This window comes from Peromyscus californicus, unplaced genomic scaffold, assembly GCF_007827085.1.
Source record: "Peromyscus californicus insignis strain IS unplaced genomic scaffold, ASM782708v3 Scaffold_15__1_contigs__length_86483966, whole genome shotgun sequence".
Lineage (NCBI taxonomy): Eukaryota > Metazoa > Chordata > Mammalia > Rodentia > Cricetidae > Peromyscus > Peromyscus californicus.
Genome location: NW_026294447.1, coordinates 18,270,795 through 18,536,118, shown reverse-complemented (window position 1 = coordinate 18,536,118; position 265,324 = coordinate 18,270,795). Strand labels below are relative to the sequence as shown.

The window sequence follows — 265,324 nt, the reverse complement described above, 5'->3', positions numbered from 1 at the left end:
AGCACATTGTCTGCATCTATTCCTCTGTTCTGGAAAGTCTAGGTAGGTTCCATTCCCTAGGTTGTGAAAATTCTTCAGCAATAAACTTGAAAGTGCAAGTATCTCTGTGGTACATTGAACTAGAATCTTTGGGTATGTACCTAGGACTGGTATAGTTGGGTCATGAGGCAATTCCGTTTTTGAAGAATCTTCCCAATGATTTAGGTAGTGGCTTTACCACTTTATGTTCCTACCAGAAGTGTATAAGGATTCCTCTTTTCTCCAGAGTCACTAGCACTTGCCCTCACCTGTTTTCTTGAGGATGGCCATTCTCATCAGGAGAGGTACAATCTCAAAGCACTTCTAATTTGCATTCCTCCAATGACTAGAGATGTTGAATCCTTCAAATATTTGCTGGCATTTGCATTTCCTACTTTGAAAATTGTCTATTCTGTTCCCTAGCTCATTATTAATAGGAAAGTTTGGTTGTTTTTTTTTTTTTTTTTGATATTTGAGTTTTACAGTTTTTAAAATGTTTTCTAGATATTTACTCCTATGTCAGGTATAATCAAAATGTTTTTTTTTTTTTCCATTCTGTGGGTTGTCATTTCATTCTTGTCTCCCTGCCTTTTTTTCTGAGATTTTTAAAAGGATCTAATCCTCTTTGTCAATTCTTAACATTATTTTCTGTGCTATTGGGGTCTTTTTAGGAAACCCTCACTTTCTCCTATATCTGGAAGTGTCAAACTTATGTTTGTCTATACCAGTCTCAAAATTTCAGGACTTACATTAAGGTTTCCAGTCCAGTTTGGATAGACTTTTATGCAGGGTGAGAGATACAGTCATTTTCACAATATTAATCACTGACCAAGAACAGTCTTTCCAGATGTTAATGTCCTTTTCAACATCTTTCTTCAACATCCTGTAGTTTCCTGTAGAAGTGTTTCACCACCTCTGTTACATTTATTTCAGTTAGTCTTTTGAAAATGTAGAGAACAGGATTGTTTTTTATTACTTTCACAGTAAGTTGAATATCAATGTATTGAACAACTTCTGACTTTATATCCTGCCAATCTGTTGTTGTTCATGGTGGCTAGTCACAGTTGTCTACTAGACACACCTGGGGAAAGGAAGTCTCCGATGAGGAACTGCCTCTATCAGATTGGCTTGCGGTCATGTCTATAGGGCATTTTCATGATTGGTAATTGATATAGAAGAACCGCCACAGGTAGTTCCATCCTGGGGTGTATGCGACTCTCTACAGGAAATGTAGCTGCATAAATGAGTCAGGGAGTAGACAGTAAGCAACCTTCTTGTCATGGGTTTTGCTTCAAGCTCCTTCCTTGGCCTCCCTGGAGGATGGACTGTAACGTCCAAACTGAAATAATACTTTCCTCCCACAAGTTACTTTTAGTCATGGTGTTTATTGAAGCAACAGAAAGCAAAGTAAAACAATGTTTGTCAAATCTAAAAACTTTCTTATGAAGTCTAACAGTTTTGTAAGTATAGGATTATGTTTTCTAAAATAGTGATAATTCAAATTTTTCCTTTTCTATTTATATCTACTGTCAGTCTTATTGCTCTAGCTAATACTGTGTTGTGCATGGTATTGAACACAAGTGGAAAATATGTCTCATTTGTTATTTTTGAGAAAATAATTTCAGTTTTTCTGTATTTTGAATAATTTGGCTATAGATTTTTTTAATACAAAACCTTTATAATGTTGACGGTATTTCCCTATATTCCTAGTTTCCTTGGAGCTTTTTTGAAAATCATAAACAGATGTTGAACTGTGTCAAGGTCTTTCTTGCATCTAATGAGATGATTATGTGATTTATGTCCAGGAGTTTTTTTGTATAAGGTATTGCATTTACTTATTTGCACATATTGAATCATTATTGTATCCCTGGGCTGAAACCAAGAAAGGCAGTGGCATAGGGTCTTCATGGGTTCCTGAATTCAATTTATCAGTATTTTATTGATAATGAAGGATATTGGTCTATAGTTTCTTTGTTGTTTTTATGTCTTTATCCATTTTTGATAATAGGGCAAACTTGACTTAGTAAAATGACTTTCATTGTGGTGGTCATTCTCGTTCTATTTCATGGAACAGTTTTAGAATTCTCGGTGTTGACTCTTCATTAAAAGTATGACAGACTTTTCAGTGAATCTGAAAAGACTTGGGTCATTGCTGGGTTAATCTTTATTACTGTTTGAATAACATTGCTTTTCATTGTTCTGTTTAAGTTGGTTATGTTTTCTTGGTTGAATTTTGGTAGGTCATATATATTCAGGAATTCATCCCTTTTTTCGAGATTTTGAGATATACATCTTTATTCTGAAAAATAAAGTTCCTCAATATTTGCTACATTTCTTTGGAATCTATTGTAGAATATTCCTTTTCAACTCTAATTTTATTCATTTGAATCTCTTTTGGTTAGTTTGTCTAGAGAATTGTCATCCTTACTTCTTAACAACCAATTGTTTGATTGAGTCTATTTTTTATTTTTTTTGGTCTTTACTTCATTACTTTATGCCCTGACTTTTATTGTTATGTCTTGCTCTCTATTGCTTTTTGTATTGGCCTGTATTTATTTATTTATTTATTATCTTGGGGTTCATCATTAAGTTTATTTTTCACCTGAAATTTCTTTGACCTTTAAATTTAAACTTTCATCCATGTAAATATATTTATTTTTATTTTATATTGTTTTGTATTTATTTCAGTTCTATACATACATACACACAGGTGTTTTGACCAAATATAACCTCTCTTATCCTTCTCCAACTCTGGTTGAAAACGTTTTCTTTCCAAATAGTTTACCTTCTATTTCCTTGACTTTGTTTTTAATGTGTGTGCATCTTGTTTCAGTAACCACAGCTGTGCTGAATTCATGATTGCAATTTCCATGTCATGGCCAGAAGACAGTATTTCAAATTCTCCTTTTCACCCTTTGGCTCTTACGGTTTTTCTGCCCCTACTTCCATGATGTTTCCTGAGCCTTATGTCCCGTTTATTGCTGGAAACTTCAACAGTCACTTATTTTATGCACATTGGTCATCTGTGAATCTTCACATTCACCATCATCCTCTGTACAAAGAAGCTTCTCTAATCAAGATACAGAACAGCACTCATCTTGAATAAATGTACATGTAAGGCAGTTCAACTACATGTCTATTTAGCAAAACAATAGTAGCAAATTCTGCCCTAGAGACTATGACTTCCCTAGCTACAAGCTTTTGATCAAGTTTATTGTACTAGGTTTATATTCTCTCTCATAAAGCAGCCTCTTAGCTGATCAGAAGGTGACTGGTTATCTATTAACAGTTATGCCCCCATTGCATCAGTGAATACAACTTGCTTGGCAGGTTAGTATTGTAGCATACAGAGTCCATAGCTAGTTAAGACTATTGATGTTGTGTAGGTAGAGTTTTCCTGCCTGGCCCACAGTCAGGACAAATCTCTCTCATCCGCCAGTCCCAAGCTGCTCAAACCCGATCAAGTAAACACAGAGACTTATATTGGTTACAAACTGTATGGCCGTGGCAGGCTTCTTGCTAACTGTTCTTACAGCTTAAATTAATCCATTTCTATTAATCTATACCTTGCCACATGGCTCGTGGCTTACCGGTATCTTCACATGCTGTTTCTCATCATGGCAGCTGGCAGTGTCTCTCTGACTCAGCCTTCCACTTCCCAGCTCTATTCTCCTCCTTGTCCCGCCTATACTTCCTGCCTGGCCACGGGCCAATCAGTGATTTATTTATTGACCAATCAGCAACACATTTGACATACAGACCATCCCACAGCACTTCCCCTTTTCTTTTCTTAAAAAGGAAGGTTTTAACCTTTACACATCTCCAAAGTCAGCTTGGTATATTTGGGAATTTGGGCGTAGCTTCTCTTACTACTTCCTGCTGGAGGGGGGCGCTGTATCTTCTGGGGAAACAAAGAAAATTTTAGGATCATGGAGTAGTCTGTGAGGCTGTATCGTCTGAGCCAGTTGCCTTGAAACGGTTCTGGATGTTGGATCATCTGGGCCATGGTGTCATCGGAGACCTTTCAGGTGGTCTTGGCTGGTCAAACCTGATGTATCTTAATCTGGAACAAATCCATAGCCTCTAGCTTTCTGTGGAAACAAAAGCAGAGCCTCCTTTCCAAAGCAACATATCCTTACATCCAAATTTTGAAGTCAAGGTACCTTTAAAATATACATTTTGGCATAACTCAACAGCTTTTGTAATCAAATGTTTTTCTTCAGTTACGAATATCAAAGAGAACATAATCCAGATTCTCTGTGTGGTAGCCATCTTTACGTGGCTTATTTTTTTATATTAGCTTGAGCCTATTGCTTTGAACTGCAGCCTTCTAAGCCTGAAACGGCGCTGGCGCTGTGGCTGCTGGCTCCGCCCACTTCAGCTTCCCAACATGGCGGTGATTCGTTTTCCGCCAGCTCTGGGAGCCTTCAACTCTCAGAAATAGTGGGTCTATGTTTCTATCAAAGCAGCGTGTAGCCAAGAAACCTCTTTTTTTTTTTTTTTTTTGTACTAGAAAAGGCTAAATCCACCACACAGCTTAATGTGCCACTTGCAGAGGCCTCATTCCGCCATACTGCAGGTCGAGCGCACACGCACGCTAGGAACCCGCCAGTAGCTCAAACCGGCAGCTGCCGCTCATTTGAGAGAGACAATTAGGAACTGTTATTAGCTCCGTTTTAGAATCCTTTTTCTCAGTTTTTAGGTGGAAACTCTTGCCCCACGTTGGGCGCCATTTGTAGGTAGAGTTTTCCTGCCTGGCCCACAGTCAGGACAAATCTCTCTCATCCGCCAGTCCCAAGCCGCTCAAACCCGATCAAGTAAACACAGAGACTTATATTGGTTACAAACTGTATGGCCGTGGCAGGCTTCTTGCTAACTGTTCTTACAGCTTAAATTAATCCATTTCTATTAATCTATACCTTGCCACATGGCTCGTGGCTTACCGGTATCTTCACATGCTGTTTCTCATCATGGCGGCTGGCAGTGTCTCTCTGACTCAGCCTTCCACTTCCCAGCTCTATTCTCCTCCTTGTCCCGCCTATACTTCCTGCCTGGCCACAGGCCAATCAGTGATTTATTTATTGACCAATCAGCAACACATTTGACATACAGACCATCCCACAGCAATGTTGCTTATCTCCTAGCATATTTAATAGCACCCTCTGGGTCTAGAAATGCTACCCAGAAGAGAGATAGCTTTCAGTTCAGTTTCAACTAGATTTCCCTTTGTCCTGTATCTAAAGTATCTGGTATCTTCAGCAACAACATACCTTGTTTTGGAGGAATCCTAAGGGATCTCTCTGACCAACAACGGTGATCTCACACATGGAACATGGATTTTCATTTTCAAAATCCTTGTCTTCTGGTAACAGCATTGCCCAGTCATGAAGGGCACCTCTCTTCAAAGTTTGTTTTGTCTTTGTAGTTTTTAAGTAGAATATAAAATAGGTTTCCATTTACATTTTCCTGCATCCTGAGGTTTGTTGAACCTCCTCCCATTCATCACTTTTCCACACCCCTTTGCCTTTATCTTTATTTAAACTTTTCATCCTCTAGAATTAGCTTTTCTACTTTCATTTGACTTCATTTTGATATTCCTCACTGCAGTGGTTTGAATGAGAATGATCCCTTAGACTCATACGTTTGGATACTTAGTCCTCAGATAGTGCTGGATAGAATTCATTTGTGTATTATGAATCACATTTTCATTATACATTTATCATGTGATTGATATATAGGCTGATATATTTCCTGGTTATTGTGAAGAATGTAGCAATGAAAACGGCTGTTCATGTATCTCTACTGTAGGATATGCAGTCTCTTGGTATATGTAGATCATACGTTAGGCATATTTTTAGCTTTTTGAGGAGCCTCCATACTATATAAGTTAATTCTTCCACAAAACAGAAAATAAGCGTTTTGCTTTCTCTGTAACCTTACCATATTATTTATTTCCCTCCCTCTCTCTGCCTCTCTGTCTCTCTGTCTCTGTCTCTCTCTCTGTCTCTCTCTCTCTCCTCCCTCCTTTCTTTATTTCTTTCTAAGTCTTAGCCATTCTGTCTGGACTGAGATTAAATCTCAAAGTAGTTTTAACTCTCATTTATCTGATGGTTACAAATGTTGAACTTGCTTTTGAATGTTAATTAGCCATTTGGGTTTGAGAACTCTCTGTTCAGATTCATAATATGTTTTTGAATTGGGATTTTGGTTTTCTTTCTTTTTTTAATTTTTTTTTAAATTTAAACATTTATTTTATTTCTTTTCTTATTTAATTTAATTAATTAATTAATTAATTAATTAATTTATTATATTTTGCAATATAATTCAGTTCTACATATCAGCCACGGATTCCCTTGTTCTCCCCCCTCCCGTCCCCCTCACCTTCCCCCCAGCCCCCCCCCCCCCCCATTCCCATCTCCTCCAAGGCAAAGCCTTCCCCACAGACTGAGTTCAACCTGGTAGACTCAGTCCAGGTAGGTCCAGTCCCCTCCTCCCAGGCCGAGCCAAGCAATCCTGCATAGGCCCCAGGTTTCAAACAGCCAACTCATGCAATGAGCACAGGACCCGGTCCCACTGCATGGATGCCTCCCAAACAGATCAAGCCAATCAACTGTCTCACCCATTCAGAGGGCCTGATCCAGTGGGGACCCCTCAGCCATTGGTTCATAGTTCATGTGTTTCCATTCATTTGGCTATTTGTCCCTGTGCTTTATCCAACCTTGGTCTCAACAATTCTCACTCATATAAACCCTCCTCATTCTCGCTAATTGGACTCGTAGAGGTCCACCCAGAGCCTAGTCATGGATCTCTGCATCCAGATCCCTCAGTAGTTGGATGAGGTTTCTAGTATGACAATTAGGGTGTTTGGCCATCCCATCACCAGAGTAGGTCAGTTCGGGCTGTCTCTCGACCATTGCCAGCAGTCTGTTGTGGGGGTATCTTTGTGGATTTTTGTGGGCCTTTCTAGCACTTTGCTTCTTCCTATTCTCATGTGGTCTTCATTTACCATGGTTTCCTATTCCTTGTTCTCCCTCTCTGTTCTTGATCCAGCTGGGATCTCCCACTCCCCCAAGCTCTCTTTCCCTGGACCCTCGCCTTTCACTACCCCCACTCATGTCCAGGCTGTTCATGTAGATCTCATTCCATTTCTCTGTCATTGGGTGATCCCCGTGTCTTTCTTGGGGTCCTGTTTTCCAGGTAGCCTCCCAGGTGATGTGAGTAGCAGACAAGTCATCCTTGTTCCACATCTAGTATCCTGCTATGAGTGAGTACATACCATGTTTGTCTTTCTGAGTCTGGGTTACCTCACTCAGGATGATTTTTTCTAGATCCATCCATTTGCCTGCAAACCTCATGATGTCATTGTTTTTCTCTGCTGAGTAGTATTCCATTGTGTATATGTACCACATTTTGTTTATCCATTCTTCAGTTGAAGGGCATCTAGGTTGTTTCCATGTTCTGGCTATTACAAACAATGCTGATATGAACATAGCTGAACAAGTGCTCTTATGGTGTGGTTGAGCATTCCTTGGGTATATGCCCAAGAGTGGTATAGCTGGATCTTGGGGGAGATGGATTCCCAATTTTCTAAGAAAGCGCCATATTGATTTCCAAAGTGGTTGTACAAGCTTGCATTCCCACCAGCATTGGAGGAGAGTTCCTCTAGCTCCACATCCTCTCCAGCATAAGGTGTCTTCATATCAGACACAGATTTCCCTGTCCTCCCCCCTCCCACGACCCTTCCCCACCTTCCCCCCAGCCCACCCCCCATTCCCACCTCCTCCAGGGCAAAGACTCCCCTGGGGATTCAGCTGAACCTGGTAAATTCAGTCCAGGCAGGTCCAGTCCCCTCCTCCCAGGCTGAGCAAAGTGTCCCTGCATAAGCCCCAGGTTCCAAACAGCCAGCTCATACACTAAGGACAGGTCCCGGTCCCACTGCCTGGATGCCTCTCAAACAGTTCAAGCTAATCAACTGTCTCACTTATCCAGAGGTCCTGATCCAGTTGGGGGATCCTCAGCTATTGGTTCATAGTTCATGTGTTTCCATTAGTTTGGCTATTTGTCCCTGTGCTTTTCCCAAGCTTAATCTCAACAATTCTTGCTCATACAATCCCTCCTCTTTCTCGCCAATTGGACTCCTGGAGCTTCACCTGGGGCCTGGTTGTGGATCTTTGCATCTGCTTCCCTCAGTCATTGGATGAGATTTCTAGCATGACAGTTAGGGTGTTTGACCATCCTATCACCAGAGTAGGTCAGTTCGGCTTTCTCTCGACCATTGCCAGTAGTCTATTGTGGAGGTATCTTTGTGGATTTCTGTGGACCTCTCTAGCACTTTGCTTCTTCCTATTCTCATGTGGTCTTCATTTATCATGGTCTCTTATTCCTTGTTCTCCCTCTCTGTTCTTGATCCAGCTGGGATCTCCCGCTCCCCTAAGCTCTCTTTCCCTCGACCCTTGCCCTTCATTACCCCTACTCACGTCCAGGTTGTTCATGTAGATCTCATCCATTTCTCTCTCATTGGGCAATCCCTGTGTCTGAGTTTTGCAGGCAAATGGATGGATCTAGAAAAAATCATCCTGAGTGAGATAACCCAGACTCAGAAAGACAAACATGGTATGTACTCACTCACAGGAGGATACTAGATGTAAAACAAAGATGACTAGACTGCTACTCACAACTCCAGGCAGGCTACCTAGAAAAGAGGACCCTAAGAAAGACACAGGGATTTTGTTTTTCTTAATGTTAAGTGTTTTGAGTTCTTTGTATATTGCAAATATTAATCCTTTCCTAGATGAATATCTGAAAAATATTTTTATGCCATTTTGTATTGTTCTTTTTCACTTAGGGAACAGTGTCCTTTGCTGTACATAAGTGAAGTGTTGGTGTAAATTGTTCCTTGGTCTTCAAAAACTGGTGACTTCTAGTTATGCAGCATGGATATTATTTGAACATTTGGACTCTTGTCTTTCCTATGGCTTCTACTGGCATTGAGTGTATTCTAAGTGTCCAACCCACTAAAAATATTTTTATTTTAGTATTTTTCCTTCTTTGCTTACCAAGGTCTTCTGCTGATCACAGTTAGCTTAGAAGAATGTGTGCTGGGCATATTCTCTTATTTATTTATTTATTTATTTATTTATTTATTTATTTGAGAAGCCCCCAAAATATGCTGCCTGGATGATTAATGTATCTGAGCAGTCTCTCCCAAGTATATTGGGAATATGGAAATAACCACAGCACTGAGAATGCTACAGGTGGAAGACGTCTCTCCATATACCAATATAAATCCTCAGCTGAAGAGATGAGCTGCTGGGTTCTACATTATTGAGCAGAAGACGGGTAGCTGAGTCTTCTGCTGACTGAATCTTTTGGCTTGTCCATATCTTGTTATGCCTCTTATCACAACTGTCTCCTAATGCTATCATTTACCCTGCTGCTTTTGCAGGTTGGATTCTGGCTCCTATAATTGTGTGCATTTCCTTTTCTCAGCCTCCCAGTTTGTGTTTTAAACAATGTGTTTCCTTTCAGGATAGCACCTGGCCTCTGGCACTTGAGCCATATGGAATCTAGGAGTGGATTCCTCTCACTGCTGAGATAACCACCAGAACAATCAGTGTTTCAACAAAACATGCTACTGGATTTGAGGCCCGTGAGGACTGTGGGCTTGTCCAGCTAAAAAGATTTCCAGTCTCCTTTCACTGGGGCTGGTGGGGTTATTTGTTGGTGGAGTCATCCACTTCTGTTGTACTGGCAACTGTGGCTGAGCTGTACTTCTCTTCTGAGTTGCCCTTCTTTTCTCCATTTTCAGGTATTCTATCCCTGACATTCAGAATTTCTGACATTCTTCTTCCTGCCTTTATCTCTTTGGAAATATTTTTAACCCTCGTTATTCTGACTCCTCTGTCACTGTGTCACAGTGAGGTGGCTTTTCATCTGCCATCTTAGCATCATTCATATCTATTTTACTATTTAGTTTTTTAAATTGTATTTGGGGTTCATAGAAGCATACATGCTGTTTTTTACTTGGCTGGATGTGTCTAAGTAATTTCCTGTAAGAAGTTCCTCAAAATAAAGATGAATATTTTCTGGAAGGCCTCCTCTCTTTGGAAGGGAAACAGAGGAGTGGATCTGGGGGAGAAAGGAGGTAGCAGGAGGGGGTACTCAGAGAATTGGAGGCGGGGGAACTGTGGTCAGAATGTAATGTATAAGAAGTATTAAAAAAAAAGAAAGAGACTTTTCTTACCTTCAAATACGGGTGCCACCTTAAACAGAAACGATTGAAAAATGTATTCCAAGAAAATGAGACCAGAAAGCAAATAGGTATTGCTATTCCAGTATGCAACAAAAAAAGACCTCAAACTTAATCAGAAGAAATAAAGAATACTTTTTATTCTCATCAAGGGAACAACTAAGCAAGGAGATACTACGAACATATATATCTAGAAGTAAACAAACACACAAAACACTCTGCTATACCTAATTTTGTAAAAAGCATAATATTGCACTTAAAGACCCAGATTTGCTCTATCTTAGCGATAGTACATGACTTCAATACACTACTTTCTTCAATATACAAAAACACACAGAGAAAAAAATCATAATTGAATGACACCAAACATCAAGTCGATATAACAGAAATCTACAGAATTTCCTACCTAAGCATCAAAGAATATATTCTCTACTCAGTGCACCCTGGAAGCTTCCCTAAAATAGACCACATTCTGAGACACAAAACAAATCTTAACAAGTTCAGAAATAAATTAAAATAATTCAGTGTATCCCATTTGACTGTAAAATACAGTTTAAAATAAAAAGTAAATGAATGCCCAGTAATTACATAAAATAAAAGGAATGAAAACACAACAGAACAAAACCACCCGAACATTTGAAAACCACTCATAAGAGGGAAGTTTATAGTTGTAAGTGCTTACATTAAAAATGAATTAGAAAGAGCATGAATAAATGACTGAATGATGCCACTCAAGATTTTGGAAAAAAAAAGAACAAACTCAAATTCAGTGGACCAAAAGAAATAATAAAAATTAGAGAAGATATTGGTGAAACTAGAAACAAAGAAAACAATAAAAATTATCAATGGTTCTAAGAGCTGGTTCTTTGAGAAGATAAACAAGACTGACAGACACTTAACTAATAGCAATAAGAACAAAAGACAGTGATGACCCAATTAATATAATCAGAAATCGATAAGGAAACTGGACAATAGATACCAGAGAAATTCAGAACATTGCAAATAGTTAAAAGCTGTAAAGTTAAAAAATGTTAAAGAAAATGGTAAAATTCTAGGTTCATACAAACCACAAAAGTTGAACTAAGAAGAGGTCAACAACTTAAAATGACCCTTAACTGATAAATAAAAGTCCTTCAGTAGTGAGTAACACCACCGATGCAATAAGTCATCAGGCCAAATTAATACATCCAGGTTTAATCTGAGTAAAACATTCCCCAGTGGGGGGTCCCAGGAAAAAGGAGAAGACAGAAGGGGAAGTCTGTGGGCCAGACCTTAAATACCCTCCTGGGGTGGAGCCACTGACTGGCAGATTTTCTTTGGGCAGGGTCTGCTGCTGCTTGGCGCACTGAGGGCAGGGTTTGGAATGGGGCCCTGAGCTAGTGATCCTCAACATCCTAACCTTTTTGAGTATATATGGACATTGCTTCTAGTCTGGATACTTTCTGCTGGCAAGGGGCAATGTGGGGAGGGAGAATTGGGAGTCAATGGCGGGCACACTGAGCAGGTATGGGTGAAGATTCATTCAGTTAGCTGCCATCCTGGAGACCTCAGGCATCTGTTCTTTGGGGAGGCAGAGAAGGCAAGTTGCTAGGATAAAAAATAGATTATTAACACCAGCCCTATAAATGGGACTAGCCATAGGAAAAGGAATGGAATGGAGATGTGCCCTGGTTGTACAGAAGAAGCAAGGATGAATGATCCAGATGAAAGAGCAGATATGTCTTTGAGTCTGGAGAGGTGATACCAGCACTGATGTTCCAGCAGCTTGGGGGGGATGGCATGTCAAATCAGGGGATGATGTATTCAGGAGTACCTGACCCATTACATCTGCTGTTTCCCTAGAGGTGAGGAGGTGTATCCATCCTGTAAAGGTGTCAATAAGAGTTAAGAGACAATGGAGCCTTTTTATGAGTAGGCCTTAGGGTTAAGTCAACAGTACTTGCCTGGTTGGTGTCCTCAGAGCTGGTACAGAGGCTGGCTGGTGCAGGGGCTGGTGTGTCTGGAGGAACCCTTTCTGGTGACCTTGGCCCAAGTCTGGCAGGAGGGGTAGACCTGTCTAGGGACTGATATATCATGCCAGATTCCTTGATACAGTAGCAGAACTCTTTCCCCAGGAACCTGCAGGTGTCTGTAAAAACTGGAACAAATTTACATCTTGGTATCACAGCGAAAGGCTCTGGATTTGGGTTAAAAGGTATGAACATTTTTTCTAGGGTCTGGTTTCAGCCCGATGAAACACACCTGTACGTCTATACTTAGAGGACAACTGGAGGAAATTTACTGAACGGAAGATGTTGAGTGAGTGAAGGAGGAGGAGGGAGGGAGGCTAAGGAGTGAGACTGGAACAAAGTTGAACATGCCTGCAGGCTTCCACACCTTCTCTAATGCTAACTTGTCTCTAAAAGCTGGGACCACTAAAATCCACAGAAACTTAAGGACTCCTGAAAATTGTTTGTAGTCAGTGCTACCAAGGAGCCTGTGAATGAGGCATACCTGCCTGTACCTTTAACAGTAAACTTAACTAATGAACTAATTAGCTACCCTGTTGGTTGTAGCCTTGGGGTGGGGGTGGGGGCAGGGGCGAGCTGTTATCCCGGCAAAGCTATCAGTACCCTAGTCATCCAACGATATCGGATCTGAGAAGGGTAAAGAAGCAGAAGTGAGACAGCTTTCCCCCTCCCCAGGCAGTCCCAGTTTTCTCCATGGTTGTTGGGGGACAGAAGTCCCAAAGGCAGTACTAGTCTCTGGCTGCCAAGTCCAGAATATATGACAGACTTTCCTGAGGGGTAGGAATTTGGGAAGAGTGACCTACCTTACCTTGGCAAAGCGGGACCATTAATTAATTCATCAGTGTCCTGTTGTCCAGTCTGGGTAAGGTCGTGGCAGTGGTTTAAAGTGCAAGGCAGTTTTTTGCTGCATGGCTGGCTTTGCCACATTTAAAAAGAGCTTCCAGGTGGAAGGTCTTATGTGGCCTTGGAGGAGGTACAGGATGCTACCAGAAGCTGGCATGTCTCTATAAGCTTTTTTTATTAAAATGCCATATTCTTAGATCTCTGAAACACTTAAGGATCAGGGGGAACAAAATCTGTTACGTATATCTAAACTAGACAAATGTTGTTTAGGCTTAGTTTACTCAATTAGCTACAGCTTAGCAGTGTAGTAAAAGCAATAATAAGAAGGAATATTTCAGTCTCTAGTTTTCTAGCTTTGGTCCTAAGATACAATTATAAGGCAAAACCAAGTTTTAACATTGCAAACCATTTAGTGTTTTTTTAAAATCAACATCAAGGGGTTGACTCTTAGGTGACAAAATCTGACTGCCAGCAAGTTACATCCCTGTACATGAATGTATGGAGGTATAGCTATGAAGGTATAGCTTTGATACTCAGCAAACTAGCATTTTTTAAAATCCTGTCTTTTTTTTTTTTTTTGTTTTTGGACAGGACAGGAATTATCATAAAGAAATCTATCCTAATCCAAAATAACGTGGAGACCTAATGTCTCCTGGTAGACCCATCTCCGCATGGTCAACTTTATCTAAGATGGCAGTGAAATCATATGACCTCCCTCTTCTCTGTCTCTACTCAAAATTGTGTCTGCCCACGTGTTGTAAGGTGATGGCAGACCAAGAAGCTGTTCTTATTGGCGGCTGCCTGTGTGCTTGTTTTCTAGAGCAGTCTAAATTTGGAGTTACCAGTCTTAAGTTAACTGTTGTTATAGATTTTTAAACATACCCAATTTCTTAGCTCTTTTTCTTTAATAAGGTAGAACAGCATGAAATAACTTTTTCTATCACATCACATCAGATTCAGCAAAAGCCCAGAGGCAAATCCTGAGCAAAGCAACTAGTTGTTACCAAGACACTCAGAACACATAAACTCAGGCCTTCAAAACCAGTCAAAACCCAGCATACTGTGGTCACAATGCCATCCATACACATGGAATAGATGGAACTTTTTGACAGAGAGATGAACAGAACATTTCCAGAGAAACTAGAGCCTGTAGGAGAAGGTGCTGTGGGAGGAAGTGAAAAGGAGAGTAGCAGTGTGGGCTGCCCAATTGGGCGAGCTGGAACAGCAAGTTAGAATTTGGAAAAAGAGATTTTTAGGAGAGATGAAGGTGTACAAAGTTGATTGAAGGAGACCGGCAGACCGATGGGAGCAGTTGGTGGAGGGGAACAGAGATGCAGAGAAACAGTAAAAGCATGAGATTGCTGGCGGGCAGAAGCAAGGGAGCAGGGAGCCGCAGAGAAACAGTAAACAGTGTAGGGGGCGGGAATGTAATGCTCATAAACCTGGCTAGGGGAGCTCATGTCTGTGGTGTGAGCTGGATCCGATTTGGATAAATTTCATAACGATTGGAGATTGGACTTAACCTGCGAGCAACCATTCACAAGCTTTTTCTGGGACCCGAAGTCTAAAGCCGGTTGAGATAGGCTTTTAGGTCATGTGGTTAGAGAAAGATCCAAAACCAAAGTGTCCTAGGATCCCAGGCATCAAGGGAGGATCGGATTGAGTGCAAACAGGTCAGGGTACCCCAGGCACAGCTGCGTCTTGGCAAAGGTACCCCAAATCGGGGGAGGGGGGTCCAGACCCCTAAAGGCAGTGACTTGGAAGTGCCAACTCATTGGGTTAAGAGCCGATCTAGTCCGACAGAGAACATATGTAAGTAGTGGAGTGGTTTTCCCGTGTGGCCGGCAGCCAACAGCAAAAGCTCAGCTCCACCTGGCCAATGCACCAGATGAAGTTTCCATACCCCGATATTGGGTTTCTCCAGCAATGCAATAAATCTGATCAGGCCAAATTAATAAGTCCAGGTTTAATGTGAACAGAACATTCTGGAGTGGTCCCAGAGGAAGAGGAGAAACCATGAGGGGAACCGCTAAAGGAAGTCTATGGGCCAGACCTTAAATACCCTCCAGCGGTGGAGCTGCTCCTTGGCAGGAGAGGGCAGCTCTAGAGAGCTGCTGCTTGGAGCACCGAGGGCAGGGTTTGGAATGGAGCCCTGAGGTGAAGATCTCCAACAGTTAACAAATAAGGAAATCAAAATAGAAACAAAAAGCCCTCCAACTGAAAAAAAAAAAGTCTAGGCTTAGATGGATTCACTGCAGAATTGTAACAATATTTCAAAGATTCCCGAGAAATACGTCTCAATTTACTAAAAATAGAAACAGAAGAAACATGTCCAAATTCCTTTTATAAAACCAGTATTTTCCCAATACCCAAATCAGTTAAAGATAACAACAACAAAACTACAGGCCAATAACCATGGTGAACATAGATGCAAAAACACCTAACAAAATATTTGCAAACTGAACACAGGCATACATGAACAAGGTTATCCACCACAACAAAGTCAGCTTAATCTTGGAGATGCAGGAATAGTTCAGCACACATAATTCAATAAATACAATAAATTCAATAAATGGAATTAAACACAAAAATCACATGATCTTCTCAATTGGTGTAGAAAAGCATTTTAAAAAAATCCAACATTCCTTAATTATCAACTTCCTAGAGGGAGTAGGATTCAAGGGAACATACCCCAATATCAGAAAGGTTATATATGACAAACCTACAGCCAGCATCATCCTACACGGAGAGAAATTTGAAGCAATCTCATTAAAAAACAGAAATGAGAAAGTACTCTCAAGAATCCCCACTCCTTCTCAATATAGTTCTTGAAGTACTAGCTAGATCCATATGAGAAGAGAAGGAAATTGAATAAATCATACAGAAAACATTGTCAAATTATCCCTATTTGCAGGTGATATGATTCCAACAGAAAACTTCTAGAAATTATTAATAAGTTAAGCAAAATGGTAGGACACAAAATCAACTTAAAAATTGGTGGCCCTTTAATATACCAATAAGAAATACAATGAGAAGGAGATCATGGAAATACTTCCATGCACAATATCCTCAAAAATACAGAGGAAAAATCCTAAACAAGCAGGGGAAAGAAGACGGAAAGACTACCTGCTGTGGGATGTTCTGTATGGCAAATGTGTTGCTGATTGGTCAATAAATAAAACACTGATTGGCCATTGGCTAGGCAGGAAGTATAGGCGGGACAAGGAGGAGAATAAAGCTGGGAAGAGGAAGGCTGAGTCAGAGACACTGCCAGCCACTGCGATGACAAACAGCATGTGAAGATGCTGGTAAGCCACGAGCCACGTGGCAAGGTATAGATTTATAGAAATGGATTAATTTAAGCTGTAAGAACAGTTAGCAAGAAGCCTGCCATGGCCATACAGTTTGTAACCAATATAAGTCTCTTTGTTTACTTGGTCGGGTCTGAGTGGCTGTGGGACTGGCAGGTGAGAGAGATTTGTCCTGACTGTGGGCCAGGCAGGAAAACTCTAGCTACAACTACCCATGCTCAGAGATAGCTAGAAGGAAAATTGTGAAAATGGCCATTTGACCAAAAGCAATATACAGATTCAATGCAATCCCAATCAAACTCCCAGCAACATTCTTCACAGAAAAAAATTCTTTCCAAAATTCACATGGAAGCACCAAAGACCCAGGATAGCCAAAACAATCCTGATGAGAAAAAAAGCACAATACTACACCTTAAGATAAATTACAGAGATAGAGTAATAAAAATAATATGGTGCTGGTACAAAAACAGACCCATAAGTCAATGGATGGAACAAAACAGAAGGTACAAACATGAGTGCATGTAACTACAGCCATTTGATAGTTGACAAAATCGCTATAAGTAGAGAAGGAGAAGAGACAACATTTTCAAAACATGCTGTCATGAGAACTGGATGTTCAGATGCGGAAGAATGAAATTAGAATAATATCTATTGCCTTGCATGGAAATTGACTCCAAATGAATCAAAGACCTCCATGTGAAAGCTGAAACACTAAAATTTCTAGAAGAAAACACAGACAGTGTTCTCTAAAGTAGAGGTATGTGAGAGGACTTCTGAAGGGAACTCCATTTGCTCAAGAATTAAGGCCTTCAATTGACAAATGAGACTTCATAAGACTAAAAACTTTTGGGACAGCAAAGGAAACAGACAATGGAGCAAAGAGGAAGTCCATAGAGTAGCAAAGAATCTTTTCTAGTATATATCTGTTAAAGCATTAATAATCTGATTATACAACGAATTTTTTAAAAAATGAAGAAAACAAAAGACCTAATGAAAAACTGGCCTGCAGATTGGAACAGAGAAGATATAGAAATGGCCACAAAGTGACTTTAAAAGTGTGTGTCTTATTTACTTTCCAACTTCTTTCAGAAAACATAACTAAAAGCGACTTCAGGAAGAAAGGGTTTATTCTAGCTTACACCTCTCACTGAAGGAAGTCAGGACAGGAACTCAAGTCAGGAACCTGAAGGCAAGAGCGGAACCACTGCTTTAGAAGGTGGTAATATTTGTATTTTTTAATGATTTGTTGGTTGATTCCACATTAGTTCATTGGAGTGATTGTATGATGCATAGATTAAGATCCATTGATATGGAGAAAGATATATGTGTCCTAAAACCATAGTAATACTTATTTGTCCAAATTAATTAAAATAATTTCATTATCCATTTGAGCCATGCTTTTAATACAGGTGTCAACATCTTCATAACTTCAAACAATACGTCAAGCAAAAGTGTTGCTTATGATGATGGCTTTGTGTTAAAGAGACAGGCATGATGATCTGATCACTTAAAATCACACTCTTACCTATATTTTTGAAACTTACCCCTATTTTTAAACAGCACCTTCATCTACCCATGTGTCATTTTTCAAGTTAATCATCATTTTAACTAGTTTCTTTGAGACAGAGACTCCTAAAGCGGAACCAACATAAGAAAAGCATTACAGAGTGAAACACAATTTCTCTTGCAGGTATCAGAGTCAGAGATTTGGGGCACCTGCCTAGCTGGAGCTGAGTTGTCTGTGACAGTAAATAGCCCAGCACAGCAGTGACTACATAGTGCTATCTGGTTCTGCTCTGTATATTGTGTGGGCTGGGATCTTTCATTTTGTACTTCATTTGCACCTGCTGAGTGATACCACACAATGGCAGTCCTTTCACCTCCTCCTACTTAGGAAGCAGCATGGATGCGAAGCAGTGGCCCCCACAGCATTCATCAAGGCCTCTTCCTCATCCCTGTTGTGGACAGTGTAACTGTCTTCTCTTTGTAGCCTGTAGAGTGATAAGAGAAAAATGTGCTGCTACATGATTAACAAAGGAACAAAAAAAGAGGTAATCTGCAATTTCACTTTTCTTTCTTAACTATTTCTGATCACCAAAGCTGTAGCTGTCATTAAATGCATCCTTTTAAAAAATTATGTCTTCTAGATACAGAGAATAATTAACAGGCAATCAGGTATTTAGGATATGGATTATAATTTTTAAATTGGGGGATACGTACATTTGACTTGTATGGTAAATATTTTGAATCTAAGTACTCATCAAACATGTCAACATGGTTTGAAAACAACAGCACATTAATGATCAGGCAGTCTTTCACTTAGAGTTCTTTGACATTCACTTAGGAAAGAAGAATGTCTGGAATGCCAAATGCTGCTGCATATTATCAGCTTGGTGAAAATTATATATCAAACTAAGATTAAGTAATATTTAAAAGATAACAGGAGATGAAAACAAATCAGAAACTCATCCTCAAAGATATCAAAAGACCTATCAAATTTTGGAATAAAATTCAACAATCAAACATGTTGAAGGAAAAAATAGAAAGATGATAAATGGAGGGGAAGAAAGAAGAGAGAAACAAAAAGAAAACAGAATGAAAGGACTTAAAATATTAAGGAAGCACATAAGACACAAATGTCCTGTTTAGAGAGTAAACATAATATTCAACTACATAGGAATCCTTAATCATTAATAACATCAATGATTAATGAAATATTAATCACTTCTAATCCAGAATTAAAAGGAAGTAAACAGTGGATATTCAATTTATGACATGGTAGAAACTATCTTTGACTCTTCCAAAATGGCTTAATCATCTTGCAAATACTTAGAAACATTGGGCCTACAGCTGCAATAGAGAATTATGTTTGTTACCTTCACACTCTAACACTGAGAGTAAATGGAAGCTTGAATCCATTACTGTGGGTTTTTGTGTGTGTGTGTGTGTGTGTGTGTGTGTGTGTGTGTGTGTGTGCCTTCAAGAAATAACAATGATCCATGCATCCTCCTCAAGAGTATTTATGTCAAGAGACAACCATGACCACTTTTGATAAACACCCATTTGTGTTTCAGAACCAACTTGATTAGGGATTTTTTTTTCAACTATAATTAGACATCCCAAATATACTCATAGTGAGTTAATTTATTATAATGTGAAATTGAATTTGCTATTCTAGTGTGTTTCCCTCCATCCTTTTGGATGAGGTTTTTTGTTGTTGTTGTTTCTCTCTCTCTCTCTCTCTCTCTCTCTCTCTCTCTCTCTCTCTCTCTCTCTCTTTCTCTCTCTCTCTCTCTTTTGCTTAGGGATTTGGATCAGTCTGAGAGCAGAGGCTTCTGAGAAAAATATTTCTCACTGCTTCTCAAAATGTCTGAACTCCTCAAGGAGATTATCCCAAATGTACTGGACAGGGAAGGAAGAAAATTCATTCTTCACAGCACAGCAAGAAGCAAAGGAAAGATAGCTCTGAAACTGGAAAGGGTAAGAAAGGTACAGGCCCCTCAAACCTCTGTGAGCTTAGGGAAAACAATAGTTTTGGGATCTGAAAACTCTTAGAGCACCTGCAGTGGGTGTGGCTCACAAGAGTAGCTATTGCTTTTATCTGAAGAGGCTACTGTGCAGACTGCCACTGATGGAAATGCAGAGGTAACTGGTGGGGAGCTATGTCTACAGGAGGGTAGACCAGGCTTCGTGTTCCCCAAAGGCAAGAATTTATAAAGCTTTCTAAAAAAGAGGGATCCTTCTCATATAAAAATGTCTCCACAAAAGAAGATTTGAGTTAGAATTTTTAAGGAGGTAATAAGACACTCCTTTCCACCTGAGTTTGTAGTCTGAGATTTATTCTTTCTTTTTAATTAAAAATAGGATCTTTTCATTTTATATACCAATCCCAGTTCCCCCTCCCTCCCTTTCTCCTGCCTCCTCACCTCGCCCTTCCCACCCATCATCCACTCCTCAGAGAGGGGAAGGCCTCCCTTGGGGAGTCAATAAAGTCTGGCATTAGAATTATAACTCATTCATCCTAGTTAAGATATAAAAGACTTATATATCCCCATATAAGACTCAGTCTTCAGTTACTTTCACTAAGCAATTCACGGACATGACACAAAACTTAAAACAATTTAGTGTTTCCCCTGATTACCCTTATCGTTAATGATTATTGAAAGAAGTCAGTGCGATGTGAAAAGCTCTCTACTGAAATATCTATATATTAGTCACTAGTTATACATCTACTGTATATTTGTTTAATTATAGTTTTACATATACTTATAATATTATTTTTTCTAATTCTCTTTTGAGTGATGATGCTAAGCATCTCAACTCCCACAATACTTTTCCTTTCACAAACCTAGAAATCATGCAATGGCCTACAACTCTGTGGCATTCAACAGGATGGCCCAATAGTAAGCAATTCTGAACAAGGCGTGTTGTTTAATTATCATCTGTTTTAAATAGGTCATGGCAGGTTAGTATGTAAAAATATAATTAACATATTTGGAAACATAACTAGATCATATATCTACTTAAAGACAGTTACAAAAATCATACAGAAATATTACAGGATTGTCAACAGGCCCTCATTGGCTAACTTAATAGAGAATAGGGGCAAATTAATTTTTTAGCTATCTCTAAGATGAAAGTTGTCTACAACTAACTAAATTACATAATAAATAATTTCAAAAGAATTGAGAAGGAATTGCCCATTTTCTTTACTACCATTTAGAGGTAACTTCTAGTACAGCTATCAAAAAGCTACAGTGAGGTTATGATAAGGAGGGTGACAGTACTCAGTGTCCCCCTTAAACCAGCTTAGAAGACAATGGATGGACACAAGCTTGCTCCAGACTTTAGCAATCCAAAATCTCTGCATAAGGATATATGCTGATGGAAACTTCCAACTTAGACTTTGCAATACTAGATAATCAGGAATTATGATTTTTATCCATGTTAAATGAACTCAAAATTCAAAATAAAAAAGGCTTGGACAATGAATGACCAGAGTTGCTTGTATTTAAATGTGAGCTGGCTATCCAAAATGATTGTTAACTTTGAGTCAGGGGAAAAGCATCTGGATGGCCATTGTGTCAGTGACTTTAATCTCTGCAAAAACAAAGTGCAGGAAATTGAGCTCTGCTTTCAGAAATCATGAATGAGAGTCATGGTCAGCCCCAGGGACAAGAAAAATCACTCTGAACAAAGATTTTAAGTATTTCATCAAAATTTCCTGTCATAAGTTACTGAAAATAATTGTAAGAACTATGTATAGCATGCACTTTCAGATTATAGACCTGAGACCAACAGCAAAATTTCCAAATGCCTTCTTCAGTATTCTTAGGATAATTCTTAACATCACTGAACAAGTTGTTATGACCACATTTATGAGTTTTAAAGATAGACCCATTGGGTGAAATAGAAAATCCTAGAGTGAAAAAACCCACAGATTTAAGAGAGGGAAACATAGGTGCAAGGTCTTTCCTCAGTAAAGTCAATGTTTTCTTCATGTTAGTTGACTAATAAAAAGAAACTTAAAAGCATTATCTGACCTTGATATTATTGGTAATATATGAATTAAATCCACTTATACTTATTATGTGATATGTTGAGATTAGAATTTCATCAGTGCATTCTAGTAAGTCACAAGCATATGAACACATGATTGTAATAATTTTAGCTTTCAAACCTTCATGGAAATGAAAAGTTTTGTATAGATACAGAAAGTCACTTGCAAAACAATTAACATGAAACATTCCTTTAAAGTTTTTGAATCTGGATAAAATAATGGATAATAAAAACTTTTGTTAAGCCCTTGCTACACATATAAGAAGAGAAATATACATTAGCAGAAGTTGGATAAATTATTCTTAAGAATATGAAAGCATTTGCTGAGAAAATTGCAGCTTCAGAGCAGAACTAATCTTGAGAAAGGTGTCTAGCTGAATTACAATCAGTTTTATCCTTATAAAAAACAATAAAGATTCTTATGTCTTTGCTTCATGGCTTTTTAAAAAATACACCAAATGTATTTTTAAATCTATATTAGAAGAGGTGCTGAGGAAAAATAATGGATCTAGCATTAAAGAGAAACTAAAAATTTGTAAATTTGAGTGTAGATATTTTTATTCCTAGTAACATGTTCTTATATTAATTTCTTCATATAGTATGTAAAGAGTTAATGGGTTTTTAGTGCATTCCCCCTGAGTATTGCAGGTTGTCTTGTAATAGCTGCTCACAGAGAAACACTAGATACATAGATAAAAATCATTGTATGGCAAAGGGGGAAAGAGAGAGAGAGAATATTAGTAATAAGTTTTTGTATTTGCATAATTTTTTCTTTTATTGAAAATAGTTTTTTTTCATACAGTAAAGTCTGATTATTGTTTCCCTTTCATCTATTCCTCTCAGTTCCTCCCAGGCTCCCATCTACTCCAGATCCACCTCCTTTCTGTTTCTCATTAGAAAACAAACACGCATCTCTTTAGAAAATGAACAGAATTCTAAGGCATCATAATAAAAATAAAATCCATGATAAAACAAAAACAACCACACTGGAATAGGAAAAAACAAACAGACAGAAGAGTCCAAGAAAAGGCACAAGAAACAGATAAGATGCAGAAATCTACTTGTTTGCACACCCAGGAATCCCATAAAACTTACTAAACTGGAATCCATAATATATACACAAAACTTGTTGTAATAAAAATAATAATAAATCCATAAAATAAAAGCTAAAAAAAAGAACTCTGATATGCATTATAAAACAAGACACTATTGAGCTTATTTTCTGTTTAACAGCTGCTGGACATGCAGCCTACCCTTAAGGATTGTGTTTCCCCAGTGAGACTCCCTTGGAGAAAACTAATTTTCATTTGCAAGTGGTTATCAATTGGAGATAGCTTCTGAATTAAGGATGTGTGCATTTGTCCACTTCTCTTTAGCTCTAGGACCCTATCTAGAAAAGATCCATGCAGACCCTTTGCATACTACCACATCTCTGTGAGTTCAAAAGTGCAGCAGTTCTGCTGTGTTTAGTAGGCCTGGTGTCCTCGGTGTCCTCCAACATTTCTGGCTCTTACACTCCTCCCTCATCTTCCCCAGAGTTCCTTGAGAGGAGAGATTTGATGGAGACATTCAATTTATGTTAGAATGCTAATGCTCTGAGGTCTCTCACCATTTGCATGTTTTCTGCCTGTGGATCTCTATTTGTTCCCTACTCTACTGCAGAGGAATCTTCTCTGAGGATGCCTGAGCAAGGCACTTATCTATAACTATAGCAGAATGTCATTAGAAGAAATTGTATTGCTGTGTTCTTTTTACAGAATAATATTTGGTTTTCCTCTAGGTCCCTGAGCTAGAATGTCTGACAAACATTTTTTTTTGTGAAGTGGGACATTTTGAAGGGACTGTCCTACGTTTTCTTGGCAAAGTTTGGCAGCTACCTTCTTTTGTTTCCTGATTGTCCAATTTGGACAGCATACTGTCAGCAGTTGATGCAATGACAGTTTCTTTCCCAAATGGCTAGATTTGCTACACTGAAAGTAAACTTCATATAGAGGTTCTTTGATGCCCATCACCCTTTTTGGAAGTAAATTAGTGCAGCCAGAAACAGATGTATCTCAATGTCATGAAAAGCCTTATGTAATTAAAACATCTTAAATGCCATCTGAAGTGTTTGAGGACCATGTAAATGTCTAAAATGTATCTCTGTTTGACCTTGAAAACATACCTACTTGACTACAAGTTTGATGTTATAGATGACTAATTCCTAACCTACATTTCTTAATTATCCTAAACAGTTTGTAATAACAGCCTTAAAGGACAAGAACTTTACATTACATTTTAAAATGAGATGCATAGGTATAATACTTTAAGCAAGAGTAGAAACATATGTACAATATGTATAACAAATAACTTTAATTTTGTATCAATATACAAAAATCTATACCAATGTAAAGTATTTGAGACTAGTAGTTGTTTTTAGTATAAAAGTAGATTCAATAATCTATCCTTTTATCCTGTCCTTCCCATATCCCCTGTTGTATGATATTTTGTTTGTGTCTCCTGTGCAAATGTTAGATTTGAGAAGAATCAAAGAAGTTATATTGTCATATGGTATGCATTATTTGTGAAGCAGATGTTAAACTTGTAGTCAACTTATAATAGAATTATCCCTCAAGACTGGAGAGATTTGGTTACAGCTGTTCTAGAAGCTGGTACACAGTTACAATGGAGGACCTGGTGGAAAGATGATGGTAAGACTATTGAACAATGATGTAGGGCTAGAGATATGGAAATTTCCTAAGATCAACTTCTTGGAGAAGGCGATTTTGCTGATATACAAAGACAATCTTTATATTAAGACCACACCCTAATTTTATGCCTAATAACAGCCTTGAATGCTTGGGATAGAATTGAAGAAGTAGGAAAGAAAGTTGAGTCATTTACAATAGTTATATATTGACCGAAAGAAACTTTCACTGATTTCTTAAAAAGGCTGTCTTCAGCAGTAGGTAGAGTGATACCAAATTCAGAAGCTAGACAGATAATAATTGAATCTCTGGCTTTTAAAAATGCTAATGCACAATACAAAGAGTAATTAGGTCATTAAAGGCAAGATCAGTATCCTTGGAGGAATGAATTTGAGATACAATTAATATTGAATCTCATGACCATGATGCTTGGATAGGAGAGGTGATTTCCAGAGGTTTGAAAAAAAATAGTAATGTGAGATGTTTCAATTGTGGTAAACAGATCACCTAAAAAAGGGACTGTAAACAGGACATTCCTAGAAATAATAATTTTTTTCAAGGAATAATACCAACAAAATGCCCCTCCCTTCTGTATTATGCAGAAGGTGTGGTAAAATCAAAGATTGACTAACAAATGTAGATTTACAAGGGATAGACAAGGTAATACTTTGCCTTTGCCATTAGGGTACTCCCTGAGGGGCCTCTCACCAGCCCCCATGGCAAATTCAGTTCAGACCTTTCCTGTCATCATAGAAGAAACCCCTTCTCAGAGCAATTAAATAACCAAATGCTATTATAAAAAACCATGCTGCTTGGGGTAATAGAACAGCTATAGCAGAGAGAATAAAAAATTCAGGAGAAACCATAAAGCAAATATTTTGGCAAACTTGTATAAATGAACAAATACCAAAATTAAAAACATGAATAAACAACATTTTTATTGAATGTCTTGTAGATATAGGTGCAGACGTAACAATAATTGTACCAGAATCTTGGCATCCAAATTGGCCTCTTCAAGAGGTACATGTTCAGCTTTTAGGGACTGGAACATTATCTCAAATGAAACAGAGTATGAGATGGGTCAAATGTATAGGGCCAGAAGGACAGAGAGGAAAATTAAAGCCATATGTGGCTATTATAGCTAGGAATGTAAGGGGATATGATTTATTACAACAATGGAAAGTCCAGATTAACATCCCTTCAACCTCAAAAACAAACCATAAACTAACATATGTTTCCGAGAAAAATATTAGAAGGTATTATAAAGAATAATCACTGACCACCCAGATTGTACAAGAACAGGGCACAACAACTGCTGATCTTTCAAAGACACCAACAGTATTACCTTTAAAATGCTAAACAGAGAAGCCTGGATGGGTTCAGCAGTGGCCTTTAACAAAATATAAACTACAAGCCTTAGAACAACTGGTACAAGAGCTGTTAAATACTCAGCATATTGAAGAATCAACCAGTCCTTGGACTTCTCTTGTATTTGTTATTAAAATAAATCTGGGAAGTAGAGAATGGTAACAGATCTAAAAGCAATCAGAATTACATTTGTTATTTATTCAGTTATAAGAAATAATCAGGAATAGAAATCATTCCACATATATCTATATCTATATCATCTATATCTATATCTATATCCATCCATCTATCTATCTATCTATCTATCTATCTATCTATCTATCTATCTATCTAGATCTCACATCTGACCCCATACGGGTCTGCCAGGCCCTAGCCCAAGTTAATGATGAGATTGATAAACTATTGATAGGCAATGTGCTGGATGACTCAGAATTTCATTAATACATAAAAAAATAGTAAGGGTTTAAAAAAGGATCTTTTCATAACCTGACAACAAGCCAAGGAAATTGTAAGGAAATGTCCTACTTGTACTTTTTACAGCCAAACTCCACTACCAGCAGGATGTAACCCAAAGAGTACTCAGAGGAATGAAATCTGGCAGATGGATATATTTTATTTTGTAGAATTTGGAAAACTGAAATATGTATATCACACCACTGATTCCTATTCAGGATTTCCATGGGCAATTGCTCTGGGTTCCAAAAACACTGATTCTGTAATCACAAATTTGCTAGAAGTTGTGACCATTATGGTTATACCTGCACAAATTAAAACTGACAATGCTCCAGCATATGTCTCTGGTAAAATGAAACAGTTTTTTTTGCTTATTACAATATAAAGCATATTATAGGTATACCACACAGTTCTACAGTCTAAGCAATCATAGAAAGATCAAATTGAACTCTAAAGAATATGCTAAATAAACAGAAAGGGGTAACAAAAAATGCCAGAAACAGATTACATAATACTCTATTAACTTTGAATTTTCTCAATGCTAGTGAGAAAGGAACAACAGCTGCACAGAGACATTGGATAATAGAAAAAAATGACAAAAATTAAATCGGCCTATATATTTTAAGGATGTGCTGACCTCAGAATGGAAATCAGGATATGTGTTATGTTGGGGATGAGGTTTTGCTTTTGTTTCTATGGATAATGACAAATGCTTTTCATTTAATCATATATAACTTGCCCCCAAAAAACCTCCCCAAAGTTAAGGTTGGGGAAGAGTTTTCATTTTTGTCTTTCAAAAGAATGAACGCTAAGCGATCTGAAGAACACTGAACAAATGAGACATCTGAAGAAAAAGAACAAATCATCCAGAAAAAAATTGTCCCAGGAAAAAAAGTAAATTGGCTTATTGGTATATCGCATATAGAATTTCATAAGTCTTTCTAAATATTTGTTTCTGCTGTTTTCTACATACACATAATACAAATGGTCTTTATGTAGTCCCAGTTCAACTAAAAATTAAAACTGGTTTTGGAGTTGGAGATTGGCTCTCTCCTCTCTAAACCCAAGTATCCTTATTAAAAGAAAATGCAAGATTTCTGTATCATGTCAGAAGAGCCACCTGATACGGGACAGAAAAAAAATCAAAATTAAAGGACTATTCTATTGCCACTAATCTCATAATTCTTTGGCTCTATTTTGACTCTTTAAAACTTTCCTTAAGGTATAAATTTTATATAAAAATTTATAATATATATATATATATATATTAGACTTTTGTCATGATTTTAATGGTCATATAGAGTACTAACTAATCATAGAAAAAAGGCTTCATCTAGCTCCCTGCACATAATATCTAGTTTGAGTCTCTATCAGTTTTCTGCAGGGAACCAAGACCATGCCTAACAGTGACTTTGAAGTCTCCAAAAAGATGATGGAGCCCCACAACAATGATTTCATCAGGACAGTGATAATACTATTAAGCTGACAAACATCACCCAAAGATCAGCTTTGGACTATAAACTGCTCAGGACAATTTTAAGATGGCTAACTGAGATGACCCAGACTCACAGACTACTCGAGCAAGGACTTGAGACAAGTCCTGTACTTTCCCATTATGCAGAGACTGGATAAATGATACAGCTAACTCTCCAAGGACTTGACAATTAACCCCCAAATTTTCTTTTCGAGATCCCCTGAAGATGCTGTTGCCCCCAGACAGCAGGAAGTAATTTTAAGAACACGATGCTCACATTCCCAAGAGATGGGGCATGGTTTTTGATCATTTAATGGGTTATGGATAATTGTCATTGTTTAGGATGGTTGTTTACAAGTTGTTAATTGATAATGGTGAGGAAAAAAGCTAAACAAAAAAAATAGATTCAGGATTCTTGTTTGAAAAAAAGAGGATATAGATAAGAGGTAGATTATTGAATCTACTCTGAAAAAAAGATATAAAATTATAGAAAAAAGGGTACATTATTGATCAACTCTGAAAAGAAAAAAGAAAGAATAAGGATATGATAAGATAAAAAAAAGTAGAGAATTGAATCTACTTTTAAAAGGCAACTACTAATTTTAAATATTTTTCATTGGTTTGGAATTTTGTATATTATATACAAACTATGTATATTGATACAAATTTGAGATTGATTTTGTTAGAAAATACTGTACATATGTTTCTAATCTTGTTCAAGGTATTGCACCTATGCAGTTCATTTAACAATATAATGCAATTTTCTAGTCCTTGAAAGATATTACCAACTCTTTAGGATAATAAAGAAATGCAGGTTAGTAGTTAGTCATTATAATATAACTTGTAGTCATATTAGGTATGTTCTCTAGGTCAACTAGAAATACATTTTAGATAGACAGGTCATCTTCAAACACTTCAGAGATCTAAAGAATATGGCATTTAAGATGTTTTAATAACATAGATTTTTTTTCTTTTTTTTTATGACAATGAGACACATCTGCTCCTGTCAGCACCAACCTACTTCAGAGAAGATGATAAACAATGAAGAAACTCCATATGGAGTTTACTTTCAATGAGGCAAAAGTTAGCCACTGGCACGAAAGTGCCTTTACATTGACTGCTGACAGTACGCTATCCAAAATAGACAAGCAGGAGACAAAAGAAAGGACTGCTGATCCTTGACAAGATAAGGTAGGAAGGCTCTTTAGAAAATCCTGCTTCACAAATGAGTCTGCCAGATATGCTAGGCCTCACAAATGAGTCTGTCAGATATGCTAGGCCTGTACAGTGAAGATGGATGCCCCAAGGTTGCAGAAGAACCTGGGTGACTATCCAGGCAGCCTGCTGTTTCTGTTATTTCTCACATTTTTTGAAAGTCACTTGTTTGCACTTCCTGCTTACTCAGTTAATATTTCCTTCTCGTGTCTCTGAGCAAGTTGAAGATTAGATAGTTATAGTTATAGTTTTCCTTGTTAACAAATTCAGAACAGAAACTCACTAAAAAGGTATAAAGTATAAAGATTGAAAGACATCAAAAGATAGTTTTGGATTGGTAATACAAGTTAGGATAGAAAGTGAATTAGGTACATTTTAGATTCACCAAAATAGGATAGATAATGGGGTATTTTTGCTGAATTTGTCAAATGCAAATAGACTAGACATTGTTGATGTATTTATTGTCTGTATATATTGTATATAGTTATTATACTTATCGTATATAGTTTTTCTTATATTAGTTATAACCTTCTTTTATTATTTTAGACAAAAAGGGGGAAATATGGTGATATATTGTGTACCCCAATAAAGCTTGCCTAGGGATCAGAGGACAAAGCCAGTTACTATATTAAACATAGAGGTCAGGCACACACCTTTAATCCTAGCATCTGGGAGGCAGGGATCCATCTGGATCTTTGTGAGTTCAAGGCCACACTGGGAACAGAGAGCCAGGCATGGTGGCACATGCCTTTAATCCCAGCACTAGGAAGGAAGGAAGATGGCAGGGCACAGAAATGTATATAAGGCATGAGTAAACAGGAAGTCTCTCTCTTGGGTCTGAGGATTTCATAGAGGCAAGAACATGGCTGGCTTGTTCTGTTTCTCTGATCTTCCAGCTTTCACCCTAATATCTGGCTCCGGGTCTTTTTTTATTATTAATAAGACGTTTTAAGATTCATGTTAAACTTAACAGCACACCTGAAGGCTCTAGAACAAAAAGAAACAGACACACCTAAGAGGAGTAGATGTCAGGAAATAGTCAAACTGAGGGCTGAAATCAATAAAATAGAAACAAAGAGAACAATACAAAGAATCAGTGAAACAGAACTGGTTCTTTGAGAAAATCAACAAAATAGATAATCCCTTATCCAAACTAACTAAAAGGCAGAGACAGCATCCAAATCAACAAAATCAGAAACAAAACCAGAGACAACAACATACACTGAGGAAATCTAGAGAATCATTAGGTCACACTTCAAAAACCTGTACTCCACAAAATTGGAAAATCTAAATGAAACAGACAAATTTCTTGATAGATACCACTTCCCAAAGTTAAATCAAAGTCAGATGTAGCTCTCCAAATTTAACCACTCTACCTTGAGTAAGAGCTAGTAAAATCAATGGTTGGCAACATGAAATATTATAAAGCTGGGTTTGCAGTCAGGAAGACTATAGGATGTAGAGGCCAGGGCATATGTGGATGTACCTGAAAATATGATACTGGAGGAGTAGGTGGTTTGTGAATTAGAATTAATAGGCCTATTTTGAGGCATTGGGATAGGAGATATAGACGAGCTAGTTGTTCTGATGGCATTTGGAGGTGAGGAGGTCTGTGGGGTGAAACAGATCAATATCTACCAAAAGGCTCAGAGAAGTGACATATAAGAGATGAACTACCTATCGAGAGGGAAGTTGTAGAGATGACTTGATGGGCAGATGGGGAAGATCTTAGAGAAGGAGGAGGGCTATGAGATAGGCAGCCTTACAGGAAAGAAAGTCCCAGAGACTTATGGGAAGGAAAAGAGCTGACCAAGCTAGAGGTGTAGGGGAGGAGGAATATCTCAGTGAGAATTTGGGATGAGCGGAAGGGGACCTAGCTGTTGATGCTGAGGAGGGAAGTCTTGAAAAAATAGGTGGGCCCATGGAATGGAAAAGAACAGGCCCACCAGTGATGGGGGGGGGGGGGGCGGGGAGAACTCAGGTGATGTTAAACAAGCCTGTGGATTAGGAAAAAGGCGTACCTGACTGAAAGGTGAGGAGAGTCTTTGGAAAAAAATTTAAAGAAGTTTTGATGATCATTATTAAGCATTTGTTTTGAGTGTTCAAAGGCAGTGGATATTCAGTTGGATATAAAAGTTTCACATTTCCTTAGCCGGGCGGTGGTGGCGCACGCCTTTAATCCCAGCACTCGGGAGGCAGAGCCAGGCGGATCTCTGTGAGTTCGAGGCCAGCCTGGGCTACCAAGTGAGTTCCAGGAGAGGCGCAAAGCTACACAGAGAAACCCTGTCTCGAAAAACCAAAAAAAAAAAAAAAAAAAAAAAAAAAGTTTCACATTTCCTTTGGGAGACATGTATTCAACTTCTCAGTAGTTAGGTTAGGAGAAATTAACAGGTAGAAATTAAGCCTTCTAGCATTAGAAATTAGAAGACAATTGATTTGATAGGTATTAATTCATTAATGAAAAGACACTTTAAGAGTTTCCTGAGTACAGTTTCTAGAGACCTTTGATCTGTAGAGTATTCTTTACTGTTCTTTAAATAGACACATTGGTCTTGTCCTTCTAAATGTGAGCTGGGTTGGTTTTCCTGAGGCCTGCTATTGCCATTCTAGGAGCATCAAATTACTCTTCTATAGATCTATTCTTCATGATTACTTCTTTATTTTTATTTTTATCAAATATTTATTTCATTTTCATCTCTCTCTCTCTCTCTCTCTCTCTCTCTCTCTCTCTCTCTCTCTCTCTCTCTGTGTGTGTGTGTGTGTGTGTGTGTTTATGCACAGCTGTGAACCCCTTGCCATGGGTTTTGGGAACTGAACTGGCATCCTCTGAATGAGCAGTGCACACTCAGCTCTTAGCCACTGAGACATCTCTCCAGTTCCCATGATCATTTCTTAAACACTTGTCCGAAATAGTTGTTTTCTAAATGGATTCCAAAAAGAGCTGTTTCTTTTTTTTAATTAAGAAAATTTTTCATTAATTTTACAGACCAATCAAAGATTCCCCTCTTCTCTCTTCCTGCCCCCCCATCCTCCCCCTCCCAACCCCCCCCACTCCCCCCAACAAGAAGGCGAGGCCTCCCATGGGGAGGCACATCCAGTAGAGGCAAGTCCAAGCCCTTCGCCCTCTTCCACAGTCATTCTTGGATCATTTACAGGGCTTGGTTTTCAATGTTACAGAACAGACATTCACATAGAGTCATGCAGCCTTTCAAAGAGTCTCTAAACTAGCCAGAAGGCAACTGGAAAGAGAAACAGGAAGGATAAAATTGCCTGTCTATGGATAGATTCTGGAATCCTTCCACAGTTCATGACATAATGTACGTCAGAGAACGCATTTATCTGATCAAACAGCTGGTAAATCTAACAAGCACATGGTCTCTGTTCAGGTTGTTCTGCTAGTTGTGAAGTGGTACAGCAAGCAGGATACTTAGAAAGCAGCAGTGCAAGTTAGGCTCTTAAGAAACCTACAAAAGCGCAGAAAACTTAACTGAAAACAGAAACCCGAAGATGTTCAATGAATGAAAGAGCTCTTTGGAAATATCTTGGAGTTTTGCATGAAACGTTATGTCAAAAATATGAGAATTTGAAAGCATGTTTAGATTTTGCTAAAATCTCATCAATTTTTCTCATTTGCTCAAATGTGAATGATTTTGTTACTAGCGTGCAAGTTTTTTGGTGTCAAGCTAGAACCCACTTTTCTCATTTGCAGAGATTCTAAGTGGGAAGAGCCTTACTTCTGATTCTCCACTATGTGGGACAAATCCATCAGCTGCCCTTGTTTGTCCACTATGTGGGACAAATCCATCAGCTGCCCTTGTTTGTTAAACATATGTTTTATTGGAGCAGACCTTTTTCTGTTTCTGTTTATGACCACCTTTGTATACAAAAAATGTTATATCCTCCCCAAAGACACTTATCCAGCCCAGGATACCTCAAAATTTTACTGTGTGGTTTCTAACAAAAAAAAGTAGACCTACATTTATTCAAAATGTAGTGACTTTTGTGCTTTTCATATTACATCATAAGGTATTAAATATATTTTACATCCTCACCAGCATACATGAACATAAATGGAGACTAGATCTAGGAACATGCTTTTCATAATAATTTTAATTCTTTCCCCTCTATTCTTACTGTCAACTTTACAATAATTCTAACTCTAAATTTTTTAACAGCATTACATAGGCAACTATGAAAACATTTTTTGTTTTGAGACAGGGTTTCATGCTTATGCTGTGCTTGAACTGTTATGTATTTCAGGATGACCTTGAACTAATTTCTGATCTTCCTGCCTCCACCTTCTGAATGCTATGATTACAGATGTGCCCTTCTATGCCTGGTGAAAAACATTTTCTGCAAATATCAATGTCATTCACCTGTTTGCAATATTTCTTGTAACAAAACTTTTGGTATTGTTGCTCATATCATCACATAAGCTATAAACAATTATATAAGACACCTGACACACTGCCACAGGGGGAAAGATTAAGAGGGACAAGAGGCAATCTGCAAACATTAGGGGGCTACTAATTAAATGACCTGATTGTTCTCAAGTTTTCCTCAAGTACCTCATTAATTTCAAATGACATCCTACACTCTTGAGACTTTAGCTCAACTCCATTTGCTAGTGTTGATTTTTTTCATTTATAGAACGAGTACAAGCTTAGCACATGACACATAAAACCCCAATCCATAAAACTGATATAAACCAAGTTCTGAGCCAATTCTTTACCTTTTCCACTGTTTTATTCACTGACCTACTGACTATTTGCCTATTGAGATGATTTGTCTTTTTTTTTTTCTGGTCCAAGACTCCAAAAGCAAAGTGTATTAAACATTAAGGACAATATGTATCACAAGAAGTCTACTGTTCAATAAGAGACTGAAATTAATCAAGTAAGCACACAAACCTCTACTGGGATAAAATCTGGGATCCAAGTGCCAGGAAGCAGACAGAAGAGCAATTTGACCAAGTCACAGGGTCAGGTGAGACCTCTAAGAGGAAATAATGACTGAGCTGAATTGAAAAGGAATTCCAGAGCTGAAGCAGGCAGGTGAGTGAACCCTTACAGCATGCACAGTGTCTCCATAGAAACTCACTCTGCCTCTCCCCTTGGGTGCTACTCTTTACCCATTTCTCCAATCCCTTACTTCTGAGGAATTTAAAATTAGTCACATTTTTTTTTCTCTCCATTGCATTTGTCCATAAAATGGAGAGAAAAAAAAATCACCCCATGATACTGCTTTCTAATCATTTGAATATTTCCATGAAGGATGTAGCCACATGTGTGGAAATTGTTCTTGTTCATTTGGAATAAGTCTGAGGCAGTTTCTTTAACTAGCTCGATAAATCATCCTGAAGACATGACCTTGGATTTCAATCAGCCGATATTTACGGTTTGAAAATACTTCCTTGTGAGGCCAGTAGGTTCAGAGTCACTGACCATGGATTTATGGCTGCAGTTATGGTGACAAGCTGGGACTCTGAATGATAGCAAAGTAAATCTGCAGCAAGATTGACTTTGCTTGTTGAGATATAAAACTTTATAGTTTGTTCTACGTCTATAGAGTTTTCCTTTTGTGAAACAATTAAAAAACGACTTATATATTTTATTTGTAGTACATATTTTAAATTTCCCACTTTGATTTCCAATTCTTGATAAACTGATGCAACTAGATTTATTTATTTATTTTGCTATCATGAAGAATAAACCAACAAGTAATTTTCACCCTACACTGCTTTTAGAAGCCTGGTCTTGGGTGAGGAATATGGGCTAAACAAGGGTTTCTGTAGCTGCTGTGCTAGACAGGAAGAGTAGGGTTTTACTGTGGTAAAAATACTAGAAGGGCTAAGTCAGGAGCCTCCTGCCGCAAGCCTGGAGCTGACTGTGCCAGTAGTAAGACAAAAAGCCAAAAATTTGAAAACTTCACCAGTGCTAGTTTTACGAAGAATGTATTCCGATTTTTTTTTTCTGTAGTATGATAAAATTACAATACTTTGGTTTTATAAAGACACTGAATAGCCTAAAACATTTTGAAAGTTTGGGCTTCTGAGGCAGATGACTATCCATTTATATATGGAGGAAGCTCAGCACTCTTAGAGTTTCCTTTTATTTACAGTGCTGAGACTTGAATCCACAGCCTTGCACATGGTAGACAAGCCTTGCACCAAGTCTTCAGCTCCAGTATGCATTTCCTTTCTGTTCCTTTGTTCCGCTGTGACCTAGTCTCCAAAGCAAGCACAGGGAACTGCAGTTAAAAGCAACATCTAAATGGCTGAAGAGATTTACTGTAAGTGCAGTGACCCAGAAATGTGATTTTCCCTGGACCATTGCCCTAATGTGTTACCTGCTCCGAGTGTGATGTGAGTGCTCAGAAAGTTTCCCACCCGCCGGTTGTCTCCCGCCTTAGCTGCTCAGAACACTGCAAAGCATATCAGCCTTTTATTCCTTTTTGAATTACAGGACGACTGGCTGTCATGGAGGCATCTTACCAGCAGATGGCGCTCAGGCTCTGTGTCAAAAAGATGTGAATTCCTCTTTGGTCTCTGTTTACTAGCATTCATTTTAAGAGGTGAAAAGCAGTTTTTAGAGAAAAATCTTTGTTAGCAGAAAGCTTCTGAATTTGTGAGAGACAAAAACCATGTACTTAATTCATTCAACAGTAATTATTAATCTTTGAAAAATTCAAATTAATGTGCAGGAACATTATAAAAATCCCTCTTATGTTTATTGATAAAGCTGGTAGTCTCACTTACACTGATGTTTTATGAGGGAACATAGGAAAGGCAGTCAGGATTTTCATGCATTTTGAAGAGGGAATAAAATGGCTGATTCTTGGCTCTGCTTGTTCACAGATTTTGTAAGCCGAGGAAATGGATACCATGGTTGTTTGTAAAATCAGATTCAAACAAAGGGAGAGAACAAGGATGCTTTCCTGTAGCATGGACACCCGCAGCGAACTGGAGAAAAATGATGAGGTTGCAGAAGAAGGGTGAGGCTTAGCATTTCAATTCTAAAATGGATGGTCCCATTTAATTTTCCACACACAATATCTTTTCTTACCAAAGAATAGATTAATATTACTAATCTCACTCAAAGCAGCCTTAAAAAGCCAAAGCAACAAGGATATTTCTAAAGCAGATTGTAGCCATTTCTGCTGGCATGGAAAATTCTCTACCTACACGGAAAGTAATTGTGTTGGTAATCTCGTGCTATTGCTTCAGTTGGAGTCTGCATCATTCTTTGCTCTGCATGGGCTATAGACAGGCATAATGGATGAAGTCATGAGAAGGTGCAATGATGAATTAATATCCCAGAGGTCCTGAAACTAATCACAACAGCAAGCTTTTCTGTGGCCACTCTGTTCTCACAGTTACGTTCTAAAATATGACTCGGATTCTGTCTGCAGACCGGTAGTTCTATACACAGGCAAGGTGAAGAGACCTCGCAATTGCATGAGGAATAAGAGAGCAAGCAAGAGTAAGAAATACAGCTGCCCTGTATCCTAGTGCAATGAAATCACAATCACAGTCCATAGCAGTTCCTGTGCTTGTAATTGCAAAGTTTGCCTCTTTTTAGGCACTGTACTACACACATATCTACACAGTTATCAAATGCACTTTGATATGTTTGACCTGTTATGTGGAAAGTATCGTCTTTCCAATATATGTAGATCCATGGTGGCCTGCAAAGATGGAGGTATGGTGGAGGCATAATTAGCTGATGTGAATTTTGATTGTATCTTATTCCATTTGGTTTTATATTACCTTTCAAGCTTTTCTTGAGTTCTCCCTCATTTAAGGTTCAATACAGGCAGCAAAGATAACAAAGATATGGGTGCAACTCTTCCTAGCGATAGGACGGTGTGGCGGAAGAAGCCAGAGCTCCTCAAATATGCTTCTTAGTACACAGCTATGAAGTTAGACAATTTGAGTTCAAGACAAGCTCAGTACAAAAATATGTACAATATTTCTTCCTTCAGGTGCAGTATAAGCCAGGGAGAGCCTTCCTTTTTTCTGAACGCTGATTCCTTTCTGCCCAGGACAGGACTTGGGAGGAGCAAGGTGAAGGCACATGGAGAACCTGACAATATTCATCAATTCTCTCACTGTATATCAACAGAATGTGTTTAAAAGTTTACTTTAAATAATTGTGGTCTTCCAGAATGAAAATATAGCCACACAGTATTTTCCTTTAAAGTTTTCGTTCACCGTCATGCATTTAAAGAAAATAATGCAGTCTTCCTCACATTGGACAGAAAATGTCCCTTATTTTTCCCCTTCTACCCAGGTATTGACATATTCTACCATAAATTTTCACTGCTCATGATCTGCAGGATAATCCCATATGTGTAATAAACACATTACAATGGAAATTTGAGTAGTAAGTATATGATATATATATATATATATGTATGTATGTATGTATGCATGTGTATATGTGTGTGTATCTCTGTGCATTTACACATACATTTACATAGATAGATGGTTTGTAGTCTGTGATTTTGTTTGATATTTACTCTGTGGCTTTGCATTTAGTTTTGCATTTGTGTGTAATACTTTCAGTAAGACTTATGTGTAGAACATTCAGAGGTCATTGGTTGAAAAGTGCAGTTGACAGGGAGTGCAGGCGTCAGAGGCTCAAGGGTAAGAGTTATCATAAATTTTATCTTCACTGTCATAAATACAGAGATCATTTTTTCATAATAAAATGGCTATTTATTTTTGCCAGCACATAAACTGATGTTTCAGTAATGAATCCTAGATCAGTAAATACACTTGTTTCAATAATAGCATACATAGTATTCAGGACTTAAGTGTACTTACAGCTTTTCCTATTTCTCATGACTCAAGTAGGAAAGCAGTGATATTGTGAATAACTATTATGTGTATCATCTGCATTTTTAGCAACTTAATTACAGGATATGACGCCTTGAAGGTATGTTTGGGGGTAACAAACGATATTTATTGCAGTATCATCTTTGATGGCACAAATTTCTATTAATTTTTTAAAAGCTAAAAAATTAAATGTCTTCTGAGATGATAGTGAATTTATCAATTGAAGAAACTGGGGTTGTTATTGTTGGGGATATTGTTTCATTAGCTATCCAGGAAGAACAGAATCATTTAAGGGAAAGGTGGAAGTCAATGCAACTTTCCTCAATATTAGCTAGACTTTTCTAATCAGAAGTTCTTTGTGCAGCAGAGAGAAGACACTGCAGGAAGATGATGAAGAATGGCTTACAGATGGCTAACAAGCTGGAAACAAAAGTCAGGTGACTCACAGGTGAGAGCCACTAACAGGCTCTGGGGCAACACTTGCCCTTTTTTAATGGAAGTCTTCAAGAGGACTAGGAGTGATGAAGGGTCATTCAATGAGGTGTCAGTGTCTTGAGTGGTGCTTGGGTAGGTGGAAGGATTGTGTTGAAGGATGGCGCAAGCAATGAACGCGTCGGTCAGCAGGGTGGAAGTCAATTCCCTGGATGGTCTTTTACTGCAGCGGTTCAGAAACTGCACGGACTAGAGGAAATCAGACCATTTGTTTGTTTTGTGGATTCTATGATATATTAACAAGATCTTACATCTATTTACTGTATCAGATTCTCAAAACATATTTGCCACATCAATTCATTGAGAATATTAAAATGTAAGATCGATCACAATATATATTTTTATGTTTGATATAAAAATTCATATATACATGTCACCTGGGGTAGTGCAATAATACAAACTGATATTTTTAAATATAGTGCTTTCTTTTGCAAAGCAACATTTGGACAGAATAAAAGCTATTAAGGTTGTGTATGAAAGATACATTAGAGTTACATTTGTATCATTGATTACACTATTTCTCAGTTATACAGTTTGGGGGAAAAAAAAACACAAGCAATTAATCATGGTAGATTACACTCATTTTGTATTTGGCCAGCAGTGGCAAGGAGCTGAGAAGTCTAGATTCCCATTGTGTCTCTCAGTAATTATTTGTGATATCTTTTGCTTTTGTGATTTCTATAACATGCTTCAGTAAATGTGATTGTTTGTACCTAGAAAAGATTTTCAAATAGCTCTCACTCCTTTCTTTGTAACTGTACTTTAAAATAGTTGTTTTCATACGTTGATATTCTTAATATGCTGCCATTCCTAGCCCTGCCATTTGTCTCATTCAATCTGAAAAGGAATAATTACTAACTACCCCAATTATAACTACTATAGTTACATTATCAACTAGGTAAAAGTTTAGTAGTGGAAAGAATATTAAACATCAAATGAAATGTTTACCCTAGTTTGTGTAAAAAAAAAAAGAGCAAAAGCTAGGAGTTATTATAATTTTATTTCATAGAAGGGTGTTCGCTATTAAATAATATAATTCAACACTGGAAAAGAGCAAAGAATTGTCAGTACTTTTATTTTTTGAAAATTTCTTCAGCAATTGGAAATACTAAAATTAACTTTAGAGGCTGGAGAGATGGCTGAGAGAATAAGAGGCTGGATTCTGTTCCACAGGGCCTGGGTTTGTTCCCTAGAACCCACATTGGGGGATCATAGCCCTCTGTAACCTCAGTCTTAAGGGATCCAGCGCCTTCTTCTGGCCTACTATGGCACTGCATGTATGCAGAGCACTGATGCATATACAGGCAAAACACCAATACCCACAAAACAATAGTTTTAAATAATAAAATATATACAAATATAAAAATAACAAAATATAAATAAAAATAACAAGATATCGGAAAAACCATATAGCATTTGTATGTCTTTTTATTGAAATAGTCCACAGCAAAAGAAATTACTGTATTATGTCTATATATATGGTTATATATCCTGATAACATGAAAACAGATGTGCAAGTGTCTGGGGACAAAGCAGGTAAAAGGAGGAGGAGGCTGAAATTAGATGGAGCATTGAGGGGAGTACTCTCAAAGCACACTATATGCTTGCATAGAAATGGCCTGTGTAGTCCTGCATAGTAAAAACAAGGAAAATTATTTTTCATGTAATTATTATTATTACCCTGTTACAATTCAATGAAAAGCAAGAAACTAAGAAATCATTAGTACACAGTATTTTAGAACAATATGACTTGAAATAAGTAGCTGTTTCTTCTGATCTACAAAATGTGAATAAAAAGATGTTAGACAACTGTATTCATAATGAGATGCTTCTGTTCGTATTAGTCACATTTCTCCATACAGTGTGGCATTGATTATGAGCTCCATTAAGCTGCAGTCCTTCAGCTGGTGTCCTGATTTGTCCAGCTTTCCTTGTTGCTCGAGGGTTTTCATGAAACTGATTGAGTTTATTGTCTCTAAATCACAGGAAATTTCAGCACTTACCTCATTAAATGTATCTCTTATATAGTTAATTGATTAATAAATGCAATTAGGTGTGACAGATGACTCCTGTAGCTAAGATTTGAAGTGATATTCTGTGAGCTCCACACTTCTAGTTTCTACAAGAGTGAAATGTCATCTGTACAAAGATTATCTCCCAAATAATGAACTAGAATTCAGGAATAGGCAGTAGACTGCACTCATCATGGTGATTTGGTTTATCTGTGACTTAATACAGTGTCCACTGCAGTAGTGGGTTTTGACTACATGACCAATGAAATGATTGCGTATAAGTTTATTAAACTAATTCCACTCAAATTTACATAGTCAAAGAACAGTTTGAATGTGAAAATAAATAAGGATGAGGAGCAGGTGGGGAGAAAGAGAGGCAGGAAGAAGAGGACGGAGCCAAAGAAATGAATAAGACTAGGCAACATAGAGCAGATGTTCACATCTTTCATGAATAGATAAAAATTCAGTGTTTTTGAGTTGTGGCCAAAGATCAGGGTGAAAACAGTAAGCTGGAGCATGAGATATTTAAATACATTTAGGGTTTATTCGGTGGGTGTACGTTGTGGCAGAACCTGCCTTGATTAAGTAAAACACTGAGTTTTAACTTATTTTTAGTGTTGCTTATGACTCATCCAACATAGGTAATGTCCTTAGCTTATACCCACCTATATTTTGTGTCCTTCGGCTAAATATACTTATAATCTTTGTAGTTGGAAGTTTTTCTGTGTTCTGCCAGGCTCCCACAATCCTGTAGCCCATTTATAAAATAATCACTCAGAAGCTTATATTATTTATGAACTGTATGGCTATTAGCTCAGACTTATTACTGACTAGCTCTTACACTTAAATTAACCCATAATTCTTATCTATGTTTAGTCACATGGTTTGGTACCTTTTCACAGTTCTGCCTTGTCATCTTGCTTCCTCTATGTCTGGCTAGACTCCTGACTCAGCCCTTCCTCTTCCCAGAATTCTCCTCTCTGCTTGCCCCACCTATACTTCCTGCGTGGCTACTGGCCAATCAGCATTTTATTTATCAATCAAATCAGAGCAGCACATATTCACAGCATACAGAACGATATCTCAGAGCATATCTTCTTATAAGGTAAAACTTTCTGACCATATTTGTAAGTGTCAGATCATGTAAAATGATGACTCATGCTCTCCATGCCAGCACTTGAAAGGTCAACGCTGCAGGTCTTTTCTTTGTGTTCAAGTTAGGCTTTATAAGACAGAGTATGTCTCAAAAAATGAATCAAGCAAACAACCAAACAAAAACAAGTTACATCCCAAAATCTCAGGAAACCTAATAACGACAAACCCTAGAAATTATTACTAGGCATTCTAGGGTGAAAGAAAGGTGATTTTATGTGGTGGATTTTCTCAAGTTTCCAATTGTCATTTCCAGTTGAGGAAGCATGCAGTAGAGAAACCTGGTAAGATGACAATTCAGAACCCTTTCCTTTTCTGCTTGATTTGTTCTTCCTACTGCATAAGTTGGTAATCTTTGGTTCCTTCCCCAAATACCCCTGCTTTCTTCCCTTTTATTCTCTCCTCCCAACTCTAACCATCATCTTCATGTAGCCGATCCAAGTTTGCATTATGATTCCATTCTCCCTATTGCCTCCTTTATTTGTAAAAGCAGTTGTTCTATATTTCCAAACTGATACATGTCAGGGTATAAAATGGAACATTTTGAAGTTCCTTTGGACCCTTTGGCTTGAACCTCATGCACAGGCCTGTAATTAATTTTCTAACCAAAATTTTGCACTGCCAGGTTTTAATTCACATTCAAACCTCTGAGTAATATCTAATTCAGTAAATTCTTTTGATACATACACGTGTATATTAATTTTATTTTCATATGCACTGTGTTGTATTTCAGTTTTTAAAGCAATATTAACTTGTATCCAACTTGCCAAGTGCCATTATTTATATGAAAGACAATTATCTTCTGTTAACTTTCAGAAGGGCATTCAGTGTTATCTTTACTATGTGCCTGACTGAATTTGTTTTAATATTCTCACATATTTTATAATGTTCTTTCCAGACAGAGTGTCTGCTTAAGCAACATATCTTGCTTTCACATCTCTGCCTCTGAGTCATTCTCTCTATATTTTCTATAGTCCAGTACGGTGGTTTGAATGAGAATACCTCCCATAGGCTTAGATGTTTGAATGTACTGTACAGTCATGTAGTGTGTCTGAGGATGCTCAGGAGGTACAGCCATGCTGGAGGAAATCCATCCCTGGAGGGAAGATGTGAGGTTTCAGCAGCCAGGAGCCGTTCCCTGTTCGCTGTCTTGGCTTCCTGCTTATGTTGAAGGATGTGAGCACCTAGCTTGCTGTTCCAGCAACCAAATCTGCCACTTCTGCTTCTCCATAATGGACTTCACCCTCTGGAAATGAGAGCTCAAATAAACTCTTTCTTCTGTAAGTGGCCTTTCCCGTGGTATTTTATTACGGTAATAGAGAAGTAAATAAGACATGTAACTCAAGTTTTCTCTTTCTTTTTAATGTGAAACCTGGTGCTGGTTAAAGAATTGTACATCTTTTGTATTTTGATACTTCTGATATCAAGTAGATTTGTGTACTTACTGTTCTCTGAGTATTATTATGGGATCAGGTGTTCAAATACTACTGCAAGATCTTCTGATTTCTCTACTTTATCTGTCCTCCAATCTACCAACATTTTAAAGTCAGATATGAAGCAATCTAAGCTGTACTGAAGTTATATGACATCAGAAATATGTCTCAATTCTCTTAAGATCACAAGAATTTAGTATAATCTTTGTTATATAAAAGATTTCTACTGAATATTTGTAAAACAAATTCCTAGTAGAACCATCCAGATTACTCTGAGCCACTACTGCTTTTCTGCATTAAACATATTATGTATTTTGACAATTATTTGACTCCTTCAGCTAATGTAACATGTATGACATTTATCATGCTTTCTTCTTCAAATACTAGTTTCTTAAGTAAATTGTAGGATTTTTGAGGACATGAGACATAGTAGAAGTTTTGCTGTTGTTGTTGTTTTGAGACAGGGTCTCTCTGTGTAACTTTGGAGCCTATCTTGGAACCCACTCTGTAGACCTTGAACTCACAGAGATCCACCTGCCTCTGCCACCTGAGTGCTGGGATTAACAGTGTGCACCACCACCACCTGGCCATAGTATAAGTTTTATGTAGAGTAAGTAATAATAACTTTGGAAAATACTTTGCATAGTATCATTCATTTCATATGCTACATACTTTGACTATATTTTAATTTGTATGTATTTATGCACACAAAATATCCAGTATATCCAAAATTTGATAGAAATACTTATCTACTTATACCTTTAAAGCTACCAATTCATAGGAATCATTGGGGTGCACTCAAAACTCACTGGTATACCCACCAGGATAATATTAAAAAATTGGAAGGAAATTAGTTAGGTTTTAAACAGAATAGATATATTATTAGTACTGTAGAATGAACTAATTATTTTTCTTGAGTGCAGGAAAATGTAAAATTAGCTTTAATTCATAAAGTGAGATAAGAAAAAACTAGTAGGTATATGTCTTTATTTGGGTAAAATAACTTTAAAGATAATTTTAACTGATAAGAAAAATGTTTATAGATTGTTGTTAGAGATTATGCTGATTTAGTAAATTAGCTGCTGTAGATTTTCCTCCAAACATCATGACTTCACTAGCACTGAGTAGTTAACCAGGTTTCCAGTACCAAGCATGGATTCCTTCTTGCATGGTTTCCTTCTTGTTGAGCATGTCTTAAGTCCAGTTAGGAAGTTGTTGGTTACTGCTAAGGTATGCATATATACTTAGGGTAATCTTGCCATGCTGGTAGTTGATGTGGTATATAGGTCTAATAGCTTGGTAAGATTTTGATTGTCTCCTTCCTTTGGAAGCTTGGATGAGACTTTCTCCTGCCACGAAAGCTAATTCTCAGGGAAGAACTATTCAGGTTAGTTCTGGTTCAGGGTATCTGGGCCCTGTTTCTCAAGTGCATGATATTTTCAGATATAGGTACTTACCTTCCACCTCTGCAAGGTGGCCAAGGTCAATAGGAATAAGCTCTATGTTTTGGGATTCTCTTGGAAGCCCTGGCCATCAACTCAAAAGGGCTTCTTGGGTCTGTTATTGAGGTTTATGTTAGATGGCCTTTAGCTCTTGGAGGGAGTACTGTCAGCCTAGATACGGCAAGTTCATTGAAGATATATATATATATATATATATATATATATATATATATATATATATATATAATCATACATTGAATTACATGCATTGTGGGCTTTTTTAAAGGCAAATAGTTAACAGTATGATTCCTTGTGTCTTTTCCAGACATTCTTATTGTCATCTGTCCTTATATGAACAGATAAGCATAGTCCTTACCCTTCATCTAGGAAACTTCTCTTTGTAACAGACAGAGACCACTATAGAAAACTACAATGAGTCAAAACTCAGAGTTGTGGAGCCCAGTCAAAATATATACATCTACAAAACCCTCCTGCACCTAGGGCTCAGGGAACATTAAAGAGGAGGTAGTGGAAAGATTCTAAGAGCCAGAAAATCATGAGTATGTTTTGTGTCTCCTAGTAAAACTAGAGGCTATGCCCATGAAGTCTCACTAACATGACTGCGAAAACATGAGGTGAACAAGGACAACACCAATGGACATACTAAAGTGGATAGAAAAAAAGCCCACAAGGCATCTACCTACACAATGACCAAGTGATGGAAGTTGGGAGCAGAAGAGGTGGTCTTGTCCAGGGAAGCACACACCAACTGGTTGTCCAGTGATAAGTGGTAAGTCCTGAAAATACACAATCAGGTAATGTATTATGGACCGAACTGGTTATATTTAGGAACACACACATGCACACAAACACACAACTCACACCCACACATACCCACATACACACATATATACAACTAGTGATAAAAGAGACGACTAAATAGAAGAAGGAGGAGGAGGAGAAGAAGAAGAAGAAGAGGTATATGAGAGAGTTTGGAGAGATGGAAAAATGTTGTAATTATAGTCTAATATCAAAATTTTTAAAAAGATATTTTCACTGATAAAATACAAGTATGCATATTTTTGAGTATTGATTTCTTTTAAAATTTATTGTATTTTTTTGTGGATGAGTGGTTTGCTGCATGTATGTTTGTCTATCATGTTCATGCCTTATGCCCATGGAGGGCAAACGAGGGCAAAAGCAGTCCTGAACCTAGAGCTACAGATGGCTAAAAGCTACCACGTGGTTGCTAGGAATCAAACCCTGGTCCTCTGAAAAAGCAGTCAGTGCACTGAGCAGCCTGTCTAGCCATGAGTACCGATATTTTAAAATCCTTTGATTCATTTAGGTTTTTTTTTTAGTGTATTCTTACCAAAACAAAATGTGTAACATACACAATACCATTTTTAAAATTATAGCCTTTTCATATACTTTCAAAGGAACATTTCACGAGGTAGGCTACAGCAAGAGGAGCAGGCTGGAATGATCTACGTGGTATTGACTTAGAGTTGGACATAAATATGTACACTACTTTGCTCTTTATTGCTATAATAAAATACCATGACCAAAAGCAACTTGGAGACAAAAGGGCTTATTTTGCCTACGTACCCTTATCACAGTCAGTCACTGAGTGCAGTCAGGGTAGGAATTCAGTGCAGGAACTGAAGTCAAAACCATGCCGTGGCACTGTTTACTGACAGTGTTCTGTTTGCTTTCCATAGCTCACTCCGTTTGCTTTCTTGTATAACCCAGAACCACCTACCGTGGGGAGACACCCCATCACCACCAGTTCTGAGCCCTCCCACCTCCCACATTAATCATTAATCAAGAAAATGCCCCACAAACATGTTCACAAGCCAATCTGATGGAGACAGTTCCTCAATTGATATTCCCTCTTCCCAGATGGCACCAGTTTGTATTGAAGTTGAAATAAACAAAATAAACAAAAATCCCATACCAGCACCATGTGAATTGCATGTAAATCAACATGTACACTGGACTGTTTAGTTTGTACAGGAATGCTCTCCTTGTTGCTGAGAGGGTTAAGAAGCAGGCATCCCTAGCAGTAACATATACATTTAAGCTCAAGTTTTAGTTTATTATCCTCCAACATAATAAGTCAAGTCTTCAAGAAGTTCAAAGCATAAGATGGGAAATACCAATCATGGTTGTTTTGTGTCACCAGAATTTGAAGAGGTATTCAGATATGTATACACCTACACACGTGTACTCACAAAGTAGGTGTTTCAAAGGGATAGATGAGTCTTTGACAGATCAAATGGCCAATGCTGAAGTAAGTTGAACAACAGAATAAACAATGGAATTCAGGATAGTTATCCAGAATAGTCAATACATTATTGAATAAGTATGCTAATGCTAGTTGGAAATAGTTTTTTAGTCATTTCAAGTAACTTGTATAGATATTTGGCTGTCAAATGACAGAGATAAAATTTTATATTCTTCACCCACACCCAGCATATTGAATATAGTGTGTAACTGGAGGGGAAAGAGTAGCAAACACTACCTCTGCAAGGCTGCCAATATTATAATATCAATAGCACTAAGTCTTTCCATTGTCTGACCACTTGATAGTGTGATAAGAATGACACATTGCCTCTGCAGTTTTCCTCCCAGAAATCCTAAGTCTAAATATGAGGAAAATATCAGACAATTCCATGCAAGGAACATTCTATAAAAGCTAAACAGCATTCTGTAAAACCTGAACGGCACTTTGTAAAATTACCAAAGTCCTCCCATCAAGGAAAACAAAAGAAATTCTCCAAGCCACATTCAGCCAACAGCTCATGGTGACTGTAGTGTGATATACCGGTAAAATTCTAGGATAGTTACAGTGTGATGTCCTGGCAGAACTCTGGGATGGCTGCAGTGTAATGTTCCGGTGAGACTCTGGAATTTAAGTAGGACATTAGGCAAAAAGCAAGGAACATAAAAACAGTATGTGCTTTGTTCAAATATAGTGCATTCATTGTAAAAATAATTTTGAAGATTATAATATAAGTACATCATCTCCACCTTCCACTTCCTATCTCTAAAGCTTTCTATGTAGTTCCCCTCATTCTCTTTTAAATTAGTAGCCCCCTTTTCTTTAATTGTTGACACACACACACATCCATTCCTACATACATAAATATAATCTACTCAGTCTGTGTAATGTTACCTGTAGGTATGTTTTCAGGGCTGGCCGTTTGGTGTTGGATAACCAGTAGGCATTACTTTTCCCTGGAGAAGGTTATTTCTCCCACCCTCAGCATTCTGTAGTTGCCTGTAGTTTTTCTTCTAGAGTGGAGACCTCATGAACTCCCGTCTGTCCACATATAACTGTCTCTTGGTGTGATCCTTTATGAATGCCAATGTAAAATGTCAGTAATAATGGCAACTGAGGAAAAAGTATTTTGGAGTTCTCAGAATTACATTTGCAGCATTTTCTTAAATCTAAAGCTGTACTAGAGGAAAGAGGTTATTTTAGAAGAAGTCACAAATCTTAAAAGTAAAATTCCTATTTTTAGAGATATGTACAGTCTTATGGGTAAGATTTTGATTAGATTGTTAAACTTACAATCATTTTTTGGTATATTCTTTTGTTTTTTTTATTTATGTAAGTGATAGATTAAAATGTAAAATTTGTATTATGCAATGTCATGATTGTCATGTTTCAATACATGTATATGCTGTATAATGTTTGACATTAAAACATTCATTCATAATTACTTTATTATAGGCTTTGTGATGGGGAACATTGGATATTTATTCACCATCACTGTAACAGACACAAATAGTGCAACTCTTTCTTCATCCATTTGTGCCGCTACATAAAAAAAAAAAAAACCCCACAAAATACTGGGTAGTTTATAAAGTATCCAGATTTGTATACTGTTCCAAATGCTGGAAAGTTGGAGATGGAAATAAAACCAGAATTAGTTTCTGTCTACAAAATGACACTTTAATTCTGGGTCCTCTGGCAGGGCAAATGAATGAATGAAGGGATGGAAGGGGTGAATTTACCCCTTCAAGTGGTCTTTATGATGTTTTAATTCAATAGATGTGGGTGGAGCTCTCACGACCTTCAGAGTTTCGGTGTCTTGATCCTGTTCCTCTCTTGATGTGAGCTTTTGTGGTCACTGGTCTCATCAGCCATCTCCATGTGTTGTGCATATCTCAGAATTCAGTGAATGTTTTACTAAAAATCATTTCCAACTTGAACTCCCTAGGTTTTGGGGCAGAGGATGTGTGTGTGTGTGTGTGTGTGTGTGTGTGTGTGTGTGTGTGTGTGTGTGTGTGTGTATGCACATGAGTCTAAATGCATGTAGCCCTTTTCTTTCTGTTTCAAGGTCCTATCATTGAAGTTGAATGGCTGGCTTGCTTTCTTTCTCTGTATTGTAGTTACTTTCCACAGAATAAAAATGGAATAATTTTAACAAACTGAATAAACTTTGCTGTGTCTAATACGACAATGTTTACACTCTAACTTTAGGATGGTCTCAATACAACTCTCTGGGGGTCTGTATTTTCACGTTTTTCTGAATATGCACTTTGGTGAGAAGATGAACAGATTTTTCTGTGTACTGGTAGCCAGATGCCGATCTGGATTGGATGATTCTACAAAAAGAGTTTTATTGGATTATAGATGCTCTCTCTAAAATCATTCTCAAATAGTTCATGGAGGAAATCAAAATCCAAATTCATTTTCTGCATGCTTGCCAAGTACTTTGAAAACACACAGCCTTTAAATTTTAGCCTATACTGCTCATGCTTGTGAGTTGACCCCACTTTCACATTAATACGTATTCTGCTTGGCATGACTCCCAGGTCTATTTTCTTTTTGCCAGTTTGGCCTGCCATAGATCTTAACTTCCATAATCCAATCCGAGAACCATCCCATCAATCTTTGAAAGTTGCTTGGTCTGCACTTTCCCGAAATCTGTACCATTGCACATTCCCGCTAGTCTGTGCTTTCAGTCTATCAAAGCACATCTAATGAGAAGAAACCTACTGAAATTTGTAGGACATGCCATTTACAAGGATCTGCCTCTCTACAGTGTCCATATGTTCCCTTCTCCATGCTCTCCATGAAAATTAGTGAAAGGTCAGAGATGTGTAAAAATAAAATGAAAATCGCTTTTAATAACAAAAAATACTTAAAAATGAACTTCTATGATGTTCTACTGCTTTCTTTGGCTAATATGTCTCCTTTCTCATGACACTAAAAACTTAAAAGTGATATCTTTTGTTTTAAAAACCATTTTATGAAGGGCTAAGTTTTCATCTCTTTCTGGAGAAAGAACTATTTCAATTAATGTTTCAAAATATAAGAAATGAAAAAGAATGACTTTAACCTACCACAAACTATGGTGTTATCTGCCCCCAAAGAATAATGAATTCTACACACAATGACTTGGGAGTTAGTGTTTTTAATGGAAGGTAAGGTCTCCTAAGAATCATTTCTGAGGTCTCTGCACACACTGATAAAGCTAGACAGCTTAAAAATCGCGTTAGATATATGGAGATTGTAACATCACAAGGAAAGGATAAGCAGACAGGGAGTTGGGAGTGTTGGATAGACTGCTGAAAACCACAGAGCATTAACAGTGATGTATACATGGAAGGGCTTTGGTGAGGAAATTTTTTTGAGGTCACAGGTATGTTATATTCTATCTTAATACACCCCTTTTGCTGTGTAGTAATTAGCTCTGCAACTAAATCTTCAGGAAAGATATATGAAACATTATGCTTTATGTAAGAGGTATTCTGGGGACTTGTGTGAGAAATGACTTTTATAATTAAATCTCATAAAATTTTCATAAATACTACAGAATATTTATTGATAATTTTATTAATAAGTTAATTATTCAGTGATTTCATAAATTTAATTATTAATAAATTTAAAATATTTTATTACTATTTTAACTATCACAAGATAATTCTAAAAATACCTCCAATGGCTAAAAGCAGAATCATTTTTACAATAAAGACTGACTATATTGAATTAAAACACAAATAATATAACTAATCATGACTTCATCCTTAATTAATAAAGAGACAAATAAGATAGAAAAAGAACCCACTGTCTTTGCAAGATTTATTCCAAATAATACGTGTGTATACTAATATCCAGGAAGTAGTGCTTAATTTCACTCCACTCAAATGAGAACTAGACTTAATAAACCACCATAACCCCTAATAACGATCTCAACATTTGTCTTTATACCCACTGATAAGTGTCCTCACCCTTCATCAAGGAAACTTCTCTTTGTAACAGACAGAGATCACCACAGGAAACCACAACCAATCAACATTCAGAGTTGTGGAGCTCAGCCTCAATGGATGCATTTACAAAACACTCCTGCACCCGAGACTTGGGGAAGATTGAGGAATGGGGGTGGAACGATTGTAAGAGCCAGAAGGTCAGAGAGTTTGCTGTAAAAGCATGTCTTTTAGTAACACCAGAAGCTACACTCATAAATGCTCACCAACACAATTGTGCAGACATGAGGTGAACAAGGATGACACCAATGGACATTCCAAAGTGGATGGGAGAGTCCATGAGGCGTCAACTCTAGACAAAGTGCTGTAGGCAACTGAGGAAATCTGGGAGCAAGAGAGGTGGTCTTCTCCAGGGAAGTACACACCAACTGATTGTCCTGTGCCAAATGGTCACCCCTGAAAACAATACATCCAGGTAATGTTATTTGGACTGAACAGGTTATATTTAGGAATAAATATGCATGCAAGAACAATTAGCAATTAAAGAGCCATGATTTGAAAGAGAGCAAGGAGGGGTATGTGGGAGCATTTGGAGGTAAAAAAGAGAGGAAGAAACAATGTGATTATAATACGAAAAATAAAAGAAAAAAATTTAAAAGCAATTTACCCAGAAAAAATGTAAAATACTATTAAAAGTATAGATTATTGTAGAAATGTCTTTACAGTGAAGACAGCTGTTGACATTATCTTAACCCATTTCACTGTTAAGGATGCTTGTTATGAAACATGTTGATGTCATGCATCAGTTCAGATGAGCTGCATGAAAAGAGGAGAACCTCACGTAGATGAGCTTCTTGCACAAAAACCATTCACTTCAGTCTAATCAGGTGAAATCACTAGACAATCTCAACTTGGGTGACATACCACAAAACTGTTTTTAATCTTTTTTACTTATTTTTTTAAAATACCATACACAATAGCTTGATTATCTATAACCCCCATTTCTCTCCATCTAACTTACTCCAGGAGTGCCCCATCATCATCTCTCTCTCCCAACTTCATGTACCCCTTTTATTTGTTTATTCAGCCCACTGAGTCCAATTAGTACTACTCATAAGTATCTGGTCATTAATATTTAGAAATCAGTCTGGCAATGGGAACCATTCAGCAAAGCATCAAGAGTATCTGCTCTGTGGCTTATGACTTCTCAGCCGTATTCTTTTAAACCATGTTTACAGTATCAGGCTTTCATGCCCTCCTGTGGAGCAAGTCTAAAATCCAATCCAGAAAGCTGTTGCTTCTGCATATAGACCAGTCTTGCCACTACTGTATCTGTCAGTAGGCCCATCTTGAAAAATGTCAATGTTAGGAAAGACTGAGCAGCTGATTGAGACTATAAGCTGTGTGATAACAGGATGATGTCTAGATATACATTGGTTTTCTGTATGAGGTCTTTGAACAAAGGTCACTACTGCAAAAGCCTGAAAGGATGAATCAACTCTATTACTGGTGGCATTGAGTCAATCAATGTTGATAATAGGCATGGCAAAACATGGAAGATGTCATCACTAAAAAAGGTAGGTAAAGCAGATGTGAGACTCTTCATATTAAAATGAAATAATCTGAAATTACTCACAATTAAACAATCTACTAAAAATATTAAGGAATATGTTACTTAATAGATATAATTCATAGCTTCTTCAGGTAATGCCATAATTCTTACTAAATTTAACTATTGAACTAAGACAGAAAAATCATTTTTTTTGTAAATGGAATTCAAAAATCAATCCTGGTACATAATATTAACCATGAAATAAGATCTCACAATTATTTTATATGTTCAGAAATTAGCACAAAATAACCTTTTGTTTCTTTTCTTTGGGTGTTTCAGTAAATTTGTAGTTTACAGAATGCAACTTTGTCTTGTTTACTTTTATAAAATAATTAAGGATTATATTGTGTAACAAACATTTTAGATAAAGGCTCTAAATTAAATCATGGTTTTCTCATTTCCTTTACATTAGGAGTGGGTTTCAAGCTCATTGCCTAGGCATTAAGAAAAAAAATTACATATTAATGATAAGTTATCTCCCAACCAAGGATATTATGCATGGGACAGCCAGTATAGTTGTGACATCATTATTAAACTATATGTCATCATGTATCATGTAGTGATGAGACATGAATTAACTGAAAGTTAACTTTGAACATACAGTATTGTAGAAACATATATGCTTATTATTTACTCTTTGATAGGAATTTGTTAACAAAATAAATATGAGTTGCTGCTTAAATTATTGTGAGTGGACAGAATTTTCAGTTACAGGATGTGTTGGAAAAGCAAATCCTGTATTTTAGTTTAAATATAATACATCAAAATAACAGAAGCTATGACAGAAAAAGACCATCTTGTTCAACTGCTGTCAGCATCAGTTCACTCTTTCATTTGTTGGGAAGCTTGAGGAATGTTTAGTAAAACGCTGACAAGTGGGCTTTAGAGAAATCTAATTAATGCTTTTTTTTCTCCCTGGGTGAGTGGAGACAGAAAGGTAATTATAGCACCTCAAAGTGTAGCCCTCAAATTGAAGCACAACTTAAACATATTTAAAATCCCTCCCTTTAAGCTCACCTTTCTTGCTGCTTTTTGATTTTGTGGTGGTTCATCCATATTAATGCATCTAATGACAGACACCCTGAAAAGGTGAGAGTGAATCCTTTTCCTTTGACATATCAGCAGAGGACGGTGCTACAAAGCCTGTCTTTCAATGTGTATCTGCACGGACTCCAGGTCTGTGAGAATGATATATACTTCCACTTTATGCCTGCAAGATTCAAAAGGCCTTTTCAAATATTCATGTCTTTTTCCTTTTATTCTCTCCTGGTATGTGTTATGTGCTGAGAAGAATGTCATAGTCTCAGGAGTTTTATTTTAAGTTTTATTCTTGCCCGAGGGGAGAAATATATTGAAAATTTGCTGGTCAAAGCTGTTCACATTTTCTCATAACATGTCTAATAATTGCAAAGCAGTTTGTTCAAATGCTTAAGGCAGGCTGCGCATAGTTACCATGACAGACTGAGGGCAGTTATTGGGAAATGCCTAACAATGAGTCGGGGGCACTGGATATAACCATACCTTACATTGCTTTCTACAGCACAGTGAAATTAAAGGAGATATCAACATGAAAGGCCGATTTTAATTCTTGGCTGAATTTTGATTATTTTTCTCTGATCTGACTTCAGCTAGGGTCATAACTTCCTCACATATGTTACATGAAGCTAACAGGATTCATATTGCCCAGATACTATTGCCATTCCAAGCTATGGCAAACAAGTGCAGTGGCCAATAAGAAACCCCACAACATCCCACCTCTCCCCCAAAATTTGGGTCAAAGGTAACTGTTTGTAATATTTGCAGTCTTTCTACTTTTATTATTTTTATGTGTTTGAGAACTTGAAACATATTTTCATGGAGTATGATACTCACTCTTTATCTGTCTGATTTCCGAACCCATTTAAACATAGGTTGCTTTTAAATTTCATCAGCTTCTGAGACTCACCTTTCTCTGTACCAATCAGAAGAAAAAGTGGAGGAAAATCACCAGATGGTGGGAAAGTCATTTAGAGAATGTTAGCCAATTAACCTTTACATTATAATTATGAATTCATAACTTTTTCCCTTCAATAAAATCTATGTGTTTAGATAGCTTCAGGGAAAATGGAAGAGGAAAGAGAAATAAAGTTGCAATATAGTGATTCATCATATTATAATAAAATAGAATTGTGGCTTCACGCACTTATTTTTATCAATCACTGGACATGAAAGGGAAGAGGGAGTTAAAACTATAATTTCCCAAGTATTAAAAATATAAGCTTCATTCTGAGTGAAATAAATAACATGACAACCCTTCCTTTTCATGAGAAAAATCAAAGCTGAATATAACATGCATTAGAAAAAGTCATTAAAAACAATTTAACCGGTGCACTGAATACCTAAGCAAGCTATCTCTGTTAACACAACCTAAGCAAGCTATCTCTGTTAACACAACAAAGCGTTCATTGGGAATAGCAATATTATCCACTTATGTAAAAACATCTTTGGACATGCACTGGAAGTATAACCTCTGCATACACATTCTCTCTTTTAGATTTTCAAAGGGAATTGTGGCTAAGTGATTAGGGTAGGATTTGGTCCAACAAACAAGCTGAAAATTTTGTAACAAGTGGTAGAGTAATACATATTAATTCTGAACAGATTGACACCATAATTTGGGATAAAAACAATAATGATTACAGAACACAGTGTTAGTCAGGTCTGATGAACTGGAACAGATGTGTCCACCTGTCTCTGGCCAGCTTTGTGTCACTTGGGATGCACATGTGACTGAGGCCCATCACACTCACTGTCTGGAAAGGTATACAGCCTATGAAATAGGAGAAGCTTGAAATCAGGATCATTTTTTGTTCTCTTCTGTGGCAATCAAGGGCAAACATACAAATGAGAAAATTAAGACTGAATAAAAAAGAAGGTCCAGACTGTATCTGTGGTGAGAGAAAACTAGGGATACTTCATATAGTGCATCTCTAGGTCAGAAACGTATACTGCATTCTCAAACTTTAATTTTCCTACGATCATCAGATTCTGAATGAATCAACTCAAGGTGAAGTACTTTCTTAGTGCAAAATGAATGCAGAAAAAAGGAAATAGATTCTAATATCATAATATGTATGTTGAAGAGGCATTCTGTGTAACCAATTCAAAGTAAAATACAGCTTTGTGAGTATATTTATTTTGAAATCACAGGGAAAGGGTTTTTTGTTTTTACAAGATATTCCCCATGCCTAAAGCTCATACTGTGCCTATGTGCATAACTTAAAATTTAAAGGTAGAATGAATGTCTCTACTTTCATATCTGTAGAATATCTAGGTGTCTGTAGAATATTTACAGATAATAAGTTTGTTCCTTTGTTACACAGTAATCTTAGTGAGTGGTCATAGACTATGATCTTTAAAGACTGGTTATTTTATATGCTACTATTTAAAATGCCCACCCTGTCTGTTTCCTTCAAACTTTCTTATGTAAATTCATTTAAAATCAAGTAAACGTTTATTATTCCTCCTTCTTTCTCATCTCAACCATGTCCTAGAAGCAAAAAGTGACAACAACACCCCTAAACAAAGAAAGAAAGAAAAAACCCTGTGCCCTAGTGCTGTGGCTTGTAAGAGAGAGGGTCAGCTCCTTTTCCCACCACAAGTGGTAGAAGCAAGTGGGGGGGTATCTTTTCCTCATCCTAACCACCACATGGCAAACAAGGTGGCCAGCTATCTCACCCTCACAACCTCAGGACCAGGTCACTTTTGCCTCTGTCAATAGGGTCAACTCTACTGTGCTGCCAAGGAGAGGTGTGGGCCCAGCTTTCCTGAGTGCTACAGCTGGTCAAGGCAACAAGAGGTGAGGGGTAAGGGAAGGCAACTCTCCTCTGCCCACATATCCACACGACAGATGAGTAATGAGGACAGCTCTCTCACTCTTACAACTTCAGGTCTGGCTCACCACACCTCTGCCAATGGGGTGGAAGGGCATCTCTCCTAGGACCATCACCATGGTCCTGGGTGGCAACCAAGCCACCCATGTCAGATCTCTCCTCACTCTTTAGGAGAAAAAAAAAGGAAAAAAATCAATGGAAGCTGTAGTGTGACCCAGTGAGTCACGCAGTAAACCCTTTTATCCATACATCTTTACTTGCAAGTGTGCATTGCAAAGAGTCCTTGGTCTGGTTCGAGGGTTCCGGTTTCAGTTCCACGGTGGATGCTGCATTTTAACTGGGACTCCTCTTTGATATCCTGTTGCGGCCCTGTGTTTTGGAGATCCTGCAGCTTTGGGTCTTCAGGACCAGCCCCTTCACATGCTCTAGCAGATCACGGATGGCATGGGCCAACTCACAACCCTGACTCTGGGCCTGGGTAGTTGCATGGCTGCTCAGCCCTGCTCTCCCTTTCGTCACCACCAGGGTGCGCTCCCCAGCATTGCCCTAGCCAGTTCACTCTTTGCAGCAATGAGCAAGGGACAGGCCTGTTCTAATATGGGGAGTTAACAAGGCAACTCCACGTAGTTTAAAAAGAGGTTTATTTTGGGGTAACTTACAGCCAGTAAGGGGGTTGGTTACAGGATCTGGGAGAGGTGAGGTGCAGTCCAGCGGGGTTCTCTGGAGAACTCTGACTCAGTCTGCCTTCTAGCATCTAGGATCAAGAGGAACCAAGAGGCCTGGCACATCCACATCTCAGGTCTTAAGGACTCCCGTCAGGGCCCCACCCCAGGGGCAGGTCATAGGTAGGCACGGCAGTTACCAGAAGCCTCACTAGGGGTAGTACTTCCAGGTCAAAGCTGGAACAACTACCCACTACACAGCTCTCCTGCTTTCAGGCCCTCAGGATGGGCTCTCCCATACCTACACCATCAGGGACAGCTCAACTGCGCTGCCCAAGCAAGGTGCAGGAGCCACTTTCCAGAGTGCTGCAGCTGGTGAGAGGCAGGGCCATTTCTCCCACTATTATGACCCCAAGGCCAACTCTCCCTCCTGCAACAGGTGGCAAGGGACGGGGGAGGGTGTCTCTTCCTCACCTCCACCATCATATGGCAGATTAGGAGTGGGGACTGCTCTTCCACGCTCAGATTCTTGGGTCGGTACACCTGCATCTCAGTCAGTAGGGTCAGTCCTGTTTTATTCCCTGTGCCCTACCCAGGGAGCACAATACAGCTGACCCCATAGGACACATGAAATATAAATGAGACATAGGCAAAGGTTTCATCTGAAAGACACAGAATGGTTGATTACAGGGTAGTAAACCACTTGCAAGAGATCTTTGCTTTCAGGATAAAAAATGAGATGTGATGTATTTGTTACATAGTAAATTGTGTGTGTGTGTGTGTGTGTGTGTGTGTGTGTGTGTGTGTGTGTGTGTGTGTTTACATTTGTTGTTAGATAACATTCAAATATTAATTGTACAGACATAATGCTAAGAATCATAATCTAAAGACTATAGTATCATGAAATAACATAGCCAGTAGATTATATTAGAGAATTGCTGTTCTTTATTTTTTTTAAATCAGTAGTTTTCAATTCTCTCTACGTATTAGCTGGGGGTGTTTTAATAAATGGTGATATCTTGGACCTCAGTTTTTGGCTGTTATTCCCCTAGGACTGTGATCTTTTTACCTGAGATAGGTCCAGGTACTGAATTTTTATGATTTCTTCCAGCCATAACATTGTGAAATCAGAGTTGAAAAGCCAAATCTTGATTTATTTGTTTCCAAATTAGGCTAAATAGAGTCACCTTCTATACAAATGTGTTTGTATGAGACAAAATTATTAAATAAAAAAAATCTTCACAAATAGGGTGAAATACGTTATGATTGTTCAAGAGTGTGTTCTTCATTATGTGATGTAATAGTAGTTAGGAAGAGTTCACAGGGGCCACCTAATTGAATCCATGGGATTTCAAGAAATGTTTCTTAGGGAAATTAAGTTAAAACTTTTGGAATGAAATATGAGACTTCAAGGTTAACTTCTATAGTATATTGTATACATATATCAGTACTCTTTTTTTCTTGCAGACAAAATTAGTCTATCATATAGCCATACTGAAATTATCATATTACATATACTACATGGCCCAATTGGTAAGAAATTTCCCAAACAGGCCAAGACTTAGAGGTAAAAGGCTAAATTATTGTGGTACAGACTAGGTTTAGGAGTAATGAGAAAAATGGGTAAGAGCCAAATAGTTTGCTCTATGGTGATAAAGGTATGTCAAGTTGTCTGTGTTGATAGTTGAATCTATCTATGAATGCACTTAACTATATAGTTCACATGACTGAATTATATGACATATGAACTTTATCTCAGTAATGTTCTGGAAAAAAAGTAGGATTCCATGATCAGATTATATTCGATGGAGATGTGTAAATGTATGGCAAGTTTGGCAAATAGAGAAGCTGAGGACAGCTGACACCTGAGCTTTGGGGAGTGATCCCGAATGGTAGAAAATAAACTAAAATGAGATAGGTGCAGTCATGAAAGATGTGTTGGCTTTTAAATTACTTCTAATTTTGTACAATATGCATGTAATACCATAAATTTACCATTGCAAAAATTTTTAATAATTTTTGAAAATTTAATTTTGATCATATCCCTCCTTTTGTCACTTAAACTCTTCATGATCCATCCCACTTCTCTACACCCTTTGCAACTTTCTGTCCGTGTGTGTGTGTGTGTGTGTGTGTGTGTGCTTTCTTTAAATCACCCATCAACTCAGTTTTGTGCTGCCCATATACTTCTGAGTGTGAGGCTATCCATTGGAACATTGTTGCTTGAGTTTTCCTGCCTGGCCCACAGTCAGGGCAAATCTCTCTCACCCGCCAGTCCCAAGCCGCTCAAACCTGATCAAGTAAACACAGAGACTTATATTGGTTACAAACTGTATGGCCGTGGCAGGCTTCTTGCTAACTGTTCTTACAGCTTAAATTAATCCATTTCTATTAATCTATACCTTGCCACGTGGCTTGTGGCTTACCGGTACTTTACATCTTCCTTGTCCTGATGGCGGCTGGCAGTGTCTCCTCCCTCAGCCTTCCACTTCCCAGCTCTATTCTCCTCCTTGTCCCGCCTATACTTCCTGCCTGGCCACGGGCCAATCAGTGATTTATTTATTGACCAATCAGCAACACATTTGACATACAGACCATCCCACAGCAGAACATGATTGAACTACCGGGGCCAAAAGCTTAAATTAAACTGATTCTCCCTCTCCTAACCACCATGAGCTGTCCATATCTTGTCAGTTAGGGTTTAGGGCTTAGGAACCCCTTCCCAGTCTGTGCTGGAATGTTGACTCCCTTAACTTGTACAGGATTTGTGTAGGCAATCTCAGCTGCTGTGAATTCAGGAGTGCAGTATAACACTTATACTGTCTTATAAAGAGTTCATAAGATACTCTTTTACCCTCCTCCATCCTGACCTCTGGATCTAACAATTTTTCCACCATCTCTTCTATGGTATCCCTGAACCTTGGGGATAGGATGTGATACAAAATCCCCATTTGTGGCTAAGTGCTTCATAGACTCTCATTCTCTGCATTTAGACCATTTGTAAGTTCCTGAATTAATCATTGTCCGCTGAACAAAAAAAACTTCTCTGATGATGTCAGAGATCTGCATTAATCTATTGGTAGAGAAATGTAAATTTAGACAGCAGTTTGATAGTGATTTCTTTTCACTTAGCAAGTGATAATAGTAATAGGCCCACCTTTGAGGCTGTGAGCTCACCAGTGATGGGTTCTTGGTCAGAGTTACAGTATCAAGAATGTATTTGCTCCTGTGGAGCAGGTCTTAATTCCAATGAGAAAGAGGTTTGTAACCATCACAACGTTCATGCCATTACTGTGCCCATATCTTGCCATGGTGGTCATTATTGTAGTTCACAGACAGCAAAACGGTTGATGTTTTCCTCGTGCAGCCTGAATAGCACTTTATAGGACTATGAGAGATAGCCAGCAGGAATGAAGATTCCTGGCCAATGCCAACTTGATTTCTTTGTGTTCTATGACCACAATATGTATATTTTTCATCACTAGAGTTCTATGATGTTAAGTTCTTGTGGGTAACCAAAAGCAACATCAATGGCCTGTATTATTCTGAGGTTATTTAGGATGTATCTGACCAACAACAACTTGTCGGACATTCTCATATTCAACACTGGGCTTTTTATTTGGTAACCCACCATTTTTTAGATGTACATATCATATTTAAGGGGAATAACATTTTAAAAATTATTTTAGACCAATTTATCAAGTGTGTGTGTGTGTGTGTGTGTGTGTGTGTGTGTGTGTGTGTGTGTGTGTGTGTGATGTATGTGCATATATGTGTATTACTGTGGGTGAAGGCCAGAAGACAACCTTGAATGTTGTCCTTCCACCTTGTTTAAGAGAGACTCTCTTTGTTGTTCATTATATGGACAAGTTTTAGTGGTCTGGGAAGGTCCAAGGATTTTTCTGCCTCATCTTCCTCCTGTCTCTCTGTTGGAGCATGGTGATGACAGAGTCTGTTACCACGGCTGGATTTCCATGGTTTCTGGTTGTGGGAACTTAGGCTCTCATGGTTGCTTTAGTACTGTTTTGTCCTCTCAGCCCTCCTCCAGTCTCCAGATCATGTTTTATCTTGCAAGAGAGAAACTTTACATATGTCAAAAGACAGCTCATAATTTTTCCCACCTGTTTAACCTTGGACATACCAATGCAATATATTCTGAGCTAAAAGATATCAACAGGAAGTAGAGATTATAAAAATAATTAAATGAAAAATTTGGAATTTGAAAAGAATATTATCACTGACAAATCATATGACTTCAGTAGTAAATATGAGTTAGCAAGAAGAGAGTAAATGATGTTATAGGTCAATACTTGGAGATTAGGAACTGTGCAGAGAGAGGAGAAAAAAAAATGAACAATTAAGAAATCAGAGAAGTGTAGTTGCCACAGACTGGATCAGATCATTATATGCAACCACATATGTATACTGTGAGTAAGAAAAAGGAATGAGAAAGAGACCAAATAATGTTTAAAGAGATGATGACTAAAAGCTTCTCTCAATAAAGGAATTCCACTTAGAATAATATTTGCACAAAACACCTCATGCTCACACTTTGATATTAATGTATTGAAAACCAAAGGGTGTGCTAATATTTTTAAAGCTACAAGAGAAAAAAACCTATTGTAGACTATAAAAATCACAGTTAGATTGATTGCTAATTTCCAGTCAAAACAATGGAGGCCATAAAAAATCTATAAGCCAAAACCTAGAAGTCTTATATGAAAGAAGCCATCTTTCAAATGTGAAATGAAGCTGTAAGAAGAAAAGAAAAGGAAAAAGAAAGCAAGAAGAAAGAAAGAAAGGAAGGAAGGAAGGGAGGGAGGGAGGGAGGGAGTAAGGAAGGATGGAAGAGCAAACTGAGTTTGTTTCTGAAAGGCACACTTTACAGAAATACATAGTTCATCTGAATGAAATCAATAAACACAAGTTTGAATCCACATACAACCTTTGTTGACTTATTAAAAAAGTAATTATTTGGAGACCTTTAAAAGACAGTGTAATTGCATACTTCTTGCTCTTACTTGAAAACTATGAAGAGTGCTAAAACATGCAAAACAATAAAATAATGATCTAAAACTGCTCATAAGGAAGGTCTTAGACAGACCTAGGTAATGTCACTAATGAACTCCATCAGTCAGACAAGAATTAACACCATGTTTACATTGAGGCTTCCAAAAACATACAAGAGGAAGAAATGTTTTGTTTATTATCTTATGATGCTGTTTTTATGCTGATCAAAATCCACACAAAGTTAAGGGGAAAAGCATACAGAAATGCATCCCAGTATTATAATATGCACCCAAAATACTCAAATACAATTGAACTAAATCTCATGAAGTAGGAAGAGTTATGTATCACAGCCAGGTTGAATATATCTCAGGAATGAAATACATTTGGTTGGATCTTAAATCAATAGTTAACACTATTTGATAGTAACACTAAAAGAATATATTTATAACATATTTCAACATATTCATTGAACATTTTAAAATGCCGTATTATACCATGAGTTAAAAAAAAAACAAATTATATATGAAAGATATTTTATTCACATGTTATATGGCAACTAAATGAAATCTACAGTTAATATGATTATTGGTACAAGGTTGAATCTTGTACTTATGATCAGGCACATGCTAAAGATGTCTGCTATTCCCACTTCTATTTAATTTCGTATAGGATATAATGAATAAGGAATTTAATGAAGGGAACAGAAGACATCTGGATTGTAAAGAATGATAGAAACAACTATTGTTTGAATATATAATGCCTTGCATATGTTCTTGATCTTTAAAAATGTTTATTATTATTATTATTATTATTATTATTATTATTATTATTAAATTTTACAGGCAGATTGCAGTTTCCCATCCCTCTACTCCTCCCAGTCTATCCCACCAACCTTCCCCACCATCCACTCCTCTGTTTCTATTCAGAAAATGTCAGATGTCCCAGGTTTATCAACCAAATGTGGCATATCAAGTTGCAGTAAGACTAGGAAGCGCTCTTCCTATTAAGGCTAGATAAGGGGATGCACTGTGTGGAATAGGGTCCCAAAAGCTGGAAAAAAGAGTAAGAGACAGCCCCTGCTCTCACTGTTAGGAGTCACACAAAAAGACCAAGCTACACAACTTTAACATATATGCAGAGGACCTAGGTCAGATCTATGAAGGCTTTCTAGCTGTCAGTTCAGTCTCTGTGAGCTCCTAGGAGCACAGGTTAGTTGATTCTGTGGTTTTTCTTGTGGTGTCCTTGACACCTCTGGCTCCTACAATCCTTTCTCCCCTTCTTCGACAAGATTTTCCAAACTCCGCCAAATGTTTGGCTGTGGGTCTGCATCTGTTTCCATCAGTTGCTGCATAAAGCCTCTGATGACAATTGGGCTAGGTACCAATCTGGTCACAGGAGATGGCCAGTTCAGGCTACAAATCACGTATTGCTAGAGTCAGTCACTCATGTTATTTCCTGGGAGTTTCCACTGTACTAGGTTTCTACTTTACTCTGAAATGCTCCCCTCTGCCCCCATTTCTAGTCATCTCTCCCATTACCCTCCCTTACCATCCCCCACAACCTGATCTCTCCTGTTCCCATTTCCACCCACCCCAAGTTCACTCCTAAAATCTATTATATTTCCCCTTTCGAGGAAGATCCCAGCATTCCCCCTTGAGCACTCCTTGTTACTTGGCCTTCCTGGGTCTGTGGATTACAGCATGATTAATCTTATACTTCACAGCTAATATCTAATTATAAGTGAGTACATACCATGTTTAACTTTCTGGGTCTGGGTTACCTCACTCAGGATGATTTTTTCTAGTTCCATAAATTTGCCTGCAAATTCTATGGTTTCTTTATTTTAAACAGCCAAGTGGTACTCCATTATGTAAATGTACCACATTTTCTTTATCAATTCTTTGGATGAGGGACATCTAGATTGTTTCCAATTTCTCGATATTATGAATAAAACTGCTGTGAACATTGTTTAGCAAGTGTCCTGGTAGTAGAACAGGGTATCCTTTGTGTATATGCCCAAGAGTGATATAGATGGGTCTTGTAGATTGATTCCCAGTTTTCCAAGAAACTGCCATATTGATTTCCAAAATGGCTATAAAAGTTTACTTTACCATCAGCAATGCAGGAGTGTTCCTTTTGCTCCACATCCTTGCCAGGATCTGTTTTTTCTTGTTTTATTTATCTTAGCCATTCTGAAAAGTATAAAATGGAACTCAAATTGGTATTGATTTGCATTTTTCTGATAGTTAAGAATATTGAGCATTTCTTCAGGTGTTTCTTGGCCACTTGAGATTCTACTGTTGAGAATTCAGTTAAGATTTGTACCTCATTTTTGTTTTGTGTTTTGGTTTTTTGAGACAGGGCTTCTCTGTATAGTTTTGGTGCCTGTCCTGGAATTTGCTCTGTAGACCAGGCTGGCCTCAAACTCACAGAGATCCACCTGGCTCTGCTTCCCCAGTGCTGGGATTAAAGGCATGCACCACCACCGCCCGGTTGTACCTCATTTTTTAATTTGATTAATTAGTTTTTTGAGATCTAGTTTCTTGAGTTCTATATATATATTGTGGAAATTAGCCTTCAGTCAGCTGTGGGGTTAGTGAAGATACTTTCCCCTCCTATAGGCTTCTGTTCTGTCTTATTGACACTTTGCCTTACAGAAGCTTTTCAGTTTCATGAGATCCCATTTATTAATTGTCCATCTTCGTGCCTACTCTATTGATATTCTGTTCTGGAAGTTGATCTCCTTCAGTTATGTTATTGCTCTAGCTAAAACTTCAAGTTCTATACTGAATACATTTGGATAGAGTGGGCAGCCTTGTTTTGTTCCTGACTTCAGTTGAACTGCTTTGAGTTTCCATCCATTTAATTTGATGTTGGTTTTGGCTTGCTGTATATTACCTTTATTATGTTTAGGTATGTCACTTGTATCCCTAATCTCTTCAGGTCTTTTATCACGAAAGGGTACAGATTTTCATTAATGGAACCATTCCTGTATCTCTGGGATGAAGCTTACTTGATCATGGTGGATGATTTTTTTTTTTTTTAATCTGCTCTTGGATTTGGTTTTCATGTATCTTATTGACTATGTTTGCATCAAAGTTCATGAGGGATATTGCTGTGTAGTTCTCTTTCTTTGTTGAATCTTTGTGTGGTTTGTGTATCAGGGTGACTGTAGACTCATAAAATTAATTTTGAGTGTTCTGTTTACACTTTGTGGAAAATTTTGAGGAGTATTGGTATTAGCTCTTCTTTGAAAGTCTGGTAAAATTCTGCATTAAGACTGTCTGGACCTGGGCTATTTTTAGTTGGGAGACTTTTAATGACTGCTTCTATTTCCCTGGGGGTTATAGATCTATTTAAATTGCTTATCTGATCTTGATTTAACTTTGGTAAGTGGTATCTATCAAGACATTTGTTCATTCCTTTTAGATTTCCAATTTTGTGGAGTACAGTTTTTGAAGTATGACCTAAAGATAGATAGTTTGGATTTCCTCAGTGTCTGATGTTTATGTCCCTCTTTTCATTTCTAGTTTTGTTAATTTGTATATTATCTCTTTGCCCTTTAGGTAGTTTGGGTAAGGGTTTGTCTATCTTGTTGATTTTCTTAAAGAACCAAGTCTTTTTTGATTAATTCAAATATTCTCTTTCTATTTTATTGATTTCAACTTTTAGTTTATTTCCTGCTGCCTACTCCTCTTGGGTGCCTTTGCCATTATTTATTTATTTATTTATTTATTTTAATCCAGACCACTGTTTCCCCTCCCTCCTCTCTTCCCTGTCCCTCCACTCCCCTTCTGCCTACCCCTGTTGCAGAACATTTGTTTGCACTGTGAAGATGTGCCTTTGCCAAGGTAACTTCTGATTGGTTTAATAAAGAGCTGAATGGCCAGTAGCTAGACAGTAGGAGGTTAGGTGGGACTTCCAGGAACAGAGAGTACTCTGAGAAGAAGAAAGACAGAGATGCCAAGAGTTGCAGAAGCAGGGTGTGCAAGAGGAGAGGTAACAGTCATGAGCCATGTGGCATAATGTAGATTAATAGATATGAGTTAATTTAATATATAAGAACTAGATAGCAAGAAGCCTGAGCCATTAGGCCAAACAGTTTAAATCTAAGCATCTGTGTGTTGATTTTATACGTGGGCTGAGGGACTACAGGGCCTTCGCGGGACCCGGAGAGAAACTCTCAAGCTACAAGTGGCAGAGCAGACCAGTGGGGCAGCAGGAAGGAGCGGTGCCATGGGTGGCACAGAAGGGAAAGCTGGTGAGTAAAATTCTCGCCAACAACATGGAGGAGGGAAGGTAGAGGCAGGAAGAAGGTTGGTCAGAAGGGTGGATGGGCTGTGTTGTGCGTGGTGGTTTGGGAGGCATCAGGCTGGCAAAGCTGCTCTGCCTCTTCCTCATTTGAGGAGGGTGGGGCCTCTGCCAAAGAAAGAGCTGAAGTGATAGAAAAGTTTACACTAGCCTGGTCCTGACAATGTTTGTTATGGGTGGCAACTACTTCCTCTAGAGAGGAAGACTCAAGACTGCCAATAATGGCAAGCAGAATGGGAACAAAAGAAAGGGGAGGAGGGCTTATCCCCAAGCTGACCTCATACTTCTGGGTAAGAAAAGAAAGATCTGGCTCTCATATGTTCTCCAGAGAGATCCAGGGAGCTAGAACAGCAGCCTCATTCCAGAAATCCTCTAGATCAGTGGTGTTAACTTTGAGGCCCCTAGTTATGAGGAGGGATTTTAACACCCTCACTTGAGATTCCTCACGATGAGCAGGCAAATTGCCCATCCTCTCAGGGATAAGGAGAGCAGAGTGGATTTATCTAGCAGAGATGGGGTCTGGGTGAAACAGGGATACAACCAGAGACAGGCACTGCATGGACAAAGACAGGAAGTGTGTCAGATTTAGATGTCTTGAGCTTAATGGGGGACTTCTGTGGTTTGTTAGGCCATGGCTGTATGCCCATATGGTATCTTCCGACAAGAAGAGGCAGTTGGAGGAAACTCCTGGGTTCTGCCTCCTGGGGAGTCAATCCTTATGTGGAGACCCTGGGCTAATCAGAAGCAAAATGTGTACCTCCCTAATTGATGGACAGACAGGAGAAAGAAAAGAGGAAGAGAAGAGGTCCTCCCACTCACCTCCGAGAGGACTGAAGATATCAAATAAGGAGCCAACTCACTGGGAATGTCTTTCTGTATGCTGGGAATATGTGTTGCTCTGATTGGTTGATAAATAAAGCTGTTTGGCCTATGGCAAGGCAGCTTAGAGGCAGGTAGGAAATTCAAAGAGAGACAGGAAGAAGGAGGAGGAAGATGCCAGTGAGCCGCCCAAGGAGCAACATGTAATGGGAGGCAGGTAAAACCATGGAACATGTGGCGATACATAGATTAATAGTTATGGGCTAATTTAAGATATAAGAGCTAGCTAGCAAAAAGCTTGATCCATGGTCATGCAGTTATAATTAATATAAGCCTCTGTGTGTTTATTTGAGGGATGTGAATGGGAGAGATTTGTCCCAACTGCTGGCAAGCCAGGAAACCAAAAAACTTCCAACTACATCAAATAATAATGAGCCATCTCACTGAACAAACACCAAACAGGGGGTGCCCGATCATGCTGTGAAAGTGAAGGGACATCCAAGAAGATGCTCATGGAGAGATCCAAACCCAAGTGAAGTCAAAGTCCATGCCAGCATGAGAACCCCACTTCGGACACCAGATGTTGTGAGTAACCCTATGCAGACACCCCTTGGGGAGTGAATGAGAAGGCTTGTAGTCAATGACACAGGCTCCAGGAGTTAGGTGAGTAGCAGTGTGCTGCAGACTCATTTGTTATGTAAATCAAGCTTGACTTTATATCCCCCTCCTAGCATCCCATTGGTTCTCTAGGCCTATAGAGATGTGTTATTCTTTCTCCATTTATTTTGTTGATCATATGCCTCCATGTCAGCATTCTCTAGCCATCATGGCAGACTCCAAGTTGTCCCAAGGGGAAAGTTACTATAGCACATGCTCAATTGAGCTTGAGTAGCTGGGGCCCAGTTGGGCCTATTGGCCATCTTCCTTATGCAACAGAACACCAAATAGACTGGACCAGAAAAGAAAGATCAAAACACTAAACATATAAAACAAAGAAACAATATTAAAAGCTGCAAGAGAAAAAAGGCCAAGTAACATAAAGACAGACCTATTAGAATTTTACCAGACTTCTTGATGAAGACTCTAAAAGCAGAAGGACCTGAACAGATATGCTGCAGACTCTATGAGACTATAGATGCCAGCCCAGACTACGATACCCAGGAAAACTTTCAATCATCATAGATTGAGAAAATGATATATTCCTTTAAAAAGTCAAATTTAAATAATATCTATCTACAAATCCAACGCTACATGAGATACTAGAAAGAAAACTACAACACAAGGATGTTAACTACACCCATAAAAACATAGAAAAATAAATAGTCTGACACCAGCAAAAACAAAGGAAGAGAAGCACACATACCACTACTACTGTCAACACCACCACCACTAGAACCACTATGAAGGCCTACACTTAACTTTACAGACTTCATCTTAGGGGAGGGCCACCACCTTAGACCATCTGGGGACCAGGGGCTGAGCTCAATTCCAGGAAGACCCTCAGGGATGTGCTGTAACAATAAAATTCAGTTACCCTAGAACCAGCCAATTAAGAAACAAGGCAGTAAAATTTAATGAGGTCTAGATGTTTCTGCCAATATCCTGTCAGTGGCTTATGGCCCTTGCAGATATCCAGATATCCTGTCAGCAGGTTGTGGTTTTGTGCTGAAAGTTTCACCAATAGTTTCAAAAAATCACCTTGCCCCATATCCTTTTACCCAGTCCTGAAACACCAAGACAGGTAACGCCGACTTGTGGTTTTTCCTTTAAAAAACTCTCCTACCTTGAGCTCGAGGCCACTGCATTCCCTCCATCTGCTGTGTGGAAGCATAGGGAGACAGTTTGGGTTTGAACCTGTCAATAAAGACCCTTGTGAGCTTGCATCAAAAACTGGCTCCTTGGTGGTCTCTGGGGGTTTCATGACATGGGTACAACACCATCACCACCACAACTACCACCACCATGACCAACAGCAAAATAACAGGCGTTACCAATCATTTGTCATTGATATCGATCAATATTAATGGACTCAGTTCCATAACAAAAGACACAGACTAACAGAATAGATTAAAAAAACAAGACCCATTCTTTTGTTGCATAGAAGAAGCACACCTCATCATCAAAGATAGACATTACCTCAAAGTAAAGGGTCGGGGGCTGGAGAGAATGCTCAGTGGTTAAGAGCACTGGCTGCTCTTCCTGAGAACCCAGGTTCAATTCCCAGCACCCACATGTTCCAGGGGATGCTCCTACAAACATATATTCAGGCAAAACACCAATGCACATAAAATACAAATAAATAAATTATTGAAAAAAATAGGGGTCTGGAGAGATGGCTCAGGGGTTAAGAACAGTGGCTGCTCTTCCAGAGGACCCAGGTTCAATTCCCAGTATCCACATGGCAGCTCACAACTGTCTGTAACTTCAATTCCTTGGGATCTGACACCCTCATACTGATATACATGCAGGCAAAACACCAATGCACATAAAATTAAAAAAAAAGTAAAGGGTAGGAAAAAAATTTTCCAAGCAAATGAACCTAAGAAGCAAACTGGTGTAGTCATTCTAATGTCTAACAAAATAGACTTAAAACCAAGTTAATCAAAAGAGATGGGGAAGGATATTCTATACAAAGGTAAAATCCACCAAGATGACATTTCAGTTCTCAACATGTATGACCCCAATGCAAGGGCACCTATATTTGTAAACAAAACAATAGTGAAGCTTAAACCACACATTGACTCCCACATATTAATAGTATGAATCTTCAATACTGCACTCTCAGCAATGGCCAGGTCATCCAGACAAAAACTAAACAGAGAAATACTGGAGCTAAGAGCAGTTATAAACCAAATGGACCTAAGAGGTATCTGCAGAACATATTGCCCACACACAATAGAATAAGCATTCTTCTCAGCACCTAACAGAACTTTCTCCAAAATTGACCACATACCATCACAAAGCCACTCTCAACAAATGTAGGAAAATTAGAATAACCCTTTGCATGCTATCAGACCTTCACGGATTAAGGCTGGACTTGAACAGTAACAGCAAAAAACCCACAAATTCCTGGAAACTGAACAATTCTCTACTCAATGGATGTCACTGGGAAGGGAAAATAGAAAAGATTTTGTGGGTGGCCTGGAGATTGTTGGAGATGTGAACAGGAGGGATCCAGTGGGGGAGGGAAGAATGGAGGGAGAGAGTATGGGTAGAGATGAGTGAAATAGATGGGCATTTAGGGGGCAATATGAAAACATAGTACAGTGGAAACTTCCTAAAAATTATAAAATTGACCCTAGCAAAGACTCCTAGTATTGGAGGATATGGAGCCTATCTTTTACAACCAAGCCTGGCTACCAGTGGTGGAACTGGGACAGCAACTCACCAAACCTGTTCTGCCAGCCTGATGCACTGGCACAATGGTTGCTCAGAGCTTGTGGGAGTGGCCATCCAGTGACTGGTTTAACCTAAGGCGAACATCATGAGAGCAAGCCCATGCCCAGCACTGCCTAGATGTCCAGGATCTGGAAACCGCTGTCACACACACACAAAAAAGTCAATGAAATGATTCCTAATGATATTCTGCTGTGTTCATAGGATTGGTGACTAGCCCAATCATCATCAGAGTGGCTGCCTCCAGCAGTGATAGTAGCAGATAGCCAAACATTAGGTGGATCTCTGGGAGCTGAACAGAAGAGGGAGAGGCAAGGTCGCAGAGTCAGGGGTGTTGAGGACACCAGGAGAACACATCACATGGAATCAGCTAAGCAGGGCTCATAGAGAATGAAGAAAGAACCATAGAGCCTGCATGGGTCAGCCCCAGACCCTCTGCATACATGTGTGGTTTTGTAGGGTGGTGGGGTGGTAGGTGGAGTAGGGGGGTTTGTGGGTCTCCTTACAATGGGAGTGAGAGTGTGTCTTACTCTTCTGCCTGCTGGTAGGGCCTTTTCCCTCTTCCTAGGTTGCCTCGTTCAGCCTTGATATTAAGGTTCATGCCCAGTAGTCCTCCCATCAACTGGGAGGACTATGCTTTTCTGAAGAGAAATGGAGGAGGAGTGGATCTGGGGGAGAAGGAAGGTAAGGGGAAGACTTGGAGGAATGGAGATAGGGAGGGGAGGCTGTGGTCAAGATGTGTTATGTGAGAGAAGAATTAATTAATTAATTAATAAGTAGTTGTCAAATATTTTGACATAAATATGGCAAAATTCAAGTTCATGCACCACAGACAAAAAAAAAAAAAAGGCTCCAAATGGATCACAGACTAAAAAACAATTCCAAATCCTATAAAAACAGGCTTAAAAAAAGAGTAAATAAATCTTTGTGACCTTGTGCAAGGTCAAATTTATGAAGTAGCACAGTTAGAAAAAAATTAATTAAATCCTAGAGAAGACTGGTTATTTCTCTCTCAATGGCCATTAACTGGCTGTGTATATAATCTTAAGTGGCTGGTCAAGCACATACACATAGCAGCAACATCAAATGGTGTGTGTGTGTGTGTGTGTGTGTGTGTGTGTGTAAAACAATAATAATTAAATAAGAGTTCATGAGCTTGAGTGGGGAGACAGGCAGAGTTAGATGGGGGACAGTCACGAAAATAATGTGACTGTAGTATGCATATAGGAAATTCTCAAAGTATTGGTTAAAAAACACAGTAATAGACCTATAATATGTTTGTCCACATTCTCTTTTTTGGTATGTTTACCTGTGTCTCATGGTAAATGGTTAGATGGAAAGAAAAAGTTTAAAGTTTATTTAAGTTATAAAGGCCCAATAACGTGTTTAAGATACATAAATTCAAGTTGTATGGATCTGAACATGCAAAAGCTTAAGTTGTGTGGATGCAAGGTGTTTTAAGTATATAACTAAAAATTGTAAAGGGCTAAGAAAGTGATTTAAGGTATATATAAAAATGAAAAATTCTTCAGATTTCTTTTACTCACTTTGGATTGTTATACTAAAACTTCAAAGGTTCCAAGTTTTAACATTAATCAATGGAGCTCTGATAACTTATTAATCTAGCTGTGGTAAGCATTAACTACTATTTTCATAGTCAAAAGCTCAAGATTTTAAATTTCCTTTGCTTGTCTTCTAAGAATAGACTCAAAAGTTCTTCTTAACTGTGCTTAAAAACATTGCTGTCCAATATATATAGCCAAGGCTCTGGAAAGAGTATTAATGTTTTTAAACCAAAATCATTTTGGGTCCCCAAGTTTCCACTATGACTCAAAGGTGTGGGTCTACTGCCTTCTCTACAATGTGCATTTCAGTACAGATTACAAACAGTGGTGTCTTCGTTAAGGTTTTTTTTTTTTGTTTTTTTTTTTTTTTTTTGCTGTGAGGAGACCTTATGACCATGGCAACTCATAAAAAAATACTTAGTTTGTGTGGTTTGCTTGTGGTTTCAGAGGGTCAGTTCACTATCATCAAGATGTGTAGCATGAATCTTTGGTCCTATTAATAAAAACAAACTTGGAGCCAGGTACTGGGGTCAATGCTGGAAGATCAGAGAAGCAGAAAAAGCCACAGCTTCCTCACCTTGCCAGTTCCTCAGCTGATCCTGTTTCCTCAGACTGGAAGGAAGCCTCTGAGTCCTCATCCAAATGGATCTCAGCTGAACTGCTGCTAAAAGCCAAAAAGCTTAACCAGCCTAGTTCCTCATTTTCACGCCTTATGTACCTTTCTGCTTTCTGCCCTCACTTCCTGGGATGAAAGGCGTGAGTCACCATGCCTGGCTGTTTCCAGTGTGGCTTTAAACTCACAGAAATCTGGATGGATTTCTGCCTCCCAAGTGATAGAATTAAAGGCGTGTGTGCCACCATTTTCTGGCCTCTATATCTAGTAGCTGTTCTGTTCTCTGACCCCAGATAAGTTTATTAGGGTGTACAATATTTTGGGGAACAAATATCACCACAAAGATGGGAAGTATGGTGACATGCAGGCCGACAAGGTGCTGAGAGTAGCTGAGAGTCCTACATCTTGCAGGCAACAGGAAGTTGACTGACAGTCACACTGACAAAAGCATGAGAAAAAGAGCCCTCAAAGACCACCCCCACAGTGGCACACTTCCTCCCGCAAGGCCTCACCTCCTAATACTGTCATTTTTGTTCAAACCACCACATTGCACTCTCTGCACCCTAAAGGCTTATAGCCATATCATAATGCAAGAAATACATTTAGTCCAACTTCAAAAGTCCCCATAGTCTATCACAGTTTCAACAATGTTTTTTTTTTTTTATTTTTATTATTTTTTTATTTTGCAATACCATTCAGTTCTACATATCAGCCACGGATTCCCTTGTTCTCCCCCCTCCTACTTCCCCTCCCCTTCCCCCCAGCCCCCCCCCCTCCATTCCCATCTCCTCCAGGGCAAAGCCTTCCCCACAGACTGAGGTCAACCTGGTAGACTCAGTCCAGGTAGGTCCAGTCCCCTCCTCCCAGGCCAAGCCAAACAATCCTGCATAGGCCCCAGGTTTCAAACAGCCAACTCATGCAATGAGCACAGGACCTGGTCCCACTGCCTGGATGCCTCCCAAACAGATCAAGCCAATCAACTGTCTCACCCATTCGGAGGGCCTGATCCAGTGGGGACCCCTCAGCCATTGGTTCACAGTTCATGTGTTTCCATTCATTTGGCTATTTGTCCCTGTGCTTTATCCAACCTTGGTCTCAACAATTCTCGCTCATATAAACCCTCCTCATTCTCGCTAATTGGACTCCCAGAGATCCACCCAGGGCCTAGTCATGGATCTCTGCATCCAGATCCCTCAGTAGTTGGATGAGGTTTCTAGCACAACAATTAGGGTGTTTGGCCATCCCATCACCAGAGTAGGTCAGTTCGGGCTGTCTCTCGACCATTGCCAGCAGTCTGTTGTGTGGGTATCTTTGTGGATTTCTGTGGGCCTCTCTAGCACTTTGCTTCTTCCTATTCTCATGTGGTCTTCATTTACCATGGTCTCCTATTCCTTGTTCTCCCTCTCTGTTGTTGATCCAGCTGGGATCTCCCACTCCCCCAAGCTCTCTTTCCCTCGACCCTCGCCTTTCACTACCCCCACTCATGTCCAGGCTGTTCATGTAGATCTCATTCCATTTCTCTGTCATTGGGTGATCCCTGTGTCTTTCTTGGGGTCCTGTTTTCCAGGTAGCCTCCCTGGTGATGTGAGTAGCAGACAAGTCATCCTTGTTCCATATCTAGTATCCTGCTATGAGTGAGTACATACCATGTTTGTCTTTCTGAGTCTGGGTTACCTCACTCAGGATGATTTTTTCTAGATCCATCCATTTGTCTGCAAACCTCATGATGTCATTGTTTTTCTCTGCTGAGTAGTATTCCATTGTGTATATGTACCACATTTTGTTTATCCATTCTTCAGTTGAAGGGCATCTAGGTTGTTTCCATGTTCTGGCTATTACAAACAATGCTGATATGAACATAGCTGAACAAGTGCTCTTATGGTGTGGTTGAGCATTCCTTGGGTATATGCCCAAGAGTGGTATAGCTGGATCTTGGGGGAGATGGATTCCCAATTTTCTAAGAAAGCGCCATATTGATTTCCAAAGTGGTTGTACAAGCTTGCATTCCCACCAGCAGTGGAGGAGAGTTCCCCTAGCTCCACATCCTCTCCAGCATGAGGTGTCTTCAGTGTTTTTGATCTTAGCCATTCTGACAGGCGTAAGGTGGTATCTCAGAGTTGTTTTGATTTGCATTTCCCTGATGATTAGGGATGTTGAGCAATTCCTTAAATTTCTTTCGGCCATTTGAGTTTCCTCTGTTGAGAATTCTCTGTTTAGTTCTATAGCCCATTTCTTAATTGGACTGTTGGGCATTTTGATGTCTAATTTCTTGAGTTCTTTATATATTCTGGATATCAGTCCTCTGTCAGATGTGGGGTTGGTGAAGATCTTTTCCCATTCTGTAGGCTGTTGCTTTGCCTTGTTGACCGTATCCTTTGCTCTACAAAAGCTTCTCAGTTTCAAGAGGTCCCATTGATTGATTGTTTCTCTCAGAGTCTGTGCTACTGGTGTTCTATTTAGGAAGTGGTCTCCTATGCCAATGTGTTCAAGACTACTTCCTACAATGTTTTAAAGTCCAAAGTTCAAAGTCCCTTCTGAGATTCATGCAATTTCTTAACTGTAATCACCTATAAGAATCACATCCAACATATAATTGCATAGGATATACATTACCTTTCCAAAATATAAGGAAGGGTGTATAGCAAGGAAATACTGGACCAAAGCAAGACCAAAAACCAGCTGGGCAAAACCCAAACTCTGCATCTTTATGTATGATGTCAAAATATTCTTCAGATTTCCAACTCTATTCAGCTTTGTTGACTGCATGACACTTCTTTCTCTTGGCCTGGTTTGTCTCCCTCTCCTCAGCTCTCCTCAAGTAGGTATTCCATGATTCTGGCATCCTGAACATCTTGGGATCACAAGGCAATCCATGTTTTTCCTTCACATCTTCAGGCAATGGCCTTTCTACTAGGCCTCCATTCAAGTACACCCTTGATACATGCCTGGCTCCAGTGGTTTTATTCCATAACTCCTTTCTTCTATCCTTACTGTAAACCCAGAACCACATGGCTGAAGCTGCCAAGTTCTGCTGCTGCTTCCTGGGGCTGGAACATGGCCCCTCATTCAATTGCATCTTCACCAGTTTTCTATCTTTCACTTTCTAAGCTTGGCTGCCCTGGAATTTTCTCTTTAGATCAGACTGGCCTCAAACTCAGAGATCTGCCAGCCTCTTTCTTCTCAGTGCTGGGATTAAAGGTGTACCCCACCACACCCAGCTCTAAGTTTTTCTTTAGTTCCTTTTCACAAATTGTAAACTTAGCTAGGCAGGATCTTGCCCTGAGGTCACCACTCCCTTTATTCCTTTTCTTAATTTGTAATATAGGATTTAGTTCCATTTCACTTCCTGGTGCTCTTTTTCTCCTCAAAATTTTCATTTTGTAATTTATCCTACTCAGCTTGCTCCTTTTCATTATAAATCTTCCTTTGAGTAACCACGAAAAACTCCAGGACAGAGTCCATATTAAGCTGTTTTGAAATTTCTTCTGGCAAAGCAATTAATAAAAAAATTCTTCACATTAGCCCCAGGCAGACTCTTTAGCAAGGGCAAAAAGCAGCTACTTTCTTTACCAAAATATCACAAGAATGATCTGTAGGCAACATACTAAAATTCTCTGAAACTCCTTGAATGAGCCCCCAACAGTTCAAATAATTTTTAGCATCTCTATCTTCCATGCTCATTTTAGTATGGCCCATTAATCAATGTTTAAAGCATTCCACTGCTTTCATAACACAAAATACCAAAGTCCAAATTCCTCCTAACAAACAAATGGTCAGGCCCATAACAATACTACATTCCCTGCTACCAACTTCTGTCTTCGTTGAGATTTTTATTGCTGTGAAGAGATACCATGACCATGGCAACTCTTATAGAGAAAAGATTTAACTGGGGTGGTTTGCTTGCAGTTAAACAGGTTCAGTCCATTATCATCATAACAAGAAGCACAATGGCATGCAGGCAGACATGGTGCTGGAGCTGAGAGTGCTACATCTTGTAGGCAACAGGAAATTGACTGACTACCACACTGAGGGAAGCTTGAGCAAAAGAGACCTCAAAGCCTACTCCCACAGTGACACACTTCCTCCAACAAGGTCAAACTCCTAATAGTGCTGCTCCTGTTGGGGGCCATTTTCTTTCAAACCACCACAAGTGGTAATGCTAACATATCTAAAACTTTTATATTGTTGTGTCAACTAAACAAGATAATTGTCAGCTTCAGGGAATTGACTTGAATCTACCTCTCACAGGTCAAATGGAATCCAGGTAAGTATTTCCATAAACCAACAGCCTAAATTTACCCACCTACTGCCTATTCTTGAGGAAGGAATCTCTCCATCTTGCCCTGGTTTTAGGACTCTCCTTCCCCAATTACTTAAAACTTTGGGCCTAGAAGTTCCAAATATATACTCAAGACAAGAATTTTCCCCTAAATTCCTTTAGTTTAGTTCTGTCCCTATATATCTCTTCCATCATATTTCCAATAAATTAAAGACTTCAAACTGTTCCAATGCAGCCTGTACTGCTCTAGCTCCAGATGGCCCTGCAGAGCCTGATAGGTAAGTAAAACAGTCTGCTCTTCCCAGCCTTCTTGGGTCCCCAAAGACATCAATGCCCCCAGATAGCAGGAAGCAGTCTGAAGAGCATGGTACCCTCACTCCTACTTCATCAGTCACCTCTTCCTATTTCATAACCTTTATAATAAACAAAATGGCAGAATGTTAGTCAACAAAGAATGGCCCACATTTCAGAAACAATTGTTCCTTCATCCCCTACCCCACCTTGAATAGTGATCATCTCTAAAAGTTAATGTGATATGACATCACTAAAGGCTAATGAGACATGTTTTCACCATTACTACTGCTGCATATTTTCCCTATGTGAAAGCTCCACAATCCCCTTAAAAGCCTACACCATTGTGTCCTGATCTCTCTCTCTCTCTCTCTCTCTCTCCCTCTCTGTTATCCAGCCCTGCTGCCAATACTCCACACTAATAAATATCTTGTATGATGTCTGTTTTATGGTGTGATTTTTGCAGCATTCCTTGACCTGAATCACAAATCACCTGAATACACTCTTGATGCAAAACATTTTCAATGGGTCCTTTTGGGTTCTTGACTTCTTGATGGTTTAATTTTGGTGGTTTGGAAATTTTAAAAATCTAGGAATTCATTCATATCCTTTAGGTTTTCTAAAACAACCTAAGTGGAGTAAAGGTTTAGAAAGTATTCCCTTGTAGTATTCTGAATTTCTTTGGTGTCTTTTATAACGTTTCCTCATTTATTTCTGATTCTGTTCATTTAAGTCCTTTCTTACTTTCTTTTGGATAGTTGTGAAAAAAATCTTTAGATTTTGTTTATCTTTTCAAAGAAGCAGCTCTTAGATTCTTTGCAATGCTTTCTATGTTTCTGTTTTATTATTTTTTACTTAGTTTTTTTATTTTTTACCATATACTTGTTACATGAATCTTAAATGGTCTTATAATAATAATAAAAAAAACAGAGCCAGATATTGGGGTAAATGCTGAAAGATCAGAGAGACAAAGGAACAAGTCTCTAGAGAAACTTCTCACCACTACAGAATCCTCAGGCAGAATGGAAGATGAGATCCTATCTCCATGAATCCTCTGACTGAAAACCTCTGAGTCCTCAGCTAAAAAGGCCTAGTTCCTCTCTCCTCACACCTTATATGCCTTTCTCTGCCCTGCCATTCTACTTCCTTCCTAGTGCTGGGATTAATGTTGTGTGACTTCCCAAATACTGGTAGCAAAGGCATGAGATTTCAAGTGCTATGATTAAAGGCACGTGAATCCCAATTACTGGGATTAAACATGTGTGTAACCACTGCCTGGCTGTTTCTCTCCAAGACTGAATCAATCTCATGTAGTCCAGGGTGGCTTTGAACTCACAGAGACCCAAATGGATCTCTGCCTCTCAAGTGCTACGATTAAAGGTGTGCGCCACCACTGCCTGGCCTCTATGTTTAATCTATTGGCTAGCTCTGTCCTCTGATACTCAAGAAAGCTTTATTTGATACACAATATATCACCATATATACTAGGTTTGGTTTTGGTTTCTTGTTTTTCTAAATTTTTGAATTATATCATTGTCATTTATTTTTGTTCTTTCTGATTATTGTAATGTAGGCACTGAGAATTATTCATTTCCCTCATAGGACTACATTCAATTTGTCTCAGAATTTTTGTTGTGTTGCGTTTTCATTTTCATTTAGTTCCAGAGAAAATTTCTCATTTTATTTCTTCTTTTTCCCTTTATCATTCAGTAATAAGTTGTTTAATATTTATGAGTTTGTATATTTATTAGACTTTTGTTTTCTGTCAATTTTAAGTTTTATTGTATTGTGGTTAAATATGATACAATGAGTTATTTCAACTTTTTCATGTTTTCAAAGGTTTGGTTCATATCCCAGTATCTATTTTAGAGAAACTGCCTTGTACTGTTGAGTAGAATATCCATTCTTTGGTGTTTGGGAGAAATTTTTTGTAGGTATCTATTAAGTACATTTTATGTATGATGGCATTTAATTAGGATGTTTCCCTGTTTATTATCTTTTACAGATGGTTCATCTAATGGAGAAAGTAGGGTATTGAAATCACTGTTTTCTACCTCCCCAATTTCTCTACTGCTCTTCAATTCCTCCTGTTTGTAATCATCATGACTATTGATGTAGCCTTTCAGACATTTTCACACATGATGACCTTTGTGTTTAATTTCTTTAACAAGTGTTAGGATGCATAAATAATATCCTTAACATTACTTTCTCTTCTTAGTACAATGCAGAAGAATCTTACATTTTGTTGTAATTTTAATCAAAGAGAACTTGATAACTTTATAACTATGTGTCTTCTCTGGATGCCATAATCCTGTGCTTTGACTTAACTATCAAAAGAAATACAATTCATATGTAGATAATATGTGTGACAAATGGTTACTTTAATTGAATATACTGACTGAAAAGTGTACTTTATTATCTTAATTGGAAACATGTTCTTAAATATCTAAATGAACCCTTTTTGTGTCTAAGACTTTTCAGGTAGAGTTAGAATAATGATCAATTTTATGAAGGGGTCAGATATATTTAGCAAAATATTATATAAAGTGTGACTAATTCATATGAAACTTGTGACCAGTAACTCAATTTTACTGACAACTAAGATTTCAGCAATTTTCATGTATTGAGAGTTGGTAAGCTGGGTGCAGATGGTAGTTTTGGCCTTTAACGTGTCTCAATTTATGCAGCAATTGATATGAGAATGAAAAACTACATACTAGATAATTTGAAACTAGTTTTGAATCAGCAAAACAGCTATTCTTAACTTACAATATCAGCTGTTATAATTTATGAGATATCCTTTATATTATTTGTAAAAAGTGATAAGCTATAAAAAATACAGTTATTCCTATCTTGCCCTGGTGAACTCTCAGGATTCATTTGTTCGCAAAGAATAACACGAGCAAGATGGTTTTATCATCCTGGCACTAGAGCAATAGGATATATAATTAGCTTGAGATATAGCAAATGGCTTTGCTTGTTCCATAAAGCCAACATTATCCCAAAATAACAATGAGTATTAGGAGCATTTCTAAGTCATTCCATTTTCTTTTTAGTTTTATAATATTTACTTGGAAATTAAATTTTGCTTCTTAAATGAAATAGTTTTCTAAATGAAGAGAAAGCACCACCTGTGGTTCTTTCTAATTTCAGTTTCTGCTAACATAGCTGCTGGCACTAGAATTGCAGAGCAATTTTCAGAGTATTGTCAACCATGTAATTTTTTGGCAAATATATGACAATTACTTTCTATGTAATTATAGTGTCATTTCATGAGATCTTACAGAGGAGAGTTAGCAGATCACCCCATGGTTATTATGCTGTGGTTGTTTTCTTGAGTCAATAACCTGGTCACAACACAAATAGTGACTCCAATTAATACAGCAATCAGGCCAAAGCCAGAGAACCCACTAACATGCAACTCATTTTCTTATGCTATCATATAATTCCTTTGGGTTTAGACCAAAGCACTCTTTTTGGTTTAGTGTTATTGTTTTTTTAAAACTCACAGAGAAAGAATCTAGAATCAAAGAATCAAATTCAAATAATCAAGTAAAAGTGTTCAAAGAAGTGAATCAATAATGAAAGTGTTCAAAGGAGTGAATCAATTATGAAAGAAAAAAATCTAGGAGAATGATTATTTCTAGCTAACATGTTTTCCAAAGATTTCTTCCAAATTTAGAGTGATTTTCCTGCATATTCTCTGTAAGTATCATTAAAATATTATAATCCAACTTTTCAAAATTACATACAAAAGGAAACCATGGAGTCTCTTCTGCTCCTAGTCATGAAGGAATTTTATATACCATAATGGAAAAACATGAAAGATTGTTGATTTATCCAGTTTTATAATTTTTTTTGCTTTAGTTTTGGATAAAGACAATGTTGAAATTCCTGAGCAGAAAAATATTTTTCAAAAAATGTCATGGGATCTAATGAAATGCTGTTTAATTTTTAGATGCTTTTCTTATAAAAGCAGAATTTGCACTGATGTTGACAATTTGTTAGTTCCTGGGAGTAAGGAGTTAGCTTTATAATCTAGTTCTTGTTGTTGTGTTGTTTTAGATTTTGCTTATTTTTATTTTTTGTGTTTGAGTGTTGCTGAACATATGACTTTGATATAGTGACAGCAGAAGTCAGAAGAGAGTGTTGGATCCCCTGGGACCTAAGTTACACATGATTGTGAGACTCCCTGTGGGTGATGGGATTGAAGGAGTCCTATGAAAGAGCAGCCAAAATGCTCTTCACCACTGAACCATCTCTTCCATTTTCTATAGGTAACTGAATTAACTGACATGATTTAAAATTAGAAGAAGGCTGCTGTTAATTTTGATAATGAAATGACTGCAGAGTTTTACTTGATGCAGATACACTGGCAAAATATCCATAATCCCCCCAAAAAGATGAAGGAGGAAAAAATAAGCTATTATGTGCATCTTTTCAGTAAATATTTATTGAACTACCTAATTGTGAAAATTTCCATTTAATTTTGCATATGTACATAAACTGAGGAGGGAAAACTTCAATATTTTTAAAATAATAAGTACTTAGAAAAATGATACTCTTACTAAATTTTAAAATGTTTATTTGTTTAAAGTGTGAAGTGATTAACAGATATTTCACTTTTGAAATTAAGAAATGTCAAAATATGGGTCATTTTATTATATTAAAGTTGCTTGTGTATAATCACATTCTTGTGAATTTGTCTGTATACATAGATCTACTCATTTTGTCAAAAGTGTTTTTGAGTCCCTCCCTACTGCCAGGCCCAGCACAGGTCCAGAAGAAGCCCACTCACAAATTTGACGAAGTGAGAAGCACAGAGATAAAAGCCACAGTGTGCTGGTACACTGTGAGCATGCTAGCTTTCTGAGAGCATCTCCTCCGTGTCCTTGTCTTCTGCTCCTTCCTTTCTTCCCCCCCACCCCCATCTGAGACAGTCTTGCTCTGTATACCAAGGTGGCCTTGAATTTAGAATTCCCTGGGATGCTATAATCACAGGTGTGCACCATTATATTTGACGATTTTCCATCTCTTATTTTCCATTATATGCTGCAAAAAAACTACTTGGAAAGGGGAGAAATTAAAACCCTTAACTGTAGTCCCTGCTGTGAGAAGCCTGTTTTCATGGCATCCCAGCCCTTTTCACTGACCTGTGTTTGTACATGAAGTGCCACTACCTAGTGAGGAAAACATCAGTTCCAGCTTAAATTTTGGAGTCAGAATTACCTTTGGGTGACATATGGCCCCCGGATTTACACTGTACAAGCAAGAGACTTGCATTGATATAAACAAATGAACCAGTAAGGGAATTAGATTTACAGCCAAAAGAAAAATCACTTTAATTTCACACTGTGAAAACTTTCCAAAGTAAAATCAAGGATATTCGACAGCAGCTAAGACAATAAAAGTAATTTGTCAAAATCAAACACATCGGTAGCTACAAAGAAAGCTCATCTGGATCTGACCCTTAGGACCTGTTATTACCTTGAGAGGCTGTAGAACAGTTTGGAGAGAAGATATTAAAGGAATAGAGGTTGATAAGGTAGAAATCACCACGAAGTTATAAAAGTAAATCTTCCTAAATCAGAACCGACTGAAAAAGGGCAAGGTTTCCTGCTGGCTGGCTTTCTTTGCTGCTGGAATAGGCACTCTTAGCTATGCCCAGAGAGCAGCCGCTCGGCAAGTTCGGCGACATTACTTTGAAGATTGACTCAGGAATTCTCAGGATTGTTCTACAGTCTTTAAAAAAGTTTTGTGAAATAAGCAGACAAGTCAGATAGAGCTTTTTCAATCTGGATAATCTTTTGAGGTCCATAGGTAGGGTTGAATATCCATTCTGTCTATACTTGGGTGTTTTTTTTTTTTTCTTTTTCTTTTAAAGATTATTGTTTATTTATTTTTTTTTTTATTATCAGCTGGATACAATACCAATTCTTATCCTAATAGTGAAATGTTTCACTGAAGCTTGCCCAGTGATTGAGTATAACCAAAACTTATTATAAGCCACAGTCATCCTAGGGTCCCCCCTGCTGTGTAGCCTCCCTGGTTCTATGGATTACAATCTGACTGTTCTTTGCTTTATATCTAGAATCGACTTATGAGTGAGTACATACCATGTTTGTTCTTTTGGGTTTGGGTTACCTCACTCAGGATGATATTTTCCAGTTCCATCCATTTGCCTGCAAACTTCATGCTGTCATTGTTTTTCTCTGCTGAGTAGTACTCCATTGTGTATATGTACCACATTTTCTTAATCCATTCTTCTGTTGATAGGCATCTAGGTTGTTTCCAGGTTCTGGCTATTACAAATAGTGCTGTTATGAACATAGTTGAGCATGTATCTTTGTGGTAAGATTGAGCATTCCTTGGGTATATGCCCAAGAGTGGTTTGGCTGGGTCTTGAGGTAGATCAATTCCCAATTTTCTGAGAAACTACCATACTGATTTCCACAGTGGTTGTACAAGTTTGCACTCCCACCAACAGTGGTGGAGTGTTCCCTTTGCTCTGCATCCTCTCCAACATAAGCTGTCTTCAGTGATTTTGATCATAGCCATTCTGACAGGTACAAGGTGGTATCTCAGAGTCGTTTTGATTTGCTCTGATGACTATGGATGTTGAGCATTTCCTTAAATGTCTTTCAGCCATTTGAGATTCCTCTTTTGAGAATTCTCTGTTTAGCTCTTTAGCCCATTTTTTGATTGGATTGTTCTATACTGGGTGTTTTGAGGAAAGGACCTATACTAAGTAGTTCAACTTCAAAACAGAAAATGACAGTGATGATGATGATAGCAAACATTTACATGATTGTGATGAAGAAAATGTGTTGTGTAGTATCCAAACATTTTTATGAATGTGCTTGGCATATATTTATAGTTCAGTGTGACTTGCCATAGCCTAGGACCTACTGCCAAATATGAAGCCAACTGATGACTTCTTGGGAAGGAAGACTCAGTTTTCTTCAGAGTCATGGTCCCTGAGAGTCTGTCCATGCTCTAGGAGATGGTCCTAGACCCATAAACATGTGGACAACACTAAATGGATTCTGTGGATTTAAAAATAAAGCTCATAAAGTGGGGAGGGAAAAATGGTAGGGATAAAGGAGGGGTTGGAGGAGAGACAATACAGGGTGGATTAGGTCAAAACATTTTATACATGTATGAAATTTTAAAACAATAAAAAAGATATTGAAAGAAACAAAAAATTAGTAGGTGGGCTTCTAGTGCTGACTATATTAAATATTAAATGACTGTTCTATAAACTGACATCATTTTAAAGGTATTCAAAGTAAGTTGTATGTAGGTTAGTATACATATGAATGGGAAAATATAATATAAAAGTTATTTAGCTTTTTATGGTATGTAAAAAGAATCTTCCAAAGATCAATATAGTGAATTATCAAGAGGCATCTTTCAATAAGTAGAATAAAACAGAAATGTAGACTTTTAAATTTATTTTAATTTTGAGACAGAGTCTCATGTAGCCTTTGTGGCCTTGAACTCATTGTACATTCAGCCAAGAATGACCTTTAACTTCTAATCTTCATGCCTCTACTTAAGTATTAGGGTTACAGGTGAGTTCCACCACAGCTACTTTATGCAGAGCTAAAATGGAACCAGACTTCTGTGCATTTTAGACAAGCACTGTGCCAGCTAAGCTACATCTCCAGGCCCTTCAAATGAAGTTTTGATCAAGGAAGAAATATCCAAAAGGGGAGGTGTACAAGTTGGAAACAAAGAAATAGGAACAATATTGAAACCAAAAATCATTTACTCCACAGACAAAAGTAAGACTGCACCAGTGTGAGTCAGGCTCCTGTTGGAAAGGACAGGATTGAAGTACCCAGTTACCTTAGGGTTTCTATTGCTGTGAAAAGATACCATGACCACAGCAAGTCTTATAAAGGAAAACATTTAACTGGGGTGGCTTAGGCTTACAGTTTCAGAGGTTTAGTCTATTATCATCATGGAGGACATGTTATCACACAGGCAGACATGGTGCTGGTGAAGGAGCTGAGAGTTCTACATCTTGTTCCACAGGCAACAAGAAGTAAACTGTGTCACTGAGTGTAGCTTGAACATCGGAGACCTCAAAGCCTACCCTTAGAGTGACACGCCCTCCAACAAGGTCATAGTTACTCCAAAAAAGCCACACCTGCTAATAGTGCCACTCCTTTGGGGAGCCATTTTCTTTCAAACCACCGCACCAGCTCATTTCGTTTGCACAATACTATCGTGAAGGGGCAGTTATTCTTCATTTTATTAACAGGAAAAAAAAAAGCTTAGGATGTTCAAATACTAATGTCTTAAAGATTAATGGTACTTAATAGGTTTATGGACATGATTTACCTCAATATCAGAAAAACAGTCCAATATTGGTTGAAAGTGGTTTTCCAGAAGAGATCTGTTTATACATAATTGCTTTGCTTTCAGGAATATCCAAATCTGATGATCCCTTTTGCTTTAGGGCTCAGATATAACTCTGAGGAGAGGCAAGCCACTCAGTTGTAAGAACATATATTATAAAATATCACTTTATATAATGTCTGCTGACTGTCATAAGTAGCCAGCATGACATACACATGCATGTGAGTGATGGGGAGGAAGAGGTGAGGGATTGGGGAACACTTTTCTACTCATGGCATTTGTGTCTGTCTTCATCATCCAAACATTTTGTGACATTTCTCATAAGGCAGTCTTCCTGTCTGTCATGCCCTGATGCTTCATTTCCTGTTATCTTCCACATGGGCTTGCAGGGGTCATCTGTGTTGCACCCCACTCCTATGCCGGAGTACTGCTTAGAACCTTGGACTGGGTAAATGGATTTCTTATACCATGAAATATTTCCTAACCAGTAGATAAAATATTTTTGTCTTGCTTAAGCAGAAATGTAAGTATTAATTTGCATTTTCTTATGATTCAACCCTTGACACTTCACAAAAAGGAATATACAGAGTATTAGAGCTTATTCTCAGTGTAAAAATAAAAAAAAATAGCATCTTGAATCACAAGCACATAACTTTCAAAAATTAACATGAAATATATTTAAATAGTAAATCAGTTTACTTAGTTGGTATATTCTTTTTTATTTTATTGAAAATAGATTATTTTCTCATTCAACATAGCCTGACTATGGTTTCCCCTCCCTCTACTCTTCTCACTTCTTCCCTACCTCTCCTTTCCTTCAGATCCACTCCCTTTCTTTCTATCATTTGAAACGAACAGGCTTCTAAGAGATAACAACAAAATGTGTTAAAATAAAATATAAGATATAGCAAAAATGACCATATTGAACTTAGAAAAAGCAACTCAATAGAAGAAAAAGAGTCCTAAGAGCATGCACAAGAATCAAAGACCCACTCATTCATACTCTGGGGTCCCATAAAAGAACTAAGATAATAGCTATAATGTATACACACTGTACCTGGTATATACTGATGTTGGCCCTGTACTTTCTGCTTCAGTCTCTTTGAGGTCATATGTGCCTTGCTTAGTTGATTCTGAAAGCCTTGTGATCCTGGTGTCCTCCATCTCCTCTGGCTCTTGCATTCATTTTTCTCCTCTTCTGTGGCATTCCCTATATTCTGAGGGGAGATATTTGATGGAAATATCCCATTTAGACTCTCTCCCTGTAATATCTGGCTGAGGGTCTCTGCATGTGTTTCAGTCTGCTTCCAGAGGAAGATTATCTGATGATGATGGAAGAAGCCACTGATCTATGAGTACAGAAGACTATCATTAAGAATCATTTTATTGATATTTCTTTTTTTAGACTAGTAGTGTTTGGTGTTACCTTAGGTCTCTAGTATATTTAATTTATGTTTCTTGATTATTTAAGCCATGTCAGGTGTGGATTTTGCAACATGGAGTGGGCCTTAATTCAAATCTGACACTGGTTGATTTAATCCCCCAAGCTGGGTGCCACCATTGCCCTACTATATATTTCAGGCATGACAGATTGTAGGTCAAAGGGTTTTTGGCTTGGTTGGTATTTACGTTTCTCTTTTGATAGCCTGCACAGTCTTCCACAACAAAGACACTAGATTGTAGGAGGGAAGGCTCCATGGAGGCACCAACACAACCTCTTACTGTTCAGTGAATTGTGTTGGTATTGTTCTGAGCCATGGGGCCCTGCTGTGAGTTTGTAGGGAGCAACCCATTGTCTTAGCAATAACCTACATTGTTTGGGGGTTTTCATGTGAATTCCTTGGCCAATAACTCAATTGAATGAAATCCAGGAGCCTAGTTTGGTAGCAAGAGATGGCCAGTTGAGACTCTGTGACCCCATTATTAGAAGACATCATTAGAATCACCTTTGTACATTTTAAGATGTTTCACACTAGGGTTCCATATCATCCCTCAAATGCCACTCAATTCCAGTTGTCTCTCCTGCATTCTTTCCCTCTATTAAGTCTCCCTTCTCCATCCATACCTGATTCTCTAGTCCCATCCTCATTTGTCCCCAGTCCACTTGTAAAATAAACTCTATTTCTCCTTCTGAGAGAGATCCATGTGTCCACACTAGATCCCTTCTCTATTTCTAACTTTTGTAGCTCTACAGATTGTGTTATGAGATATTTTGAATGTATTCTGACAAATAAAGCTTGGTTGGAGTCAGAGAACAGGAAGCAGTTGCTTGTTGCTTGCTATCTTTCTTATTCCACAGTCCAAAAGGGCCAAGATCCTGTCTCAGCCCCACCTTACCACTGCCTGTCCCTCTCTATATAGTCCTCCAAACCTCTATGGTTAGCTAGTGGCTAACTCTACCCTCTGACTCCAAGCAAACTTTATTTGTTGGAACACAATCAAAATATCACACAAGATTATAGCTTGATTATCATTCATTTAACAGCCAATATCCACTTATAAGTGAAAACATACTATTTATGTTTCTGGGTCTGAGTTAACTCACTCAAGATGATTTTTTTCTAGTTCTATCCATTTTCCTGAAAATGTCATGGTGTAATTTTTTAAATATTTGTATAATATTCCATTGTGTAAATGTATATTTTCTTTACTCATTGATCTGTTGAGGGACTTCTAGTTTGCTCAATTCCCAGTATTGTGAGGAACTTCCATATTGTTTTCCAAAGTGGCTGTACAATTTTACACTGCCATAACCAAAGGAGGAGTGTCCCATTGCTCCACATCCTCACCAGCATAAGCTGTCACTTGAGATATTGATCTTAGCCATTCTGACAGGAATAATATCAAATCTCAAAGCAGTTTTGACTTCCATTTCCCTGAGGCTAAGGATGTTGAACATCTCTTTATGAGTTTTTCAGCCATTTGAAATTCCTCTATTGAGAATTCTCTGTTTAGATCTGTACCCAATTTTAAAATGGGTTATTTGGTTTGGTGTTGTCTAGTTTTTTGAGGTCTTTATATAATTTGGATAGTAGTCCTATATTGAATGTGGAGCTGTTAATTCAGTAGGCTCCTGCCTTGTCCAATTGATGGAGTCCTTCGTGTTTTGAAAGTGTTTCTGTTTAATGAAGTCCCACTTACTAATTGTTGATCTTAGTGACTGTGCTAATGCTGCTTTGTTCAGAAAGTAATCTCTTGTGCCAAAGCATTCAGTGCTGTTCTTCACTTTCTCCTCTCTCAGGTTCAGTATATCTGGTTTTATGTTGAGGTATTTGATCCACTGGATGTGAGTTTTGTACAGGGTGATATGTATGGATCTGTGTGCATTCTTCTACATACAGACATCCAGTTTGACCAGTACCATTTTTTTAAGATGCTGTGTTTTTTTCCAGGGTGTATTCCTGGCTTATTTAAATTAAAAGTCAGGTATCCATATGCATCTTTGGTTCAATTCCATTGATCAACATGTCTGTATTTATTCCAATACCATGTGATTGTTATTGCTATAGCTCTGTGATACAACTTGAACTCAGGGATGGTGAAACCTTCAGCAGTTCTTTAATTGTTCAGGATTGTTTTAGCTGTCACATTTTTATTTTTGTTGTTTATTTTTCATATGAAGTTGAGAATTTTCCTCTTAAAAAACTGTGAAAAAGCCGGGCAGTGGTGGCACACGCCTTTAATCCCAGCACTCGGGAGGCAGAGGCAGGCGGATCTCTGTGAGTTCGAGGCCAGCCTGGGCTACCAAGTGAGTTCCAGGAAAGGCGTAAAGCTACACAGAGAAACCCTGTCTCGGAAGAAAAAAAGGAAAAAAAAAAACTGTGAAAAATTTTGTGTTGTGAAAAAAATTGTGTTGATATTTTGATGGGAATTGCATTGAATCTGTAGATTGCTTTTGATAACATGGCCATTTTGATATGACCATGATACTTCTACCTATCCAGGAGAATGGGAGATCATTTCATCTTCTGTTAGCTACTTCAATTTCTTTCATAAAAACTTGAAGTTTTTAACATACAAGTCTTTCACTTGTTTGTTTAGAGTTGCCCCAAGATAGTTTATATTATTTGAGACTATTGTGAAAGGTGTTGTTTCCCTGATTTCATCTTCAGTCCATTTGTCATTTGTATATAGGTGAACTACTTATTTTTGTGAGTTAATTTTTTTGTCCATCTACTTTGTTGAAGTGTTTATTTGCTGCAGGAGTTCTCCAGTGGAATATTTGGGTTCTCATTTATATATGATCATATCATTTGTAAATAATGGTACTTCTTTGACTCTTTCTTCCAATTTGTATCCCCTTCAGTTGTCTTCTTGCTTTAAAATAACAAGTACTATATTGTGGACAATCTTGTCTTGATTTTAGTGGAATTGCTTTGATTTTTTTCTCCATTTAAATTAATTTAGCTTTCATCTTGCTGTAAATTGTGTCTATTACGGTGAGGTATGTCCCTTTTATGCCTAAATTCTCCATAATTTGTAGGGATGTTGGATTTTGGCAAAGGCATTTTGTGCATCTAATAAGATGACTGGGTGTTTTTTGTCTTTCAGTTGGTTTATGTGGTGGATAACATAGATTGATTTTCATATTTTCAATCAGCACTGTAGCTCAGAGATGAATTTATGTGATCATGATGGATGACTGTTTTGATGTGTTCTTAGAATTGGTTTGCAAGTATTTCATTGTCTATTTTTGCATCTATATTCATAAGGGAAATTGGTCTGTATTTCTCTTTCTTTGTTGGATCTTTATATGGTTTGTGCATCAGGTAATTGTAGCCTCCTAAAATGAATTAGGCAATGTTTCTTCAATTACAATTTTCCAGAATAATTTCAGAATTATTGGCATTAACTCTCTTTGAAAATCCTGTAAAATTCTATGCTCAAACTACATGGTCCTGGACTTTTTTTTTGTAATGACTGCTTATATTTCACTAGGATTTATAGGTGTAATTAAACTGTTTATTTGATCTTGACTTAACTTTGGTAGGTGATATTTATAAAGATAAATTTTCATTTTTTCCCTTTTTCAATTTGGTAGAGTACAGCTTTTTAAAGTATGTCTTTATAATTCTCCAGATTTTCTTGGTGTCTCTTGTTATGTCCTCCTTTTCATTTCTGATTTTGTTAATTTGTATATTTTCTTTCTGATTTTTAGTTAGGTTTTCATATAAAATAATACCTTGTTTATTTTCTGAAGGAACAAAGTCTTTGTATCATCAATTCTTTGTGTTTTTTTCTATTTCTATTTTACTGATTTCAGCCCTCAGTTTGATTATTTCTTGCTATCTACTGCTATGTGATGTGATTTAATTCATTTTGTTCTAGAACTTTCAAGTGTGCTGTTATGTTGCTAGATCCATTTTGTTTTTGTCTTCTTCATTGTTGTTGTTGTTTATGGTCACTTAGTACTATGAACTTTCCTCTACCAACCACTTTCATAGTATCTCATAAGTTTGGGTATGTTGTGTATTCATTTTCATCCAATTCTAAAAAATCTTTAATTTCTTTCTTTATTCCTGTCCTAACACATTTTTTTTCCATTCAGTGGAGAGTTGTTCAGTTTTCATGAGTTTGTAAGCTTTCTGTTGTTTCTATTGTGGTTGAAATATAGTCTTAATCCATGGTGGTCTGATAGGATGCATGGAGTTATTTCAATTTTCTTGCATCTGTTGAGACTTGCTTTGTAGAAAAAGTGCATGGTCAACTTCAGAGAAAGTTCCTTGAGGTGCAAAGAAAAATGCTTATTCTTTTGTTGTTGGTTGCAATGTTCTATAAATACCTTTTAGGTCTCTTTGATTTAAAATGTCTGTTAACTTCAACACATTTCAGTTTGGCTTCTGTCTGGATGACCTGTCTATTGTTTACAGTTGGGTATTAAAGTCTCCCACTATCGGTGTATGAAGATTCATATGTGATTTAAGACATAGTAGTGTTTTTTTTTTTTTTTTCAAACTTGGATGCCATTGTGTTTGGGACATAGATGCAATAATTGCAAGGTCTTTGTGGCAGATCTTTTCTTTGATGAGAATGTAGTGTCCTTACCTAAGTCTTTTCATAAATTTTGGTTTGAAGTCTATTATGTGTAGATATTAAAATATCTATACCAGATTGCTTTTTAGGTCCATTAGCTTAGAAAATATTTTTCTAACTCTTTACCTTGAGGTAAAGTCTGTCCTTGATGTTGAGGTGTGTTTCTTGAATGCAGCAGAAGGATTTATCCTCTTTTTGCATTCTTTTTCAGTCTGTGTCTTCACATTGTGGAATTGAGACCATTGATGTTGAGATATATCTGTCACCAAGGACTGTTGATTCTTATTATTTTGTTGTTGATGATGGTGGTGGTGATATGTGTAATCTGTATCTGTGCTGCTGTTATTTTGATTTTGTTGTTCTGGGATTATTTATTTTCTATATTTGATGGGTATAGTTAACCTCCTCAGGTTGGAGGTTCTACCAACTTCTACAGGGCTGAATTTGTAGACAGGTATTGCTTAAAATTTTCTTTATCTTGGAATATGTTATTTTCTCCATCTATGATGACTGAAAGTTTTCCTGGTATGGCAGCCTGGACTAGTGTCTGTGGTCCATTAGAGTCTGCAGGACAACTATCCAGGCCCTTCTGGCTTTTAGAGTCTCCACCCAGAAGAAAGGTGTAGTTCTACTAGGTCTGCCTTTAATATGTTACATGTTTTCTTTTTTCCTTTCAACTTTTAAATTTCTTTCTTTGTTCTGTATGTTCAGTGTTTTGATTATTAGGTACCAAAAGGACTTTGTTTTCTGGTCCAATCTATTTCTTGTTCTTTATGTGTCTTCACAGCTATCCTCTTCTTCAGATTTGGAAAATTGTCTTCTCTGGTTTTATTGAAAATGTGTTCTTAGCCCTTGAGCTTATTTTTTCTCCTTCCTTTTTTCCTCCTATTCTTAGGTTTTGTCTTTTCATAATGTCTCAGATTATTGGATGTTTTGTATCAGTTTTTTTGTTTGTATGTTTGCTTTGTTTAGATTTAACATGTTCTCTGACTGATACACTCATTTCTTCTATCTTATCTTCAACATCTGAGATTCTTCTGTTTCTGGTATTCTGTTGCTGAAGCTCACTTCTATGATTCATGCTCAAACTCCTAAATTTTTCATTTCCAGAATATATCAGTTTGTGTTCCCTTCATTAATTATATTCCCATTTTGAAGTGTTGAACAATTTCATTCATTTCCTCCCACTATTTGTTGTCTTTTCATGGATTTCTGAAGCATAAATCTAATTAATCTTATCAATAAAAAATTGGGAGTCAGATATCAGGGTAAAAACCTGAAAGAAGAGGAAAGTAGGGGACCAGCCATAGTCACTTCCAAACTCTCCAGTTCCTCTGACCAAAAGGGCCAAGATCCTCTTTCAGTCCTGCCTTACTACTTCCTGTATGTTATCTGTCCTCAGTCCTCCAAAACTCTATGGTCAAATAGTGGCTAGCTCTACCCTCTGACTCCAGGCAAGCTTTATTTGTCAGAACACAATCAAAATATCACACAACATTTCCCCCTTTTAACTAACATAATAAAACTATATACATTAAGTACAATAACTATGTAGAAATATATGTAGGCAAGAAATACATTAACAACATCCAGTAATTTTCTTTACTTCTTCAAACATTTTCTCTAAGGTATCTACATTTAAATCATCTAGTAAGATGTCATCCATATAATGGTAAATTATAGATTGAGGAAACTGATTTTGTATTATTTCCAGTGGCTGTTATACAAAATATTGGCACAGGGTGGAGCTGTTTAATATTACTTGTGGGGAATTTTCCACTTATATCTTTTAATGAGCTAAGAATCATAAGTAGGCACAATAAAGGCAAATTTTTTTGTAACCTGTTCTTGCAAAGATACAGTAAACAACAAAAAACACTCTTTTAATTCAATCACTATAATAGACCATGCTTTAGGTAATACAGAAGGCAAGGGAATTTCAGGCTGTAAAGAGCTAATTGGATGAATCTTATTAATAGTTCTTAGATCTGTTATCATTTCCCATTTTCCAGATTTCTTTTGAATAACAAATACAGTAGAATTCCAAGGACTAGTAAGTTCCTCAATATGTTGGGAATTTAGCTGATCCTGTACCAGCTGGTCTAAGACCTGTAATTTTTCTGATATCAAAGGCCATTGTTCCACCCAGACAGGTTTGTCAGTTAACCATTTTGAAGGTATGGCTGTTGGTGCCTTTGAAAGTTTAGTAGCTGTTGTGCCTTGTTTTTGTACAACATGAGTGGTTGGTGACTGTTCTTTATATTACCTTTTATTATTTTTCCCAGAAACATACATTAGTTTATAGTTTGTTTCTGAGTTTGGAGGAATGTTAATCTATGTATTTCATTTCTATAACAAATCACATCCTCATAAACTCGTTGCTATGTTAGCCACATATGGCTTTAACTTTCCTCTCTGTCCTTCTGGCTCTATGCATTTGACCCACCTCTCACTTTGTTTTACCTGAGATAAAGTCCCAGACCTTAAAAGCTGAAAAATTACCTCCTGAAGAGATCAATTTGGTTGTCAAGATTCTGGTGCAATTATTATTACATCTGCCCCTATGTCTATAAGACCCTCAATTATAATGTTATTTATTTATATTTTTAACTTTGGTCTTTGATTATTTATAGAAGTTTGCCAAAATATTTGCTTTGTGGTTTCTCCTCATTTATTTGTTTTATCTTATAAATCTGTAAAAGAGGTCCCTCTATATGCAAAGGGCACATAGAACACCAAATAAACAGAATGGTAAAAGAAATTTCTCTCATTATACCATAATTATAAAGCCAAATATTCACAACAGTGGAAATGTATTGAAAGATTCTAGAGAATAACATCAACTGAATATAAAGGCAAGTCCATCAAAATAAAAGATGCTGATTCAAAAGAAAATTTAAAAGCAAGACTATCTTGGGACATCATATTTTATATTCAGAAGGGCCATAACTATCAACTCAGACTAACATACCAGGCAAAACTTTTAATGTCAAGGAAGAAAGAAAAGCTTCACATGGTTAAAGCAGGATAATAAATGCTAGTTATATTTAATTTCTTGGGGAAACTAAACAGAACTATCCACAGTGCCTGCTTTAACTCACAGTCCCATCATCTGCTATCATTTTCATTTTGGTGATGGCTCATTGTAGTTTCAATTTGCTTCTCTCTTATTATCAGGGATGCTGGTACCTTGCTTATTCTTCTTGGAAAATTTTCTGCTCTCAATTTTTGAGAAATATCTATTCATGTCATTTTGGCAGCTCAATTTTAAAACCAGATTTATTTTGTTATTCATTTCTTTCTATTGTATCCTAGGTCCTTATATCTTTTGAACATACATTGAACATGGAATTTGCCAATAAATCATTTGGTATGTTGTTTTCATCTATGAAACTTATTTACTGCTGAATGAATTTCTTTCATAATCATAGGACAATTCAGATAGCTATTTTATTATGTGTGGATTTTACTAGGATTTTTCTTTCAAATATTTGTATGATTTAATTTAAATTATTACATCTGTGAAAACAGAGTTGTTCATAACTTTTCTCCATTACCCCTTTATTTTCCATGAGCCCAATAGCAATAACCATACTTTCATTTCATGTCTCATAATAAAGTTTTGTTCTTCCAAAACCCACAAAATAGTGCAACCACTGTGAAGATCAGTATGTAGGTTCATCAAAATACTCAAAATAGATCTGTCACATAATCTACTGTACCACTATTGGTGAAAAACCCAAAGAATTTTATATCTTACTATAGAGATACCTGTTCACCCATGTTCTTTGCTACACTTTTTACAATAGCCAGTAAATGGAAATAGCCCAAATGTCCATCAACTCATGAATGGATAATGAAATGAAAATGCAAAACATTTACACAATGTAGCATTATTCAGCTGTTATGAAAAAATGAGATGAAATTTTCAGCTAAATGGATGAATCTATAAACAAGCATCCCAAGGGAAGTAACACAGACACAGAAAAATAAACCACATTTTCTTTTTCTTATTTCTGGATGTTAGCTTTTCATATATATATATATATATATATATATATATATATATATATATATGAAATATATATATATATGTATATTTAATTACATTTGGAATATACTCAGATATCAGGAACTTAGCTAGGGGACATAGGGAGGAGGGGTTTAAGGGAACTTAAGTTATATAAGGTTTAAGGGACACAAAGGGATAAATTGAGGTGGGAGATGGGAAGGGCGTATAGAGGAGTGTAGTAGGAAGTTTTTCTGTGTCCCACATAGCCCACAGTTGGGACAAATCTCTCACCCACAGTCCCGGTGCACAAAAGCTTTATCCCACAGCAGAGGAGAGTATAGAGAGGGACAACTAATAGTAACTACCATTTGGAAAAGCCATATGGAAACCTATTATTATAGAAGCTTCATAAAATATATATGTATTAAATGTATTAAAAGGAGGTATAATGGACTTACCCTATAATGGATGAACAATATCTCAACTAGTCACCCCATTCTAGTGGATAATAAAAACTCAATACCAGCTGGGTGGTGGTGGCACATACCTTTAATTCCAGCACTAGGGAGGCAGAGTCAGGCAGATCTCTATGAGTTTGAGGCCAGCCTGGTCTACAGAGCAAGATCCAGGGCAGGCACCAAAACAATACAAAGAACCCTGTCTCAAAAAAACAACAAACAACAAAAAACAAATAAACAAACAAATCCCTCATGACCAGTTAATAATTTGATTGTGGTAAGGTATTAAACTTAAAATTAAATGATGAAAAAAAATCTATTTTACCTTTTTCAATTTCAGAAGATTTTCTTCCAGATGAAAAGTTTTGTTCCTAGCCTGTAATGTATAACCTTAAAACTGCTTGTTGGATATAAAATGAATGAACTTCTTATTTCTCCTCAGAAATTACAGTCATTTTTAAGTATTGTTTTGTCTGTGATCTGATTTTACTCCATGGTTATACCCCATAATATAGGAATTTGGATGAATGAACAATCGTGCCAAGAATCGCAAAAAAAAATCATGAGTGTGTCTGAAGAAGGGAGAGAAAGAAAAATCAGATGTCATTGCTCCTCTGCTATTTACTGTACAGATAGTGAGCTTCTAGAATGTCATTGTTAAAACTGCTTAGCTCACTCCATTCACAATAGAGCATTATTGGTATATGTATTAGAGGGAAAGCTAGTTGTTCCCATAAGTTTCACACAATGCCTGGGATTTAAATGATACAGTATATGAGAAATGAGTTACAGTAACTCCAGTCCAGCCCAGAAGCTTGACTTTGCTGTGACTAGGCACACTAAAGCCCCGAGTCTCTGGAAGTCAGAGACATTAATGTAGAGAAACTGCAAATAAGTTTTTACTGAAATTTAGGCAACATTCTTCTCTGCTGCTTGACTTTGGTTGTGAAATTGAAATTTTCATATTAGATGAGACCATAGACAAAAATCTGTTCTTAACCTGACTTAAATTTAACCTCCAATCTTCAGCTCTAGTTTTATCTTCCTTAAGTTTTATGTGTTGGTCAGATGATTTCAGCAAGTGATTTTGGTTGACATAACCTGCTTGTTCATGATTTTGTTTAATGAAAGGATACCACTTTGCAATTTCATACACTTGAGGTTATCTTGATGCTGGCCTTACAACTGCATCATTGCCTTGCTGCTATGTTTGAATTCTATTCTTATCCTAGAACTCAGAGACATTGTTTATTGCTTTTTGGAATTAACCATGTTCTAAAAGAGTCTCAGGATAATATGGTGTTACTCCTGTCCTGTCTTCCTGGTGATTGACTTAATTACTAAAAGGCTCACGTGTAGGTGGAAACTCACTGTGCTGGAGCATGTTAGTGGTTATTTTGTAGTATTTTTTCTATCAAAATGTTTATTTCCATTATCAAGAAGTGAACTTAGGTCATTGTTTCAGGAATATTTTCTCTCATTTTATAATACTTTCCTCTTATATTTGTTTCGTTTCTTTTTTAGCATTAGCTACTTATTTAGTCATATTTTTCATGTCAATTTTCTTTACAGATTCAGTTGTGTGACTTATTTCATTCTGTCTTGTTTAATTTTGTAGATTATTTATGATTTATTCAATTTTTGCTTTTATTTATTTTTATTTAATTGTACATCTATTTATTTAATTTATTTATATGTTCTTAGGTCTGAAAGTTGTGCTTACTCAGTAGGTGCCTGCTAAATATTGCTGATTGAAACTAATTAGGATGCATCCAAGAATGGAACATGTGAAAGACGGGTTGGATTGCTTTGTGAAAGAACGATGACTAAGTCTCTGTTCTTCCATGTGGAGAGACAAACCAGGGCTCCTGTGGGTCTGTGTTCACAGGAAAGAACAAATTCTTCATGTTTTCAAGTCTCTATTCCTTCCTTATTTTGTGATATTGATATTTATTCAATGTGGATTAAAGATTTACAATAAGCATCAAAATGTGATCAAGTTATGGAGACTGTAAACTGTTTTAAAAGCACATTTAAACTCTTGCCCACCCACCCCCATGTATAAACTTGGTGTTTCACCCTCAAATATATTTTCCCTTTATTGAAAACAGAGTTTTTTTTTCTCACATAATGTATGCTGATCATAGTTTCTCCTCCCTCTACTCCTCCCAGTTCTTCCCCACATCCCCTCCCATCTATATCCACACCCTTTCTGTCTGTCATTAGAAAACAAACAAGATACTAAGGGATTATAATATAGCGGAATATAATATAATACATTAAATACAACAAGATAAAACAAAAAATAGCACACAAGAGTTGGACAAGGCAAACAAACAGAAGAAAAAAGAGCTTAAGAGAAGGCACAAGAATCAGAGATTCACGTGTTCACACACTCCAAAATCCCATAGAAACAAAAAACTGGAAACCATAATATAAACACAGAGGACCTGTTTGCACACTTGTTCAGGCTCTTTGCATGCTGCTTCAGTCTCTGTCAGTTCACAGGAACTTTAATCATTGATTTAGGGGGCTTGTTTTCTTAGTGTCCTCCATCCCCTCTGGCTCTTGTAACTCTTTCTGCCTCCTCTTCCACAGGGTTCTCTGAGATGTGGCAGGAGGGATTTGCTGGAGGCATCTCATTTAGGGTTGAATGTTCCAATGTCTCTTACTTTGCATAATGTCTGATTGTATCTGTATTTGTTTTTATCTCCTGCAGATAGAAGATTCTCTGGTAACATCTAAGCAAGGCACTGATCTATGAGTATAACAGAATGTCATTAGAAATTGTTTTATTGCTTTTTAAAAAAATGAACAGTAATATTTGGTTTTACTCTAGTTCTCTGGGCTATCTAATCTCAGGTTGTGGGTCACCCATGCAGTATTAGGTATGATATGTGTTCCATCTCATGGAGTGGGCCTTAAGTCAAATCAGATATTGATTGGTTGCTCCCACAAGCTTTGTGTATTTTGCCCTAGTGTATTTTGAAGGCAGGACACCATTGCAATTCAAAGGTTCTTTAGCTGGCTTGGTGGTTACATTTATCTTTTGGTAACACAGAGTGTCTACTGTACCAAATATGTTGGAATGTAAGGGTGAAGGCTCTATGTAGGCACCAGCTGGACTTCTTCATGTCAATGAGTTGTATAGGTTTTGCCTTCGGCAATGGGGATTTGCTAGCCAACAATGTGTGGGAGCAGCCTATTGTCTTGGCCACAGCCTGGGTTATTTGGGTGTATTTGTTTATGTACAGTGGTTGTGACAGCACAAACAAGACCTGTGCAAGCTCTGGACAATTATAGCACAGACAGGGGTGATGAGCACAAAGTTCCACCACTAGTTTAGTAGCTTTGGCAACTGGGAGAGGGAGAGTCAGTTCTCTTTAAGGATGTGGCCTCTGGTAGGTTGACCATCCTCTGGTGGAGGCCATATAATCAAGAGTTTATGGGCAGCACAGATTGAACACAAGAAATTTAAAAGCAATAACAGCAAAAGAAGAATGTGCAAATTTGGGCAGGTGTGGAAGAGGCCATGGATCTAAAGAAGAGTTGGGAGGAGTGATGAATATGAGCTAATACATTAAAAAAAGAAATAATTTGTCAAAGACATAATTTTAAAAAGGAAACATTTATGCAACTTTAATAAGAAATTTTATATTTTATTTACTTTTAATTTGCTTTTACACATCCTTTTTCTATATTGTCTATCGCAGAAACTCATGAGAAATGTACTTTTTATGATTATAATTATTCCACTTTGCATACATAATGTTGCATACCATTGCTACCTCTTTATACACACACAGTTCTATTATTGTTGTGTTATCACAGTGGGATTATTCTTCATTATGTTATTTTTCTCAACAATAATCTCATTGAGAATTCTCCAAATCAGTTTGTTATAAATCATTCTTTAAATGGCTTCATAATATGGAATCCTCTTGTGGCGATGAAAGCAGTAATTTGGTAACTCCCTATGGCTAGTGTTTACATATAATTAATTGTTTATGATACTATCAGAAAGTTGCATCATTGTATATCTATCCTAATTTATCCTCTTTATTAATATGGAATATATTCTCAAGGGAAAATATGCTATGTCCAAACATCTTTGAATTTCCTTTTTGTTTTTGCTTGGTTTTGTTTTTCGAGACAGGGTTTCTCTGTTTAGTTTTGGTGCCTGTCCTGGATCTCACTCTGTAGACCAGGCTGGCCTTGAACTCACAGAGATCCATCTGGCTCTGTCTCCCGAGTGCTGGGATTAAAGGCATGTACCACCACCACATGGCAAATTTTCTTATTTTTAAACATTAGAAATTATTTATTATTATTGTATAAGTGTGTATACAGTAGTTGTGTCTTATATAACAGTGTCCTAGGAACCTAACTCAGGTGGTTGGGTTTGCACTGCTAACACCTTTAATCTACTTGGCCATCTGGCCTGCTTTGAATACTTTATTGTAATAAGTGTCTCAATATTAATTTTGATAGGCTAAAGCAAGTCTTTTGTTCTTTAAATATATGATGTCAGAATCTTTTCACATCTCACACAATATATCCTATCACATTTTTGCACCTTGCTTAGGTTGATGGATGCAAATTTTGTTTTTGTTACTAAATTTGTGCTTAAATAATTAATATAATGTTTATGCATTTCTTTTCTTTTCATTCCCTACGATTTTAGCCACTTGAATATGCTCTTGTATCTTGCCTTAACATGATGTTTGCCTATTTGTCTAGTTTCTTTTTGCTTTTGAAAACAATTTGATTGTAAAAAAAGTAACAGTATAAATAATAACATTTCTACTATAGATATAAATTTTGTCATTTCAGTAAGTTGTATTATATCTTTCTGAAACTGTCTTTTACCACAATGATATTATCTTGAATTCTCAATATGAATGACATTTGAAAAGTAACTATTTTTTAGTACCTTTTTGGCTCATGTTCAATGTACATACAATTAAGTTCACAAAGACACTTTCATGCAAGTACTTTGAATATGTCCAGCCAGGAACCCAGCTTATTTTTAAAATAAATTTTTGAATATTCTGTTTTGGTTGGATTTTGTCCTATAGCCTTATATTTTCTAGGCATTTATGTTTTTATTTAAAATATTTTACTACTTTATTTATATTTTAATTTAAAATTATAGCTTTAGAAATAGGTTTTCATTAAAGGGAAATGCAAAATATATGTAATTAAGTTCACTCCTGATGATCTAGTAGAAGTTGAGTAAAAAATGAGGGGAAATAATAATTCATGTAAAAAGAACACATATGTGTGCATGCGTACACACACATACTTGTATGTAAGCACACATACACCTTTAATAAAAACAAATGTAAGACCACATATAGTGGTTAATGTCTTTTTGTTTTGTTTTGTTTTTGTTTTTTGAGACAGGGTTTCTCTGTGTAGTTTTGGTGCCTGTCCTGGTTCTCACTCTGTAGACCAGGCTGGCCTCGAACTCACAGAGATCCGCCTGGCTCTGCCTCCTGAGTGCTGGGATTAAAGGCATGCACCACCTCTGACCCTGGCAGTTCATGTCTTTAATCCTAGCACTTAGAAGGCAGAGACTGGCAGACTCTGTGATTTTGAGGCCAGCCTGGTCTACAGAGCAAGTTCTAGGACAGCCAGGGCTATAGAGAGAAGCCCTGTCTTGAAAAATGAAAAAAATAAAACAACAACAACAAAACCCAAATGCATTTGTAGAGAAATGTGCAAGGGCAAAAGTATATAGGTAGAGTCTTACCTTGATATGAGTATTGTGAGACCAACAAAAAGTTATACAAGAGATGGAGAGTGAGTTATTTGGACTTCAAGTAGATCACTGGCAGCAGTGTCCAGAATGGAGTGGATAAGCAATAGCTAATTAATGTAGATAGGGAGTGAGAGAGGATGGTAGCTTGGCCTAGAGTGTTGATCACTGAGAGGAGAAAATGAGATTTTGAGTGTTGTATTAATACATTTTTGCTTATCAGCTGAGTATGGAAAGTTGGACAGGAGAAGCAGAAAAGCCATCTACTGGTATGTTACTCTTCTGCTTGTCCATTTGCATTTCTGATGACTAATTTGATAACATTTTCTTACATGAAAGTTTTTAGCATTGATTAGTTTCTTAAATATACATATTTGGAAAATGTGACAAGTATTGCCAGTCAGGTTGTTTTTGGTGAATTGTATGTGATGATGAGGCGATAGCGAGACTGAGACAATAGAGACTATTGTTTTATTTTTAAAACACAAAGCTTGCATTTACAGCTGGTTAAACAAAAGAGAAGGAGGAGAAGCCAGAAGCTTGGAATGATGTTTCTGGTTTCTGCCTTCTGGGAGTTTACTGTATGCTTTTGCATTTTGTCTTTAATCCCTCTTATCAAATCCCATCCTCCTAGGATGATAGTTGGGGCATTTTCCCCCTAAACATTTGCTGTGGTGAGGCTAGGAAGGCCTGGTGAATGTAATGAGTGAAAGGAGTCCTGAATGAATGTGTCCTGATGAGGAACAATACCTCAGCCCCACCAGCACTGGCAAAGCCTCCCTCTGGTCTGGGCCAATTTTAAAAGGGTGTGAATTCTAGCTGCTTCCTCCTCAAAAATGTTCACAGCCTGAGACTGCTGCCCTACTGAGACCTCCTTTTAAGACTAACTCCCTGTACCTGAGCTGAGCACAGCTTTGAGGTTCTTGGTTGTTGTGCAGTGAGATTCCTTCAGAGTGAACATGACCCATCCAATCCCAGCTTTCCTGTACATGTGTCTGTATGTCTGTCTGTCATTTCTTCATTCTTTCATCACCCTGTCAAGTTTCCAGGATCTAGCCAAGTTTGATTTGACAATTTGTTTAATTATCCCTTTTACTTTTGAATTTGGACATTGTTTCAACTGTCTCCTCCATAGATTTTTATTCAGTAGATGTAAGATAGTACTCAGTTTCTTTAGCACGTGATCTTTTAAGGTTCAATCTACTTCAGTCCTGTGACAATTTCAAGGTTGCTCTGTTTAAATAGAGAAGCTGACAGGGGGAAAGCATTGACATTTCTAGATGCAAAGGGGGAAAAGGAGAGTCATGGTGGTGGAAAAGGAGAGTCATGGTGATGGTATTCTGTTTCCTTGCACAAAGGCATCCTTTCTCCAGTGGAAAGGACCATGAGTACACTGGAACACTCTTCAGGTAATTTTATGAGAAAAAAAAAAAAAGTCTTCTGAAGTACAAAGATGGAAGATGACTCTTGAAGGGCTCTAGCAGGCCCAAGTGTGAAAGACAGGGCTCTGGCTGGCTTTGCCCTTCCCCTATTTCCTCTGTCATGCCAAAAACCTAAAGCTAACCCCCTAGGTTCGTCCCCTAATTTGGTCACTTCCTCCCCCTCCCCGTGATGGTTACCTCCAAAGTTCACCTATTCAAAGTATTGAAGTTTAGCAATCAAAAGCCCACTTTTGGTTACCCTAATTAACACGCCCAATCAAAACAAACCAACTCATCCTAGTGGGCTTCCCTTTGTCCCTTAATGAAATGCCTTGCCTAAGGGCCACTTTTGTCTGTCTCCTCTCTATCCAAAGGAAGTTCTTTGTCCCTCTGGGGCCAATAAATCTCCTTTGTGATGAGAACTTGGTCTTGGGTTGTCCTGTGCAGACTCAGATACTGTCAACATTGAACCTACCTAATAGGGTTGTTTTCTGTTATAGAAAACACAATGAAGAAAGGTTCTGGCTATTGATTACCTTCCTTACAACTTTGATGTGACAGATGTTTATTTTTCATGAATTTTCTACTTGCTTCCTAGTTGAATCAGTTCAACATTTAACATAGCACTTTTCAAAACTTCTGGTCAGCAATGGCATAAACATGATTTTAGATCTCATGCAGTTAATGGTTGATATCTAAATATGCAACAAATATATTTAATTTAATCAGGAAACCTCAGAAAAATTGGACAACCAAGATTGAATTTCTCTCTCTTTTTTTTTTTTTTGAATTTCTCAAAGGGAATAGAATTTGAAATATTTTCTAGAAAGGCAGTGAGGATCTGGCTATAGCTCTGAGGAGGGTGGAGTCTGGCATTTTGGCAATCACTGTAGAGTGCTTCTGAGATTATCAATTTTCCAGGGAAAGTTTATGGGAGAAATTGCTACTGTATTGTCTTTTCAAGGAACCAGGTTCTTCATTTTAGGCTTCTTTCTATTTCAAAGGTGATTTTTCTGGTGGTTAGTTCTGAAATAAAAAGTTACATTTATATCAACATGTTTTTATGGTGTTATAATGATTTAAACTTTATTTACAAATTAAATAACTTTAAAAAATTAAAAAATATATATGCTTAATTTCTCCTGTTGCATCTCTACCATGTATACTTCATATAATGAGTCTAGATCTTTTACTTGCAAAATAGCTAGAGAAAAGGTTGTCTTGTTATGGATAAAAACAAACAATATGGCTAATATGACTTCCTGCTACAAACACACCAGATGATAGAATATTTCTTTATGTGTCATGAATTGTAAAGCCACACAATTTTAACATTCCATGAAATACCTAATCGTTAGATTTAAGCTGAAATCACAGTATTGGTTTAATTAAAATCTACGAAATCTACACAAAACCACAAAGCTGGTAGAATGTCAAGTTATAAAAGCTCCTTTGCATGGAAGAGTTTAGGCTCAATAGTTCTTGCATGAACTATGGCAGAATAATTTTGCAGTACAAGAATATAACAATGTTAGAATATTGTGTAAAGAATTTGTCATCTATAGATCATCTATCTATCTATTTATCTATCTATCATCTATCTCTCTATCTAGTCTATCATTTTTCTATCATCATCTATCTATCTCTTTCAAAAAAAGATTCAATATCTCCTTAATATTTACATTATTACATATTCTTCCTAAAATATGTTCATTAATCAGGTTAGAAGAGGAAAGTGCCTGCTAAAAGTTTCTTCATGCTTTCAAATATTAATTTTGCTCTGGATTCAGAAGTTTCTTAAAAAAATGTAATGTTCCTGAGTGAAGCATTATTATTTTTGTTAGGCATCTCAAAAATTTTAATCTGTGCCAGATATTAAGAATTAATTCATCCAACTAGATTTTTATGCAGAGAATATTAGAGAAAATAATATTAATTAATTAGCATTTACTGTCTCACTCCTCTGTTCAATTCACTCCTAATTTTTGGCCTCATCAAGGAAATTCTGTAGGGTTTAGCTCTTGAACATTAACTGCTGCAGAATCATCAATAAAACAAATGCAGTATTTCAATATCTCACTCTAAAACATCAATATTTCCTCTCAATAAAAAAAGTTGTGCATTGATATACAATATTCAGAAAGATGGAGAAGAAAAAGAGTAGTTTAGAAGAAAAAAGAAAAACTGTTATTAAGCCCCGGGTCTGATTTAAGTGTATGGGTAAAATTTAACTCTCAACTCACTTCAAGACCCTGCTAGAGAACTGTAAAATAAGTTGTTGAAGGTAGGTAGTTAAAATTATGAGGTCATTACAATTCATTTCAGCAGTGCTCTGGAATGTAGGTAATTTCCCCCACTCTGAAATGTTGTTGTGCCCCATTGTCAGCTGGGAAACAGGTGTGGTGAGGTGAGGCATTTACTATACTGTGTCACCCCGTGGAAGGTTGCTTCTTCCCACCTAGGGGAATAGAGAATTGGATGTCTCAGAGTTAACTGTCTAAAGACTATTTCTTTTCCTTTTCATAAACAGTTGATTGTATACCAGCTGTTTATTCAGGACCAGGGGTCCACTGAGTGCAATGTCAAGCAGTTTAAACTCACAGTTGTCTTGCTTTAGTGGGAAACCTGGGTGTGTAACAATATGCTGTTTGTACATTGAGACAATCAATGAGTGGCAACAATTACTCTTTGTCAGGAAGGCCAACTAACCATTCATTTTGAAAATTATGTATCTCTACATCTTTCCTATTTTGGGTATTTTTTTCATATGTATTACCCTTACAATGTTTGGTCAAGGATAGCCTTTTCATTAAAATTCTTGAATTTTTTTTCAGATATCAATTTAGACACTTGGAGAGCATAAAGCATTCAATGCCGTACAAAGTTTCTAGCAGATGGTTAAATAACCTTTCTTGGCAAAGATCCCTCAACACTATGCTCATTATGTTACCATAGCCTTTAGATTAAAATACTTGTTTGCTTTCTTTTCACTAGAAAACAAGTAGGATTTCTGCAATTTGGGATTTAATTTTTAGTCTAGGAAAAAGGCAGTGAGCATCTTGATATAGGTCATTGAGGTTGTGACAAAGAAAAAATTTCAGGTCTCTTCATTCTGTATCAGTGGCTGGAGCCTTCCTGCAGATTTTAGGTGGTGAAATAGTCTAATTGGAAACTAGTAGCAGTGCTTGGTATAAAGTTTCATGGTAAAAACAAATTCTTCAAATAACTATGTTTTCTATGATGCTTGAGTCTAAATAAGATCAGTGAGAATGGGGGTTATGTAACAAGGGAGACTTTAGGAGCTGGTAAGTATCATCTCTATTAATCTGAATGATCTTTCCTCAATTATGTGAAATAAATTTCCTTTACATATTTTAAATTAAAGGAAAGCAGTGGTTTTCTTTGTTAGCATCTCTCATATTTATGAATTTGGTGGAGCATAGTTCAATAAAATTCAAAATAAAAATTTACAGCTTCTTTAATTGGAGACATTATTATCGTGTTTTCAGTTCTTCAATCAGTTATCTGTTGCTGGAGAATTTCTCTCTAGCTCCCGCTGCCAAGTCCCGCCAGTCTCAGAGCCCACTTATAAAATAAACACATAGACTCTTACATTATTTAAATTGCTTGGCCATTAGCTCAGGCCTATCATTGTCTAGCTCTTACTCTTATATTTAGCCCATTTCTATTAATCTTTACTTTGCCACGTGGCTCGTGGCTTACCGGTACTTTATATCTATCTATCTATCTATCTATCTATCTATCTATCTATCTATCTATCTATATATATATATATATATATGAGAGAGAGGGAGAAAATTGTCCTGAGGACTATACTGGCCTCTAGTGGAAAGACAAATTTTAAAGATCCTGACTAGATATTTATGCTTCAGAGAAATTTTGCACTTGGCCTAATTACAAAATACTAAACATTCTGACTTAAGAATTAGGTCAGAAAGGTGAATTACCTTTTTAAAAATAGAAATGAAAGATATTGTGGCTTACAAAAGCCATCATATTAATACACTTTATTAATGATTAATGCTTATGGCAGAAATAGCTGACTTACTGGTTAGACTGCCATACCTTAGGCTGTTAAAAAGGCAATTATTGATGATTCTTGCAATAGTACTACTGGTAAAAAAAATTCAGGGACTAACAAACATTCATTGCTTATTTGACAGTGTATTAAGGAGAGACACAGGAGTCATTGTACACCAACAGAAAAAATTGATTATCTGTCCATAGCTTCCCGTCTCAGTTGTCTCTTATAATGTATATCATCTTGGCTGATAGCACATGTTCTGAGGGCTCCCTTTCTACAGTGATATCCATTTTATCATTTGCTTCCAATGAACCTGCTTGATATATAGATTTCTGTGGTCAAAATCAATCTTATACTACATGTTTGCCATACCTAAGTTTCCAACTGTTTTAAAGATATTGATCAACAGCATTAAAGAACTTACTAACTTTTATAGCAAGATCACATGTTTATTAAGAAGTTCAAATAGCCCTTTGTATCAGTTACAAGAACAGACATCTTAATACTTCCATTTCTGTGATGAAAGTCAGACTAGTGTCCATTTAGATGCACTCAAGCCCTATTATGTTTATCTGCTTCAAGACACGAGTCCAATCTAGCATGCCACTCCTTTCCCTGTGCCCATCTCTTAAACATTCTATGTACCTCTCATGCGTGCACAAATTCAACTATGCTGAATCTGACTAGATTGCTATCAAACTACATATAAGTTTGGATTTCATACAGTATTTTACATTTGCAGATCTGGAAATTTGTAATTATAACTTTGCAAACATTGCTTTTGGCTATCCTGACAATAGTAAAAAACAAAAAAGATTAAGACAAATTGCCTGAAGCATTATGACTGGCCTATCATTATATTTTCAAAGAAGTCTCCAGGTATAGCTTGGAAAAATTAGTCATTTATTTCTATAGAAATTTTATTTTACACTTTCACTGCAGGTGCCATGAAAATGCTGATAAGAAACAAACATGTCATCATAAAGTAGCATTGTGAATAGGATTTGAAGAAGTTATTTCAAGGCTGTAATTTAAACAACACTGTCTAGAGTATTATGTTATCCCATGACAAAACTACACAGAGAGACTAGTTTTTACAACGTGACTTATAGATACAATAACATTTAAAATTTGCTTGATAGAAGGGCAGCAAGTTCAGTAACTCTGAATGTTTATTAGCTATAAAATGTGGTGCTTTTACATTTTTTTGGCTTTTTTCATCTTGTTTTTATTTTTTTAATTTTTCTTTATTAAGAAATTTTCTACTCACTGCACATACTATCCACAGATTCCCCCCTCCTCCCTAAATTTTATTTTTATTTTCCCATAATTTTGTTCTCATTTTATTGGTTTCTTGAGAATACTGCACAGTATATTTTGGTCATGTCCACCCCTCCCTCTACATCCATCCACCCTTCTTAACTCATCCAAATTTGTATTCATTCTTTCTCTCATTTTAAAATGTTTTTCTAAAGGAATATATTGATAGAATGATACCTAATGACATTTTGTTATACCCATAGACAGGTATCTAGCTCCATCAGCATCAGAGAAGCTTCCTCTGCCATTAGATCAGAACTAATACAGAGACCCACAACTGGACAGTGTACATAGAATGAGAGACTATGGAACTCTCAGTCCTAAATGTAATGATTTTATTAAACCTCCTCAGGGTTCAGGGAGCTTTGAAGAAGAGGAGATAGAAAGCCTGTAAGAGCCAAAGTGGATGGGTGATACCAAGGAAATTTTCTTTTCCAGGCACAACAGGACTGACACACATTTGAACTCACATCACAGACTCTGACGGCATGCACAGAACCTGCACAGGTCCAAGTCATATGGCATCCCAACACTGAGAATGGGAAGTGGAGATGAGCTTCCATCCTTAACCAAGAAGCCATCTCTAATTGACAACCATGTGCAAAAAAAACTAGCTTTTTCCAATGGAGTTTCACTGGGTATATTAATCACACTTTAGAGTAAGCTCTATGCCCAGCAAGAGACAGCCAATACAAAAATGAACTCAGTGATATTTTTATAGACTTTTTGTCTTATATGATTTTGTTTGGGCATTTTTGTCTTATTGGCCGTTTTTGTATATTATGTTTTTTTTTTTAATTTTGTGTTTTTTAAGGGTTTTGTTTTTGAGAGCTCTCTCAAAAAATTCTGACTTTTTTTTCTTTGTTTTCTAAAGAAATGAAAGGCATTGAATTGGGTGGGTTGGGAGGTCAGGAAGTTCTGGGAGGGGTTAGGGAATGGGAGACCATGTTCAGAATATATTGTATGAAAAAAAAATCCTTAAAAAAATAAAGCCATCAAGTATAGTTTGTGCTACTCATATACTCTTGGTTGTGTGGCCTTTTCTAGAAGGTGACCAATGTGGTAGGAGCCATACCTTTAAAAAGATGGATTCTACCTAAAACTTCCCAGTATCTCCTCAGTCAGGGGTGAGACTTTGTGCCAACTTCCCCTCTTCATCCTGGGGTTTGGTCTGGCTGAGCTTGTGCATGCTCTCTCAACTGGCTATGAATTCATAAGTGCAAATGCCCTGCTGTGTCCAGAAAACCATTTCCTTGTAGTTAACCACTGCCTCTGGCTTTCATAGTCTTTCTGTCCCCTTTTACATGGCTGGAGGAGGGGTTTGTGGTATAGATGTCCTGTTTACAGCTTTGCACACTGCAGTCTCTCTTTCTTCTCCATTACTGGACATATTTAACAAAAAAATGCTTCTCTGATAAGGATTGATAGATGCGCTAATCTATGAATATAGCAATAGATCATTAGATTTATTATATTGGTGTCATACTATGCCTATATAGCAGATTTTAAAAAATGATTGACAAACTTTTTTTGTAGGAGTGGCTTTCAGAATACCCTTGTTATCCACTGCCCTGTCTCATTTGGAATCGTAACACAAAGGTAAAAGTCTGGAGGTCATCTCTTAATGCAAAGGTATGTTACAGAGGTAGCATCATTTGTGGATAATGGAGAAGCAGAAAGGTTTGAACCGTGCAGTCAGACGCTAGTTTTGGTTTTAAGCTTCCATGCAGTCTGTAATACTGTAAGCAAATGGCCAGTTTTTCACTGGTGACAAGTGAAAAAACAGGCCTCCTCTTATTGGGTACATAATTGGTACTATGGCATATATAATTATCAGCGCTCCAATTTGCCTATTCTGGTTTAAAAAAAATCTTTAACTGTAATTCATTAGGATAATTTAACTAGAAGAAGCAGAAAGAGATTTGTATTATAAACTGAAAATAATTTGCATTTACAGCTTTACAGTGTATGCATTCTAAATATAAATCAATAATAAATATTGAAAACTAAAAAATACTTCTTAATGACAGTGAGAAAATAAGTTCATGTAAAGAAGCAAAGACAAATTTTTTAACATAAAGTAAAAAATATGATTATAACCAACATATCATTGGCTTCTTTAGTTAGCATATTTGATAAAATTTTGCTTTAAAATTCATATGAATGTCATTTTAAAAAGGTATAAAATTTTCTTTTAAGTTGTAATGAAATGAATTTATATTAATATGTAACATCTTGCTTGTTTCTAGACATTAATATTCTTCTAAAAGTTAATACATAAGGTTTTAATTCATTTTATTACAAAGAGGATCAAAAGCCCCTGGCTCTGAGAGTGGGATACATTGATGTCTGCTTCCATGAAGTTTTCTCACATAACAGTCAAGACTTACAACAAGCAGAACTCTACAGGGAAGGAGTAGCATTCCTCTGGAAGTTTAATTCTCAAGCTCCCAGATTGTCAATGAAATAATAACTGTATAGGAAAGAAAATCTGCAATTACCCATGAATTTAGGGGCAGTTACAGCCCGTGTGTAGACAATATCAAAAAGAACCCAGATTCAGAAAGTGAAAAGTACACATACATGACCAATTGGTAACATGCCTAAAACAAACCTACTCTTTGTCCAGCACAGTATAAATGGCTGAACTGTGTCAATGAAATAGATATGACACAGTTGATGGCTGTGATAATTAGGATGCCTAAATTAAAAAAATGGAGATATATATATATATATATATATATATATATATATATATATATATATATATATACTTAAAGGGTTATTTGAGAGGTCCTTCACCTCCTTATGTTATCTGATTAGGCAAAGTGAACAAAATGCAATGACACAGTCTAAACAATAAAATAGTTATTTGAAAGATGAAATGGATTTCTAGTAAGCTTAATGAAGAAAAGGGAACAAGTTATTAAAAGTTGAGAAGGCCTGGCTTTGTAAATATAAGTAGAACATCACACCTTTCTGGCTGCGACAATTAAGGACAGTATCTAAAGCAAAGGTAATCCAGTCCGTTATTGCAGCATGAAGGAACCTGGCCAGCACTATGCTAACTGATGTTAGCCAGGTAACGACAAATACTATATCATTTCATTTGCATATAAAGACAAAATCTAAAGATAAAATATGACTCAAAATGAAACAAATGCAAACAAATTATTATGGAAATGATGGCAAAATTGTCACTAATTACCTTCGATGAAGGTCTCCCTAGAATTTGTTGCTATTTTCTGGACAATATCAACTTTCAAATTGTAGTAAATATTAGTAAAAATAAACCAATTTTACTTATGGAAAAATCTTACAATTTTAAAACATAAAAACCAAAAGTACTAAATTATCTTAAGATATTAAAACATATTAAATTTTCTCTTATTTATATTCAAAGGCAAACAATATAGAGATTACCAAATATAGCTTGCTGTGTTAAGACATGATTCAGTATGTAATTTTATATATTTCTCCCATTATTGAAGATCTTGTGATGTAAGATTAAAGAAACCAAGTTCCATTCTGAAAAATGTAGAAATTGTATTTGCTAAAGTCCTGTACTCATATAAACAAAACTATGAATAGCATATAGAAATAATGTCCATTAATAGGGATATCCACTGTGTTAGCCATGAAAGTGTAAGAGAACGACCCCACAACGGGTCAGCAATTGCACTAACATCAGAGATGTTGTGATAACATATAGTTTTCTAAAAATCCAACCCCTCCAAACTAAAAATCCAAACAATATAATATACACATATCAAAAATTATGATACATCAATACTGAAAAGAAAAATGAAAAATCTTTAAAATAACTAAACGAGTCAGTGAGAGAGCTCAGGGGGTCAGAGAGTTTGTCACCAACCCTGGTGGTCTGAGATCAAAGCCCCAGAACCCACTGTGGCTTCTCAACTCACCTGTGTTTTGTGGTATATGCATGCCCCCAACACACACAGACACACACACACACACACACACACAGACACACACACACACACACAGGCACATACGCACACAGGCACACACACACACACACACACACACACACACACACGCACACAGGCACACAGGCACACACACACAGGCACACACAGACACACACACACACACAGAGGCACACAGGCACACACACACAGACACACACAGGCACACACACACACTCACAGAGGCACACAGGCACACACACACACGCACACACACACACACACACACAGAGGCACACAGACACACACACACACAGACACACAGACACACACACACACAGACATGCAAAATGACTAATTTATCAGGTATTTTAAGCCAAAGATGGCAGTCAACCAGAAGATTTTATCTTGTTGATAATTAACCAACCCAATATGCATAGAAGATGTTTAGATATATAGTACTGTATTGGTTATGTTCCTCATTGCTGTTACAAATCCTTGATTGAGTCAATTTAAGGGGAAAAGAAATTATTTTTAATTATTATATTTTATTTATTTAGTGTATATGTGCATGGGGTAGGGACTTGCATATTCCACAGTGTTCATGTAGGGGCTAGAGAACAACTTATGGGATCTGATTCTCTCCTTCCACTTGGCTCCTAAGGGTTAATCTTGTTGTCAGGCTTGCTAGAAAGTACCTTTCCTGCTGGGCCACCTCTTTGCCACCCATTTATGATTTTAAAGCGTACAATGCATCTCGGAAGGAAAGGCATTGTTGGTAACAAAAAACAATCTCAGTGTTGCACAAAGGAACATAAGAAGAAGCGAAAGTACCGAGGCAAGGCAATTTCTCTTTGTAAACGTGTGTTCTGAAACTCAAATTGAGGTCACAAGCCCACCAGGGAAGGAAGTTCACATGGGCTTTATTCTAAAGCAGGTGATGATTGCATCTTCCCAACTGACTGGGGTCTGACCTTACAGTCTTTGGAGATGAACTCATTTTAAAAGAATCAGCACATGATAAATGAAGGAATTGGGGAAGGAGTCAGACACTCTAGTCCATGAAATCCTGGGGTGCAACAGGGGACTTCTGTATAGACAAAAGTTTATCAGGTGGGAGAGAGAAAAGATCTGTCCAGTATAGAGAACGTCATAGCAATGAAGATTGTAAGCAGGACCCCTCACAACTTGACAGACCAGGTAGCAGTGACAGATGAGAGTGATGCTGACCCCCATTCAGTTTTTTTCTCTGTTTTTGTTATTTAGTTGGGACTCAGTCTATTAGAGGGTACTACATACATCCGGGGTAGAGCTTCTTTTATCATTTAAACTTCTCTGAAACTCCTTGAATGGTGTATCAACTAGTGTGTCTCCTAGGTGACTCCAAAGCCTGTCAGCCTGACAAAGATGATTAGCTATCACAAGTTCACCTATTATTAACCTAACACATCATTTAAACAGCAGAGTACACCATCCTTGGTTCTCAAACATTCATGTCCATGTCATAATATAAAACATATTTTGTCCATCTCCAAGAATCCCAAGGTCTTAACAGTTCTATTATTATTCAAGAGTTCAAAGCTTCTAAGACTCAAGCCAAATATTTAATACTGAGACCTTTTACATTTTAAAAGAGATGAATGGGAATATAGCAATGAAAGATGAGACAAATGACTACAACTTATCAGGGCAAATACCAAAGCCTCTAGCTCTTGGTGCTTATGGTGGCATCATTTGTTTCTAATGGCTGAGACCTGCTACCCATCTAGCTCCTTTTTTCTTGTACACCTATAGCCTATTTCTTGAGCCAACTCCACTTAGTTGACTCACACCAACTATCTTTGGTGAATTCCTTCTAGCACCCCCTGCATTCTGAGGATTCCATTGCAAACTAGGCTTCATTCTCACAGTTTTATGTGTAACAAAAGCTAATAGTAAGAAAGCAAATGACAACAAACACTGGTGAGAATGGGAAAGGATAAAAACACCACACAACAAGGTGATGTAAATTCATACTATTAAAACCACCCTGAACATCATTGTGAAGATTCTCAAAACACTAAAACTTGAACTACTATATGACATGGCTATGGTACTTAGAGGACTCCATGTCAACATACCACAGAGATACTCACCCATCTTTATTTAATGCAACACTTGTTCTAAAAGCTAAATTATAGGATCAGGCTGAATGCTCATCAACAGATGAATGGATAGAGAAAATATAAGTGTACACAATGGCATTTTAATCTTTCATGAAGAATGAAATTATTTTGTTTGTGGGAAGTTGGATATAACTTCAGGTCAGCATATTAAGAGAAAAAAAACTTAGGAAGACAAATCTCACATATACTCTCATATATGGATCCTAAATTATGTATATGATGTGAAAGTATTACCAGAGAGAATTCTGAAATGGCTTATGGCATGATGTTCAGGTTGTGTCTTGAACTATATATTAGACAAGACATGGAGTCATAGTACTGAAAGTATAGACTGATTAAAAAGGAGAGTGAAACTAGCATATACTCCACTGAATGGGATTGGACTTTAGCAAGCACTGAAATCAAGAGTCCCAATTTCTTTGCTGAGATCTTTTCATGAGTTTAGGAAGAGGGAGGAGGTACTTCCTGCAGAATGGCAATGGGGTACCTAATCTCTGAATTATACCTAATCTATACATCATTATCCTAGTTGATAGATGGACTGGTATGTAACATTGGGTGAACTTCATATGCATAAGCAATACATGACATAATTTCAAGTAAATGCATATCCTCTCATAAATACACATGAGATAGTGAATGGTTTGTTTGCTTTTTCCCTGACAGGTTACCTCAAGGACAGTCTTAGCTTTACTGATCTTGCACTCCGTACAATGCAATGTTTCAAGTGAGTCTTGCTCATACTTCTTTGTCCAGAAAGTGTCTAACTCCAAATCACTCACAGGAAGGGAGGTGCTGATATTAGGAAAGGGTAGACATATTTTTCTAAGGGGTCTTGTCCTGTGTAGCTGGGCTGTTCCTATAATCACCTGCCCTAGTGAAGCAAAGTGTCAGAGTGTGGGGTGTAAATAGGAATAGGAGGAGGAAGAGGGGACTATTTGGAAGGGAGGTATACGTGGTCAAGGTACGTGATATACTTTCATGAAAATAGCATTATAACATGCAATATTATGCACAATGGATATAAACTAATAAACTAAGGAAAACTGTAGCTTGTTGGCAAAGGCACAATCAGCAATTTTAATCTGTTCACACTCCTTTCCTTATCAAAGTGCACAGTTGTAATATCCTTCCTTCCTCAAATTCTTATTATAAGCCTCAGTAAATCTGGGGAGCAATAACTATGTCATAATCTCAGCATATGCTCCTCTCTTTAACCATATTATGCCAAGCCGTTTGGTCCCTTACTTTTGAGTTCAGCTTCATTGGAATCTTCAAGACACGGGGAGAATGCAGCCAGACAATGTTTCCAGAAAGAAAAACAAACAGCCCATTTCACTCTGACCTCAGGAGCACAGTCTTTACCTCTGTTTGTATAGCAGCAGTATTCTAGTCTTCCACACTCATAGCAGAAGTTCTGCAAAGCTCTGCTTAAAAGATTTATTTATCTCACAGAGCCAAACTTTGACGTTCCTCCTTGGCTGCATAATTGAGTAGTGGAGTTCCAAACCAGTTTGGCATACATGAGACACTAAAACAAAAAGACAAAAACAATAAAAACAAATTCAGAGATTAGGTATAAATATCTACAAATGCATAGTACTAAGATGTATATAGGATTATATTGATTTAATTTCAAAGATAAAAAGCAAGATTGTCATTGTCATATTACTGTTCTGTTGCTTTGAAGAGACAGCATAAGCAGGCTTAGCCTGGCATGGTAGTAAACCATTAAGCTGCATTTCCTGTCAAAATAACTTATAAATAAAGCATTTAATTGGGAACTTGCTTAATATTTTGAGAGTTCTAACCCATGACTATCATTGTGGGGAGCACAGTGGCAGACAGATATACACAGCACTGGTGTAGTAGCTGAGAGCTTACTTCTGCTCTGTATATTATAGGCAGAAAGAGAGAGAACAAGACTGGACCCAGTGTGGGCTTTTTAAACCTCAAAGCCCACCCTCAGTGACACACTTCCTCCACCAGGGGCATACTTTTTAATCCTTTCCAAACAGTTCCACAAACTGGGAAGCAAGCATTCAAATATATGAGCCTGTGGAGCCATTCTCATTTAAACCACCACAGTCATAGAGATTAGTTTTAATTTATAATTTATTCTTCAAGAGAAAGCTAAATTTAAGTTCTTATTAATTATAAAATTGTAAGGAATGCTGTGGCAGATAACTATCTTAGCCAGCTGATTTCAAAGATTAAAAACTAAGAAATATATTACGAATGTTCAATGTTATTTAAGCAGGAGACAATAGTAAGAACTTTGGGGTCTCATCTCAATGGATATTTTGTGACTCTAAAAATCTGAGTAAAGGTATTGATTTGTCAATATTTCCATCTATTCTTTTTTTCAGACATAGGTGTGATATACCAGCTGTTTGAAGGCCAAGTCAAGAAAACCACAGAAAGATTAAGAATAACCTGGGCTTCATACTCCATCTCTGAAAACTACAAATACAAAAATTAAAATAAAGTAGAAATAATTACGATGTGTACTACTTAAATTGGTAATTTGTATGCTTGTTATTTTAAAAAGCAATAATTTTATTTTGAAAATTCACTGGGAATAGTCTATCTCCTTTAAATTAAAGCTGATTTTTAATATTGCTTTGTAATATTTTGCATCCTTAAGATTTTTGAAAGCTTAGGTCAAGACTGAAATCCCACATTTATTACTCTGGGCATTAGGCAGTACTTACTCCTGCAAACATAGCTATCTTTCCCATAGTACATGACTGTTACGATATTTCCCCTTTTAGAATAGGGAAAATGGAAGTGTACAATCCATATCGAGCTCTTTGAATAGCCATCTGTGAAACAAAGTGAAGGAGAACAGGTGCCTGAGGAGACAGTTTCTGATCATCACATCTGAGACTAAAATATTTCACTCTGTGAAATCAGTGACCTTTGAAATGAGCAGGTATGTTTCATCACTCCTGTTCCTGAACCACAGGTTAGGATACAGTTTGAATGGTTTGTTTTAGTTTGCTTTTCTATTGTGATAAAACATCAGCACCAAAAGCAACTTTGGGAGGAAAGGGTTTTTTTTGGCTTACACTTCCAGATTATAGTCCAACGCTGAGGGAAGCTGAGGTATGTAGTCAAGCAGGCCAAGAATCTAGAGACGGGAACTGAGGCAGGAAATGTGGCTTAATGGTTTACTACCATGCCTGGCTAAGCCTGATTTTTTATATACCCTGGGGGTATATAAAAAAATGTTCCCATGTGCCCATCCACAGTGAGTTGGGCCCTACTGCATCAGTCATTAATCAAGAAAATGTCCCATAGAGTTGCCTATAGGCCAATATGAAAATTTCCCTCTTTCCAAATTACTCCTGCTTGTTTCAAGCTGACAAACAACTAATCAGGGAAACTGATCTCTTGTCAGCTTCATATACCCAAGCATTACTACTTGTGGTGGTTTGAGTGAGAACAGCTCCTGTAGGCTCACATGCTTGAATTGCTGGTCCCCAGTTAGTGGAACTGTTTGGGAAGCCATAGGAAGTTTGGCCTTGTTAGAGGAGGTGTGGGACTCGAGGTTTCAAAAGCTTACTTCAATCCCTGTGTCTCTGCCTGCTGCCTGCAGATCAAGGTGTAAATCTCTCAGCCACTGCCCCAGTACTATGCTGGCCCTCCATGACGATCATGGACTAACTCTCCAAAACTGTGAGCAAACCCCAAACCAAATGCTTTCTTCCATAAGTGTTGCCTTGGTCATGGTGTCTCTTCATAGCAGTAGAACATAAAGCAAGACACAATTAAACTATAAGATTTCCCTTCTTGTTTGTTCCTCCAAATCTATTAATACCAATGTCACAACATAAAACACAAATAACTTTAAAAGTTGTAATTTAAAATTATATTTCTTAAAAGTCCAAGTTCTCTTTAAATACCCAGTGTCACTTAAAAATCTAAAGTCTCCCTATGACTTTCTTACTCCAAGAGGGAAGAAGCAGGACACAGTCACAATCAATTCAAAGCAAAAGCAAATTCTGTAAGTGCCTGTGGTTACTTACCGGGCCAAGATCATCTGATATGGCCACGAGAAATGAAACCAGGCTGGTTGGAGGGTCCACAGCAAAACATAAGTTGCAGCAATTTTATTAAGAGCAATAAGAGTTTTTATGTTTATCAGAAACAGAACATGATGGCAATTGCCAGGATCAATACAGTTGTAGCTGCCAGGATGCAATGAAGTTTGCAAGATGTACAGGGTACACAAGATTAATGTCTAAGACCAATTTTCCTGTCAAGCTTCCATGCTTCCTTGACTACTAAGGGATCATACAGAGAAACACAGAGTGGTTTGAACATTTCACTGCCTGAAGGAGTTCATCAGGCTCTCCGGAACTAGAAGTCCCTCTAACCAAAAGACCCATGACACATGCCTCTCTAGGCAGCTAGGCTAGGCCAACTCCATGGTTCCCTGCAATATTCAACAGTGTAAAATGTTCAGTGCTTGATGTCTGGGACCTACTCACAATCTTCTGGCCTCTAAGGGGCCTGGGCAGCCCCTGTTTCTGCCATCTGTAACGAACATGGTGCCTGCCTCATGGGTTCCAGCTGGCTCTACTCCACAGCTCTTGCTATCCTTGGCTGTTGTCCTATAGTCATGGAATCTTGAATATTCTTCAGTCTCCATAGGCTGCATATTCACCAATGACCTCTGGGTTTTTCTTTAGAGACTCTGACCTTTCCATATGATGTCAAGCCTCAGTCTTTTTTCCATGACCACTTAAACCCTGCAGTCTCCATTGCAAATGAGGCTGCGCCTTCATCCCTGGCTTCTCACAGTGCCAATACCCAGCTGATCTCCATGTTGTCTTTATACCTTCAAAACCAGAACCACCTGGGGGACTCTTACACATTACCAAGTTCAGTTGCCAGAAAGGGAAGTTAGCACTGGCCCTCCTGGAGCACAACTTCTGTTTGCTGAACCATAGGAAATACCCCCAGAAGATTTCACCTACATAATGCTCATCTCCTCTTACTCACAGCAGATTTTCCAAAACTAGCTGAACATCATCAATTATCCCAATAAAGCAAAAGTTTCATTCTGTGGTGCTGTTCTCCTATTAGTAACAACTGATTATTCAAACTCAGCTTCCCAGAACCACATGTACTTAATTCAAAATATCACATAAACACCTCTAATAGAGTCTTTCCTCTCCTTGAAACTTTACAAGACCTCCATCATCTGCAACACTTTCAGCAGTTCTATCTCCCAACTTTCCATAATATCCCATTAAGTTCTGAACACTCAATGGTGTTTCTGGCCCAAAGTTCCAAAATCTTACACAACCTTTCCCCCAAAACAGTGACAAGGAAGGTCTGTCACAGAAATACTCTGTGATCCTGGGACAAATTTCTATCTTAGTTTACTTTTCTATTGATATGATAAAAACAAAAACAAAAACAAAACAAACAAATCAACTTGAAGAGAAAAGGGTTTATTTTCCTCCACTTCTACATCATAGCCCATCACGAGGGAAGCCAAGGTGAAAACTCAAGCAGTCCAGGAACTGTCACGAAGGAGTGCATTTTATTGGTTTGCTCAGCCTGCTTTTCTATACAACCTAGGACCACCTACTCAGGGTTGGTACTGCCCACAGTAAGCTGAGCTCTCAAACAACAATCATTAAGCAAGAGAAATGTTAGAGGGGCGTACAGGGTAATCTGATGGAAGCATTTCCTTAATCGAAGTTCTCTCTTTCCAAATGACTTAAGCTTGTGTCAAGTGGACAAAAACTCACTAACCGGGACAGTTCCTAATTGATGACTTCAGTTTCTATGTATTATGGAATTTTAAAAAACCAACTAGACACAAAAGACTTGCAAGAGATAATAAACTAAGGAAACCTAATTATCAGTACTGGAAAGCAAGTAGAAGGAATTCTAATTGTGACTTTTTTTGTCTAATTTTTTTCCAATTAAAAACTGTTATGAATGTGTTCCTTCATGTTAGAACAGAGGAATGCTTTCAGTTACTGTTCTTTTCATTCACTTTTTCTGACTTCATCTGATTGATATTTTCTTGCTTGAATGGATAAATCTAATGACAATGAAAAAGTTTATGATTTTGTTTTCATTTTTGTCAGGTTTGTAAATGTATTCTATTATTACATTCAAATGATGACATTTTCCTATCTAATGAAGCAGACTTATATCTTTACTTTTAAAAAAATCCAAAATGTGTCCTTGAATGCAGCCCACCAAGAATTTTTCATGGGTTTTGTATGATGAATATATTTATATTTCATTTTTGACTAAGTAAAGCCATTTGAAAAAAGTTAAACTACCATGTTTAATGAAATATCAAGTATACCTTTAAAAATGCATTGAAAGAGCTTCATGTAGATTCATGATAAAGCTCCATTTCTTTGGTGGGAAAGGAAGACTTCTGGCATTTGATTGATATTTTGTTTTCTGGTTTACTTCAAAGGTACCATTAATTTACAAGATATGATTTCCCTTTCAATTTATAAAAACGTATTACAGATTTCACAGTTTCTTTTTGAAACTACCCTGTAACTTACATGGCAGTATATGCTCTCTTGGTTGATACGGAAGCTGAGAAGAAAGCTAAAATGATTTGCTTAAAATTACTTAGTAAGTTAATAAATTTTCAGTTTAACTACAGGTCTGTTGTATCTCAGCTGAATTGATGTCGTGTTTTTTTTTTTTTAATCTAAATTTCCATTTCTAAGACAGTGTCCTTATGGTGTTTCAGTCTTTCAACACTTTGGTTACCTGAATAACATAAGCACAAGGGAAAATGTTAAAATACTGATGTCAGCTTTATCATATGGTTAAAAATACTTTGTTTGGCTTCTTTCCTAGGTTCATTCCACAGTATTTGCTCTCTCTAAGCCCTAAAACATTAAGCAATGTTTCTCTTATTTAAGTGTGGAAATGGAAACCAAATCCTCTTAGAGTGTCTCTGTCTTTACCTGTCTTCTTTCCTTCTCCTTCCCTGTAAGGAAAGTCAGTCCACTCTTTTACTTTAACAGTAAAACTTGTGTCTGCCTTCCTTACCCAGCTGTAGGTCATGTACTGCTTCATTCATCCCCATTCTGTCTTTGAGTGGCCTTATTAATAATTTTTCCCCATGTGTTCGGTTCTTATGTATCCTGAAAATTGTTCTCCTCAAAACTGCTTGTTTTCAAACTACATCCCTTCTACTTTATTTTCAAAATGCCAAGAGTATTATTTTAATTGCCTTGCTCTAAATGTAACTACTTAAACTTAAAATTTCTATGCATTATAATGAAGCTAGTCATATCATAATTAAAAGTCTAGAAAGAATCCCTTTTCAGGTTTTACTTTGAAAAATAAGTAATATGATATATATGACAATGTCTTAGTAAACTCACTATTTTGCACTATTAATGTATTAAATATTTTAAAATAAAGTTCTTGTTTCTCTTTCACCATCTGCATCAAATATGTAATATGTATTTTGGAAATGTTTTATTAATAGGATCTTTTACTTCTGTTTTTTTTTTTTTTTCTGGTAGCACAGCAGCTTCATCTGAATATACTGTTGTTTCAGCCAGTAATTTTTCTAAGAAACTGCCATATTGATTTCCAAATTTGCTGTACAAGTTCTCACTCCCACCAGCAGTGGAGGAGTGTTCTCCTTACTCTACATCCTCTCCAACATAAGCTGTCATCATTGTTTTTTGATCTTAACTATTCTGATAGGTTTAAGATCATATCTCATAGTCATTTTGATTTGCATTTCCCTGATAACTAAAGATGTTAAGCAACTCCTTAAATTTCTTCCTGCCATTTGAGATTCTTCTGTTGATATTCTCTGTTTAGGTTTGTACTGCATTTTTTTATTGGATTACTTGGTATTTTGACATCTAGTTTCTTGAGTTCTTTGTGTATTTTGGAGATCAGCCCTCTAGCAGATGTGGAGTTGGTGAAGCTCTCTTCCCATTCTGTGGCCTGCTGTTTTGTCTTATTGACCTTGTCCCTTTGACTTACAGAAGCTATTCCGTTTTAGGATACCATTTATTAATTGTAGATCTCAGTGTCTATGCTACTGGTGTTACATTCAGGAAGCAGTCTCCTGTGCCAATGTGCTCAAGCTACTTCCTACTTTCTCTTCTGTCAGCTTCAGTGTAACTGGATTTATGTTGAGGTCTTTGTTCTACTTGGACTTGAGCTTTGTGCATGGTTAAAGATACGGATCTGTTTGCATTCTTCTACATGTCGACATCCAGTTACGCCCGCAACATTAGTTGAACATACTTTTTTTTTCCATTGTACAATTTTGGATTCTTTGTCAAAAATCAAGTGTTCAAAGGTGTGTAGATTTATGTCAGGTTCTTCAATTCAATTCCATTGATCCTCATGTCTGTTTTTATGCCAATGCCAATCTGTTTTTATTACTATAGTTCTATAGTAGAGTTTGAGGTCAGGGATGGTAATGTCTACAGAAGTTCCTTTATTGTACAGGATTGTTTTGGCTATCTTGATTTTTTTTTCCATATGAAGTTGAGTATTGCTCTTTTGAGGTCTGTGAAGAATTATGTTGGGATTTTTTGGGGATTGCATTGAATCTGTAGATTGTTTTTGGTAAGATTGCCATTTTTACTGTGTTAATTCTACCTATCCATGAGCATAGAAGATCTTTCCATTTTCTCATATCTTCTTCAATTTATTTCTTCAAAGACTTAAAGTTCTTATAATACAGGTCTTTCACTTGTCTTGTCAGAGTTACCCCAAGATATTTTACATTATCTGTGGCTATTATAAAGGGCATTGTTTCTCTGATTTCTTTCTCAGCCCATTTATTATTTGTATGCAGGTGGACTACTAATTTTTTTTTCAGTTAATCTTGTGTCCTCCCATATTACAGAAGGTATTTATCAGCCGTAGGAGTTCCCTGGTAGAATTTTTGGGGTCACATATATATACTATCATATCATCTGCAAATAGTGAATGTCTGATTTCTTCTTTTCTAATTTGTGTTCACTTGATCTCTTTTTGTTGTCTTATTGCTCTAACTAGAACTTTGAGTATTATATTGAAAAGATATGGAGAGAGTAGACATTCTTGTCTTGTTCCTGATTTTAGTGGAATTGCTTTGAGTTTCTCTCTATTTAATTTGATGTTGGCTATCAGCTTGCTGTATATTGCTTTGATCCCTGATCTCTCCAAGACCATTATTGTAAAGGGTTATTGGATTTTGTCAAAGACTTTTTCAGAATTTAATGAGATGATCATGTGGTTATTTTCTTTCAGTTTGTTTATATGATGGATTATATTGACAGATTTTTGTATGATGAACCATCCATACATTTCTGGGATGAAGCCTACTTGATCTTGGTGGATTATTTATTTGATGTGTTCTTGGATTTGGTTTGCCAATATTTTATTGAGTATTTTTGCATCAGTGTTCATGAGGAAGATTGGTCTGTGATTCTCTTTCTTAGTTTCAGCTTTGTGTGGTTTGAGTATCAGGGTACCTTGCCTCATAAAAAGAGTTTGGCAATTTCCTTCTGTTTCTATTATGTGAAACAATTTGAGAAGTATTTGTATTAGATTTTCTTTAAAATTTTTGTATAATTCTGTGCTAAATCCATCTGGCCCTGGGCATTTTTTGCTTGGTAGAATTTTAATGACTGTTTCTATTTCCTTAGGGTAATAAGTTTATTTAAATTATTAGGTCTATTTAAATTATTTATCTGGTTTTGATTTAATTTTGTTATGTGGTACCTATGCAGAAAATTGTCCATTTCTTTTAGATTTTCCAATTTTGTGAAGTACAGGTTTTTGAAGTATGACCCAATGATTCTCTGGATTTCCTCAATGTTAGTTGTTATGTCTCCCTTTTCATTTTTGATTTTGTGATTTTGGATATTCTCTCTCTGCCTTTTGGTTACTTTGGGTAAGGGTGTGTATTTTGTTCTTCTTCTCAAAGAATCAACTCTTTGTTTCATTGATTATTTGTATTTTTTTTGTTTCTGTTTTATTGATTTTAGCCCTCAGTTTGATTATTTTCTGTCATCTACTCCTCCTTGATGAGTTTGCTTCTTTTTGTTCTAGAGCTTTCTTGTGTGCTGTTAATTTGCTAGTGTGAGATTTTTCCAAATTCTTTATGTAGGCACTTAGAGCTATGAACTTTCCTCTTAGCAAGGCTTTCATGGTGTCCCATAAGTTTGTGTATGTTGTGCATTAATTTCCACTGAACTCTATGAAGTCATTACTTTCTTTTTTATTTCTTCCTTGACCCAGTGATGATTGACTTGAGGATTGTTCAATTTCCCTGAGTTTGTAGGCTTTCTGTAATTTGTTTTGTTGCTGAATTTTAACTTTAAGCTATGGTGATGCAATAAGATACAGAAGATTATTCCAATTTTTGTATATGTTGAGATTTGCTTTGTGACCAAGTATGTGGTCAATTTTAGAGAAGGTTACATAAGGTGCTGAGAAGGTATATTCTTTTGTGTTTGGATGAAATGTATAGATGTCTGTTAAGTTTATTTGAGTCATAACATCTGTTAGTTTCCTTATTTCTATGTTGAGTTGCTGTTGGGCAAACATGTCCATTGGTGAGAGTGCAGTAGTGAAGTCTGCCACTATTAGTGTGTGGGGTTTCATGTGTGATTTAAGCTTTGGAAATGTCTCTTTTACAAATATGGGTGCCTTATATTTGAGGAACAAATGCTCAGAATTGAGACTTCATCTTGATTGATTTTTCCTGTGATGAATATGAAATGTCCTTCTCTTTTTGTTTCAAATAATTTTAGTTTGAAGTCTATTTTGTTAGATATTAGGATAGCTATACCAGCTTGTTTCTTAGGTCCATTTTGATTGAAAAATATTTTCCCAACCCTTTTCCCTATGGCAATGTCTGTCTTTGAAGTTGAGGTGTGCTTCTTGCATGCATCAGAAGGATGGATCCTGTTTTCATATCCATCCTGTTAGCTTGTGTCATTTTATAGGTGAATTGAGCCCATTGATATTAACAGACATTAATGACCAGTGATTGTTAATTCCTGTTATTTTTTTGTTTTGTTGTTGTTGGTGGTAATGTGTGTGTGTTTCCCTTCTTTGGGATTTGCTGGTGTGGGATTACCTATTGCCTGTGTTTTCTTGGGTGCAGCTAACTTCCTTGGGTTGGCGTTTTCCTTCCAGTTCTTTCTGTAGGGCTGCATTTGTGGGTGCTATTGTTTAAATCTGATTTTGTCATGTGATATCTTGTTTTCTTTATCTATGGTGATTGAAAGTTTTGCTTGGTATAGTAATCTGGGGTGGCATCTGAGATGTCTTAGTGTCTTAATAACATGTGTCCAGAACCTTCTGGCTTTCAGAGTCTCCATTGAGAAGCTGGATGTAATTCTGATAGGTCTGCCTTTATAAGCCACCTGGCCTTTTTCCTTCATAGCTCTTAATATTCTTTCTTCATTCTGTATGTTTAGTGTTTTGATTGTTATGTGGCAAGGGGATTTTTCTTTTTGGTCCAGTATGTTTGGTGTTCTGTAAGCTTCTTGTATCTTCAGAGGCATGTCCTTCTTTAGGTTGGGAAAATTTTCTTCTATAAGCTTGTGAAATATATTTTTGTGCCTTTGAGCTGGAATTCTTCTTCTTTTTCTATCCTTATTACTTTTAGGTTTGGCCTTTTCATGGTGTTCCAGATTTCCCAGATGTTTTGTGTTAAGAATTTGTTAGATTTAACATTTTCTTTGACTAATGAATCTATTTCCCCTCTATCATATCTTCAATGCCTGAGAGTCTCTCTCTCTCTCTCTCTCTCTCTCTCTCTCTCTCTCTCTCTCTCTCTCTCTCTATCTCTTGTATTCTGTTGGTTATGCTTGCATCTGTAGTCCCTGTTTATTTACCCAGATTTTTCATTTCCATAATTCCCCCAGTTCGTGGTTTGTGTTTTCTTTATTGCCTCTATTTCAGCTTTCAAGGCTTGAACTATTCCCTTCACCTGTTTGATTGTTTTTTCTTGGCTTTCTTTAAGGAATTTATTGATTTCTTACTTTTTTTTTTTTTTGCCTTTTCCTCAATTTCTTTAAGGGAATTTTTCATTTCCTCTTTAAGGGCCTCTATCTTCATAAAGTTATTTTTAAGGTCATTTTCTGCTTCATCTGTGTTAGGATGTTCAGGTCTTGCTGTTGTAAAACCACCAGGTTCTGGTGGTGTCGTATTGCTCTTTATGTTGTTAAATGTATTCTTACCCTGCCATTTATCCATCTGGGTTTGGGATAATTATAGGTAGGGGTATTGATTCTTCTGATGTCTTTGTTGAATGGGTCTTTTGTTCCTTTATTGTCTGTTTTCTTTATTGTCTTTTGGCCTAAAATGGCCAAAGGTTCTGGTGATTGGCTAGTTGTCAGGTCAAGAAGGGCTGTCCCAGCTGAGGTATAATGGGGTTTGGGTACCTAGATACAGTGTATTGTCCAGTTCTTCTGGCTTGTGTGGGCTTTACCTGTGCCTATGGTGTCTGTTCTTCCAATTGGTGTGTGTGTAACTTGTGCCTATAGGGTCTGCTGATGTTGCTGGAGAAGGCAGTTCATGGGGAGGCTGCTCTTCTTCCAATTGGTGGAGGTGGTACTCACACACCTCTGGGGTTCTTCTTCCTGTTGGTGCAGGTGGTGCTTGTGCCTCTAGGAGCTGCTGATGTTGCAGAGGATGGTTGAGCAGGGGGAGGATGATTGGTTCAGTGGGTTTTGGTGGCAGAGTGTGTCTTGTAGATTACAGTGTCCAATGTTTGGCATGAGTGGTGAAGTGGCCTGCCTGTAGGACTCTTACCTGCTGGCTTGCTGTTGGTGCTTGAGCCCAAAGTCTTATACCTATACAATTTTCTATCAAACTGTGTTAACAACATAAAAATATCTTTTTAGACCTTAAAATATTTTGCTAGATAAACAACTTAAGCTTCTATGTTTCTCAACCTTATAAAATTTACATCTCTTTTGTAAATTAGTTTTCTGAATTTGGTAATAAGGAAAATTGTAATGCTATAACTATATAGCCTTCATCCCCATCAGAGACATGAGAAGGATAAAATATTACCTGAGTAAATAAGAACTGTATAGCAAACAACTTCCAAATCTATAGAAATGACAAAGACTGCCTGGACAGTACAAGTTTCCTCTGCAACATTAGGGCATCCATCTTTGACCTACAGTTATAGAATATCTGACAGACTTTTCTGTGAAGCAGGAATTTCGAAGCAATTTTGAAGGACTTGTTTTGGCAAATTTCAGCAGTTGACTTCCTTTGTGTCTTGCTTGTCCTGTACAGACAGCATATTGTCAGTAGCCATGGCAAGGGCAGTTTCTTGTCCAGTGGGTAGCCTTGCCACATTGAAAGCAAAGACCATATAGAGGTTCTCTGATGCCCATCATCTTTTCTGAAGTAGATTGTTGCTGCCAGGAGCAGATGTGTCTCATTGTCATGAAAAGACCAATGTTTTAACATATTTTAAATGCCATATTCTGTAGATCTCTGAAGTGTTTGAAGACCAACTTTCTATTGAAAATATACCTCTGTTTAACCTTGAAAACATTCCTAACATCACTACAAGTCTGATTGTTATAGATGACTACTAATGCTGTGGGATGTTCTGTATGGCAAATGTGTTGCTCTGATTGGTCAATAAATAAATCACTGATTGGCCAGTGGCTAGGCAGGAAGTATAGGCGGGACAAGGAGGAGAATAAAGCTGGGAAGTGAAAGGCTGAGTCAGAGAGACACTGCCAGCCGCCATGATGAGAAAGAGCATGTGAAGATGCCGGTAAGCCACGAGCCATGTAGCAAGGTATAGATTAATAGAAATGGATTAATTTAAGCTGTAAGAACAGTTAGCAAGAAGCTTGCCACGGCCATACAGTTTGTAAGCAATATAAGTCTCTGTGTTTGCTTGGTTGGGTCTGAGTGGCTGTGGGACTGGCGGGTGAGAGAGATTTTTTGTCCTGACTGTGGGCCAGGCAGGAAAACTCTAGCTACCAATGGCGTCCAACGTGGTCGCAAGAGTTTCCACCTAAAAACTGAGAAAAAAGATTCTAAAACGGAGCTAAAAACAGTTTCTAATTGTCTCTCTCAAATGAGCGGCAGCTGCTGGTTTGAGCTACTGGCGGGTTCCTGGCGTGTGTGCTCGACCTGCCGCCATATGGCGGGAATGAGGCCTCTGCAAGTGACACATTAAGCTGCATGGTGGATTTAGCCTTTACTAGTACAAAACAAAAAAAGAGGTTTCTGGGCTACACGCTGCTGTGGGATGTTCTGTATGGCAAATGTGTTGCTCTGATTGGTCAATAAATAAATCACTGATTGGCCAGTGGCTAGGCAGGAAGTATAGGCAGGACAAGGAGGAGAATAAAGCTGGGAAGTGGAAGGCTGAGTCAGAGAGACACTGCCAGCCGCCATGATGAGAAAGAGCATGTGAAGATGCCAGTAAGCCACGAGCCATGTGGCAAGGTATAGATTAATGGAAATGGATTAATTTAAGCTGTAAGAACAGTTAGCAAGAAGCCTGCCACAGCCATACAGTTTGTAACCAATATAAGTCTCTGTGTTTACTTGGTCAGGTTTGAGTGGCTGTGGGACTGGCAGGTGAGAGAGATTTGTCCTGACTGTGGGCCAGGCAGGAAAACTCTAGCTACAACATGCTGCTTGGCTAAAAGCATAGACCCACGATAGCTCCCAGAGCTGGTGGTAAACCACCGCCATGTTGGGAAGCTGAGGTGGGTGGAGCCAGCAGCCACAGCTGCTGCAGTTTAAAGCAACAGATTCACAATAAGACAGATTCAGATGTAATAGTTTACAATGTGTGTAAAATATACGTAGGCTTGAAAGAGACAAAAAAGTGATATATACGGTTATACAAACAAATACATAGTTTTAAAAAATAAAGTCTTTAAAGAGACAGTAAAGTTAATATAAAAAATAAGCCATGTGAAGATGAATATTACACAGAGAATCTGGATTGTGTTGTCTTTGGGATTTTTAATTGCAGAAAAACATTTGATTGTAAAAGCTGTTGAGTTATGCCAAAATGTATATTTAAAAGATATCTTGACTTCAAAATTTGGATGTAAGGATATGTTACTTTGGAAAGGAGACTCTGCTTTTGTTCCCACAGAAAGCCAGAGGCTATGGATTTGTTCCAGATTAAGATACATCAGGTTTGACCAGCCAAGACCCCCTGAAAGGTCTCTGATGACACCATGGCCCAGATGATCCAACATCCAGAATGGTTTGAAGGCAACTGGCTCAGACAATACAGCCTCATGGACTATTCCATAAAACTAAAACTTTCTTTGTTTCCCCATAAGATACAGCGCCCCCCTCCAGCAGGAAGTAGTAAGAGAAGCTACGCCCAAATTCCCAAATTATATGTAATTTTACTTTGTTAAGGTTAAAACCTTCCTTTTTGAAAAAAAAAGGGGGGGGGGAAGTGCTGTGGGATGTTCTGTATGGCAAATGTGTTGCTCTGATTGGTCAATAAATAAATCACTGATTGGCCAGTGGCTAGGCAGGAAGTATAGGCAGGACAAGGAGGAGAATAAAGCTGGGAAGTGAAAGGCTGAGTCAGAGAGACACTGCCAGCTGCCATGATGAGAAAGAGCATGTGAAGATGCCAGTAAGCCACGAGCCATGTGGCAAGGTATAGATTAATAGAAATGGATTAATTTAAGCTGTAAGAACAGTTAGCAAGAAGCTTGCCACGGCCATACAGTTTGGAAGCAATATAAGTTTCTGTGTTTGCTTGGTTGGGTCTGAGTGGCTGTGGGACTGGCAGGTGAGAGAGATTTGTCCTGACTGTGGGCCAGGCAGGAAAACTCTAGCTACATACTAACCTACATTTTTTTAATTATCCTAAACAGTTTGTAATAATAGCTTACATATATTACATATGTAATAATAATATAAGGACTAGAACCTTACAATACATATTTAAATAAACTGTATATTTATAATACCTAAGCAAAAGCAGAAACACATATACAGTATAAAATATAGCCTTCAGTTTGTATCAATATATAAAAAAATCTATACCAATGTAAAATATTTGAGGCTAGCAGTTGCTTTTTAGTTTAAAAGAAAATTCAATTATCTACTCTTTTATCCCATCATTCATAGACCCCTCATTTTTTTAACTAGATAAGAGAGAAAGAAGGATAGAAGAAAGAAAAAGAAAAAATCTCTTAATCTAACCTCTTTTATTAAGTTTCCTTCATGACCATGACCAATAACAACTTGCAACTAACCCCCTAAACTATGACAAACCTCCAAAAAACCAATTAAATGAACAAGACCCACACACCCCTCCTTTCGGGAATGTGGGTATCATGTTCTTAAAATTACTTTCTGCTTTCTGGGGGCAATGGCATCTTTAGAGGTACCTGAGAATATTAGGATGATGGTCAATTCCTGGGAGAGCTTGCTGTGTTTGTTGATGAACAGTCTCTGTGTGATGGGAAAGTGCAGAATTTAACTGAAGTCTTGGTTACACTAGATGGTGAGGCTGGGCCCTCTCAGCTAGCAGCTTTGAAGTTGTTCTGAGTAGTTTGTAGTCCAAAATTGATCTTTGGGTGGTGTTTGTCAGCTTAATGGCATTATCACAAACCAGATGGATTTCTTGTTACAGAGCCCCATCATCTTTTTTGGTGACTTCAAAGGTCACTTTTAAAAATGGTCACAGTTCACTGCAGACAACTTAAATATTTTTAAAAGCCATGTATAGCAGATCTCAGAAAGGTTAGAGGATCCCAATCCATTAAGTATATCTGGGGTATGCAAACTTAGTTCTTAATCACCTGCTTCAGATTCAAGCCCAAAAACACATACAGAAAGCAAAATAAAACATTTCTAAAATTAGTACTCTGTATGACCACTAATATCCCTATAGAAAGTTTATATATATATTCATAATAGTGTTATAGATTTTCAGATAATATTTATTTCTTAAAAAAAAATTTTAAAGAGTCAAAATAAAACCAAAGGATTATGAGTTAAGTGACAATAGAATAATCCTTAAACTTTGGTTTTCTTCTGTTGCATATCAGGTGGCTCTTCTGAAATGAGACATTTGGATATTCCTTTAAAAAGCATGCTTAGGTTTAGAGAAGGAGAGAGACAGGCATCAACTCCAAAACCAGCATTGATTTTTAATTAAATTGGCACCACAAATAGACCATTTGCCTTCTATGTTTGTAGAGAGCATCAAAAAAAAAATATTTGGGAAGATTTATGAAATCCTACCCTGTTGGAGATGTTCTATACCATTGGGCTAATTTGCTCTTTTTCCTGGGATGTTTTCTCATGATAATTCATCTTTCTTCTTCAGATGTCTCATTTTTCCAGTGGTCTTTATATTCCCTAGTTGGATATTTTTATTCTCCAGAAAGACAAAACCAAAACCCTGCCCCAAACCTAACACTAGGGAGTTCCTTTTTTGGCAGGCAACATCTTTGTTAAGGCAATTTATTTCATTAACTTTTAATTAAATTTTTGGAATTTTGAAGTTAAATGTACCTTGATATGTGTGGATAAATATACCTATATTCCTCCTTCTTTCATATATATATAATCTAAAACTAAACACACTTTTACCTTGAATATAGTCATTTTTTATTTTTTTTATTTTTTGGCAATACAATTCAACTCAGTTCTACATATCAGTCACGGATTCCCTTGTTCTCCCCCCTCCTGCCCCCCTCACCTTCCCCCCAGTCCACCCCCCATTTCCACCTCCTCCAGGGCAAAGCCTCCCCTGAGGACTGAGATCAACCTGGAAGACTCAGTCCAGGCAGGTCCAGTCCCCTCTTCCCACACCGAGCAAAGCGACCCTGCATAGGCCCCAGGTTTCAAACAGCCAACTCATGCAATGAGCACAGGACCCGGTCCCACTGCCTGGATGCCTCCCAAACAGATCAAGTCAATCAACTGTCTCACCCATTCAGTGGGCCTGATCCAGTTGGGGACCCCTCAACCATTGGTTCATAGTTTATGTGTTTCGATTTGTTTGGCTATTTGTCCCTGTGCTTTATCCAACCTTGGTCTCAACAATTCTCGCTCATATAAACCCTCCTCTTTCTCACTAATTGGACTCCCAGAGATCCACCCGGGGCCTAGCCATGATTCTCTGCATCCAGATCCCTCAGTCGTTGGAAGGGATTTCTAGCACGACAATTAGGGTGTTTGGCCATCCCATCACAAGAGTAGGTCAGTTCGGGCTGTCTCTCGACCATTGCCAGCAGTCTATTGAGGGGGTATCTTTGTGGATTTCTGTGGGCCTCTCTAGCACTTTGCTTCTTCCTATTCTCATGTGGTCTTCATTTACCATGGTCTCCTATTCCTTGTTCTCCCTCTCTGTTGTTGATCCAGCTGGGATCTCCTGCTTTCCCAAGCTCTCTTTCCCTCGACCCTTGCCCTTCATTACCCCCACTCATGTCCAGGCTGTTCATGTAGATCTCTTCCATTTCTCTGTCATTGGGCGATCCCTGTGTCTTTCTTGGGGTCCTGTTTTCCAGGTAGCCTCCCTGGTGATGTGAGTAGCAGTCCAGTCATCCTTATTCCACATCTAGTATCCTCCTATGAGTGAGTACATACCATGTTTGTCTTTCTGAGTCTGGGTTACCTCACTCAGGATGATTTTTTTCTAGATCCATCCATTTATCTGCAAACCTCATGATGTCATTGTTTTTCTCTGCTAAGTAGTATTCCATTGTGTATATGTACCACATTTTATTTATCCATTCTTCAGTTGAAGGGCATCTAGGTTGTTTCCATGTTCTGGCTATTACAAACAATGCTGATATGAACATAGCTGAACAAGTGCTCTTGTGCTTTGATTGAGCATTCCTTGGGTATATGCTCAAGAGTGGTATAGCTGGATCTTGGGGGAGATTGATTCCCAATTTTCTAAGAAAGCACCATATTGATTTTCAAAGTGCCTGTACAAGCTTGCATTCCTACCAACAGTGGAGGAAAGTTACCCTTTTTCCACATTCTCTCCAGCATGAGCTGTCTTCAGTGTTTTTGATCTTAGCCATTCTGACAGGTGTAAGGTGGTATCTCAGAGTTGTTTTGATTTGCATTTCGCTGATGATTAGTGATGTTGAGCAATTCCTTAAATGTCTTTCAGCCATTTGAGTTTCCTCTGTTGAGAATTCTCTGTTTAGCTCTATAGCCCATTTCTTAATTGGACTGTTGGGCATTTTGATGTCTAATTTCTTGAGTTCCTTATATATTCTGGATATCAGTCCTCTGTCAGATGTGGGGTTAGTGAAGACCTTTTCCCATTCTGTAGGTTGTCGCTTTGCCTTGTTGACCATATCCTTTGCTCTACAAAAGCTTCTCAGTTTCAAGAGGTCCCATTGATTGATTGTTTCTCTCAGTGTCTGTGCTACTGGTGTTATATTTAGGAAGTGATCTCCTATGCCAATGCATTCAAGACTACTTCCTACTTTCTCTTCTATCGGGTTCAGAGTAACTGGATTTATGTTGAGGTCCTTGATCCACTTGGACTTAAGTTTTGTGCATGGTGATAGATATGGATCTATTTGCAGCCTTCTACATGTTGATATCCAGTTATGCCAGCACCATTTGTTGAAGATGCTTTCTTTTTTCCATTGCGCACTTTTGGCTTCTTTGTCAAAAATCATATGTTCATAGGTGTGCGGATTAATGTCAGGGTCTTCAATTCAATTCCATTGGTCCACATGTCAGTTTTTATGCCAGTGCCAAGCTGTTTTTATTACTGTAGCTCTATAGTAGAGCTTGAAGTCAGGGATTGTGATGCCTCCAGAGGTTGTGTTATTGTACAGGATTCTTTTGGCTATCCTGGGTTTTTTGTTTTTCCATATGAAGTTGAGTGTTATTCTTTCCAGGTCTGTGAAGAATTGTGTTGGTATTTTGATGGGGAATGCATTGAATCTGTAGATTGCTTTTGGTAAGATTGCCATTTTTACTATGTTGATCCTGCCTATCCATGAGCATGGGAGATCTTTCCATTTTCTGAGATCTTCTTCAATTTCTTTTTTCAGGGACTTAAAGTTCTTGTCATATAGGTCCTTCACTTGCTTGGTTAGTGTTACCCCAAGGTATTTTATGTCATTTGTGGCTATTGTAAAGGGTGATGTATCTCTGATTTCCTTCTCAGCTTCTTTGTCCATTATGCATAGGAGGGCTACTGATTTTTTTGAGTTGATCTTGTATCCTGCTATGTTGCTGAAGGTGTTTATAAGCTGTATCAGTTCCTTGGTGAAATCTTTGGGGTCACTCAAGTATACTGTCATGTCATCTGCAAATAGGGAAAGCTTGACTTCTTCCTTTTCAATTTGTATCCCCTTAATCTCCTTATTCTGTCTTATTTCTCTGGCTAGAACTTCAAGTACTATATTGAATAAGTATGGGGAGAGCAGACAGCCTTGCCTCGTTTCTGATTTTAGTGGAATTGCTTTGAGTCTCTCTCCATTTAATTTGATGTTGGCTGTTGGTTTGCTGTAAATTGCCTTTATTATGTTTAGGTATGTTCCCTGTCTTCCTGATCGCTCCAAGACCTTTATCATGAAGGGGTGTTGGATTTTGTCAAATGCCTTTTCTGCATCTGGTGAGATGATCATGTGGTTTTTTTCTTTGAGTTTGTTTATATGGTGTATTACATTGATGGACTTTCGTATGTTGAACCACCCTTGCATCCCTGGAATGAAGCCTACTTGATCATGGTGGATAATTGTTTTGATGTGTTCTTGGAGTCTGTTTGCCAGTATTTTATTGAGTATTTTTGCATCAATGTTCATGAGGGAGATCGGTCTGTAGTTTTCTTTCTTTGTTGTATCCTTGTTTGGTTTAGGAATCAGGGTAATTGTAGCCTCATAGAAGGAGTTTGGTAATGTTCCTTCTGTTTCTATTGTGTGGAACAATTTAGAGAGTATTGGTATTAACTCTTCTTTGAAGATTTGGTAGAATTCTGCACTGAAACCATCTGGTCCTGGGCTTTTTTTGGTTGGGAGACTTCTAATGACTCTTTCTAATTTGTTAGGGGTTATTGGACTATTTAAATAGTTTATCTGGTCTTGATTTAACTTAGGTATGTGGTACCTATCCAGAAAGTTATCCATTTCTTTTAGGTTTTCCAGCTTTGTGGCGTAGAGGTTTTTGAAGTATGACCTGATGATTATCTGGATTTCCTCAATGTCTGTTGTTATGTCTCCCTTTTCATTTCTGATTTTGTTGATTTGGATGCTCTCTCTCTGTCTTTTGGTTAGTTTGGATAAGGGCTTGTCTATCTTGTTGATTTTCTCAAAGAACCAACTCTTTTTTCATTTATTTTTTGTATTTTTCTCTTTGTTTCTATTTTATTGATTTCATCTCTCACTTTGATAATTTCCTGGCATCTATTTTTTCTGGGAGACGTTGCTTTTTCTTGTTTTAGAGCTTTCAGGTGTGTTGTTAAGTCACTAGTGTGAGATTTCTCCCACTTATTTATGTGTGCATTTAGTGCTATGAATTTCCCTCTTAGCACTGCTTTCATAGTGTCGCATAGGTTTGGGTATGTGGTATCTTCATATTCATTGATCTCTAGAAAGTCTTTAATTTATTTTTTTTATTTCTGCCTTAACCCATTGGTGATTATTTGAGTATTATTCAGTTTCCATGAGATTGTAGGTTTTCTGTAGTTTTTGTTGTTGTTGAAATCTAACTTTAGACCATGGTGGTCTGATAGAACACAGGAGGTTATTCCAATTGTTTTGTATCTGTTGAGATTTGTTTTGTGGCCAATTATGTGCTTGATTTTAGAGAAGGTTTCATGGGGTGCTGAGAAGAAGGTATATTCTTTTTTGTTAGGATGGAATGTTCTGTAGATATTGATTAAGTCCATTTGAGTCATGACATCAGTTAAGTCCTTTATTTCTCTGTTAAGTTTCAATTTGGGAGATCTGTCCAGTGGTAAAAGTGGGGAGTTGGGGTCTCCCACTATTAATATGTGGGGTTTTATATGTGGTTTAAGCTTTAGTAATGTTTATTTTACATATGTTGGTGCCCTTGTGTTTGGGGCATAAATGTTCAGAATTGAAACTTCATCTTGGTGGATCTTTCCTGTGATGAGTATGTAATGTCCTTTTTGATCTCTTTTGATTGATTTTAGTTTGAAGTCTATTTTGCTGGATATCAGGATGGCTACACCCGCTTGTTTCTTAAGATCATTTGATTGTAAAGTCTTTTCCCAGCTTTTTATTTTTAGGTAGTGTCTATCTTTGAATTTGAGATGTGTTTTTGTATGCAGCAGAAAGATGGGTCCTGCTTTCGTATCCATTCTGTAAGCCTGTGTCTTTTTATAGGTGAATTAAGTCCATTGATATTGAGGGATATTAATGACCAGTGATTGTTCATTCCTGTTATTTTTGGTGGTAATGTGTGTGTACTTCTCTTCGCTGTGGCTTTACCTATTGCCTGTGTTTTCGAGGGTGTATCTGACTTCCTTAGGTTGGAATTTTCCTTCTAGTGCTTTCTGTAGGGCTGGGTTTGTGGATAAGTATTGTTTAAATCTGGCTTTGTCTTGGAATGTCTTGTTCACTCCATCTATGATGATTGAAAGTTTTGCTGGGTATATTAGTCTAGGCTGGCATCCATGGTCTCTTAGTGTCTGCATTACATCTGTCCAGGTCCTTCTTGCTTTCAAAGTCTCCATTGAATAATTGGGTGTTATTCTGATGGGTTTGCCTTTATCAGTCACTTGGCCTTTTTCCTTTGCTGCTCTTAATATTCTTTCTTTATTCTGTACGTTTAGTTGTTTAATTATTATGTGGTGAGGGGACTTTTTTGGGGGGTCTAGTCTGTTTGGTGTTCTATACGCTTCTTGTATCTTCATAGGCATTTCCTTCTTTAAGTTGGGAAAGTTTTCTTCTATGATCTTGTTGAATATATTTTCTGTGCCCTTCAGTTGGTATTCTTCTCCTTCTTCTACCCCTATTATTCGTAGGTTTGGTCTTTTCATGGTGTCCCAAATTTCTTGGACATTTTGGTTCATGACTTTGTTGGCTTTAGTGTTTTCTTTGACTGATGAATCTATTTCTTCTACTGTGTCTTCAATGCCAGAGATCCTCATTTCCATCTCTTGCATTCTGTTGGTTATACTTGCATCTGAAGTTCCCGATTATTTACTTAGATTTTCTATTTCCAGCATTCCCTCTGTTTGTGTCTTCTTCATTTTTTCTATTTCCCTTTTCAGGTCTTGGACTGTTTCCTTCATTTGTTTCATTGCTTTTTCTTGATTTTCTTTTAGTACTTTATTGTTTTCTTCCAGGATTTTATTGTTTTCTTCTAATTTGTTTGCCCTTTCCTCTAGTTGTTTACAGCATTCTTCCTATTTTTTTGTCTTTTCCTCTACACAAGACTCTACCTTCTTCATGATGTAATTCACAAGGCTGTTTTCTTCTGCTTCTTCCAATTTTTGATGTTCAGGTCTAGATGTTGGAGGAGGGCTAGGTTCTGGTGATGCTGTATTGCTATTCATTTTGTTGTATGTATTTCTGCCTTGATGTCTGCCCATCTCCTTGTGGTTCATTCTTGGTCTTATCAGCACACTTGGTTCAGACAGAGCTGACAGATTCAGGAAGTCTCTCTCTCTTGTCCAGATGGGAGCTCTCTTGTCCAAATGGGAACTCCGGGGCAGGATGGGTGCTTTTGTCCAGAAGGGAAGTCCGGGGCAGGATGGGAGCTCTTCTCTCTCTCTCTCTCTCTCTCTTTCTCTCTCTCTCTCTCTCTCTCTCTCTCTCTCTCTCTGGTCCAGAAGGGAAGTCCGAGGCAGGATGGGAGCTGGGGGCTGGTCTCTAAGTCTCAGGAAGTGGCTGGGGTTTCGAGCGGATGGGCATGGGGGCAGGGCATGGAGATTGCAGGGTCTGCCGGGGGTCTTGGAGAAGGGGATCCTTCCCAGTGGGGCTAGAAGGGAACCTGCCCGGTGACCAGAACCTGGGGCCAAGTTGGGCAGGTCTTCCCCGGAGTGGCTGGTGCCCAGGGATCGAATATATTCATTTTTATTTTAGCCTTTCTTTCTAGCAACTCTGTAGAGAGTTTTTATAATAATCTATAAGTATGGTATGTGATTTTTCTAATATTCAAATCTATCAATTAGGATTTATATCTGATTTTTGTCTTTGGATAGTGAGATTAAAGGTGTGCACCACCACTTTGTTTACTATAACTCTATAATTTAGAAAACAACTAACTTATAGAGATCCATCTGTTTTAACTGTGATTAAAGGCATGGACTATCATTGTCCTGCTCAAATATTTATCTCAGCTTGAAATCATTTCAACACTTAGGTATTTAGAAATCAAACTTGAACTGTTTTAATTCTTTGAATTTTCTCAAAACATTTTAAACCTTTTAACTTTGATTTTAATACCAAACAACAAAATATCCTTTTTATTTAAGAACACAATTCAAAAGCTGATGTCTAAGATGGTATATGCTACATGGCAATCTATAGTCCAACATTCTAATATGGAATTAAGACATGTGGTTAAAGAAACCACATTTTTCCTTTCATATCAATAAGGAAATTTTGCCTTTGATAAATTACACATTTTTTTCAACCTGATAAAATAAAAGGCATATGTTAGTCTTATAAGTTAGTTTGAATTGAATGATCAAACTATTTGATGAACTATCACCTCTTGTAGTCAAGAAGTCTCTCCAGTTTGAATCTAATCTTTATCAATTGTAATAGTATCCATAGCTTTTCTTCTCTTGTGGAAACAAAATAAAAATTCCTTACCCACCGGGCGGTGGTGGCGCACACCTTTAATCCCAGCACTCGGGAGGCAGAGCCAGGCGGATCTCTGTGAGTTCGAGGCCAGCCTGGGCTACCAAGTGAGTTCCAGGAAAGGTGCAAAGCTACACAGAGAAACCCTGTCTCGAAAAACCAAAAAAAAAAAAAAAATTCCTTACCCATTGAAGCACATATTCTGGTTTCCATTATGAGGTCAACATATATTTAAAATATACAGGGTGATTTTATTCAGCAGTTTTTTTCCAATGTCTCTCAGCAGCCATTTGTCCTTTTTCATTAGCATTTAAACAACTTAAAGTTAATAAAGCATGATGTAATCAATCTCTAGGGGTCTTTATTACCCCTTTCTGTTTATTAAGCATATTTTAAAAAGTGTAATTACATCATTCTTTAACTGCTTGTTGTAGGATTGTATGGTATACCGTAATGTGCTTTACATTGTAATATGCAGAAAAACTATTTCATTTTACTAGAGACATATGCTGGAGCATTGTCAGTCTTATTTGTATAGTTGTCCTCATAATGGTCATAACTTCTAATACATGTGTAATTACAGAATCAGCCTTTTCAGAAATTAAAATAGCTGCCCATTGAAATCCTGAATATGTATATATTGTATGGTGCAAATACTTTAATATTCCCAACTCTGCAAAATGAAAGACATCCATTTGCCAAATTACATTTCTTTGAATACCTTTTGGTTTACCCCTGCAGGTAATGGAGTTTGATTATACAAAGAAAAACTAGGATGTTTCTTTATAATTTCCTTGGCTTGATGCCAAGTGATGGAAAAACTTCTTCAAACCTTTGTTATTAACAATATGTTTCTTATGAAACTCTGAGGCTTTTAGCACATTTCCTCTTAATAGATAGTCAGTTTCATCATTACCTTGTGCTATAGGGCCTGACAGACCCATATGGAATCTGATATGTGTTATTTACAATGGATAATCTCTATTTCTGATTACTTATTGTAGTTTAATAAATAAAAGTTAATTCTGAATCATGTGGAATAAGTTCAGCGGTTTTATTATGTAAAACAACTCTTTCTGCATATTGGGAGTCAGCAACTATATTAAAATGTTCTGGAAAATTTAATAATACCATAACAATAACATATCATTCTGATTTCTGAACTAAATCATAAGGGCTTTGGGCCACTTTACTTATTTTTCCTGACTTATAACCTAACTTTCCTGAATTATTTGCATCAGTATAGAATGTAGGGGCTTCAGAAATTCATATTCCTCTTACTGTGTGAGGGAGGATTCAACTAGCTCTTTTTATAAACAGGAGTATCTTGCTTTTGAGATATGTTTTGGTAATCTCTCCCAAGAAGTTATTGCAAGCTCTTTGCCAATGTTCATTTTCTGCCCATAATGAGGCAATTTCAGCATTGGTAAAAGGTACCACAATTTCAGCTGGGGCTATTGCTGCTAGTTAGTGAAGTCTTAATTTTCTTTTCAGAATCAACTCAGAAGCCCTTTTTAAATAAGTATTTAATGTTTTCCTCTGTGTGCTAAAAATACCCATTCTTCAATATTGTCTTCTCTCCACCTAAGAATTACAGTAGGAGAATGAGTAGAAGGTAGAATAACTATGTAGATGAATTTCTAGACAGTCTTATGAATTTCTAAACAGCCAAAGACAGAGGTGCAAGCCATAGAGAGCAGAGCAACAACTGCCAACTAAACTTAGCTTACCACCTCGCCATAGCTTCCCAAGAGAGCTTCTTCCTGTCAACCCTATGCCTTTATTGCCTTCCTGTTCTGCCTTCTCATTGGCTCTAAGCCCAGCCACATCACATCATCATCACTGCCTGTCTATACAGACCTCGAAGGTCTCTATGATTAGTACTAGGATTAAAGGCATATGTCACCACACTTGACTGTGTCCTTGAATACACAGAGACTCTGCCTGCCATTAAGGCCATGTGCTACCACTGCCTGACTTCTTTTCATGGCTGACTATGACCTCTGATCTCCAGGAAAACTTTATTTGTTAATGTACAAATAAAATATCACATTTCAGCACAAATAAAATATCACCACATAACTAGGATACAATCAAGCTCTGGATCCAAGTGATCCATATGTGCATCCTGTAATTTTTTTTCTACCAGAGTCAATTTTCTCTCAGCCTCAGCTGATAATTTTCTTGGACTATTTAAGCCCTTATCCCTTTGTAAGATTTGAAATAAATTACTTAGTTCTTGAATAATTCATCCAATTGTGGTCCATAGCCGGTTAATATCCCCAGAAAGTTTTGAAAATCATTAAAAGATTATAATTGATTTTTCATGATTTGTAATTTTTGTGGCTGAATTTTTTATAAACCTATTTTTTTTTGTTTTACGAGATATTCTAAATAATTAATAGAAAATTCTCTTTCTACTTTTCAGGAGCAATTTATAATGCCCCAAAATGAAAATTCTCTTTACTTCATCTAACATTTTTTTCCAAGATATCTATGCATGAATGAACCAGGAAGATATCATCCATATAAAGGTAAACTGTAGACTAAGGAAGCTGTTCAGGAACTATTTCTAGTGGCTGTTGCATAAAATATTGACACAGGTGGGGCTGTTTAACATTTCTTGTGGAAGAATTTTTCAATGGTATCTTTTTAAAAGGATGGGAATTTAAAAAGTAGGCACTGTGAAGGGAAATATTTCTCTGTCCTGTTCTTGCAAAACTATAGTAAAAAAGCAGTCATTTAAATCAATCACTACAGCAGACCAACCATTGGTAATAAAGAAGGCAAGGGAATTCCATGCTGTACAGAGCTGCTTGACTGACTCATCTTTTTTATAGCTCTCAGATCAGTTACCATTGTGAATTTTCCAGATTTTCTTTTAATAAAAAAATATAGGAAAATTCCAAGGACTGGTTGATTCTTCCACCTGTTGAGCATTTAACTGCTCCTGTACCAGCTGTTCTGGTGCCTCTAATTTTACTGATGACAAAAGCCATTGTTCCACCCACACTGATTTGTCAGTTAACTATTTTAAATGTAAGACTGTTGGTATCTTTGAAAGGCAAACAGCTGTTGTGCCCTTTTATATACAACCTGAACAGTCTGGGACTGTTCTTGATAATACATTTTAATAATTTTCTCAGAATTATTCTTTATCATAGGCTTTGCTTCTGTGATTGGAGGAATGTTAATTTGTGTTTTTTCATTTCTGCAACAAATTATGTCCCCATAAATTCATTATCATGTTAGCTACATGCAGCTTTAATTTTTCTGTCTGTCATTCTGGCCCTATAAACTCAATCATCTTATATTTTGTTTTACCTGTGATAAAGTTACAATCCTTAAAAGCTGAACATTTACTTCCTGAACAGGCCAATATGGATGCCAAGATTTTTGTGAAATTATTATTACAGCCTCTCCTATGTCTACTAAACCTTCAAATTCAATGCCATTTATTTGTATTTTTAACTTTGGTCTCTGATCATTTATAGCAGTTTGCCAAAATATCTTTTTTCTGGTCTCTCCTGATTTTTTAAATTTCATCTATTGAAGCTATTCTGTCATTGATTCATTGATCACATCCAGAGCAGTGTTGTTTATTAACAACAGGCATTAAGGCTTTTGATTGCTATGTAGACAAGTTTCTCCAAGTCTAACAGTAATGATTGAACCAAATTTGATATTGGGGCCTGAATGAGGCCCACTAAGGTGTTTCCCAATGGCAAAGGTTACCTTGCCTGTCCCTAGTTGATCTGCATTCATTAGTCCACTGCTGGCCTTTGCCGCATCTGCTGCATATTTCAGAATGCTGGGGACTTCTGTTTGAATTATCTCTAGGGGGAAAAAAAAACATTGTTTCTAGGAATACCTTGCCTACAATTCCTTTTCAAATGACCTTGTTTACCACAATTAAAACATATGACATTTTGATTTCTCTTATAATTTCTAGAATTTACTTCTATCAAAGCAGCATCACTTGTGTGATGATCTCACATAAGTGTGAGATCCAGTATCAGCTGTAGTTCTAATTAATTCGTCTATTGGTGCTAATCTTGCCTTCAAAGTCTTAATCATCCTTTTATATTCTGAATTAACATTTTCAAAAGCCAAAGATTCAATTAATATCCATCTGACTTCTGGATCTGATACTACTATTGTATATACAGCTAAAGTTAGTCTTTGTAAAAAAAAAAAAATCAGTGGTTTCTTTTAAGCCTTATATAATTTTAATAAATGACTCAGAACTCTTTCCTGATTCTTCAACTTTTTCCCAAAGGCTGCTAAATGACATAGGGTCAAGGAATGATCATAAAATTCACATTGTCTTTGCAACTCAGCTCATTGGCCTCCACCTAGAAGCTGATCTTGGGAAATAATGCTTCTAGCCCAATTTCATTGTTCTATGACTAGCTTCCTCTGTCTACCATGTTCACCATTGTAACTGAGGAGAAGCTTAAATATTGCTGTAACTACATCTTTCCAGTCTTGGGGAATAAGAGCTGCCCCTGATTTTAACATCTGTTTCACATAAGGTGAATGCATATTATGTGAAATGACCACTTCCTTAAATCTTCTCAAATATAATATTTCTATAGGATTCCACTTAACTTCTGCATAACCATGTGGGAGTGCTATCATCTGTTGGTCATTCTTGTATAGTAACTGGATAAACTAAGGATGATTTTTCTAACAGCCTTGGGCCACTTCTTCTCAGTTTCATTATGCAATGGTGCTGTAATTTCTTGTCTAAATTCCTGTCCATGTCTGAGTATTTTTGTTATTTTCATTATAGGTCTTTCTAAAGCTTGTATATTATCAATAGTAAGTCTTCCTAAGGCTTGTGTTTTATCAATAGTAAATTAGTCAAATGTTCATATTTGGCACAGTATTCAAACCACTTCTTAAAGGATAAAATATGAATTACCAAACTGATAGTAATTACAATCGACATGTCAATCCTAGCTAAGTCACTTATCCCCTCATTTATTGTTTTCATTTTCATGCTATCCATAGTAGCACTATACAGAGTCCTAACTCACTGAATTGTGTTTCACATTCTTAATGTGAGAAATATTTTTTTCTTTTTAATATTATCTAACTCTCTCCTTAAGGAGTTCCCAGGTGTCTCACCAAATTTGCTCTCTTTTCAGTTTGTCAACAGCAGCACAACTGTTATTAAGCTCAGGACCCTTCTGCTGAGTGTGAGCCCACTTTCTTTTTTGGGGGGAGGTTTATTTGGTTTATAGGTTACAGTATCTTTTTTGGGGGTTCAACAGTTTATTGAGAGGCATTTTTTAATTTTATAATTAATTTAATTTTATATATCAGCTATGGATTCCCCTGTCCTCCCTCCTCCTGTGCCTCCCCCCCCACCCTACCCCCAATCCACCACTCATTCCCACCTCCTCCAAGGCAAAGACTCCCCTGGGGATTCAGCTCAGCTTGGTAGATTCAGTTGAGGCAGGTCCTGTCCCCTCCTCCCTTCACCTAGGCTGAGCAAAGTGTCCCCGCATAGGCCCTAGATTCCAAAAAGCCAGCTTATGCACTAAGGACAGGTCCCAGTCCTACTGCCTGGGGGCCTCCTAAATAGTTCAATCTCATCAACTGTCTCACTTATCCAGAGTGCCTGGTCCAGTTCCATGAGGGCTTCTCAGATATTGGTTCATGGTTAATGTGTTTCCACTAGTTTGTCTATTTGTCCCTGTGCTTTTTCCAATCATGGTCTCAATATCTCTTGCTCATATAATCCCTCCTCTCTCTTGCCAGGGGCCTGGCCATGGCTCTCTGCATCTGCTTCCATCAGTCATTGGATGAGAGTTCTATCACAACAGTTAGTGTGTTCGGCCATCAGATCACCAGAGTAGGTCAATTCGGGCTATCTCTCAACCATTGCCAGTAGTCTATTGTGGAGGTATCTTTGCGGATTTCTGGGGACCTCTCTAGCACTTTGCTTCTTCCTATTCCCATGGGGTCTTTGTTTGTCATGGTATCTCTTTCATTGTTCTCCCTCTCCGTTCTTGATCCAGCTGGAATCTCCCACTCCCCTAAGCTCCCTTTCCCCTGACCCTTGCCCTCCATTACCCGCCCTCACCCCCAGTTTGCTCATGTAGATCTGATCCATTTCTCTGGTGCTGGGTGATCCCTGTGTCTTTCTTAGGGTCCTCTTTACTAGGTAGCCTCCCTGGAGTTGTGAGTAGCAGTCTAGTCATCCTTTGCTTTACATCTAGTATCCATTTATGAGTGAGTACAACACAATTCTTCACAGACCTGGAAAGAATAACACTCAATTTCATATGGAAAAACAACAAAAAAAAAAAAACCAGGATAGCCAAAAGAATCCTGTACAATAACACAACCTCTGGAGGCATCACAATCCCTGACTTCAAGCTCTACTATAGAGCTACAGTAATAAAAACAGCTTGGCACTGGCATAAAAACTGACATGTAGACCAATGGAATTGAATTGAAGACCCTGACATTAATCCGCACACCTATGAACATATAATTTTTGACAAAGAAGCCAAAAGTGCGCAATGGAAAAAAGAAAGCATCTTCAACAAATGGTGCTGGCATAACTGGATATCAACATGTAGAAGGCTGCAAATAGATCCATATCTATCACCATGCACAAAACTTAAGTCCAAGTGGATCAAGGACCTCAACATAAATCCAGTTACTCTGAACCCGATAGAAGAGAAAGTAGGAGGTAGTCTTGAATGCATTGGCACTGGAGATCACTTCCTAAATATAACACCAGTAGCACAGACACTGAAAGAAACAATTAATCAATGGGACCTCTTGAAACTGAGAAGCTTTTGTAGAGCAAAGGATATGGTCAACAAGACAAAGCGACAGCCTACAGAATGGGAAAAGATCTTCACCAACCCCACATCTGATAGAGGGCTGATATCCAGAATATCTAAAGAACTCAAGAAGATAAACATCAAAATGCCCAACAGTCCAATTAAGAAATGGGTTATATAACTAAACAGAGAATTCTCAACAGAGGAAGCTCAAATGGCTGAAAGACATGTAAGGAATTGCTCAACATCCCTAATCATCCAGGAAATGCAAATCAAAACAACTCTGAGACACCACCTTACACCTGTCAGAATGGCTAAGATCAAAAACACTGAAGACAGCTCATGCTGGAGAGGATGTGGAGCAAGGGAAACTTTCCTCCACTGTTGGTAGGAATGCAAGCTTGTACAGGCACTTTGGAAATCAATATGGTACTTTCTTAGAAAATTGGGATTCAATCTCCCCCAAGACCCAGCTATACCACTCTTGGGCATATACCCAAGGAATGCTCAATCATACCACAAGGATACATGCTCAGCTATGTTCATAACAGCATTGTTTGTAATAGCCAGAACATGGAAACAACCTAGATGCCCTTCAACTGAAGAATGGATAAATAAAATATGGTACATATACACAGTGGAGTACTACTCAGCAGAGCAAAACAATGACACCATGAGGCTTGCAGGCAAATGGATGGATCTAGAAAAAATCATCTTGAGTGAGGCAACCCTGACTCAGAGAACCCACTTTCTAGAATCCCTGTGAGTGGTGGCAATGGTGGTAGCTTGGTGGTTGTCCAGTTCATTGTAATGACAAAATGTTGTTTTTCTGATAGCACAACAGCTACACTTGAAATCTATGGCTGTTTCAGGCAGCAACTGTGTATTAGTGCTTGCTTCTCAGGCCTTTTATGTCCCTCCAGATTTGGCTCCTGCTGCTGACACCAAATGCAGTTTCAAACTAAATCTCTATTGTTCTATTTATCAATTAGATTCAGGAATCAGAGGCTGGGGTGAAAATTGGCAAGCTCAGAGAGATTGAGGAGCAACTAGCTGACCTTCCCATTTCATTGGCCTCTCCAAAAGAGAGCATCCTTCTGCTCTGCCTACTTTTATCACTTTAAAGTAATAGGTTACTTTAAATCTTATTTTGTTATGATTGCACTTGAAACTTGTACAATACTGTTTGGAATAACACTCCTCACGCCGAATCTCCAATCTAATAGTATAGTTTGTTATTAAATATTGAGTTTTAATTTTCTTAATATCTGTAAGTCTATTTTCTTGTGTATCTTTACAAAGTAATATATTTTATGTATACATAAATATAACGACTTTATTTTTAATATACACATCCCCTACCTCATAGTCATTATCAAGATTTTTTGACAGATTGTAGGTTTGAAAAGTTTGACTTATTTTATCTTTTATTCATACAGTTTTATATAGACTTTGTCTTTCTCCAAATAACTGACTTAATTCTTATTTACATAATCAAGTAATGATAGGGTGATAATGAGCAGGCTGGTTACACACACACCTCTGGGTTCGGTTTAAGAGTGTGCCCGTGTTCACTCTCAGTGTGTTCTAGCTCACATTTTATTTATCTTTGCTCTTCAGTCTCCCATTAGAAATGCCATTTTGTCACGAGTCACAGTTTCACATATGCTTTGAAACTCAGTTCCTATTTAATAAAATTTTCTGCAAACTGTTTACTTTCTCTCTACTAATTACAAAAATGAAGATTTTTTGACAGAGTGCTAAAAACATTCACAATAAATAAGAAATCTGTATTATTTCTGCTCATATACAAAATGAGTAATGAATAACCAATCTGAGAGATCACGTTCCGTCACGATATGTATGAAACTAATTTGATTGATGTAGCACTGTGCTATTTTGATAGTGTAAAGTATCATAAATCATATAACAGATTTCAGATTATTAGATGAAAAATATTCTAGATGATATTTCTTATGAGACTTATGGCTTCAAATATACATAAATTTAGATAAACATTTTAAAGAACAATTGATGCAAAAGTTTTAGTAAAATTTTAGCTTTAATATTCATTTTCTTTTCTTTTTCTCCTGATATTAAGAAAAGAAGTGGAATCTATTTCAAGCTAAAATGTAAATGTGACCTGGGCTATCTTTCTCTCTCAAGAAAATTAGCAATGCCACTGCAGCCTTTATCTACTGAGTACAGACTTCATTAATTAATCCTTTTTATCTGTGACAGAGGTAAATCTAGAATATTCTGCCTCCTTGAAATGATTTCCAGGCTTGCTCTTATTTGCTAAAATGCATGCTTTCAATCACAGGTTATATTCTGTTAACCATATAGAAATTAAATCAAATTGCAGTGGGCTATTTCTTGACTACATTCGCTTTTCAATAGATAGCCATTTAGATAAATGCTTTTTCATATATTATCTGAGACTGACAGAAAGAAAGTGGGGTATCTTTGTGCTCTAATTTTCCTAGCAGTAGAAGGTGGAATTCATATGGCATTAGGAGCAGAAAGGTTCTGCTTCACTAAGAGCATGGCTCAGAGCATAATGCCTCTTAGAAAAATCAGAAAGCATTCTAATAATAAAATCCTTGGTTATATTTCATACATCAGCCATGCCATTTCTCTCCCTTTTCACTGCACACATGTTCCACATAAAAAGAATATGAGCATCTAGTTCGTCTGTTCCTGCTATCTTTTCCTCATCTCAAAGCACATATGCATTCTGATCAAATGCTTTAGAAATAATCATTATGTCCTATTTCAAAGAGAAAGCATGGAAATGCAGACAAACTCCTCAGAATGCAGGATACTCCTTTACTTTAAATTTTTATGTTCTGTTTCCATTGAGGCATCATCTGGTTTTTAATGCTGGTGCTTTTTGTTTCTGTATAGTTCTATGTTGTTAGACTAATACCTGTCAGGAACCAGTAATGGGAAAACATTCTAGTTACATGGATATTTGGTCACTGATGCTCACCTTTAACAAAAAGTGACAAGCATGTCACATTTCATCAGGTCACATCAGCTTGTGTCTCGAGAAAATAGAGAGCATAAGATAACCCACATGAAATCAGCATGCCTCTCCAAGAATCACAGGAAAAAGATTGCTTAGGATTTCAAAAGGAAAATTAGACCCTATCTTTATGCTAACAGCCACCCGGATTTTTAATTCAGGCTTGATAATAACAATTATAACTGGGCATAATTATTTTATATAAGTTAAATTGTGCTATTTTTATTTTTATATATAATAGATTTCTTAAGATAATTATATTTAACAGCTCAATTTAAAATATCAAATTATTGATGATGATTATTCCATGCTTGAAGGCTTATTTCTCTCTCTTTTTTTCTTAGCTTCTTGTTTTTTGAGGCAGGGTTTCTCTGTGTAACAGCCTTAGCTATCCTGTAACTTTCTCTGTAGAACAGGCTGACCTCAAACTCACAGAGATCCACCTGCCTCTGCTTCCTGAGTGTTGGTACTAAAGGCATGTGCCATCACTGCCCATCAGAGGCATACTTCTCAAAAGTAAGAAATGTTGGTGTGTTACTATTAAATGAAAATTATATTCAGTTCAGTATTATTGTTATTTTTCATTGATATTATTTTTCTGCTTCAGGGTGTTATTCAAGATATAATGTTAAACTTTATTGTCCTTTTTTTGTGTGTGCCTCCTGTGTTCTGGGACAGTTTTTTTGAGCTTTCGCTTGTGTATTAGTTACTTTTCTGTTGCTGTGATAAAATACCTCAACAAAAGCAACTGACGGGAAAAACAGTTTATTTTGGCTCTCAGTTCATGATGGGAGCTTGAGGTGTATGGACATTCACATTGCATCTTCAGTCAAGAAAGGGAGGGCAGTGGACATTCCTGCTCAGCTGGATTTCTGTTTGTCATGCACCCCATGACTGGAGCACAGGAAATGGTATTGCCTACTTTTAGGGTGGGTCTTTCCACCTCAAATAAACTAATCAGATAATCATTCTCAGGTATGCCCAGAAACTTATCTCCTAGGTGATTCCAGATTCTGTCAAGTTGTCAATCATCACCTTGCCATTCTTGAGTTCCAGGAATTCTGGAGTCCTGACAAGGCTGTCCCTGAGTTTGTGCTTATCTAATACACTCTTATCTTTGGAAAGGGGTTACAGATTTTGCAAAGACTACCACAGAAGAGAAGTGACTTTCAAAAATGGTCACATTGGGGTTCCTAATAGACACATGTAATTATTTTGTTTTGATCTCCTAGCTACCAAAGTGCTGCCAGGTGTCTCCAGTAGTACAAAGTGCTACATTTTCCTCTTTGTACATTTTCCTGTTGTTATCTTGGAAGCAAGTCCTTAGTTTCATTCCAAATCCTAGTTGGAGCAGAATTTGATTCCAGTTCTTGCTGAGGGAATATACGAACATATTTTGAGACATATTTATAGGAAATATTTCTTTTCCCTTCTCTATTATTTATTCATATTTCTCCTCATTTTGTTAATATCATCAGGAACTAATCCATACTTAGGTCATGTTGGGAATTGTAATTCATTACCATTATTTCATTGTTGTTACTCAAATAATTCTAATTTTGCAGTTGGACTTTTCAGTTGGCTCCTGTGTCCTTTTTGGCATGCCTCATTGTTTTGTTAGAACACATGGCTTTTTGGTACTACATAGTGCATTAGGCTGATTTTGTATTTTCACTATTTCTGTCCTAGAATAAATAAAATTTCAAAAACGCTCTGATAACTTTTTACTTAAGAATGGTATGTAGAAACCAAGATGTGTATATTAGTGGCACTTACTTACATTGAATGGCATTTCTTGGCTACCTCAGAAGAAAGATGCATATAATATACGCATATGTAACCTGTATGCTCAAACACAATGTTTGTTTCTTTACCTGTCTATCTGCATAGTTATTAAGCTAGACATGGATTCATATTACTGTCTCCTAATCAAGCTTATTTTGAAAGAGTTAATCCTCATGTTTTTAGTGCTTTTCTGACACTATATTCTCTGATAGTGAGACACCTGCTTCTACCATGTAGATTTCATTTATTCAGTTATCCAATGCATGTGTAAAAGAAAAATGGTTTCTGAATTGTTAATTCTTACCCTGTACATGTAGCATTTTTATTTATTTCTTCATTTAGAATGTCTTTGTTACAATAAATCAGTTTATCCCAACTTGATTGACTGATTTTTATTAAATTATTGCACTGCATGAATAGCTTCTGAAATTAATTAAATACATAATTGGGAGACCAGCATGTGTACATTTGTCTAAAATGCTTATGCCTACCCAAGTTCTCTAGAAAAAAAGAGGACAGTGATATGAGAAAAGAATACCATCAAGTATAAAGATAAGGAGATTTACAGAATTTTTTGAGAGACATTGGGCTAACTGAAGGTCAAAAGAAAAGCATATTCAAGGAAATCCTTGAGAACAACCCGTAAAATAGAGAAACCTAAATATCAAGCAAGTGGTTTCAGAGTGAAACAGGCTTAAGACATGGCCTGCTTTCTGTCAAGGATATTTGGAAATAACAAACCCAGTCAAGTAGAATTGAGCTTTAAATAGACGAGGCAACAGTGTATTTTCATCAATGTAGTAATCCTTCCACTGGCATCACTGACTACTCTTGGTAATGATACGAATTTTGAAGAGTATCATGTATGTCAAACATGAAAGTGACAGATTCATCAGTGTCCAAGATTCAAAGCTTATAAAGGAGTCAAAGACTGACGGCTGTATGTGAAGTTTCGGAAGGTAATTCCTATTCTGGTGTAGTATAACTCTACCCTATATATGATTATGCCAAAATAATAAAAGTGTAAACAAATATATCTTTTTCCCTTCACTTACCCAGGCTTTTTGGCAGCCTTGTACACATTAGTGAAGCAGAAGACCAATTACTTCTTTCTCCCTCTGTCTTTTCCCTTTGGAAGTTCTAAAGTGAGACAATAATGGAAGATAGGAAAGTGGTCCTGGTACTTTGAGAAACCCAATGAATTCTTGATCTTCTCACTGAGCATTAGATACCTTAGAAGTGAGCAAAGTTAAGTTTCAAGTACTGATATATACTTCAGAAATTTAAAAGGTAGTTCAAATATGTCATTAAGAATACAAGTAGAATTGCTGGTATGAGTACAAACTTGTACAGCTACTATGAAAATCAGTGCAGTGATTCCTCAGGAAGGTAGGACTCAATCTATCTTAATAAAAGCTTCTTTAAGGCAAAGGACACAGTAAATAAGACAAAACAACAGCCTACAGAGTGGGAAAAGATCTTCACCAACTCCACATCTGACAGAGGGCTGAACTCCAAAATATATAAAGAACTCAAGAAACTAGACATCAAAATAACAAACAATCAAATTAAAATGGGCTACAGAGCTAAACAGAGAATTCTCAATAGAAGAATCTCAAATGGCTGAAAGACATTTAAGGAATTGCTCAACATGCTTAGCCATTAGGGAAATGCAAATCAAAATGACTCTGAGATGGTAATCTTACTCCTGTCAGAATGGCTAAGATCAAAAGCACTGCAGACAGCTAATGTTGGAGAGGATGTGGAACAAGGGGAACACTCCTCTGCTGTTGATGGGAGTGCAAACTTGTACAGCCACTTTGAAAATCAGCATGACAGTTTCTTAGAAAATTGAGAATCAATCTTCCTCAAGACCTAGATATACCACTCTTGGGCACATACCCAAGGAATGCTCAATCATATCACAAGGGCACATGCTCGACTATTTTCATAGCAGCATTATTCATAATAGCCAGAACCTGGAAACAACCTAGATGCTCCTCAACTGAAGAATTGATTAAGAAAATGTGGTACATATACACAGTGGAGTACTAGTCAGCAGAGAAAAACAATGACATCATAAAATTTGCAGACAAGTGCATGGAACTAGATGATATCATCCTGGGTGAGATAACCCTGATTTAGAAGGACAAACATGGTATGTACTCACTCATAAGTGGACACTAGATGTAAAGTAAAGGATAACCAGACTACAACCTACAACTCTAGAGAAGCTAGCTAACAAGGAAGAACCAAAGTGTGATGCATGGATCGCCCTGGGAAGGGGAAATAGATGAGATCTCCATGAGTAAACTGGGGATGAGTGGAGGGCAAACGAGGGTAGGGGATGGAAGATGAGAACATAAGGGGATGGGATGGTTGAGCTTGAGCAGGGATGGAGTGGGAAAGCAGTGAAATAGATACCATGGTAGAGGAAGACATCATGGAGATAGGGAGAAACTGGGTGCTAGGGAAGTTCCCAGGAATCTCCATGGATGATCCCAACTTGGACTACTAGAAATCGTAAAGAGAGTGCCTGAACTGAACTTGCTTGCCCCAGAGATTGGTGAATACCCTAACTGTCATCACAGAGCTTTTCTCCAGTGACTAATGGAAGCAGATGCAGAGATCCACAGTCAGGCACCAGGCAGAGCTTCAGGAGTCCAATTGGGGAGAGAGAAGAGGGATTCTATGAGCAAGTGCATCAAGATCATAATGGGGAATCCTACAGAGATGACCAAACCAAACTAGTGGGAACTCATGGATTAATGGCTGTGGAGCCTGCATGGGACTGGGCTGGTCCGTTTGCTTGGTGAGACAGTTGTGTAGCTTGATCTACTTAGGGGGCCCTGTTGTGGTGGGATTAGAATCCATCCCTGGTGCATGAGCAGACTTTTTAGAGCCCACTTATTATGATGGCACACCTCTCACAGCCTTGAGGCAGGGGGAGGGGCTTCGACTTGCCTCTACTGGATGTGCCTCCTCATGGGAGGCCTTGCCTTCTTGTGGGGGGAGTGGGGGGTAAGTTGGGAGGGGGAGGCCGGGGGAGCAGGAGGAGGGAAAAGGGGAATCTTTGGTTGGTGTGTAAAATTAATGGAACAATTTTCTTAAGAAAAAAAAAGATCCAGCTGTATCACTCTTGAGCACACACACAGAAAGGATGCTGCATCCTACCTATTCTAGAGATACTTGTTCAACCATGTTTGTTGCTGCTCTACTCATAATAGCCAGAAATGAGAAACAATGTAGATGTCCCTCAATAGACAAATGGACAAAAAACATGTGGTACATTTACAAAAAGAAATGTTACTCAGTGGTTAAATAAAACAGAAATCATAAAATTTTCAGATAATAGAATGGAACTAGAAAAAAATCATTCTGACTGAGATAACCCAGATCTCATAATACAAATATGCTATGTATTCATTTATATGTGGATATTAGCAGTTATGTAAATGATAACCTGGCTACAATCTGTAGAACCACAGAGCTTAGTATAGAGTAAGGGATTGGGGGGGGCAGATAGATATCCCTAGGAAGGGGTAATAGAATACATAGAAGTGGATTATGCATGCATTGGGGTGCAGGGTTGGAACTGGAGGATCAGGTGGGTAAGCAGAGCAGAAAGTGAGTCAAGGGAGGGACTATGAGGAGAGATAGCTAAAATTAAGGGCCATTTGAAGGATAGTATGGAAACCTAATACAGTAGAAGCTTTTAAAAAGATATACATATATGAAGAAGATCTAAATGAAATCTCCAAATTATGGGGGAGAAAGAATCCCAACTGCCCATCTCTTTTTACCAAATGAAGCTTCCAGTATTGGTGTTGGGTTACATATAACTGAATTGTTGGTCAAAGGGGTCCCATGGAAACCCCTAAACAATGCAGGCTTGTGCTGAGAATGTAGGTTGTCTTTCACAAATTGAGAATATAGGTTGTTCTTTACAATCTGACAACAAGTCCCCATTACTAAAGACAACACTGACACAACTCACTGAATCAGAAAAAGTCAAGCTGATGCCTACATAGACTAGCCTTTATTTGTACAGGCTAGCATTTTTGGTATGGACCGTTCATTACACACTCCCAAAGGAGTAATGTAAACACCAATCCAGCTATAAACCCTCCTATCTACAACGGCATTTTATCTTCAAGGTATGGTAGTGCAATAGTGGCACAAGCTTGTGGTAATAGTGATCCAAAATTTTATTTGACTTAAGGCCCACTCCACGAGATGGAACCCATACCCTGTACTTCATTGGCAACCAAGAACCTGAGACTAGATAGTACAGGGTAAAACCAAATACTACTATTCCAAAAAGAAAAAAAAAAGAAGCATCAATTAAAGGATTCCTAATGATATTCTGATATACTTAACACTCAGCGCCTTGCTCAGGCATCTCCAGAGAAGCTTCCTGCTGTAGCAGATGGGAACAGATCAAGAGAAAGACTTTATGCAGAGAGTGAGAGCCCTAAACAAAACATTTGCATCAAATTCCTCCCCAGATATATAGTTGGGCTTTTTTGTCAGGGCCATTGGCTCCCCAATAAATGATGTGAAGACTTAAGAAAGCTTGGACAATAGCTTAAGCTTGTTTAAAACTAGTTCTTATAACTTAAATTAACTTATATCTTTTAATCTATATCCTTTTACATTGTTCAATGACCTCTACTTTGTAATGCCCATGTGGCTTTCTCTGTGTTCTGGTGTTTCCTCCCTTCTTATTCCCAGCATCTTCTCTGCCTTGAAAATTCTGGCTAGCTATTGGCTGCTCAGTTTTTTTAAACCAATCTGAGTAACACATCTTCACTGTCTACATAAATATTATTCCACAACATTTCCCCCTTTTTGTGTAAATAAAAAGAAAAGGCTTTAACTTGAACATAGTAAAAGTATACACAGTAAGAACAATTATCAGGTAAGAATTACATTCACAATGTCCAGTCTATTTGTATTTGACAAATTTAGAGAAAGTACTATATTATCTATCCTATCATTGTCCAAAGTTTTATATCTAAACCACTTTTGGTCATAACTTGTATTATCATCCTAAAAATATTTTTAAAACCTTAAAACAGCTTTAGATAAACAAATTAAGGTTTTATATCTCTTTACCTTTTAAGCTTTCCATCTCTTATGTAAATTTCTTTTCTTAATTTGGTAACAAGAAAAACTGTAAAATTGTGACAATCTAGTCTTCAATCTCCATAGAGAACAAAAGGAAGTAAGTAGAACCAAGGGGAGTAGATGTCAAGAGATCATGAAAATGATGGCTTAAATCAATAAAACAGAAACAAAGAGAACAATACAAAGAATCAATGAATCAAAGAGTTGGTTCTTAGAAAATCAAAAAGTTAGACAAACCCTTATCCAACTAACTAAAAGGCAGAGAGTGAATATCTAAATTAACAAAATCTAAAAGGAAAAGTAGGACATAATAACAGATAACAAGGATATCCAGAAAATCATAAAGACATACTTTAAAAAGATGTATTCCACCAAATTGGAAAATCTAAAATAAACTGATAATTTACTTGATGGGTACCGCTTAACAAAGTTAAATCAAGATCAAATAAACAATTTAAATAGCCCTATAAGCCCTTCTGAAATAGAAGCAGTTGTTAAATGTCTCAACCAAGGAAAAATCCAGGACCAGATGCATTTAGCTCAGGATTCTACCAGACTTTCAAAGAACAGTTAACACAAATACTTTCCACATTCTTCCAGAAAATAGAACCATAAGAAACATTGCCAATATAAAGACTCAACAAAGAAAGAGAATTATAGACCAATTTCCTTATGAACATAGATGCCAAAACACTCAATAAAATATCTGCAAACCAAATCCAAGAACACATCAAAAAGATCGTGCACCATGATCAAGTAGGCTTCATTCTAGAGATGGAGGAATGGTTCAATATATGAAAATCAGTAAATGTAATCCACCATACAGACAAACTGAAAGAACAAAACTACATGTCAGTCTCACTAGATGAAGAAAAGACCTTTGACAAAATCCAACACCCTTAATGGTAAATGTCTTGGAGAGACTAGGGATACAAAAGTCATACATAAATATAATAAAGGCAATTACAGCAAGTCAATAGCCTACACCAAACTTAACTGAGAGAAATTCAAAGCAATTCCACTAAAATCCAGAAGATGACAAAGCTGTTCAGTTTCTCCATATCTAATCAATACAGTACTTGAAGTTTTAGCTATAAAAATAAGTTAACTAACAGAGATGAAAGGGATATAAATTGGAAAGGAAGAAGACAAAGTATCATTATTTGCATATGATATTTGGTAGTATATAGATGTGACCCAAAAAATTCTACCAGGGAACTCCTACAGATGATAAACACTTTCATCAAAGTGCCTGGATACCAGATTAACTAAAAATATCAGTAATACTGCTATATACAAATGACAAATGGACTGAGCAAGGAATCAGGGAAACAAAACTTTCACAATAATTTCAAATTATATTATCCTGGGGATAACTCTAACCAAGAAAGAGAAAGATTTGTGTAATAAAAATTTCGAGTTTTGAAGGAAGAAATTGAAGAAGATATAAAGATTCCCTCATGCTCATGGATCAGTAAGATTAACATAGTAAAAATGGCCATCCTAACAAAAGCAATCTATAGATTCAATGCAATCCCCATCAAAATTCCAACACAATTCTTTACATACCTTGAAAGAACAATTCTCAATTCCACATGGAAAATTTAAAAAAAAAAAAAGGATAGCTAAAACAATTCTGAACAATAAAAAAATGCGGGAGGTCCCATCACCCCTGATTTCAAGTTGAAATATGGAGCTATTGTAATAAAAAACCTGCTTGGTATTGGCATAAAAACAGACATATCCATCAATAGAATCAAATTGAAGATATGGATATAAATCACACACATATGGACACCTGATTTTTGATAAAGAAGCCAGGAATACAGACAAGAAAAAAAGACAGCATTTTCAAAAAATGGTACCAGTCTAACTGGATGTCAACTGTAGAAGACACCTGCATGAAACTCAAGTGTAACTGAATCAAGGGCCTCAACATAAAACCAGATACACTGATGTAACATGAATTCCTAAATGATCTTAATAAAAAAAAACCGAGAGCCAGAATATTTGGATAAATGCTTAAAGATCAGAGAGACAAAGGAACAAGCCACAGCTATCACCTCTTACCTCACCAACTCCTCAGCCTGAAAAACCCTCAGCTGATAGGCCTCTAGACAAATGAGTTTCCTCAGCTGAAAAGGCTTCAGCCTAAAGAGCCTCTAGCTGAAAGAGATGTTTCTGTTGAAAAGCCTTTAGTTCCTGTCTCATCATGCCTTTTATATCTTTATCTGCCCAGTCACACACTTCCTGTGTGTGCTTCCTAGTACTGGGATTAAAGATGTGTGCCACCACAGCCTGGCTCTGTTTTCTCTCCTAGACTGAGTCAATCTCATGTAGTCCTGGGTGGCTTTGAACTCACAGAGATCCAGACAGATCTCTGCCTCCTGGGTGCTAGAATTAAAGTTGTGTGCCACCAATGCCTGGCCTCTATGTTTAGTCTAGTGGCTTGTTCTTTTCTCTGATCTTCGGGCAAATTTTATTAGGATACACAATACACTGGATGTTATAGAAGAGAAAGAGAGGAATAGCCTTGAACTCATTATTACAGGAGGCAACTTCTTAAACAGTCACCAGTAATATGGACCAACAATTAATGAGTGTAACTTTATGAAAAATCTAAAAATCTTCTGGAAGGCAAATGAAACTTTAAACTGAACTAAGCAGCAGCCTACAGAATGACTGTATTACATATATGTATTACATATATTACATTATGATTGCTGTTTTTCCTCCCTCCCTTCCCTTAGTCTCTCTTCCCTACCTCCTCTCTCCCACAGATCATGTCCACTCTGTCTCCCCTAAGAAAAGAGCAGGTCTCCTGGGGAGAATGGTCAACCATCACATAATATGCCATAATAAGACCAGATACATACAATCACATCAAGGCTGGATGAGGCAACTTGGTAGGAGGAAAAGTGTCCATAAGTAGGCAAGAGTCAGTGACTTTCTATGTTCCCATTGTTAGGAATTCCACAAGAACACCAAGGTATTCAGCCATAACATACAGGCATTGGACCTGTATGCTTCCTCTAATGTTTGACTGTAGGATGCTGCATCAGCTTCTATTGGTTTCTGGATGAGGTCTCTGGTCTCTTTGATGAGGACTCTGGTAGCCTCTGATCCCAGAACACTCTGCAGGCAGGAAAAAGGGTTGGTCGAAGGTTTTGTGGCTAGATTGTTGTCCCAATCCCTCCACTTGGGACCTTTTCTGGTTACAGAAGATGGCTCGTACAGGTTATTTGTTGACATTACTAGGAGACTTTGCTAGGGTTACTCCGATTGATTTCATGGAGGTTTCCACCTCTCCACCAAATCCAGGTATTTCTCTCTCCGCACCCAGTTGATTCCTCCTGTTCCCAACCCATCCAACCCCAGTGCACCAGTGAAATCTGTTCTATTTCTCTTTCCCAGGAAGATCCTTGCATCCCCCTTAAGCCCTCCCTGGACTTAGCTCCTCTGGGCATGTGGACCATACTATGATCATCTTTTACTTTACAGCTAGTATGCACTTATGAGTGAGTACATACCTGTTTGTCTTTCTGGGTCTGGGTTGCCTCACTCAGGATGACTTTTTCTAGATCCATCCATTTGCCTGCAAATTTCAGGATGTCATTGCTTTTGACAGCTGAGTAATACTTCATTGTGTAAATGTACCACAATTTCTTTATCCATTCTTCAGTGGAGGGACCCCTGGGTTCAGTCTCTGTGAGCTCCTATGAGTCGAGGTTAGTTGATTCTGTGAGTTTTCTTATGATGCCCTTGACCTTTCTGGCTCCTACAATCCTTTCCTTCCCCTCTGCAATAGCATTCCCTGAGCTCAGCCTAATGTTTGGCTGTCAGTGTCTGCATCTGTTTCCGTCAGTTGTTGATGAAGCCTCTCTGATGACAGTTGGTCTATATACCAATCTACCAGTATAACAGAATATGGTTAGGCATCATTACATTGACATTTTTCCCTTCAATCTTGTTTGGTTCTATCTGAGGTCTCTGAGCAATCCAACCTCTGGGTCCTGCTGCTCCAGGCAGTGTCTGGAATGAGATCACTCTTGTGGCATGGGTCTGAGGATAAACTAGTCATTGGTTGGCCACTCCTGCAATCTCTGTGCCACCCTTGCCCCAGGACACCTCATGGGCAGGACAGTCTGTAGGTTGAAGGTTGTGTGGCTGAGTTGGTGTCCCAGTTCCTCAACTGGAAGTCTTGCCTTGTCATAGGAGATGGCTAGTTTAGGTTATGTATCCCCTATTGCTTGAAGGCTTAGCTGGGATTATCCTTGTAGATTCCTGGGAGTTTTCCTTGCACTAGGTTTCTAGCTCGTCTTGAATTCCCCAATTCCTAATTGTCTTATTCAGTAGTCTCCCCCTCCATGCCTCCTCCCCCTGATACCTCCTATTTTCTTTCCCACCTTCTGCCAGTACACCTGTAAAAATCTATTGTATTTCCCCTTCCAAGGGAAATCCAAGTATTTTTTTCAAGTGTCATCCATTTGCTGTAAATTTTGTGCCATTGTTTTTAACAGGTGATTAATGCTCCATTGTGCAAATGTACTACATTTTCTTTATCCATTCTTTGGTTGGGGGACATCTAGGACATGTCTAGTTTCTGGCTATTATGAATAATGCTGATAAGAACATAGTTGAGCCACTGTCCTTATGATAAGATTGGGCATCCTTTGGATATATGCCCAAGAGTGGTATAGCTAGATCTTGGAGCAGATTGATTCCCAATTTCCAAGAAACTGTCATACTGATTTCCAAAGTGGTCATACAAATTTGTACTCCCACCAGCAACAGAAGAGTGTTCCCCTAGCTCCACTTCCTTTCCAGCATGAGTTGACACTTGTGCTTTTAGCTATTATGACAGGTGCAGAAACTTTTTGATATGCATTTCCATGATGGCTAAGCATCTTTAACATTTTTAAGTGTTTCTCAGCTATTTGAGATTTCTTTATTGAAAATTCTCTGTTTAGATCTATACCTCATGTTTTAATTAGATTATTTGGGTTTTTTGATATTTAGTTTCTTGTTTTCTAAATATTTTAGACATTAGTCTTCCATCAGATGTTGAGTTGTTAAAAATATTTTCCAGCCCAATCCCAGAAGATTTCCACTACTCAGGTGCAAGCCACATTAATCAGAAGAACAGGCGAGTGTAACCCTTCCAGATGAACTGGCCTATCCCCTAGAATCTGTTCCCAAAGACCCAACCCACTGCCCACACCCTCCCTCTTCATTGCCCACACTGTGGCTGAATCCTGCCATCAAACCCCTGAAGATTGTCATTGATCAGGTACAGGCCACACCAGTCAGAAGAATTCACATGAGTCACAAGAACAGGTGCATGTTACACCGGTCAGAAGAACAGAGAACTTCTGCTGTACTAAAGGCCAAGTGAGCTGTCAGAAGGCAAGCCCCCAAATTAGGCAGAGACTCTATTAGATCAGAGGTCATATAGGCCACTAGAAATTCTGGCCATAATAATGAGAGGAAACAGAGGCCAAGGAAAAAAATACATAACCAACAAAGACACACTTAAAAATCAGCACCTAGACTTATAATCACTCTGAACCCAGATGTCTAAACTCCAGTGTAAGAATACAATCAACACCAACAGAACAATAAGGAACTGCCAGAACCCAACTATTCTACTCTAGCAAGACTTGAATATTCCAACAAAACTGAAGCACAAGAAAATGACATTAAAACAACTTTATGAAGATGATAGAAATATTTAAAGAGTAAATTTAAAAATCCCTTAAAGAAATCAGGGAAAAGACAAACAAAAAACTTGTGGAAAGCAATACATTCCTTAAAGAACAAACAAATAAACATGTGAAGAAAACTATTCAAGACCTTAAAATCAAAATAGAAACAATAAATTAAACACAAACTGAGGTAATTCTAGAAATGGAAAATCTGAGTAAGCAAACAGGAACTACAGATGTAAGCATCACCAACAGAATATAAGAAATGGAAGAAAGAGTATCAGGCATTGAAGACACAATAGAAGAAAATGTTAAATCTAAAAAATTGATGACATAAAACATCCAGGAAATCTAGGCACTATGGAGAGGTAAACCTAAGAATAATAAGAATAGCAGAAGATATATAGCTCAAAAGCCCAGAAAATGTTTAACAAAATCATAGAGAAAAATTTTCCTAACCTAAAGAAGAAGATACTTAAAAAGGTACAAGAAGCATACAGAACACAAATAGATTGGACCAGAAAAAGAAAGTCCACTGACCACATAATATTCAAAACAGTAAATATTCAGAACAAAGAAGCGATTAAAAGCTGCAAGGGGAAAAGGCCAAATAACATGAAAGCAGAACTATTAGAATTATACCTGACTTCTCAATTTCAACTCAAAATGCCAGACCGGCCTGGACAGATGTGTAACAGACTGTAAGAAACCACTGATGCCACCATAGATAGGGAAAACAAGAGATTTCAAGTTAAAATCAGATTTAAACAATACTTATCCACAAATTAAGCACTACTGAAGGTACTGGAAGGAAAACTCCAACTCATGGAAGTTAACTACACCCATGAAAACACAGGCAGTAAATTATCTCCTAACAGCATAACCAAAAAAGGAAAACACACACACACACACACACACACACACACACACACACACACACACACACACGACCATCAAGTACAGCAAAGCATCAGGAATTAACAAGAATTAATCACTGATATCTCTCAATATTAATGGACCCAATTTCTCAATAAAAAGACACATACTAAGAGAAGGGATTCAAAAACAGGATTCATCCTTGTGCTGCATATAAGAAACACACCTCACCATCAAAGATAGGCATTACCTCAGAATAAATGATTTGAAAAAGATTTTCTAAGCAAATGGCTCTAAAAAGCAAGCTGGTATAGCTATTCTATTATCTAACAAGATAGACTTCAAAACAAAGTTAATAAAAGAGATGGGGAAAGACACTTCACATTTATCAAAGGAAAAATCCAACAAGATGATGTCTTGATTCTCAGTATTGTGCCCCAAACATAAGAGCACCCATGTTTGTAAAGTAAACACTACTAAAGCTTAAATCACATATTGGTCCTCATGCATTGACAGTGAGAGGCTTCAATAACCCACTCTCACCAATGGAAAGATTATCTAGACAAAAACTAAACAGAAAAATAATGGAACTAACTGATGTTATTACCCAAGTGGACATAACAGATATCTATGCAATATTTCACCCAAACACAAAAGAATACACTTTCTACTCAGCACCTCATGGAATAGTCTTCAAAATTCAACACATACTTAGTCACAAAGCAAGTCTCAACAGAGGCAGGAAAATTGTATCTGCATCCTATCAGGCCACAATGGATTAAAGCTAGATTTCAACAACAATAGAATCAATAGAAAGCCTAGAAACTCATGGAAACTAAAAAACTGTCTACTGAATGACTACCGGTCCACAGCAGAAATAAAGAAAGGCATTAAAGACTTCCAAGATTTCAATGAAAATGAGTGCCAAACATACCCAAATTTATGGTATACAATAAAAGCAGTGCTAAGAAGACAGCTCATAGCACCAAGTGCCTTCATAAAGAATTTGGATAGTAGGGGATTACCCTAGCACCAGATTTCTTCTTAACCCCCTAATGGCTCCCTCTAGCAAGATATCTCTTTCATTGCTCTCCCTCTCTGTCCCTCCCTCCACTCAAACATCTCTGTCCCTCCTGTTCCCATCCCCCATCCCTTCCCTTCTAAACTCCCTCCCAATTTACCTAGGAGATCTTAACTATTTTCCTTTCCTAGGGCCCTTCATGTGTGTCCCTCTTAGGGTCATCTTTTTGCCTAGCTTCTCTGGGGTTGTGGAATCCACACAGATGACAACAACTAAGACTCCTAGCAATAATGGAGAGGGTGCCTGAACTTACCTTCCCCTATAATCAGATTAGTACTACTCTAATTGTCTTCATAGAACCTACATCCAGTAACTGATGGAAGCAGATGCAGTGACCCACAACCAAGTGTTTGACTGAGCTCCTAGACTTCAGGTGAAGAGAGTGAGGAGGGATCCTAAGAACAAGTGAGGTCAAGATCATGATGGGGAAAACCACAGGGACATCTAACCCAAGCTGGTGGGAGCTCATGGACTCTGTCCTGTCAGCTGGGGAACATGCATGGGACCAAGCTAGGCCCTCTGAATGTGGGTGACAGTTATGTAGCTAGGTCTGTTTGGAGAGTCCCTGGGAGTGGGACCAGGAGTTATCCCAGGTGCATGAAATGGCTTTTTGGAACACATTCCCTAGAGTGGGATACCTTGCTCAGCCTAGGCACAGGGGGAGGGGGCTTGGTCTTGCCTCAACTTAGTATGCCAGACTTTGTTGATACCCTGGAGGCTTTACCTCTCTGAGGATTGGATGGGGGTTGAGATTGGAGGAGGTGGGGGCCAGGAGAAGGGGAGGGAGAAAGAATGGGATTGGTATGTAAAATGAAGAAAAACATTTTTTTTAAAAAAATAAAATTTTAAAAAAGGAATTGGAGACTTCTCAAACTAGTGACTTAGCAGCACACTTAAAAGTTCTAGACAAAAAGAAGCAAACATACCCAAGAGGAAATAATCAAGCAGACAGCAAAAAGCAATAAAATGGAAACAAAGAGAACAATATAGAAAAATCAATGAAACAAGGAATTTGTTCTTTGAGAAAATCAACAAGATAGACAAACCCTTATCCAAAAAACCTAAAATACAAAGAGAGAATATCCAAATTAATTAAATCATAAACAAAAAGAGGAACATAACAAGTACAAACAATGAGGACATCCAGAGATATACTAGGTCATACTTCTAAACCCTGTACTCCAGAAAATTGGAAAATACATAAAAAAATGGACAAATTCCTTGTTCGATGCCACTTCCCAGAATGAAATCAAGATCAGATAAATAATTTACCCAGGTACAAATGATTTTAGGTGAGAATTCTACCAGGCTTTGAGAAGACCTTACACAAATACTCCTCAAATTATTCCACAAAATAGAACCAGAGGGGAACATTGCCAGATTCATTTTATGAGGCCACAGTCACCCTGATACTCAAACTACATACAGACTTAATAAAGAAAAAGAATTATAGACCAATTTCCCTCTTGAACATTAATGCAAAATTTATCAATAAAGTACTTGCATACCGAATCCAAGAACACATCAAAAAGGTCATCCAATGTGAATAAGTGAGCTTCATCCCAGAGATGCAAGGATGGTTCAACATACAAAAATCTGTCAATATAATCCAACCATACCAATGAACTGAAAGAAAAAATCCTTTATCATCTTATTAGACGCCTTTGACAAAATCCAATACCCCTTCATGATAAAAGTCTTGGAAAGACAGGGATACAAAAGCAATATAGAGCAAGCCTATAGCCAAAGTCAAATTAAATGGGAGAGAAACTCAAAGCAAACCCACTAAAATAAGAATCAAGACAGGGCTGTCCACTATCTCCATATCTGCTCAACATAGTTCTAGCTAAAGCAATAAAACAACTAAAGAAGCCGGGCGGTGGTGGCGCACGCCTTTAATCCCAGCACTCGGGAGGCAGAGCCAGGCGGATCTCTGTGAGTTCGAGGCCAGCCTGGTCTCCAAAGCGAGTTCCAGGAAAGGCGCAAAGCTACACAGAGAAACCCTGTCTCGAAAAACCAAAAAAAAAAAAAAAAAAACAACTAAAGAAGATCAAGGGGATACAAATTGAAAAGGAAGAATTCACAGTATCAATGTTTGCAGGTGATATGATAGTATAAAAAAGTGACCCCAAAAATTCTATCTACAGCTGATAAACATCTTTAGTGAAGCATCTGGACACAAAATTAACTAAAAAGAAAAAATCAGTAGCCCTCCTATATACAAATGATAAATGGGCTCAGAAAGAAATCAGGAAAACAACACCCTTCACAATAGCCACAAACAATATAAAATATCTTGGTGTGGCTGGGTGGTGGTGGCACATGCCTTTAATTCCAGCACTTGGGAGGCAGATTTCTGTGAGTTTGAGGCCTGCCTGGGCTACAGAGTGAGTTCCAGGAAAGGCGGGAAGCTACACAGAGAAACCCTGTCTCGAAAAACCAAAATACATAAATAAATAAATAAATAAATAAATAAACAAATAAATAAATAAATAAATAAAAATCTTGGTGTAACTCTAATCAAGCAAGTGAAAGATCTGCATGGCATGGCTTCAAGTCTTTGAAGAAAGAAATTGCAGAAGTTATCCGATGACAGAAAGATCTTCCATGCTCATAGATGCATCAGTGGGATATAGTAAAAATGACCATCTTAGGAAAAGCAATCTACAGATTCAGCACAATCTCCATCAAAATCACAACAAAATTTTTACCAGCATTGTAAGAAGAATACTCAACTTCATATAGAAAAACAAAAAACCCAGGGTTGCTAAGATAATCCTGTACCACAAAAGAACTTCCAGAGGTATCACCATCCCTTATATCAAGGTCTACTACACAAATATAATAATAAAAATCTCTTATTATTGGCATAAAAATGGACAAGTGGATCAATGGAATTTAATCAAAGGCCTAGACATAAATCCACAGACATATGGAAACCTGATTTTTTGATGAAAAAGACAAAACTGTACAATGGAAAAAAGAAAGCATTTTCAACAAATGGTGCTTGTGTAAACTGTATGTCTATATGTAGAAGAATGCAAATGGATCCATATCTATTACCCTTCACAGAAGTCAAGTTCTAGTTGATCAAACACATCAACATAAATCTAGATACACAGAAACTGATAGAAGAGAAAGTGGGAAACAGCCTTGAATGCATTGGCAGAGGAGACATCTTTTTGAACAGAATATCAATAGTGCAGTCACTAAGGTCAACAATTAATAAATGGGACCACATGAAGCCCAAAAGCTTCTGTAAGCCAAAGACACCATCAAAATGAAAAAAAAAAAAAAAACCAGCAGCTTATAGAGTGGGAAAATGTCTTCCACAACCCCACATCTAACAGAGGATTGATTTTCAAAATATATTAAAAAATCAAGAAACTAAACATCAAAAAACCAAATAATCCAACTTAAAAATGGGGAACAGATCTAAGAAGACAATTTTTAATAGAAGAATCTCAAATGGCTAAGAAACACTTAAAAACATTCAACATCCTTAGTCATCAGGGAAATGCAACTCAAAACTACTTTTAGATTCCATCTTAACACCTGTCAGAATGGCTATGATCAATAACACAAGTGACAGCTCATGTAAGGAAGGAAATTGAATAGATTTTGCAGTGGACTGGTGGCAGGTAGTGACAGGTGTTAGAAAGAATCAGGTATGTGTGGGGAAATGGGATAGAAGGAGAAAAACATGAAGAGAGATGACTGGAATTGGGGACACATTTGTGGAGTGGTGTGGAAACCTAGCGAAGTGGAAACTTCTTGGAGTCTATGAGGGTGGTCCTAGTGAGGACTCCTAGTAATAATGGACAATATGGAGTCTCAACTTGCCAACTCTTGTAGCCAGGCAAGGCTTCCAGTGGAGGGACTCCGTTGTATTCAGTTGATTTGTTGGCCAAGGGGTTCCATGGATATCTTTAAATAACCTAGTTTAATACTAGAACAGAGGGTTGCTCTCTGCAAACTGACAGCAAGGCTTCATTGTTGAGGACATTACCTGCACAGCTCATTGACAGCGGAAAGGTCAAGCTTGTTCCTGCATGGAGCCTTACCCCTACATTCTAGTCCCTTTGGTATGGAAAGGTACTCTGTGGGCTACCCAAAGAGAAACATGGACAGCAACCCAGCCTAGAAACCTTTGACCAACAATCTGTCCAGCCTACAAGATGTGCTGGGGCAATGATGATGCAGAGCTTGTAGGAATGGCCACCCAATGTCTGATTTACCTTGAGCCCCACTCCAGCAGAGGCATCCCGTGCTCTACACTGCTTAGATGGCCAGAAATTGGAGACTGGATATCCCACAGACCTATGGTGGAACCAAACATTACTGTCAAAAAGAAAAAAAAAAGAAAGAAAGAGAGAGAGAGAGAGAGAGAGAGAGAGAGAGAGAGAGAGAGAGAGAGAGAGAGAGTTGCTTCCTAATGATATTCTGCTATACTAATAGATAGGTGCCTTGTCCAGTCATCATCATAGAGGCTTCCTCTGGCAGCATATGGGAGAGGATGAGGAGACTCAGGGCCTGACTTTGTGTGGAGAGAAAGTCTCCATCAGAGGTCTCCATTGTGTGCCTCCCCTCAGATCTCAGGGAACCCCACAGAGATGGGGAAGGAAGAATTCTAGGAGTCAGAGGGGATGGAGGACACCAGGAGAACACAACCTACTGAATCAACTAAGCAGAGCACAGATGGGCTCACACAGACCAAAGTGGTAAGCGTGGGGCCAGCATGGGGTCTGCAGAGGTCTGCTCCAGGTTTTCTGCATGTATGCTGTGGCTATCAGCTTGGTGTTTTTGTAGGACTCCTAACTGGAGGTGCAGGTGTGCTCGGCGGACTCTTTTGCCCGCTCTAGGGAATATTTTCTTCCTTTTATGTTGTGTTGTCCAGCTTTGGTGTCAGGGTTCTTGCCTTGCCTTATTTTACATTGTTTTGTTATGTTTGGTTGTTGTCTTTTGAAGGCCTGCTCTTTTCCGATGGGAGACAGACTGGGAGTGGATCCAGGGAAGAGGAAGGTGGGGGGATTTCGGAGAAGTAGAGGGAGGGGAAACAGTTGCTGGGATTTATTGTATGAGAGAGAATCTATTTTCATATATATATATATATATATATATATATATATATATATATGTATATTTACATATATAGAGATTTGTTTATATATGTATGCATATAAACAAAACAAAAATATGACCATTAGTAATATATTTAGAAAGGAAGACATTTTCACAAAAAAAATGTAAAATCTTATTTTGTGGAAATGCAAAAAATCCCCGAAAAGCTAAAAACATCTTGAACAAAAATTTACCAAGAGGCATTGTATTTTTATTTTGAAATGTTATAGTGTTAAACTAATTCTATAGTATGATACTCTTATTAAAACTGATAAATGGAACAGAATTGACAGCTTAGAGATTTAAACAAAGGAATTATGGTTACTCAATTTTTTATAAAGCCCATCAGAAGACATGATAGGGAAAATAGTAGTCTCTGGCATAAACTATGCTGACAAAATCAGACATTTATGTGCAGAGTAACGCAACTAACTATATTGTTAAGTTAAATGCAAAAATCACCTTAAAGTAAATTTGAAATTCCTGTAACACAAGAGCAATTTCTTAATACACATCATGACCATGATGTCTTGGCCATTACTTTAAAAATATAGGTGACAGGAACAAAAATAAACAAAAAGACTATGTCAAATTAAAAGACTCATGTAAAACAAACAAACAAACAAATAAACAAAAAACCCTGAAAAATCAGCCTCTAGTTTGGGAGAAAATACTTGTGAGAAAATATTTAAAATGGTAAAGATTCAAAGAACTTAGATGCAGTAAATTAATAACCTGAATAAATATAAACAGATTATTTAACTATGTTATTCCAAATGGTAAATGTGTTCATGAAAAGGAGCTTGAATACTAGTGATGAAACTTCAGTGATACATTACCCCTTACAACTGTTAGAATGCCTATTAAACTAGAAAAAAAACGATAATAGTCTTGGCAAAAATGTGGGGAAAGAAACCCTAATACATCATTTGTGGAAATGTAAACTGGTGTAACCATTGTGGAAAGTAGCACTAAGATTTCTAATAAGAAATAAAACTTGTACAATATCTCTATTGAATATTGTGGTGGTTTGAAAGAAAACGCCCCCCAAAGAGAGGGACACTATTAGGAGGCCTTGTTGGAGTAGGTATGGTCTTGTTTGGAGAAGATATGTCACTGTGGGGGTGGGCATTGAGGTCTCTTTTCTCAAGCTTCAGTCAGTGTGACAGTCAACTTCCTGCTGCCTTCTGGTCAAGATGTAGCACTCTCAGCTCCAGCACCATGTCTGCCTGCATGCCTCCATGCTCCCCATGATGATGATAATGGACTGAACCTCTGAAACTGTATGTGAGCCACTTCAATTAGATGTTTTCTTTATAAGAGTTGCTGTGATCATGATGTTTCTTCACAGCAATAGAAAACCTAAACTAAGACAACTATATAAGAAATTACAGTGAAAACATCATTTTGTGAGTATGTGCACACTTATAACCATGGCAGCATTGTTCATAATAGCTCATTGTCAAGTGGATAGAATTTAGAAGTACCTGGGAGATGAGTTTCCGAGAAGGCCTGTTAGATATTGTCTTGATTCTTTTTACCTAGGTGGAAAAACCTTCCCTTTGGGTGGCACGATTCCCTAGGCAGCCCATCCTGGAATGTGAGCTGAGCACTAACATGTATACATGTATTTTTATCTTCTTCTGACTGTAGACATAATGTGACCAGCTGCTTCAATGTCCTGCAGCCTTGACTCCCCTGACATGATGGCTGTTCATTGAACTATCTGTAAAAATGAATACTCTCTGCTTTGTCAGAATGTCTTTGTCCCAATGACAGGAAAACAAAGTAGACAACAGCCAAGATATGGAAACAACTAAAGTACCATTAACAGATGAATGTGCTGTACTTTTCAAAGACAGTGGCTCAAGTGCTCCCTCCCCCCCCCCACCCCCCCCCACCCCCCCGCACACACACACAGACTCAACATTGCATATTTGTATATCATATATGTGTGCCTCATATGTAATGTAATATTTTAAAGCTTCAAAATATTTGTGATCAAATGGGAGAATCTGCAAGATATTACATTAAGTGGAATCAGCCAGATGCAGAAAAAGTATTATATAATTTTGGTTTCTTGTAAAGTTTAACAAAATATGTCAAAATAAAAACTGTAATATTGGTTACTAGGGACAGAGAACTTGATAACTAAAGAAATTTATGTCAAACAATATAATATTGCAGTTACATAAGATGAGTGTTGTGTGACTTTTTCTTCAAAGCATGAACAAAAGTCTGTTCACCCTGCCTAGAGCTCTGATGCAGGTCATAGAAAATGAATGATGTCAGAAACTCCCTGTATAATATTATCATCATATTCAGTATTGAACTTCAGATTTTAGTGAAGTTCTCTTTTCACACTTATGTTCAGTGTTTAGAGTTTTCTTTTTATAAGAGTGATTCATCTTAAATATCTGTATCCCAAGTTAGATGGCCATATTTCTGTCCATTCTGTGGAGATTTGATCACAGAAACTGCTTTAGATTTGGTAAGGAAGGGACTCTTCTCAAGGACGCAAGAATGAAGAAGCACAAAGCCGTGATCATGTTGGGTTTTGTTTGTTTGTTTGTTTTGTTTTTTTGTTGTTGTTGCTTTTTAGTCTTCAGTGAAAGATAGGCAAACATATTTCAGAAAAGCAACTGAAAACAATTTGTCTTACAATAATTTGATGTTTGAGAGGTTGGTGTTTGTTAGTTTGCAAAAAATTATATTTTCTCAAAAATGGCATTGAAAACAGTTAGGCAAAACTTTACTTAACTAATATCCACAATGCCTAAAAATATAGAATTTAAAATATTCATCATTATTCCAGAGCAAACACTGTTTCAATGTTTATTAGTAGGATCCAATGAACTTATTTAGATAATGATGATGGCATAATTGAACAAACCTGGACTCACTCCAGTTGTACAGCAAATGTATCTCTTTCCTTAGTATCACTCATTCTCCCCGTTCCCTGCAACCACAATCTCCCCGAAAGAACACAGACTGGATTCTAAGAATGTAGTCTAGAAGAAGGTCAGAATTTATTTGAGTAAAGTGAGGCATCCCAAATGGATGAGGATGGACAATTAACAAAGGGGAAATGGGTGAGCTGAGAACTGTTTTAGGGTAGAAGTGGGCCATAATCAGAGAGAACATGTTGCAAATTTACGTTTCAGGCACGTTTTAGACTATTTCTAAAGTCTGTCAATCAGATTTCCTTGCAGTGGTATTTTCCTGTTTAAGTTATTAGAAAGGCTGATTTCGATTGATTCTCCTCTTAGAGGATGGGGCAGTGCTATAGGAAGTTTTCTTCTGTGTAGCAATTTTATAAAGCTTAGATATGTATCAATTAATGACCTAGGCAGTCCATGGTGCCACATGACAGAAATATGAATCCAGTCACAGTTCTCTGAATAGTAATTAGATACTTCTAGCTCTAGTTCTTGGTTTTCAAGTTCTTTATTATGAGGGAGTGGTCCAGTTCTAAAGATCTTCAAAAGATTGACCATATCAACAGTGGTCATGATCACACTCAAAGATTGCTTATAAATATAAATGAAAGAGATTTCCATGTTTACAGACCAGGCAAATTTAAAAGAAGGAAACTGGAGTCACCATTCATGAAAAGCAAAATTTAGAAATACCTATAATATTCTGTAAAATAAATTAATTTCAATAGAGATAGCTCTGTTTCAGTGGAGTCTTTTAATCAACTCCTCTTCATAATCCCTTCAGTAATGCATTTCATGATGTGTCTGCAGCAATATTTCCTGTGGGACAACTGTGTCTTAATATTTTAGCAACAGCACACCATGTAATTATCTGTAAATAATTTAGCATGTATTTCATTCATGTGGAAATGATTCAATTAGCCAAAGTGAGGTAAAATGAAAACTTCCTGTGAAATGTTAAGCCTTCATACTGTAGCTTTATTTCTTACTATTTTAGTTCTATTGCATCAGATAATATATCTTCTATTTCAAATGATTGACTATGCTAGTTTGTAGATATTAGTACTCATTCACTCTTTATACCTATGGTTGTGGATGTGGAAAAGGGTTACCTAGGTTTTCTTTAATTCTAAGGACTTTCTCTCCAATATGTAAATTGCCTCAATGCATTTTTTCTATCCACTTCACATCTAGAGATATAGACTATATCATTCATCATGAACATAGATTTCCTACCTTCACTAGGGTAATGATGAAGGTGCAAAGGATAACTAAAATTGTAGATTACTTGGTATTCATTTACAGTAATGTTAGCAGGAAAGATTATAGATTTTACTGAGAGGATAGATATGATTTTAGAGATGAATGTAGTTTGACTCATGTCACACAGTAAATGATACTCTGCCTATGTATAATTCAAAACTAACTGAAGGAAAACTAGGAGTTTTTTTATATTTTTTTGTATTCCTTATGACATAAGTTTGATGCTGCTAGATTAAATAAATTCACTTCTTAAAAAAACAGTTTATCACCAAGATGTTTGATTGTCTAAGAGAAAAGAAATTCAGTGCCTATTTCCAAGCTGTACTTACCCTTACAGATTCAATTGAGTAGCACACAAACAAAACTATCATCAAGAATAGCCATCCATTTCAAAGTGAGATTGATTGCACAGCCTTCGGCCAGGCTTCAGCTCATTTATACACTTACCACCATGCTCAGCACTTTCACCTGTCAGAACATGCCGCTTGATGGGCCAGCTCATGGTCTCTGACTTTAGGAATAATTTTCTCCAGGTGAAAAACTTTAAAAGCACTGTAAAATACAAAGGAAGTTTGAGCCCAATAAATGGAAATATACAGGTGTTTAGTGATAGTTGCTTGAAATTGTCACCACTGTCAGTGGTGAAGGTCACTTGAAGATGATTGTAAACAAAACAAGCAAGTTTCTCATCTAATACTGTGACTGCAATAATAACTTGTACGGAAATGGAATTTCTTTGAATTCTAATTATCCACTGTTAATTGTTTCAAAATTAATGCATGAAAAATGTCTTACAGGAAAATTTAGGAAGGAATGGTAATTTAATTGAATGACCAATTGAACTTTTTTTTCCTCTCAAACACAATGTTTTCTTTTATAGTGGTTTAGTATTTGTTGATAGGATTTTTTTTTTCTGTTCAGTTTTAAGAGACTTAATACATTTTAGACTAAAGTGTTCACATACAGGTCTTTCTTGTAGACTGTCAAATGAAGACATGAAACCAAATAATACTCTTACCATTATCACCTATAAATTTAGGTTTATAGTTCCATCTTCCCCTTTTACATTTGTTATTTGTAGCACTTTTTTATTTACAGTAAGGAAACATTTCACATGCATGTAGATAAAAATGTATAGCCTGGTTTAGAGGCTCTAATCAGCATGTGTAGTCTTCTATGAATTTTATGTGTCAGCATGAATGGGCTAAGAGATTGTCAAGTAGTCATAAAACATAATTTTGTGGATATATCTGAGCAACATTTCCAGAAGAAATTAGGATTTGAATATGTTGATCTAGAAAATCTTCTTCACCAGTCCGATTGTGCAAAGGCACTGAGCGGAATAAAAAGGCAAAGGAGGGAAATGGGTTCTCTTTTCTTCATCTGGACCTTCTGTTTATCTCTGCATCCTAGCAATGGAGTTCTTGATATCTAAGCTGCACACTTAGGATTTAGGCAAGCACACTCCTGTGCTTAAGCCGTTGAAGCTGGGATTACACCAGTTCCTTTGGTTCTGGGCCTTTCAACTCTTACTGAACTACATCACTTGTGTTTAAGTGTTAAAATCTATCCATCAGTGTGCCTCTATCTATCTATCTATCTATCTATCTATCTATCTATCTATCTATCTATCTATCTATCATCTATCTACACATTTATCTATCACCTATCTATACATCTGTCTGCTTCTCTTTCTATCATCTATCTAATCATCTATTTTTAATCTATCATTTGTCATCTGTCTATCACCTGTCATTTATCTATCTCCCTATGCCTTATAAGTTCTATTTCTCTGAAGAACTATAACTATTATGAATTTTTAAGAACTTAAGTCTTTTGGAATAATTTAAAATATATAGTTAACTTAATGCAGTTTGTTGTCCATGCAATCACTGTGACTGTTCTGAACTCAATTATTTGTTCTGAGAGGTTTTTCTTACACAGACAGTACTTGGGATATCCTACATAGACAATCATGGAACCTTAAAGCAGAAGAGTTTTATTACTTCTTTTTCAGTCTCTATTCTTTTGTTTCTTCTTAAAAATTTACAACGTTTATCTTCCCTCATTGAACTCACTGAAAAATCATGTGTTCAGAATAGCTAATATCCTTACCCCATTCACTGTATAGATGGAAAAATATGCCTTCTGTCCTTCCTCATTAGTGTGATGTTAAATATAGGTTTATGTACATGCCTTAATCAAATAGAGATTTTTATGTGGTTGTTTATTTTAATTTTTCAGTATTATCACAATGATGAATTTGAGTGACAATGTTTTCAAAATAATGATAGATGGCTATGAAAGAATTTCAAATGGACATTAAATATATGATGTCTGAACAGTTTGAAAAGGATCGTACAATCGATAGTACATTTATTTAATTTCTCTCATTAGACAAAACATTTACCTTTGTGTCATGTTAACACTCAAATGAAGAAATGCATCTAACTGTTGAGAGGCTTGTTTTCTAAATCCGAAAGGAATCTAGAAACTTCTCACTACTAGCAGGAGAGAGGCTTTCTTAATTTTAGTTTATGGTGATTCTTTCATTTTCTGACATGTAGCTTTTTGTATCATATACAAAAAAATAAATTGGCTTTGATAAGAAAAACAAAGATGGATTTCTAGTCATATGCTGCTTCAGCTTTACTTTTTAAAATGAAATCTCAAAGTTTAGTATGGCTGGCTTATATTAAGGCATGGCTAAGACAAACCATTGAGGGCAAAATGTTTCACACACACACACACACACACACACACACACACACACACACACACACACCATACACTCAGGGGACTATTTTTTAAAGATTTATTATCATATCTCTGATTTCAGCCAATAATAGGGTTAGGAATGTAGCATAAACCACGGTGAAAGAGCACTTGTCTAGTCACATGAGGCCTTGGGTTCAATAACTTCTAGAGAGTTGATGGGATTGCTGACAGGTGTTGCCATGGCCTGGGCATGCTATCCCACTCCAGTGTTCCTGATAGACAGGATAGGCAGTTAAAGAAAGAATCATGTTTTAAAGATTGCTCTGATGTGTTCTAACTTGGCTATCCTGCTGTCCTTTTTCCCCCCTTCCTTACTTTCAGAATGGGGATGCTTGCCCCATGTGTCTCTCACCATTGGACGCTGGAAATACATAATCTATTTGATTGACTTCATAAGTTCCAGACAGTAGTTTGCCTTGGGATGATCAATGGATTATTTGTGTCTGGTTTAAATAATTAGATAAGACTTGTACTGATATTTTAAAGTTGATGCTAGGGCTAGGGAATTAGCTGAACTGGCAGTTTGCTTGCAACACATGCCTAAAGACCTGAGTTCAGATCACCAATATACGTTTGAAGTATGGAGCATGGTGGTATGTACCTGTAATCCTGGTGCTAGACAGATGGAGAGAGAGTTAATCATTAGGGCTACTTGCCAGCCAGCCTAGCTGAATTGGTGAGCTACAATTTCAGTGAGAAACCCTGACTCCAAAAATAAGGTGGGGAGTGATTAAGACACCCAGTATCAACCCCTGCCCACTATCATGCATATACACATGCACATACAGACACATACAACACATATACACAGACAAACACACATACTATACACACACACAAATAGTTATAAAAACCAATAATATTCAGATGGATCAAATTCAGATTTTTTTTTCAGCAGCAGCAATTGGGGAATAAATAGCTTGTATGTGAGAAAAGTTGAACACACATCACAATGCTGTGATGTGAGCAATGATGTTGCATGCAGCTTTTATGCCAATTTCCTGTAGGAACTCACCCCTGCAGTGCTGATATTAACAGAGGAAGCATCTCTGGGTACAGAGCCTTCTTCTTCCCAGTGGGATTACAGACTCCATAACAGAGGTTTCACACAGAATTTGGTTCTCTTGATGTATTTTTCTTCCTTTCTCTCTCTCCTTTTGAAAAATTTTAAATAATCAGAGATATTCGACACAAATTCAGTAATAAAAAATAGAGTAAAATATTGATGAGATTGTATCATAACATTTTATCCAATCTTGGTAACCTGATAGTTTTCAAAATGAATTTTTATGGGAAGAACTCTATAGTTCTTTATTTTCTTATATTTGTGTGAAATGGCTATAGCATATGAAATGGTTGAGAAATGGGTTTCATTTTATTTATAGGAATTTACTTACAACAGAACTTTAGAATACAGAGAACTGCTTTGTTTTCTAAGGATCCTTATTTACTGCTTCACTTCTCACAAGAGTCAGGAAACAGGGCCAGCCCAGGTGCCCATTCACAGACAAGTGCAAGAAGAGTGCATGGAACTTTACTTAACTTTAAAAGCAAAATAAAACAAACAAAAAGTGACAAAAACCCAAAACAATGTTTAGGCATTTTCAGACCAATGAAGGAAACTGTGTGCTCATTCATTTTCATTGTCAACTTGATCAGATTTGGAATCACCTAGGAAACCCATCTGTGGACACGTCAGTGAGGAAATTGTTTTCAGAGCATTTTAACAGATGAATGTGGGTGATGACATCCCATGGGATAGCTCCCCAGATTGAAGTAAAATGAAAATGAAGAATCAAGATACCTGTATTGATATCTTTCTGCTTCCTGTAGTCACACTATGCACAGCTGCATCTCATCCCTACCACTTTCATGACTTTTAAGATGGGTTGAATCTTCAAACTGTGAGCCAACAAAGAACTTCTTTCTTTAAGTTGCTTTTGTCTGGCACTTTTAAGAATGGAAATCAGAAATCATTATGATAAGTGAATCAAGTCAAATTCAGAAAGACAATTCCACCCCTCCTTTCTCCTCTCCCCATCTCCATCCTTAGTACATCACTTTAAGTCATGAAACTGGAAAGCAGAACATGAGAGGAGACGATGAGATCTTGACAGAGGTGGGGCCAACAATGCAATATATGGGAAGTTAAATGGAAGAGAGGGCTGCCTGAGAGGTTGAGATGTAGAAGGGAAGGAGGGAGTGACAAGCAAGGAGAACACAGGCAGGTATTGGGGAGGGCCATGGGTGGAGACTGGCAAATAGAAGAAACTACAATGAGAGCTACATATGAAATCTTCTGGTTAAAAACCCATTGATTGGTATGCTAAATGAACTTAAATATGCTAATAAACCAGTGATTTTGGCATATAGGTTTTATTTCTCTTTTTTTTCTTGTCCAAGCTGGAACACAACTAAGAAATAAGCATATCAAAAAGATTGGATGTATGGAAAATTATTTAAAATAATTTTAAATGATATTTATAAATACATTAAATATATTTTATCAAAATGAGTTGAACTGAAAAATGGGTGCATTTTCTGATAATATTGAAATGTTCTGAAATATTCACTTAGATGAAATGTATGTAGAACTTAGAGCAGTAGATATAAGATAACGACATCTAAAGAAGGAACTAGGTTTGCCTAAATGTGAGCATATTTGTGAGAGGTGGACATTGGCCTTGGAATCACAATGGAGTCCTGAACTACATCAGAATTTGCATTTGCATCCTCTCCTTTGAATTTCACCAGTATTGAAGAAAATAAGAATTCCAGTTTTATGTAACTCCTTTACAGTTTTTGAAGACTAACACTGTAGACAGAACACTTTTGCTAGTACTTTCAGTCTCATGGTAGCGGCTCTTTTTACAGGGTTTCTCTGTGCTGTTTTGGTGCCCGTCCTGGATCTCGCTCTGGAGACCAGGTTGGCCTAGAACTCACAGAGATCCGCCTGGCTCTGCCTCCCAAGTGCTGGGATTAAAGAAGTGCGCCACCACCGCCCTCTTGACTAGGTTTCCATCAGTTTCTTTCTTTCTCTCCACTTCTTCAGGGAGTTGCCGGGGTGGCTTGTTGGCCTCTGTGTTTAACCTGTCTCACACACTCCAGATCTTCATCTGTTATTCTCAGTTATCTTCTGAGTTGTCACGGTCACATTTCAATTCTTTTGTTTTTAATGATCTGCCACTTTCTACTTGTGTTTCTTTTGTACTCATTTAGTTTTAGTTTTTTTTTTTTTTTAATTTCTAAGAATATTTAATTATCCACTTCTCTTTCATTGATTTCCTTACATGCTTTCCCAAATAATAACTGTTCTGTACAAATAATCATGTAATTAGAATTTCTCAAATAAGTCCACATTCTGCCTTGGGCTATTCTCCAATAAATTTAGTTTTTCTTTGAAACAGCTCATGACTCCCAACATTGTTTTTGTGGATTTCCCCTGAATTATTTTCCTTTCCCAGTGGTGCTACATTCTGAGGAAGTCTTTTAATTCCTCAAAGCCATTGGTCAGTTGTCCCTTGCATCAGGGAAAGCAGTTCTCTTCCCTGAACCAAAGTCATTTTACAGAAAGGGTACAATATGGACTCCTTAGCCTCATTTTCAAAGCAGAGTTTACTATTGCAATAGTCTTTTGACTGAGTCATTAACTATAACTTCTGATTTTGCTCCTATTTTCACACTTTACTCATGAAAAGCCATGGTTTGGTGTGCTGTGGGATGTCATTCTGTATGCTATGAGTATGTGTTGTTATGATTGGTTGATAAATAAAATGCTGATTGGCAAGTAGCCAGGCAGGAAGTACAGGTGGGTCAAGCAGACAAGGAGAATGCTGGAAAGAGGAAGACTGAGTGGGGAGTCACCAGCCAGCCACAGAGGAAGCAAGATGTCAAGTCAGAACTGAAAGAAGGTACCAAGCCACGTGGCTAAACATAGATAAGAATTATGGGCTAATTTAAGTGTAAGAGCTAGTCAGTAATAAGCCTGAGCTAATGGCCAATCAGTTATAATTGATATAAGCTTCTGTCTGTTTACCTGGGGGACACAAGTGGGAAAGATTTGTCCTGACAGCTGGCCGGCTGGGACACAGAAAACTTCCAACTATATTGGTGGACTTATCAGAAATAATCTCAGTTTTAGTTCATCTTTTAAGTTCAATACTATTTTGGATGTAAATCTAAGTATATTGGTAATGAATGTGGAACTGTTAACAAAATACCCTGCTCCTGAGAGATTAAGATAAGTTATGTATTTCCTTTGAGATCATCTCTTAGGTTGAGACATATATTGCTTTTCTCTCTGCCATAATACATTGTTGGTAATTTATGCTATAATTTTGATGTCTATGTTGTTACCTCTTTTAAAATGCTTTATTTATTTATCCTTCTTTATCCCATACCACACTATCCCAAGGCCATTGACAATTTCCTAAGAACTACATGTTGAATATTTTATTTATCAAGTTGGACCTCTGAATCTTCAGAAATAATTGTCATCTTTGAATACTAACCCCTACTTCTGAGCACTCTTCATTTTTTCTGTAATTGGAACTTATCTTATGATCCTTCTCTTTGGAACCCACACACTGGGAAAATAGCTGTGTATCAATATGCCCTGATGATCTCAACTGGCTTCAGTTCTAAGGTGCTGTGGGATATTCTGCATGTTAAGTGTGTTGCTCTGATTGATTAATAAATAAAACACTGATTGGCCAATAGCCAGGCAGGACAAGGAGAGAGGAGAATTCTGGGAAGTGGAAGGCTGAGTTGGAGAGATGCTGCCAGCTGCCTACATGACAAGCGAGATGTAAGGTAACAGTAAGCCACGTGGCAACTTATAGACAAATATAAATGGGTTAATTTAAGATACAAGAACAGTTAGCAAGCAGCCTGCCATGGCCATACAGTTTATAAGTAATATAAGTCTCTATGTGTTTACTTGGTTGGGTCTGAGTGGCTGCAGGACTGGTGGTTAAGAGAGATTTGTCCTGACTGTGGGTCAGGCAGGACCAGGAAAACTATAGCCATACTAAGGACATAATTTTCTTCTGAGTATGCACATTCACTGAGGCTCCATATATTTAAGGAACTTGGAACTGAACATATCTCTCTCATTTGTTTTTCTTTTGCTGGGCACTATTTCTTGATAAGTGAGAATATTTTTAGGCCCCTTAATTCAAGCCATATCTGTCTTTGGCTTCCATACAAAGAAACAAAGACAAACAGACAGACAGACAGACAGACACACACACACACACATATATGGAGAGAGACAGAAAGAGAGAGACAGAGACACAGAGAGAAGCAGACTAACAGAGGTACATAAACATGAAGTAAATTATATTTACCAATGCATATTTTATTTCACAAATACCTCTTTTGTTTGAATTTTATTAGTTATGTGATAATTTTGTACAATATATTATGATCATCTTTAACTTCCCTCTCTCAGTTTCTCCCAGATCTGTCTCTACTCCCATATTCATCCAACTTTGTGTCTTCTTTAATTTTTAAAACCTGTTGAGTCCAAGTGGTGCTTCACATGTAGGCTTGGATGTGCAGACTTGTATTGGAGCTTGATCAACCCGTACAGGGGCCACATCCTTAAAGAAAACTGAATCTCCATCTATGAGAAAACATCAGTTATCAGGACCTCCTAAGCTATGTGTGAGAAGAAATCCTCTCACCAAGCTGGGATGTAGTCAAGACTGAGCTTGGCCATGCCTCTCTGCAATGATGGGGTCTTATCCCTCTGGAACCCAAAGACCAAATAAACTCTTCTATACATTGTTTTATCATGGTGTTCTGTTGCAGTAATAAAAAAGTAACCAAGACAAGAGTATTTTTTTCCATGTAATAGATGATCCAAACCAGTGTCATGTTTGAACTAATTTCTTCTGTGGCCAAAATCTTCATCAAGAACTACAATGACAATCAGCTTACTCAATTTAACCATAAACGTGACTATAAAGATGCAATCATTTCCCAGGAGAGCAGAGAGGTTGCACAGATGAATTCACAGTAGTTGTTGCAACACCATGCACAAAATCTGTGCAAGCTCAAACTTGAGAAAATCCAAATTTGGAGAGGGAGTTAGGCATGAAGTCCCATCCTTCTCTAAGAACTATTGTTAACTGATTGCTACTGGAAGAGGGATGGTCAAAGCTCTTTAAGGGTGCGTGTAAGCTCTGGCAAAAGGCCATATAGCCAAGAAAATATGAGCAGTGAAAATTGGACCTGTTAGGTTAAAAATAAAAAAAGGCATAAAACTGGATGAGTAGAAAAGTTGGGATGGATGTGAGATGAGTAGGGGTGGGGATTGCATATGATTAAAATTCACTGTATTAAATTCTCAAATAGCTAATAAGAAAAGAAAATAAATAAATCACGTAAGCATGAAGATCTATTTACAGTTTCCAGTCAGTTCATGCCACACACCACGGTTTTAATGCTCAGAGTTGTAGGTGAAGTTTTTCTGGTCCCACCTGGCTCCCACAGTCCTGCAGTTCCGCAGCCTTTTGGACCCAAATAAACACACTCAGGCTTATATTATTTTAAAACTGTGGCCATGGCAGTCTTCTTGCTAGCTAGCTCCTTTATCTTAATCTATTTCTATAAATCTATACTTTGACACATGGCTTGTAGCTTCCCAAGATGTATCTTTACATCTTGCTTCTCCCAGGAGTGGTTAGCAGCATCTCCTCTCTCTGGCTGTCTCCTTCCTCTCTCTCTAGTAAAAATATCCCACCTAACCTTATTCTGCCTCACCATTGGCCAAACACCTTTATTTATCAATCAATCAGAGCAACACATATTCACAGCATACAGAACAACATCACCCATCATTTCCCCTTTACTTTCTATTCAAAAGGAGGGTTTTACCTTCAACATAGTAAAATTAAATATAATGAAACAGTTATCAAGCAAGAATTATAGTTATAAATATGTAGTCTATTTGTATTTGGCAAGATTAAAGAAGATAGCCTATCTATCCTATATTTGTGAGTCTAAACTTTCATATCTACCTTACCTCTTATCTTAACCAAGGAAAACCATAATTATAACTATCTAGTCTTCAACTACATCAAAGACCTCAGAAGTATACAATATTATCTAAGTAAACATGAAGAGCATTGTAAGCAACTTTCAGAAATCTAGAATGTCAGAGACAGCTGGCTGCCTGGACAGTCATCCAAAGCTCTTCTGCAACACTGGGGTGTCCATTTTTCAGCCTACAGGCCTAGAGTCTCTCAGTTGCTTCTCTGTGTGTCCCGTAGAATGTCTGGCAGTTTCTTCTGTGAAGCAGGAACCTAAAGGATCATCTCATCTTGCAAATTTCAGTGGTCACCTTCCTGTGGGTCCTGCATGTCCAGTTGATACAACATTTTATCAAGCAGTCAACACCAGGGCACTTTTGTGCCCAGTGGCTAACTTTTGCCACAAAGAATGCAAATTCCATAATGAGTTTGTTCAATGCCAATTATCTTCTCTGAAGTAGATTGGTGTTGCCAGGAGCAGACATGTCTCAATGTCCAGAAAGTCAAAGTTTTTAAAACATTTTAAATGCCATATTCTGTAGGTCTTTGAAGTGTTTAAAGATTACCTACCTGACTGCATTATATCTATGTATACCTAGAAAACGTAACATGACTACAAGTTTGATTATCATAGATGATTAAATATTAATCTGTATTTCTCAGCTATACACTACACTCTCATATGAGTTGCACAAACAAAATACTTTAAACAAGAGTAGAAATATACATATGGTATAACAAAATTAACTTTAAATTTGTATCAATAAACTAAAATCTATAGCAATGTAAAATATTTATCTTATTTTTCTATATCATATCTCCCTTTCTTATTTGAGAAAGAGATTGACTATGACCAATAATAATTTGTAACCAACAACCTAAACAAAGACAAACAACCACAATCCAGTTTTTGGTAATGTGGGCATAGTTTTCTAGGGTACTTCCTGCTGATAGATGGTGCTGTATTCTTATGGGGATACAAAGAAGATTTTAAGAGAGGAAGGAGAAAGGCAGAGGAGAGGAGCCGCTGACAGCCACTGCCAGGAGAAGCAAGATGTAAAGTACCAGTAAGCCACGAGCCACATGGCAAAGTGTAGATTTGTAGAAATGGATTAATTTAAGTGTAAGCGCTAGTGAGTATTAAGCCTGAGCAAATGGCCGAGCAGTTAGAAGCAATATTAAGGCTCTGTGTGATTATTTTATAAAAGGCTGTGGGACTGTGGGCCTTGGGAGCCAGGCGGGACCAGAAAAATTTCAGCTAAACAGAGTTGTTTCTAGGATGTGTTTAAGTGAATATCCTGTGATTTATCAGAAAGTGAATGTGAAAATACTTTACCTAATGCAAGTAACATTGACCATTTATAGAAAGATCTTAACATAAAGTCCATAAAGTAAGTAATAATTCTGACTAATATTTTCAGTCCCTTAGACGATACCAGAAAGAACTTATAAAAAGACAACAATTGAAATACAGTTAAGAAAAGTATTCCAATGAAAGCATGTGCACAGCATGGTAGTTACCTAATAGAAGGTTTTTTGTTCTTTTTGGATTTTTTTTTGTTTTTTGTTTTTTGAGACAGGGTTTCTCTATGTAGCTTTGTGCTTTTCCTGGAACTCACTCTAGACCAGGCTGGCCTTGAACTCACAGAGATCCACCTGGCTCTGCCTCCCGAGTGCTGGGATTAAAGGCGTGTGCCACCACTGCCCAGCAGATTTTTTAACTAATAAGAAATACTGAAGATATATTAAAAACTTAACCATTTTAGTTGATTAAGATTACCATTAACTGTTCCTTCCTTAATATGGATATGATTAAGAGCAGAAAATTTTTTGAATTGAATATTTTCCAAATTCACAAACATAGCATTATGACTCTAATTTTAGCGTTATTAAGAATTTTAGTTTTGAAAGGACAAAGTTGTAAAAAACTAAACTATCATGCTTATTATTGTAGGCATGATATATGTGATATACATGTTTATAATATACATATTATTCTCACTTATTTGGGCCAAGCTAGGTCCAAACCAAGCCTTTGCAGATTCTAGGCAAGTCTTCTCCATTGAGCTGCTGCATCCCAGACTCATAGACTCAATTTGAAAAGGCTTTATTCTGTGCTCTAAATCAATATTTGATTAACCTAATCTCTGAGAGTCCTGGTAATTGCAGAACAGTTTCCATGATGTAAAACTGAAAATCAACATTGTAACTGCCTAAGTGTCATAACTACTCAATAATTTCATTTCTGGAGACCTCTGAATATTGGATAAGAGCAATTGGTAGTTGTAAACTGAAAGAGGAAATCCCCCTTTAAGTAGTCACAATCATATCTTCAACTACATTCATGAATTCTTTGAATATTTAATATTTTATGTTTCTCTTGCTGCTTCAGTGAATTCAAGGATTCAGCTATATGAATAAAAATTCCATATATCTAATAGACAAATTTCTGTGTGATGGTGAAAAAAATATGGTTGGTGGCATGAAGACAAACAACATCATGCTCTTTGATTAATGAGGGTAGTGCTTCTAAAAGGCAATGTGGTTAAATATTCTCCAAAGGTATGTATATATGTATGTATGTGTGTATGTATGATATTCTTGAATACATATTATATGTATTGTAGAATCTGCCTCTGATACTAGAAAATTTAAGATTTTTAGCAAAGGCATGCAAAAGTAATTTGAATAAGATCATAAGTATACTTACTTTATGTGTACAATTATGAAGTTGAGCGCAAGTTGTCAGCCCTGCGATTTCAGTGATTTTCTTGACCTAGAATGGAGAAAACTCAGATTAATTGCCTATTAGAGTTTCTTTTTCTCTATTGAAAATGGAGTCTTTATAAAAGAAAATAAGTCTCACAATTCTTTGCCTCACAAAATTAATTGCAGTGTACATTCAAAAAATCTTAAAGTCTTAATGTCATTATGAAACATTTTTGACAGACTTTCACTGCACTGTAGGGTGATCCTTTTCATCCATTTTACATGAAATGACTTGGTTAAGCAGAAAAACATGAAGAGAGTTTTGACACCTCATGCCCAATTCTGTTCACCAAATTCCATAATCCTGTCCTTTGCTCAGTTTGATTTTTCTTTATTGAATTTTGCTTTCTGTGATGTTCTCATTTCTCTTATTAGAATAAATCAAATTGTTCTTGCACATACAACATCTTCCCTCCGGGAAAGCAAAGTTCTCTTTCCCAAGAGGAAAAAAAAAAGAGTAAAGAAATCTCCTTAGGGAAGATTACTCAGCCACTGTTATTTTCCATTTCCAATTTCCTTTTTCACTTTATGGAGGAAGTTTGACTCATTCCCCAATGGCAAACTCTCCTTCTCCCTGCGATATAAGTGGGATGAAGACAGGTCATCAATAATAGGCAACTCCTAATGTAAAGTGTAGAAGCTGAGGATTGATATGACATGTCATATATGACAGGTCAGAAGAAATACTCTTAGGTTATTACCTGAGCTTGCAGCTACTGCCTTTTGAAATCACAAAACTATCTCACTGAATGGAGAATTATTTAGGAAATTCTATCAGAGCATTTAAGTGACATGCAGGTGAGGTTTCCTTGGTGATTATGCTAGAACTAGTGAGGATCTGTCCCCGCAAGGATATGGAAGCCGAGCATCTCATCTGTGGAACTTTATTGTGTTTATTTCCTCACATGGAGGAAAAACCTTAAGGTGCCCAACCACAGAAAATGGATTTTTGTTCTTTACAAACTGCTGTTTCAATCTCAACATAGAGATTTGCATGCACGTATTTGTTGTTGTTGTTTCAAAAATTGCTCAAACGCTGTCTAACTTTTTCACAATCATTCTAAAAATGAACAAAAGTGCTCATTCTGATCTAATTATAACAAGCAACAGAAAACATAATGAATTGTGGATTTAAATACCTTCTTTTTCTCTCGTGTGTGTTTTCTAACCTCACATCTTAAATTCTCTTCAGGTCACCCTGTCAGCATCAGCTTTGTGGCCTGGATTTAGTTGAATCAATCCTAATTGCAATTCTGCACAGGTCTGGTCCTCCGTGGAGATTGCAGATGAATGACAGTGCAGTGGCAGGAAAGATAAATATGCTGGCAAATAAGATCCTGGCTCTCCACAGAGGATGGAATAAATTACTTTACCAATAGAGTGGAGGTAATATGTTGGAGAAAGAAAGTGAAATCGAAGCCAGCTTAATACAAGGTTTGTGGAAGTTTAAAATGAAGCATTTTAAACTTAAGTAAAATACTGATGGTGACTCTTTCTATTTAAAACACATCTCATTGCTCTGTCCCATGAAATTTAATGGCATGCACTAATTCTGTTTATGCAGATGACAGCTTGAACAGTTCTAATTCATATGGCATCCTTGGATAGCTGAAAGCCTGGTGGTACTGTGGTGCAGCATATTGATTAGTCATTTGATAAATACGCAGAATGGCACTCCGAGCTTTAGGTGCTTCATGCAAAATGTATTCAAATGACCTTGATTAATTAGAGTGCATAGCTGCAAGGCAGTTCCTTATGAATAAGAAGTAGTTTGTCAGTCCAGAGATTTGTGTAAACTAATGAAAGACCATCACGCACAGATACTTTAAATCAAGGGAGTAGACTTAGAATATACCATCAAGAAAAACCAATTTCATTTCCATGTGAGAAGAATCACCTTTTTGTTATAAAATTTGTCCAAAAGTTTTATACTTACAATGTATTTCACAGATTTTATATTAGATCCTGGATAATATATAAACATGTTTTTTATTAGGATTAAATAATTGACCAAGATTTTAAAAGCAATCCTACTTTTTAAATACTTTTATTATACTAAAAATGAATTCTACTTAGTGTTTACTTACCTCATAATATTTCATGGTTATATTATGTATAAAGCTTCAAAATATTTTTCCAGTCCTACATGACATGTCTTTATTGGAACCAATATGGATTTTTAGATGCATTACAATTATATACTGAAAAAAATACCCCAATTATGTTTTATGAAAAAAAGTTTATGTTTTCATGGAACTAACATATAAAATGTTTGCCAGATATAAGTAGAATTATCCAAGTATTTATAGATATAATATTTCAAAAATTTCTGGAATGACTGTTTTGCTTGGATATGTACTTCTATGACAAGATTATATAAGTTAATAGAAGGATATTACATTCAACTTTCTCAATTCACCCTTGGCCCATATAATCCTATCTCTTTTTTTTAATAGAAGCTTCTGGAAGCAAAGTAAGGAGGAACTGTGATATGAAGTGTCTGCTTAAATATTCAAGATCTCTTTTAGTCCCATGATAATCATTCCTAATAGCTCTGGATGTATACTGTGCTCCTACAGGATGCTGATGAGAGATGGTGAACATAACTTATCTATTGTCAGCATTTCAGTGCATTGTCCACAAATGAGAAATCTGCAGGCATGCTTTAATATGGGGCGAATTTTTTACCATTCGAAGAGAAGGTATGAATTATATTCTTCAATAACTTAACTCAAAGTCAATATCTATTTGTTTGTTTGTTTTTTATTTTCAAATGTCAGCGACTTTTGGTGATGCACTCAGATAATCTCTAAGTCAATTTAGGTTATGTCAAATACAACTTTCTCTCACTCTCTAAAATCACACTTCTCACGTAGTTGTTTAACAACTTCAAAGAGCTGGCAGAGATGATTTCAATTAGGTTTTCATTGTGAAAGGTATGATTTTGAAAGAATAGATTTCTAAAAAGAATTTTAAAAACTCGTGAGGAAAAGTCTTATAAGAAGCAGATATTCTGTCTTTCAAGTTCAATGCCTATAATTATTGAATATTTTAAATCTAGAGGAAACCTAAAACCTTAGCAAGTCTTGAATCTTTGATAGCATATGATTTTGAGTTTAAGAATATAATTTAGAAGACATGCTATTACTTCAAAACTTAAATGTTTATGCATATAGATATGCACATATATACAATGTCTTATATCAATTTAAGAATTTGAAAAGTAGACAATAATATTAATATTAACAATATTAGGGTGAACATCATTGAGCTCTAAGGAAAATGAAGTTAAAAAATTTCATCAAAATGGATGAACATGAAGTGTATAATATTAAGAATCTGCATTTTTCTCTTTCAGTTGCCAAATCTTACAAATGATATATGTATATATTTCAACAACCGTACATGTGGGTATAATATAATGTGAAGAAAAAAGAAGAAAGCCTAAATATAAGGAATGAGAAAGGAAAAGATGAAGGAGATGGCATGACATATTAAAGAGGATATAGGGCTACTTGGTTGTTTTGTTGTTATAATTTTGTCATGTTTTTTTTGTTTTTGTGATGAATAAGTTCATAAAATATATTCAGTAATGAAAGCATAAAATTCATTGTGACACTCTACAGCTTCTGTCCTGAGTGCCTATTCATTCTAACTTTTTTTGTTTGTTTTTTTGTTTTTTGTTTTTTGCTTTTTTGAGACAGGGTTTGTCTGTGTAGCTTTGCGCCTTTCCTGGAACTCACTTGGTAGCCCAGGCTGGCCTCGAACTCACAGAGATCCGCCTGACTCTGCCTCCCGAGTGCTGGGATTAAAGGCGTGCGCCACCACCGCCCGGCTCATTCTAACTTAATAGAAGTTAATTGAGTTGAATAGAATTGGGTCTTAATTTTGGTGTGACATTTTTATTCATTTGTAATTTTGTTAATGAAGTTTATAAAAGTATTAATTTCAGTTTTCATACCCACGTCCTCTATCATGTTTGTAACTTTAGCCTGGAAGAAATGTATTGTGGAGTCTTCTCCCAGTTTCATTCTGTGGCTGTGATAAAATGCCCTGCCAAAGGCAACTCAGGAGAGAAAGGATTTCTGTTCACTCTTCCATGTTACAGTCCATTTTGGGGATGAATTCACGGCGACACAGGCTTGAGACGGTCAGGCATACTGCATCCGAAGTGAAGAAACACAGAGAAATGGATTAATGCACGCATAGCAGTGCTCAGCTCTCTTCCTCCTTGTGTGTACAGTCCAGGACTGCCTTGGAAATGATGCTACTTACAGCCAGGGATTCCTTCCATCTCAACCAACTTGATTAAAATAACCTCCCACCCACATGCCCACAGGCCACCTGGATCTAGACAGTTTTTCAATGACTGTGTCTTCACAGGGGATTCAAGGTTGTATCAAACTGACAAATAAAACTAAATATTACTGGCTAAACCTACTTCCATAAAAAAAAAAAATGGGAAATTTGTGACCACCACAGAACTGAAATTTTAAGAAATCTAATACATAGTGGAGATAATGGGTCTGTAGTGATTTGAAAGAAAATGACCCCCAAAGGGAGCGGCACTATTAGGGCGTGTGGCCTTGTGGAGTAGGTGTGGTCTTTTTGGAGGAAGTGTGTCACTATGGAGGTGGGCTTTGAGGTTTCATATATGCTCAAGACTCTGCCCAGTGTCTGAGACCACTTCCTGTTACCTCTGAGACAAGATGTAAGGACTCTCAACTCCAACACCACGTTTTCATGCAAACTGTCATGGCTCACTCTGATGATAATGGACTAAACCTGAGAAACTCTAAGCCACCCCAATTAAATGCTTTCCTTTATAAGAGTTGCTCTTCACAGCAATGAAACCCTAACTAATGCAGGGTCTTACAAAGAAATTATGTTAAACTGAGGATAAAAGTTATTCAGTAGCTATGTTATGTAAAGAACAGATTAGGGGGGAGGTCCGATTTGAAATAGTCTGCAAGAAGCTCTCATACGGCAGTCTTCAAACTTTCCCAAGTCTAAACTACCGAAGTAAGAAGAAAGATCTTGGCACAATTGTGATTGTACGAAATGTTTATCTGTGGGTTATCGAGTACAATATCAGACACTTGTTAGATCTCATAAATCCTCATAATTAGGATGATTTCTTGGGTATTACATGTGCAACTTGTCTTCCTCCTGAAAGAGGCAGCACCGACTCTCTGACAATAATAAACTGTTCCAATAGCTTTCTTTCCTTTTAAACTCAGAGGCTGAAAATCATACTTGTGACTTTCTATCCCCAACTGGCATCCAGAGGTTGAATTCCTAAGTCTTGGGAAAAAAGTAACTGTAGTAGCTGACAGTTTCTCTGAGCAAAGGAGGATTCCTGGAAACACATGAACTATGAACCAATGGCTGAGGGGAGGATCAGGCCCTCTGAATGGGTGAGACAGTTGATTGGCTTGATCTGTTTGGGAGGCATCCAGGCAGTGGGACCGGGTCCTGTGCTCAGTGCATGAGTTGGCTGTTTGAAACCTGGGGCCTATGCAGGATCGCTTGGCTCGGCCTGGGAGGAGGGGACTGGACCTACCTGGACTGAGTCTACCAGGTTGATCTCAGTCCTTGGGGGAGGCTTTGCCCTGGAGGAGGTGGGAATGGGGGGTGGGCTGGGGGGAAGGGGAGGGGGCAGGAGGGGGGAGAACAAGGGAATCCGTGGCTGATATGTAGAACTGAATGGTATTGTAAAATAAAAAAATAAATAAATTTAAAAAAAAAAAGACACTCTGAACCAAAGGAGATTTGAGTGTTCCTCGCTGCAGGAAACCCAGGGAACTTAAATAGGTACTGGAAGAAGAAAAGTACAGAAGTAGGTTGGTCACACATAGAAACTTGCTTCTTTTAACTATGGTCATATCTTTTGGGCCACTGGGACAGGCTTGACTCCATGCAATTCGCTGAGATCCTACTATCTGTTTGAAGAAAATGTTTTCCAAGCTGAATTGTTTACATACTCATTTTGTCCGCAGTTAATTTCACACACAAAAAAATTCAGGTTTCAGACAATCTCATGAATAATTTCATTCAGTACTATTTCTCTTAATGACAGCAATATTATTCAAAGCATACAACCCTAAATCTTGGATGATGCTTTATTTTTCCTTCTGTCTGACCAACCCACTAAACTCCAGTATAATCAATCACAAAATCATCCATCATGATTTTCCCTTAGTCCTCTTGCATTTCCACTTTGCTCTTAATTCTTTCTTTTCTGACCATGTTATTTGTCATCTCTGACTGAGACTATGATTGCACCTGTAATTTGTTTCCATGACTTCAGTCTCAGCACTTCCCAGATTCCTACTGAGCTAGAAGGTTATGCTTTCAAAATTTTCTGTATAATACTTTGTCTGATGGATCTCGATGACTACGTACTACCACCCACTACTGAGCACTAATTAATTTTGAAGACAAATTCTGCAAATACTGTGCACGAATCATATGCTTTTTATTATCCAATTATTTCACTATTCCCTGAACAAATTCTGATTTTTTTTTTTTTTTGCTTTTCATTCTTTGTGCATACAGTTCTTTGCCTCTACTATTTATCTACACTATTCTATTTCCTTCTACCCTTTTGGGCCCAGTTCAAACCCCATCTGTGTTCTGTAGATATTCATTGATAAAATTTTATGCATTACTTTGCGTGACCCTTAAGTTCCATAGCATTTATATTATTATACAACTTTGCATATAATAATTATGTAAGTGTAAGAAACACCAAATTGGACTGTCTATAAGAGCTCTCTCTCTCTCTCTGGTGACAATGATCCCTATCCTCTCACCACTGCTTCTGAAAATCATTGTTGTTAAATTGATCTTAGGGAAATCGTCATGCTTAATAAATCACTTCTTTAAAAATAATTCTAATTTCCCACTCGACCCTACTCTTTGTTCTTAATACGTGTTTGGCCTGCCTTTACCATCTTACTTGCTCATTGTCATCATGAACAATAAATTGCTACATTTCATATTTCCTATTCCCCCATGTAAATGCCCACAGGCCTGTCTGTAAACAGTAGACAAATGTAGCTTCATGAAGCCTTCGTAACTGTCAGCAGAGACTTCTGTTTCCTCTGACACATTTTGCGAACACTTTCCCCTCTGCCTCCCCTCATTAGCTTGACTTTCCTCTTATTTCATTTTGACATGAACTCTTTTGAAATGGATTCCATTACCATTTTCTTTCCCTGGCAGTAACATCCACTCTCGCCACCTTTGAGGTATCTTCTCCTTGCAGGAAGAACCATATTCACTACCTCTTTCTGTTTTAGCCAGCACTGTGAGGTTTTACATCCTTTCAGTTTGTACATAGTGAGACTTGTCCAGCTTTTATCAGATGTTAGATACAGTTTTGACACTACAGATATTTCTTGCATCTAGGTGAAGAGAAATGTACTGGTTTGCTTCTAGTGTCTGTTCGGTATATTCATATTTCCTTTATCTTTAAACCTCCAGCCACGGCTACCGTAAAGCACATTTCATGTTAATTTTCACCCTACTTCAACAATTCTCTTTTCATGACCCCAAGTGCCATCTGTGCATTGGTCATTCAGTATATGGATTATCATACACAGAAATCACCTTTTATCAATATCTACTGCTGGACTTTGTATTTTTTTTCTATTTATCTGACATCATGAGCTCATACCTTGTCTTATTTATGGAGCATTTTGAGTGTCTTAATGTTCCATAATGTTAGTCCTACTCTTGTCTGCATAAAATGAGATTGTTTTCCACTTTGTGAAAAGATTTCATACTAAAAGATTTACCCCATAGAGTACTTATTATGGAGGACAAATTGTGCAAAAGCATCTGAATGGTAGGAAAAATAAACGTCAGAAACAGAGACAATGATCACTAAAGAAATGACAATATTAAATATTATTGTTAGCTGAATACATGAAAATCAAAATGTTATTTAATTGCATGCTCCCATCTATTACACTGACATAAAATTTAAAAATTACTTTTTCCAGTGGTTTAAAATATTCAAGGTATAAAGCTCCTTTAAATACTGTTAGTTCAGAACTAAAGTGGCACAGGATACTTGAAAAGGAATTTTGCAGAAAGTCTTAATAAATCAGAACATATACTTTTCTTTAGTGATTTAATCAGAGACATACCTAAAAATTTCATGTGCAGTAGTATTTTGTGCCATTGCTTACAAGAGCAAAAACAAGCCGGGCAGTGGTGGCGCACACCTTTAATCCCAGCACTCGGGAGGCAGAGCCAGGTGGATCCCTGTGAGTTCGAGGCCAGCCTGGGCTACAGAGTGAGTTCCAGGACAGGAGCAAAGCTACACAGAGAAACCCTGTCTCGAAAACAAGAATAATAACAAAAAAAAAAGCAAAAAAAAATCTACAGCTTACATGTTTTATCATCTATATATGTATCTGTTTATTTATCTATCATCTATGTATCTTTGTATGTATGTATCTATCATCTATCTATCTATCTATCTATCTATCTATCTATCTATCTATTTATCTATCTATCTACCTAGTTATTTATTTTAAAAGTCTTTTATTATGTAGCCCAAGCTGAATTGAATTTCTGGCAATTCTCCTGCCTCAGTCTCCCAAGTTTTCAGATTGCAGGCTTGAGTCACCATGCCCAACGCTCCAGTTTTTAGTTACTCAAAATTTTTCTCATTCCACCTGTATTTCTGTAAGTTATTTTTTTATGAGGGACACGCTGCTAGGCAGGTTTAGTTTTAGTCCTCTGAAGACCTTCTGCTTCTCTGTCATGCTTTCCCTGGACATGTTGAGAAATCATTGTCATCCTGCTGTGCCTCTTTGGAAGACAGCTTTTCAGGTCAACTACACAAACAATCTTCTCTTTTGAGCACAATTTTATGCAAATATATGTTTTGATATGAATTTATTTACTGGGGACACACTGCGATTTCTCAAGTTAAATGTTTGTATGTCACCAGGTGTGGAAGACTCCCGACCATTATCTTTTTTTTCCCTCCAACTTATTAAAAATCTGTAATATATGCTTTGTACTTTGTCTACATTGATGTCCTGAAAAAAATGAGGGGTGAGGATGCTGTTCAGTGATAAGACTGTTTGCTTAACATACATGAAGCCCTGGGATTAATTCTCAGTAATGACAAAAGAAATTGCTCTAAAAAATACAAACAAACCATCTGCCGTTTTAGCTGTTTTTAAGTGGACAGTCAGTAACCTTGTGGACAAGAAAGTTATGCAACTATCCCCGTCATCCATCTCTACTACCTTTCTTCATTTTGCCAAACTAAAACTCTGCTGCTTGAACAATTCCTTCTTCTTCCTATCATTAGTCTCCAGCACTCAACATTCTATGTCTTGTCTCTGAAACTTAATGACTACATGTGATTTATGAGCTCTGGCTATTAAGCAGTATTGGTCCTTTGATCACTCAATGTGTAAAAATTTCCTTCTTTTAAAAGTTCATTTGTATTTCATTCCAAATACATGTTTTCCTATCTATTGATGCGGCATTAAACTCTGGGTTGATGGCATCTTTTGACTGTTGTGAATAATGCCACCACAATCAGGTCTACTCTGCACTTGTCTGTTCACGTCTCCACTTCCATGTCTTTTGGGTAGATACACAGAAGAGATACTAAGTGGCATGGTACTTATGTTTTAACAGGAACTGTCATACCATTTTTTTTCATAGCATTTCCACTATCTTATATTTTCACTACATGGAATATAAAAAGGTCCAAATTCCCTAAATTCTCAATAGTGCCCAGTATTCTGCCCTCCTTCCACACTGAGTCCCAGGGATTGAACTTAGGTTGGTCTTGATAGAAAGTGCCTTAATCTTCTGAACCATCATACCAGCCTCAAATTCTGTGTAATTTCTTCAGCACTGTTTTCAACTTGTTGATTTTTCTTTGTAGTAAGTCTAATATTTAACTTTCCCCTGAAGTTGTGCACAGTATAAGGGACTGAATCTCGTAGTCTTGCACACCTAGCAAACATTCTACCACTAAAGTGTGTTTCCAGCACTGTCTACTTTGTTTTAAATTCAAGTAATATTTTTTTTGCATTTTTGTCTTGTTTTCTCTCACATATATCTTGCAGTGTTGGTAGTCTCATTATCTTGTCATACTTTATATATATATATATATATATATATTCTATAGTCATTAATGTCTATATTTGAAGTCACTGCAGGTGAGTTTTTCTTCAGTCTATTATGCTGCCCCCTGAATATTTTCTTATAGGTTTTTTTTAACTGTAAATTGACATCCTCCATGACTTTGTGGGAATATTTAGGAGTTTCAGTAGCAGATTGATTTGTCTTTACTTTGCTAGGAGTTTGGGATCAAACTGGGGATGCTTTTTTTTAACAGAATTCTTATTTTGGAACATAAAAGAAATATGGGTTCAGGTTCCAATATTATATGAAGTCTCACATGTTTAAAATTTGTCAGAGTCATTTTGGACCCTGTACCAAGTGTCATGACCAATGTGTTATGTTTTTGTCCTACTTTTATTGAAATTAACCTTTTTTTTTTGTATCACATAATATATCCTGAATACAGTTTAACCTTCCTCTACTCCTTCCAGGTTAATACCAGCCTCCCCTCCCTGCTGGATCCACCCACTCTCTGTTTCTCACTAGAAAATCAAGAGGATTCTTAGGGATAATAAGAAAATAAAATATAAGAAAAAATATAAATTAATATATTGGAAAAGGAGAAAAAACTAGAAGGAAAAGAGCACAAGAAATGGCACAAGAAACAGATGTAGGCACAGAGATCCAATTGTTTGCACATTTAGAAATTCCATTAAAAACACTAAATGGAAGCCATTATATATATACATATATGTGTACATATATATGTATATATATTATGTATATTTGCAAAGGACCTATTGGGTGAGAGAGAGAGAGAGAGAGAGAGAGAGAGAGAGAGAGAGAGAGAGAGAGAGAGAGAGAAAGGGAAATGTGTAAGAGAAAATAAAAATATGCAATAAAAAAAGCACAAAAAGGACCCAATGTGATACTATGAGACAAGAAACTTCTAATTATACACTTGGGTTAGTTGTCTGTTGGCCATCTATTACAGGGCATGCAGCCAACCCTAAAGAGTAGTTCAATTCCTAAGTGAGACTCCCTTGGAAAAAACAAAATTTTCATTTTCAAGTGGTTATCAGTTGGCTTGTGGGAAGCACATGTCCATTCCTCACTTCAGTTGTAGGACCCATTTTCTGCAGAAACTTGTGAATTCTGCAGGTCCTGTGAATGCTGCCTCATCCTCCATTAGCTCTTATTTGCATGGACTCTGATGATTCAGAGGGCTTTTGTTTTTTTGTTTTTGTTTGTTTATTTTTTTATTTGTTTGTATTTTGGTGTGTCCTCTCTTTCTTCTGGCTCTTATACTCTTTCTGACTCCTCTTTTGTAGGGTTTCTTGTACTTTTTGAGGGAGGGGTTTGATGGAGATATTACATTTAGGCCTGAATGTTCTAAAGTCTTTCATTATCTATACAGTATCTGGCTGAGGGTCTCTGTATTTGTTCCTATCTGCTGCATGAGAAAGCTTTTCTGAAGAGAAAGGCACTTATCTATGAGTACAGCTGACTATCATTAGGAACCATTGATTGCTATATATATATTTTTTTTTAACAAAAATGAACAATAACATTTGTTTTTTTCCTAGGTCTCTGGACTATCTAGTCTCTGATTCTTGGTCACCCAAACAGTGTCAGTTATGAGTCATTCCCACAAGTTTTGTGCCACCATTGTACTAACAGATCTTGCAGACAGATACCGTTATAGATCAAAGGGTATGTTGCTGGGATGGTGTTTACATTTCCCTATTGGTAGGATGCAGAGTACCTTTCAGGACCAAGAACACCATCCTGTAAGGATGAAACAGTTACATTCATATTTGTCTTTTGGGGTCTGGATTAACTCAATCAGAATGATCTTTCCTAGTTTCATCAATTTACCTGTGAGTTTCCTGATTTCATTTTTTTAATGGCTGAATAATACTCCATGCTGTAACTGTAAATATTCTTTAATTCATCTGTTGAATTACATCTAGGCTGTTTCCAGTCTCTAGCTCTTAAGAACAGAGTATTAGTGAACACGATTGAGCAAGTGTCTTTGTGAAAAGATGAAGTGTTCTTTTGCTATAGGTCCAAGAGTGCATATAGGGGGATCTTGAGGTAGATGGATTCCCATTTTCCTGAAAAACCATCATATGATTTCCATAGTGTCTGTGCAAGTTTGCAGTCCCACCAGCAATGGATAAGTGTTCCAGTTGCTCCTCATCCCTGCCAGCATAAGCTGTCACATGTGTTATTGATCTTAGCCATTCTGACAGGTTTAAAATGAAGTCTCAAAGTAGTTTTGACTTGCATTTTCCTGAGGAGTAAGAATGTTGAACATTTTTTTGAATATTTCTTTAAGTCTTTCTGAGCCATTTGAGTTTCTTCTTTTGAGAATGTTTAAAGCTGTACCTCATGTTATAGTTGGGTGGCTTAATTAATATCTAGGTTTTTTTTTTAGTTTGTTGTAAATTTTGGGTATTAGAACTCTATCAGACATGTTGTTGATAAAAATCTTTTGTCATTTCAGTATCATAAAGTCTCACTTATTAATTGTTGATCTTACTGCCTGTGCTAATATTTTCCTGTTCAGAAAATCTTTTCCTGTACTAATGAATACAAAACAATTCCCCACTTTTTTCCATATCAGCCTCAATGTATCTTATTTTTTGTTTTGTTTTGTTTGGTTTGTTTTGTTTGTTTTGTTTTGTTGGTTTTTTGAGACAGGCTTTCTCTGTGTAGCTTTGTGCCTTTTCTGGGACTCATTCTGTAGCCAAGGCTGGCCTCAAACTCACAGAGATCTGCCTGCTTCTGCCTCCCGAGTGCTGGGATTAAAGGTGTGCACCACCACCGCCCGGTCAAACGTATCTTCTTTTGTATTGAAGTTTTTGATCCATTTGAAGTGGAATTTTGTGCACGGTGATAAATATGAGACTATTTGGATTATTCCAGAAGCTAATATACAATTTGACCACTCGTTGAACATGCTTTGTGTGTGTGTGTGTGTGTGTGTATTTCTTTCTTCTTTAGAAAAAAAATCAGTTTTCCATGGTCTGGATATTTATGTCTGGGTCTTCAATTAGATTTGCTTGATCACTGTGAAAAATTTTTATACTAATACCATAATACCATCTTATTTTTATAACTATAATTTTGTACAATTTGAAGTCAGGGATGGTATTACTTCTAACAGTTCTTTGAGTATTTGGGATTCTTTTAGCTATACGTTTCTTCCATGTAAAGCTAAAATAATTGTATCAAGATTTGTGAAGAATTGCATTGGAATTTTGATGGGGTGGCATTGAATTTGTATATTTCTTTTGGTAGTATGGCAATTTTAATATATTAATATATTTTATTTATATAATTATTAATATATTAATATATTAACCCTACAGATTAGTGAGCATGATATCTTTGTCAATGTGTTTCTTCAGTATCTTAAGGTGTTTATTTCTCACTTGCTTGGTTAGAGTTACCCCAAGATATTTTATATTATTTAAGCTTGTAAAAGGCAGTTTTCCCTGATTTTTTTCCAGTCTATTTTTTATTTGTATATAGGGGGTGACTAATTTGTGTGACTTAATTTTGGATGCAATGACTTTGCTGAAAGTTTTGTCATCTGTAGGAGTTTCACAGTGGAATTTTTAGAGTTACTTATGTTTAGTATCTTATCATCTACAAATAAGGATACTTTGACTTCTTTCTTTCCAATTTGTATCTCCTTGTTCTCCATCAGTTGTCTTATTGGCCAAGCTAAGACTTCAAAAGTACTTGAATAGATATAGAAAGAGAGAAAAACCTTCTCTTTCTCTTGATTTTAGTAGAAATGCTTTGAGGTTTTTTTGTATCCATTTAAGTTTATGTTGGCTATGGCCATGGACTTGCTGTAAACTGCCTTTATTATGTTTAGGTAAATTTCATGTATCCCTAATCTCTCCAGAACTTTTATCATGAAGGGATGTTGGATTTTGTCAAAGAGGTTTTTCGGCATCTAATGAAGTGATCATGTGCTTTCATTTCTTTTAATTTGTTTCTTTTTCCCTTCCCTCCTCCTGTCCCCCAGTCTCCCCCCTCAAAACCTACCCCCCATTCTTTCCTCTGGCAAGGTAAGTCCTCCCATGGGGAGTCAGCAGAGCCTGGTACATTCAGTTGATGCAAGTCCAAGCCCCCTGGTCCCCCCTGCATCAAGGCTGTGCAAGGTGTCCTACCATAGTTAGTTTGTTTCTATGGTGGATTACATTGACTGATTTTTTATGTTAAAACAATCCTGCATTTTTGGGATGAAGCCTACTTGATCATGATGGATGATCTTTTAAATGAGTTTTTGGATTTTTGTTTCTGAGCATTTCATTGGATATTTTTTCATCGATGCTCATAAAGAAAATTGGTCTATAATTCTCTTTCTTTGTTGAGTCTTTCATTTATTTATTTATTTTTTTGGTTTGGATATCATGGAAACCATGGCCTTATAAAATGAATTTGGCAATGTTCCTTCTGTTTTTATTTTGTGGAATAATTTGAGAATAAACTATTGGCACTAACTCTTCTTTGAAAGTCTGATAGAATTATGCAATAAACCTCTCTCTGGGCTTTGTTTGGTTGGAAAATTTTTAGTATCTGCTTCCATATCCTTAGGGCTTATAGGTCTATTTAAGTTGTTTATCTGATCTAGATTTAACTTTGGTAAGTGATATCTATCAAGAAAACGATCTACTTCATTTAGATTTTCCAATTTTGTAGAGAACAGGTTTTTAAAATATGACCTAATGATTCTTTGGATTTCCATGGTTGTTATGCCCCCCTTTTCATTTCTGAATCTGTTAATTTGGGTATTCCCTCTCTGCCTTTTAGTTAGTTTGGATAAGGGTTGTCTATTTTGTTCATTTTCTCAAAGAACAAATTCTTTGTTTTCTTGATTCTTTGTATTGTTCTTTTTGTTTCTATTTCATTGATTTCAGCCCTGAGTTTACTTCTTGCCTTCTACTTTTCTTGGGTGTGCTTGCTTCTTTTTGTTCTGGGACTTTCAGATGTGCTGTTAAGTTGCTAGTATGAGATTTCTCCAATTATTTTTTTTTTATGTGTGCACTTAGTGCTAATTTTCTTCTTAGCACTGCTTTCATTTCATCCTGTATTCTGGGGTGCTCTCATTTTCATTTTCTTGGAAATCTTGCAAGTCTTCAACCCCTTTCTTAATTCTGCCTTGGACCAGTAATTGTTCAGTAGAGACTTGTTCAATTTTCAAGAGTTTGTAAGCTTTCTATTGTTTATGGTGCTGAAATCCAGCTTTAATCCATTGTCTTCTGATGGGGTGCAGGGGGGGTTATTTCAATTTTTTTCTATTTGCTTATGTTTGCTTTGTGACACAGTATGTGGTTGATTTGAAGAAAGTTGTGTAACGTGCTGAGAAGAAGGTATATTCTTTGTGTTTGGGTGAAATGTCTGTAGATAGGTTAGGTCCATTTGGTTTATGTCTTTTAGCTCTATTATTTTCTGTTTAGTTTTTGTGTGGCCTGTCTGTTGTTGAGAGTGGCATATTGAAGTCTCCTTCTATCGATCTGTTAGCGTTAATGTGTGATTTAAACTTTAGTAATGTTTCCTTTATAAACATGGGTGCCCTTCCATTCAGGATACAGATGTTAAGAATTGAAAGGTCATCTTGGTGAACCTTTACTTTGATGAGCATGATGAGCATAATCTCATTTGATTAGTTTTGATTTAGAGTCTGTTTTGTTTGGTATTAGATTGGTCATAACATCTTGCTTCAGAGGTCCATTTGCTTTGAAGATTTTTTCCCACTATTTACTTTGAGGTAATGTCTATCTTTGATTTTGAGGTTTGTTTCTTGAATGTCGCAGAAGGATAGATCCTGTTTTCACATCCATTCTGTTAGTCTATGTTTTTTTATTGGGGATTTGAGTTCATTGATATTGAGAGATGTCAATGACAAATGATTGTTAATTCTTATTATTTTGTTGTTACTGTTTTTGTTGGTGATGGTAGTGGTATTTGCACGTGTGCATGTGCATGTGTGTGTGTGTGTGTGTGTGTGTGTGTGTGTGTGTGTGTCCCTTATTTTGGTTTTGTTGGTGTGATATTATTTATTTCTTGTGTTTTTGTGGGTATAATTAACCTTATTAGGTAGGAGTTTTTGTTTTACCAACTTTGTAGAGCTGGATTTGTTGATAGATATTGCTTAAATTTTCCCTTATTATGGAATATCTTGTTTTTTTTTCCCCATCCATAGTGATTGAAAGTTTTCCTGGGTATTTTTAGTCTGGGCTAGCATCTGTGGTCTCTTAGAATCTGCAGGACATCTGATGAGGCCCTTTTGGTGTTTAAGGTCTCCATTGAGAATTTGGGAGTAATTCTGATAGGACTACCTTTGTATGTTATTTTCTCTTTCTCTTACAACTTTTAATTTTCTTTCTTTGTTCTGTGTGTTTAGTGTTCTGATTATTATGTGGTGAGTGGACTTTCTTCTCTAGACCAATCCATTTGGTGTTCTATAAGTTTCTTGTACTTTTATAAGCATCTTCTTTAGGTTAGGAAACTTTCTTCTATGATTTTGTTGAAAATGTTTTCTGTACCTTTGAACTGGGATTCTTCTTTTTCTATTCCTATTATTCTCTGTTTGGTCTTTTCATAGTGTCCCAGATTTGTTGACTGTTTTGTGTATGGAAAATTTTAGACTTAACATGTTTTTGACTCATGTATTTGTTTCTTCAATCATATAGTTATCACCTGAGATTCTCTCTTTCATCTCTTGCATTTTCTTGGTGATCCTTGCCTCTGCAGTTCTTGTTCACTTACTTAGAGGTTCCAGTTTCTGTGATTCTCCCAGTTTGTATTGTCTTTATTGTTTCTATTTCCATTTTCAGGCCTTGAATAGTTTTACTCACTTGCTTCAAATAATTGTTGTTTGGTATTTTTCCCCTTTTGGCTTTCTTTAAGAGATTTACTCATTTCCTTCAATTTTTGGTTTGTTTTTTCCTTGATGTCTTTAAGGGATTTAGACACTTCTTCTTTAAGGACCTCTATCATCTTCATAAAGTTGGTTTCAAGGTCTTTTTCTTTTCTTAAGCGATTTTGGAATATTCAGGGTTTGCTGTAGTAGCTAGGCTCTGTAGTAGCTAGGCTCTGTTGAAGCTGTATTGCTCTGGCTGTTGTTGATTGTGTTCTAATACTGGCCTTATAGGCATCTGGGTTTATGGTGATTATATATCTATGAGCCGATTTCTGGGTTTTTCCTTGTTGCATGCGTGTTTTGTTACTTGTTTTCTGTTTCTTCTCTGGTTTTCTGGTTTGTGTGACCTCTGTTTGAGCAGGGCTTTCTCCAAAGTTGGGGGCTAGAATTCTGGTGGCCAGTGTGGCCTCTGGTCTAGCAAGGATTCTCCTCTCAAGTTGGGTGCTGGTTTTCTGGCAGGTATGGCCTTGTTTGGGGGTGGCTGTCTACCTTTTGGAACTGGAAGTGTTGGTAAAGTTCACTGGTAACTAGGCTACCTGGTTTTCTGGCAGGTATTGTCTGTGGCTGTGCAGGAGGTGTTTGCTGGAGTTGTAGACTGGAGCACAGCAAGTAGGAGGGGAGGGACAACTGAGGGTTGAATCTGTTGGAAGCTAGAGATGGGCGGTGGTCCTTAGGAAGTCATCCTACCTGATTTTCTGGCATGTGTGGCCTCTGCTTGGGCAAGAGGTATCTGCACAAAAAAATCAAGGAAGGACGGAATGTCCACAGGTGGCTGGCCTCTTTTTTTGAGGTTTTATGTGATTTGGGTATCAGGGTAACTGTGGCTTCATGAAATTGATTGATATAGAAGAAATGGCCCAGCGTTCTGTGGTCAATGCCATCTCTGTGTAGGTGGTCCTGAGATATATAAGAAAGAATGAGCAAGTCAGAGGGTTATGCTAGCAAGCAGCATTCCTCCATGATTTCTGCTTTAGTGTCTCCCTTCAGGCTCCTATCTTGGCTTTGTCAATGGACTGTAACCTGGGACATTTGGCAAAAGAAACCTTTTCCTCCTCAAGTTTCTTTGATCATGTTTTTATCACAGTAGTAGAAATTCTTACTTAGCCATCAACAAAGCATCCAATAGTTTTAATGCTAAAATTTGAGGCAATGAATATTGGAATAACAAAAGCTGATCTTGAGAAACCATTCTAGACTATATAGCAAATGAAGGAAATACAGTAAAAAAAAAACAGTAGAGTATGGATCTTAGACAATGATAGTGTATTATACATGCATATATATAATTATGTGTGTTACTTATATGATAAAGTGGTCAAATAGAACAAAGTGAGGGTTTTTTTTTTTTTTTTTTTGGTTTTTCAAGACAGGGTTTCTCTGGGTATCTTTGGAACCTGTCCTGGAACTCACTTTGTAGACCCAGCTACTCTCAGACTCACAGAGATTCACTTGCCTCTGCCTCTCAAATGCTGGGATTAAAAACGTGCACACCACATGTGGCAAAGCAAAGATTTTTAGTAAAATAATATTAAGAGTAAAAGTAGCTAGTACATTCCAAATGTCATAAAGGCTGCATTTATGCTGAATCATTTCACTTGGTTGAATAATACGAGAAAAAGATATAGAAACAATCAAAGTAAAACTTGTGGAAAACTCTGAGTTTAAAAAGTTTACTTTGATGAAAATAAAATAAAGGAAGGCAGTTTTCTTTTAATGGCAAAGATGATCTTCCATAAATCTCAGTGTGAAAATAAGAACATTGCTTTTATCTAACTCATTCCTTATCTACCGATTATACTTAATGAAAAAGCTCAAAATACATTGGTTTTGTAGTTATTGAGGCACAGATCAAGACCAAGTGTAAGCAAACTGATGATATCTGTCAACATCAGTTTGCATATAAATGTTTGATTCATACTCCTGACCTCTAATTATGAATGTAGCCACTGATAAGCAGAAGTGGGGAATATATCTTTGCATTTTTGCATTTCAAAACTGAAGAATGTGCTTAGGTTTTTATAAAATTTATGACAATATTATTTTGTCCTATACCAGTCTACAAGTGTATATTTTTCCATGTCTACTCTGACATACAAATTTTATTCACAAATTTTATAGATAGCATGCTGCATTTATTAAAATATCATGTTGATACATCCTAAAATCAGTGAAGTATTTTAAAAATATTATCATTAATATAAAAATGGTAATGCTAGATTGTTTTGGAGGATTCAGTTATATCAAGACTCCAGGTCAGATGTGGTGTTATGTTCATCCTCCTGTCTCTCTATGTGTGTGGCTTTGTGTAGATTACTCTCTCTAAACTCTGATTTCCTCATGGCACAATAGATACTGTAGAATTTTGAATGAGTATGTCCCCTATAGACTCATATACTTGAATATCTGGTCATTAGTCAGTGGAATGTTTAAGAAGGATTTGGATGTGTGATCGTATTGGAAGAGGTGTATCAGCAGGAGTGGATTTTGAGGTTTCAAAAGCTCATGTCAAGCCCAGACTCTCCCTTTAATCTCCCCCCTACCTTTGGATTATGGTGTCATCTATCAGTCACTGCTTCAACACCATGTCTGCTTGACTGCCTTCTTGTTTGCTACCATGCTTCCCACCATGATGATCATGGACTAACCTCATGAAACTCTAAGCAAGCCCCCATTATATATTTCCTTTTATAAGGTGTCTTGATCATGAAATTCCTTCACAGCAATAGCACATTAAGTAAGACAGGGATGAAAATGGTACTCTTTTAATGGTTTTGAACATTTTAATTAGAAAATACCTGGCTGATACTCATCATAGATGAAAGACAACTATGAATATTGTTTTTATTGACACTATAAATAATAAAATAATGAAAACATAATATTGTTATTATTATTAATTAAATGTACTAGTCTATTTTATACTGCTGTAACTGAAAACCATAGCTTTGGCATTTCAATAAAAGAGATTGACAATTGGCTCACAATTCTAAAGGCTAGAGCAAATACTGTACTATCATCTTGAGAGTAAGCATTAGTTCTGTGTCAGAACATGGTAAGCATGTATGAGAGAAGCACAAGGGCTAGGCTCTGTACTTACCACTCTCATGATTATAGAACAACTTCCAAGATTACTGCATAAATTTATTCATGAGGAGTCTGCTAGCATGATCCATACTCTGGTATTAGACCCACTTCTCAGTACTGTTGTTTTGAGGAGTTAATAACTAGCACATAAATTAAAGATATAGATGTGAAGCACAGGTACACACCACACACACACACACACACATATTTATATATGTATATATAAAATATGGGTGTGTATGTGAGTAAATACCTATATATCTATATAGACTGCAAGTTAGAGAGTAATATTATGAATATCAAACAAGAAAACAAATTTTATTTCAGTTACTCTAAATAGTAATACCTGACTCTCAAGTAGACCTTATTTTAAATAACCTGAGTTCTGTTGGAATGGAATGATGGAGATCATAGTGAACTTTATTATCTTACTCTGTAATTAAATTATAGATAAAAGGAGCAACATTTTTATTAATTACTATACAAGGTTAATTAAATGAGAGTTAATGAAGTTTTACTATCAATTTCATAGTGGTGATGTGTAATATATCACAGAGACGCAGAGAAGTCTGAACTGATGAACTGTAAGATATGATTTGGCTGATTGGAGTGGCAGCTGTCAGCCATACTCTGCTCTAATCCTAGTTGGAAGAAGCTTCTCATTTCACCATTTCAAGTTCTTTAATAGCTTTCTATTCATGTAAATAAAAAATGGGTCTTTGGAAGACAAACTTTATATTGCTTTTGCAAGACACACTGCCGTCTTCCTTAGTGCTGTTATTGAGACTGCATTCTAAATTTTTAAAAGCCAAAGTTTTCTGTTTTAACACAAGACTGAGTATAGAATACGTCCAAAATTTGTTAGTGAGACTTTCAGTCAAGTCACACATTTAACATGTGCAGTATTTCACTTTCTCTTCCCATTAAACCTCAGGATTTCTGGAGTTAGCAGTCATCATTTCTGGTAATACTGACATAAGAACATGCTGGATTAAAGATGTCAGAGTGTATACACACACACACACACACACACACACACACACACACACACACACACACACACAGGAGAGAAAGGGAGGGAAAGAAAGAGAGAGAGCGAGCCCTGATGTTCATGAGAGCACTACACAAACTCTAAATAGCTTGTTCCTTGATTTAGAATGAAGATAACCGGGTATTTACAATGATACAGCTTTATTTATAGCCTAAAATCTTAGAATCGATTTCACATACATAAAATCCCTAAGGCTTAAAGCTACAGAACAAGACAGTAGATTACATTTTACCTTTTAGAGACTGTCCTTTACTTCAGTGGCACTCTGCACTCATGACCCATTTGTTGTGGGATGTACTGTATGGCAAATGTGTTGCTCTGATTGGTTGGTAAATAAAACACTGATTGGCCAGTAGTCAGGCAGGAGGAAGTATAGGTGGGACAAGGAGGAGAATAAAGCTGGGAAGTGGAAGGCTGAGTCAGAGAGACACTGCCAGCTGCTGCGATGACAAACAGCATGTGAAGATGCCGGTAAGCCACGAGCCATGTGGCAAGGTATAGATTAATGGAAATGAATTAACTTAAGCTGTAAGAACAGTTAGCAAGAAACCTGCCACGGCCATACAGTTTGTAACCAATATAAGTCTCTGTGTTTACTTGGTTGGGTCGGAGCGGCTGTGGGACTGGCAGGTGAGAGAGATTTGCCCTGACCATGGGCCAGGCAGGAAAACTCTAGCTACACCCATGTCTTCTGTTCATGGTCAGTTTCTCCGCTTAAATTTTGTGTCTTTTGAATTATTTTATTAATAACTATAATTAGAATAAAAAAGAGGAAGGGTCTGTAGTTTAATGATTCCCTTTAAGGCCATGCCTACTGCCCTCCAAGTCCTCAAACCTTTCCACTAATGCTTCAGTTCTGAAAGTTTCAGTACTTCTTGATATCACTTCCACAATTACCAAACCTTTACCACAATGAACATTAAGAGAAACTTAATATTCTTACAGTAGCCAATGAGATTTTGAAAGATACATCTGCATGTCCATATTCAATCTCTACAAAATCCCCAAAGTTCCATTAGCTTATAATGAAGATATTAGGATAATATGATATTAGGATAATATCTTTCAGATATGCAGCCTAACTTGCCTGAAGTTGGGTACCCAGGATTTGAAGCCAAACCTCTTGTCTCTACTACATCATTCCTAATATTAAATCATTATTTAATGGACAAAACAATGGTCAAATCTTTAAAAATCACATGTCCTAAAAGTTGCAAGTTACATTAAATTATACAAAATAGTAAGTTCTATAAAATTCACATCTAAGAAAGGGTAGAAAGACTGTAGAGAGCCACAGTCTACAGATTACTACAAAGAAACAGCATTTTCTGGACACACAAAGTAGTTGCACCTATGCATTCATAACAGTTGAGAGAGCACACAAGCTTAAGCCAGAAAAAAATTCCAGCATAGTGAGGAGAGGTTGGCCCAGAGACCCACTGCTAACTAAGGCAGTTGAAGGGTTTTCTTTAAGGGTGAAGCCCCGGGTGGGTTGAAAACCCTCCAGTGACAGCCACACATTCAAGAGTGGATGGGTCGCACAAACTATACTTGATAGGTTAAAAAAAAAAAAGAAGACACAAATATGGATGGGCTTAGAAGGGGAATGGATCTGTGAGGATTTGGAAGAAGGGTGAATATGTTCAAAATACAGTGCTCCAAATTCTTAAAGACTAATAAAAAATGAGAAAAAACTTACCTAATTTCTAGTCCACTTAACATATTATATAAAAATAACAGCACATATTTTCACTTCACAGAATCATTCTAGTCAGCTAATTTTTAGATGAAACTGTAACTTGAGTCAGACAATAAGAAAACCTAAGCCTTGGTTCCAATATTGGGCACCATGACACGAAGTTGCCACAGAATTCCCCAGTCAGAGACTGCTATTTACTTTCTAATAGTTCAAAATGTGGTTAGGAAATTTACACAGAGACAGAGCCTCATGGATAAATTAACTTTTAGTTCACAAGTGATCATAAATTGTTCTAAAAGCTGAGGAGACCAGGAGAGATACCAGATCTGGGACTGGAGTTACAGACAGTTATTAGCTGCCATGTGGGCACTGGGAATTGAACCCAAGTCCTCTGAAAGGACAGCCAGTGCTCTTAACCACTGAACCATGTTTCCAGCCCTGAATTTCAATATTTCATCCACTGTGACATTGGCAACCTGTTGCTGGCTATGTCCCCAAAGAAGAGTGACTTTCTCTTATTAAGTAGCCATCAGCTGCCAATAGCTCCTTAGATAGGAGAAGGGCCTTGGGTGTCTCTATTCTAAGTTGTAAGTTTTGATCTTGTTCAAGTACAGTTTATATGAATTCATGTGTGCAAAGCCATGTCATGTTCCCAAGGCAGCATTTCACAGTACTTCTCCCTATGCTCTGGAATACGTTGTCTCAGATCCCTATTCCATGATATTCCCTCAGCCTTGGAAGGGGCTGATTCCATCTATAGCTGAGTACTCATAATGGCTTATTCTTGATGTTTGTTAAGTTTTGAAATGCACATTATAATTATTTATCAAGTTCATGTAGCAAATAACATTTTATTTGTGAGAGGAAGAGTGACTATAACATCTGAACAATTGCATATACCTGTTATATATAAAAGCTTTGGTTTTAAAGAAATAGAGAAAACTAATACATCATCTTTAAATTCTAATGTGTTCCTTAAAGCTTTAGGATCATACAACTGGACATTATTAGTTCTCAAATCATAGCTAGTATTATATTAGTAGCATACTTTTAAAGTCTGGGATTTAATTTTTTCCTTGATGATGATAGAGTAATCTATGAACAAGAGACGTAAAGAATGCTGGAGTGATTACTGGAAGTATATTTGATAATTTTGATTTGATACTGGAAGCATATTTGATAACTTTCAAATGTCCTTTTGCATAGATAATTATTTCCATGCTCCACAAAACTTTATCAGAGGCTCCAATGAATTCCATTAGATAAGCAGTAATTTTAATCTTTATCTTGTTCACCTTCTGAAAGCTCAAAGTACAGAGAACTAGCAAAAGAAAAGATACTGGATGAGAAAGAAGAGACTATCATCATAGCTAATTGAAGTTTGATTATGTGTATAAAACAGCAGAACAGAAATTAACTCAGTTCATATTTCTGAAAGAACATTGTGAAATAAAAGGAAAATATTTGCATCAATGGTTACCCTCAGAATAATGATGAGAAATACAATGTAATCTCCATGCAAGCTCTGGAGTAATAAAAAAGCTGTTATTCCCATCGCCATTGTCAACATCTCATAAAATGCATATCTTGATATACTTTGGAAAAGGTGAAAATCCCCTGATACAACCTTAGCAATGAATAAGTATAGCCAACCCCAAAGGAATTAAGATGAGAAAAAGGTTATGAGAATAGATTTCTTCAGTCTGACTGGGAAGCTAAACTCATTTACTGAGCTAAAATGGGCTTAGAGGAATAAGTAAAGCCATCAGAAAAGCAGACTAAAATAATCAGGAGACATAAAAGTCAAAATGACACAGAAATTCTATGAGTTTTGAAACCAAATTTCTAATATGTTTTGTCATTGTTGAGTAAGAATTCTATTTGAAATATATTAGCTAGTTTATATTGACATTGCCAAGTTCATATTTCTATAAGAAAGTGTACTACCAATGCTGAGGCAAACAGTACGTTTTCTTATTAAATATAATGAGTACAGCATCAAGACATTTTCTTTGATTTAATTTTATATATCATCAACATGTATCACATATCTAGTATACTTAGACATGTACACATATGTGTGCATAGTTAGAACTATTTTTCTACCATTAGAAAACTGTGCCTGTGGGTCATTAACTGTTGAACTGAATCAAAACAATTACCCTCACTGAAATTCTTTAATTCTAGATGATTACATAAGCCCTGAAAGTTTTGAACTATTGTTTAAACAAGTAATATTTAAAAAAGTAAGGGAAAAGCAGCTCGCACTGTAGAGTTAATATGTTCGAAAGATGAAGAGAAATTGATATTCTATAAAAATGGACGATCAAGTTAAATTTTCAATATGAATGAATATATACACAAACAGTTTGCATACCTTAATTCTTCTCATGTCTAATTGTATGTAGAAATAAAAATTTAATATGCCAAATATTCTTCTATATAATCTCTTATTGTTTACTTCCAAACTCTACTGAGTATCCTAATTATAATAGTATGAAAAACTCAAACTAATATTTCAATGCCCACAGAAATTTAGCATAATATATTACAAACAGGAGGCACTCAGCAACAGTTTTTCACGGGTAGCACAAGTTTTAAGAAATCACTTATAGCCAGAACTCTTCATGACAGTCCCCAAAATTCTTGAGAGGTTTATGAAAAAATTAACTACATGGAATTTGATGAAACTTTTAACTTCAATAACTTGTAAAAAGGACACTTGTACTTGGTGAGCTGAGATCAGTCATGAGCTGCCCTGTGCCATGAGGCCTATGCCATCAGGAGGATAGCTACAATTCTGCCCTAGGACACTTGCCCTGGATAGGCAGAGGTCAACAAGTGGTCAGGCATTATTACGGTGAGCAAGTGTATGGTGGGGAAATGGGAGGCAGAGGGAGGCCGAAGGGTTCATGTGCTGAGTAGAGAGGCAGATCTGAAGAGTTGAGGACAGTGATATATAGGTAGATTTTTCTGTTCCACCTGCTAGATCCCAAATCATGACACAGATATTTTTATTAATTGTGAGAGATCAGCAGATAGCTTAGGCTTGTTCCTAACTAGTTCTTATAACTTAAATGAACCCATAACTTTTAATCTACATTATTTTATGTGGTTTGATTACATTTACTCTGTACTCTCCATGCTGCTTCCTCTCTGTCTGGCTGGTGACTCCACCTTTCTTTTTCTCAGAGTTCTCTCTGTCCCAAGAAATCCCACCTAACCTCTTTTCCTGACTAGCTATTGGCCATTTAGCTCTTTGTTAAACCAATCAGAAGGCAATTTAGCAAGGATACATCTGTAGTTGGAAGATTTCCTGTGTCTCACCTTGCCTGTGGTCAGGACAAATCTCTCACACCCATCGATCCCACAGCTGCTCAGACCCAAGTAAACACACAGAGGCTTACATTATTTACAAACTGTATGGCCATTAGCTCAAGCTTATTACTGACTTATGGTGATATTTTATTTGTGCTGAAATGTGATTTTATTTATATGTTAATAAAGTTGCCTGGGGATCAGAGCTAAGAGCAAGCCTTTAAGCAGAAGTCTGGTAGTGGTAGCACATGCCCTTAATCCGATCACAAGGCAGGCAGAATCTCTGTGTGTTCAAGGACATAGCCAGCATGGAGACACATGCCTTTAATCTCAGTACCAACCATAGGGACCTGGAGGTCTGTATAGACAGGCAGTGATGAGGAAGTCATGTGGTTGGGTTTACAGCCAATGAGAAGGCAGAACAGAAAGGTATTAGAAGGACAGGACATAGGAAGAAAGTCTCTCTCTCTCTCAGAGGAAGGACAGCAGTGAGTGGTAAGATAAGATGGTCTTAGCTCTTCACTACTGCTTGATCTCTGGGCTTTTAACTCTTTATTTGGCTCTGCGTTTCTTATTTAATAAGATCGTTTAGAATTACATCTACACTGACTAGCTCTTTCATTTAAATTAACCCATAATTCTTATTTATGTTTAGCCATGTGGCTTGGTATCTTTCTCAGTTCTGACTTCACATCTTGCTTCCTCTGTGTCTGGCTGGTGACTCCTGACCCAGCCTTCCTCTTCCCAGAATTCTTCTTGTCTGCTTATCTTGCCTATATTTCTTGCCTGGTTACTGGCCAATCAGCATTTTATTTATCAACCAATCAGAGCAACACATATTCACAGCATACAAAACAACATCACCCATCACACATCGTTATAGTATACAAAAAGATTATTGTGCAACATTTGCCCTGATGCAGCCATAGCAGTCTGTGTTGATGTCTATGTCTCCTGTTACTGCCAAGGACCCTGTGGATGCCTGGAAGCTAGGCCACCAACTGTGACCATGTTGGTGCCTATGTGATATGCTCCTAAAGGGGCCAAGCTGATCTAAGAAGCCTGTGATGCCACCCAGATCCATTGTTATGTTGGGGCCCAGACTGCTGCTGGGGCCATCTCTGGGTCCATGGCCCCCCTGAAGCCAGTCTCTGTGTTGATGTCAATGGTTCCTGTTGCTACTGTGGACTGTGCAGAGGCCTATAATCTGTGTTGACACCTGAGCCATGTTGGTGTTTGAGGTTCATGCTGCTGCTGGGGTCACACATATCTGGGTGATGATGGTCCACGCATGGCCCAGGACCATGGTAATGACTGGACTGAACTGCAGCTGAGGGCCGTGTCTAGGTTCGTGATCCTGATGCAGCAAGGATCTGTGTTGATATCAGTGGCTCCTGTTACCACCAAAGACAGTGAGGAAAGGGCTGCAAGTTGGCCATACCCCTCATTGGCTGAAGCACTAGGAGAGTGTGACCTGCATGTGGAATATTCCTTTACACTGTGTGAATATATGTTGCTGCGATTGGTTTAATAAAGAAGCTGAATGGGCAACAGTTGAGCATGATAAGGTTAGGGGGAGAGTCAAACAGATAATGCAAGGAAGAAGAAGGGCCGTAGTCACAGGACGCACCAGTCAGACACAGAGGAAGCAGGATATAAACATGCCATGCTGGAAATAAGTATCACTGCATTGAAGAGTGCAGATAAGAAATATGAGTTAATTTAAAATATAAGAGTTAGCTAGTAACAAGCCTGAGCTATTGACCAAGCATTTATAATTAATATTGAGTCTCTGTGTCAGTTATTTCACAACTGGCGGGCAGGACAGAAAAGTCCACCTATACCTACATCTCACCTAGGCAACATGGTAGAGCTGACTCTGTTGGCAGGAACTGGCCCTCAGTGTATGAGAGCCCAAGAGTTGATCATGCCCCTGCTAGTCTGCCATGTGGTGGCATGGGCAAGGGAAAGAGCCCTCCCCAACCGTGCCTCATGCTACCTCCTCTTGTAGATAGGATAACTGTTCCCTATTCTCCCCCATACCCCTGTCTCAAGAGTAGGAGAGCTGGTCCTGCCCTTCCCTGGCTGTACCAAATGGAAGAGACCCTGACCCTCTCTTGGACAGCATATTACAGCTGGCCCTGTTGATGAGGTTGCAGGTGGGGTGGCCCTGAGGATTTAAGAGCAGGAAAGCTGGCCCTGCTCCTTGCTGCCTGCTGCAGTGGATGAGTTAGCCTTGGCAGTGATGGAAAGCCCATAGTGGTGGTGAGGATGAGGAAAATCTGGCAGGCTGACCAGCCCAGCTACTGTCCAGGCCCAGAAATGGGCCTGTGATTTGGCCTACTCCAATATCCACCTCATCTATAAATTGCTAGAGCATGTGAAGGGGTCCTGAGCCAAAGCTGCATTATCTCCATGACACAGGGAAACAACAGAATGTCCCTGAAGAGTTCCATTGAGGACCCAGTGTTAAGGATGTAGCAGAAGCCAGCAGCCTTGACTGAGACCAATGACTTATTGCAGTGAACACTTGAAAATAAAGATGTATGGACTGAAGGGTGTACTGTGTGGCTCACTGTGTCACCCTACAGATTCTATACCAAGACTGTTTGGTTATTTGTTTTTTTCTTTTTTTTTATTTCAGATTTATTTTGCTTTGAGGGAGATTGTAAGGAGAGAGGGCAGAAACGAAGGGAGAGGAAGATGGAGACTGAGGTTCATGATGTGAAATCCACAAAGAATCAATAAAAAGTTTTTAAAAAGAACTTCTAAAACAATTTATATTTTATATTTCATAAAATTTGAAAAGTTCAAATTCCCCAGTAGTGAGTAACACCACTAATGTAATAAATCAGATCATGCCAAATGAAGTCAGGAGTTGGTGGGGTCATGCTCAGTGGGAGGTGTGGGTGAAGAAGCATTTGGTTAGCTGTCATCCTGGAGACCTCAGGAACCTGTTTCTTGAGGAAGCAGAGAAGGCAGGTTGCTAGGAGAAAAAATAGATCATTAACACCAGTCTTATGAATGGGCTAGCTGTCAGGAAAGACTGGAATGGGGATGTGTCCTGGTTGTACAGAAGACGCAGGGCTGAAGGAACCAGATGAAAGAGCAGATTTGTCCTTGAGTCTGAAGAAGTGGTATCAGCACTGATGTTCCAGGAACATAGGGCGATGCCATGCTAAGTTGGGGAATGATTTGTTCAGGAGTACTCGACCCATCACATCTGCTGTTCCACAGAGGTAGGAAGTACACCCATCCTGTAAAAGTGTCAACAAGATTTAGAAGCTTTTCATGAGTGAGCATGTGGGTGAAATCGACCTGTCAGCACTCACCCAGTTGGTGTATTCAGTTGCTGCAGGGGCTGTAGTATCTACAGGGCTCCCTGTGGGTTGGCCTTGGCACAGGTCTGGCAGGAGGGATGGACCTGTGTAGAGACTGATCTATCATGCCAGATTCCTTGATACAGTAGCAGAACTCTTTCCCCAGGAGCCTGCAGGTACATGTAGAACAACTGGAATAGACTTACATCTTGGTGTCATAGCAAAAGGCTCTGGCTTTGGGTTAAAAGTATGAACATTTTCCTGAAACCTGTTTGTAGTCAGTGCTATCATGAAGTCTGTGAATGAAGCACACCTGTCTGTACTTTTAACAGGAAACTTAACGAATGAACTAATGAGTTACCAAGCTGGTTGTATCTGTGGGGTTAGAGGAGAGCTGTTAAACTGGCAATTCTGTCGGTACCCTAGTCATCAAACACCATCACATCTGAGAAGGATAAATAAGAAGTGAGACAGCTTTCCAGCTACCTAGGCTGTCCCAGGTTTCTCTGTGGTCATTAGGAGACCGAAGTCCCAGAAACAATATCTATCTTCAGCTGCCAAGTCCAGAAGATCTGACAGACTTTCCTGTGGGGTAGGAATTTGAGGAGAGTTACTTACCTTAACTTGGCAAAGTAGAGCAACCAACCCCTCAGTGTCCTGTTGTCCTGTCTAGGCAGGGCCTTGACACCAGTTTTAAGTGCAAAGCAGTTTCTTGCTGCAGGGTTGATTTTGTCACATTTAAAGAAAGCTTTCAGGTGGAAGTTCTATGTTCCTTGCAGGAGGTACAGGACACTGCTTGTCCAGATTTAATCTAAGCAGAGCATTCCTGGGTGGCCCCAGGGGAAGAGAAGAAGCCAGAAGAGAAAACTACTTGAGGAAGTCTTGGGCTAGACCTTAAATACTCTCAGAGGATGGGGCCACTGCTTGGCAGGCTTCCTCAGGGGCATGGTTTGGAGAGGGCTGCTCCAGGAGAGGTCCCGAACAAAATTCACTTCACTTTCAAGTGAATAAAGGATGCTTATGTATGCATTTTAACTTTGTGGACACATGTATATCATATGTTGAAAATATTTGCTATCATCCCATTTAGACTCCATTGTCCCTTTAGAGCTTTACATCTACTTTAATGTCAATTCACATACATGATTTTATGAATCTCTATAAAATATAGAAATCACAATGACAGAAACATATTTGTCTTTCTGAGATTAGCTTAGTTCATTTAATATGTCTATCACCAGTTACATACATTTTCTTGCAAAATACTACTCCATGTGTTTTCATGGTCCAAAACAAGTAACTTGTGTATATACATCACCGTTTTCTTATCTATTCCTTGTGAAGGGGCCCCAAAATAGCTTGACTACACAGCAGCCATGACAGGCTTAGGGGCCTAGACACAGCTTCTGTGACAGGCTTACTGGCAGGCTACACCCAGATCCAGGAAAAGCCTTAAGTTGATACCACCCAGGGGTCCACCCAGGGATGAAGAAGTACCTGACATCCCAAACATTCCAACCATTAGATAAGGTGGCCAGATGTCTTTGAGTCTAGAACACACCTATTTTTGTTTTCCAGATACCCCTAGACAATTGTCAGTCAATCAGGGTCCTGCACCCTGGAAATCCCCTCACCCTAACAGCTGCTATGATGAAAACTCTGCTCCACCTGAGCTCAGGGCTCTCTGCTCTCACTGCTGCGTCAGACAGACAGAGGGACCAAGCTCTGGAGCTTGAAATAAAGGCTCTTTGCTTTTACATATGGGATTCGGTCTCCATGGTGGTCTTTTGGGGGTCCCCACGATCTGGGCATAACATTCCTACTTTTCTTATTTATTCCTCTCCTTTGATAAACAGGTTGTTTCCATAATGTAGCCATCTTTAACAATATTGTAATAAATACTGACAAGTATCTCCATGACTTGTTCACAAGGAGCCCTTTAAGTAAATATCCAGGAGTGGTAAAGCCCAGTCATGAGGTTGATCTATTATGATTTTACTCAGACAATTTCACACTAGCTTCTCTAGCTTTGGTGAGGTTCAGGTCCCAAAGAGGAGATGTGGACTTGTGGTGGAGGGGAGGAGGAGACTGGAATGACTGCCTGCACATTTATTGAAAAGAGAATACAAATTTTATACTCTGTAGTTGCACATAGGATTAAAGGGGAGAAAAGAGGCAAGTGAGCTGGGCTGTGACTTGAGATCAAGGATGGAAGGATGGAGGAAGCTAGCACTGACCTTGAGAAGTTAATAGCCCCAGTTATATGTTAATGGAAGGGTCACAAGTTCCTCTTTCCAGAGATAAGATTGTCTCCATTTTTAGCAAGCAGGAACATTTTTTCAAGTCCATGAGGAAATGGGGAACTTGTCTTAAATGCCTGACCTTGGGAAAAGAACTTTCTTTGAGGGATCAGACATTCTGTTATAGAATATTGCAGGTTTTTTTTAAATTTTATTTTATGGCTTGGTGTATCCAAACAGTTAAAGCTTAAAAGTGAGCAAAGATGAAACTAGACAAATATTACTGTGAACCTGAGTAGACCTTAAGAATTTATAAGTATTGATTATCAAATACACCTTATTTATCAAGCATATGTTACGTATCACCATGCTATGTAGTTTCCCAGTAGCAGGGCTTTTTTTTTCCCAAAGAATTATTTTGTTTAAGGAAGTTACCACTGTATACATTTTTACAGTAAAGCCCACACAAAATTTCCCAAAGGAAAAGGCATAAAGGATTTCCCATAACACACAGTGAAAATCATTAAAAATGAAAGTAAAAGAGTTCAGGATCGGCAAAGTCAAAATGCTGAAATTTTGTCAAGGAGCAATGGTCACCAAGCAGTCCAGGCCATGTAGTGATAGGTTAGTTTACAATTCCATCAGAAATGTATAAAGATTTCCTTTTATATTCATCCATGCCAGCATTTTTAAAATAATGACTACTGTTCTTTTTCCCTTTATGTTATTTACATGTATTTGTTTGCCCACAAGCATTTGTATATATATATATATATATCATATTCATGCAGGAGCCATCAGAGGGTAGAATCAAGCTCAGATGCTATGGAAATGGAGTTTTGAATAACAGGGTGCTGGGAACCCAACTTGGGTTCTGTGCAAGAGCAGTAAGGTCTTTTAACTATTGAGCCGTTTCTCCACCCTACATGACTGCTGTCCTGTTTAGGGTTAAGTAGAATTTTGATGAAGTTTTAACATTCATTTGTTTTATGGTTTGGTAAATTTTAACACGTTTTCACATGTTTGTTGGACAATAATGTTTTATATTTTAAGATCTATATGTTTATTTCATTAGCCCACTTAATGTTTGTGGTTCTGAAACTTTTTATTGTTATATTTGTATACTGTAAGTCAAAGTCACACCATGTTCTAAGAATGGAAACCCTGTATTTTCCACTTGGGAATATTTCTGTAGAAGAGATCTTGTTCTTATATTTAATCAGGCTGCTGGACTATTGTCATTTATTCAATCTATATTTTATGTCTATATTAATATATTTTGAATCTCTAAATAAAATTTCCTATGGCTTTGTATTAGAAATATCTTAATTTGTTTTGTGGGATTCTCCTAATCTGAAACACAATATGCTTATTTGTTACACCCACTGATCAGATAACTTAAAATGATTAATAAGCTGTTTTCCTCAGAGTCTGACATTTTTAAGGAGTCTAATTTAGTTAATATTTTCTTTTCAACTGAAAATAATAATTGCATCTACACTTAGGTAATTCCCGTGGTGACTACATAAGTCTAAATGAAGGTTAGAGTTTGTTAATTCAGAAACAAACTCCTACTATTATTGGTATGTTTTCACAAGCCTAGCACATCTAGGTCTTACCAAGTCTTATCTTTATTCCAAGACATCTCATGAGTTACAAATAGGGTGAGATATCTCTTCAATGGTTTCATCATTTCTCCCTTTCTTTTCTTCCATCTAAAACCTCCCATATAGCACTCCATGCTCTCTTTCAAATGTGGGGCCTCTTTTTAAAATATTAATTATTGTTACACACACACACACACACACACACACACACACACACATACACACACATATATATATACATATATATTCCTAAACATAAAAGTATAACTTGCTTAGTCTGTATAATGTTAGTAGTATGTACATTTTCCAGTTGGTCATTTGGTATTTGATAACTAACTGATGTGTTCTTCTGAGAGGAAGATTATTTATTCCACCCTCAGCTTTCATTAGTTGCTCCTAGTTCTTTGAATACGATTGAGACCTCCTGGGCTTTCCCCTGTCCACTTTGGAATGCCCATTTTTGTCGTCCCTGCTCAGCTCATGTTTAGGCATTCAAGCTGGCGAGAACCTAGAGGTTCTACTGAACCTAGAGGTGTACATACTGAGAATCTCAGGCAACAGAATCTCATCGAAATTCCATAATCCTCTGGCTCTTATAATCTTTCTATCCTTTCTTGTGCAATGTTCCTTGTGCCTTGGCTATAGGAGTTGTTTCATAGACGTATCCACTGGGACTGGATTTTACAACTCTGCATTTGAGTGGTTATGGTTTTCTATAATGATCTCTGTCTGTTGTAAAGAGAATTTTCTTTGATGAGGAGTAAGGACTACAGTGATTCTGGAGGTATAAGGACAAATATTTAGAATATAGTTAGGAATTGTGCTAGGTGGTGATTTAGGTTCTTTTCCAAGATTCATGACCTTGCTAGCTCTGAGTGGTTGGCTGGTTTCTAGTACCAGACATTTCTTTCCTGTTGAGTGGGTCTTCACTGCAAATATACAACTGTTATTTATCCTCCAAAGTGTGTATGCACTGTGGCACTCTTAGGTTTATTATGCCATGCTGGGCATTATTGTTGTTCATAGGCATCATGGCTGAGAAGGACTGTTGGTTGCTTCCCTCCTTTGGAAGCCTGCATAATGCCTTCTAGTACTATGAAAGGTAGTCCTTGGGGAGAAGGCTTTCAGATCAGTTCTAGCTCAAAGGCCTCTGAGCCCTGTGTCTTAGGTGCATGATGCTAGTAATAGGGAGTTACTTTCCACCTCAGAGTGGCAAACAAGGATAATAGAAATAGCCTCCAACACTTTGCAAGTCTCTTGGACATACCAGATAAACAGCTCAAAAAGGGGCTTAACATGCCATGTATTGGGGGTTGTGTTGGATGATCTTGGCCCTTGGAGAATGCATTGTAAGCCAAGATGAGAAAATCTTGTTTAAACTGTATATGTATATTTATACACAGACTTACATATATTACATGTTTCTTATGTATGTAGCTAATAGTATGATTCCTTCTGACATTTTCAGACACCCTTTCTCTTATCTTTACAAATGAACCTAGGACTTCAACACAGTGTTGAAAAGGAAAAAAATAATGTCGACTTTGAAACTTCTAAAAAATACTCATTTTCATCATAATTAGGAAAATGCAAAGCAAAAAACTTTTATATTTCATCTTATCTTGTCAGAATGGCAAAGATCAACAAAGCAGATGAAAACAAATGCTGGAGGGGTGCAGGGAATGGGGACCATCATTCACTGTTAGTTGAATTGCCACTGGTCCATGTAGGTAGAGTTTTCCTGCCTGGCCCACAGTCAGGACAAATCTCTCTCACCTGCCAGTCCCACAGCCGCTCAGATCCAACCAAGTAAACACAGAGACTTATATTGGTTACAAACTGTATGGCCATGGCAGGCTTCTTGCTAACTGTTCTTGCAGCTTAAATTAATCCATTTCCATTAATCTATACCTTGCCACGTGGCTCGTGGCTTACCGGCATCTTCACATGCTGCTTGTCCTGGTGGCGGCTGGCAGTGTCTCTCCCACCCAGCTTCCTGTTTTCTCAATTTTCCTCTCTGTTAGTCCCGCCTATACTTCCTGCCTGGCCACTGACCAATCAGTGATTTATTTATTGACCAATCAGCAACACATTTGACATACAGACCATCCCACAGCAGGTCCAGCCACTCTGGAATTCAGTGTTGAGAACTTCAAGAAACTAAAAATGTCTCTGCAATATGACCCAGCTGTACCAGAGTTAGCACATGCTCAAAGGACTTGGCATTATATTACACAGGCGCTTCCATAACCATGTTAATTGCTGTTCTATTCACAATCGATAGGAAATGGAAACAACCTAAATGTCCTTCAAGCAATGAATGGATAGTGGAAATATGGTACATATATGCAATGGGATATTTTCTTCCTGTAAAGAAAAATTAAACCATTTAGCTTTACAAGTAAATGAATGGAATTTTAAAAGATTATATTGATTGAAGTAACCCAGACCCAGAAAGACAAATGTCACATGTTGTCACTCATCTGCGACTCCTATCTCCAAATCTTTAGATGTGAGTACATATCCTAGAGTAACTTAAAAAAAAAACCAGGGAAATAAAAGATTGATCTCTTTCACTTGAAAAGAAGGTATAGATTATAAATGGTTCAACCTTAATTTAAGATAATTTAACATATACTTACAAACAAATATATGATTGAAAAGAGTCATTGTGGTATATCTTAGTTCATACTTGGAGGTTATTAAGTCCTCACTGGAGTCTAAAGTTGAAGGAGGGATAGTAAGAAGGTAAGTTCATATCTTTGAGACAGGATCAATTACAATGTTCCTAATTTAATGCTAAGAAATAGCATAACTGTAGTTTACACTCACCTCAATCCTTGATTGTCTCTAATCTTGAATATAAGTCAAACATCAAGAGACCCTGGAGGAGTCAGGGTCATCAATGTCCAGTCCTGCTATCATCCTCTATGGCAAGTGAGACCCTGTAAAGTCTGCTTAGGCAATCAGTCCAAGCCATGCTCAACTATACCCTCATTAAAATGTCAGTACTCTACAACTCTAATGTACAGGACACTCTGATACTTTAACCTTAGCCCCAGCCGACAATGGTCCTAGAGGCAGATGTGTCCAAATAGACATTTGTCAGGAACCTCATTTGACCATAATCCCATTATCATATTGCTTTTGTGACCTAAATCTTTCCATTTGTAGCTGAATGACCCAGCTTTAACATGCTTACTATTACTATAAAGTAAAATTTATAAAAATTCTCCAAACAAAAAGCAAACAAACTATGCATAGAGATAGATAGATAGATAGATGATAGATAGATAGATAGATAGATAGATAGATAGATAGATAGATAGATAGATAGATGATAGACCAACAGACAGAAAGACAGACAGACCTTGGAACATTTCAGTCTTAAATAGGATGTCTCCATTAAATCCCTCCCCTCAGAGATCAAGTAACCCCTTGGAAGATGAGGCAGAAGGGAGTGTAACAGCCAGAGGGAATTGAGGACACCAAGAAAATAAGACCTTCTAAGTCAGCAGAGTAAAGCTCATGAGAACCCATAAAGACTGAAACAGTAAGCCCAGGGTCTCACTGATCAGCACCAGGTCCTTCTAATTTAGTGCTTTTATTCCTGAGTGTACAAAAAAGTGGGTCTCTGGTTTTTGTTCCTTCTTTTCAGCTCTTTTATTTCTGTTAGTTTGTCTTGTTCAAATTTGATGTGATAGTTTTTTTGTCTTATTATATATTTTCTATTAAGAGCCTTGATTTTCTAATGAGGGACATAAATGGAGTGGATCCATATAGGAGGGGAGTTGGGGAGAAACTGGGAGGACTACAGGGAGGAAAAACTATAATCACAATGTATTACATGAGAAAAATAATTTTTTTTCAATACAAGGAAAAAATGGTCAGGTTAGAAATAAGTGAAATGAAGACTAGTAAAAGGACATAAAGAACTGAAACCTAACAGTTGGTTTATTGAACAAATAAAAATTAAACAATCTTGATTGGCAAGGACTAAGAAAAAAGGGGTAGAGTAAGAATCAGAATTGAAAGATGAGCCATTGCAATGAATACAACCTAAGTACAAAGGATTACATAAGAGTGCTTTGAGCTATTATGTGCCCAAAATTGTACAGTTGCACCATCTACAATTTGGCTGCTCTAGGGCACAGGAGTAGGCTGCCAAGAGACAGAGGGAAACATCAGGAAACTGCATGCACGATTAAGGTTTATTGAAATTCACCAAAAGGAAGCTAACAGGGAAGATAAACTTACTAACCAGGGAGCTAATAGGGAAGAGAGTCTTACTAACAAGGTGGACTTTCCACTGGCAGCCAGAATAACAATGAAGTTCCTGAGGACTGTCAATGTCAATAGTGTTGCTCAGAGGTCCACAAGAATATATGTGTTCAACAGAACTGCCTGGGGGCTTCGACAAGGGGTGGTTAGACTGAGAGGATTTGTGCATTCCCCCCCCCCCATGAACCCTGCTTGTTACCTAGTCTCTCTGTGTCTGTGGATTGTAGGATAGTTATCCTTTATTTTACAGCTAATATACACTTATGAGTGAATACATACCATGTTTGTCTTTCTGGGTCTGGGTTACCTCATTCAGGATGATTTTCTCTAGATGTATCCATTTGTCTTCAAATTTCTTGGTGTCCTTGTTTTTAATCTGCTGAGTGTTACTCCATTGTGGTGGGGATCAGAACAGGTTGGGAGGTGTTGGAAAAGGGAAAGTACTGAAAGAGACTACTGGAAAGTGGGGTGTATTTCAAGGTCAGGTAAAAACCTAGTGCAAGAGAATCTCCCAGGAATCTACAAGAATGACTATGTAAACTGATGTTTTCTGTACAGGCCACCTGGTCCCAAATAACTGACTCAGAGCCTGAATATAAATATAAATGTTCAGGTGATAGCTCTGGCTTGTTACTAGCTAACTTGTACACTTAAATTAACCCATATTTCTGTCTATGCTTTGCCACATGGCTCATGGCTTGTCACCTCATTTTCTATACATACTGCTTGCTCAGTGGCTGGCCGGTGTCTCCTTGAGTCCTCCCTCCTTCTTCCCATCATTCTCAATTTGGCTTTATCCCCTAACTTTCTTTCTGGCTACCTGCCTGTCAGATTTTTATAACCAAGTGAGAGTGATACATGTTCATAGTGTACAGAAAGATTATTCCACAGCATTTCCCCCTTTTTGTCTAATTAAAAAGAAAGGTTTTAACTTTATCATAGTAAGATTATATACAACAAAAACAGTTATTAAGAATTGCAGTTACAATATCCAATTCATTTGTATTTAACAAAATGTCGGACCTTGTCTTGGCAAAGTTAGGCAGTTGCCTATCTTGCATCTTGCTGGTCCAGTTTGGCCAGTAACTGTCACAATTGAAGTAAGGGCAAATTCTTTCCCCACATGGTTAGTTTTTGACATAAAGATAACAAACTCCATATGGAGTTTTTTTGATGCCCATCATCCTATTTGAAGTAATTATTGCTGCCAGGAGCAGATGTGTCTCACTGTTGAGAAAGTCTAAGTTCTTTAAACATTTTAAATGCCATATTATTTAAGTCTTTGAAGTGCTTGAAGATTGCCTGTCTATCTGAAATATATCTGTATGACCTTGAAAACCTTACATGACTGTAAGTTTGCCATTATAGATGACTATTAATCTATATTTCTTAGTTATATATTATATTTTTAAATGAGCTGGATAAACATAATACACTAAACAAGAGCAGAAATATATATCTATGTCTATATCTATATCTATCTATCTCTATATATACAATGTAACAAAATTAACTTTAAATTTGTATCAATATACCAAAATTCATACCAATGTAAAATATGTAAGATTAATGGTTGTTTTTTGGATTAAAGTAGATTCAATAATTTACCCTTTTATCCTATCATTTCCATACCTTCTTTTTCTTTTTAGAATGAGATCCCTGAATCTAATCTCCTTTGTTTAGCCTTTTTCCTGACCATTACAAGTAACAGCTTGTAACCAACCCCCATTAAATGATAATAAATATGCACAATCCATTTTTGGGAATGTGGGCATAGTTTTCTAGACTACTTCCTGTTGACTGGGGGTGCTGGTAATCTTTGGGGAACCCTGAGAAAATTAAAATTATAGTCAAGTCCTGACTGGAGTATTCTGTGAGGCTGGATTATCTTAGCCAGCAAGCTTGAAGCTCTTCTACATGTATAACTCATAGGAAATGGTAACACAGGTGCTCTGAAATGTTGGATCATCTAGGCCATTTGCTTCCATCAGAGATTTTTCAGGGGGCTTCCTTGATCAAATCTGATTTTTCTTAACCGAGAATCAATACACAGCCACTCATTTCCTGTGGAAACAAAAGAATAACCTCTCCCCAAAAGTAACATATGTTTCAATTAAATTTTGAAGTCAAGATAACTTAAAAATATATAGATTGATTTAATATAGCAGTTTTCATAATCCAAGTTCTTTTAGCCAAAATTTTAAAGTCAACACAATAATATATATAATCCAAACTCTATGTATTTTCCATCTTTATGTGGCTTATTATATTTTTATAACTCTATTTCTTTTTTTAAGTACTTTATTCTTTTTCTTTTCTCTCTCAAGCTGATATATATATATACACATATACATATATATATATATAAACACATATATATATGTATATATATATATATATATATATATATATATATATATATATATATATATATAAACATAGTACAATCTATTTAGAGGTTTCCTTTGTCTGAATCCTTCTCTATTGTGTATCCTCAATCTCTTTTTGACTGCACAAGTCTTTAAATGGCTAAGCAGCGTAGCTAGGACCAAACCGGTAGCTTTGGTGGCTGGCTCTGGCCCATTCCTTGGTTCCTTGGGAGACTACTCTCATGGTGGAGATACATTTACTGCCAGATCTGGGAGCCATGTTTACCACCCCAACTCTGCAAAGTTTCTGGGTTCACATTGTCACTGAGTAGTGTGCTGCCCAATGCTTATAAACTTTGGTAGCAGGGCCTGTTAAAAGAGCTGCATGGTTTTTGAAGCTAATACTGAGTCAGGAAGCCATCTCTTAAAGGAACCATGCCTTTGCTCACCACCAGCAAACAGATCCTACCAGAAAAAAAGCAGTTACCAAGAAGTCATTTGACTCCATTTTTTTTTTTTTTTTTGTTTAGAATCCTTTTTTAAGCTTTGTCGGGTTTTCTGTGGAAATTCCAGCTGAACATTTGGGCATCATATGTAAATGAGCATATTCTGTCCTGACTACCCAAATAACCGACTCACAGGATGAATATAAATATAAATATTCAGCTAATAGCTCAGGCTTGTTGCTAGCTAACTTGTATACTTAAATTAACCCACATTTTAGTCTATGCTTTACTACATGGCTCATGGATTGTTATTTCATTTTCTACAAGTTCTTCTTGCTCAGCAGATGGCTGGTAACTTCCTGACTCTACCCCTCTTCTTCCCATCGTTCTCAGTTTGGCTTTCCCACCTAACTTTCTGCCCAGCTAATGGTCTGTCAGCTTTTTATCAACCAATTAGTAATACATATTCATGGTGTATAGAAGGATTATTCTACAGCAGATGACCCCAGATAAGACTCCTAGCAATAGTGGATATGTAGCCTGAACTGGCCATCTCCTATAACCAGATTGGTGCCCAGACCAATTGTCATCAGAAAGGCTTCATCCAGTAGCTAATGGAAACAAATGCAGACTCACAGCCAAACATTAGGAGGAGTTCAGGGAATCCTGCAGGAGAATGGGAAAAAGGATTGTAGAAGCCATATGGGTCAAGGATACCACAAGAAAACTCACAGACTCAACTAACCTGGGATCATAGGGGCTCACAGAGACTGAGCTGATGACCAGGGAGCCTGCATGGGACTGACCTAGGCACTCTGCCATATGTTACAATTGTCTACCTTGGTTCTCTTGTGGTACTCCTAACAGTGGGACAGGGGGCTGTCTCTGACATTTTACTGGCTTTTGGGTACCTACTCCTCATACTGGGTCTCCTTGCCCAGCCTTAATAGTGGCTTAGTCCACATATTTTGTTGATACTTGTGGGATACCTGCACTTTCCTAAACAAAAACAGAGGAGGAGTGGATTGGGTAGTGGGAATAGACAGGGGTGGGGGGAGTGTATGGGTGAAAAGTGGGGAGGAACTGAGACCAGGTTGTAAAATAAATGAATTAATTAATTACAAAAAGTATTACTGTTTTGCATAGGCTTCCTTTATCAACATAATTACTCCAGGGAGAAGAATTTTAGAAGTTGTACTAAATAAGCATTGGTGTAATTAGCTTACCTTCTTGTGTGCATAAGGGATCAGCATTTTGAGAAATCATTGGCTGAGCATGCAGACAAAAAACAAGCTCTCTTCTAGTCACACCTAGTTAACCCTCTTCTCAGTATGCAGACATGGAATCTGTGCTATCCTAAGACTTCCATTCTTAAAGCTGCTTTCCTTGTCCTACTGATTGACAAGAATCTTCAGAATGGAAAGGGCCATTTCAAGGGCATTGAGTATTCTTTTTTCTAGTTGTCATTATGTAATAACCTATAAGAAATCAATAAACCAGCCAACTTTAAACTATGAAGGAAAAGAAAATCTCTACAGATCATTAACAAGATGACTGAACAAAATAAACAAAACAAAACAAGAAAATGGCCCAAGTCCAGACAGTTTCACTGGTGCATTCTCTCAATCATAAAAATACAAAATAAAATAACAACAAAAAATACAGATGCTAATTCTTTGTAAACTCTTCTGACAGTCTTAAGAGTAGAGATAGAATATGTGTTCCTTGACTGATAAGTAGGTGAAGATAATGTCAACTGGAAAAGAAAATTCACCACATGTATGATTCTAGAGGACTTAGGGCTAAATGAGATAAGGAAGACAGTAATTACTGCAGTATTTCTATCATATTTGGAATCTACTCAATCAAATTATTAGTAATTGAGAACAAACTGATTAACAGTGACTTGCTGGTGCTGTGAAATGGGAAAATGATGCTTGATAATTGTGAAATTTCAGTTATATGATCAATAGAGCCTAGAAAGCTAATGAACCACATGGAAAGTACAGTTAAAATTCACTAAATAGATTTTAAATATTCTCACCACAAATAAGTACATAATGGAAACTGTGTGAGATATTGACTATGTTATTTATGTTGATTGTTTTAAATACACTATTATACACACATACATATATCAAAACATATACACTTTACATATAAATGGTATGTGTTAATTATATCTGAATATTGGTGAGAAAATGCTGAACTTGTTTTGCTTTATCAGTTAAATATTGTAAAGTGTTTCCTAGTTTTGCATTTCATTAAATATTAAAAATTGCAATGGATGTAATATATTAACACGGACCTCAATGTTGCAGAGGGCTGAGGAATTGAATATAGTCCTTCACAAAAGGGGAAGTTAATATATTCCTAGCCTCGCATATCCTTGCCTCTAGTTTAGTTTTCATAACTTTAGATTATGAAGATAGCCATTGAAAGTTGGTCAGAGTCAGTATCTCCTGATGTGCTCAGTACATGTGATGAATTATTTGGTGCATCCTAACTTCTGGATAATATTGACCTGTTAAGACACTATAACAGGTTTGTGCATTCAGTTATCTATTATTTTTATGTGGATTTTTTGAGGTATTTATTTCTAAGTGCAATGGATGTCTATACTGGAATGCATTCATTCCTTATACCAATATTAAATATAATATTATATTAATGCAAGTGGCTAAGTTAATCTCAAATTGCATTCAGTGTTAGCATTAGAAACATTTAGGGGAAAATGTCCAGAATAATATGGCTCATCTCTAATAAAGTAGTTACCTCTAAAAGATAGAATGTGATAACCTGGGAAGCCACCAAGCATCAGTTGTTTTCCTAACTGTAACAAGTTTCCAACTGGCAAAACAGCCGTCCCAAGTAGACAGAGCTTTTGGATTTCTCATCAGGGAATAATGATCTTAATATGCACCACACAGCTGCTTGGCATGTAGTAAGCCCTTCCTTAGCAGGGTCCTCACTTGTCCATCTGTTGGGCTGGCCAATTGCCTGCTCAAACTGGTCAAGTCCCTGCCATGTGGCATAAGTTTCAGTTTTGAGGGCCTTTGCATGAGTAACTTACACTAGAGTAAAAGCAAACATTATCCAAACACTAGGCCATTTCTTTTTAGGTTCAGTTTTAGCAAATGATGGCTCCAATCCCTAGTCTAATGTAGCTTCTTTCACTATCTCATTTTTTGTGTACATTTTATTTCCATTGAACAATACACTATCAGCAATATTGCTTAATTTATTGTCCAATACTTTGTGTCAAATGATTTTAAAATAAACTATTCAAAGTTTATTGTTTTTAATAGGAGAATCACTCACAGAAGTTAGATACCTAAAATTGTTTTACCAACAGAGAATAAACAAAAGTTAGTAATAACAACTTCTTGCACCAAAAATACATTTATTAAACAATATAGAAACTTCTGTCTTACGTTAAAGATAAACATTGCATATGTGAACCAAGAAAGACTCTATAGAAAAACTCATATTGCCTCTCCCCTGTAGCTAGAGTTTTCCTGCCTGGCCCACAGTCAGGACAAATCTCTGTCACCCGCCAGTCCCATAGCCGCTCAGACCCAACCAAGTAAACACAGAGACTTATATTGCTTACAAACTGTATGGCCGTGGCAGGCTTCTTGCTAACTGTTCTTGCAGCTTAAATTAATCCATTTCCATTAATCTATACCTTGCCACGTGGCTCGTGGCTTACCGGCATCTTCACATGCGGCTTATCATCATGGCAGCTGGCAGTGTCTCTGACTCAGCCTTCCACTTCCCAGCTCTATTCTCCTCCTTGTCCCGCCTATACTTCCTGCCTGGCCACGGGCCAATCAGTGATTTATTTATTGACCAATCAGCAACACATTTGACATACAGACCATCCCACAGCACTCCCCATATGAATTTTAGAAACAAATCTATCATTGTGACTCTAATAGCTCAAGATGCTGTTTGAAGAAGTTTGGTTATCTAATTTGAACTACATGGTAGATTAAAAACAAGAGATTAGAAATGCAGAGCAGAGGGTAGAGTAGAAGAAATGGGATAGTCTATTCTGCTTTCACTACAGAGACAATAACAAGAACATGAAGAGGGAGGTGGCTGGGCTAGCCATGTGCTGCATTCAACACCTTTCTACACTGTTCAGATTCACCCTATTTTCCGATGATTCTCTTTCATGCTGATCACCATTTAAAGAATATACATCGTATCTTACCTCTTATGCTATGCTTTAAAAAGCTCAACACCAATGTATCAAGGACTTTAACCTAAGACTGGATACCCTGAATCAGTAAAAGAGAAAGCAGGGAGAGTAAATTTTGGTTATGAGTAGGGAAAAATAATATGACAAAGGAATGCATGAAACTTCCTTAAGTTTAAATTCATTTCTAAAGCAATACTTTTTGTGATGTCCTTTTGGTAGAATGATGGGGAATGAACAAATCTCAGCAGAGATGTTCTATTTTGTCTGAGAACAAGTACTTTATTGTGGAGGAGGGGATGAAATTGGATATATTTTACTTATTAATTTCATGAGTGCTTAATGATTATAAAGGATTAGCTTTCTTTGTTTAAGACATGCCAGCAGCAATTGGTTCGTGATGAAATGAAAATTTCTTTGTTTAAGTCTTTGATTTACTTTGGTTTAGTTTCAGGTTCAGATATGAATAAACATTTTGATAGCTGTGTGGCATTCATAAATAACTGTAAGCAGAAGAGTATCAAATGTCTATATGCACAACCATAATGTCTAGCTTACATATTTTACTTTATATATTTTACTTAAATAACTACAAACATTTACTCATATGATAGTATTTAAATTGAAGTTTGAGTTCTGATTCTTGATTATCATAATTGACATATTGCAAGTGTGCAAACTCTTCACATACTAAACAAAACCACTGCTGTGCATTTGCAATTACAACCAGCTAATGTCGAATCTTGTGCTGCAACAGGAAACATCTATGTCCTTATCTCAAGTTACCCTCAGATAAGTTTATACCTAGCGTTTATGTTTGTTCTACCAAATGGAAAGTCCTTATCATTAGATTATATATGGAGTAGGAACACTGATGGTAAATGTAACCCATGGAACAATTCTGTCCCATCTGTGGAAATTTATAGTTACTGTCCTATTTAAAGTGAAATTTGTCAATGAGCTATTCAGCTTCCATTGCTGTAACAAAATGCAGTAGATAACCAAGATCTAAAAAGAAAATATTATTTTGTTTGACACTTTTGGAGGTTGCAGTTCATTGTCTTTGCTGTTTCTTTGAAGCCTGTTACAAGGCAGCACATCACAGTACGAGTGTGTAGAGAAACAAAACCGGTCACCTTAAGGCCTGCAAGAAAGAAAGCAGGGGGGTCTGCAGTCCTAAAGTGCCCTTCAAGGACATTCCCAGTGTTAGGGTTTGGTTGTGGAAATCCCCAGACAGGCTTGTGTGCTGAATATCAGGCTTGTCACGCTATGTTGGGAGATGCTGTAGGTAGAAGACGGTGCAGCCTACTAGGTAACTACATCACTGGGGAAGATACTGGGTGATGTCTTGTCCCAGGCTGTTTCCTTCCTCTTTTGCTTCATGTTCTCCATCATGTTCTGACTCACTCTGAGCCCAGAATCAACTGAGCTGTGAATGGTATATTCCTGAAACCACAAATCAGGAAAAAAAAAATTTCTCCCTTAAATTCTTTATTAGTCATTTTATTACATTTTATTAATTGTGACCTGAGATCCTCCCAGTAGGCCCTGCCTTCAAAAGGCTCCAACATCTCCACATAATCTCACTCCAGAGAACAAGCTGTTAGCACACCACAGTGTAATAAAACTAAAATTACAGCAAACAAATATGAAATTATACAAACTCATGTAGATTCAATAACTGGAATTAATTTTGTCATTGGGAAAATGACAAAACAACAAGAAAACTTATGGTATATGTTAAAAGAATGTTATGAGGGAAATTTATAGCTCTACATACCTGCATTATCAAATTGGGGAGCATACATAACTAACTTAATGATACAACCCAAGAACTGGAAAACCAAAATAAACCAAGGCCAAACCTATTAGATGGGACCAAATAACAAAAATCAGAGAAAAGAAAATCAGTAAAATTGAAACAAAGAAGACAACACGAAGAATGAATACATCTAAGAGGTAGTTCTTTGAGAAGATAAGGAAGCCTGGCTAATGTCTGGTCCAGTTAACCCAAAGAATAAAAGAGATGACAAAAATTTACAAAATCAAAACTTAACTGGGAACATTACATTAGTCATCAAAGAAATTCAGAATATTGTAAGTGAATTCTTTAAATACCCCTACTCCATTAACCTGTCAAGGCTAAAGGGAGCGGATGCATGTTCTATAGTCATCTATATTTACATTTAAATTAACAGATCAATAACTGAAATAGGCCCATAATGGGAAAAGTTCAAAATGGTGATTTATAAAGTCTGATTAAATTAGCCTAGACCTAGATGGACTCAGAGCTGAATTCTAGAAGACTTCCAAAGAAGATTTATAATAAATATTTCTAAAATTATTTAGGGGGAAAAAAAAGCAAAAGATGGCTCTCCTCCAAATTTCTTCTATGAAGCCAGTTTTACTGTAAAGTTCAAACAAGGTAAAGACAACAACAACAACAACAAAACTTCAGGCCAGCACACCCAATGAACATAGATGCTAAAATCCTCAATAAAATGCAAACCAAATACAGATATATATCAAACACTCATCCACCACAGTCAGGTTGACTTTGTCCTGGAAACTCAGGAATGGTTTGACAAACGTATGTTAGTAAGTTACATAAATAGAAACTTCTATGCACCTTCTGCTACCATGAAAACTAGTCCTCAGGGAGGAGGTTTTCAAGTCAGTTACAGCTCAGGAGTCTCTGGGCCCTGTGTCTGAAGTGCATAATGGCTCAGCAATAGGGACTTATTTTCCACCTCCGGGGAAGTGGGCAACCAAGGCCAATAGCAATAGCCCAAAATGTATCAAGGTCTATTTGGCAACTCTGACAGACTCAAAAGAGGATTCTCAGGCCTGCTGTGGTTTTCTTGGTTTATTTTCTTACTGTTGTCTTTGGCTTTTGGAGGGAACATTGTCAGAGAAGATGAGAAAATTTCACTTAAGCAATATGTGTACAGATATACACAGATTTACGTGTATTACTTCTTTATTTTAGGTAGTTTCCTTGTGGCTTTTTTCAAACATTCTTATTGTTATTTTACTCTCTTCCCTGTATCTTCTGCTTCTCTCTCTCTCTCCCTTCTCCCTAATTAAAGCCTGTCTGCTTTCACATTTCTCTGATCAGGTCACTTGCACCCTCCTTATAGCTATATTAACGACTGCATAGACTTTATGTTGTGTTTTCATTTAAATTCAAGACTGGGAGTATGTTTATTGCTTTCAATGACCTGTTTACTAAATATCATCTTGTTTATTCTGTGGGAGTTTATGTGTTTTATGTAGCTTCTCCTGCTTTTTATTTTTACCTGGATTCCAATGTAGTTAGATAGAAGATAAGTTATTTCAATTTTCTTATAATTTTTGAGACATGAGTTTTACCCTAATATACAATCTATTTTAGAATTAGTTCCAATGGATTTTAAAAAGAATAAGTATTCCATAGTGTTTAGATGAATGTTCTATAAATGAATGATAGGTCCATTTGATGTATGATATCATTTCACTGAAATGTTTCTATTTTTTGTCAGGATGACTTTTAATAGGGTAGAGTATAGAAGTCATCCATTCTTATTGTGTTTCTGTTAATTGTAGACATTATATCTAGTAGATTTGGTTTTAGTAAATTGGCTATACCTGTGCTCAGGGCATATGACTGTAACATGAATCGCTAAACAGTCATATTAATAAAAAAAAAAAAGGGAGCCAGGTATTGGGGTGAATTCTAAAGGATCAGAGAGACAGAACAAGCCACAGCCAACCTCACCTCGACAACTCCTCATTGGAACCTGTTTCCATGAATCTTCAGAATGAAAGCTTCTGAGTCCTCACCTGAACTGCTGCTAAAAGCCTAAAAGCTTAAAAGCCTCTACTTCCTGGTCCTCATGCCTTATATACACCTTTCTGCTTCTTGCCATCACTTCCTGGGATTAAAGGCATGTATCTTTCCCAAGCAAGACATGAGATCTCAAGTCCTGGGATTAAAGATGTGTACCACCACACCTGGTTCTGTTTCCAGTGTGGCCTTGAAGTCCCAGAGATTCAAATGGATCTCTGCCTCCCGAGTAATAGGATTAAAGGGGTGTGTGCCACCATTTTCTGGCCTCTATGTCTATCTAGCGGCTGTTCTGTTCTCTGACCCCAGATAAGTTTATTAGGGTGCACAATATATTGGGGGACAAAATTTCACCGCATATGACCTTTGAATTTTAATGCTTTCTTTGCTGATTATTTAATTAGAAATAAGTGATTTTCTTTTTGTTATGTCTGCATCTGGGTTGAAGCTTACTTCTCCCTATATTGGAATTGTTATAATTGCTTGTTTCCTTGTATCATTTCCTTATATACTTTCTCCCATCTTTTAATCCTCATGTAGTGGTTATCTTTCAGAGTGAGATGTATTTCTTGGGAATAGCAAATAGATCCTGTTTTTTAAATTAATCTGATAGTCTGTGCTTTTTGACTGGGGAATGGGGATTATTAATAGTCAGAGTTATTACTCATAGATGTTTGTTAATTCTTAGAATTTTGTAAATTTTCTACTCCTTTGTCTTAATGCTTGTTTTCTTAAGTACTGTTTTAGCTTATTTTTTCCCTCGTATTCTCTTAGATGTGTTTATTGTTCTTTGGCTCTGAAGCACCTACTCCAGTATCCTGTGAAGAGTCCGTCTTGTGATCATAAATTCCTTCAGCCCACTTTTATCACAGATTGTTTTCTTTCTCCATCAATCACAACAGATAGTTTTCTGGATCTAGTAGTCTGGGTTAGCAGTTGTGGTCTTAAAATACATCAAGTCTTAAAATATATCATCCAAGCCCTCTGGCTTTTAAAGTTTCTGTTGAGATGTTAACTGCTGTTTTGTTTTTGCTACCTTTTTATGTGGCTAGGTGTTTCTTTCTTCTAGTTTTTTTTAACACTTTTTTTGTTCTGTGCTTGAAATCTGCTTTGGTGGAGATTTTTCTTTTCTGGTCCTATCTATTTGGTGTTTTGTGTTCCTCTTCTACCTGGATGAGCTTTCTCTCCTACAGTTGGGAAATTTCCTGCTGTAATTGTATTGAAAATAATTTCTTTGCCTTTGGAGTGGAATTCTTCTCTACCTTTGATATGCAGAAGTCATAGATTTAGTCTTTTCATTGTGTCCAAAGGATCACACATGGTCTTTTCACTTTTCTGAAGGGGTTCCATTGCAGTAGCATTGGGGTGTTGTTTTCTAATTCCATTTGTAAGAATGTTATTCAAGATACAATGATGTGTCTATAGTCATAACCTGAGAGTAGAACAGTGTCTACAACAGTCATCACTATCCATATATAGACCAAACTGATTGCTGGATTGCTTCTGGCCTTAGTCTTGTTTCTTCCCCATTTCCTATAAGCTTGTCATTCTGCTGAGAGTTCTCTCTATGATGAGTGGTCTCCTTTGTGTGTTCCCTATATTTAATGACTATTTTGGACCAGAATCTGGCTCTGGGTTTGACTCTTGGTTGATCTGTGGCTCTGGATGAGATTTTGAATCTTGTTACTGCCATGGTTCCTACTCTAGGAGTGGCTGTAGTTCCTTTTCTGACTCTGGCTGTGAATTAGACCCTGTATCTGTCTCCAACTATAGCTTGATATCTATAAATTATTCTTACCATTTTAAATAGATTTCTTGTGTATCTGTATTGAGTGACTATTTGGTTTGGTTCTTTGTATTGCCTTGGTGTAACTTGCCTTGTTTTGAGTAGGTGCTTTATGCTGTTTGTTTATGAAGCTAACTGGTGACGACCCATAGGTAGGATGGCTGTGGTATATTCAGCCAAGACACAATGAATCAGTTAGCCAGTGGGTGGAGAAATGCAGGCTTTAGTATGCAGATGATAATCTTAAAGACCTGAACAGTTTATAGGGTGCAAGATTAGGTATATGATGATTGAGCTAGTGGGGCAAATATGCAGGAAGATGTGGCAGCAGACTCTGTTATCTGACAAATGACCTCAAGGGTCTGGCAGAAAGATAGATAGGTGGGTACGTGAGAACTTTTTGTTTATTTAGCTTTGCTTCTCGTTTTACCCAGTCATCATCTCGTATTTCATTTATTTCTTGTATCCATGTTTACTCTAAATAATTTCTTTTTTTTCTAAACAATTTCTTAACTTCATCAATTTTCCCACTTGCCAGGTATATGGTGATTGGTATTGTATTATTAGCCCTAGTCATTTAAGTTTACTACTACTTCTTGAATTCATTGAAGTAACTGCTGTTATAATTGTTTTACTTTATTGAGTATTAACAGGGATTGAACCTTTAAGAATAACATGCTCAACAAGTCTTCAAATAAAACTGAAAGATTCAAACCAAAGGAGGTATAAATTGCTTCACACACAAAAAAAAGGGTGGGGGGAGAGCAACATAATTCCTTTAAATTATCATAAATTTAAGTACTGAATTCAATGATACTGAAATTGGGAAATGTCAGTAATGACTTATACTGTTTATTAGTTATGACTTAAAATGTGTACTAATGATAGTGATTGATGACCTCTAAAAGGATAGCAGTGAATAGAAAATCAATATAAGGTCCAGAAAAAAAGTCAACAAAATACAGAGAAAAGTTGTCAAAGTGCATGAAAAAAGTCAAGAGTGTGGATAAAAAGTCACTAAAATGGAAGAAATTTTCACAATTAAATTGACATTTTGAAAGAAAATATTAAATAAAGCTTCTGAAAATGAATAGTCAATAGACAAAAACAAAGAAAGAAACAAACAACATACACAGTGGAGGGAAATCTTACTACATAGGAGAAAAATGTCAAGAATGGAGGTCAAGATTTAAGAATTACTACATTCCACCATCAATAAGCATTAAAAACAAGAGCAAGACCAACATTACACAAGAATTATGTGGTACTCTCAAGAGATCGAACCGTAGCATTCACAGGTTCTTCTGAGTGGAAGAGCTAACAGTAATACTCTTCAAACTGCTCCAGAAAATAAAAAGAGAAGGAACAACATCAAAAATACTCTTCAAAACTTTTATTACTTTGATAGCCAAATTGGATAAAGATACAACAAAAATAAATCATAGGAATATTTTGCTTATGAATCCAGACCCAAAATTTCTCAAAATAATTTGTGTACATCCTATTAAAAAATTCCTTATGATGATCATACACCATGATCAAGTATGCCTCATTGATATAATGCAAGTTTCCTTCAACTTGTACAAGTCAATAAGGGTAACAGAGCATACAATAGATTTACGACAAAAATAAAATGATAACTTGTATAAACAGGCACAAAAAATGTTCAACACTCTTTCATGAAAAAAACTTTTTGAAGGAAGGACCTACCACTAAAATAAAATATGTGTCAACATCATAAAGGCTTTACACAGTAAACCTATGGAGAATATCACACTAAATTTGGAAAAAATGATAGCATATCCACAAATATGTAATTAATCAAGTGTGCTCATGCTTATCACTGGTATCCAATACAGTATTCAAGGAATACTAGATTAGCTATATTCATAGGAAAACAGAAAGAAACAAAAAGCAAAATATGTAAAAAGGGAATAAGTTATATTACCCATTTCTTCTGTTATAATACTTTATTTAAGAGACTGTAATGATTCTGCTAGATAAGCTTCTAGATCTGATAAATATTTCAACAAAGTAACAGATATGAAATCAACATACAAACCAGTAGAATTTTTATATAATTATAATGAACTTGCTGAAAGTGTAATCACAAAAATAATTTCATTCATAATATCCACAAAAATACATACAAATAAACATAACCAAGGAGATGAAAGACCTCCAAAATTAAATGTTTCTTTGTGAAAGGAATGGGAGAAAAACATCAGAAAATGGAAAGACATCCTTTGTTTATGTAATGACAGAATCAGTATCACAAAAAGTGATGCTCTTACTGAAAATACTGAAAATGTTAGATTCAAAAGGATCTACATCAAACTCCCACTTACTTTCTTTACAAGACTAGGAAAAATAAGCTTTCAGATTAAATGCAAGCAAAAAAGCCCCAAAATATCCAAGACAATTCTTAACAAAAGGAAAAATGTTTTACACATCATGATCTTTGATCTCAAACTATACTATGAAGTGACCAAAACACAAGACACTCATAAAAAATAAACATGAAGATCAAAGAAATAGAGTGGAAGACTCTCTAAATCGACCCATATGCCTATGGCTACATAACTTTTGGCAAATATGTAACAAGCTTACTTTGGCAAAAATGCCTCTCTAACAAATGGTCCTGAGAAAAATGGCTATCTTTGTGTAGAATTATATATATTATATATAATTATATATAATTTACATAAATATCCAAAAATCAAAATGAAGCAAAGGAGCTAATGTAAGGCCAGAGACTAAAATTTCTATGGTAAAAGAAAGGCAAAAATAGACAAAAGACAGACATACTAAAAAAAATTGGGTAAACCATGCTGTTCACCATAGCTTCAAATGTTTATAGATTTCTATCTCTGCTTGATCTCCATCTCTATATATGAATAAATCTAACTCTTGAACTGAAAGACTTGTACGGTGAAAAATTTAAGGCATTGAAAAAAGAAATTAAAGAAGATTTCTTAAAATAGAAAGACTTCCCAGGTCCACAGATTTCTAAAATTAATGTAAAATTTGCCGTACTACCAGAAACAATCTAGAGACTCAATGAAATCCCCATCAAAATTCCAGTGCATCTCCTCTGAAAAATCGAAAGAAAAATACCTTCAATTTTATATGGAAACACAAAAGACATTGAATATCTGAAGTAAGCATGAAAAATGAAAAAAGGAAACTATTAAAGATGTCACCATTCCAGACTTGAAGTTATACTAGAGAGATACAGTGAAAAAATTAATCAATATATTATTCTCATAAAAATGAACTCAGTGATCAATGGAATATATTTGAGAGCCCATACATAAGACCACATGACTTTTGACAAACAGAACAATAATACACATTGTAAAAAAGACAACATCTTCAATAGATACCACTAGTCAAACTGATTAGCTATGTGTAAAAGAATGAACTTGAATATTCATTTCTTACTCTCCAGAAAACCCAACTCCAAATGTATTAAGAACCTTGACTGAAAGAAGACAAAATACTATGCATCAGACAGAAGAGAGAACAAGGAATACATCTGAACTTAAAGACACACCAAAGGACGTTTTGGTCTCATAATAATGCAGACAATAAGACCAAAATCTAAAGAATAGGTTGCTATGAAATTAAAAATACTTTTCTGTTTAGCAAAGGAACCATAATTTTAGTGATAAAACAGCTGGCAGAATGGGAAAGTGCCTTTACCACCTATACATGTGACAGCATGATAATATTTAGAATAGACAAAGAACTCTGAAAACTAAATGAAAAGATAACAAAAAATATAATTGAAAAACAGAACATGGAATTAAAGAGTTTTCAAAAGATGAAATACAAAGAGTTGAGAAACATTTATAAAAAATGTTCAATACCCTTAGCCATCATAAAAATGAAAATTAAAACTACTTTGAGGTTATATCTTACCACAGTAATAAAGTCCAAGACAGTTAAAACACACACACAAAAATTCCCCAAACAGATGAAAAATGACCACAAACAAATAAATGAAACAAAGAATGGTAAATGATGCCATGGATACTGGAAGAGAGGACACTTATTCATTGGTGTGAGAGTTCACTAAGGGGTGCAACCACCAAGGAAAACTAAAAGTTTATCTGAAGTGATACCTGCTCCTCCATATTCATTATTGCTCCATTCACAATAGCATAGATGTAGAAATAGGTTAAATGCCCAGGAATCAAAGAATGAATACGGAAAATGTGCTATATTTACATAGGAAAATATTGCTATATTACTCACTGCTAAGAAAAGCAAAACTATGAAGTTAACAAGTAAATGGATGGAATGGACTCATACCATCATCCTAAGTTAGATAACCTAGAAACAAAGACAAACATTGAAATTTTTTCTCTCATGTGTGGATAATAGCTTTGAATGTTAAGACATATGTATTTTATTTGAAATAACTGTAGATTTCAGAAAATTAGTATGCAGTCACAAGAAGTGACTTTCAATGTATGAGAGAGAGAGAACAGAGTGGCCTAGACAGCTTAAGGAGAGTAAGAACTGAAGTGGTTAAATTGGGGTGGGGAATGGGGGAGCTGAATAGAACAGATATAAGTAATATTGGAGACCTTTCAAAACTGTCATATGGAAACGTAATATATAAAAACCTATATATAAAAAGAATTAAAATGTAGCAATCACATGATGTAGAGACAATGTCACCACGTGACCCTGCCAATTAACAAATGAAGAGCCCGGTGCTAGCACTGGATAAACTTTTCTGGAATTGCTGGTCATTGAAGTCCCTTAGACTTCTCTCCTCATTATATGCTGTTCCCAATGCTGTTAACTGTTGTACAAAACTTGAATGTAAGGTCGTATTGTAAGCTCTATTCTTTGATCCAGTTCTATGACTCTAATAGAAATGGACATATCAAGCCAGTACTGACACGGAACCTTCATCCCTATTGGTTATGTTCCTTGGTGATAGAAGGTTCTATGTACACCACTAGAAGAAAAAAGCAATAACCAATCAGACCCAGTTGTGAGAACCATCAAGGATCCTAGATAATTCCACAATACCAAGTAGGTTCTTGGCTTTGGAGCCTATTCTCTAGGCTTGGAAAAGATTGTGCAATATTTTTCCACTTTAATATTCATTTTTTTAGAAATCTAATACTAATTCTCCTTGAAGTAACAGTATCTTTCCCATATCATAATTTTGATTCTATCCATATTAACAATAACTGTATGTGTCCATTTAAATACTTTTTTTCTTATGGACTGCTTCCCTACCTCAATATTTTAAGTGACACACATGGAACATTTACTAATGATGGGAGTGGACAGTATTTTCTTATGCACCCTCCTCCTTTAAAGCACATTTCTACAGAATGAACATGTTCATTCTCTATTTCTCACTTTTATTTTTAAATAAACATTCTGAGCAGCTGTTTATTATTCCTTACTCATGATCTTCCTAGAAAGAGGAAAGGTTTGTCTTCTCATTGGAAAGCTGAAATTCATAGATCCTCCTGGTATTTGTAGATTAGTTATAATGTATTCAGTGCCCAAAGGATACCAAAAGAGGATTAGCTAGTGTAGGATAGGCACAGAGACAGTCCTTTGGGCAGTTATGCTGAAACCATGAAGATTAAACCACAATTAGGCCAAAGTGAGCCTTTCCTTTGCTAGTAATAGAATAAGTTTTCGACATATTTGATCCCACTATGCTCTTCAGTGTGATTTTCTAAATCTTCAGTCTTTCCATATGTAAACTGACAGCGCCATCAAATATATAATATTAATATTAGCTGTATCTCATAATATCGAGTAGTCTTATAATACTAACTGGGTTTAATTATTTTATTTGTTACTAAGATGTGCAATTTTTTAACATTCACTGTGCATTTTTGCTTGCCAAAATAAGTCAAGTATCTTACAACACATTACCTTATAAGAAAAAGAAGCCTTTGAATATTCAAAAATTGCTTAGTTCGAGTTGCCCTTTCCAGTGTTCCCATGTTATTTTTCTCTTTAGCTCATAAAACACATTTTATCAAAAATGAATGAATAACTAGTCATTTAGAAATAAGTGAAAAGAATTTGTTTCTAAGATATACTTTTCAAAATTTAATTTAATATCTGTAATTTTTTATTAATGTGTTTAATATTGATGCCTTAGGCAATGAGTCAACATGTCATTGGGTGTGGGTTGTTACCAGTTAGAGAAGAGGAGAATGGCATAATAATAATGAAATCACATGACTTCCTTATTAAGGGGAAACTTTCTGATGAGGCTCTCCCTGCAGTTACTCCACAGTTTCCCAGGAAGGGTCTTCCTCATGGTACTTGCTGGTGTGGTTAGAGGTTGGGGTTGAAGCTTAACCACTTGGATAAATCTAAGCCATGGAGGGAGGCTCAGGAGAAGGCTATGGAAACTGTAGGCAGAACTAGACAGGAGGGGTGTGGCTGAAATGGTCTTAGCTGGGACCATTCTTGTAGATTTGTGGAATTTTCCCTTGCATCAGGCTTTTACCTGACTCCATAACCCCCCCACCCCCCCACCCCCGGAACATGAGTCTTAAAAATTCTTATTAATAAAATCAAACCTGAAGCCAGTTATTGAGATGAACACTGGAAGATCAGAGAGACAGAACAAGCCACAGCTATCTCACCTTGTCAATTCCTCAGCTGGTCCTGTTTCCTCAGACTGGAAGCTTCTGTGTCCTCATCCCAATGGCTCTCAGCTGAACTGCTGCTAGAAGCCTGAATGCTTAACCAGCCAAATGCTTAACCAGGCAAATGCCTCTAGTTTCTGGTTCTCACGCCTTATAAACCTTTCTGCTTTCTACCACCACTCCCTGGGATTAAAGGCTGCTTTCTGGGATTAAAGGTATGAGTCACCATGCCTGACTGTTTCCAATGTGGCCTTGAACTCACAGAGATCCAGAGGAATTTCTGTCTGGAATGCTAGGATTAAAGGCGTGTGCTAACATTTTCTAGCCTAACTATCTTGTGGCTTTTCTGTTCTCTGACCCCAGATAAGTTTATTAAGGTACACAATATTTTGGGAACACAATACCACCCCCCCCCACCTCTTTCCAGTCACCTCTCTCAGCACTCTCTCCCTCTATCCACCCTTTAACAAGATCCCTCAAGTTCCCATGCCTACTTGTCCCCAGTCCAACCAGGAGATCTTCCCAGGGAGATCCATGTGTCTCCCTTGGGCTTTTCTTGTGTACCTAGCCTCTCTAGGTCTGTGGATTGTAGCACATTCAACATTTAATTTACAGTTAATATCCACTTATGAGTGAGTACAAAGTGTGTTTGTTTTTCTGGATCTGGGTTATCTCACTTAGGATGATTTTTTTTTTTAGTTCCTTCCATTTGCCTTCAAATTTCCTGCTGTCATTGTTTTAAAAGCTGAGTAATATTCCATTGTGTAAATGTACCACATTTTCTTTATGCATTCTTCAGTTGAGAGACATCTAGATTATTTCCAGGTTCTGGCTATTACAAATAAAGTTGCTATAAACAGCATAAGGTGTCTTCAGTGTTTTTGATCTTAGCCATTCTGACAGGCGTAAGGTGGTATCTCAGAGTTGTTTTGATTTGCATTTCCCTGATGATTAGGGATGTTTAGCAATTCCTTAAATGTCTTTCAGCCATTTGAGTTTCCTCTGTTGAGAATTCTCTGTTTAGCTCTATAGCCCATTTCTTAATTGGACTGTTGGGCATTTTGAAGTCTAATTTCTTGAGTTCCTTGTATATTCTGGATATCAGTCCTCTGTCAGATGTGGGGTTGGTGAAGATCTTTTCCCATTCTGTAGGCTGTCACTTTGCCTTGTTGACCGTATCCTTTGCTCTACAAAAGCTTCTCAGTTTCAGGAGGTCCCATTGATTGATTGTTTCTCTCAGTGTCTGTGCTACTGGTGTTCTATTTAGGAAGTGGTCTCCTATGCCAATGCATTCAAGACTACTTCCTACTTTCTCTTCTAGCAGGTTCAGAGTAGCTGGATTTATGTTGAGGTCCTTGATCCACTTGGACTTAAGTTTTGTGCACGGTGATAGATATGGATCTATTTGCAGCCTTCTACATGTTGATATCCAGTTATGCCAGCACCATTTGTTGAAGATGCTTTCTTTTTTCCATTGTGCACTTTTGGCTTCTTTGTCAAAAATTATATGTTCATAGGTGTGCAGATTCATGTCAGGGTCTTCAGTTCGATTCCATTGGTCCACATGTCAGTTTTTATGCCAGTACCAAGCTGTTTTTATTACTGTAGCTCTATAGTAGAGCTTGAAGTCAGGGATCGTGATGCCTCCAGAGATTTTGCTATTGTACGGATTCTTTTGGCTATCCTGGGTTTTTTGTTTTTCCATATGAAGTTGAGTATTATTCTTTCCAGGTCTGCTGTGGGATGTTCTGTATGGCAAATGTGTTGCTGATTAGTCAATAAATAAAACACTGATTGGCCATTGGCTAGGCAGGAAGTGTAGGCGGGACAAGGAGGAGAATAGAACTGGGAAGTGGAAGGCTGAGTCAGAGAGACACTGCCAGCCGCCATGATGAGAAACAGCATGTGAAGATGCCGGTAAGCCACGAGCCATGTGGCAAGGTATAGATTAATGGAAATGGATTAATTTAAGCTGTAAGAACAGTTAGCAAGAAGCCTACCATGGCCATACAGTTTTAAACCAATATAAGTCTCTGTGTTTACTTGGTCAGGTCTAAGCAGTTGTGGGACTTGCGGGTGGCAGAGATTTATCCTGACTGTGGGCAAGGCAGGAAAACTTTAGCAACACAGGTCTGTGAAGAATTGTGTTGGTATTTTGATGGGGATTGCATTGAATCTGTAGATTGCTTTTGGTAAGATTGCCATTTTTACTATGTTAGTCCTGCCTATCCATGAGCATGGGAGATCTTTCCATTTTCTGACATCTTCTACTCTGGTGATGGGATGGCCAAACACCCTAATTGTCGTACTAGAAACCTCATCCAACTACCGAGGGATCTGGATGCAGAGATCCATGGCTAGGCCCCGGGTAGATCTCTGGGAGTCCAATTAGCGAGAATGAGGAGGGTTTATATGAGCGAGAATTGTTGAGACCAAGGTTGGATAAAGCACAGGGACAAATAGCCAAACGAATGGAAACACATGAACTATGAACCAATGGCTGAGGGGTCACCAACTGGATCAGGCCCTCTGAATGGGTAAGACAGTTGATATGCTTGATCTGTCTGGGAGGCATCCAGGCAGTGGGACTGGGTCCTGTGCTCATTGCATGAGTTGGCTCTTTGAAACCTGGGGCCTATGCAGGATCACTTGGCTTGGCCTGGGAGGAGGGGACTGGACCTACCTGGACTGAGTCTACCAGGTTGATCTCAGTCCGTGGGGAAGGCTTTGCCCTGGAGGAGGTGGGAATGGGGGGTGGGCTGGGGAGAAGGTGAGGGGGGCTGGAGGGGGGAGAAAAAGGGAATCCGTGGCTGATATGTAGAACTGAATTGTATTGCAAAATAAAAAAAAAAGTTGCTATAAACATAGTTGAGCAAGTGTCCTTGTGGTATGATTGAGCATCCTTTGGGTATATGCCCAAGAGTGATACTGGTAGGTCTTAAGGTAAATTGATTTTTAACTTCCTGAGAAACTGCCATATTGATTTCCAAAGTTCCTGTAGAAGTTTGTACTCCCACTAGCAATGGGGGAGTGTTCCCCTTGCTCCACATCTTCTCCAGCATAAGCTATCATTTGTGGTTTTGACCTTAGCCATTCTAAATGGTATAAGATGGAATCTGAGTCATTTTGGTGGCTAAGGATGTTGAACATTTCTGTAACGTTTCTCCGCCATTTGAGATTCTTCTGTTGAGAATTCTCTGTTTAAGACACTACCCCATTTTTTAATTGGATTATTTGTTTTATTGAATGTCTAGCTTCTTGAATTCTTTATGTATTTTAGAGATCAGTCCTCAGTCAGAAGTGGGGTTGGTGAACATCTTTTCCTCTTCTGTGGACTTCCATTTTTGTCCTAGCTCTCTGGACTCCAGAATATTTTTAATCTTTTTTCTGGGGATGCAGTGATCTTCTTTTTGTACTATGCCTACATTTGGGTTGAAGTTTACTTTTTCCTGTATTAGAAATGTGATACTTGCTTGTTTCCTTATATCATTTGCTTGAGATACTTTCTCCCATCTTCAACCCTCATGTAGTGATTGTCTTTTAGAGTGAGATGCATTTCCTCAGGGTAGCAAGAGATCCTGTTTTTTAAAACTAACCTGATAGTCTGTGCCTTTTGACTAGGGAATGGGGATTATTAGTGTTCCGAGTTATTGCTGATAGATATTTGTTAATTCCTATAAATTTGTAAATTTTCTGTTTTGTCTTAATGCTTGTTTTCTTAAACATTGTTTGAGCTTTACTTTTCCCCTCATATTCTCTTAGATGTGTTTATTGTTCTTTGGCCCTGAAGCATCTATTCCAGTATCCTGTGAAGAGTCTATCTGGTGATCATAAATTTCTTCAGCCCACTTTTATCACAGATTGTTTCCTTCCTCTGTCAATCACAACAGACAGTTTTGTGGATCTAGTAGTCTTGTATTTACATGTTAATATGTAAATTCATTCTAACTATTAATTTATTCATCACTTGCACATTGTTCATACAATTACAAATATTGTCATAAACAGGGGTTGATGACACTGTTTAGTTCCTCTGAAAAAGAGAGCAATTTCAAATCCAGATGAAGCTCTATCTAATTCATGTATGAGATATGTCTGTCATCATCATATTATTTAGATTAGTACTTGCTCAATATCCAGAAATATATATTTAAATAAAATACTAAAACAAGAATGCATCTCATCAAAACTTACAGAATAAATGTTAACATCTTGAATGAAATAAACACATAAGCAAAGCTGAGTTTTTGTTTATCACATTTAATTTTACTTTGATTGACATGCACAGAATGAATATTAATGGTATTCATGGTGATATTTCAGCACAGCTATACAGCATGTACAGTCTTCTTCTCTCTACCTTGCTAACCATTAATAATCACTGCTCTGCATCCAGACACACTTCGTTGAAGTTAAGAATGAAATATTCTTAAATACTGAATCATCAATTCTTGTCATGAAGAATTCATTACTCAGAAAATATTTAAATTTATATTGATTTAGAAGTAATTTGGAATTTCTATTTCCATCAACATAAGACTGGTTACAGTGTTTTAACAGTCTTGGTGACAGTAGCTAGATAAACTACAACCTGACAATTGAGTGCCCACTAGCTCAAATATCTAAGATGGAAAATGAAGTCCACAGCAGTAATTCAGTCTTTGGGGACTAAATGTTCTTTCCTTGAGAAATGTGTCTGATAACCACTATGTTCCAAAATGCCAGGGAGTTTGAACAGAACAGATTTTAAACTTGATGTAATGATATGATTTCAAGAAATATAACTGGAGTTAATTTGAGAAAACAATAGGACAAGGCAACTTTGATGAACTTGTCAAAGTGGATAATCTAAAGAGAAAAACCCTGATAATGAAACCAAATGAACAGTTGTTTGGACTCATATATAGGAATGGGAATTCTGTGAAGACTACCATGATCTGTATGGCTAGATTAAGATGTCCTGTCATGTTAGATACTTTTCTAGCTGCTGGGACAAATGCAGTTTGAGGAAGGAAGGGTGTAGCTAGAGTGTTCCTGCTTGGCCCACAGTCAGGACAAATCTCTATCACCCGCCATTCCCACAGCCGCTCAACCAAGTAAACACAGAGACTTATATTGCTTACAAACTGTATGGCCATGGCAGGCTTCTTGCTAACTGTTCTTATATCTTAAATTAAGCCATTTCTATTAATCTATACCTTGCCACATGGCTCGTGGTTTACCGGCATCTTCACATGCTGCTTGTCATGGTGGCGGCTGGCAGTGTCTCTCTGACTCAGCCTTCCACTTCCCAGAATTCTTCTCCTCCTTGTCCTGCCTATACTTCCTCCTGCCTGACTACTGGCCAATCAGTGTTTTATTTACTAACCAATCAGAGCAACACATTTGCCATATAGAACATCTCACAGCAGAAGGGGTTCTTTATTTGAATTTATTGCACAGGGAAGGTATGGCATAGGAACAGAAACAGCTGTCACATTATGTCCCCAGTCTGGAAACTGAGAGCAATGAACGCTACTCCTTCTCTTCTATTTTTAATCAAATTTCCCAGACTAAGGAATGATACCATCCACATTCAGAGTGGCCTTCTGCATGTCAGATAACTTAATCTAGAAAATTTATCATAGATATTCCCAGGATTATTTTTCCAGGACGTTTCTAAATCTTGTCAAATGAACAGACATGCCCTGCTCCTGCTTTTGTGTGGTGTTCCCTTTAGAGGCAAAATAATCCTCTCTGAGGAGAACATCCCGTGAGACCACATTTGTTCTTACAATCTTACCGTTTAAAGAAAACCCACTAGTTAAAGGCCCAGAAGGTAGCAATAATTGTGAAAACAAAGAAAAATAAGAGGTAACTTGAAACAACTCAAGAATTATGGAGAAAACTGCTCTTAAAACAGGTTTTTAAGAATAATTTGCTAAAAATGTTCAATGAAATTAAATACGAAATTGATGATACTGTTAGAGAACTGTAAGGCAACAAAGAACATAAATAGAAATAGAATTTAAAATTATTATTAGTGAAGTTGAATACTCAGGATGAATTTATAGAAATTAGGCATAGCTAAAGAGAAAATAAATGAGTATGGGTTACAAAATATCCAGAAAAAAATCAAGATAATCAACACTGGAGAATGGATGTCATTTGTTCAGTAACCACTAATTAGTTCTCTTTGCTCCAATAAATAATCTTCCACACACAGTTCAACAAGAAACTCAAAATAAACTCAGTGAGTCCAGTGAGTCTCAGGCAAAAAGAAAAAGCAGGAGAGGGCTTTGCTGAGAATTGTTCCAGTGAGGGAGAGGATGAGAGAGGATAACTGCAGTGAAATTGATTACAATTTTGTGCATGAATGTACAAATACATTTTATAAAGAAACCACAAGAATACATAAATAAAGAGGATGGGATAGATCAGACAGAAGTCACTCCATAATATCTAGTATACATGTTATAGCAGTGACTGAAGAGAATGAAAGGGAAAAGAAGCCAACCAAAGTAATGGTTGAAAACCATTGCGAATAAGTTATCCATCTAGGCCAAAAGTACCAATGACACTATGAAGAATATAGCAAAAGAAATTTATGATCTGGTTAAACATAGACCTGTTTCTCAAGACAAGATCTTACATTCAAATCTGCCAGAGAAAAAGTAAGAATATTTTTATTTCCTTTGTTTTTATCATTTATCTCATTTAAAAAAGAATGCTGAGTGCTGTATTTACAAAATTTTTACCTCTCCCTCCCTGACCAACTCTTCCTCTGTCCCATCCACTCCCCCTCAAATGTATGACCTTTCCTTTAATTATTATTGTTCCATATCTATATTTATGTTTATATATACAACCTGCTGTTCCATTTACTATTACTCATGTGTATATGTTTAAAGCTGACTACTGGGATTCGACATCAGGGGCTCAGCCATGAAAAAGATTGATTCTGCCTTTCTTAGTAGTCAGTACTTAGCTATGACCAGGGTTGAGGCTATGGACAGCTCCCCCTCCACTCTAAGATGTCACCTGGTGTTGTCATCGTGCTGTCCTTTTAAGGTGACTGTATTGTTGAGATTTCATGAGTGCAGCTCCCTGTCATATATAGAAGACAATCTCCCACAGCAGATATGCCTATCTCTTGGATTTTACAACCATCCCATCCCTTCTTACACAGTGTTTACCAGATTTAGGGGTCATGTTGTTGATATACCATTTATGGATGGACACCCCAGTCACTTGTTGTTCTCATCATTTTAACCACTTGTGGATTTCCATGAAAGTCTCCATCTAGTTCCAACAAGTAGCTTTTTTGATGAATGGTAAGAGCTACATTTTTTTTTTTTTTTGTGAATGTAAGGATAGGTATTTTTAACACAGTTCAGAATTTTACTTGTTTAAAAAAATGGCAGTAGTAAGTTCTTCTGTAAGGTCCATGAACTTCACAACCAAATGCAGTTAGTTTTATAGTGCCAGCCATAATTTACTTCCTATTGAGTGGGTCTTAACTCTGTGTCATTATTGTGCCTTTAGGGACATCTTGCCATGCTGATCATTTTTGTGGTTCATATGCTTTAGCACTTTCTTCCTGAGTAGGACTTTTAATTTTTTTTTTGAAGCTTTTATAGAAAATTTGGATGCTGTTAGAGCTAGTTTCCAGGGAAGAGGTTTCAAAGCTTCTAGGTCTTCCCTTTAATTTCTGGGGGGCAACACATAGCAGTGGCAATTGAATAACTTGTTTGGGGTATCTCTTGGACTCTGACCAATAAGTCACAAGGAATGCTTGCCATGCCTGGTACTAGGGGTTTATTAGATAATCAAATGCTCTTAAGAGAAGCGTTATCAATCCTAATAACATAACTTCATTTGAATTACTTCTATATGCACACATATATATTTTACATTTTATTTTTTTTTTTTTGGTTGTTTGAGACAGGATTTCTCTGTGTAGCTTTGTGCCTTTCCTGGAACTTACTCTGTAGACCAGGCTGGCCTCGAACTCACAGACATCCATCTGCCTCTGCCTCCCAAGTGCTGGGATTAAAGGCGTGTACCACCACTGCCTGGCTCATATTTTACATGTATTTTAAGTAAACATAATATAATTTTCCTATGGCTCTTTCAATTATATTTAGTGTTAATTAGTATTGCTCTTCCTCTCTCCATATTGTCCTCTCTCTGACCTCTTTAGATAAAGACAGCCCTCATGCTTCCCCTTCACATCACCTGTGTCCTTTTGTCTCCTCCTCCTCTGTGGGCTTCCTCCTCACTTGATTGATTCTTTCTTAAACTTTACAGAAGTTCTGTAGTCTTATGAAGTGTCACTTGTGTTTTGCCACTTAATTGTTGGGCCACTGGAGTCCTATTCAGAGAGTCCTTTCCTACAATTGTATCATGTATGACACTGCCTATGTTTTCTTCTCACAGTTGAAGTGTCTCAGGCTGTAGATTTTGGTCTTTACTACATTTGGAGTTAGTTTTTTTTTTCACTATCCATGGTTGTTTTTAATTTCTTCTTACTGTTGGAAACTTACAAACTATCTCTTTAATCTTCCCATCTAATAAATTGTCAGAGAGTGCCACTACCAATCGCATATACACAGAAGTTCCAGTCCTGTGTTTCTGAATGGGTGTTTAAGGACAATTCTGAATTACACCTTTGTCTTAGATAATAAAGAATTAGAAAGTAAGATCTAAGTTGCTGGTTTCTAAAAGTATTTTAAGTTAATAGTTCAGCTATAAAGAAGTGCTAAATACTCTTTATTTGATATTATACATAGATCACAGTAAGTGCCTTTCAATAGTGAAAGGCAGCATCCTTTGACAGGGAATTCTAGTTAAAATGACATCATCAAGTCAAGAATAGACAGTTGCTTCCTGGCGTTCCATTGCCTGTAACAGGCCAGTGAATACAAACTGCAACACAGGTGAATCTTCTTGTTTTTGAGAGAGTGACAGAATTTTCCCAGTGTTTAAACATATCCATATTCCAGTTGTATAAATTTAAATATAAAACCATTCAACAGGTTTGAGGTGACACCCCATCCTTGTGGAAAGTATAACTTTAATAAGTCCAATCCGATCTTGAGAAAGGGAGAGCTGTGATAGTAACTGGAATTGTTATTTTTAAAAAAGATCATATCCACTTTACTATAAGTCATTTTTAATTAAATCAGGACCGTCCCAACAAAAATATTGTTAGCCATTCATGATCTGAATTTTGATGTATGAATTAAATTATGGTACACATTAAAAGCCATGAGACATTTGTTTTGTAATAAATAAGGCAGTGGAATTACTCATTAGTAGCCTTTTTAAGATAAGCTATTAGGTCTGCCCTTTCTCCCTTCTTCTTAATTCCCGCGAAGATCATTTTTGTTCCAGGGATGTACTTTTTGGGATTCTCCAAATACTCCATCAGGGTATCCTCTCCCCAGGTGATGCCTTTGTTCTTGTTGGCATTTGTGTACGAGAATCCAGCCGCCTGACCAGTCTTCCTCCCAAACAGACCATGGAGATTTGGTCCAGTCTTATGCTTGCCTCCATTTTCCACAGTGTGGCACTGGGCACACTTCTGAACAAATATCTTCTTGCCTTTCTCAACATCACCCATTTTTATTTCGCTCCCGGGTGATCAACACCACGATCGCTACGACCGGAAGACGGACGTCCCACTCACTCTGGAGTTAGTTTTTGAGTAAGGTTATAGATATGGGTCTATTGTCATTCTTCATTTGTGAACATCAAGTTTTCCCAGCACCATTTGTTGAAGATACTTTTTTTTTTCCTTCAGCTTGTTTTTGGCATCTTTGTCCAATATTAAGTAGCTGAAGTTATGTGTACTCATATGCTACATACTGAAATCTATATTTAATTAAGACATAAGGAAATAGAATAATTGTAACAAAAGAAATGAAAGGAATACCTTTCAAATCCTAATGGAAAGAAAATATAAACAGAAGTAATAAGAAACCCATGTAGTTTAGAAGGCAAAACCCATAATCTGCAGAAAAGGGAGAAACTTCATGAGTATAAAAGCAATATATCAGCATAACAAAAACTTGGTAAATTAGAGGAGCTATTCAAACCATGGTAGAAGGTCTTAGATTTTTTTCACACTTTTTAATTCATAATGCAAAACTTCATCAACAATAAGAGCATTTCTGCTTAATAATTTAAAATATTAATGCATTGCTTCTACATACAAAATTTTCCCTTAAACCCTAAAATCACATATTATTTTAAATGATGTATGTTTCTAAAACTTACACAATGATTCACATCTTGAGTAGCTATATCATTTTCAAAATTCCTATGTTAGAAAAGTTTTTTAATGTGTACTCAGAATATTTAGAAAATTAGCTCATAGATAGGCAACAAAATAAATCAACATTTCAAAAATAGAAATTTGGAAGAAGTATTCCCCTCATAAAAGAATTGTCAAAATAATAACAATTATAATGAGAATATACTTGAATATTTAGTAATCCACCTAACATTTTTCTGCCTACTACATAACTATACTTTCATACTGAAGAAATAAAATATAGAATATAGAACATTATCAAATGACTGATTACTAGATAGCTATGTATATTGTTGAAATACTGCTTATAAAACCTGCTGGATTTAATAAAATAGTCATTAAATGCTTATTACTTAAATATATTATGGAATAAAATAACCTGCAAGTAGCGATTTAATTCTTGTAGTAATTATATGAACTGCAGATTAAACCACATTACTGCCAACATCATAAAAAACACAAACAATAAAAAAATTAGAAAATATGTAAGTTACTAAAGGACCTGACAACAAAGTTATTGAGAAAGGAAAGTCATAAGATCCATATCCACGCCTTTAATCCCAGCACTCGGGAGGCAGAGCCAGGCGGATCTCTGTGAGTTCGAGGCCAGCCTGGATTACCAAGTGAGTTCCAGGAAAGGCACAAAGCTACACAGAGAAACCCTGTCTCAAAAGACCAAAAAAAAAAAGATCCATATCCACACTGAAAAGAATGGGACAACTCTCTACATAATTTTAGGAGCTACAAAGTTTCAATAAACAACATTGCTTCAGGACTTGAAGAGCAATCAAGGTGTTCACCATACTAACAAGAACAAGAGAGAAATCATAGCATTTCAGTGAATGTCGAAGAAGGCCTCCGAGGGGACTAACTGCACATTGGTTAGAGAAACCTTCATTATAGGAAGAGGAGGGAACTCAAAGTTCTAAAGACTGTAAAAAAAATCCTACAGTAAACTTCATAATTGGTAAACAATGACAGTAAAAATTTTGTAATATTTTGATAGTGTACGGCTTTGTACAATACAGCAAGACCCTTGTGTTATGACCTGTTACCTACCACTGCCTTACCTACTGAGTTCTTTGAAGTTAATAGAATTTGGAGTTTGCAGAATCATTTCCTTTCTACTAACTCATGTAATCTCTATAAGAAACTTGATGAGGAGTTTGAGATTTAGGTCAGTGGCTGAGAGCTTTCCTGGCAAGTGCAAGGCCCTATGTACATATCCTCTCTTTCAGAAAAAAAAAAAAATCCAAAAACAATGTTAATAAAATACAATCTGGATGGTAACATTGCTAATTTATGGATGAGAACCAGTACTTTTCCTGAGTCCACTGCATGAAACTAGGTATTCTTTAATAATTTTTTGAATAAGCATAATAATTAATGATGATTGTTAGCTTGATAGGTGTGGAACCACCAAGTCAACATGCCAGATGATGTTTAGGTGTTTGTTCCAAAAGCAATGATTTGAACCCACTGGTTAAAGGGTTTTCATAGGAGCTGTTTTCTAGAAAAAGAATTAAAGAAGTAATCAAGAGTCTTCAAAATAAAATGGTGTTATTTTCAATTTCTAATTTATAAGCATTATTCATAGGTTTTCTGTGTTAATGTTTTTGTTCACAAAAGGAAAGAGAAAAACACAACTACTTAGTTTATTGGAACATGAAGGACTACTGGAAAACATTATTACTCATATAAATTAGAGTAGGAAATACTGAAATTTAGGGCAGCCACAAAAACTACTTCACTCATTTATCCCCTACTTTCTCTTCCTTTTCCATCCCTCCTTCCAAATCAGTGTTCCCTGGTTTGTTTTGTTTTGTTTTGTTTTTCTGTTCATTTCTCTACCAGTTTTTCATCTGTCTTTGTATTTTCAAGTCCAAATGCCAGAGAAAGAGGATAATCAGGACTTTCTTTGACACCACATAAGGAGTGGGTCTGTGAGGCTTGTTCACCCATTGTGTATAAGGACCAGCCCAGCACACTAACCATGAATAGAAGTACACACCTTGCCACATCTACTAGAAATGGATGTTGGACACTTAGACTTACTACAACATGCCCAACAGTAGTCTATCTTGCATGGAGGATGAAAAATAAATTCTTTATCTAATAAATGAGAAATTGTCTGAAAAGACATATCACAATCTTAGAAAAGATATAAGAAAAATAAAAAGAACACGCAGGCAGTACATGCATCTTTCTGTGCTTCTTTGTAAATTTTTACTTCACCTGGATTCAGATGAAGAAGCACCAACATGAAAAATAAAATAAGTATGTGACCTGTGAAGAGCTACATGTTCCTGAAGGCTGTATTTGCCTAGGAGGAATCCCAGAATGTGGATCCCTGGAAAATTTGACTTCATGTTCTTTGTCTCTTTTTCTTTCCAAGTGTAAATTATTTCTAAGATTGTAGCTGAGAAAAGCTAGTGGTAATTTGCTGAACCTTTTAAAATGAGATATATGGGTGTAGAAAACAAGCTTATGTTTTTATGGTAGGTTGCCCAATACAGACTCCTTTGTATATTAGGACTCCAGGAAAGAGAACCAATTAAACTCATTATAGGACATTTTCTTTTTTTCTAGGAGCTAGTTGCAAGAAAAAAGGGTGACAGTATGCTGAGGGAATTATAACACATCTTTTTGAGTTTGTTAGAAGATAGTCACCTGTTCTTTTAAGACATTGTGTATGCTAGACCATTGTCTCTGATTAGGTTGTCCTTGGTGTCCACTGTTAGAATAGAAAAGAATCTTAATTTTTTTCATTTGTCTTAATAGGTTTGATTTAATGTTGAGACAAAAAGACACATTCAAGGAATCATGCTTCCCAAACTTAGAATCAATTACCTCTCCTTAAATACTTCATGGAGATGGGCAGGCAATAAACTCATACTAGACTATTAAGAAATGATTAGCATGCCAGTAGAGTAACAGTCTAAAGACTGCTTCGGACCATCATCTTCCTGTCTGTGCAGCAATCGGAGTAGTCCATGTGTATTGAGCTGGGTGCACTGGCCTCTTTCAGCGAGAAGAAAGAAAATGTGCAGAATTAATGAACTGTGGCTGAGAGGGGAGGGAAAGGAGAGCGGCATAATGATGGAACCAGAGGGTCTTTGTTCCTCTCTGAATCGCCCCTCTATCCTGAGACCATGCAGACTGATCTAGGCCAAGACCCAGAGACAAGAAACTGCTTCGGTTTAATCAGTGTAGGTCAAGCTCATAATATTTTCTTTTGAACTTGTGACTCCCAGTGGGAGAAAACGCCGTGCTGACCACAGTGTAGCCCTGTGGATATGGAATGAAGAGTCATTATTTTAGATATTCCAAATATGTACAACTTCTGCTTTGATTTTTCCACTTACTTTCTCCCCTTTCCTCTTAATTTTCTAGTACACTGCACATCTATGCTAATTTGGCACGGATGCTAGCGATAAGGTCAGAGCATCTCACTTTGGTCTTTCCTTGATTGCTTATCACCTTTCCTGAATGCCGTTTCTGTTTACTCTGTGCATCTGATCTCATGTTGGCATTGCAGCCCCTTGGCAGGCTGGTGTTCCTGCTTTCCTCTTTTTCCAAGCAGCTGTTCAATATTTTCACAAGACATAATGTAAATGTATTTCCTATTCATGAGGGAAGTGAGAGCACACTATCTCAGACCATCTTCCATCAAAGATTTCTTCTTTCCAATGAACTGAAGAATTTCTGACGTTTTTGTATTTATAATCTCTTGCCTGCATAAAAACATTTTAGAAGAATTGTAGAAATATTTGTACTTTCATTTTAGAAAATCGTATTGTTCATCACGACACATTTTTAAGCCATTTGAATATTTATAAGGAACCAATGGATCCATTCCCTGGCTTCTCATTCATTGACACCTGCAAATAATCAGTGGTGATAATGAGGCACATGAACAGACATTGCTCTACATAAATTAATTTGGAAACATAGTATGGAATAGGTTTTAGAAAAGCTATATTTTTAAGTGCAACTTTTATGTCATAAAAAATTGTAACAAGCTTTCAGGCTTTTAATGTAATCCTTGGTTTGTTCAGGTGATTAAAACCATGGAGTGAAAGTCAAATGCTAGGATACTTTGCCTTCAGGTTTTGGCACACAGAGATACCTCCATGATCCCTGAATAGAGAGCAACATTAACTAAAGTGCTCTGGTTCTGTCTGTATAATTTCTAACACTGCTCTGATGTGAGCTTTTAAATACCATATGGCAAGTTCATAAACACATTGAGTGAGTAGGTTACCACCTACCTGAGACTTAGGGAAATCAAAAAAGACATGCATTTTTGTGATGCTCAGACTCATTAGTGACTTTTGAAAAGTGCCAAGATCTGCCTAAAAGTTTTCAGGTTGCTCCTGACAGAACATTATCTTTTAGACTATAGAAGCAATCTGAAGACACAATCTATAATTAAAATAATGCATTTGAATTTTTATTGATCATTTTCTGCTAAGTTAAAATACATATGTCCATGGAAATAATAATTAATGGGCTGTCTTCAGTCTTATGTTTCTCCCGGAACATAATTTTGCAAACATTACTGATTAAAAGTCAATTAATTGAAGGAAAAATTTAATCTCCCTATCTTGGCATCTCATTCTTCATGTCTATTATTAATCATGTTACACTTGCTCTGACTTAATACATGACAAAGACAACTTGAGGAAGGAAAGATTTGTTTTGGCTCACAGGTTGAAAGGAAAGTACATCATGGTAAGGAGGGCATGGTGGCAGTATCAGAAAATGACTGTTCATATTCTGTTTGTCGTTAAGAAAACAAAAAAAAAAGCTGGGCAGTGGTGGTGCACACCTTTAATCCCAGCACTCGGAAGGCAGAGGCAGGTGGATCTCTGTGAGTTCCAGGCCAGCCTGGGCTATCAAGTGAGTTCCAGGAAAGGCGCAAAGCTGCACAGAGAAATCCTGTCTCAGAAAAAAAAAAAAAAAAAAAAAAAAAAAAAAAAAAAAAAAAGACAAGGAAAAAAAATGGATACTGGTACCCAGACCACATTCTCCTAATCCTGATTATTCTCTCTGGGACCCTACCCAATTGGATGATCTCTCTGGCATTCAGCAGAGATCTCTCTTCCTCAGTCACACTCTCACAAAGGACTGACTCCCACAGAGTTGTGTTTCCTAGGTGATTCCAAGTCTAGTCAAGGTGACAATGATATTTATAATTCATCCTCTCGTAAAGAAAATTTTTTCAGACTAATTTTCTATATAACCATTTCATTCTTGGTTTTTCTTTTTAGCATCCTACATCTTATAATGTAGTTTTTTATTTAAACAAATACAATATTTGCACATCTATTTCTAATCCACCTCCTCAACTATGAATTTTACGATGAAAGATCCCCACTTCCATACTGTCTCTTTAAATATGCCTATCAGGATTCTAGAAAGATTTGGTTTCATACCAGTTTCTCAATATATGGGTATTTAAAAAATATGTAAGGTAGAGATAAAAAGCAGTTTATTTCTGCCAGATTGCATATAAAGTATGGAATTTCATTCACAAAAAAGCTTTACTCAATGTCAAAATTAAGTAATATTCAGAAGAATATAACCTAATGAAACTTTTTTCTCATGGCCAGTCTAATCTTATAACTCAAACAAAATTTTAATCCAGAGCTACTTTTACCTTTGTTCTATATACATAATGCCAAAACTCTGGAACAAAATTTTAAATGTATTTGTATTAATTCTTTTCAAAGTTCATACATGTGTAGTGTATTTTGATGATATTCATTCCTCTAACTTCTCCTAGATACATTCCAGCTACCTCACTCTCTACTTCATATTGGCTATACACTGAATAATGATTGCTGTGGGATGTTCTGTATGGCAAATGTGTTGCTGATTAGTCAATAAATAAAACACTGATTGGCCATTGGCTAGGCAGGAAGTGTAGGCGGGACAAGGAGGAGAATAAAGCTGGGAAGTGGAAGGCTGAGTCAGAGAGACACTGCCAGCCACCACAATGAGAAACAGCATGTGAAGATGCCGGTAAGCCACGAGCCATGTGGCAAGGTATAGATTTATAGAAATGGATTAATTTAAGCTGTAAGAACAGTTAGCAAGAAGCCCGCCAAGGCCATACAGTTTGTAAGCAATATAAGTCTCTGTGTTTACTTGGTCGGGTCTGAGTGGCTGTGGGACTGGCGGGTGACAGAGGTTTGCCCTGACTATGGGCCAGGCAGGAAAACTCAAGCTACAAATGATCCACGTACAAGGGTCCATATCCTTGAAGAAGATATACTCTCCCGCATCAAGAAGTCATCAGTTGCTCATTAACTAGGGGTGAAGGCTGATAGGTTCCTTGCTGTGGAATAATCTTTTTATGCACTGTAAAGATGGCTCTCTGCTTAAGGTGCCTTCTGATTGGCTCAATAAAGAGCTGAATGACCAATAGCTAGGCAGAGGAGAAAAGGCAGGATTTCTGGGGGAGAGAGAGGACTCTGAGAAAAAGAGAGGTAGAAATACAAGCTAGATACTGCAGAAGTCATACATATGGTACAAAGGAGAGGTAGCTGAGCTATATGACAGAATGTAGATTAATAGAGACAAGTTAATTTAAACTATAAGTGGTAGTTGGGAAAAAAACCTAAGCTAAGGCCAAGCTTCCAGAATTAATAATAAGTCTCCCTGTTGTTATTTGTGAGCTTGTGGCCCAAAGGAAAGTCCTACTACAGTTCCTCCCAACTCCATGCTTGACTGGTTTGATCTTGGCAGATATGAAACAGATAAACACAGCCTCTGTGGGTTCTTGAGTGAAACAGTCCTCTCGTGTCAAGAAGACACTGCATCCCTCTTTTCTCCCTTGATCTCTGGCTCTCATAGTCTTTCCTTTTCTCTCTGTCTTCCACTGGGGACTCTGAGCCTTGGTACCAAGGGGTATGATATAAATTGTGACTCAGCACTGCAGAGATTTATTCTCTGCACTTTGACCATTTATACTTGTTTTGCATTTACCAACTGTGGACTGCACAAAGAAGTTTCTCGATGAAGTCTGAAAATTGCACTAATCTATGCACATAGAGATATAAATTTAGAGGGTGGTTTGATATTATATCCACTTAAGAAAATAATTGTAGATTCAACTTTGAGAGCTTTAATCACCCCCAAAATGGGTTCTTGGCCAGATTTAAAACACTAGGTGTAGCACAATTTCTAATTGGTCTTAATAATAAAAATCTGGAGTTAGATATCAGAGTAAAAGCTGAAAGATCAGAGAAGTAAAGGAGCAGCCACAGTCACCTCTTACTTCCACAGCTACTCAGACCGAAAAAGAGTGGAGCTTCTGTCTCCACCTGCCTTATATTCCTCTCTCCACCCAGCCACACCATTGCCTGTCTCCTGTCTGTACAAACCTCCAGACTTCTATGGTTAAATAATGGCTAGCTCCACATTCTGATCTTCAGGTAAGCTTTATTTGTTAGAGTACAAACAAAATATCATCAAATTTTCCCCTTTTTGTCCAAAATAAAAAAGGTTATAACTAATATAAAAAGCTATATATAGTAAGTACAATAACTATATATAATACATACAGGCAATAAATACATCAACAATATTTAGTCCGTAAACATTTGACAAAAATTAGAGAAAAATACTCCATTGTTTATGCTGTCTTGGTGAGTCCAAAAGGTTGTACCTAATTCACTTTCTATTCTAACTGGCATTACCAAAACTATCTTTTAATGTCTCTCTTTACACCTCTTTAATAAACTTCTTTTCTGAATTCAGTAACAAGAAAACGTAAAACTATATCTATAAAGTCTTCAACTCCATCAGAAATCCAAGAAGGAAATAATTTTACCTGAGTAAGCAGGAAGTGCAAATAAGCAATTTGCAAAAAAAAAAAAAAAAAAAAAAAAAAAAAAAAAAAAGTGAGAAATGACAAAAAACAGCTGGCTTCCTGGACTGTCACCCAAGGTTCCTCTGTAGTATTGGGGATACATCTTCAGCCTACAGGTCTAGTATATCTGACAGACTTATCTGTGAAGCAGGATATTCTGAAGGACTTTCCTACCTTGTCTTGGCAATGTTTGGCAGTAACTTTTTTTGTTTGTCCTACTTGTCCAATTTGGACAGCATACTGTCAGCAGTCAAGGCAAGAGCACTTTCTTACCCAGTGACTAACTTTTGCCACAAAGAAAGTAAACTTCATGTGGAGTTTCATCAGTGCCCATCATCTTCTCCAAAATAGATTGGTGCTGCCAGGAACAGACATGTCTCATTGTCATAAAAAAAAAAAACAAACCCTATGTTATTTAAACATCTTAAATGCCATATTGTGAAGATCTTTGAATTGTTTGAAAACTACTTGTCTATCTAAAATATATCTCTGTTTGACTTTGAAAACATACCTAACATGACTCCAAGTTCAGTCATAATAAGTGACTAACTACTAACCTGCATTTCTTTATTATCACTAAATAGTTGGTAATAATAACTTTCAAGGACTGAAAGTTTGATTACATTGTTAAATGAGTTGTATAGGTACAATAACTTGAACAAGAGTAGAAACTTATGTACAGTATGTTCTAACAAAAACAATCTCAAATTTGTAACAATATACAAAGATCTATATCAATGTAAGACATTTAAAACAAGCAGTTGCTTTTTAAAAGTAGATTCAATAATCTGCCCTTTTATCCTATTATATTTATGTCCCCTTTTTTCTTTTCAGATTAGATTCAATAATCTACCCTTTTGTCCTATCATTTCTATATCCCCCTTTTTTCTTGTTTTTCTTTTCAAAACAGGAACCTTGAAGCTAATCTCCTTTGTTCAGCTTTTTTTAAAAACTACTACCAATAACAACTTGTACCCTGCCACCTTAAACAATGACAGATATCCATAACCCATTGAACAACCAAAAACCACCTATTCTACCTCTTGGGAATGTGGGTGTCATACATTTTCTTCCTGCTGTTTGTGGGCAAAGGCATAGTTAGGGGATCCTGAAAAGAAAAAATTGGGTTAATTGTCAAGTCGTTGCAGAGGTAGCTGTATCATTTGTTGTCCAGTCTCTGTGTAATGAGAAAGTGTAGGGTTTGTCTCGAGTCCTGGCTAGAGTAGTCTGTGAGGCTGAATCATCTCAGATACCCAACTTTAAATTGTCTTGAGTAATTTGTAGTCCAAAACTGATCTTTAGATGGTGCTTTTCAGCTTAGTGGTGTTATCAAAGTCTGTGGTGGTATTTTACTTGTACTGAAATGTGATTTTAATTGTATGTTAATAAATAAAGTTGTCTGGGGGTCAGAGCTATTAGAGCCATAACAAGTGCGTGGCGGTGGTGGCGCACGCCTTTAAGGACCTGGAGGGTGGTACATTCAGGCAGTGATGAGGCAGTCACATGTTTGGGTTTACAACCAATGAGAAGGCAGAACAGGAAGACTTTAAAGACATACACACAGGAAGTAGGTCTTTTTCGGAGAGTTCTCTTGGCTGAAGAGGATCCCTGAATCAGGAAGGGTGAGGCTCTTAGCTCTGACCTCTTGGCTTTCGTCTCTGAATTGGCTCTGTGTTTCTTATTTAATAAGACCGTTGGTTACATCTACAAAAGTCCTGTTGGAATCATTGTTGTGGGATCTTGTCCTCTTTTTGGATACTTCAAAGGTCACTGTTAGGCATAGTCATGGTTTACTGCAGAAAACTTAAACATTTTAAAGGTTGTATGTGGCAGATCTCAAAGAGGTTAAAGGAACAATATTTGTTATGCATGTTCAGAATACAAAACTTAATTCCTTGTGATCCGATAAAGACTCAAACCCAAAATCATCTACAGGAACCTAGATGAAGACTTTTCCTAGAATTAGTACTCTATATGACCAGTAATATCATGACAAAATTTTAATATATACATATTTAATATATAGAGAGATCTTATATATTTTGAGATAGTATTTATACCTTAAGAAAAGTGTTAAAGAGTCAAATAAAACCAAAGATTATGAGATTAGTGGCAATAAAATAGTCTCTAAATTTTGGTTTTTCTTCTATCTCATACCAGGTGGCTCTTTTGACATAAGATACAGATTTTGGATTTTCCTTTTAACAAGCATGGTTGGGTTTAGAGAAGGAGAGAGCCACACTCCAAGTCCAAAGGAAGCTTTAATTTTCAACTGATCTGGAACTACAATAAGACCATTTGCTTTATATGTCTGTAGAGAGCAGCAGAAAGAAACATTGGGGAAGATGTATGAAATTTTATCCTGTTGGAGATGTGATATACTAATAAACCAATTCATTCTTTATCTTGGGAATTTTTTTTTATGATTTGTCCTTTTTCTTCACATGTCTCATTTGTTCAGTGGTCTTCAGATTCCTTAGCTGAATGCCTTCATTCTCCTGAAAAGACAAAGACAAAACCCTGCCCCAACCCTAATTTTGGAAAGGTTCCCTTTTGGCAAGTTATATCTGATCAAATGGAAAGGCATTTGTAGGGGTAGTTGTCTGTGCTTTACCCCTAATAGGAAGCAGGTAACAGCTAGGTACCTGTCCCCACCCGGGGTATGACTGAGACAGAAACCCCTTTAAGACCTGAGATTCATACATGCTCACTGTCTCTTGGCTACCTCATGATCTTAGATGCTGGATGATGAACTGCAGACCAAGTCAGAGTTCTCCTGAGAACTGCGTTGGACTGCACCTCACCTCTCCTGGATCCCATAACTGACCCCTTTGCTTTCTATAAGTTTACCCAAAATAAACCTCTTTTGACTATCAGAAAAACTATGTGGAACTGCCTCATTAATTTCCACTATAGGCATTTGTTAGTTTTATAGGTTCATTTAGATTGAATGGCCATGCTGTTTTATGAACTATCACCTCTTGTAATCAAGAGAGCTCTCTTATTCTAATCTAATCTTTATCAATTTTAATTTAATTTATGGTTTCTCCTGACATTTTTGTTTTATTTTCTAAAGCTGTTTTATCATCAAGAGCAGTATGGTTTTTACAATAGGCACTAGAAATTGCTCTGAGAAAGAGTTTCTTCCACGATTACAGAAAACAAATAAACAGAATTTGACATAGGGGCCTGTGAGAGTTCCCTTAATGTGTTTCACAATGGCAAAGGGTTACCTTGACTGTCCATTGTTGATATACATTTATTAGACCAGTGTCTACTTTGCCACATCTTCTGCATACTCCAAAGGGAAGGGGCCTTCTGTTGGGATTATTTTTAGAAAAAATATTGTTTCTAGGAATGCCTTGTTTACAGTCCCTTTTTAAGTGACCTTGTTTTCTGCAACTGAAACACTTAACATTTTGATTTTTCTTCAAACCTTTAGAAAGCACTTCTATCCAAGCATCATCATGATTATGAGATTCAATATTGACTATCTCAGATGCATTCCTCCAAGGGTGTTGATCTTGCCTTTAATGGCCTAATTACCCTTTTGCATTGTGCATTGGTATTTTCAAAAGCCAGAGATTCAATTATTATTTGTCTAGCTTCTTAATTTTGTATCATTCTATTTACTGCTGAAGTCAGTCTTTATAAAAAATCAGTGAAGGTTTCTTTTGACCCCTGTATAATTTTAGTAAATGATTCAGTTTTCTTTCCTACATCTTCAATTCTGTCCCAAGCATTCAAAGCTGCTGCATGGCATAAAGCCAGGGTGTAGTCATCATACAGAGATTGTTATTTACATTAGCACAATCTCCCTCTCCAAAAAGTTGGTCTTGGGAGATTTCCATACATCTAGCCCTACTTCCTTGTTCAATAGTCATAGCCTCATCTCTCTAACAGGTCCTCCACTATAATTGAGGACCAGGCTCCAAGACTGCTATAACCATGTATCTCCAGTTTTGAGGGATAATTCTATTATAAGCTGACCACAAGTTTAACATCTGCTTTACAAAAGGTGAATGCATGCCATTTGAGACTATCACTTCCTTAAATCTCCTTAAATCTAATATTTCCAGAGGAGTCCATTCAACTCTTACATAGCCTTGGGGATATCTATAATTTGGCAGTTCCTGTAAGGTTACTGGATAAATTAAAGTTGGTTGTTTGAAAATCTTAGGCTGTTCCTTTATAACCTTATAATGTAACACTGTGATTCTCCTTTAAGTTAATCTATCTGGATCTGAATATCTCTATGATCTGTTTTAATAAGTTTTTCTAAAGCTTGTATCTTAGCACTAATATAACCAACTTTTTAGTGATAAAAACAAAAATGATAAAATTGATGTTTATAATTAACATTACATAAATCCCATCTAAATTAATTATTCTCTCATTTAATTGTTCCATTTTCAAACT

General features: G+C 37.2%; 1 protein-coding gene and 3 long non-coding RNA genes across 5 annotated transcripts; 1 reads left to right on the top strand and 3 right to left on the bottom strand.

Moving 5' to 3' along the window:
* Positions 1 to 34,002: 34,002 nt before the first annotated feature.
* On the top strand, positions 34,003 to 121,034 carry LOC128110715 (uncharacterized). Its single transcript, XR_008218290.1, has 8 exons — positions 34,003 to 34,240; positions 36,043 to 36,179; positions 37,478 to 37,570; positions 38,390 to 38,473; positions 45,137 to 45,346; positions 110,162 to 110,257; positions 115,389 to 115,449; positions 117,092 to 121,034. It is a non-coding gene; the product is annotated as an uncharacterized LOC128110715 (long non-coding RNA).
* On the bottom strand, positions 115,467 to 177,124 carry LOC128110716 (uncharacterized). The gene is made up of 3 exons (XR_008218291.1): positions 177,008 to 177,124; positions 173,662 to 173,766; positions 115,467 to 116,253 (listed from the first exon to the last, which is right to left on the bottom strand). It is a non-coding gene; the product is annotated as an uncharacterized LOC128110716 (long non-coding RNA).
* A 687-nt stretch (positions 177,125 to 177,811) lies between these two features.
* Positions 177,812 to 187,029, bottom strand: LOC128110466 (uncharacterized). 2 transcript variants are annotated; one of them, XR_008218212.1, is made up of 3 exons: positions 186,938 to 187,029; positions 185,740 to 185,805; positions 177,812 to 177,942 (listed from the first exon to the last, which is right to left on the bottom strand). It is a non-coding gene; the product is annotated as an uncharacterized LOC128110466 (long non-coding RNA). The 2 variants fall into 2 exon arrangements; XR_008218211.1 differs by lacking the exon at positions 177,812 to 177,942 and adding an exon at positions 181,382 to 181,618.
* A 64,430-nt stretch (positions 187,030 to 251,459) lies between these two features.
* Positions 251,460 to 252,380, bottom strand: LOC128110465 (cytochrome c, somatic-like). Its single transcript, XM_052738174.1, has one exon. It carries the CDS (start codon positions 252,331 to 252,333, stop codon positions 252,016 to 252,018), a length of 318 nt encoding a protein of 105 aa, XP_052594134.1. The 5' UTR covers positions 252,334 to 252,380; the 3' UTR covers positions 251,460 to 252,015.
* Between the last annotated feature and the right edge of the window lie 12,944 nt (positions 252,381 to 265,324).

Coding starts and splice junctions, on each gene's coding strand:
- LOC128110465 (XM_052738174.1), bottom strand. CDS start 252,333: ATGGGTGATGTTGAGAAAGGCAAGAAGATATTTGTTCAGAAGTGTGCC.